A 203,537-nucleotide genomic window follows, 5' to 3' on the forward strand; every position below is an offset into this window, starting at 1 on the left:
ATGAAGAGAGATTAAAATGTTGATAAAGTCAGGTATACGATTTAGGCGTAGGTGCATCTACTAAAGGAGAGGGCTCAAATAGGCAGACTGTCTGCTGCCCAATCCTATTATGTAATATTTTTTACATAATAAAATATAAAAAAAAATCTACTGAGTGAAGCGCACAGTTCCAAAGTTGTTTTTGCCATATCTATTAATCGTATTATATTTTTTATTTGAAGGTCACTCCAGCCCCAACCCAGAATATTCAAATTTGAAGTGATCATTTTAATCACTGAGATTATACTCACACATTATTATAACACGCGACAACAACCTTCAAATTCAGATTTTGAGTATAGAAAAGAAAAACACAGACAATTCAGCTTTGAGCCTAAACTTCTTTCCAGTATTTTCAATATTTTTTAACGTTACCTTTCTGTGACAGGAAATTGTAACAGCATACGGAAAACTTAGCTAGTCTAAAATAACGGACATGGATGAGACACAGATAAAAATGAAATATTTTTATGATTAATGTTACAAAGTCCTTAGGAAAGTCACATCGTGTTTTGTAGAGATTGATCGAGTAATTTTAGAATGAACTGTAATGATGACACACTGCATTTCAATACAGACTTTAAGGAATGTCAAATTATCTTTTCAGTCAACTAAATTCCATTCAGTAGCTCCTGTTGTATTGAAATTTGTGTTGTAGTTTATTTTAATTGTACATTGTATCGACTTGTGGAGAATGCAAATTGCTATATAGCATCCAGATGGAAAACATGTGGCACATTTGTCATAGTTATTTGACCAGCACCTGATAGGTCATTGGAAAGAATCCCATTAATTTCGGTTTACCTTAGTAGTTCATCTCCGATGGGTTAAGCACTGAAGAAACAGAGCCTCAACTTTGACCACTTGTAGTTCATAATTGACCTGACTTAGCGTTCTTTTTCTTTCTTTAATATGGAGTTGCCCCCCTCCCCGGCCCCCATTTTTTAGGAACATGCTATGAAATTGAATTGAAATTAAGAACTTTAACAGGGAAGTTGATGTTATTGGCCCCCTCCGGACTAGAATTGTCATGATAAAGAGTTGCCCCCCCCTTTTTTGTTTTTGCTTGTCAAGATTTTTTGTCCCATCCCACTTCTAAAAATGTATTTGAGTAACAATGAGGTATTTGCCTCATTTGAACTAAGTACACTTCGGCCATATTTATCAAGATTATTTTTCTGTTGTCCCAACCCAAACCATTGAAAAAATCAATTTTAAAACTGTTCTCTTACAAATTACAATAAACGGTATAATCAAAGACGGTTTCAGTTATCTAAAAGATAAAGTTTGATTTTAAACATATATGACTTTGTTACAATCATGTTTATTTACTAATGACTTTTTAAATTTCATTGACCTGTTAAGCAAGCATTATGAAAGATGATTTAGTAATTTTCTGCAAGTCCAGTAAATTGCAGACTGTTCGTAAATACTAAATTTGTCTGGTATTTTAAAGAAACCTTCCACTTTTTCAGGACTAACGGATTATTTTAATCTTAACAGAGCACAATTTACCCATTTTTGAGTAAAGGTTCAGAATAATCAAGTATAAAAATGAGCTGGGTATTTAGAATTCTATTTCAAGAAATAAAAACCCAGTAACGCCATCATAATGTAGTACATGTACATGACAAGTTCAAGTTTATTCAAACCTTGACCAGCAATGGGGGAGCAAAGTTTTTAAAGAAAAACAAAATAAAAAATCTCCAAAGGATAAACTGTACAATGTGTGAAATCAATGTTAAAAAATGTTAATGTAGCGGTTTTAATGGTTTTTTAAAACCATAAATACGACGGTAAGAAATAAAATGGGCTAAAAGTGGGCAAGATTTTCCGTAGAGAGCTTTTTAAAAAAAAATGCAAAAACAAACAACCAAATGACAATGTAGTTCTTGAAAATATATTTAGTCTTTACACAATTTCTTCGTAACAGAAAATAAAATTAGCACCAACGTTTATAACACGTTAAATGTCATTTTCTTACAATTTTTATTCACATTAACATTTAAGAAAATGGTTGTTCATGTACACATGAATTTCATTCTTTTTTTTACATAGCACCAATGAACGCGTTGAGAAGGAAACACAGTATTCCAAATCAGATGAAAATAATGGTTTTCGAAAGAAGATAACGTCACAAAGCAATACAAATAGACTGGTTTGGTATGCTTCAACATAGCTTTGCGAGAAAAAATACATTGAATGCTTAAACATGTTTTATAAAAATGTCAACCAGTTTCATTATTTCCCCATTGTCATTATTCACAGTCTCTACTGATATATGTATGAATTGAATCATATCAAACATAGATTTACACCTATTTATCAAAAGGCTACATACGTACACGTAACAACAAAAATAAGTCAGAAGATGTCAGCCTATTTACAAATGGCCAACTATTTCTGATGACGGATTGACAAACACACGTTTTGAAGGAACAATCTGCAGAGTTATGTTTAAACAGGCGAACAATGGAGGTGGATTTTTTTCATAACTGAAGATTTTTGCCACAACAGTGTAAGATCCCTGTAAGAAAAATGATTATAAGATTATAAATTAGTATGCCGGTCAAACATAATGAACTATGTTACAAATGATTACAGAATGCATGTGTAGTGCTTTTATCAATTTGTGTTCATAATTATTGAAATCATTAACTAATTTCAGAATCCAAATTCATAAAAGCTTGACCTCTTAAACCATATTTTGAAAAAGCGAGAAAACTCAAATCATGTGAAAACCACATTTATAAATGAACCTACCTCGGGTACCCTATTCAAATCACTGTATCGGAAAGAATAAACATGTCTGTCTGTAAAATATAATTTTTGGATAATAATGCAAATAACATAAATGAAACAAATACACCAATTTGTGCTTTATGATAAAGATATCAATACTTCATTCAATACCTCCTTTTTTTAACGGACATCCTATAAAGGGGGCTACGTGATTGAGGTCATTGCAACCCACGTCTTGGTCCAGGGAGAAAATTGGGTCAGGACTACCTTCCATATAGACGTCTAAGTGGGCTAGACCCTTGTTGAAGTCGATAGCTATTTAGCAGAATGACATAATTAATCATTCTTAGCTTTTTTTGCATAAGATTACTAGCATATTCTATACATGGAAAAAATCTTACGATTGGTGACGTCGAAGTAAATCATGACAGACTTTTGTGGATCAATGACCTTTGGAACCCATGAAATGTTTAGATGAGCACCTTTTGGTCCTGTAAAGATAGATTAAACCTTATGTAATATTCTGGTATTTTTATATGCAAAGATCATATTTAACTATAAAATCCAAACAATTCATGACAACCATTCAACAAAATTAGGACATATTATAAGAATTTCAAGAATTGTGGATATTGAAAAGAAGTCTCTGTAGATGGTCCTTCAAATAACTGTTGTTACCTACCACAAACACTGGCTGTTCCTGTGTTGTTTTCTGCTTTATCTAACCACTGCAAGCCGGACAATGGCAGCATGCCTTTCAGGTTTTTCAAATTAGCGGCATTATGGGCCTTCGTCATTAGCGAAGACAGCGAAGTAAGCGAAGAATCAAATACTCCATTGTTCTCTGGGACTTCAATTTTCGCATTCTCTCCTTTCACATCCCCTCCTCTCCCTCCAAATCGGATGATCTCCTTGATATTTATTTGTTTGTCGATCACAACATAGTTTGTGTCTGATCTTGTTTTTCCGTCCTCTTGTGAAAACGAAAGACTGACGAAAGAAATGATTGACAGCAACACTTGTACCTTTAATCTAGTCATTGTTTACACCTACAAACAAACATAATAATGAAATAACACTTTCTAACAATTTCACAGAATTTGCCATTTCTAAATTTGGATACTAGTACTAGAAAAACATTGAAATAGTGAGCTTTAAAGTCAATAAATTAGGTTTCTTTTTTTTAATTTGGACTGTTGGTGACAAACCCCATCTTTGAAACAATATTTCTCATTGATATACGCGATTTTTGGGTTTAAAATGTAGTTTTCTTTATATCTTTACTTTGGTATTTGTTATTACGTGTAATGGACCCATTTTTAGCAGATGGATAAAACTCTCATATTCATGTTATATGACGTTTTGATATATCTTCATGTTAATTAGATAAATTGTTTAGGTTGCAAATTAGACCCCATATAGCTAAGCGTTCCCTGTTCATTACTAGACTGAAATATTCAATAAATTGACCAAAAAAGTAGGATCAAATTTGTTTAAGATTTTAATATAAGGTACTGTTTCTCCAAATTTTAAAGACACCATTAAAATATGCAATAATTGTGAGGATATTGGGTCATATGCCAACATGCCAACATTAGCATGCTAATAGCGTTGTCAATGAGGTTATTTATATGAATCGGAATTGAATTAAACACTTTATTTTAATTTTGAATAAAGATATTTAAGAATTGAAAAGTCCATATTGACAAATTGATATATCTGACCCTAGATAGCTTGGAATCTCTCTGCAGGTCATTATGACTAGATCTTATGAAATACAGTGAATACATGGCTATGTTGACAACATCTCGGTGTGACATTTCTAACAACGCGGGACAGGTCTGCTTATCTACAGCTCTCCCTATTTAAATATAAACCTATATTGTGGTATAAACAAAATACAAGATATCCTTAAGAAAGATCCCCGCAGAGAGAGAGAGAGAGAGAGAGAGAGAGAGAGAGAGAGAGAGAGAGAGTATTCATTTTGATATATCACCTTACCTTTGATCGCAATTATGTAAAAAAAAATGTAACACTTGGGTAGATCTTCTAACTTCCTGACCCAGAGAGTAAAACTTCCTGGTTTGAACCGGGGGTTATTTTGGAAACCCCGATTATCATGGCACAGCTATTTAAATACCCGGGTCACCAGTGTCATGCACATGTTAATGTTGTATGGGTTGATGAATATCATTAAAAATTGAACAATATCTCTTTAATAATGTTTAAAAGGTTGTTGACTTTTCGCCTACCAACCAAATTGGTGTATAACATGTTTTGCTTTGTTAAATAAATTCACAAGTTAACTAACATTGCTTTTGAAAATATATACATGTATATGCAAACGTGTGCAAACTATGTCATACAATACTGAACTCCATGCATCATTTAAAAATTCTGAGCGATTTAAGTTTAGCTATTTAGGGTATTTTATGAACCAGGGCTTTCCAAACGTTAACATGCTAACATTAAAATATACAACACCTGTGGAAAACCCAGAACATGTTTGGCAATAAACAAATAAACCCTTATATTTTATCGGTGAGTCGCTAAATATAGCCTTACACGGAAATATAATACCCTTCGCTAAATTAAGTGCCACATTTACTCTCTGGGGTTGATTTTTAAAACAATTTTAATGAAATAGAACAATTTAGCATAACAATAATTCAGTGTGAAATTGTTTTTCAAAGTGGTAAACTTAGGGATTTTTTTTGTTATTTAAAAAAACCGTCAGAATTGAATCAACAATTCATATTTTGATATTTTTTGTTAATTCTCAAGTTTGATACAATATGAAAGAAATAAAACACCATTTAATTACTTTTCACCAGTTCTCTTATTTAAACAACTATTTATATATACATTAGAGCTATTGGCCAAAGATAACTTAAGATGAGGTCAGGTAACATCATATCTATCTAAAGTGTTCTTAAAAGCCGTTGAACAACTTTCCCTACAAAATTCTCAAACACTTCTGATCGCATTTAGTAATGAATCCAGGATTTGTTAAAAGGGGTCGGGAGTCTGGGACCGTCTTGGGGCGCTCAGTAGGTCCAGGCCTCCAGGGCCCTGTTGGGGGCCAAGGGACGAAGCCCGTGGAAGCTCCCTTGATTTTTTTAGGGGAATAAAACCCCCCTTAGAGTAATTCTGGCTATACTTGACATATAAGATCTATAAATAGCAACAAAAAAAGAAAGAAAAGAAACTTGACTCTCGTTGGCTTCACAGGTTTTTAATATCACAAAAGGGGCCACTTCATTCTATATTTGCCAGTGGTATTGCAGCTGACCAGTGTTGCATCTGCGATTTGTTTTAGTTCTAGTATATATTTGTTTCAGAAGGAACATCAAAGTCCAGTGTTCGCTTAATTCAAAGAACTGGGGCATGTCTTTAACCTTAAACTTCATACAACATTATTTGTATAAATTCTAGCAATGCTCTTCCTCTACGTTATTTCTTTTGCAAAAAGGCAAAAAAAAAGATACGTCAACTTTTTCAATTATTAACTCTCAGAGTTATATGATTGGTCTCACGGCCTAAATTGAGTCAATGTGTCCGTCGTCTGTCCGTCTGTAAACTTTTACATGTTTAACCTCTTCTCTACCACTCGGGCATATCCTATTGACGACCACCTTGTACATTTGAGAATAAAAAATGTAAACGTTTCTTAAACTGGTCTGTTTCTGTCCAAAATGTCCAAAACTTTTATCAAAAGATAAAAAAGAAAGACAATATGGCGTTTTACAAATTGTTTCGTATGAAAGTTATGCTTACAAGAACAAAACAACGCATTTTTAATCATCTATAACTGCGCAGCTAAACTTCAAGACCTAAAAATAAGAAATAATTTGAGATATTTTTTATTAAAGACATTTTTTGGACCCATATCCCACTTTTACAAAGAATTTACCTTTATAACTGAATTGATAAAAACTTGGGACTGGTATAGAGATTTCTGTCATAATTAATACAGATTGTTTTAAATTGACATTTTATTTTTTAAAGGAAATTTAACGTCAATGTGCCTCCATAGACACAGGAGTTCTAAGTATAGACTGTTTTTTTTATTGTTCTAAAACATGCCGAATGTTAACAAAATGGTACCCTATTTTGAGGCAAAGAAAAGTTTTCATGTGCAAGGTTCAGCCTTTTTCTTAACAAAAGGTCGTAGAAAGGACACCAATAAACCCCATTCATATTTTTAAGATTTTAAAATCTTCCAAATAAGTCTAACAGCTGTTTTGAGTTATCAAGATGGCGTTGTTCTGTTCTTGTATGGTTGATTTGCATATAAAACAACATGCAAAACCTCATATTGCTCTTTGAAAAATCTTTTGGCAACAGTTTTGTTCAGTTTCTGACTAAAAAAAAGCCAGTCCAGAAAATGTTTACATTTCTATCCTCAGATATACATGTACAAGATAAACGCGCATCCGCATTAAAGAAATCATACTTACGGAATGAATCTTTTTTGCAAGAACCACTGCATTAGAACTATCATCATTTTCGACAAAGCTTCCTTGTCAATTGTAAATTGAACAAGTTTTTCACTGCTTAAGAAATAGAGGGAAACTCTTTAAAAACATCCTCTTAAGAATTGCAATGATACAATTCATGATACATGTAATACTATGTTATACTGATAAAGTATAAAATCAAAATTCTTCATACCCACACATCAAAATTGAATCCCCAGGGGTTCAAAATACATCATATCATGGACATATTTAGGAAAAGTATTTCAAAGTCGTCTAAAAATTGCAATGCTACAATATGTGATATTGGAAAATGTTATTATACAAGCATCCTGATAGTGTTGAATCAATATCGGCAAAATCTTTAAAAATATTCTTCTTTGATATGTGAGTAAAATATGTCAGTGTAGCTACAATTGGCCAAATATTTCTGATGATGAACTGGAAATCACGTTTGGATTAGACGACGTGTAAGGTGAAGTTCAAGCAGGCAAACAGATAGTGTTGGTTTCCTTCATAACTAACGATTTTTGCCACAATAACGTAATATCCCTGAAAAAAAAAATTACAAGACGTTTAATTCATAATTTTATATGGATTAAAAATATTCTAAACCATGAAGCATATTTATGTGCTAAGGATAAATTGCTTATTTTTATAAAAAAGATATTTATTTAGATAAATGCTGGAGAAAATGGATTAATAACCATAAAAGAACTTACACCAGGTATTTTTTCTAAACTGTGGTAATGACGAGAAACAGAAAGTTTTTCTGTAAACAAATTTTTTTGCACAATTAATTTTAAAGGCAATACTACACGTAAAACAAACAAATGTACAAGTCAGAGCGAAATTTTAAAAAAAAGTATTGCTTTATTTAATACCTCCTTTTTTCAATGGACATGATGTAAAGGGGTCAACACTTTTGATATCAGTGCAAGCGAAGTCTGCAGCCAATGAAAAAATTGGGTTTGGACTACCATCAATATAGACATCTAAGTGGACTTGACCATAGTTGAAGTCAATAGCTGTTGAGCATATAACGTGATTATAAAATACTTATATTTCAAGCATATGTATTGCTTATCATTATAGATCAAAATTGAAGATATCTTACGATTAGTGATATCGATGAAAATCCTGACGGATTTGTTTGTATCAATCACCTTTGGTACCCATGAAATATTTAGATGAGCACCATTTGGTCCTGTAAAGATAACAAGTTAAACCTGATGTAAAATTCTTGTATTCTTATGCCTAGATCATATGAAACTATAAAACACCAAACAATTCAAGACAATCATTCAACAAAATAAAGACATTTTATTAGAATTTCAAGAACTGTGGATATAAACACATAATTTTAAAATAAAGATTTCTCTATAGAGTGGTCCAGCAAAATACTGTTGTTACCTACCACAAACGATGGCTGTCCCTGTGTTGTTTTTTGCTTTAACCAACCCCTTCAAGCCAGACAACGGCACCATATTTTTCGAACTAGTAGCACTGTGGGCATCTGCCAGCAGTGGAGACAGCAAAGATTCTGACAAATCTTTGTCTGCTGAGACTTTATTCTTGGTTGTCTCTCTTTTCACCTCAACTTTTTTCCCACCAAATCGGATTATCTCTTTGATATTGAATTGCTTGTCAGCATAGTTTGAGCGTCCCCTTTCTTGTCTGTTCCCTTGGGAGAATGAGAAACTGACGATTACAGTGGTGGAAACCAACAGTTGTATGGTTAAACTAGTCATCACAAGTACTGAAAACAAGAACAAATAAAATGTTAAAAAAATAGATTTTCAAGTTTGAAAGTCATTGACACATTGAACTTAAAGTCAAACAATTTATGTTTTCAAATAATACATTTATAAGCATTTGAAAATCACGTTTAGGGCCAGATAGAAAAATATTATTTTCCTCTGTTTCGTTTGATTTAATTTGCAAAAATTCTATGCTGGCATTAAGTATAAAGATGTATATATTGATAGGTCATATCCAATCAAACTTGTTTTGGCTTTTTTTATTCAAGACAGACATAGCTATTTTAATGTAAATAGTGATGCATCACGCATTAGAATCACTTCTTTTTTGTTCTAAGAAATCAATTATTTTGACGTTTTGGTACTTTGTTTTAGTAGTATAACTTTTAGGAATATGGATTATTAAGATTATTGCGTTCTTAGGACACTGTATATTAAGTTTTCTATTCATTTTTGTATAAAAATACCTATTTCAAAAGAGTTAGATAGTGAATATTTTAAAAACTTACAGTTCATTTATTACATGTAATTAAAACATAATTAACATTTGCATATGCAGTACAAAAATAACGGATCAAAGGATCATATTCATGACGACCTATATTGACGTTAGCGTAAAACAGAAGTTTCTTATAATGTTTGTAAAAAGAGTAAAGTTGAAAGAAAAATCAATAGAATATGGCAAAACTTATTTTTTCTGTAGATAAAATCGGTATAAAATTTAGATTTTAAACGATTGAGATGAATCATCCCAAATCCCCTTTTTTGGAATATTAATACTTAGAGAAGAGTGACATATCTAGGACCTTCCATGGGATAAAACTAAGCTAAATATTTGTATATCGCATGCCAATGTATGACAATGTTATATGTAACATTATAAGATATTTTTGGATAACAGAACAACTGCATTTCTTTATATTTACATCTACAAAGTATTATTCCCTCTATTTCTTACGGAAACCTATAGTTAATTCATAGCTCTATATAAACAGCCAGACTGAAATCTACACGCCCCGTTTATCAATTGGTCGAAATCTACAGCTGCTGAAACTAATAAGAAACTGACAGGACATATATAGACACGCCCTGTTTATCGATTAGTCCAAACCTACAGCGACCTAGAAAAAATCACAAACTGCACAAAATAATCATGACGATGTCAGACTCAAAGTCTCACAGGAGACGATTTGGCTGTTTCTTTTAGCTAACGTACTTACGTACATTGAGAGTAATTTAGTGAATTTTACTTACTTTTCATAATCAATTTATCAATTAGCTAAAAGAAATATGTTAATTAATGTAAACAATAAAATGCTTTCTTTGATGATTCATTCGGGTTATGTAGGTAGCGACCAATGCAGAAAAAATTTACATAACGCAGGTTATGTATTTTTTCTGCAATATCGCTACCTTCATATCCCGAATGAATCACCAAAGAAAGCATTTTATTGTTTAAATAAAACAGTACATGCACATCTTTTTAAATCACCTTATCTGAAAAAAAGCCGATGATACTGAGAAATATACAACCAAAACGCACAATATCAAATATGAGAGAGAGAGAGAGAGAGAGAGAGAGAGAGAGAGAGAGAGAGAGAGAGAGAGAGAGAGATTACTACTTTTTCCTACCTTTGGTTGTGATAATGCAATGAAACTGGGGTAGATCTTTTGAGGTACTCGATGTAGATGGTTTTTAACTTCCTGGTAAGTTTCGGTGTCATCCGTGCATAATGTCAAGGCTATTTAAATACCTGACTTCAATACATTGTTTATTAGAAAGTTGAAAGAAAACTCAAATATTGTACTGATTTAACCGACATTCAGTTACCGCAGTAACCGTCATACAACCATACAAGCAACATGGCGACGACCGAATAACGAAATCGAGAAAAAAAAAACCACGCCATTATTAGTTTTTTCATCAAAACGGTTCAACGCTCCAAAACATGTTGACTTTGAAAATCTTTTAGCGACATAGCAATATATCAACAATTAACTTTTATACCAGTATTTTGAGAAAATTATACAGTAACGCATACTTCTTAATTTAAGGGATAATATAGTTTACCCCCCAAAACAAACAAAGATATTTGTGCAATGTTTTATGAAACTAAACGGTTCGAAACCTGATTCATAACACTTCAATGCATTCATTCAAAATTGTTTAGGATAATTTGTCTGCACCGCTTGGTGTGTCATAGGACCGACGACATCCAAAAATAAGCATTCAATGCATATATTTATATTTTCAAACTGATGTCTATTTGTATGAAATACTGTGTATATCGCCGCTGTGAAGCCATTACTTGCGCTCTTAGTCAAAGATATGAAACGTACATGGAACAGTCATATTAACATGTTATTTAGTTAGCTTCCGCGGCAAAAAATATAGTGCCAGACACTGTGTGGAGAAAAATCTTTTTTATTAAGGAGTAGATATAACGTTATGAATGTATTTTCCTTGAATGTCTAGGGATTACATACATGTATCGCCGTTAGACAGCAATAGAAATAAAAAGTTTGTTTTGCTCCAGTTTCAAAACTATTCTTATTGTGATTTGAAATTTGTCTGTCGTGTCGCTGATGAGCCAACTAAAGATCAATAAATGATATTAAGATTATCAAAATTTATTCTCTTTAATTATAAAAAGATATACAAGAATCAATATAACATGTATCCAGATTTTGTTTTTCTGTAATCGGATGCAAAAGTGTTTTTTACCTGTAAATGTTGGTATTGGTATTTTTAGAATGAAGTCCCGGTCTCAAAAAATTCAATTGATGGGTGAATTACAAAGTTAAACACGAAGATTTTACTTTTTGAAAGTATTTTGCAAATATTTTGCAAATGAGCATTCAATTTGCTGAGCTGCATAACTTGAATCAGGAGAAATTATCAATTTTGTAACAAATTATGTAATAATCTTGTACTCGAATTGTAGGATTAGCAATCAACTACATTCAGGATAAAAATCAAGAAAATTGTCACGTTTGTTACAAATGATCAAATTCATATTGTCCTTGGATTGGTGGTTTGGCAAGCATTTGATCTGTTTCTTTTACCCTCAGGGTGAAGTTCAGACAGGCAAACAGCGCATGAGGGTTTGTATCATAACTGATGATCTTCAACACTATAGTATAAGCCCCCTGTACAAATAGAAGTATAACATAAGTATAAGTTATCATAATAATCAAGTATCATCGAACTATACATTTTATTTCACTAGTTTTTCCCTTTTCTTATTCAACACACTGATTTAAAAATACCGGTAATCATCAAGAGTAAAAATAAACTTACGACAGGTACTCGACTTAAATCGCTGTAACTGAATGGTACTTTAATTCTATCTGGAAAAAGAGGAAACTTGTACAAAATAATGACAATGCCATACAGAAAACCATTAACGTCCATTGCATTAACAAATAATTTTGATTATTTAAGATTAAAGGATAAGAACCGAGTTAAAATTTAAGTATGAAAACAAAATGCAACATTTTATGTCAATCTGCATAGTAAAGCATAAAAAAACCAAATAAACAAACAAAAAAAGGAAACAAACACCCACCCCCCCCCCCAAAAAAAAAACCCCGAAACAATTGACATGCATAATATTTGCTATAGAAAATAAATGTAAACGAAAACAAACTCTAAGACACTTGAAATTCATTTGTTTTATTTGCTCAAATCAGATTTAAAATTAATTTGAATTGTCCTTAAGCAAAAAATGCCGGGTTGAATACCCAGGCAAATCTTATGAAATACAAAAAAAACCCAACTCCTTTCACTTTTTTTTTGTCGTGAAGCTACCTATAATACGGATTTTTTCTGATTACTTTTCCTTTTAACATTAAGAGCTTCAGAAGTATGGTATAATTAGAATAAATAAAGTCGTTCCAAATTAAAGTCTATAAAAGTCTATCAAGAATAACTTCAAATATCATAACATTCAACTTAAATACTAGTTGTTTTAGTACGTACTTCCTTTTTTCAGAGGACATGTAATAAGTTTAGTCATCTGATGAATGTCATTACATGCGATGTCTTGGTCAACGGAGAAAACTGGGTCAGGGCTATCCTCCAGATACACATCAATGTGACCTTGACCGTGGCCGAAATCAATAGCTATTTAAACAAATAAACGATAATAATTTTTTAAAAATTCTTATTATTGCTAAAAAAAAATTGAACATTTATAAAGCCCTCTTACGATTGATGATGTCCAAATAAAATTTGATCGCCTTTTCTCTATCGACGAGTTTTGGTGTCCATGAAACGTTCAAGTGGGCTCCCGGTGGTCCTGTCAAAGAAATTTTTGACATTTTCTAAGTTAGTTATTATTTAAACTTTAAACGACAACTTTTAAAAAATAAAATTTTTCCTGAAAACCATATTAAGATTTTTAAAGATTATTGAAAAATAAACTATTGATAAAGAATTGCATGTTCTTAAACTTAGTTGCCTACCACAAACGATGGCAGTTCCTGTGTCCGATAGCTCTAGGCCAGACAATGGCAACATATTTTTCATCTTCCTCAAATTAATAGCATTGGATACCCTCGTTAAAAGAGAAGTCAGTGATGATCCGGATTCCGCATTATCCTTGGGACTATCAAATTCTGAGACCTCTCCATTTGCATCGCCCCTTCTACCAAATCTTATGATTTCCTTAACATTGATTTTCTTGTCGACCAGGACATAGTTTGGGCGTCCACGTCCCTCCCCGTCCTCCTGAGAGAACGAGAGACTGATGAAGACAATGATGGATGCCAAGCACTGTATTGCCAGACTTTTCATTGCCACTTCACTGCAAACACACATTTAAAATGAATTTCCAGCTCTAGGGACACTATGATTTATCTTATTTGTTTTCTTCCTGGTGCGAACACGTATTAAACGCATGCAATTCAATTGATTTTCATTAAAATAATTTCCCTAAATATGTTAAAAATGTTTCTAGGGTCAAAAATACAAAGTCTGTCATTAAGTTTCATTAAATTTCAACAAGTGCATTGAAAAATATTTTTAAAAAATCATTTCAGAGAATACAGCGTTTAGAAATTAACTTACACTGTACTAACAAATACCATGGTTTCTTTTTATCTTATCAAACTTTTACATTCAAGTCTTCTTAACAATTGGTTCACATTATTTTTCACATATTAAATCATTGTTCATAATATAATAGGCGACTTTTATAATACAGGAGAGAGAAAGACAGCCGAGCAGATGACGTTTTATTCGGTATACATGTCTAAGCAATGTCTTTCAAACCCCATATATCTCCGCATTTTATCAACTATATTTGTTTTTCAAATAAACATATTCAAGGAGTATTCCTTTAAACGCTTTTAAGCTATATCTAGATATCTTAGATAATTAACTGGTATACTGTGGAATCATTTAATTTCGGGGGGGGGGGGCAATTTTCGTGGATATTGAGTTTTTTGCATAATCGTGGGGATGTAATCGTGGATGCGTCACTTTTTAGTTTCAGGTGGTAAACTAACTCTTTTATAATTAATTTTTATTGAGGACGTAAATTCGTGGGCGAGAGTTACCCACGAATACCACGAAAATTGAGCCACTACGAATTTTAAAGATTCCACAGTAACGGTGATCTAAAACGTCTTTTATATATCTTTTTGAGGAAATGAAGACGTCTAAAGTTACTTCAGTGTACTTTAAATTGTGATTTATTAAACGTAAAATAAGGAAATTCAAAGTAATTATTTCCTTGATTATCGCTCAATTTCCGTAAAACAGCAATGTAAGTTGGTGTGATTGATACCATAGCGTCAGGATCATGAAGTTTCTCTAGATTAAAGTCCCAATTCATTTATAAAATGAATACTTATAATCAAATACACTTGAAATGTATAGCTAGCAACGTAATATAAAGACGCATTATAATAGCATTCTAGTTTTTTGATGTACAAATTTTGCCTTCAGTCTAAGATTCTCTCAGGATCCTTGGGCCTAGTTAAGAGAGGAAAACCTAAATAAATAATTACACACAGTCATATAGCAATATCCATACCAAAGAAAAAAACGAGATAAAGAAGTATTTTTGCAAAAAAGGGTCAAGATACAATGTAAGGTGTGTGTACTTTTGTAAAGTTTAAAGAATAAACAATTTCTGTCCCTCTAAAAACATGATAAAAACTTCTTAAACATAGAGTAGAGCTAAATAGCGTCTAATCAATTTCTGATATTATTTTGAATTTGGCTATACAATGTAACCATAATTCTTCATACCTCATAGAGATCGGTCATGGTCGCTTAACTTTAATAATTTGATCTGCAACATTAGTTATATGTCGACCAGAGTGTCTTTTTATTTTGAATGAAAACAAATACTGTTCTTATGACCCACGGTACCACATTGATACCTCTAATGCTTAACTGTTAATCTTAGAAAAGTATAACAAAGACAAAGGTTTGAAAAGATAATTTATTTCGATAATAACGTGGAAATATTGTGGTTACGGCAGATATCATTAAGTACAAATCAAATATCAGGTCAAATCAGATATCATCGTGGACATTAGACCGCCAAACAAAGAGCATTTTCCAAAAAGATATACATTTACAACACTACATATACACAATCAATAATATAGCTCAAAGTTCAAACAACATACAAGTTCAAAATTCACGTTTAGCAAACAACAAATTCAAGTTTACCATGTAGAGAGAATTAACCATGGAAGGTGCAAAGGTCAAAGCTTGGTTTTATTTGCAAACAGATTATTACTTTTATATCAGAATGCTACACCAGTATAGGAGAATAACAGCAGTACCGTCTGAGAGCTTTGATACACTGAACAACAGCTGTTTTCGGCAATAATGTTATAAAGGCCCCAAATTTCACCAACCTTATTTAAGGAGTGGCTGAATGAAATTGAGGCTAAGGGGAATAGCTACAACGTTAGGTTAACTACGTTTGCGGGTCTAAATATTGACATGCAATAGATTGAGGGTAATGTAGCACACTTTTTTTCTCGATAAAAACCTCCTATCAAAACAGAATTGGATGTGATAATGTAGTTACTAATATGACCTCTATCAAATGTTTTTAGGCACTTATTAAATAATTTTGAATTTCAGTATCATATTCAAGAGTACCAAAAAATTACAATCAACATCAGTGGACCTACAATGACCTACTATTTCTCACTATCAAAATAGTGTTGTACGGATGTCAAGGGCGTTGCTTCGTGGTATTGATGTTTGTATGTTGGTCTTTGGAAATATAGTGAGGAATAAAAGATATGTTAATCGAGAAAACCATACCGCAGCTTAATTACTGAGCAATGGAGTATCATTTGATTGAGAACATTTGAAATCACATGTAATAAATTCTAAATAAATTTTGATTTTCAATTATTTGATTTATATTACACTCAGTTGACTGAGGATGCAAAATATAAACAAAAGTTATTTACTTTGAATACAAAATAAATTATCCCGCTCTCCGAGTTTGAATGGATTATATTCTAGTACTTCAAAACAATTCTCGATTGATGTTTTGGAATACATTATGTTGCCGACTTTATTGTGAACTGAGATTGCAATATATGTCAGTAAAGAAACGATCCTTTAACATAAATAAGACATTCACTGCTTAAACAGGTAGTTAATAATATTCTTTCATATATTTTAACCAATTTAGAGTCATAATGCATTTAGTTGAGTCTTTGCATGTCACTCTAAAAAGTGTCATTGAAGAAACTTCCGGAAAAATATTTTAAGTGTATTTCGATACAAAATACAAACACATGTAGCGTATCAGTCATAATATAAAATACAATGATATTTCTGTCAAGGTAACTGATTTTCCTAGCACAAGCCCAAACTCAAAAAAATATAAGCCCTCTAAGATCATATGTGTTATGCTATCATTTTATATTTAAAGTCATCATACCAACTTGCCTTTGTAATATTTTAACCCATATACTTATTTATGTTTAAACTCAATTGTTCAATATATAAAATAAAGCTACATGTAGGCTCCTCTCTAACCTACAGAAGTAAAAGCATGACCACATTTGATAGTTTATGGATATTTGGTAGATACTTTAGTTTTTCTGGCAATAAGGGAAACAATAGACATGGTAATCGTCAGAAGAATTTGTATTGAATTGCTTACATTTTTCTCTATTAATAGGACCCCGTTCTGACCTTTGACGCCAAACAAACTGAAATCTATCGTATATGATAAGACATATTTATTTATAAAAGCCTTTATTTTCTGACTTTTCAATATATATTTAAGCATTGAATCATTATTTTCTGAAAGATATGGTCTCATAAGGCCTAAAAAAATTTAGTGTGTTTAGGGTTACACTGATGAAAAAAATTAGGTTAGGTAGGTGGGAATTTTTTTTTATTTTATCTATTTTTTTTTGCCTGAATCCTAAGAATGTTTGTTTGTTTCATATTTAAAAACGTATTTTTTTTTTTTATTGAAAATAAGGTAAAATTCACAGTCGGATAAAATCAGGCATCTAAAAATGGTAGGATCGGGCCATTTTTGTAGGTTAGGTCGGGTTACCCGAAACACACAACTTTTTTTTTTAGGCCTAACTGCAACGGTGTGTGCTTACAAATTGAATAACGCGCGCTAGACTAGTACTAAACACCCCAATCACCACCATTCTATTGGCTGTGTTCCATTAGAATAGAGAACAGACATACACTCTTAAAAGCAAAAATGAATGCACTGTCAAACATTGATCTCTTGAATTAGTATTATAACCCATTTGAAAATAATTTTACACACACACACACACACACACTCTCTCTCTCTCTCTCTCTCTCTCTCTCTCTCTCTCTCTCTCTCTCTGTTGTATACATGTATTTTAAAGTACAATAGTTTGGATTAATAGAAAATACAAGATTCATGTATTTTTTCTATTCTTATCTGAACACTTTTATATCTTAGATTTTCACACCCGACAGGATGCAGTTAAAAGATGAAACCTGTGAAACTTTGATGATCATAAATACAACAGCAATCTTGTACAAGTCATTAAATTTGAACCTGATAATGAACATGAACCTGTCAATATGTTTAAGCATGTTTTATTTATGAAACATTTATAAAAACTCTTTATTTAGCTTTTAAATTACTTTTTAAATACTTACTGACTTTTAACAAAGTAATGGTAATGGTAATGCATAACTTTACTTATGTAATGGTAATGTAATGCATTACTTAAAAAAGATTAAATAATGGTAATGGTAATTCAATGCCCTAATTCATGAAGTAATGGTAATGCAATGCATTACTTTACAATGTAATTCGCCCCAAGCCGTATATATATATATATATATATATATATATATATATATATATATATATATATATATATATATATATATATATATATATATATTTCAACAATCATGTAGTTCTTTGATTTTGCCGTCGGTTACTTATCCAAATAGGGATTTGTTTAAATGGAAGGCCAAATTATTATAAAAGTTATACTGTTTGGTTAAAAAATATATAATAGAATATTACTTCTAATACATGTTAATGAAAGCAAAACGATTTCTTCCAAAATATTTATTATCTCGGTGAAAAAAAAGAGGCTGCTAGATTTACAGTATCTGGTTTGTAAGAACAGTTTGACGCTGTCTTAATTACGGTGCTGATTCCAAAAACATGTATGTTGATGGTCTAACCTCTAAGGTAACATTCAGACACACAAACAGCGCTTGGGTGTTTTGTAAATAACTGTACACATTCAACACAATAGTGAAAGATCCCTGGAAGTAGAAAGTCGTATTTTACTAAAAATAATTATTTAGCATTAAATATGTTAATGAATACTTTTTTTTTTTAGAATTTTTGTATTAACCTCAAAATGAAATTTTATCAATTACCAAAGTGAATTCTTTGCTCTTTATGACACATTAACGAGTTTTATATACACCTTTTCTATAGAATTCTCTATTTTTTCATTTGCAGAGGCTTTAAAGTATGTAAAAACAAAATCTTTATTAACAACTCGAACATTTACATGGGGGCTAAATACAGATATGTCCACCGACAAAAACTTACGACTGGTAATGCTTGTAACTGGTTGAAATGCAAAGGAATTCTAGAAAACTTATCTGCAAATCAAAAGTTAAATTTTTCATCGAACAAAAATGTTGATTAAATAACAGTATTGTAAAATTCACATTGTAATGAAGGCAATGAATACAAAAAACAAATTTCAAACCTCCTTTTTTTAGAGGGCACAGAATGGGATACAATTTAATAAAGTCATCACAAGCGATTTCTTGATCCATTGAAAAAAGTCTGTCAGGGCTACCTTTCAAATACACATCAACATGGGCCTTACCCTCGGTAAAGTTCGTAGCTGTGTAACAAAAAAAATTGTTCTTTTTAAAAAAAACGTTGTTTAAAAAAATATCAATGAGAAATATCAAAATATTGTTGTAAATAAGCCTTACGAGCAATGAAGTCGACATGAATCTGGACGAACCTTTCCGGGTCGATTATTTTTGGTTTCCATGTTACGTTAAATTCAGCACCTTCTGGTCCTTGAATTAAATTTAAATGTTGAAATAATTGTTATTTTTAAAGAGAATATTTATCTTTCAATAAGATCTTTTCTAAATTAGCTTACTCATGCGCTAAGGCCCATTAATATTATATACGAAGTTAGTTTTTCTTGTCTCTGCATAAAATCTATTGAATTCTTGATTTTAACACATAAATTGTTAAATTTGTTGGTAATACATAATCTTAGTAATAAATCATACTCAAAAGTCAACAACTCAACCATTTATCAATAGTTAGACAAAAACACATATCTTGGTCAAGTAATAATGCAAACAAACATTGATTCAATCCTCATTTCCCACTGATATTAAGGACATATCCTTTTTTAACGGAAACAGGCTTTTAAAAAAAAGGTGAAATAATTATGCATTCTAATTATATAACGCTTCCTCTTTTCCATTTACAATGATTGTAAATGCTAAAAGAAAAATTGAAGGCACCACAAACAATAGCTCGTCCCGTGTTATTGTCTGTTTCTTTATTAATTGGTGTCGGCAACAACATTTTTGTCTTCCCCAAACTAGCATCAGTTGACGCCTTTATCGGCAAAAATAGCATAGATGCAAGTGATCTGTATTTCTGGTGAACTTCTCCCTGCGCATCGCCTGCCCTCTCGCCATATCGGATGATCTCCTTGATACTGACTGGTTTGTTCACGATACTTTTTGGTCTTTTTCGCTCTGTTGCGTCCTGTTGGGAAAGCGAGAGACTGACAGACACAAGAAGGAGAAGTTTTATGGGCAGTCTTGTCTTTATCAAAGTCTGCAAGCAAAATTGAACGAAAATCATACTTTTTTCCCTATTTTGACTTCCTGTTCTAAAAACTAAGCACTAAAAATTTCGTTGTAAAACGTGATACTTTGTTCTTTTTGAAAAAGAATCATTTAGCCTTGTATGTTCCCCCCCCAAAAAAAAAACTTGGGGGGGGGGGGAGAATATACCCTTACCCATAGTTAAAATATTTCTGAAATTTTTTAAATATCCTGAGGAAGAGTTTTTTTCTCTACCTTGGAAATTCTCATTTTCCTTTGAGATTTTGATTTCTAAAGATAAAGATCTCACCTATCAGGTAAAATACACAGGTTATCATATACTCTACAGGCAATGGTCTATTACATTAAATTTAAAAATGTTTTTGAAAGCTGCACCTTAATTAGACGCCACCATGATTCTGATATATTTATTCGACACAGTGTTTTAATCGTTTCATGTATGGATGTACATGTAATGACTCAGCAGACTATCTGAGATGATAGGATACAACGTTTTCTATGTGTCTAAATTAAGTATTTGAGTTATTTACTGTAGCCAGTGTTTTCTGTGCACAGACTGACGGGTTGATTTTATATTAAAGGGAACACAGGAAAATTCAAAATATATAAAATATTTGGTATCGTAGCAATAAGATTCGAGACTCCACAAAATGGCGGTTTGTATTGGTCTGCTAAGCTTTAAAGCCATAGAAAATGATAGCTAGGTGTCTAAAAGAAATCTTTGAGTATTATAAAGAATGACATAATTTTGGCTATGCCTCGTGCAGAGAGAGAGAGAGAGAGAGAGAGAGAGAGAGAGAGAGAGAGAGAGAGAGAGAGAGTTTGATGTTCAACCAAGAAAAATATCTTACCATTCTTGCAAAGGTAGCCTGCTCTTTTACAGAAAAAATGATTTAACTGAAGGAAAAGAGAAGAAAGCTTATTTTGATTTTTAAAAATCTTCCTGGTTCGTATCTGTTTCGCATGATTGCGTTTCAAGGTTTAGAAACATTAATACTTTGAAAAGAATTTAGAGTGAAGGAATGCAAAGAATCCTTGGCATCCACTAGAATTTATATGAAAACAGATATTTAATTGCAATGTATTAAAATAATATGTTTTATTGCTGTCATATTCAATATGACTTTTACACTTTATCAATGCAAAATTAAGTGGCAAGTTACATGGGACTTTTTTAAATAAATGTGTATTATATATATGATATCAGATTTGATATATTTTTGTTATTCATAATGGACTTGCTTTACTGAAGCAATTTCATTTAAATCAATTATTTTTTCTCTTTCAATGCAGACTGACCACTGCAGTGATCATTGCATTAACCATGCTGTAAGTGATCCGCTTGATATTCAGTTCCAGCAAGCATGTACTGACCACCAACATGATGTTGGTTGCGACCGCTGCCAATTACTTCCAAAAGCAGTTTTAAATTTGAAGGAAATCCTGAGCAATCTCGCAGGTAATTTGCTATTAATGAATAATTCTTATCAATTTGATAAGATTTGAAAGTGAAACATGGCACTGAGTGTATACTAAAAATATTGAATTTTTTTCGATTGAGTTTGATTTTAAAATAATGATTAATTTGACAGATCTTTCCCCCAACACCAGAGAAGAATTGTTTATGGATATTGATGCAGCGGTAACAAAGATTCTTCAATGGAAAAGCCACATTTTTAGAACTATCAATCAGGATACTGCTAGGACACACACACTGAAAGATCTCCAGCCTGGTGATATTTTTATTATTATGGACTGGGCCAAGAAATTCTTACCGATTACATTTAGAGAAAAACAGAGCACTGGTATGGCCAGAAGGGCATAAATTGGCATGTGTCTGTGTGCATTTACAAGGATGAAAACTCAAATTTAAAGGTGGGATTACTGAGAACAATTTAATGTGGTAATTCTATGGCTATAGGATCTCTCATGATTTTTGATGGATTAAATGATATTGTTTGACAATAAGTTGTATTTTTACTTTCCATGCAACCTTGCCAATGGGTTAATAAGCATGCACACACAATCAGTTCAATCTGAATAAAAGTCATGTACAATGTACATTTGCAAATCAATATAAAATGATTTACAATGTAGTGATGCATTATGAAATCATGCATGCAGCATAAAAATATACATTGTTATATAAAGAATTTTAGGTCTTCTAAATTTTTTAATGCATTACAAACTCATGTTAAGTTTTTTTGTTTTTTAGCATAGAACATTCGCTCACATGTTGGATGGAGTGCGTCAAGACTGGTTAGCGGTTGCCTGTCTTTGGAAGACACCCTTCATCATGTGAAACTGCAACTTCCCAATACAACAAGGGCATTTATTCGGAGTGATAATGCCGGGTGCTACCACTGCGGCAATCTATGGCTTGCCATACCAGGCATCAGTAGGCGCACTGGTAAATAATCTTTATTTATCCTCCAAGTTATATATTAAAAATATATATGCATTTGTAACCTAATAACTGACACAGCAAATGGATTAAGTATAGTAAATGCTTTGTAGATGAATTAATTTTATGAGTAAGACAGGCAGAGAGAGAGAGAGAGAGAGAGAGAGAGAGAGAGAGAGAGAGAGAGAGAGAGAGAGAGAGAGAGAGAGAGAGAGACCTTTATTGAAGCAAGGCAGGCAGTCAAAAGTTTACTTTCTTTACCATGAATACTATATATATATATATATATATATATATATATATATATATATATATATATATATATATATATATATATATAATTCATTTCAGGAGTGTTCATAGACAGTGAGGCCCAAAGTGGGAAGTCCTACTGTGATGCTAAAATTGCCCACATGAGAGGGAAGTTTAGCAAAGTTGTCGCATCAGGATATAACATCCTTACAGCAGCCAACATGAAGTCTGCCATAGACCTGTATGAAGGAACAACTGGATGTCAAGCAGCACATGTTAAGCTCCAGGGATGTCCTCCTTCTATAGCCAAGTGCCCAATAAAGGGCATAACCAAGATTTCAAATGTCAAGTTTGAACCAAAGCATCTAACAACTTGGAGGGCCTTCAATATTGGCATAGGCAAGCAGTTGCCTATTGAACATGAAAACAATGTAAGTGTATGTGCAGCACTAAGCACACAGATTGTTTTATTACAGTACACTGAAATGTTTATAACGACATCAAGCTTTAGAAGTCAAACCAGTTCAACTACTCTTACAGTTTTAATTAATGCAATTCAACCGTTAAGGAAATCTTTCAAATACATGACTAACCACTGCATGTTTTAATTATAGGACCTGGCAGAATTAGAAATTATATCTGATTTTGTTTTGAAATCTGGATCAGTTGGGCACATTCAAAATCCCAAAGAGAGCAATGATGTTGCTGATTCTTCAGATGATCATGCTGATCAGTGTCCTGAATTGTCCTGAAGCAGGATGTACCCAGATCTTCACAAGATACAGCGACATGCAAAACTATTGCTTAATCGGCAGTCACACTTACCAGCTCATATGACGATATAAAAATGAGATGGATGGATGCATGTTGTACACTATTAGAAGATACTCTGAAATACTCTAAAACCGGAGAAGGAGTCACTGAGCAAGTGTGTGTGCAGTCTGATATGGATTGGGCTTTGAAAAAAGAGAAAAAAAGTGCTAGATTCTCAGATGACTTGAAATCATATCGTAGTGACATATTCTTCCAAGGAGAGAGTGGTGGAGCAAAGGTACATCCATCAGTTGTCGCTAAAAACATGAGAGTTGCTAAAAATGAAAATGGAGAAAAAAGATTCAGTGCAAATCAATATTTGGCTGTTGGTCAAATCTCATCTTTTTTTCAAGACTTTCTGAATTAAAAAAACACATCCTCCACAGATATCAGTGATGATGATTTGGATGCAGTTCTTTTGAACATTGCTAAGGCCGAAACAGCTGCAGAATTTCAGTAGGATGGACATAATTGACTGAGATAGAAACAGTACTCATTTTGTGACAAGGACTGAAATTGTTTGATACATATATGTATATAACTTATGAAAAGTGTTTTTAATGTGACAATATCTGTAGATTTTAAAAGAAAGCTGGTTGGTTACCATTACTCATCAGCTCTTAGTAACCTTTAATTTTTAGATATGACCTGCTAAGCTATATACTGTTAATTGGTAAAGAAATATCATTAAATTTCAGCTGGTGAACGTCAGTATTTTTTTATATCTTTATAAAGAGCTCTTCCCTTTAAGAATACCAGTGAATACTATCTTACAATGACCTCAACCATCCAGCCCTGTTAATTCATTCTTGTTTTATGATAACATGGTATCATTTCAATTAAATTGATGTACAAGATTATGTGTAATGGGATGAGGGGTGAGCAAAACTCCATTTTTAACGAATAATCAACATGAACAGTCTCTTCAGCTATTGGGTACGATAATAAGTACAATTATTGTCTGATAATGATTGCATGGGTTGAGCAATACAATACTGGGTAGTAATTTAAATACAATGTACAGTAAAATTAATGCATAATTGATACTTTGTCCAAAAACCATGCTGATATATTGAACCCCATGTATTTTCATATGAATATCATCCTCATAGTTCCTACTTGCTTAAATTCTCCTGAAGAACAATTAAATATGGAAGCTCAATTTAATTTGTTTTTCATATTTTCTTTAGATTAAATAGCTCAATCACAGGTATAATGATATAATTGAATTCATGTCAAACAAAAAATATACATAGGTTATTAAAAAAATACTGTGCCTAATGGATTAGATAAGTTTTTCTCCTTAATTATTATTATTAGGTTAGTTACTGACTCACTACGGAAATATATTGGGTTGATCAATCTCATAGATGGGGAGGCGAAGCCGAGCCGTCTATGAGATTGATCAACCCAATATATTTCCGTAGTGAGTCAGTAACGGAAATATATTGGTTGATCAATTTCATAGATGGCGAGGCGAAGCCGAGCCGTCTATGAGATTGATCAACCCAATATATTTCCGTAGTGAGTCAGTAACTAACCTAATAAGTATTTTGTTTTCCCGAGGACTATCAAGTGACATATTCATTCACAGATAGCGGTGATATACGCAAAGCCATGTACAAGATGCCTTACATCTCGTCCAATTAAACTCATTTAAACTCTTCAAAATTATCAATACCATCTTTCAAGTACGCTTTAAAAATCTTTGCTTCACCCATATTACTTACAATGTTTTGATGCTATTCAATTTTAAAACCTCTGCAGAGATTTGAGCAAATTTGGACGCTGCCATTTAAGGGCCACTACTCTTAATGTTTTAAGGACTTACTGAACATGATTTCTGTGTTAAATAATATGAAATATCGAGATGAGTAGGTGAGGCGGCGGCCAATGACGGCCATATTGTCTAATATTATTCCTCAAAGAACCTACATAGAGATATATGAGGCAATCACGTGCCATGTTTAATCCAATGAAAATATGACATTTCAGTCCGAAGGAAAACAAAATTCTTTATGGAGAAACAAAACGCTTATTTAGTAAAACAAATTCATAACTCTGTGGACAAGACGTTGTGTTTTTGCCACGTTTACTTTAAGAGAGAAGAATATGATTGACAAAGATTGAAGTTCAGCGACAAACATCTAACAGAAATTTATGAGTACATGTACAATCAGTCAATAGTGTATCTGTTTATCATACAAATATGAACTGAGTTCATTGTATTAAAAATAAAACAAGGTACTGTTTCAATTCTGCAGAATACGTTAGCTCAAATGAAAAAATAAAGTTGCCCTTGTAAAAGAAACAAACGTGTCTACTAACTCTACCATGTGAGAGTATTGTAGTCTTTTACACATGTATATATAACAGGGGAAATTTCTTAATTAACGCATGTTTTATAAAAAAATGTTTTAGTTTAATATCAATGTAAAGAGATATTGCTGGTATAAAGTTTTATTTTATGCATGTAAAACTCAACCCTATTTCTGAAAATGTAACCCTCCAACTGAAATGCTGATTGAAAGTTGATTTATGCAAGTGCCAATGGGGTATATTCTAACATCTGGCCTGGCCTCCTTGGTCTGGTCTCACGTTTAGCCTTGTCTGGTCTGTCTCAAAATTATTAGTTTTTTCACGTTTTCGATGATTTTTATTGAATTCTTAATGGTTTCTCTAAGAAACTGAAACTGCAATGCTTTTTTATGTTTGAGAGATAATCATATAAAGAACAAAATACAAAAACCAAAACCTGATTGCATTCACTTTATTCTATCTATGTTAACATCACACAAAAATTGTATCCATGATTATACACACAAGAAATACTGAAGCAATAACGCAGCAATTAAAGTCAGAGCCTTACCCCCCCCCCCCCCCCCCCCCAAACACACACATTTAAAGGTAGACGAACTGTTATCAGAATAATAACTAAAAGTAAAATATAACTTTAAGAGACTGGCGATTGAAAAGTCAATTAATATCTTAAACTTTTGTAAACTGATGCATGGCATCGAAATTGCCCCATCCCTGTGTGTTATGAACTTTAAAATGCCATGTAAGCATCGGTCAAGCCCAAATTCCCCTTCCCAGTAGAAATTTGATACCAGTCTCTTCTTTCACTGATCTGCTACATTGCGGCCAGACTCATAACCTGCACTGTGGTTAAACATTTAAAAGCAATGAAATGTCTTTGGTAAGTGTTTTCATGTGATCTGAATTTGATATGCAAATTAACATTCCCTACAATGAAATAGAACAGCCAATGGATGAGTAATATAATAATCAGCATACAAAAATTTAGCACGCTTCGACAAGCAAACTGTCAGGCTGTTAGTAAAATAATAATACAGCATCCCTCTGGATTAGGAACCACTTGTTATGATGTAGCAATATGTAGGGTAAAGTTCACGCAAGCAAACAGTGGTGGAGGATTTGCCTCAAAACTTAAGATATTCAAAACAACGGTATAGGAACCCTGTAAGAAATAAAATTATCAATAAGATAGAATTTATCTGCTTTCGAATTAAGAGAGAGAATGATGTGTAAAAATATATAGTATATAGAGATACGGTGTATTTCACACAAAAAATTACCACAGGTTGTAGGGTTAACTTGCTATATGGAATCGCAAATCTTATTGGCACTGTAAATAAATGTACAAAAGATTACCTTATGTATTTGAATATTGTCAGATATCAATATAAGATATTATGATTAAGGTTCACACTCGATTAACATACCTCCTTTTTGTAAAGGACACTTTATTAAAGGGTCTAGTTGTTTAAAGAAACTACAAGACGTGTCTCGAATCACGGAGTACATTGGGTAAGGGCTGCCTTTTAGATATATATCAAGAATCCCTTGACCTTTGTCGAAGTATGTTGCTGTCATGCAAAACAAATAACATGTACATGTACCACAAATCCTAAAACTGTAACGAAGAAAATTACTTATTTCCGCTAAATGCATAATAAATAGATTCTAGTAAATTAGGCTATCACTAAGGAAATTTTTATGAAGTTTTTTATTTGAAACGATCAAAAATTCTGGCAGCGATCAAAGTATCAAAAATTATTTGTTTTATATTTTCACTAATTGGAATTTCGACTTTTATAACTCAATCAAAATGCTTTTGCTTACGGCTGATCATGTCAAAGTATATTCTAACACATTTATACGGGTCAATGACTTTGGGTCTCCATGTAATGTTCAGATGAGCACCTTCTGGTCCTTTGAAAAGAAAATACTTCAACTGAAATTTTTTTTCGACTTTAATACCTTGAATAATAAATCATTGTTTAGCCTGAATCCAAAACACACAGTGCTTACTAAAAAATGTAAGTAAAATAAAAAATTATATATTACGTATCGATTGACATTGGTTTTGGGTAAGTAAGTTTGTAATTAAAATAAATGATCATCATATTTACTTACCACAAGCGACGGCTGTCCCCGTGTTGTTATCGGCCTCATCTGAACCCTGTGGTCCCACAAACGACAGCCTATGTTTTTGATATTTGAACTTTGCATCAGTTGATGTTTTTGCAAACAGAAAAGACCACAAGGATTCGTTGTTTCTCATAATCTCAAATTTTTCAATGTCTCCCCCCTGTGCTTTGATCCTTTTTTTACCAAGCTGCACGAAATTTTTGTTTTTTAATTTCTTGTTGACTGTGGCATAGTTTTGGGGACTCCGTCTTGCTACGTCCTCATGACAGACATACTGACAGATGCAAACAACGAGGAATGCTAAAATCTGTATCGGCATATCCATCGCCGAGAGACTGCAACCAAGAATGAAACAACTTTTACTTTTAGATTTTTTGGCTTATATTTTGACTTCCTTATATGCGAAACTGCGATTGAAAGATAATAACGTGTTTCTTGATTTGGAGACATGCATTCACACAATATCACCAAAGGAAATCAATTTTTCCTTTCCAATATGGTTTTCGAATCAATATTTCCTATTTAAAAATTTTCAAATAGGAATGTCTGTATAAGTTAAAGAGAAAAAACGGCTCTCGTTCTTGTAATTGTTTTTTAAACTTAACTGACAGGACTTCCGAGCAAAACTGTTACTGATACAATATAAAGCGTTAAATCAGGGCAATGCCGTTGTTTTCATATTAATTTAAATTGATTCGAATTGTACATGATATGGAGTGTATGATACAAAAAGGAAAAAAATCAGATATGTGACCACGTAGATTGTACGAGCTAAGAAAGCCATTTGGAACTTCAAATAAGGGGCTGAGAGGGCTATAAAGTCTTTTAATTATATCTTTTTGCGGTGAAATATTTTGTGATACATTATAGAAGCAATTATGTTCATTATAAGGTTATTTACCTATACATGTAAATCATTTACTCCTATGTTACGTAATTAGGGATTTTAAGGGGCCAGAAGTCCAGAACTTTGATCCTCAATATCTCAAAATGGAGGAAAATTCTGAAAAGCAATATTGAACGGAAGATGCTCAAAATATTGAGCTTAACAATATGCCACCTTAATTTCTTCGTTATTCGGTCCCTAAAAGGAGTTACAGGATCGGCCCCCAAAACGACCTTCTCCAGATATCTCGAGAACGGTACAGAATTTCTAAACACTTGTTGATCAAAATGTGTTTGAATTGACAAGAACATTCTTATGATATCAAGAAAAAGGGGCTGGACTTCAAATGAGGGGCTGAAGGGGCTCTAAAGTTTTTTAAAGATAACTTTTTACTGTGAAATATTTTGTAATGCATAATAGAAGCGATTATGTTCATTATAAGGTTATTTACCTAGAAATAGCAATCATTTGCTCCTATATTACGTAATTAGGGATTTAAGGGGGCCAGAAGTCCAAAACTTTGATCCTTAATATCTCGAAATGGGGGAACATTCTTAAAAACAATATTGAACAAAAGATGCTCAAAATAATGAGCTTAACGATGCACAAAAAGGGAGTTTGAGGACTTGATCTCAAAACGATTTTTCCCAGTTATCTCAAGAACGGTAACCAATTTCTAATCACTTATTAGCGGTACACAAAAATACTTTTTTAATAAAATGAATGAAAAGGAGCTGATCCCTAAAATAAGGGACCCCAAAGGGGTCGATAGTCTTTCATCCATAACTCTTAGATCCCGCCTCCATTTCCAGATATGTTACGTTGACGACGATCAAGAGCGATGTCATTCCATATTCTAAAAATCAGACGGAAGACCTCTTCGTTGCTCGCAACGAGATCGTGTCTAGTTTTGATTATATTTTGTATATAATGAAAATCTTTGTTCTAACAATTTGTACGTACCTGATAAAAAAAAATTGCTTGTTTTGTTTTCAATAGTATTAATACAGTTGAGAGAGAGAGAGAGAGCGAGAAAGAGAGAGAGAGAGAGACAGAGAGACAGAGATAGACAGAGAGAGAGAGAGAGATATTATATAACATAAATTAAATCTTACCTCACAATGTAAAAAGTGTTCCTTTTCAAAATTATAACAACACTTACAGAGATGAGGAAGTTTTATAGCATTATTACCTGTTATATGAACGATCTAATGATAACAAAGAATCTATTGCGAATAACCATTGAATTGATCTATAGGGGAAATGAATTTCCCGGAAAAAATCACTTTTAAAAATGAAAGTTTTTGGGTTATTTTCTATCGTACGAACTTCTAAATTTTTCGAATTTGCATCTTAAACCTACGATATTGCTCCTGCGATTTTATTATTTATCTTCAACGTTGGCGAAAACAAATTTTTTTTCCAGTAATTATTCATTACAAAAAAACCCTCCAAATAATGTTAGCGGTTTGAAAACGTGTGTATGTTATTAAACAAGGGCACCGCAAAACGGAGCATCCCCTTCGCGACATGACTTGTTGTAGGGGGAATGAATTATTTACGAAAACACATGTAAATTTTTCAGATCAAAATTTATCAGATCAAAATAAATATGACACAAGTATTTCTAAAAACCACTTTGAATTCATAATATCTAATTTATCCTAATCCCCAAGCTTTATGATGTATACATTTAGGGAGGGGGGGGGGGTGTTACATGTACGTGGTTGCAGTTTTCCTATTCCTAGCAGAAACTCAACACATGTACACATATGCTTTAAAGTTTAATAATTTAGATTCATTCAGTGACATTCATTTTTTAGTTAAGCATACATATACGATCCGTATATATTATGAAACGTAGCTGAAGATCTAGCTATCTGTAGTCTGCTCTGATGGACAACTCTAGTTGCTTGTGGTATGTCAACCCATAGTAGTAGATATGCAGCTATTATTAATATGAAACAATCTTCGCGTGATAAATGTGTTATATCTGTCAAAGTCTCCTCTTAACTTTGGACTAGTTCTATTGTAAGTAATACGGGAAAATTTGTCCGAAAGTCGACTGCTTGTTTCGATGTCAATCGGATGACTTTAATTTCTTGTCCGCTTCAACTTTTACCTATGGGCAATCTTCTAACCCTCCAATACTACAAAACGTTTGTTTTTTTTACTTTTTCTAGATTAAAATCCCAAAAATATTAACTTGTTGATTTGAACTGCATACGGTTGCGATTTACTTAAAAGAAATGTACAAAGTTTGATGAATATTCATTGGAGGGTTTTCTTGGAATTTTGCTAAAGAATAGCTGACAATGGACACATACATACATACATACACAGACGCACAGCATCGATGCTATATCCCCCTTGCAACAAGTTGCGCAAGGGGATAAAAAACAGAATTAACATGACAGTAGCTTAAATTTGATGTATGGACAACGGACTTAAGTCGTTATGTGCGTACTTGCAGACAGGTATATATAAATAGATAAATCAATTGCTATAGTCTGTCCCATATTTTTGTTTTCGTCACTTTTCGATGAATTTTAGCGAAATACACAAACAACAGATTAAATGTATTGTTTATTTCGAAAATCATTGAAGCATATACCTTAAATTAAGACATTTACATTAGGATTAGCAAGCGATAACTAAGGTATGCATCGTTATATAATGATGTTCAAAAGAAAAAACCCCACGTAATTAACATTTTCAAAAATATGTTCTTACTACATTCACTTGTAATAACATTGCATGAGCTTTAAATTAAGAATCCAGAAAATATTGTTTTGTATCCAAAAATTTTGCTGTCCGAATTACTCAGTCTTATTGAGACCATGTCTCCAGCTTCGAGATACAGAACCCCTAGAGTTGAGGTGTTGTCGATATCACCAAGTCCGTGACAGTATGATTCGATTCCCGTGTTTGCAGCATTTTTCATCAGTTTAACGTAGGTATCGCCGTTTGTTTTCATGCACTCGAGATCATAAAAAAATACGTACATTCCGTTGACTGGCGCCGTAAAGATTCCGGACGTTGGGTTGTACGCAGATCCCTGATTCGTTATAGAGGTTCCGAAAACAATAATTTCATTTCCATGAACAGCTGAATTGCTATGTCGTACTGCTGTAAATCCGATCTTTTGTACAGGAGTAACTGCAAAGAAATGATATTGGATGGATTGATACACAGGCGGAGTAACTAGACGGGAGAGGGGGGAGGGGTGTCACGAGATCATTTAAATCAAATTCAACTTTTAGATAATGGTAGGAGGGCTAAAATACTTTTCCATCTTTATGTAACTTTTGCAACTTTTTCTTTCTTTTATTTAAATTTAAATTAATAATGAATGAACTGAGTTAATAAGCGTATGAATATGAATTTTTATTAATATCGTTCATACATGCATGATAAATCATGAGAGAGATATTCAACATCCCAACAAAGATTTATTATTGTATACCTTCTAAAAACAATTCCCACACCAATTGGTACTCTATGCTTCATAATGGTATCTCTAATTTTAGAATGATCTTGGCTATAAGTGTAAATAAATGTATTCCACCGCTCAGCAAACTTACACTGATGTTTAAAAATTATCAGATGTTAACTTACATGTACACTGACCGACTGACATGCTAGTAATCGTACGTTTTCTTCTAATAGAGAACTACATTTTTGTGCAATAACAATTTAAGCAGCTGTACTGTCAACATCCGGTAAACCGTGCACCGAAGCACAGGTTTACCGGATGCTATTCAAAACATGGCTGGAGCAAAATAAGTCCAGAATTCCCCTTTGAATATTGTGCGTTTCCGTCCGGGACAGGAGCTGAATTTTTATGAGATAAAAGACAAGGTGTAAGATGTCTGACTATCCCAGTTTTATAATAATAGGAGGTCATTTGAATTTTTGATGCGTGTTGTTTCCAGAGTTGTTGAAACGCCCGAGCGTGTAACTTCGACGTAAAAAAAGTCTTATTCTTTGCTGGATGCCTGTGTTTTTTACAACTAGATTGTAAATAAAGTGTTGTTTTAAAAGATTTTAAGAGGATTCCCCGTTGAAGTTGTTTTGAATTTATAACCGGTGTCTAAATTTGCGCAATTTTGTATAGTAAAATATAATACTAATGTGACACGTGCAAGCCTGGCAATTGCTTACGCAATGAGTCCGACGAAAATGATAGCTGATTTCATATCTGTAAAGTAACAGTCAATTTTCAGTTTATCGGTGATGACAGGGAGGAAACGAACTAACTTCATTAAGAAATCCGACACACAGACAAAAAGGAGTACTTACGTAAGCGTTTAAAATTTAAAATATCTCTCCTTCCTCTGGAGGGTATGTGTGCTTCTGGTAAAAATATTTCAGTCTGAAATAAAAAAACAATTTCTTTTCAATTCATTTATAGTAGTTTTAAATGACGCCCTTATAAAGTAATCATTTTCTCCGTGAAAACAAAATTTAAATTTAAATACTATTTATGAAACAGGGGAATCACCAATAGGTCAAACAACTGACAACACTGATCAAGTTAACAGATTGTTGACCATAATCCAAATACACTTAAGTAGATTTATTTGAAAGTGTTTGATAAATTTACAAGATTTCACATGTTAACGTGTATATATAGTCAATACGTCTCCTAATTCATATAAATTTCGCCACTCTTCAATATGTTAAGGCGCATTGCAATTTGCAACTGTTTACTAATGTCAAATATGCAACTTGTGAATCATTAAAAGTGTGGAAAAATTATATTGAAAAGGCTACTAGTATTTTTTGGACATAATGGAACATTACTAAAATCAGTTTACTTAGATGGCAAGAAGAAGCAGACAAGTAAACTATATCAATGGGGTGATGTTACACGGGTGAGTCAAAAATACTCAAAAAATATGTCAAGTACTCGCATTTGGTAATTTGTAAAAAAAAAAAACTGAACAATGAATTATCGTTTATATTCAATATAAGGATTGTTCAAAATTAAGGCATTGTATTATGCTCCGACAAAATGAGAAAAATAATTTTCCATTTACGCTGAACGTAAAGATAGTTAAAGCTAGTTTGTAATATTGAAAGAAAACATATTAACCTGGTTATCCTACCATCATCCAAAAATATATATACATAGAAAAGTCAATGCAGACAATATGATTTGAAATACACCTTGCTCGTTTCCATTAAAATAATCTAATGTCAAGTTTACCTTTTCTCTACTGCTTTCACGTTCTGAGTCTTTCTGGTGCTCATACGGCTGTTGTTCAAGAACATCATTTTTTAATGTTGCCAATTCATCCAATATGTGTCTTAGAAGTGCTTCTTTAACAAATATGGCGTTTCCAAAAGACCATACATGTATTACCGCAAAGCAAACAAAAATTCTCGTTTTCATCCTCTGGTTATTCGATACAAATACTTTTGAATGTAATTTTTTTGTTGAAGAAAAGGAAAGACGAAACAATTTATAGAAGGTATCCCTAATCTAGATAGCCGATAAGCTAATGATAGTGGTTACCAACAGTGATATGCTTCTTATGTAGTTAAAAATGTCGGTCAAAAACATGATGAAGAGGAATGCCAACTCAAAAGTTATTTGTTAACTTCGAAAATATTTTCCAACATCAAATGTCTTAGTGTCACTTTGCATGCTGAGATGCTTGACAACGACGAAAAGTGAACCTCGCAGAACATTGTGAAGGGACTATTTTCTGCGTAGTAAAATGATCCGCCTTTCTGAAGATAACTTCTGTAACCAGCATTATTATGTTTATACTAACGCAGGGATTTTAGATAAAAAGGTAAATAGGAGAATTCAAAATACACAAAATGATCTATATTGTTACAATTCTACAAAATGACGTAAAAGCCAGTGAAATAGATGGCCGGGATGTTTAAAAGAAACCGTAGAGAACTACGTCGTCAGACTGACAAAAATGACATAGAAGCTTTTTCACAATTACAACTTTTTACAAAGCAAAGTACCTATCAAAACTTAAATGGACATTGCATCGCTAAGCAAAAATGTCTTACCATGGTTACAAAGGGTTTTGAAAGTTAATAGAAAATTAAATCAAAGCTATGGTGAAAACGGAGCTTGTTTAGTTAAAGGAATTTAATGATAGTGGGGAATTCATTATGTTTTACTAGCTTTACTTCTTGAGATTCAAATAATACATGTCACGTGGGTAATGTAGAATATTTTGCATTGATCTCTACCTTCATAACACGCATTTATCATTAAAGACACATTTTATTGTTTATATTTAAGGGCGTTGTTTACTAAGGGTTTGAGTTCTCAAAATTGGATTGTTATAAAGTTCAATGTCATGAGTAAAATTTGTTCTAAACACTAAAAGTATTTATAAAATGAATTATTATTGACATACCATTCGATATTTTTACTAAATTATGGAATTAGGCTCACAAAAAGTTGGACTTTTAGCAAAACAGAGGAAATTCGGACTATAATTTTCAGATTTTGTTTTTCACTGAAATATTTTTAGTAGTACTGTAATATTCAAAGTTAAGATTTCATTCGTTAGTCAACATAATTTTACATATTTTCTGTTGGTTTTATCTCATTTAGATAATCTAATGGCACACGCTACAAAATAATGAAAAATGCTTTTAAAACGATAAAAGACACCATATCTTAAAATTTTGATCATTGACCTCATATATGTTTTATGCCTGCAGAGTATGGTCAATATACTTAGTTTAATCCTATAAAATGTTTCAGTATCATCATCATTCATTTATTTGTTAAAATGAATCAAAAATGGGTGGGGATTTGAAAACTGATGGAGGAAATTCGGACTGGAATATTTATAAGCATTGTGAATGAAAACTTAATGCTTTGTGTCTGTTTAGTGTCACTGCCATTCATAAACAGTATTTCATTTTTAAAAGAGTTTAGAGGTTTGTATTATTTTCACAATTAAGAAAATCTCAATCATAAAGTAGAATTTTTAGGGATTTTTCTTCATTTTCCAAAAAATATTTGATGGCCATTAACTAAAAAAAGTTGGTCATTGACCTACTTTTTTGAAAGCGAAAAAAAAGAGTACCATGATAGGTTAACACACAATAGATGGTTTTTCATTATCATCAGTGGATTTTTTTTCATTCTGACTGAACGTATACATTAAATCATTCTTTTAACTATTAATGGATTCATCATCATTCATCATAAAGATGAAGTAGAATTAACAAAATCATTGTGAATGTACATTAGTATGTAACAGTAGATAAGTCGTCTTATTTGGGAATTTGTGTCTGACATCATCAAGATTATTTCGAGCAGCCCATGTTTTTAAGGCGTCGAGCTAATGCTCGACAGCCTTCTAGCGATCGTCTGGATTGGCAATCGTCCAAATTCATGCACTGCACCGCTTTTTAAATGCGCATAAGAAATAAGTTCCTTAAAGTATTAAACGTATTACAAGATTTTTATTCCATTTATTAAACTAAATTGTGTACAAAAAAACAAACTTTGCCTACCTGGTTATTGACAACTCATTGCATAAGTATAAATTTGCTTAATCAAGAAATGGCGGATGAATACAATCGGGTGTAAACATTCACTAAATATTATTTTAGTTTATCGCTTACATTTTAATTGGAGAGCGTGCCCGAAAGAAATAAAATTTGCGATGTAAATTTATTTGTTATCGGGCACGGTCTCCAAAATAAATGTAAGCGATAAACGTATCTAGTGATTTTGTTGATAAAAATAAACACGATAATGCAGTTGATCTGGTCGAGCATTTTAGATAGCACGTGTTGTGGATTTGTTTGTAAACAACAGTACCATAGGGAATCTTGTTTCAAACGGGAATTGAAATAAATAAAAGTATGTTTTATTATTATAATTAGGGACATACTGTTAATGTATTCAAATCACGAACCTGTGAAAATTGTTTAAAGAAAATAATTTATTTTTAAACTTTGACTTTTCTTCAAATTTTGTAACCATAATGAGTTATTGAATTGTAAAAGCACCAATACCTATTTTACAAGAAAATAAACTTATTTTTGTTTTTAAAGCAGCACAAAACATAATTCATATACTTCTCTATTCTATGTCTAAAATTATTTGATATACAACTATTAAATTAACAGAAATTCAAATTATTGATATCATTCTATATAAAAGAAAAAGTCAGTTCGACGCCTTTGTGGCCGTTCCGGCCTTTGATTCTTACCTTGCTGACGGTTTTGACCGATTGATTAACTAGTAACCAATAGATCGTGTAGATTTCAGCACTAGTCTGTCAGTTCTTTTTAATAAAGCTATGAACCAGAATCGGTTTTCTTAGGAGAAATAAATCGGTAGATGTAGATATTTGAACATGATTGGCAAGTATTGATGTGCATTGACAGTCATCAAACAGAAAGTTATGAGAATGATTAGTCAATTATCTGTCATATCATACAAAATTGGACAGAGTTCTTTTGTTAAAAAAATAAAACAATGTGCTGTATCAATTTCTGAATGCGTTTATTTAAGTGCAAAAAATAGAGGTTGCCTTCTAAAACACATAAAATTTCTACAAACTCTACTATGTAAGAATATTAAAGAGGAAAAAGAAGATTTTCAATTGATGTCTATCTTATAAAAAAATGGTTGTATAGTTTAATATCAATGTAACACTTTGGTATGATTGTTTCTTTTGTCTGTTGATTTTGAAAACGAGTCTGTTAATTTTGTTTTAAGCTGGTCTGTTTCGTGTTTCAATATGTTTTTAAAACCCGCCCATACTAGGTTTGTTAATGAAAAAAAAATGCATTCTTTTAGCTATAAGTACAAAGACTTAGCGACATTGCATAAACATTTCATTTAATTACGAAATATTACGAAATACTAGTATATCATCCTTCTGATATACTGGATTAAGAGTTATGATGTAGCAATGTGGAGGGTGAAGTTCACACAGGCAACCAGTGGTGGATTTGCCTCAAAACTGAAGATTTTCAAAACAATGGTATACGATCCCTGTAAGAAATACATTATCAAAATTTATCTGCATTCGAATTTAGAGAGATAATGATGGGTAAAATAATATATAGTTCTGGTATGTGGATATTTCACAAAAAATTTACCACAGGTAGGTCGTCTAACTTGCTGTATTGAATCGCAAATCTGATTGGCGCTATAAAAAAGTGTACAAAATATTATCTTTTGTATTTGTCACACATATATCAATTTTGAGATATTTTGATTTATTTTCAATCTTAATTTACATACCTCCTTTTTTTAAAGGGCACATTATTAAAGGGTCCAGTTGTTTAAAGAAACTACAAGATGTTTCTCGATCCACGGAATACATTGGGTAAGAGCTACCTTTTAGATATACATCAAGAATCCCATGACCTTTGTCGAAGTATGTTGCTGTCATGCAAAACAAATTACATGTAATTATACAAAGACAAAAACTGTAAAGAAGAAAAATTATTTTTTCTGTTAAATACATAGATAAATTAGGCTTTCATAAAGGCGATTTTATGAAACAATTTTCATAACATCTCTTCTTGAAACGATCAAAGATTCTTGTCATAGATCGAGATATAACGATTACTTGTTTAATAATTACACTAAAAGGAATTTCGACTATATAACTCAGTCATATTGCTTTTGCTTACGACTGATGATGTCAAAGTATATTCTAACACACTTATACGGGTCAATCACTTTGGGTCTCCACGTAATGTTCAGATGAGCACCTTTTGGTCCTTTAAAAAAAAAATCATTTTAAATATTAACGAAATAAAAATGTAATTAAGAATAAAGGTAAAAGATATATAAGGCATTGAGTAAAATTGATTTTGAGCAAGTGTGTTTGTAAATAAAGTAAATGTTCATTCTATTTTATTACCACAAACAATGACTGTTCCCGTATTGTTATCAGCTTCATCTGACAACTGCAGTCCCACCAGCGACAGCTTATTTTTCAGAAATTTTAACTTTGCGTCAGTTGATGTCTTTGCAAACAGAAAAGACTTGGAAGACCATAAGGATTCGTTGTTCTGTATGATCTCAAAATCCTCAATGTTTTTATTCTGTGATTCGACCCTTTTTCTATCGATGAAAATTTTGTAATTGAATTTCTTGCTGACCGTGGCATAGCGTTGGGAATTCCGTCTTGCTCCATCCTCATGAGAGACAGACTGACTGATGAAAACAACGACGAATGCCAGTTGTACCGATAGATTCATCATTAAGAGACTGCAACCAAGAAAAAGCAACATTACCCTTTAGATTTTTAACTTATATTTTGACCTCTTGTTAAGCACACTTGCGATTGGAAGATACTATTTCCTGTGTATCTTACAATCTTACATTTACACGCTATCTACCAAGAAAAACCAATTTTCCTTTTTCAAAACGGTTTTTAAATCGGGATTTTCTCTTCAAGTAGTTTCAAACACAAATGTACGTATGTTTAAATTATAGAAAAAAGGTTCCCTTGTTCTTGTTATTCATAGAATTAAAGTGATATGACTTTTAAGGAAAGCTGAAACAAAATTAAACAATGTAGTGCGTTAAATTGGTGCAATACCGTCATTGTCATGTTAATTAAATTTGATTTTGGTTGTGCATTTAAATACGGGGTGCCTGACACAAAACGGAAAAAAAAGTTTCCTCATAAAACAAAATAAGGAAGTGCATCAGACATTATCAAATTTTATTTCTAAAACGGACTTTATAATAATTTTCCTTTACGTGTCCGTTTAATGAGTTGAAATTATTATATGTATTCATATATCATGGCTGAAAACCACTGCCATTGCAACCAAAGCAGCTAAATTCTAATCCCCCCTCTCCCAACAGGACTAAGTGGTGAAACGTTGGTTGTTGATTCATCCGTGGATGTCACCTGTTTACCAAAAGTTTTATTCACAGTAATCTTTTTCAGCTGAAGAGATAGATAAAGTTATCTGTGCGATAAGATGTGTTACCCAATATCTTGCAACGCGTAATGTAGCAAGTTGTCTGTGTCAGTGTTGTGATATTGGCATTTGACAGGAAATATTTTTTTTTAATATGCCGATAAAGTTCCTAAGGCCGCTGAAAAATATTGAATCAAGAGGATCACACTTCTGCTTCTTTTTTAGATTACAAAAGAATACCACCCTGTCTGATTAGCTTCGAGCTGAAATAAGGTCATAAAAGTACAAGTAATTGCAATATTACAATATTTTATAGTTCCTCAACTGCTACAAAGGTACATGTACCAGTTAAGAATACTTTTTTAAGAATAAAGATCTCTTCTAGTTTTTAAAATGCAAAAACTAATTCACTTAGTTAATGTTGGAAGAAAAAATAATTAATGACATTTTCCTAAATTCAATTAAATAAGGCGAAAGAAAGGTATACATGTTCTAAAAGTTGTAGAAAGAAAATTAGCTTGATAAGCACTCTATTTTATAGCTTTCCAAGAGCAACATATATGATTCAGAGATTCTGAAGCTAAAAAAATAAGCAAGTTAACTATCAAATCAATCAAATTAAAGAAATACTGGCATTTTAAGAGATTAACATGACTTTAATCGAATTTTGCTGAGTTGGAACACCTTTCAAAAAAATGAAATATAATTAAGTATCTGAATCAATATGTGAATGAAGGTTGCCTGCTTATTTACAAAATCCATATATATTTGAGGGATGATAAAATAACATTTTTTTAACGTTACAAGTTGTAGGGTAAATTTTAAACAATTAAACAGTTGAAGATTTTTTCACAAGATTTGCAACACAATGGTGTAATTTTCCTATGCAAGTGATGCGTTTAAACTATTAATCAGTTCAAATATATCATTAACTAACTATGAGAGATATTGTTTTAGACAACAGTTAAGTCTGCCATACAATTTCAAGACGAGATACAATTTTAAGAAAATTTAAAAACTTTTTACGCGTTTTATGGCTTTTTATTCTCACAATTTTATCAATAAAAGGAAAGAAAGGATTTAAACTGTGAAATCCTGTTCCGGTCGAACAATTTAAAATATAAAATTCCCTTATTTGTTAATCGTGTTTGTATTTAAATTTAGATATTTAACGCACGTAAATTAAAGATAACACTTATGTAGCACATGTGAATTGATGACACCCGTATGGTAATTTCCTGTAGTAAAGGTTGATCGCTAAAAAGGTGTTAAAATTATGATAGCTTTTGGTTCTGCTTTGCTTTCATTGCAATTGACAATAATTCCGATTATTTTGAGTTTAATAAATTCAAAACTTGAAGGCATATGTGGTATTTTTTTCCTGATTACCTGTAAAAATTTTCATTACTTATGAAAAGATTTCTCAAAACTTACCTAAGAATTACATATTTGAAGTCACCCTCGTTACAGCTATATCATATGCCAAATATTTGTTTCCGCACATAAAAATTTATGTTTTGAAAACCCTCATTTAAAGTTGGCCACATGATATCATCAACAACATTGATAGATTCAAGAGGACAAGATACAAGCATGACAAGGAAATGTTTAAGCCATATCACATGTACTGCAAAACCAAGTTATGCAAAAAAAAAATACAAGTTAAATGTCATGGCGTCATATCACCTTTAATACACTATATTGAATTGAGATTATTTGATTATGTCTATTTAACTGCGTACGAAATGGCTATGGATATTGCATCAGACTACTGACCCACAGGCCTCGAGTTCAAAAATAGCAGGAGCTTTTGTTAACTTTACATTCGAATATTTTAAATATTGTAAATAATGGGGTTTTTTCAAACCCGAAATTACTATTTCAGAGTTTTTTTTTTTCAAAACGTACATCTAATAAAAATAGCCAATAACCAATATACCCATTATTCAAGGTCATGGTCAGGTACATGTTAATGGCAGGTGCCTACAAATATATGAAATTCAAGATATAAATCATTAGCTTTGTTTGAGAGGATAAACCCGGGTTAAATTTTTTGGTAAACAATATGGAAAATCACGTTTAAATCTGTCATTATATATTAAATATGAAGGGAATGTAAGTAACAAATCACTGAGTTTTGTCAATTTTTTTTACTAATGAAATATATCTAGAATGCACCCAGTCTCTCCAAAAAACGACATTAATCAAGTTTTTACTTCCTTTTAAAATTGATGGCAAAGGAAAAATAGGTATCGGGATTAATTTTCCCATGATTTGATATAGAATGTAAAAAACTGTTTTATTTTCTACTTAATTTCTTTAAAGCCGTAAAAATATTTATTAAATCAATTATAATAGACCAATAATAAATCAGAGCACTTTTGAATTCATTCACGTTTATTTGATAACATTTGATTGCTTAAATCAACGCTGAATCCTTAGTAATTTTTTACTAAATATTTAGCGTTGATTTGAGCAATCGAACGTTATCATTCGTGTAAGTATAAATACTTAATTCGAAGAAATACCTCTTCCATCCGCAAATTTTATGAACACTATAATGGCTGTAAGGTTGATGAATGCCAATGAAATGGATTTATTATTCATTCTATCAGACTGTCTATTTATCATGAAAGATGTTAAAGTTATGCTATAAAGTCCTATGCTTTACCCCATGCATAATTTAATTCAATGTTTTATATGGGTCATATTCATATGAAAGCTTAATAGCATTAACATTATGTTTAAGTCGTATATAGGATTTGAAAAAGGGGCAGGTTACTCTTCTCAAAACATCAGCAGCAAGAAACTTCAGTTTTGTGACTTCTAACAGTTTGGTAAAATTGATAAATTGAAAATTGTGGAAATAATTTTAATTTAACAAACCATAACCAACATGTTAGCTTATTCTGAATATTCATAATCACAATCGATTACCAGTTCGTAAATAATAATATGGACAAAGAACAAGATTGCATACTTTATTTGGTATCAAGTATATAAAATGTTTTTAGGACTATGCAGGGATTGTCTTTATTACATAATGTAAAACGAAAGCACAAACCACATGAATCTAGGATTAGATAAAAGTTATTTATTCTCTGTTTTCTATCAAACAGAAATAAATTCCTCAAAACTACAACATGTAAGGTTTTATAAAAACAAAAGTTGCAATAAATTCTAATTTCATAGATGACATTTTTATTACTAATGAAAAGGCACATTCCTTGTTTATACAAAGCATAGACATATAACGAATATGTCTATGTACAAAGTAAATAACAATTTACATCAAATTAATAATGTTTATTAATTGAGTATAAATTACAGACAGGATTTTCTTACGAGCATGTTGGCTTATGATATATATATATATATATATATATATATATATATATATATATATATATATATATATATATATATATATATATATATATCTGGTACGGTACATTAATTTTAATCTGAGAAAGAAAACATTAGGTCTAGAGTTATGTTAAGTGAAGCATTATTTCAGGAGAGCATGCCATTCGAGTTTCGGTAAATGTACATGTAGTAGTATAGCTGACTATAATTGCTTAAGCTAGGAGCTACATGTGGTATAGTGCTAACAAAATAAAGTCTAGGAATGATCAAACAATATCTTCTGAAGTCTTAGAAATGATTTGAGGTGTTTGAGTGGCGGACATATGCTTTGATGATTCAATCTGTAGACTAAAGTTCAAACAAGCAAACAGTGGTGGAGGTTTAGCAGCGTAACTGAAGATCTTCAACAAAACGATATAAGACCCCTGTATAAAAAAATCGATAAATGAGAACGTCTAATGGTTTCATGATACTCGTGAATCAGCATTAATTCAAATTCCAAAGAACTCGTATACAAGGATATATCAAACTCTATTGCATTGGTTTAAATTTCAACTGCAGAACTTGTAAACAGCTATGACTTCCTCAGAAAACTATATCTTATATGAATTGTCACATCAACGAATGTTAAAAATATTGTTGCAATAAAAACAGTATTATTTTGTGTGCATACAATCTAAATAATAATTCATTTAGAAATTTTAGCATTGAATTCTCTGTTGGTTCTCTTTGTGTCTTTTACTGTGAACAAGAACCACAACAAACTTTTTGCTTTTAGTTTTAGAGCATTATGAAACACTAAGGTAAAACCAGTCTATTGCACCAAAATCCTTCGTTATTACAGGACAGTGCTTGGTGAAAGCTACATGCAAAAATAACATTTACATGTACATACTAGAGAAAAAATACTTACAGCAGGTTGTAATTGTGTTTCGCTGTACTTAAACGATATGCGGAAACCATCTGTAAAAATAAAAGAGATGGAGAGAATGTTAGTTTATACGTTAAAATAAATGACGAATGAAAATATGTTTTAAAACACGATAAAACAACTGCATAAAGCTTAATAGAAATAAGACTCAGTTTCCGTACTCCCTCTTTTTATAGGACATCTTATAAGTGGGACCCAATTATTGATGTCAGTGCAGGTTATCCCTTCATCAATAGAGAAAACTGGGTTGGGTATACCCTTTCTATAGACATCTATGCGAGCGAGACCCTCCTTAAAATCGATGGCTGTTGAGCAAAAAAAAATATTGATAGTTTCGTTTGATCATTCATATTTCTTTGAATAATGCAATATGTGATTTCGAATACGTCTTACGATAAACAAGATCCAGGTATATCTGGACTGATTTTTCGGTACTGATGACTTTTGGTTTCCATGTTATGTTCAGATGAGCACCTTCTGGTCCTTTGAAAAAACAGAAAATTGATAATATTAATTAACTGCCTTTATTTTACTGAAAATAAAACTTTAAGTTTCAAAACTCCTTGAATATTTGAACTATTAGTTGTAGACACAAAAATCGTTTATATACAAGCTTTATTAAATACAAATCCTGAAATATAAGTACCTGGCAGCATATAAGTATGTTTCAAAACGGTTGTCCAATATTCAATGAAGAAACGTGCATCATTATAAAAAAAAGTAAAAGATATTTACCACAAACAAATGCTGTTCCTGTGCTGTTATCAGTATTATTGAACCACTGTAAACCTTTTGATTGGAACATATCATTATTCAATTTAAAGGCATTGGATATTTTCGTTAAAAAAGAAGACAGCTGAGATTTATTGGATTCCTTTTCCTCAGCATTCTCTCTCACTGTTACACTTTTTGTCTCGCCTATTCGTATAATCTCTTCGACATTGATTTTTTTGTCGAATAGAAGATAGTTTGTGTGTCCTTTTACTTCTTTGTCCTTTTGTGAGAAGGAGATACTGCTGAAAACAGCTATAGATGCCAACAGTTGTACAGCTAGGATTTTCATTGTCACGGTCGTTGTCTAAGAGTAAGAAAAACAAATAAAGCAACTTAAATAACATTGTTACTTCCTGGATTACCGGTAGCAAGGTTAATAAATCTATATTTTACGACAATGTTTTAAATGAAGTATGCTTATTTTTTTTTAGGGAAATTGCTACCTTCTTTTTATTTTGATAATTTTTTTTTCTTCAAAATATCTGAATCTCCTGCTTTTTTCGTCTTTGGAGTCTTGATTAGTGGCATATTACTACATTTGTTTTAGATTACAATAAGATACGAGTGTCCATGAAACTAATGGTAATCAAAGTACTGAAGAACTGACGGGAGTTGATTTTGTCGATGTTTATTTATTTTAAAATCAATGATATGTTATTTTGCATAAGTACATGTACACTACCGATCAGACCCAATCTAACACCAGAGTAAACCCCAACTAAACCCCGGGTTTAATTTCTGGGTTTACTTTGGTTTTACTTTTTGAAAATTTGGGTCCACTCGGGGTTTACTTTGGGTTTACTCGAGAATTGCTTTTGGAGTCAACTATACGCACTGAAGTGTAAAGCTGACCTGTATTTTATCTTATCATCCTACTGCCTGTGATTCCTGCCCCTTGTATATATTCAGAATACACATGTAGCGTCTGTTTTCAGGGTATACTTCTGATCGGGGTTTACTCTCTGTGTCCACTCTGGGTTTACTTGGGGTTTACTCTGGGTTTACTCTGGGTCCACTCTAGTAAACCCAGAGTAAACCCAGGGTTTAGTTGGGGTTTACTTTCTGTTAGGTTGGGTCTGATCGGTACTGTAGTTTCTTAGAATTTGAATTACGCACATTTTTATAATATGAATTTTTGGACTTTTTCGACAAGAATGTCGAGAAACCCCCATATGAATCATGTTAAATAATATTTAAAGATAAAATTGATATAATCAAACTATGTATCAGAAATAGAAATATTTCTCGAAAACGCTCGGCTGACATCGTAAATCTCCGACAAGGATTTACGGAGACAGCCGATGTTCGAGTTGAACGAGACTATATTGAACTCTGCCGTAGGAATACATACGACTACAAAAAATATTTAAATTGTTCGCACCATTTAAAATCTGACTATTTTCAAGGTATTTATAAATCAGTTTCCTTGAAAAACAATGCTTTAGAATACATTACATCGAATTTATCAATTATTTTCAAGAACGAAGTCTTGTCAGCAGCAATGATTTGTGCTGAGGTCCAAACACTGTTTCACTTTCGGTTTGTCTGAGTAATTGCATAGGAGAGTTGATTAAAATCAACTCCCAAAAACGGCAATTTAACAATACTAACGACACAGAAATCAAATTTTGAACAAGATGCAAAAAGAAACTAAATTTATTATAAACAAAAACATTATGACGAGTATATCTTTTTAAAAAGGATCTATTTTAAAACTTTTACTCATTATAGAAAAATTAATACATTTTATTTTCAATACCAAATATATATACTAGTATTGATTATAATTAAATGTGATGCATATGAACTTTAACTGAATTCCAATATCAATCCAGTTTACGATCTTTAAAGTTGTGAAAAGCTGATCACCGTGATAAGTATAAAAGTAAGTAAGCGATAACACTCTTATATTAGTTGAATAAAACAGGATTGACCATATGTATGCAAATTAATAAACAAATTAACTGTGCATTACATGCTGATAAAAAGTTGGAAAAAAGAGAGAGAGAAAAGGAAAGGAATTCAAATGACTTCAGACTAACCTTTTTCTTCGTTATGGTTTTCCACAGGGTACTGTTTTTAAAAATGCTAACAAAAGTGTGTGTGTGTGGGGGGGGGGGGGATGAGTAGTACTTATAAGAGATTTACAACTTCCTAGTTCATTTCGATGATTGTTTGCACCATCTGAGGCATCAGTGGTGCATTGAAGAGGTTTCCTCTTTAGTACTTTTCTATTTTCAGTGTATTTTGTGTAAAAATGAAGTGGCAATATTTTGTTCAGTGGTAGAGCTTGTTACAGCTTTAAACGCCTTTTCTATCAATAAAAATAGTGATAAAAGCAAACGGAATAAGTTTTCCTTTGGAACAGCGCACTCCTCCACATCTTCTAATGTTTCCAGTCTTTTGACGACATATCGGATGATCTCCGTAATGCTTTTCAATCACGGCATATTTTGACAGTGTCTTTCCTCTCCTTCTTCTCGGAAAAATGGGACAATAACAATAAAGACAAAAACAGTATAAACGAAAATAAAGTTATATAGGTATGTTTTTAATGGCTTTAAAACAAGTATGAACAATTATCTCAACTTTTGTGACTTATTTCGTTATTACAAATTCGATGTAAAATTATTGGAGAGTTTCGAGTTTGGTGGGGGGGGGGGGGGGGAGGGGGGGGGGGGTTGGAGCTTTTTTATAACATATTTCCCTTGTAAAAGTAGTCAGAAAGTGTGTAATTTACTTTGTGAAAAGTCAACATAAAGAAACAACATTTTCCAAACACAAATATTCAAATGAAGGTGAAAAACAAGAATTCTATCATTAATTACGAAAAAACGTCTTCCAAAGATGAAACAATACCTCCTGCTTAGTCGCTGCTTTAAATTAACCATTGAACCAAATAGACGTGACAGCTATCACTTTATGCAAGTTTACATTGAAAAAAAAGCAACAACATTTTCGATAATATTCGGAGTTCTTTTAAACAAACATTACAAAACGGGATAACATTTTATTAATATAATCTAAACGATACCCTTTATGCTGTGTGTTGAAATAAATATGAAGGTTACAATAAATACAACATTTGTTATTATAAATATTCGTCACATAAGAGCAACTTTTTTTATCAGGAATAAATCAAGATTGAATAAAGAATGTGACATGCAATGAATGTCAAGGGAATTTGCCCAGTTGGCAGAATTGTTACCTTTCTTCTTCTTCTTCTTCTTTTTCTTCTTATGAAAAACGTTTTCTGCTGTTTGGTAGGTAAAGTTTTGTTAATTACAAGCGTTAACCTACTTCACGCGAGACAAGCCACCAAACGGTGGACTGTGTTCGTCCTGATCAAGGAGATTTTTAACATCACAGCTATAGTCATTTCAGACTTTGATGTTTCGATTGTTGTTTTTTACCTTTATTATTAAGAAGACAATAATATGATTTCGAGAATGAAGGACACATTGTGTTTGTTTTCATTCAGTCATTCTTTATTCCTTTTAGGCTTTACAACACATCAGTATTGACATAGATATAATATAGATTCCATACATATAAACAGATGAACAAGAGCTAGAATGGACAAAATGCCTTAATTAGTTAAGGTAACATAATATCATTTCGCAATATTAATCTACACTTTTATTATATATATTCTTTCAAATTCTGTTCATACCTTTTGAATTTTCTGAGTTTAAAAGTTGCACAAGTTTGATCATTGAAGGCCTTTTCCAAAAATAATGTTTGATATATTTTTTCCATTATCTATGTCATGGGAATTTAAAATGTGAGATTGTATAATTAAGATATGCAAATAGAAATTGGATTAGCAACATATGTTTTGTCTATACATATTGGAACGTAAAGTTCAAACACGAGAACAGTAATGGGGGATTTTCAGCATAGCTAAATATCTTCATCACCAAAATTTGTTCTTTTACCTATAAAAAAAAAATGTTCAACATTTACCAATCCCAATTCATATTTAAGAATTTGATAACGCTGTGACATCTGTTTCCAATAACTAGTGATACCAAATTTTTTTTCGATAAAATCAACATTAGACAAAAAGAGGGGGGATGAAAAAAAATGGCGTTGGAAATTAAAACTGAAAGTGCGCAGAATACAGAAAAATCCTCGGCAAACAGGAATAAGCGTCAATGTCTAACAGGTCACTCTAGTAAAATAAGATCATTGAAAAGTTTATCTCCACATATGAGAAATTAATTTCTTAAGGAAGAAATACTGCAAACAATGACTTTTGATAGAATATCTTCTTTCAGGAATTTATCTCTCATTGATATCATTGATTTGCCTGGGCAATGATAAAAGAAACCCAATAGATCAAAAGAGGTAGTAACAGGCTACCTACGTATGATCTGAAAAGGAACTTACGAGTGGTGGCTGTCGTAATGGGAAATCAGTATAAGAATATTGGATTCTTTCTGTAAACGAAGAAATTATTCGTATAAAGCAAAGTCATCGTTGTAAAAATAAGGGCTAGTAACCCAAATTATTAAAAATGAAAGATCTTTAAAAAGAATTAACAATTTCTTTACTCACCTCCTTTTTCCAAAGGACATTTTTGTTGCATCTTTGGGACTTTTAGGATGTCACTGCAAGTTATATCTTCGTCCAATGAGAAAATTGGGGTATTTCCTAAGTAAAATTCCACGTACATCCGACCCTTGTTGAAGTCAGTAGCTGTTTTAAAGAAGAATTAATATAATAACTAAATGATAAATGAGTCGTTCTTTTATATTTTTCCTCCACAAATACAACATTGTATAACTATTTATCTTACGACTGATCATGTCTACAGAAAACGTGACCGGTTTTCCAAATTCGATTATTTTGGGTATCCACGTGACGTTCAGGTGAGCTCCTTTTGGTCCTAATGAGGAAAAATCCATTTATGAGCATATTTTTTTTAATTTATGTTTTATTTCACTTATAATTAAGGGGTGTAGGAAACCCTCGTTTTGAAACAAAACTGTCTTTCGAAATAAACTACAAATATATCTTTTTTCTCTTGTTTTATACAAAGGAACTTCAGTTGGTTACGAATGTAAATTTTGTTATACATTTTGCACCTTAATAAGTTCTGAAATCTAAAAAAGTCCATTTTCAATATTTTAAAACAGTGGTAAAACTTTGTACTCTCATCCATATAAAGATCTCAGAGTATTCCATACGACCTTAATTTCAGTCTTACTGTGTGTCTTAAAGGTATTCTTTACAAGTATAAAGATGGAACGGTCCATAGAACTATCATCGTACCACAAACCACAGCAGTTCCTGTGTTATTGTCGGCATTATCATCTCCCAAGGTAACAGCTTCGGAAGCGTTCGCCAGCAGCTGAGACAGTAAATATCCGAGGTTTTTCTTTTCATGGGGAGCTTCCATCTCTCCATGTGACTCGTCTCTTATTCCGCCAAATCGGATGATCTCCTTGATACTGATTTTCTTGTCGAAAACAACATAGGTTGGGTGGTCCCTGCCTTCTCCGTCCTCTTTGGAGAACGAAAGACTAATGAAGACAATGATGGAAGCCAAAAACTGTACAGCCAAGCTTTTCATGATAAAAATCTGTTTGAAAAAAAAAACACCCACAAAGTCATCAGAAACAGTTTGAGATTTTAACTCAATTCGTCATCTTTGTATGTAAATGTGAGCAAAGGTGTGAAACCGGTGTAATACAGTTTTATGCAACCTTGGGGTGAAAACATTGATTTTAATCCTACTAGGTTTCCATTAATATTTTTATAAAAGCTGAAACGTGTGGAGACACCCTACTGTTGGGGAAAACTACTGTATAGAAGCTTTTCCCCCCAGGGGGAACGACTATTACATAGCAGGTTTTCCGGGGAAAAGCTACTATGGAGGAAAAACTGCTCTTAAACACCGACCCTAGACATTTCATTATTATCATAACTCGGTTTGTTCACTAAAAAGAAAAAAATATTACTGAACGGTCAACAAATTAACCCTCAAATGTACATGTGGACATGATTTCTATAGACGTAAAATATTTAATAAAGAAACATTCTTAATATATTAGCTTAGTGAAAGATTTTAATATTTGTTATCATGTCTGGTTAAGTGGCTCTATACTACTTAATGTGGCCATAAAAAGGAGTTTCGAAAAAGTAATGCATATATAGTACTATACCGTTACGGTAGCAAACCAAAACTATGAGTTCGTGAAGTGTATACTTGCAAAAAATAGTTATGATTAAACCCCCATACAGTATTTTCATTTTTTTTTTTTTTGCTGTTGTTCTTACCTTTTAGAGTAACTGGTGTACGTACATGTATAATTTCGATTTGATATAAACTCCTGGGAAATCTAGTATATGGAATGTAACTTCCTGGTTATTTCATCGATTCCATGCATCAATGCATTGCGACCCCACATAGGACTACCTGAAACTTAGCGTCTTATTTTTCAGTTATAATTGGTCCATGCTATCATCTTTATACCAAATGAAGTTACATTCTAGTCACAGCTGACATCTTAAGACATTTAAACATTTGTTAGTTAACTGATTTTATTCAGCACCATATTCGGTTACTTCAACAACTTCATCTTTAATTGAAAAAAACCCTTAAAATGACCAAAAGCCTGCATGAGATATAAATAAATAACATTGTCATCCAAAGGAATAATATACTGTAATCTCATGGAGGCTCTGTAGTCAACAATTTCCGCCTAAAATCCACCTTATTTTTTTTAGATAAGAATATATAGCTATTATCCCTTATTTAGTAATGAAAAATTCTAAATATTCAAAATTAAACAATAGAATATTTCTCCTTCATTTTTTTACAGAGCTTTTTCTTCTCAAAGACATTAATTAATATAGTCTAAAAAGGGACCAGACCATCAAGCCATTAATTTCATTTGCACCTTAAAATTCAATGAACAAGAAAATCATAAAACAGTCTTGGTTTTGAAAGTTTTATGCACCATATTATGATTTGATTTTTTTAACATACATTAACATTGACATGCTAAGAATATAAATACATGTACTGGATTGTTTAGATACAATGGAAGAAAAAAAAAAGCTTTATCATAGGAGAAGCATGCTGCATAATCTAATTACCTGAAATCAACTATTTTTCTGATTCATATAAATACATTCTCAGATAAATTAACAATCAAGAAGAGAAAATTTATCAATACCGTCCTACAATCAAATAACACATAAAAAGCTGTACAGTATAACATATTTTAAGTTGGAAGACTTAATTTTTAAAAAATCAAAGGAAAATGTAGTTTCTTCACTAACAGTGAACAAAATGCATGATTTTTGTGTCGCCTTTGCACAAGTTGTATTTTTACACAAAATCTGCAGTAACATACTCAACCTCTAAATGTTCAAAGCATTTGAGCTGTCTCCCAACATGGGTAAGATAAACAATTACCACTGACTTTTTATCAAGAAATGATATACTGTATACAGTGAGATATTCACCTCAGTTTTATTTTTGCCCCATTTGCCCTCATTATCAGAAGGCATATTAAGACTGGACTAATTCCAATGCCTCAAATAATCTGTCTTTAAACACAACTATGTTTGGGTGAATAGGGCAAAACCATTGGAAAGTATAAAGGATGAAAATTACACAGGGCAAAAATAACCCTGTATACAGTAATGATGGATGAAGCACCCTTAAAAGCCAAGGGAAATAAAATTACAGTACATGTAGGATTTCCTGCTACTGAAAAGTTTGACGACCATAATTTCTGAATACAACCTACCAATAATGAATACTAAATTGTATATATTTTTACTCTGTTTCATACATGCATGCACATTATAAATCGTTCTTGGTTACACACATATACATGTTCATGTATACAGATAACAAGTTCAGCATTTACTAACATTAAACACTTGTGTGGGCAAAAATACCCAAATTAATGCATGGTTCTAATAATAAAAATGTCAAAACTTAGTTAAAGAAGAATAATTTCATCTGATAACACGTAATGAGGAGTACTAGCAAAATAGGAATGTATCCCAAGAGTAGTCCCCCTTGATGCATAGCTGTGCTGTCAGAAGCTGCGGTCCAAGATCGGATGTCTAATCTGGTTGCCTGTCCGTTGTGCACATCGAAACTTCTCTCAGTTACATATATTCCATTGAATACCTAAGGCAAAACAATTTAAATATAACTGCATGTTCCTTATTTGTTGGATCTTTGAGAACAACTACGGTATGCATTGTAATTAAATATGAAGTAAGTTTGAGCATATCTATATTTATATTATAATGTATGTTTAATGATTTTAATACTTTGTCAGATACTAATTGCTTAATTTACAATGCAATGTAAGTAAAGCAATAAGCTCAAAAGATGATGAGGTGAAAGAAAGCCTCAAATACATGACTAGAAGAGATCTCAGAAATAATGTTTGCAAATGCTTTCAACACATGTTCACAATTCATTCTTTTTTTAAACCTAAATCTGTAAGTAAAAGTTTTATATATTAATTCTGTTACCTGTAGGGTGTATGTTCCAGGTAAAAGTATCCTCCAGTATTCCCCGTACTTGGAAGAACGGAAAGACACCAGTTCGCGACCTTTTATTTTTAAAGTTGCCGATGGAACAACTTTTCCATCTTGATCATAGATTATGCCTTTCACTCCTAAAAGGTATGAGTAAAAGAACAATTGATTTTTGATGGGCATTTAATACAATATTCTGGTCCCATTTAATATCTACTGACCCTGAATTTTGAGACCATCATGCATGCAGTCCCCATCTTGTATACACAGATTTAAAATTAGGAACAAATTCTAACCTCAAACAAATGCAAAGAAAGATTGATAAAAAGAAAAATTAAGCCTTTATATTTTTTATCTATTGATCATGAAAAGGCCAGTTATTCACTCAAATATGATTACAGCAACCACTCTTGTTATGAATTCTGGGCATATGGCAAGGTAAGTTTTATTCCCCCTATTCTTTTATTATTCATAAACCTTGAATGACATATCATATTAAAGATATCAAATACGTACACTGATAATTAATGGAAACTGTTTGTCCATGGCACTTTTTATAAGCATGTTATAATTTGAAAAGAAGTTGTTGGTAAACATTACATACCAGAGTGAACCCTCATGAGGAAATCCACCAGCGCCTGTTTGTTGTCATTCCAGAACCCTGGGAGGGTCTGTGGGGCTGGGTATTTGCAGCAGCTGATCTCCAGGGTCACCTCCATGCACCCTGCCTGTATATAATTCCAATCCTGCATACCACCTGATAAAAAAAGAAATTAGTATTAATTAAGATATATATGTACCAGTAATGTGCACTTAATTATATCATATTCTATAGCTTTGAAAATCATGAATACTAAAAGAACTTTCATTTGCTGGTGAGAAAATTTTGAGAGATTGTGAAAATCTTATCACAGAAAATATTCCTCTTAACAAACTATTTATTCAATGTTTGTCAAATATCATGTTAATTATCATGTTAATTATTTTCTATGTCTCCTTTGAAAAAAAAATTGTGAATTCTTGAAAGCAGTTCACCTCAGGTGCATAATGATTCTCAAATTGATAAAATTGATAAAAATATTCCTAAACCATTTATTATTCTATATTTGGTCTTTCATTTTTTATTATAAAAAATATGCTCCCTAGTATTTAAGCACTAAAGAAATAAAATATAACAATCCTAGTTCTAAATTTTGCTTTCATCCATATTCAATACCTGTGATAGGATACCAAAGAGCCCCATTTGTAATTCCATCTGGGAATACATCTTCACAATGATTGCCATAGAACATGTTGTTGTGTTTGTATGAGTAAGTTTTGGACAGGGATATAAAAACATCATCATCTGGGCTAGTCACATACTTTTGGATATCATTGGCTGCAAAGTTAAGCTCCAAAGTAAAAAATATGAATTGTACGAAAAGTTACAAAAAGAATCAAAGGATTAATCAAGGACTCCTCAGCGGGTCTTATTCCTGAAGCACTGACTGATGAGCCTCTTGCAAAGGGCATAATAAAATACCGGTACCTGTCTGTTGCATTATATTCTGGGTTTATTGGTCTGATCGAGAAACAAAGGATAAATATTTTGAACTGTAGTTAAAGTTTTAAATAGAGAAAGATTGTACATTGTTCAGAAGTTTATTTTTGTACCGTTTGGATAATTATCAAAAGGATAGTTGACCACCAATGCTCCACCATGTAGGTTAGCGGAGAGTACAAACGGGATCTGTAGAGTCCAGTTCATCACAGCGGAAGTCTCCGGCTGAGTGGGTGCAGTGTTTGTGGCAAAGTAGTCTGGGAAATTACGGTTCAAATCATACCCATTCTTGTTACCCCTAGAAGAAAAGTCAAAGGATTGAAATATCAAGTTTGTTAATGTAGGCCAAAACAGCTACAGAAAAAGATTGTTGTGAAATACTAAGTTATCATCAAGCACAAATTGCGTGACATGGTGTAGAAAGTTTCATACTCATTTATTTTAAGCATTCATTCCACACTTAACAAAAGTTATGTCCCTTGATTGCTTCTTTTTGGGTTGGTAATGTCATTCAATTCTACCGTAGCTTAAAGAATTGTTTGCTTTTTGTATTTTGATTGCTAAAAGATGGGGCTACTCATACAGTTGAAGAGAATTCTACTTCTGAATTAGAAAATTCACTACAAGACTCCCAAATGTTTGGTGACTTGAACGTTAATGATACATATGTATTTCAGCTGACCCACCCTCTTTCTCCTAAAGAATAGAAACAACCTTTCACAAACTTATACAAAGTGTGAGTACAATTCAACCCTTCACAAAAGAATTACATAAACAGTACCAGTATGTTGCTCCTTTACTTAAGGGAATAAATTTACACCCTGTAGGTATACAGATTTTTTTTCCTGTTTTGTTCTACGAGCAATTTTGAAAACAGCAGATACTTCCACCTTTAGTAAAATTAAATTTGGGTATTTTTATCTGGAGGCTATGTCTTTAATGATTTATCAAAACATGAGTTGAGATCAGATATTCAGTGATTTATTAACTTTCAATGTTATCACTGAACAGTTAATCTAACAGATAAATACAGGGCTCTTTATTGCTTAAAGTTGTAATTGTTATATTAATAACAGCAAAGAGAATTACTTTTGACTAAATAAAAAAAAATGGACAATTTCATAACTTACTTCTACACCTTTTTTTTTCTACACAATGGTTGATATCACTATAAACATGTGTCACCGGCCCCTTTTTATTTGTTAAATTATAGAGAAATCTACCATTATTTTGATAATTTTCAAATGAGATTGAAAAAAGTGAGACATCTTGATTGGTGCAAATAGCTTTGATTGCTTATAATTTAATATTTGATGCATCATCAATGATTTTGTAGACCCACTAACAGTGAATTTTGTTCTAGTTTGTGACTCTGCCCTTGCAATGCATCAAATAGGCAGGCCCTAGTACAACAGAGAAATCATACGTATATAATGAAATTAAGCAGGTTGAACAAGGCTCAACATTGTTTATCACAAAAATCTCACTCGTAAAGAACCATCGGAAATCACAAATAACATCCATTGAAAATACAACTTACAAATAATGAATTCGTATGAATATTAATGGCATATGTAGTCACATTGAACACACTTACTGATATGAATGCACATGACACATATACAGAACATAAAATTATGAAAGGTTAATTGAGTTCACACAAGGTAAACAATATTTGTTTATAATTGAGAAAGCCAACTGGACTTAACCATTTTTTTAAAGTTACATGTGAGTGCATTGAAGTACATTATCTCTTTTCACAAATACATAGACTTCAACAAAATAAAATGACAAGCTGAAGAAGAAAATTTACCTCATTGCGCTCATGTATTCTAAAGATGTTCAAATAAGGGGTGGAGCTAAAAGCCTACATGGATTGACTATAAACAGTGTACCCATACCATAAACAATTGTGCACATCTTCCATCTCATTTTTTTATCACAGATAAAAAAGAAAATACCGGTATATAAGCCTAGGGAACATATGAAATGAAAATTCCAAAATTTAATTTTTGTCAATTTACTGGAGGCCGTATTTCAGATCAACCTTTCAATCATTACCAAAACTTCCAATCATTTTTAGCAGATGTAAGTAAAGTTACCACATCACTATTTTGCTAAGTTTCCCTCTGAGCTAGAGCTATTGAAACTCACCGTCCTTTCCCTCCAAAACAGTCACCTATATCTGAATTGTTAAAGCCATCAGGGTTCATGGAGGGCATTATATGGACAACAGTATTATTCAGGAAATATGTGATTGTATCATTGTTGCCGTAAGATGTCACATAGTGGTCAATCAGATGGAGGAGAACCTCTCGACCCACAACCTAAAAGTACATGTAGTACAATATATACAAAATATCTCATATCATCTTTTTTTCATTCAATTATTGTCAGATTATTTTCCTGCCCAAAAATGCACCATATGTAAAACCCAAAAGATGCATTAATTGCAAAGAGAATTATTTTGTCAAATTATGTTTATCCATTTTTGTTTAAGATCACGTTCCTCTTGGAAAAAGAACTATTGCAATACTTAAATAATGGTCACCTCATTCCCATGCATGTTGCCGATGTATTTGACATGCGGGCGTAATGGCTGGTGAGTATCTGGATTTCGTCCAATCGCAAGCACCCATAGGTCTCTATCTGAAAAATAGAGGAGCAAAATTTGAATCAAAATGCATGGGCTGATTAAAAAAAAAGAATAATTATACATGTACTATCAAATTCATTGACTGAGTCACACCTTCAGAAATGATTCAAACAAAATTTACAATCAATTTAGGACAATTTGTGGCAAATTTGTTTCAAGTCAGGTCAAGTTCCACAAATTTGACAGAGCATCTTCAAAACTTGGATCGAGAACAGACACAAATGGACCAAGATGTTGAATTGCATGAAATATGATAATTATGCCTGTGCATATACATTTTGTATGAAACTCATACAGTTATTCCTATATTTAATTGGTCTGCCTCGATCTGCCTCAAGTTTGTTGGGCGCAAGTCACATCCTTACAACTACTGGATGTAAAAAAAACGTAATACCAGATTTGCTCTGATGTGATTGGCCACAACTGTTCATTATATGTATGAAAACTGCTCTGTCAGTTTTAATGTTTTGTACAATCCTTTTAAATGAAAATTTTTTGTTACTAAAACAGTGTAGTCCATTAGTTAGAATCTTTTCTAACTCTCACTAATGATAGGTCTTGATTACTCTTCTAAAATTATAGTTTATTGAAGTTTATTGAAGACTAGCCTACATATGAAACCAATCTGTATATGTATATATATATATATATATATATATATATATATATATATATATATATATATATATATATATAATCATAGGTCACAGCTATACATCAACTGCTGCTTGGATGTTACACAGGGCTCGATGTTGTTTGTTTTTCTGCACTTATTGTAGCAGATATACATATAAATAAAATAGATGTTTACTTCAATATATACCTACTGCCTTTCAGATTTGTCTTTCTATGTATGAATATTTATGGTCTGTTGACACAACAAGAATATTTGTTTTTAAGTTTTCAAAGTACATAACATAAGATAACAGCCTAGGAACAGTGAAGGAATGCATTCATTGATCATTTGATTTAGACACAACCATATACACAAGCACTTGCCACAATAAATACCAGGACGGATGCCCTTGGTGTTACCATATAAAACCAGGTTTCAGAAAATTTAGCTTCTTGAGATTCCTTTACAGTTACAAACTATAAAGTTTTATCATTATAGTTTTTATGGACATTACAGCAAGCCAATTTTCTGCCTGTTTATCTCTCCTTTTATAGTATTTATTGATGACCATAGGTACCACAAAAGTAACAACAGAAATCATTTGAAAAATAGAAATGATGGAACCTAAGGAATTGAAGAATATTCATATTACATATTTTTAATAAATCTGGTTGGTTGATTATACATTTATAGCTATATTTACAGCCGTATGACCATATGAAATACATGTGCCTTATATATATATCACATCAGATTGATATTGCCCTCTTGTGATAAATAACCACAAAATTATACTACATGTACTAGGGCAGAAACAAGTCACTGTTTGTAATTAAGAGATTTAAAAAAGTGAGGACATTTTTCACACTGGCATAGATTATTGTGACACCCCCCCCCCCCACACTGTTATGATATTTTCCTATTCTTGAATATTATTTTATTTGAATGAAAGGATTGGGTAAGGGGAGAGAGAAAATACTTCAAGTACTGAAGCCCCTGTAGGCTAAGGAATTCTAAACTGAGCTAGGAGTTCCATATTTTAAAGTTAAAACGTATATCAATATATCAACTGAACATGCATCATTTTTAAGTTTCAGTGATATCAAAATTTGCTCATAAAAGACACAACAAATGTAGAAGCAGATGCAGCGAGTAAGTGCTTACTTTCAACTGTTTTCCCAATACTGTACAATTTGGTCAAATTGGGGTAGAGCTGAGACATGTTGCGAAGAAAATTCTCCAGACTTTCGTTGTCATGGTAATTGAAATCCAAACAAAGAACACAGCTCCAAATAAGTACACCTAGGAATACTGCCCTCATCTTGCCCTAAGAAATGGAAGGGAAAAAAATACATTAGCGAACATAGAGCCATGATTAATTCATAAAGGGAAACATCACAGATATCTCAATGTCACCTGCTTTAAAAGTGAAATGCCACAAGGATAGATTAGTTGTATCATATCGACTCCTCAACAAAAATAAGCCTTGCAAACATTTGATTTCTATAAAAACGTTCACTCCTTTTTAGAGAGAGAGTGTGTGTACATGCAGGGGTAAAATACTTTCATGGATATAAAATGCATCATTAACTAGCATGTTTTTTAATATAATTATGGTTAGATTACAGTTTGATTCTAGGACAGTTTCTTTCATCCTGTGTTTCCTGTCAGTTAATAAAAAGATGATTTCTTAAAAATCAAACACTATTTATGGAAAATGTTTGAATATTTCCTTAGTCTTTATGTGTTAATTGTATGTAGGATTTGGTAATTATTATGTATTTATATAAAATAAATGACCATTTTTATGGGATGGAAGATGAGTGTCTAAGCTTACCAGATTGTTCCAACCCTGCATGAGCTACATATATCAATTAATGTTATCGATGGAGCAAAAATAATTCTCTCAATTGATTTTGTAAATACGTGAAATACTAGTTTTCTTAAAAGGGATTTCAAAATAAGACGATGGTGGAATTTCGAAGATAATAAGACATTTGTCGAACCTATTCATCAATGTGTCATGATGAAAAACTTAAAAAAATCTATGGTTTACAGAGAGTCTGATCAATTTGACTAATTTTGTAGATTATAGGGGGTGGAAGATGAGTGTCTAAGCTTACCAAGCTATCATTGAATACATCAACTATTGATGAACCAGAGCGTCAGAAACACTAACCTTGAGTTCCTGAAATAAATAATTTCGAAAGAGCAGTTACCAGTTATTGTTTTGTGATCATTTTTTTCATATCATCAAACTGCCTAAGAAAAGAGATCTAACCAACTGCAATAACTGGAGAGGCATCACCTTACTCTCAATACCTAGTAAGATATTTAGCAGAATAATAATCGACAGAATTATCACTACGGTGGATGCCAAAATAAGACAAGAACAAGCTAGTTTCAGGAAAGGAAAAGGCCGCTGCGACCAGGTCTTTACTCTAAGAAACATTATAGAACAATACACAGAGCGGCAGAGACAGCTCATAATAAACTTTATTGACTTTGAAAAAGCCTTTGACAGTCTTCACATAGAAAGCTTATGGAAGATCTTGAGCCACTATGGAGTACCATCAAAGAAAGTGGAAATGATTAAAGCTTTTTATGTGGAATTTAACTGTTCTATAGGCTGTTCATCAGATGCATGCTTCAAAGTAAAGTCTGGTGTGAGACAGGAATGTGTGATGTCAGCTCTCCTCTTTATAATAGGAATTGATACGGTAATGAAATCAACCCTGAGAGGCGACAACACAGGAATAAGATGGACTCTTTTCATCAGTCTTGAAGACCTAGACTATGTAGATGATTAGTCCCTACTTTCACATCTAAAAAAGCACATGCAAAGCAAAACATCAAAATTACAGATTAATGCAAAAAAAAAAATTGGACTGAAAATAAATACCAAGAAAACTAAAGTTATGTCATTAAATATCAAACACCCAGCAAGAATACAACTACATGAAAGTAACCTAACCAACACAAGATCATTTATACATATCTTGGAAGCATAGTTACATCCGATGGGGGTGCAGACAAGGACAATAAAGGCCAGACTATAAGTAAAGCTAGGGGGTTTTCATGAACATCTGGAAAACACATGACATAAGTAGGAAGACAAAGTTAAGATTCTACAACAGCTTCGTCCTGTCTGTCCTACTCTATGGAGCAGAATGATGGAGAATGACAGAAGGAGACATAAACAGGCTCTCTAGTTTTCACAACGGATGCCTCAGAAAGATCACTAGGATTTTCTGGCCTAATAAAATATCAAATGTGGAACTTCATAAAAAGGCAAACAGCGAGAACACGAGAGCTATGTTAATAAGACGGAGATGGCAATGGATAGGACATGTGCTAAGAAAACCTACTGACAACATCACAAGAATAGCACTACGATGGACACCAGAAGGAAACCCGGTCAACCCAAGAACACCTGGAGAAGGACCGTGGAAAAAGAAATAAGGAACACAAATTTACGTGGGGAGAACTGGAGAAGGTGGCTCAAGACAGACACAAGTGGAGGAGTCTAGTCCTTGCCCTATGTGCCCCCGGGCATAGCAAGGACTATATAGGGTAGGTAGATTATTTTTGCAAATTCATAGGAGTATATTGAAAGAGTTTTGAAGATTTTCATTTTATTTTCATGTCTGGTTATAATGGTTCCGCTCATTATCAGAAACGAAGACTATTTGGTCAGTTTTGATATAGTTCTCCATTTCTACCAAAACTAACTACTTGATGTGACCATAAAAAAGTTTCGAAAAAATAATGCATATATAGTACTATACCGTTACGTTAGCAAACCAAAACTCTGGGTACGTGAATTTTGCAGTTCCCTTCCCTTTTCTATAACATTAAGCAATTTGTATACTTGCAAAAAATAGTTATGATTAAACCCCCATACATTATTTTCATTTTTATTTTTTGCTGTTGTTCTTACCTTTTAGAGTAACTGGTGTATGTACATCTATGGTTTCGATTTGATATAAACTCCAGGGAAATCTAGTACATGGAATGCAACTTCCTAGTTATTTCGATGATTCCATGCATCAATGCACGTTACCCACATACAGGGCTACCTGAAACTTAGCGTCTTATTTTTCAGTTATAATTGGTCCATGCTATCATCTTTATACCAAATGAAATTACATTCTATTCACAGCTGACATCTTAAGACATTTAAACATTTGCAACCTGTTAGATAACCTATTTTATTCATTACCATATCTCTTTACTTCAGCAACTTCATATTTAATTGAAAAAAAACCCTCAAAATGACCAAAACCCTTAATAAGATATTTAAGCATTGAATGCTTATTTTTGGACAACGCCCGGTATTCAATTTATCTGCATCGCTTGGTGTGTCATAGGACCGACGACATCCCAAAATAAGCATTCAATGCTTGTATCTATATTTTCATACTGGTGTCTATTTGTAGGAAATAGTGTGTATCGCCGCTATAAAGCCAATTTTCACGCTCTTAGTCAGGGATATATGGAACATACATGGAACAGCCATATTAACATGTTATTTAGTTAGCTTCCACAACAAAAAATATAGTGCCAGAAAATTTGTGGAGACAATCTTTTTCATTTAGGAGTAGATATTAAAGAATTGAATGCTTTTTGGGGGGATGCCGTTGGTCCTATGACATGGAGTATCTCATGGAGACTGTGGTCAACATCTACCTTTATTTTCTGGATAAGAATATTTAGCTATTATCCCTTATTTAGTAATGAAAAATTCTAAATATTGAAGATTACACAAAAGAATATTTCTCCTTTATCTTTATACAGAGCCTTTTCCTCTCAGAGAGATTAATATTACCTGGTAAAAGTAAAAAATGGCCCTGACCCTCAAGCCAATAATTTCATTTGCATCTTCAATGAACAAGAAAATCATAAAGCAGTCTTGGTTTTCAAAGTTTTATGCACCATATTATGATTTGATTTCATAACATATTAACATTGACATGCTAAGAATATAAATACATGTACTGGATTGTTTAGATACAATGGAAGGAAAATAAATTAGCTTTATCACAGGAGAAGCATGCTGCATAATCTAATCACCTGAAATCAACTATTTCCCTGATTCAAATAAATACATTCTCAGATAAATTAACAATCAAGAAGAGAAAATTTATCAATACGGTCCTACAATCAAATAACATATAAAACGCTGTACAGTATAACAATTTTAAGTTGGAAGACTTAATTTAAAAAAAAAAATAAAGGAAAATGTAGTTTCTTCACTAACAGAGCACAATATGTAAGTGCATGATTTTTGTGTCACCTTTGCACAAGTTGTATTTTTACACAAAATCTGCAGTAACATAATCAACCTCTAAATGTTCAAAGCATTTGAGCTGTCTCCCAACAGGGTAAGAAACAAATTTCCACTGACTTTTTATCAAGAAATGATATACTGTATACAGGGAGATATTCAACTCAGTTTTCTTTTTGCCCCTTTTTCCGTCATTATCAGCAGGCAAATTAAGACTGGACTAATTTCAATGCCTCAAATAATCTCTCTTTAAACACAACTATGTCTGGGTGAATAGGGCAAAACCATTGGAAAGTGTAAAGGATAAAAATTACACAGGGCAAAAATAACCCTGTATACAGTAATGTTGGAAGAGGCAGCCCTAAATGCCCAGAGAAATAAAATTACAGTACATGTAGGATTTCCTGCTACTGAAAAGTTTCATGACCATAATTTCTGAATATGTCCTACCAAAAATGAATACTAAATTGCATACATTTTGACTCTGTTTCATACATGCATGCACATTATAAATTGTTCCTGGTTACACACATATACATGTTCATGTATACAGATCACAAATTCAGCATTTACTAACATTAACCACATTTGCACTGGGCAAAAATACCCAAATTAATGCATGGTCCTAATGATAAAAAAACCAATACTTAGTTAAAGAAAAATAACTTCATCTGATAACACGTAATGAGGAGTACTGGCAAAATAGGAATATATCCCAAGAGTAGTCCCCCTTGATGCATAGCTGTGCTGTCAGAAGCTGCGGTCCAAGATCGGATGTCTAATCTGGTTGCCTGTCCGTTGTGCACATCAAAACTTCTCTCAGTTACATTTATTCCATTGAATACCTAAGGCGAAACAATTTAAATATAACTAGTATTATTTGTTGGATCTCTGAGAACAACTACGGTATACATTGTAATTAAATATGAAATAAGTTTGAGCATATCTATATTTATATTCTAATGTATGTTTAATGATTTTAATATTTTGTCAGATACTAATTGTTTAATTTACAGTATAATGTAAGTAAAGCAATAAGCTCAAAAGATGATGAGGTGAAAGAAAGCCTCAAATACATAACTAGAAGAAATTTGCAAATGCTTTCAACACATGTTCACAATTCATTCTTTTTTTTAACCTAAATCTATAAGTAATAATTTTATATATTAATTCTGTTACCTGTAGGGTGTATGTTCCAGGTAAAAGTATCCTCCAGTATTCCCCGTACTTGGAAGAACGGAAAGACACCAGTTCGCGGCCTTTTATTTTTAAAGTTGCCGATGGAACAACTTTTCCGTCTTGATCATAGATTATGCCTTTCACTCCTAAAAGATATGAATAAAAGAACAACTGATTTTTGATGGGCATTTAATCCCATACTCTGGTCACATTTAATATCTATTCACCTTGACCTTTGAGACTATCATGCATGCAGTCTCCATCTTGTATACACAGAGTTAAAATTAGGAACAAACTCTGAGTTTACACAAATGCAAAGAAAGATTGATATATAGAAACATTCTGCCCTTATAATTTTTATCTATGGATCATGAAAAGGCCAGCTATACACTCAAATATGATTACAGCAAACACTCTTGTTATAAATATGTTGGGCATATGGCAAGGTAAGTTTTATTCCTAATTTTATTATATTCTTTAACTGTTCATAAACCTTGAATGAAATATCAAATCAAAGATATTAAATATGTACACTGATAATTAATGGAAACTGTTTGTCCATGGCACTTTTTATAAGCATGTTATAATTTCAATTTGAAAAGAAGTTGTTGGTAAACATTACATACCAGAGTGAACCCTCATGAGGAAATCCACCAGTGCCTGTTTGTTGTCATTCCAGAACCCTGGGAGGGTCTGTGGGGCTGGGTATTTGCAGCAGCTGATCTCCAGGGTCACCTCCATGCACCCCGCCTGTATATAATTCCAATCCTGCATACCACCTGATAAAAAAAGAAGTTAGTAATTAAGATATATATATGTGCACTTACTTATATCACATACTATAGCTTTAAAAATCATGAATAAGAACTTTTCTTTGCTGGTGAGAAAATTTTGAGAGATTGTGAAAATCTGATCACAGAAAATATTCCTCTAATCAAACTATTTATTCAATGTTTGTCAAATATTATGTTAATTATCATGTTAATTATCTTCCATGTCTCCTTTGAAAAAAAAAAGTGAATTGTTGAAAGCAGTTCACCTCAGGTACATATTGATTCTCAAATTGATAAAACTGATAAAAATATTCTTAAACCATTTATTATCCTATATATAGTCTTTCATTTTTTATTATAAAAAATATGCTCCCTAATATTTAAGCAGTAAAGAAAATAGATCTATAATATGTTAACAATCCTAGTTCTAAATTTTGCTTTCACCCATATTCAATACCTTACCTGTGACAGGATACCAAAGAGCCCCATTTGTAATTCCATCTGGGAATACATCTCCGCAATGATTGCCGTAGAACATGTTGTTGTGTTTGTATGAGTAAGTTTTGGACAGGGATACAAACACATCATCATCTGGGCTAGTCACATACTTTGTGATACCATTGGCTGCAAAAGTTAAGCTCCAAAGTAAGCAATATGAATTGTACATAAAGTTACAAAAAGAATCAAAGGATCAGTCAAGGACTCCTCAGTGGGTCTTATTCCAGCAGGACTGACTGATGAGCCTCTTGCAAGGGGCATAATAAAATACCGGTACCTGTCTGTTGCATTATATTATGAGTTTATTGGTCTGATCAAGAAACAAAGGATAAATATTTTGAACTGTAGTTAAAGTTTTAAATAGAGAAAGATTGTACATTGTTCAGTGGTTTATTTTTTGTACCATTTGGATAATTGTCAAAAGGATAGTTAACCACCAATGTTCCACCATGTAGATTAGCCGAGAGTACAAACGGGATCTGTAGAGTCCAGTTCATCACAGCCGAAGTCTCCGGCTGAGTGGGTGCAGTGTTTACAGCAAAGTAGTCTGGGAAATTACGGTTCAAATCATACCCATTCTTGTTACCCCTGGAAAAAGATTGGAAGGATTGAAATATCAAGTTTGTTAATGTAAGCCAAAACAGCTACAGAAAAATGTTGTTGTGAAATACTAAGTTATTATCAAGCACGAATTGAGTGACATGGTATAGCGAGTTTCATACTCATTTATTTCAAGCATTCATTCCACACTTAAAAAAAGTTATGTCCCTTGATTGCTTCCTTTTGGGTTGGTATAAAATGTCATTCAAATCTACCGTAGCTTGTATTTTGATTGCCCCAGGATGGGGCTGCTCATACGCTTGAAGAGAATTCTACTTCAGAATCAGAAAATTCACTGCAAGATTCCCAAATGTTTGGTAACTTGAACGTTAATGATACATATGTATTTCAGCTAACCCACCCTCTTTCTCCTAAAGAATAGAAACAACCTTTCACAAACTTATACAAAGTGTGAGTAGAATAAGAATTACATATATAGTACCAGTATGTTGCTCCTTAAGGGAATAAATTTACTCCCTGTAGGCATACAGATTTTTTTCCTGCTTTGTTCTACAGTAAAACTCGTTTAGTACGAACATGGATATAGCGAAGTGTTTTTGAATCCCCGGTAAAATTCTTAACAAATCGTAGCAAAATTTTACGGTTATAACGAATTCGGATATAACGAATTTACGGATATAGCGAACTCATTTTGAGTCCCGTAGAAGTAAATAATAACGATATTTACCACTTTTATAACGAATTTCTTTACAGATAAAAAGTTTACACTACCATTTAACATAATAGTTTGAATGAATTTATTTTCATTAATATTTTTCAATTTATAATCCAATAATCAAAGGTATCAAAGTAATGTATTTCTATTTTAAGCCTCAATTAACAAAATTTATAGTCTGCTGAAAGAAAACATGCATATAGTGAATTCGCTATAGTTATTATTACGAATTCGTTATACGAATATAACGAATTACGGATACAACGAAGTAAATCCATTGGTCCCTAGGACTTCGCTATAACCGAGTTTTACTGTACAAGCAATTTTGAAAACAGCAGATACTCTCATCCTTAGTAAAATTAAATTTGGGTATTTTTATCTGGAGGCTATGTCTTTAATGATTTAGCAAAACATGAGGTTGAGATCAGATATTCAGTGATTTATTAACATTCAATGTTATCTGATCAGTGCAATCTGTTAGCTTAGTCATTTCTTTTACAGGGAACAAATATAATCATTTTATTACACTTAATGTTAATGTAACAGATAAATACAGGGCTCTTTATTGCCTAAAGCTGTAATTGTTATTCTAAATAACAGCAAAGAGAATTACTTTTGACTAAATTTTAAAAAAAAACCTGACAATTTCATAACTTACTTTTACACCTTTTTTCTTTCTACACAAAGGTTGATATCACTATAAACATATGTCACTGCCCCTTTTTATTTGTTAAATTATAGAATCTACCATGATTTTGATAATTTTCAAATGAGATTGAAAAAAGTGAAACATCTTAATTGGTGCAAATAGCTTTGATCGCTTTATAATTTAATATTTGATGCATCATCACTGATTTTGTAGGCCCTTTAACAGTGTATTTTGTTCTAGTTTGTAACTCTGCCCTTGCAATGCATCAAATAGGCACGCCCTAGTACAACAGAGAAATCATACGTATATAATGCAATTAAGCAGGTTGAACAAGGCTCGACATTATTTATCACAAAAATCTCACTCGTAAAGAAACCATCAGAAATCACAAATAACATCCATTGAAAATACAACTTACAAATAATGAATTTGCATGAATATTAATGGCATATATAGTCACTCTGTACACACTTATCGATATGAATGCACATGACACATATACAGAACATAACATTATGAAAGGTTACCGTAATTGAGTTCACACAATTAAGGTAAACAATATTCATTTATAATTGAGAAAGCCAACTGGACTTAAACATTTTTTTAAAAAGTTACATATGAGTGCACTGACTTTTCACAAATATATAGATTTCAACAAAATACGATGAATAACTGAAGAAGAAAAATTTACCTAATTGCGCTCATGTATTTTAAAGATGTTCAAATGTGGGGTGGAGCTAAAAGTCTACATGGATTGACTGTTAACAGTGTACCTCTACCATAAACAATGAAGCATATCTTCCATCTCATTTTTTTATCACGGATAAAAAAGAGAATATCCATATAAGCCTAGGGTACATATGAAATGAAAATTCCAAAATTTAATTTTTGTCAATTTACTTGTGGCCATATTTCAGATCAACCTTTCAATTATTCCTAAAAATACCAATCATATTAAGCAGATGTAAGTGAAGTTACAACATTCACTATTTTGCTAAGTTTCCCTCTGAGCTAGCACTATTGAAACTCACCGTCCTTTCACTCCAAAACAGTCACCTATATCTGAATTGTTAAAGCCATCTGGGTTCATGGAGGGCATTATATGAACTACAGTATTATTCAGGAAATACGTGATTGTATCATTGTTGCCGTAAGATGTCACATAGTGGTCAATCAGATGGAGGAGAACCTCTCGACTCACAACCTAAAAGTACATGTAGTACAATAATATACAAAATATCTCATATCATCTTTTTTTTTCATTCAATTATTGTCAGATTACTTTCCTGCCAAAAAATGTGCCATATGTAAAACCCAAAAGATGCATTAATTGCAAAGAGAATTAATTATTTTGTCAAATTATGTCAAAAATGGAAAGAGGAAACAGGTTGTTAAATAAGTTTATCCATTTTTGCTTAAGATCATGTTCCTCTTGGAAAAAGAACGATTGCAATACTTAAATAATGGTCACCTCATTCCCATGCATGTTGCCGATGTATTTGACATGAGGGCGTAATGGCTGGTGAGTATCTGGATTTCGTCCAATCGCAAGCACCCATAGGTCTTTATCTGAAAAATAGAGGAGCAAAATTTGAATCATAATGCATGGGCTGATTAAAAATAAGAATATATATACATGTACTATCAAATTCAGTGACTGAGTCACACCTTAAGAAATAATTCAAACAAAATTTACAATCCATTTGTGACCATTTGTGGCAAATATGTTTCAAGTCAGCTGCAGGTCAAGTTCCACCTGGCAACAAATTTTGACAGAGCATCTTCAAAACTTGGAATAGACACAAATGGACCAAGATGTTGAATTGCATGAACTATGATAAATATGCCTGTGCATACATTTTATATGAAACTCATACAGTTATTCCTATATTTAATTGGTCTGCCTCGATCTGCCTCAAATTTGTTGGGCACAAGTCACATCCTTATAACTACTGGATGTAAAAAAACGTAATACCAGATTTGCTCTGATGTGATTGGCCACAACTGTTCATTTAATATATGTATGAAAACTGCTCTGTCAGTTTTAATGTTTCGCACAATCCTTTTAAATGGAAATTTTTTGTTACTTAAACAGTGTAGTCCATTAGTGAGTTAGAATCTTTTCTAACTACATATAGATGTTTACTTCAATATATACCTTCTGCCTTTCAGATTTTTTTTTCTATGTATGAATATTTATGGTCTGTTGACACAACATGAATATTTGTTTTTAAGTTTTCAAAGTACATAACATAAGATAACAGCCTAGGAACAGTGAAGGAATGCATTCCTTGATTATTTGATTTAGACACAACCATATACACAAGCACTTGCCATAATAAATACCAGGACGGATGTCCTTGGTGGTACCATATAAAACCAGGTTCATAAACATTTCAGAAAGTTTATCTTCTTTAAAGTCCTTTACAGTTACAAACTATAAAGTTTTATTATTCATATAGTTTTTATGGACATTACAGTCTGTCTATCTCTCCTATTTTAGTATTTATTGATGACAATAGTTGCCACAAAAGTATCAACAAAAATCATTTAAAAAATAGAAAAGATGTTGAATTTAAAGAATTGGAGAATATATTTTTAATATATCTGGCTGGTTGCTTATACATGTATAGCTATATTAACAACCGTATGACCATATGAAGTACATGTGCCTTATATCTATATCACATCAGATTGATATTGCCCTCTTATGATAAATAACCACAAAATTATACTACATGTTATTGCACTAAGGCAGAAACAAGTCACTGTTGGTAATTAATAGGTTTAAAAAAGTGAGGACATTTTTCACACTGGCATAGATTATTGTGGCATCCCCCAACACCTCCCCCTCTCCCAAACCCACACACACACACACAGACTGTATGATCTTTTCCTATTCTTGATTCATAAGAAAAAGAGCATCAAATATTATTTGAATGGAAGGGGTGGGTAAGGGGAGAGAAAAAATACTTCGGGTCCTGAAGCCCCTGTAGGCCAAAGGAATTCTAAACTGAGCTAGGTGTTCCATATTTTAAACGTATTTAATATATCAATTGAACATGCATCATTTCTTATAAATAGTTTCAGTGAAATCAAAATTTGCTCGTAAAAGACATAACAATGTAGAAGTAGATGACAAGTAAGTGCTTACTTTCAACTGTTTTCCCAATACTGTACAATTTGGTCAAGTTTGGGTAGAGCTGAGACATGTTGCGAAGAAAATTCTCCAGACTTTCGTTGTCATGGTAATTGAAATCCAAACAAAGAACACAGCTCCAAATTAGTACACCTAGGAATACTGCCCTCATCTTGCCCTAAAAAATGGAAGGAAAAAAATACATTAGCGAACATAGAGCCATGATTAATTAATAAAGGGAAACATCATAGATATCTCAATGTCACCTGCTTTCAAGTGAAATGCCACAAGGATAGAGTAGTTGTACTACTCAACAAAAATATGCCTTCCCAACATTTGTTTTTCTGTAAAAACTTTCACTTTTTTTTAGAGAGAGTGTGTGTGTGTGTGTGTGTGAGAGAGGGAGGGAGGGGTGAAATTCTTTCATGGATATAAAATGCATCATTAACTTGCATGTTTTTTTAATATAATTATGGTTAGATTACAGTTTGATTCTAGGACAGTTTCTTTCCATCCTGTGTTTCCTGTCAGTGAATAAAATGATGATTTCTTAAAAGTCAAATACTATTTATGGAAAATGTTTTTAGGCAGAATATTTCCTTAGTCTTTATGTGTTAATTGTATGTATGTTTTGGTAAGTTATCATGTATTTATATAAAACAAATGACCATTTTTATTTTTTAATGTTGTGTCAATTAATGTTATGTGTTCATTGGTATGAAATAAACATATAATTCATTAAAAAAATTTCATAGAAATGATGAAAACATATCTTTTAGACCAACATAATAAATTGAGTACTAATACAATAGCACTAAATTATTTCAAAAGAAAAAAAATACAAACCCTAATTGAAATATTAATTCAATCTAAGAATTACCATATGCATATTAGGGTGAAAGATAACAACAAATCATATTATCGATAAAGCATTTTCAGAAATAAAAAAGTTTAAAAAGTTTAAAATTATTATATAAATTACTGTTTTTATAAATTAATAAAATGCATAGCAATTAAAATTAAATTTAAAAAAAACTCTTTGTAATTGCAAGTTATAAATTGAAAAAGGAAAAAAAAATTCAGTCACTGAATCTGTATGCCTTACCTTTAGCTTGGCTAATAAAGGAATGAAGACGTCAAACAGGGAACATCAGCCATTGACCCAGAAGATGTGGTATTTGCAGAAAAGTCATTTATGGAAGATCCACTTCACATACTTGGAAAATAAGACACCTAGTACAAATATACAGGTAGCATCAGTCTCTGGGCAACAGATTTATTAACATGATAAAGAATGAGCCATGTAAACAAAGCAGGGAGGACTATAATTAAATTTATATATACATGTAGGTAACTTTCTGTTCCATATAGGCTACCGAATCTCTCAAACAGTTCTACAAAGTTGTTATTATGACAGCAGAGATTGAGGGTGGGGACGGATTTGTTTGTACATTTTATAGGGGCAATGGCTTAATTATCTCACAATTATATCAATCACTTTTATATCTATCATTTCGTTCACCACATAAACCATATACTTCCTGTGAGAGACATTCACAAGATGTCTAATAGGACACGTACACTAATAACTCATTGCCAAATTTATGATGCTTGTGTAAATAATTGTTTATCTACTATTATATTCCATGTAAATATTCTATGGTAGAAAATTGCTATATACACTGTATTGTGTTATGAACTCATCCACCCCCCCCCCCCCTCCCCAATTTTTTTTTTTTCTTCAAATTTCACAGTTACCATACCAGAGCACTCTCGCATACATTCATGTAGAAAGAATCAATATACACATCAAGAGAATTAGGATTAGGGAAAAAAATAAATCATAAATTCATGATACTTGCATAAAAGATCTTGCAATATATAAAAGTACCTCTATCTTAAGTTTTTGAAGATACTTGGAAGAATATCTGGACAAAATTGTTTGCTTTGTGAAGATTCAAGTTCCTGTCAAAGCTTAAAAGACTTTCTGTTCATTGTGTTTAAAAGTACATAATGCTCTGTTGACACATATTCTAACAGATCTGCCTGCATAACTTCAAAAAAGTAAAAATCAATATGTATTAAAGAAATCAGTATAATCAACAGAAGAGTTACAATGGAGATTGACAGATGGATTGCAGATAATTTTATGTGGAAGTCTTTGACCACCTGAATGAATAGAAAAATGTATTAAAATATTCTTCAAAATGATCTGGATGTTTTTCCATCCTCTCAATGCATGTAGTAAAATATATACAGCATTAATATGTAAATCTTTTAGTTTGGGATGTATCTAAACCAAGAGGTCCAGGGACCACATTGCTCACCTTAGCATCCTTTTGACCAACAATAGAAATAATTTTGATCAAATCTGCTTTATGGTATCAAATACAAAATATCTGAAAAATTAAGTAAAGTTGATCTTGTTTAAAAATATTTTAAATTTTTTCTCCTCAAATTAATATTGACTCTCTTTTGTTCTTTCAGATTTTGAGAGAAAGATTTTTCTCTATTCATTCCTCTGTAAATTTGTACAAGTTTGACTCTACACTACTTAGGATGCTTCTGCACAAGTTTCAGCTTTTCTAGCAAAATGATTTTGAGAAGAAGATTTTTAAAAGATTTTCATCTAATCATTCCCATGTAAATATTAACCCCAAAATGTGGCCCCACCCTACCCCTGGGGATCATGATTTGAACAAACTTGAATCATAATACCTGAAGATGCTTCCACACCAAATGGGTTTTGAGATATTTTTTCTCTAAATGCCAACAAATTTTCAATGATTCTAAATCATTCCCCTTGAGAGAAGATATGGCTCTTCATTTAATCAAACTTATATATACTCTTTACACAAGGATGCTTTGTGCCAAGTTTGGTTGACAATTGCCTAGTGATTCAGAAGAAGCAAAAATGTAAAAAGTTTACAGATGGACAGTAAGACAGATGGTGTAGAGAGATGGTAGAGAGATGAAAGCTTAACAAAAAGTAATCAGGTAAGGTCACTTAAATTTTCAGCTCAGGTGAGCTAAATAAAGCATTTTCAATAAACTGAAAAACATGCAACCCTATAATACAAATGCTACGAACAACAAACTGATGATATATACAAGTTAAATCAAATTATAATTCTCAAAGAGACACTTAATTGTAAATAAAAAGTTTTGGTACACATACTGCAAAAGTGAGGGAGGTTCTTTTTGGAGAAGTAATATAAAAAAGGGCATACTGACAGTTTCAGTTATTCCTCTTTGACTAATTTCTTAAAATCTTGCCAATACATGAAAAAGCCAATAATTTTGAATGAATTGTCAAAGTTCCAAAATACCCATCCAAAATTATACCCTGTGGGGACTTTCCCTTTGTACTTAATCATTTGCATCCTTCAATTTGTCTTCAGGACATGGAAAAAGAAAAAAAATATAAAACCTTTAGATCTTTAATTATTCATGGCACAATAGGGGTGGGGATGGAAATGGGGAAGGGACAAAAGACACATATTCAACACATTATTAAACAGATTGCCCAATACACTATAATCAATTCTTCTGCACATGTTTATCAACTTCAGTTGAGAAGAATACATTAGTCCATCACTAAAACTAAAACCCCTGACCCATAAATTTCCTGAGTTCCTGAGTTTGTAACTATGCAATCCATTTGTAAGATTTTGAAATATTGCATCATTCCTTCCCCCCCCCCCCCCCCCCCCCCACAAAAGCTATAAAAATTCGGAGGTTCCAACTTCTTGAGTGGACAGTAGCTATATATAATGAGATGATTATGGTAATTTAAACCACACATACCACTGCCAATGCATGATGATCGTCCAATAATGATATACAACACTAGGTCACCTGTCAGTTGCACAGGTGAAAATAATATAAAAGTAATTTGAGGTATGCTGTCTTGTAGCTGTGAATGAAGTTTGCACTGAAAGTTGATTTATCTAATGTCTCTGGTATCAACCACTACAGAAGACTGGGATACAAAAAGATCTGATATATTGATGTTATATCTACTGAATCACTAGCATATAACATAACACATTAAAAGCAATCATCTATCATATGTACAATTGAAAGAAAGTCAACTAATTTACTACGCAGTAATAAAGACTTTTGAATGTTTGTGGGTTACAGCATTTATTAAATGATAAAAATTTTTATTGACCATATTTTTCTTGACAAATGCCCTTTTTTCACAAACAACAGTAGTTTAGACTTAATTCACCACATGTTAGTATATATATGAATGGTACACTATGCAAAGAATTGTTTTCCATCAATGTAAACAGAGTATCAGCTAGAACACGTGAATCTACCATATACCGGTGATATGTAAAAACCCGGATTGAAAGAAAAGCTACGCATAAACTAATGTGCAGAAAAAAAACAATGATAAATATTTACCAGAATAAAGTTCAGAATTTCATGCACAGGTGGCTCCAATAATATTATCGTGCTGAATTTGTCCAAGCAGAGATGGAGATGGAGAGTTAGCTAACTAGGTAGTTGCTCTTACTGAGCACTTGTTAACATTGCCAATGCTTGCTCTTCGGCGATGCTTGCCAAACTAGCTCAATATCCACCAAGACGTTACAGTTCTCACACCAAAACAGCTGTCCTGCACTCCATGGTGCCTGATCATCCTTCTTCTCTTAAACTGTAAAGTTTAATTTGATTTAAAGCACACAACTCAACACAGAGCTCATAATGCACAACAGCAGGATCGCCAATCAAAGTAATTATCCCAGCCATATGTTTGGAAAGTAGATCTCTTTGCTTATTTTTGTTTAATCATACTATTGTATAATTTGAGAGGGGGAAAAGGGAAAGGATTGTTAATTTGTGAATATTTGCCAAACCATTAAATATCAATTTAATTGCCATTGTTAATTAACTTATATAAAATCATTACCTATTACATGTAATAATGATATTACATATAATGGATGAAGCAAATTAAATCCACTGGTCCCTAGTACTTTGCTATATATTATCTAAATTCTACTGTAACAAGATCTACATGAAATATTGTAAATATTAAATTCAGCCCCAAAATATTTCAACATTAATGGATCACCTTCAAATGCAATACATCAGCATCTAATGTTACTATAATGAAACATAGCTAAACCTTTCTAATAAATTACATGCTATTTCCCAACAGATGTTCCCTTAGGCCTACATGTTTCTGCCAAGTTGGAATGAAATAAAGCAAAATTTGAGTTTATTCTGTCTTAAACTTTCAAAATCTTCTCCTTTTGAACTGTCTGGTACAGACCTGCCCTCAGATAATGAATATGTTTGCAGAATCTTTCATCCAGGATTAGGAAAACACTAACATCTGGACAGGTTCTCAGATTTCAGACTTCATTATAGTAGTGTGTTTATCGTCAATATCGAGTAGAAACAAATCCAGATATATGACAATTAAAACAGGATTTTTTTTTTACAGATTAAATTAAGAGAATAATTATTCACTAGAATATAAACTTTACCTGATTGGACAAATGACCAAGTCATAAGTGCAAAGGACTTTTCAGATTCGTCTACTTTATATACCGTATATGCCGATTAAGGGTAAGGACAAAACATGACATAAATACTTGTTATTTTCCAGTAATTGTCAAACTAATCTGACAAAATATTAACTCAGAACATAATTAAACTTGGAACTTTTTGATGGCTGAATAATCAGTTAGAGACATGACTTTAATCTGCGTTTGTTGGATTGTTGGATAAGGAAATTATAAGTACTCCATATACCACATGTAGACATATATTTACAATATATTTAATATGTCACTTAAAATATGTGCGCTAGTTCTACCTTAACTTGTATCCATAATATATCCATTCAATCCATACTACATACATTTATAACCACTAGATGACCTAGCTGACAAATAAACATGATACACTTAGTTATTCATTTGATTTATACACTAATTAAAGAAATCATAAATCAATATTTTTCAATATCAATGACAACATACCTTTTATCGGAGTGACAGCTATACAGTGGTCTCCATCGGAAAAATCAATAACTTGACTTTTTTGCAACAAAAACTTCGTAACACAAAAAAAGGAAGGAAAGCAGCTAAGAAAATGATATTTACCTCACAAGAAGACAGTTTGAATTATACTCTCTGCCTGGGGGCAGGGACTTCTAACCATAGCGGTCGTAAGTCTGTGTTCGCAGATAGAGAGAGGCTATGAGGATCAGTGTCGGGTTTTTAGTTGAATCAGATTTGCTACACCTAATGAGATACAAAAACATGCGTAAAGGTATGCCTGCAGGGAACATGCAAATCATTAGTACTTTTGACGTCTGATTATAGTTTCTGGACAGCAGTACACAATATTTATTACACTATAATTGACATTTAACTAGCATATTAATTAATTACAAACCAGTTTGCACTGGCCACAGTTAAAGGTTTCCACAGGTAGACACATCACCAGTGTACAAAAGTATCCATAAATGTATTTACAGTAGTTTAGCATAGCAATGTGAGTATTAGAAATTTAAAGGAGGGAATTTTCTATGAGGATGCAAATCAGGAATAACTGTACAATCATGAAATTAATTCATAGTTTTCCTCTTTGTTTCACCTTAGCTAATGCTACAAATCAAAGATCTACATTAGTCTTATAAAGCAAAAGATTCTCACCCAAACAAAATCCCATAACGCATTGTTTTTAGGAAGAAACAAAGAAAATTAGTTAATTATCTCATTACTTAAAGGTTTGGAAATCTTTTGCGTCAATTTGCAAAGACAATTTCAAAGAAAACTTGCACTATATTTTTTTAAAATTTTCTTACATGAGACACTTTTTTCCTTCAAGACACAATAATTTAATTCTGGTTGTAACACGCTCTCTGATTTATTAATATTATTTTATATCATATAAAGAATGTTGCCTACGTCATAGTAAGACTAACGTCAAAAACAATACGCCTGACGTTACGTTTGAATTTTGTACAATTTTTCATCATTTTAAAGGTCAAATGACCCTTTTTATCTACAGTGCAGAGTTAAAAAATTAAATTATAAGCAATGAATTCAATATTTATTAGTTTTATACGATATAAAATGGTTTGAAACAGTTTACGCTTTTTTATAAATCGCTTCGTGGTTTATAAAGCGTAAACTGCCCCAAACCATTTTATATCGTATAAAACAAATAAACATTGAATTCATTCCTTAATTATAAAAACTTTTTAATTACCATACATTACAAAAATCATTCAAATTGGAAGATCATGGGCAAGCAAATAATTTTAAAAGGTGGTCCAAGGAAAATATATTGTCTTCAATTCCTCTGAATTACATGTACATGTATTTCACCTGTGTTTGTCATTTTCTTGTGCCTGGAATCTTTAATTTAGATACTGCTGTTCTATCTTTGTGCTCATCAATTTTGCATCAAGCTTAGATCCAGTTTCAAAGAACAGTTTCAAAGAAACAGATTCAGATTTCTTTATCAGACTTCATACAAAAAATATTGGTTAGAACAAATCAACTACATTCTATTTTTTCTTTTTTGCCTTTTCTATTACATTGATCAAAGTTTTCCTCATTTTGCATTTAGCTTACTCCAGAAAAACTACCGGTATTAAAGATATATTTTTAGCAACTCCAAACAAAGATAAATAAGGGTGAAAACAATTAAAATGTGATATTTTCTGACCTTGCATGACTTAATTTACGTATCACCTATTCTTCACTTAACCATTATTTTGTGATAAAATTACCTCAGTTTTGTGTATGATCAACCTTTTTCTAATGCGCCCTTTTAATTCAAAAGTTGGAACAGCAGATTCAAAATAAATCTTTCAAAGAAAATATTTATTTCAACCAAACCTTTCTTATGAACACAATTTTGATTACTTAAAAATAATGCAATGCTTTTTAGTTAAGGTACATGGTATCCTCATAAGCAACAGCATGTACATATTGATATCAATAAAAAATGAATTAATTTGTTTGCATGCTCAAATATTTCAAGATAAGACCTCAGAAAATTGGACTACAGATGAATACAGAGTCCCAAAATAAGGCCTCTATGACCTACTTTTGATTTTCTTTTTTAACAATTCAAAGAAACTTTATCAATATTTAATTGTTAATTCATATTGAAGTTAGCCAGTATATATATACAAGAACTGCACTGGGTTATAGCTTAATTGCTTATATAAAGGGAGAAAACTCTATCAGTCTTGAAGATTCTACATCATCCCCACAAAACGGTTTCCAATTTTATTTTCTTATTTTATTTTTTTTTTGGGGGGGGGGGGGGGGGGGTTAGTTATGCATCTTATTACTGTAAATAAGAAATTCTTAAAAGTGTTAACTTCTGCTCACAATTTAAGTGTTCTTTTACCCACACAAAAAGTAGAGGAAAGCTAATATGTACAATGGTAGCAGGTATACAGCAACAGGTAAAATTTGCAGCTTCGAGAAAAAAAAATTAATGAATTCATTTATTCTGTCTTTTTTGAATTTGTGAAAAAATAAAATAACAGGTGGCCATTTTCTCAAAGTAATTGTCCATTAACCTGCAATACTTATGACAATGAGCCCTAACTCCCTTCTTACTGTCCGTCCGTTAGAAGAGTGATTAATACATGTATATTTTTACTCTGAATTTCTTCAAGAAAAGTTTTTTGGATTTAAAGAGAGGTATAGAAAGTAGAAATAAGGAAAGAGCTGATAATATGAAAAGCAATCGTGGGATTCACATAAACAAAAAATCTTCTATATATATATTAAAAGCACTTGATTTTTTGTGTGTGTTGTGTGCATGTCTTGTGACCGTTACCTAGAGTTGTCATTCATGCCTAATGTTTCCCGAGTTGAATATCTTAACCTATATAAATCTTGAACATAAAGTTTTGTTGTACTTTTAACGACCATATACTTCCCACCCATATGTCTAAATATAATATTCTAATTCATAAATAAATATAAACTATATACTTGAAAAGGTTATCAAATGCCAGAATTTCTTTTCCAGTACATAATAATGAAGGTTAAGGATTAGATTAAGCATTAAATATAAAAATTATCATGTTGACATTATCATTGTTACTAATAATACTAATTCTTTTTACACAGTTAATTGAGGAATATAATATACTCTTTTTTTCAAAATGGACAGTGAATAAATTGCATTGATAGAGTTCTGAGAATGGCATGCCACACATTAGAATCCGATTAGAGTATCAAATGCAAAAGTAGTGGTCAGATACAGCTAAAGATGCTCACACTTTCACTGTTTACAAGGAATTTCAGAATGATGAACTTCATATGTTATCAAACATACAGGATTATTTATTGAATTATACTTATTATTAAATGTTACTTTTTAATATTAAAAAAATAATAGTGTCAAAGTTTTTTTTCTGATATCAAAAAGATAGAAAAATTTTAGATAACATATTTCTTTCAGATTAATGTTCCCATGAAAGGTGACAAAATCTTTCAACACATTGATTTCATCCAACTGCATTACAAGGATTTTCAATGAATTAAGATATCTTTACAATTAAATTACCGCAATTCAAAAAGACAGATTAACTTTGACAAGTTACATAAAGGATTTATCAATCTTTATAATTCTACCCAGTCAATAATAATTAATGAACTAAAGTAAAGTTGCATGTACTTGATTTTCTATACATGTATTAACTTTACACTAATTGCAAGTCATATATATTCATGATAACATTGTACATATAAATGATAAATATTACATAATATTAAAAGGACAAGAACCGTTTCTGATTGAATCCTTTTTTTAAAGCTGAAAATGGGTATTAAAATAAGTGTTTAGTCGAATATGTTAAGTAGATGTTGATCCATGCAAATGACCTTATCAGGGTTCATTCAATATCTACATGAATTGCAAAACATGCTGACAAATATGAATTGCCAACTTTTCTTACATAGTTCCTGATGAAACATGGGCTATGCACCAAATACCCTTCTTTGTCTAAAATTCTCCTAGTCAAGACTTCCGATTTGGAAAAGTTAAGGGGGCGTTGTCCTGTTATTTTTAGAATTGCCACGTGCTTTGATAATTAAACTTATTACATTTATTTTGCATATTATGTCGTTTTATCGTTATAATGCACTCGGATTTGTGATTATTTAATATCAAAAAGTGAGTAGTTAAGTATGATTAATTATTTTTCATTCAAATTAACATGAAACTAGATAAATTCTCTAATGTTTTCTTGACCTTTGACCTGGAATATAGCATCCTGGGAAAAGGTTTTGCGTTGTCACGTGACTTCTTTGTGTGCTGAGAGCTCTCCGCGTGTGAGTCAGAGAGCCCACTACACCAGTTGAAAACTGTTTTTATGTCCAAGTTTTAACTCAAACTAGCACCTCAAACTCTCCAGGTGTACAGGAGAGATACCCATCTACGTGAATGTGCAGAGAAAGGAAATGATAGAATCGTAAAAGCGTACTAAGATCACGGAAACGTGCGGACACCTTACTGGACTCAATGAAAGATATGGCGGTTGTGAGCCACCGACACGCACGTCACATAATGGCATTTCAGGGTGGACCTGCCCCGGCCCCCTCTCAACAAGCCATTCTGACGGCTGCTGTGGCTGTACCCTACTACCAAGTCGTACCACCCCAGGATATTCAGCCGGATAGACCCATAGGTTATGGGGCATTCGGTGTCGTTTGGTGAGTAGGAAATTTTCTGCCCCCTATTGTTCCCCAGTACAAGTCTGTTCACGGAAAGCACGAAATCATTGTTTCCTGTAGAAAATCAATCATTTATTCCTTGATCTATAATTTCTTAAAAAAGTTTATGAGGACATTATAAAAAGAAAGTTTGTTATGGTTTTGGAACGGTAAAAATATTTTCATCGTATATTTCTTTGTGTCATGTTGCGGAGATCAGCTGTTCATTGACAGGCACGTCCTTAGGCTAAACAAAGACATCATAAAGCCCTAAGACATTTGTCAAAACATTATTACATTACAGGAACGTATAAAAAAAGGAATGATACATTTGATGTGTTTGAATTCAGATGACACTGTTTTTATTAAGATATTGAATTTAATTATCTGTTGAGAAGGAAAGGCAGTGTTGTTTGTACTTATTACATGTATGTACTTTTGTTATTTACGTCATACTCTGGTATATACTACCCACCTACTCAGATATAAGTATGAATAATCATTTTTGTTTATTCAGACAGAAGATTACGTTAAGTGGTTAGAAAAAGAAAATCATTGTTTTTCATAAGATTTATTTTTACATCATTTTATCCGACATGATAATATACACTTCACACTTTCATATCATAATTTGACAATATATTGTCCCCCACTTCGATAGTATAATATGGCATGCGTATATTGTCAAGGTATGGGACGACAGCCGTTGAGAAACTAAAGAGGGGGTTAAGTATTATGCTTTAAAAGCATATTCCCTGCTGAGCAGTGTGATTTTTGTTGATTCACTCGGGGATTAGCTCTTCTCTAGCCAGCTGTACCGCGTAGGGTAATAATGTCAGTATGTGAACTAGATTCTTCACACGTATACACGTCCATACATTCTGAGAGGAATGTTGTATTCCATCATATCTCCAGAGGAAGAGTGTTATGTCTAGACACACTGAAGATTATTCCCTGTGCCCCGAGAAAGCCAAAAATAATAAATGCTTTCTTTAGGCCTTGCAATATAAGTTTTGGGGTTGGGAGGGAGAGGAATATTAGTGGGTCAACTGTCCTTAATGTTATTTTTTTTTTAAACGGATGGGAATTTAAGGAGAAATTACTAAAATTATGCATATAGATTAGATATTGACTGAATAAACTTTTCTCAACATGAATTATTATCATTTTTTACCAATTATAAAATTGTAGTGTTTGGAGGAAAAACGACAGACTTTGCTATAAAATCATTACCAACGATAAATATGGTATAACATAAACTAAAACAATTTACTTTTGATATGATGCACAGCATGTGCTTCATCATGGATTTGTAATTCAATATATATTTAGAATGCTAAAAATTTTATCATATAACGATGAGGTCTATTTATAATACAGACATGCAAACATATCTCTTTTTGCCTCAAAGCTCAAACAGGACATGTTATCCTTGACAGATCTGTTTCAAGGTCAAAAATGAATTTGTTGGTTTCTGTACAGAAGCTAGTAGATAATCATGTATTCTTGTTTTTGACCTTAACAAGGTCAATGATATTTGGTAGTTTGGAAATTAATTTAGATACCAGAAACAAGTTAAATGAAGACAACATTTTCCCAACCCCATAGCTATCCCGTCAACTATGGTCTATCTCCCAACCCCATGGCTACCCCGACAACACTCCCCCAACCCCATGGCTACCTCGGTCTTTCTGATGAATAATTTACTGTACTCTATGTTTTATAGTCTTCATAAAATGAGCTCAACTTCCTGAAAACCAAAATTAAGTTTAATTGGTGCTTTTTCCAGGATATATCCTCTTTGACAATTAAATTAAGGGACAAAGGGTCTGTGTTGAGTATTTTCATTTGGAGTCTATTGAGATGATAAATGTTCGATTTCATTGTGAATGGTTGTGATCCATTATACTATATGCCAATGGGATATCATTAACAAGTATTTATGTTGACATTTTCAGGCACCAGCATGTACATGAATAGATTTTTGAACTGATATCCCTATTTAGACATAGTATGTTATTTTGTGTAAATCTATTTTTAAAGTACCGGATTAATTGTTACATGTACTCATTTTCTCCTTTGTTTCAATAGGTCAGTGACTGATCCTAGAGATGGGAAGAGGGTGGCCCTTAAAAAGATGCCCAACGTATTCCAGAATCTTGTGTCCTGCAAGAGAGTGTACAGAGAGTTACGGATGTTGTGTCATTTCAAGAACGACAATGTGAGTACTGAAGTGCACTGTTCACTGGAGCATGTAATTTACTCCTAAAGAATAATCAGTTCGGCAAGATAATGATGCGATTTTTAGGCAGACGTTAAAACACAACCTTTATTAGGTCATTGGCCACATCTGACCTAGTTCTGTCACTTGAACTAGTATGGTATTTCTGAGTGATTGCCTTATTTTAAAATATCAGATAACATTTTGCGGATAATGAACTCTTACATGCAATTAAAAACCATACTTTCTTTGTTTGTATAAGCGTGAAGGGAAAAAATGACTTTTGACTCAGCAGGCAGAGTTCTTTTTTAATGCAGCAACATCTACTTCTTTTGTAGAATAAATCATTGTGGATCATTATGTCTGTTAGCATTTCTTTGTTGTTGTTATCAAACTTTTGCGTGTTAAAAAACACGCTTTTCCAGATGTTAGTTCATGGAAGGCTTCATCAGATTTGACAGGCAATGGAAATAGACATCTGTTATCCTATGATGTATAATAATATATATTTTATCAGAACGCTATCATTAGTTTTGATATAGAGATTCATATTGAAAAAGAAAAAACAAGAAACTCAGTCTTTTGTTTAGTTTTTCATTATTCTTTGGAATATAATATTCATTCTTGCTATCTGGTATATTGTGAATTCATTGTAGTTTATCATGTTTATGTAACCTTTTTTAATGCTTTACAATTTAATACTTAGTTCACAATTCATAATTAATCCATGTAAACAACTTGGGCTGTACATACGGCTTTGTCACATCACATCCAATTTTAAGGGGGGGGGGGGGGGGGAATGCTTTGCATGCAAAAATTCCAGGTATTTAGTTATTCTTGAACTGCACAAGTTAAAATGTAGATACAATTTGAAAATAGCTTTTTTATCTTATCAAAATTTATATTTATAAGAATTCTGAAAGTTAAGTGGAGTAAGTGTTGTAGACCCAAGATGTGAAAGCTATCATTAAGTAGGAAAGTTCAGACAGGGTGTAAGCTGATAGGAGACACGACCTTCCATTTGAAGTCACCTAAATTCAGGTGCAAAATTTTTAACACTGCAAAGGTTATGACGCACTTCAGACGAAGTTTGCCGCTCCAGTCTGTGAGCAATTTGTGACATATATCGGAATTCTAATTTCTTGACATCTATTCATGTATATATCCTGTAGTTTTTAATTGAAAATATATGTCATTAAAAGGAATAGTTTTTGAACCCTCTCTTGATTTTTTCGTTCCATTGGAAGGGAAATAAAACTTGTTTGTAAAGTATTTGCTGATGGAGGATTTTGTGTAATTAACTTTATTGCAAGGAAATGATTCTTGTAATTAGTGAATGGCTCAATAAGTGTGTACACTTAATGACAAATTGGGAAGAGTGTTGCAATAAAACTGTCACCAGAGAAAGTCTGTCACCACAGTGACCTTTCAACCCCAATACACTCAAGACAGGCTGACCAATTAACAGTTGTACAATGGCCATTCATAACCACTAATAGGTCAGACTTCAGATCTGAAACCGATGCATGTGTATGTTTTAATCAGTGCTTTTGATATAATACATACTAGACACATATTTTAATCAGTGCTTTTGGTATAATACATATGCACATATTTCAGTGTATTTGAGTAAGGTAGAATTTGTCTGGAATAAAAATGTCTTACTACAGTAGCTTCATAGCTACATTCTCCATATGCATTCATTTGTACTGAGTAATTGACACAAGGATGAGGAAGCTTTGAAAGAAAAAGCCCAGGAAGAAGGATAGTTAGATCCTGTAATTAGATGTTGAAATTACACTTCTTTTCTTTTGTTCACAGGTACTATCATCACTGGACATTCTTCAACCACCTCATATTGACTTCTTCCAGGAAGTGTATCCTTTTTATTTCCTTATTATTCCATTATCTAATCTACAACTTGAGTATGCAAGAAAAAGTTCCTTAAGTTAAAAGCCCTGAGAAGGAAACTTGCATAGAACATCCTTATTGGTTAGCTTAAATAAATGGGTCAGTTATCCAATCAGAACTAAGTGACACAATAATGACAATATGTAAGATAGTGGGACATAGTTACTTTGTTGGTACTGTATAGACATAGAGACAAATGTGTCTCCTTAAATAAATTATGAAAATATTTGATTCATTGGTAAAGCCATAAGATTCAGACTGAAAGTATTTAAATGAATTTTGCCAAGCTTTGGCATTCTTATCATGTCAGGAAGACATTAATTTGAAATCCCTTCTTGTACGTTAATTGACAAAAAAGTCAAGTAGGGCTTTTAATTGTGTACCGTTTGGTGACTGTTCTGAGGGCAAAGCTGTGTCAACCTGCCTTTACCATTGTGCAAGACTGAGCACAAATAAACCGGCTTTGTTCCTTTTGTCATCTGAAGTCGGACCCGGTTCCATTCTGGCTCCTACATTTGTTAGATTCTCCGGTTTAGGAAGTCTGGTTGCATAAGATCCGACAATTTGTGAAAGCAGAAGTTTTGTGGTTAATCATGAGACCAGTGAATGCATTTTTTAACAGGCATATGTTTTCAGTGTTAATGTAGGGTTTGAAAAAACATCATTTTGCATCTTATTATTAAGGGGAGTTTTGGGCGAAATTTTTGTCAGCTACATGAGAAACAAGTGATCGTTTCCTAAGCCTTTGTCTCAACATGCTCAATGAACTTGATACATATAATAGTTTGAGAGGTAATTTGAAGGTTATATGTCTCTTGTTTCTATGTTACAGTAGTATGTGATGTTCATTAGTATACACCAGGCATTTGCATTACCAAGCTATCGAGGCCAAATTGCCAGTCAATGGTTTATTTTTTTTATCTACGTATAAAAGAATACATTGGACCAATTCACATGTTTGTCCTCCTGATTCCCGATATACAAGGACAATGAATAATCGTAGATAGATTGCTCCCATAGTGTATGTGTGATCTGCTCAGGTGTACTTGATGCCTGGGAAGGCCGGGTGGTATTTCAGTGTGAACATTTTTAAGAGGTTTATCATCCACCTACTGACCAGATAAAAGAAAGACTCTGACCTCATGTTGACCTGTTTGAACAGGTTTTGTGGTCAGTCCTTACAGTCAGGGAGAGGGGCATTGTTCAATAGCAAATATAAAGCAAGGAATGGTAGCTAGGAGAGGTCTTTAAAGATTATGTTCATGTGTTACAAGTTATATTCAATGCTGGCTAAACTGCTAAATTTTTTTTTAATAAATTATGATTTGGAAATGTTGTGACATTATTGCAATTTATGAGCTTGAAAAAATATATGTTCAGCTGCTAGAGGCAGAATTAATCTTTTTCATTGTATTTTTTTCTCTCTTGCTTTCATTGAAATTAGTGTCAGTTTCTCAATAGTATAGTAAACTCTGGCCTTATAGTACTACCTGGAAATGTATTAATTTGTTATCTGCGCATGTTGAGTTTCTATGTCAGTTGCTCCAAAACAGATAGATTTTCATCAATAACTTAGGAGACAGAAAGATAACAGGATTTTTTTTCCTCCTTCCTAAAATAGGAAGCCATTGAGAGAATAGAGCTTGTAGAAAGTTTGCACTGAGGGCTTAATCCTGGTATTGATTGAGTGATGGTAAAAGCATTGTATAGGGGGTTCAGGAACCTGGATTACTGGTGTTTGATTTCTCGACAGGTTCAAAGATTTCTTTAATGACAGTATATTGCCATGGCGACTGTATTTTTCCTTCTCTCTCTATTTTTATTATTGTTGCTCTCTTTGCAAAGAATAAATGCCGTTATAATAGTTATCCATGGGGGGGGGGGGGGGATTTTGTTTATTCATTGTTAATAAGAAATACAGTATGCTGGTATCTTCAATTGAAAGCAATTTGAAAGGGGAAAATATTAAAGCTGAAAATGAATAAAGAAAGGGATTTATCTTTTTCTAATCATTACTTCGCGGACATTTCTTTCCTTTTTTCACAGAATCAAATAAAATATTCTCCAATATTTATCAAAAGACTCCTTAACTGCTTCTTAGCTATGTCATCACTCCATTGATGCAAAGCGATTTGCACAAAATCATTGTTTCCCCTCAGCCACTCACATCAGACCATGTCAAAGTCTTTCTGTACCAAATACTCAGAGGTAAGTACTCTGTTTAGCAAAACTGTTTAGCAAAACATTAAAGTCGATCACCTTAGCTTTGAAAGTACACCTGGTTTTTTTTCAAAATATTTACTGTTACCTTTTCAAAATAATTACTGTAATTGACGACCAATTAACTGATATATGATGTTTGTTGATGTTATTGGCTCCAGATGATTTGTGCTATATGTTTATTCGTTTGACATTTAACTGTTAGTAACTAATTATCACGAGATGAAAATGTCATGGAATTTGTAAGACATTGTAAGTTTTGATTTTTGCAGGTTTGAAATACCTCCATTCTGCACGTGTATTACATCGAGATATCAAACCAGGGAATTTACTAGTCAACAGCAACTGTGTATTAAAGGTCTGTAGCAATTATATCGGAGATTAAAGGATCAGCAAGCTTCATGCAACACCAATTTCACTTCATTAAGTCATTAGAGAGAGATAAAAAATGGGACTCCTGCAGACATACAACAAAAACATTGCTGTTCTTTTTTGCCTGAAAGTGCAAGACATCAAAACCCCACCAAACACTATTTTCTGCTGACATTTGTCTCAGAGGTTAATGTTCCTACAAACTTCTAAATCAACAGACGTCTTTATTTGTGTGATTCCTCACCTGTGTGAAAAGGCGAAAAAAGATTATCGCTAGTATATGCACATTCTTTCTTTCATTGAAAATGACGATAGACTTGAAATAAAGCAGACTTTTTTCTTTATTTATCTTTTAAGTTTTTCAAACTATGTTTTTAAAGAAATGTTTTTGAGCCATTGAAATTTGTGGCAGTTAAGTTTGATTTTTTAGGTGGTTACGGTTTACATTTCTATACATAAACACTTTTTGATTTATAAGGCTGAATAGATACACTTTCCTTTGATCTTAGAAAGTTGTTTGATAGTAAAGATAAGAAAAAAATTTATTCTTTCGATCATATTTCTGACATTGCTATTGTTGTTACAGATCTGTGATTTTGGGTTAGCAAGAATTGAGGAGCCAGATGAATCCATCCATATGACACAAGAGGTTGTGACTCAGTACTACCGTGCTCCAGAGATCCTTATGGGGGCCAAACATTATAACTCAGGGGTCGACATCTGGTCCGTCGGCTGTATTTTTGCTGAGCTGCTGGGTCGCCGAATTCTGTTCCAGGCTCAAAGTCCCATTCAGCAGGTCTGTATTCTTGTTCACGTGTTGGGTATGGAGAATTCATGCTAGACTTCTTTGTATAATTGTGTTCTGTCACGCCCATTCACTTCTGTTGTCACTGAGAAATTCAAAACCAGGAGAATATCAATGACCAAAGACAGGGCATACTTTAGGTTTAACATAGCTTTAAAAAAAAAAAAAACTGAGAAGGGTTTTTAGTATTTATTCATGAATGTCACACTTGTACTGCAATTTTTGTGCTGATTAAGTTTTTCAACTGTGTAGCTTTATATGATTAGTCTCGTTCACTGTAAAAAAAAAAAAATCTGAAAATAGATCTAGTGCAAAAAGAAACAGGCTACCCCAGTTGTTTGTCAAAAAACCTTAAATCAAAAAATCATATAGCTGTCATATAGTATACAATAGGTGAGATATTAATCCTATGGCCAGTTATTTTGGACCTATTGTTCTGTTACACTATATATAGAATAGCACCATTGCTGCAGTCTATTGATTCGTTATTTTGACATTCTGGTATTTATCCCATTTCACCTTGAATCCTGTTCGACTTTGCAAACTTTGGGTACCATTGTCATATTTTTAATGTAATTGAATGGTACAGTACAATATTCATGGCTTGTCATCTTAAAGTGTTGTTTATGGCAGTAAATTTCTGGGGCTGCAAGCTGTTGTATGAATGTTGAGCCGTGTGATCTATCAGCTAAACATGGTGTTGTCTGGGGCTTTGGTAAATATAATATGCATCCTTTATCACATACCAATATTTTTGCTAGATAATGTTACTATGCACTGTATCAGCAGCTGGTGATTGTGTGTTTTTAGCAATTGCTAGTGTGCTGGTGGATATGTGCCTGGCACTTCAGACTTGTGTGTTGGAACACAAGTGAATCTGTATGTTTCTTTAATGGATGTATAAAACTTTAATTGAGAGGCGAAAAAATATCTAGGTCACAGGCATCCTAAAAAGCTGCATTAGATAATTATACACTGTATATTAAAAAATGGGGACACATTTCTTTTGTTTAATTAATCAAGCTTTTATTCTTGGAAGCAGTTGCACAAATGAGTTTTATGTGAAGTTGTAAGCAGGGTTTCAGATGAAATGAGTTGCTTATTAATCATTCATGAGAGTTTGTAGATTTGTTATGAGAAAGGAATATGTGTGAGACTCATATCTGTATATTAATCTATTCTGCACCCTATTAGCTAGATTTACACAGAGGTAGATGATCACTCTGCCAGGAATAGATCAAACGTTGATTTTTAGGTATCCAGTGCCTTGTGGTAGTGAGCCATGTCTCTGACGCTGAAGTAACAGATGTGCTCTCTCTATCTCTCTCTCTTCCTTTTCTCTCTCACTCCTCTCTCTGAACTTCATGAGACATCCATTGGGATGGTGAGATATCCTGTTAGAGAGAGAGAGAGAGAGAGAGAGAGAGAGAGAGAGAGAGAGAGAGAGAGAGAGAGAGAGAGAGAGAGGGAGGGGTTACCCTGTACCATTCCTAGCCTTACTCATCAGGGTTATAAGTCATCATATGCCATCATAGGCTGTAACTGAGTTATTACTTAACAATCAAAGCCAACTCCATCATCATCAAGATGGCTATGGAAATCTTTAGACACTAGACATTCCAGAAATAGACAGTAAACTTGGGTGTTGTAATGACTTTAGTTGTGTGTTGTGCTCTAGCTACTCTAGCTGCCACACTGGCAGTAAATGGTCTGACTCGACAGATCTGAGGAATGTCTTCAGGGTCATTAATCTTGATCTTCAGTCTGATAAGGTGTGATCCAGGTCACACTTTTTAAAGTCATGTAAACAAGCCTTGAACAAAATGACAAATTTTCCCATCTTTCAACAAAAACAATCATTTTTTGCATTATTCATCAAAATTCCTATAATAGAGAGAAATGGGCCAAAGTTTCTGATCAATATAGGGTGCATCCATGCATAGTGGTTTGTTTCCACCAGTATCAAGAAGAAATTTACATTGTTAATCTTTTAGGTACATTTTTGTTGTAAACATGTGTATTGTGATAACTGCACATTTTTTCATCCATCTGAAGTATGAATAATGGGCTCTTATAGCAGTTGGTTTTCTATAATGGGGGTCCAGAATTGGAAGACATAAACAGTGTGAATGGCCCTGTGTGATGCTCTTATGCCCTGGGGGTGACACTCGGCCGACTTGTGGACAAATGTTTCACCTGGCCTGCACACAATGCACAGGTGATTGTCTGTCAACCCCTTGTTACTGGACAATGGTACTGAACCATTGTACTTGTTTAGCCATTTCTGTCCCAAAATATCTCAGTGCATTTGTATGAACTCTTATTTATCATTTGCCCTCATAAAAATGCACTGGTCTTCAAGTAATATGGCCAAGCTGCTATATCCTATTACATTAGGCATTTTATTGGTAACTTACTGTACAGTTATACATAACAGGTCTTATAAACAAGACTAACAATGAGCCTTTGTTTGTTAACTGTGTGATATCATTTAGTTCAACCAGTCCCCCACGCTGTGTGGGTTTGTTGTTTGTGGTGTGGTTGAGCTCTATGCCACGCTGAACTTTAAGAGGAATGACCTCTTTATGGAGTGTCATACTTTAACTGTACACATGGTGTTTTGATTTGGTTTTCTCTAATAGTCTTTGTTCAGTAGCAGCAAATTTAAGGCTGACTGGAGCCCTATCTAAACTACATCTGTTGGATTAAAGGCTTAATGGCTTTATCCTGACTCAATGTACATAATGACTTCATAGAACTTAAGCATTCCTTCACACCATTGTCTGTTGTTTCTATTATCACAATGCAAAAAAAAAGAGATTTAAAACAATATGTAAAGTTATGTGAAAGTACAAGATATCACAAAACACCTGTGTTCTTGGAATTACAGTTGGACCTTATCACAGATCTTTTGGGAACTCCTAACCTGGAGGATATGAGAACAGCTTGTGAAGGGGCCAAGACTCACATTTTGCGGACCGCACACAAACCACCATCCCTTGCTGCTCTGTACACCCTATCCAGCCAGGCTTCCCATGAGGCCGTGCATCTCCTGTGTCGCATGCTTGTTTTTGATCCAGTAAGTAAAAAAGAGTAAACAGTCAACACAATATCTGTGTCAGGTCAAGGGGTATAAAAAGAGATGAGGGGACTATGGACAGGTCGAAGGGTAAATGACTGGGTAAAAGTCATGCATGGATGACTTGTTCGAACAGCCTTTCTCTCAATTTATACAGTAACTGCCTTTAGGATATTGACTTGGATGTTCCATTACTGGTTGAGGAGTAGCCAAGGGCACACTCATCAGCAATAAAGCTCCAATCAATACACAGCTGTCTTGTTTTATTCCCTGGAAAAAGTAACAATTAATGATGTGTTGATGAAGACTCATGGCTCCTTTTATAGAAAGGACTTTTTTGAGCTAAATTTGCAAATGATCTCTGGTTTGTTTTTCAAAAGAAAGAAGCTTTATTGATGTTTGTTTCTTCCGCTGTTTGGAATATTGATTGATTTCAATTACCAAACATCCTTGGTTGATACATAAACATCCGCATGTACATTGGTCTTCTCTTTGTAGGACAAAAGAATAAAAGCGGCGGATGCCCTCGCTCACCCCTATTTGGACGAGGGCAGGTTGCGTTACCACTCCTGTATGTGCCATTGCTGCCATAACACATCAGCAGGACGACAGTATACCTCAGATTTTGAACCGGTGTGCCATCAGCCTTTTAGCTATGGCTTTGAAGATGGACTGACTTCAGTGCATCACTGCAGAGGTACCTAAAAGAAACAATTCCATGTAACAGCAAACTGAAAACAAGGCACCTCTAGAAACTTACAATTTATCTCACATGAGATGATTTTGCCACTTAAGTCATTTTCTCTGATCAATAGCTTTATAATGGATTCTTCTTATTTATTCCAGAAAAACTACACAAATTCATTTTAGAACAGCAACAGAAAAACAAAGTTCCTTTATGTCTCAATCCAAATTCCATGTCATTCAAGAACTTTGCAAGGTAGGTGGTGAGTGACTTAGCAGCAATACATATACATTAGCATTGTAGAAGAAAGCACTGGAAATCTGGTTCAGTTTGTCTCATTATAAAACTCAGAAACGAACATGCATAAACATTGAAAAATTGCAGTTGCACTTGTTTTAAAAAGAAAAGTTCCAATGAACAATACTCAGTAATTACACGCAACAGCAAACACAAAAAATGAGACTGACAATCCCAGGTGAACAGTTGTTTCTAATCAAAAAATATATATTGGTGGTGGTTTGTCTTCTTTAAGGAATGACTAAACAATTGCCTTAAGGTTTGAATACCTATGATTGATGCTAGAAGATTAGAAGGGGCAACACTGCAACTGTGAACTGATATGCAGGGGGTTTTCTGGCAATGTCCTGGTCATTTGATTTGCAGTTGCGTTGATGATCCATCTTTTGTTTCATTTCAATTTTTGCCAAGGCTTTTTTGGTTTGGAGTGGGTGGATGAAAAATTTTTTAAAAAAAATGAACGACCACTGTAATAATTTCAAATATATATTGATGAACTTTGTATTATATTTTAGGGTACCATTTACCGGGGAGGGGTCTTTGAAGAGGGGCAGATAGATGTGCTCAATGTGAGAACAATTTGAAATTGCTTATTGCGCAGAAACCTTAGCATCTCATTTGCCTGGCTTTTTTTTTTTCCTTTTGTTAATTTCTTTAAACAGTTTTTTTTGCTTGTTTGTGATTCATCGTTGCAGTGACTCCCCATCACTTCATATGCAGTCATTAAAATCCCATGGCTTCAGTAATAACTCGAAGATTCTTTTAATTACTATTTTCCCATCTTTTTAATCACACAAAGTTATCCAATTTCATTCTCCTAATATTCCCCATCTGGTTGTTGGAGAAGAAGACTTCATGTTCAGTAGAGATTTATGTAATACCAATCAGTGGAACAAAACACTTAATAAATGTTTATTAACAAAGATAAAGGAAGACCTAAAATTTCATCCAAGTATTATAGACTAACTGGGTTTAAACTTGAATCTCATTATTTTTAGTATTTGTATTACAGAAAATCACTTATTTACTAATGTTGCCAAATGTGTTAAGATAGGAACTTGTTTCATACCTTGAATTGATAATTAGATTTAAATGTGTTTAAATTGATAAGAGAGAGGTTTGCATATTATGTTGATAGCATGTAGCATCTGGAAAGCAGATTGGCATATCTGTTATAATTAACATGTGTTTGATTTTTATTTTTCAGTTCACAAGTTGCCCAACCTTCAGAACTCCCTCCATCTCCTCATGTCTGGGAGTGAAACTGCCACATCAACTCAAACCTGTGATAAAATATTTGGACCAATTCTGTACAGAGAAACAGATGCAATATAATGCTATTTCATTGAGGATCTCTTTGGGTTATAAGCATAATGAATTCCAAAGTTGCGATTGAGTTTTAAAAAATGCATGTTAAATCAAAGGTGCTCCCAGTGTGAAAAGTTTCATTGTATAAATCGGTAACTGCCTGTCACTGTTTTAAACAGTTGTCATTTCTCTCTTTATTATTATTTTTTTTAATTTGGTCAAAGCTCATCCATTTTTTGTGAGAAGGAGTGCGATAAAAGGGAGACAACCCTTCTTTTCTTTTGGAACATTCTATTTCAGATGATCTGATACATTGGTTTTTTTTTCACGTACCCATGAATTCCATTTGTCTTTTTCCAACTCAAAGTTGCTCAGCAGAAGTCAGTGATGGCATTTTATATCCTGTTATTTTTCAATAAAATAAGATATTAATATACAACTTCGAATTATTTGCCATTTTACAAACACACACCTACAGTACAATGCAACCCCCAAAAAGTGTAAGTATTATTGGTATGCAGTTAGCAACTCAACTTGCATTACAAAGTCGAAATGTGATCTCATTTTATTTATCTTCTTTTATGTAGAATATATTGGAATTTTTTCCACTTTTTGTACAGCATATGCACAGTTGCATTAAACAACTGAAACAGAACTATATTTGATATAGTGTGAATAAATTTTAAGTTCATAGTAAAGTGTGTATGAACTATAATATTTTATATGTACTGGTAATTTAATTATTAATAATTGTGAGCAAGTGTTCAAAACATCATTGCAACATGCTCAGGGAAAACTAGAAACAGCCTTTGATATCTAGAAGGTGTATTATATTAATTAATAAGTTGGGTAATTAAACAACAAGGCCACATATGTGATCTGTCTGACAATGCTTGTGTGTTTTATTTGTAATTTTTCTTTATTGTTTTACTAATATCTTTGTCAATTTGTACCATTAGCATTTATTATATTATGAGTCATGAAATGCTTTATCCACACCAAGAGGATTTTGTTTTAATTAGTTGTTTTGAATTAGGCATTAAACTGGAATGCAAACAAAAAAAATGTGTAAGCATAGGCCAAATGTCTGAAAGAGTTGCTTTCCATGTTTACGAATGTTTATTCTGTTACGTAGATACATTTCCAAATGCCTCAGCCTTAACTGTAATCAGGTATTGTGTCAAGGGAAAATGACAGTAGCAGAGGTGCATTTCATTGTCCCAAATATCATAATTTCATGAACACCCCACCTCTCATTTTGTGTGTCTGTCTAATTCTGTGCATTCCAAGCCTGTCCTCTCTTGTATGTGTACAGTTTCATTATTAAGCAAGGATTGTGTGTTTTAAGTGTACGCATCTTGCTAGACATATTTAATCCTACCACTGGGAATCATTTACCGAAAAATATAAAACAATCCTGAATCAAGTGTTGATCTTTGTTTTCATATTTTTACATGTATTTCAAATTATTAATGATTTTTTTTTTAAAGAAAAAGAAATTCTCTATGATTATTATTTTGTTGGATGCCTAAACGAAGTGTATATATACTTTCATATTTACATTGTTTGGATATGGGTAATGGTGTTGTAGATTTTTCTTTTCATTGCTGTAAGTAATCATTGTGATTTTGAATGATGATTTGAAGATTTGTACATCAACATCTGGCTGAATGTAGAAATGATGTTCATTATAGATATCACATTATATGAAAGGTTGCATACAAAGAAAACTCTGTAAATCATCCACATGTTCATGCCAACTTGATGTGAATATCGTTTGAAAAAAGTCTTTCATGTGTATTTTGTGTTGAAATTCTGGAAGTATTTGACATCTGCAAAAAAAAAATAAGTAAACATGGGCATTCCAAGCCATGATGTGAACTTGTGTGTGACATGTGAATAAACTGAGAGAGAAAACTGTAGTACAAATACTGTATCAATATCAGTAGCATTTCTTTCGGGATCTACCATGAAGTTTGTCAAACCAAAGGAATCTTTTTAGTGGTGCTTATAAAACATGTTGTTCACAAATAATATTGTCCAATGTATGTCATTTAAATGAAAATGTTTGTCAACATTTTTCCTGTGAGTGTAAATGTATTTTTGTTTTTTTTTCTCTCATTTTTTTAAATTGAATAAATAGACCATATTTGTATAGTATGTATCTATGTATGTTAAACTCTCTTAAATATTTTAGAACATGCTAGACATTGAGTTTCTATAGAATGTTATTTCGTGAGTTTTAATTATCAAGAAATTGACAACAAATGAATTTGAGTATTCACAAATGAAGACTTTTTAAATAGTTGTATATTTTACAGTCGATAATTATTGCAGTATGTAATACAAAATCCAAGGTCAAAATCGGATTGACCTCTAAAAAGATCAAGTGTATGAATGGAAATTTTTTGAACATATTTACAAAGCTATCAGGTATACAATGACATCTGCACTGTTAACATACTGCTTGTGTACATGTATCGTTGATATTCAGGTGGTCACGTGACCGGTCATATGATATCTATTCCTGTTTGAGGTTGCTGTAGATGCTGCCCCTGGCAAGAGAGAAATGACGCCAGGTTATTTATTGTTTGTAGAAATTCTAGATGTGTGTATGACCATGGAGATGCAATATTGTATGTCTTTTACATGTATTTAAGATTGAATAAAACCAAATGAAACAAATAATTATGCCTTCATGTTTTCTTTCAAGTTTACGATTGGTTATTAATGTTCTCAGGTATACTGGAAGATGATTTGATGATAAAATGAATGTATCTCTTGTCCGTTGTTCATCTAAACAGAATATTTTTGTACAACAACGGCTAACAAAGATTTCAAGATGATCTATTTCATTGAACATTAATTACTGTAGAGTCTCAATATTGATCTCTAATCCCAAGCATGCTGTATGGGGTATCGGGAGAAACAGCAGGAACATATCCAGTAAACCGGTAGTGTTACTGCAAGAAATTCTGCAATAAAACATGTTGAAAATTTTTATTTACAACTGTCTAAACATAAAAATAAACAAATTCATCTCTAATAGCAAATATACATGATAACGCTTTTAATGTTGAGCTGGCGCGTGCTATAGGTGTGTAGGATTACCTGAGTGGCACTTTATGCGGAGCTTTTTCAGACCAACGGTGCGCACGTGAACGAGCGTGAAAGCTTGCATTCTGTTAAACCAGACCATCTCTGTAAAGGACACTGGACCAATCCGGTGTGTGTGTGTGTGTGTGTGTGTGAACCGCACGAGTCTCCATGCTGCGTCACGTTGAAGTGTTGCTAGCGTACGTCACTGGAAGGCTTGTGCTCACATTGTGCTCTTTACCAGATTGATCTTAAAGTACATTTATGCAGGAATTGCTCTAACACCAAGAAACAATATATATATATATATATATATATATATATATATATATATATATATATATATATATATATATATATTGTTTCTTGGTGTATATATATATATAATATGTTTTATATGGTGTAAAAAGCATTATATACCTATGTATGTCAATTTACCTGACGTTACGTATAGATTTTAGAACTTTGAATTGTAATTCATGCTAATGTCTTTAATGATAATTACGCGTAATAATTGATTAATATGGAACTGATGCGATGTCTACAGAACTTGTGTAAACTTGGTTGAAACAGTTAAAACTTTTCATACGCGCTTTATAATGCGTTAATTGCCCAACACAGTTTATATTTATATAAATTATGTAGATATTGAACACATTCCTCAAAACTCAGTGAACCCAAAGCTCCTCTCTATCCAAGTCATTAAGAATTTATAGGTCTTCCTCTATCGTACCTCTCTAAGTAGGACTATTTTTGCACAGAAAAGGCGAATAATTAAAATTTTGAAAAATCTTTATTTCAGTGAACTCCATCACTGGAAAGTTGCGATTGATCTTTAATCCCAAGCAAGCTCTATGGGATAACAAAAGAAACAGCAGTGAACTCGTTTACATATACTCGTATGATATTGTGTAGCCATCGTCCAATTTACAAATGAACTTTAAAAGGGCAAAAATCGTAACAACAGCAAAATTAATATGATAAAGGAGCTCATATTATGACGCTTTCAATACTGAGCTGATGCATGTTGTTTTGCGCGGGTAGCACTGTGTGTATAGCATTCTATAGGGCGACGCGGTATGAAACGGACGTCAAAGCTTACACTGTGAAACCAGACCCATTTTGGTAAAGGACACTGGATCTGTCCTTACGTGTGTGAATCGCGCGAGTCCACAAGGTACATCACGTTGAATGTCACGTTGGAGCCCCAGTAAAGTACGTCATTGGCATGCTATCTGAGCACGTTACCCTCTTATAGCTGGATTTATCTTACGTACGGCACGTAGTCCATGTATGGGTTGTTCAAACAGTAAAAGATACGATAAATGTCAAAAATTGGCGTGCGCGGAGGGCTTCTGCATTGAAATGAATGCGTTCTGGTGATAGAAATTTATATTACAGAAGTTTATATCAAACTATGTTAAAACAGATAGATCGATAAAATGTTTGATTTTGTTGGGAATGTAATTAAAATGAAACTGACATTGGATACTCATGCAAAACTCAGCAGCGTTACCTTCATATCTAGAGAGAAGTGGTTTCATCAATGGTCGACTTCCACAATAAATATTCACCATTAGCTCCGAAAACCTAAATATTCTCGAGATTTTTAATAACTGAAGCTAGTTGTCAACATGTGGTGTTGTCCACCCACATGACGTTACATTTAGATTTTGAATCGCAATTCGTTTTAATTTCTTAAAGGATTGTTATTTTATTTTCCCCTCGTTCACTCCTCCGAAAATAAATACATGTATTTTCTAATTTATGAATTAAAATAAGATGAAAGCAATTTCTAGGCTTGATGCGTCCGTTACAAACCGCATTCAATATCATTTTATTCAAGATTTCTGATTCATAAAAACATAAAAACCAACTATTCCATATTAAAACTGACATGGAATTAATAAAAGCATTTGGTCGCATATTATTTTCGATCCCTCCTCAACTACCACTTGGATATATATACCGGTCAGTAAGAGAAAGTTACAGTCAGTTGCTTTCCGATCAAGGTATTCATGTTTCAAATGCATAAACTGCACACTGTAGTAATAAGTTTGGGGGAAAAAATGAAGGAAACGCCAATCAATAAACATAAAAGAGTTTTTATTAATTGACAGGATTCTAAAGGATCCGTATTATCTTGCACGGATACGTACATGTTGTGCTGTCTTACTTCGCAAGCACATCGAACACGTGTGTCGTTCATAAAGATGCATAACGTCTACATTTTATTGTAGACCCTGGTTGCACTACATCATAAACAGTTGATAAGTGATAGTAAATCCAAGAAAGTAACAATTAACGTATTGAACGTAACATCATTTTTATCAGTTTCTACAAAAACTAAAGTGCTGTACTGGTCATGTCATTTTTGTTCAAAACACGTTTCTACTTATCTTTCCGTCCAAATTAACGTGTTCGAATTAAATGCCTCAATACACTGAAGTATAGATACTAAGATAGTGCTTTCGGTGTTATATCGAGAGCGATGAGCGTAACAATAGAAATCGAAAACCAAAATGGCTGTAGTCGGAAATGAAAGGAAAAAATAAAATGCGTATTCATAATTTCATATCAGCTTTAAAACGTAATTCCCACCATACAAAATAACTCAGGTCAACACCACTCACGTGTGCAAAACGGTCCAACATGGGCTGTCTCGGATCCGGGGGATACAGTACAGTAGCACGGTATTGATTGAATAGAATGCATGCAAAATGTTGCATTCTAACATAAACAGATTGTAACTTTTATTCTATATATTTCTATGTAAAATTCTCTCTCTCTCTCTCTCTCTCTCTCTCTCTCTCTCTCTCTCTCTCTCTCTCTCTCTCTCTCTCTCTCTCTCTCTCTCTCTCTCTCTCTCTCTCTCTCTCTCTCTCTCTCTCTCTCTCTCTCTCTCTCTCTCTCTCTCTCTCTCTCTCTCTCTCTCTCTCTCTCTCTCTCTCTCTCTCTCTCTCTCTCTCTCTCTCTCTGTTTACAAGTATCTTCCCTTGAGGGGGCCTATGGCTATTCAGAGTGATTTCGCATGCTCAGGCGAGCTAAACATTCCTTTGACATTTTAAAGCGCTTTGTTGACTTCGAGTGTTTTCGAGCGTCATGGCCGACCTGTCCGATCCTGATTTGGGGGCTGCTTATTATAGATCTAGTGACCCCATTAAAAATCTTAAGATACGGTAAATGTGATATTTATAATCAAATTTATATAATAAACCACAAAAAAACATTATTTTACAGTAAATGAAGAGGAACAATGAGAAACGTATGAGATTGTTGTCATTTCGAATTTCCTCAGTTATTTTGTTATACGTTTGGTATTATTTTATGCACTGTATAATATGCTTTAACCAGTTTCTTAGAAAATTGAAAATTTACGAAATCATTTTTGATATTTTCATCGTTGTAAGTATATTTGAAAATATATAAGACAAAGTTTTACCTGTTATAGTCTTTAGATCTGTTCAAGGAATTTAGCAGAATAGATTTAAACCATGATAAATTAAAAGTTATAGATAATCATGAACATATATTTGTTCTGAAATATTAGACAGACATTTTTATCATTCTTTGCATTGCTGTCAATGGCATGATTAAAGGTGTATATATGGCGTATTTGGAGTATTTTATGTGAAAGTCCTATCTTTAAATAAAGTAATGAAGCAAATAGGAGTTTATAAAACTTCAAATTGGGTACTATGCACTTGGTATTGAATTGTCATCGAATTGTCATTATTACAAATAAATTTGCTGTTATATTCTTTTTATAAGTAGATGTATTCTTCCATTCTAGTGTTAAGTTGAGCAGAATCTCCTCGTCAAACATTGTGCCACAAGGTAAACTAGAACAAGATGGATCTAATCTGGAGATGCAGAAAGTGCAAGAAAGCATGCAGGACATTGAAGAAAGAGTGTTTGAATGGCAGCAGAAAGAATTTAGCAAGGTTAAAAATGAAATTTTTTGTGGGAGAAACGCATTACATGTAGTACATTGAAGTGCACCATTGAAATACTGATTTTTTTATCTACTTGCAGCGGGAAATTGACTTGTATCAAAACATTGCAAACTGTACATCACAGCTGGAAAAGGACTACCATGCTAAAGTCACAGAATTATTGTAAGAACTTGCCTGTTTGTCATCATCGCTTAACTAACAAATTTTTTTTTTAATTCATCGCTGAAAAAAAAAACAACCACATTAAGCAATACTTTTTTCTGATCAATCATACCAGTCAAACTACTGTGACATAGACATAAATAAAGGTTCTGTTTCATTTTCTTCCTAGGAACAAAGGTCAACAGCACAACAGGCTCTTCACATACGTAGACCATGACAGATTTTCACAGCAAGATGAGGTGAGTGAGACAAGTATATAGGTTTATTAATGTATTTATTGTTATCTAAATAAGCCTGTTATCTTTTTAACCAGTACCAGTAGTTTTAAAAATTAGATTTATGAATTCAATCATTTAAATGATATTCAATTTTCCAGGCAGTGTTCTTCATGACAAATTCACCAAATGAAACACCCACAATCCTCTCTGATAAAATGTCACATCTACGCAGGCGGAAAATAGGCGGAGGCAAAAAAGCAAGAGAAAGGTACAAAGTAAACATATCTTAGTGAAAGATCTTCATGATTGGTTTATTAATGGAAGGAGACAAGTTAATGTGTGATGGATTTAAAATTATAAGAAATTAGATAAATACATGTACCATGATTTATATTAACAGGGGTGGTGCTTTTGTTCCCAAACTAAATATTGTGGAGGAGACACCATCAGATGACCTCAGAAACAAAAATCATATAATGGCAGCTCCAGCACAAGTCATGTACATAATGGCTGACCTTGGTCCAAAGGACAGGTAAGTGAGCATGCTAAATGTATCGGTATATCATTTATATTATTCTCGTAGACTCTGGAGCATGTGATTATTTTAGGTGTCATTCTATTATTCTCAGCCATTTTGCTATATTGTGACTATACTTGAAGGAAATATATTTTTTTTCATTGCTAACCATGCAAGCTCCATTTGTTTATTCTTGTGGTTTAAAGCAACCAACTCACTGAGAAGTTTATTTCCAAGACAGTTATAACTGATTGGCATTGTTTATGATTTTACAGACCTTTTGAGGAGGGGGATGAAGTGGATCTGTGCTCTCTACAGCTTGATGCCAATGGTGTCCTGTGTATGAGGCCAGACTTCAACAGAGGAAGGAAACCTTATGTAGCAGAGACATCTAGTCTTGGTAGAGGTAAGAGATGATATATGTCTTCTCTCTCAGCAGAGACATCTTGTTTTACTAGTTAACAGATTATTCTTTCTTTAAACAACAAAGTCATACAATGTACAGTAAAACACGGTTATAGCGAACACGCTTATAATGAATTGATGCTTACAGCGAAGTGAATTTCATTCCCCAAGTCTCTATTTCATGTTGTAAACTTGACGTATATAACGAATTACGCTTATAACGAAGTAAAATTGCCCGTCCCTGGGACTTCGTTATAAGCGTGTTTTACTGTATATTGATAATTGCAAAATTCAACAGTTATCATGTTTTTAATTTTTTTTATTCATATTTCAGAGGTGTTTGAGTACACAATTGAACACAATTCTAAAGTGATGAGTAGGTAAGTGTGTGTTTTGTTTATGGACATGGCTCCTTTGTAGAAGTTTGTGTGCACATGGTGTTGCACATTTGTATTGCACACTTGTACATGTATTTGACATTCTTGGCTGTAAGGTATAAATTTACAGGTGTTAATATGAATCTCCAATACCTACATAAATTTGGTTTGAATTCAGCAGATTTCTGTTCATTATTCATAACTATTACTAATTTTGTTGCAGACAAGAGCAGGACAAAGAACTAAAAATGTACAGAGAAATATACAGCCGGCACAAAGACTTCTTATCTACTTGTGTTGGTCATGAATTTGAACTAGTAAGTACATTAAATCTATATCGACTGCTTATTTATGAAAAAATAGAATGGACATACTAGCAGAATGATATGAAGTTTGAAACCAATGATGTTACCATGTGATTTCAGAACTCGATCTGCTAGTGTGCAACTACCATACAGCTTGAGATTATTTAGTTACATTGTGTAAAATACATGTACAATGTATCTATAAAAAGTTTTGAGAGTGAGCCAGTGAATGATTTAAAATTAGTTTTATTCTGTAAGGAAGACACAACATAAATAACACTTTTTTCCACTTTAGCCTCCCCCAGAAGTATTACGACTCATGGTCTGTGGAGAAATAGGTTAGTACATATTTTCTAGAGGTCATTTTCATCTACATGTAATGTAAACTTATGCAAATAATGTAAACAATATATCTTTCATTTCCATTCATTTGCTATAAAACCTTTTCCTTTAACAGAAAAAGCCAGAAATTTTGAGTATGATGACCTCTACATTCATTTCTTTGTTGATATTCCTAAAAGTAAGTCTTTTTGTGTCTTTTTTTCCTGTTTCAATTAAAAAACAGTTCTTTTAGAGTTGAAATAAAGATACGTGTATTTGCTTCAGAAAATGAATGGGCTAAATACATAAAAGCAGTGCATAAAAGTGTATTTTGTAATATGTTTACAGTAGTGTAATTGAAGGTAAATTTTAACTGTTGGAGTAAGTTAAATTACTCGTTTGGGTGGAGTTTGGTGTCAAGATTGCTCAAAGAAAAATTTAGAAGTAACGAAATATGTATTACATTAAAATGTGCCATTTATGGGAAAATTCATCGTCAGAAATATATGATCAATTTTACTTACTTTTACTGACTGTGGGGCAACTCATCGAACTTTTCATGTATACATGTACTTACATATATTGTTTTCAATCCAAAATTACACAAGATTTATGAAAATTCATCCTTATCAAATATGTATATTGCAATGTGCCCTATTTTCCATATCAATCATATATTTACAGATTGGAAAGTAGATGGACATCAACAGTTATCATGGGTGACTCAGACGTGTGCCACAAAAGTGGAAGGCAGGGTAGGATGTCTACTGTACCTTTAATATTGTTTACAGGGTTATTTTAGCCCTTCTACACTTGCAAATTTAAATCGTTTTGCTCAGTCTTAAATTTGCCCATACACAATAAAAAAAAATCCTCTTTCTAATTAACATAATTATTATAAGAATATTGGTTATCATTTTCACTGTGACATTCTCCAAAATCATTTAGTTAATGAAAATGTATGAGACAATATTTCATAATAAACAAAATTTGTTGTGTTGTTTGATTAAATAGTAGAATTCCAACCTTAGAGATTCAGGAAGCTAGATGGCTTATTTCTATATATGCACTTTATTCTTTCAGGATAATGTGGCCCATTTTAGTTATCCATTTGAGTTTGAGATGTTCTATAAAGATGAAAGTTATGTAGACGAAAACAAAGGTAATTTAAGGCATGCAAATGAGACTTTCATGATATTTACATGTACTTATTAAAATTACACATAAATGCATAAAGAAAACATCTGATACAATTACCAGTAATAAATAATATTTGCACCTGCAGTTTTTCAGCAGATTCTAATTAGATTGTGGTAAATATACCAAAAATATTTGGTTAAAACATTGTGTTCCGAGATTTGAGAAATTTCTTTGACCATTTCAGATTCCTTCCCTCATTTTCCATTCATCCTCATGGAAGTATTGTCCTTGGATTCTTGGAACAGATTTAGGACAGAAGGCTACTCCTACCTAGCCATTCCTCCCCGACCTGGTAAACTAAACTGTTCTTTTATGCATTTTACCAGTACACAAAACTGTAACTCAAGACCAATTGACATAGCTTACCAGTGTGGTCAAGAGCGAGATGAAGTTAAAATACCTGATAAAATCACATGGACATTTAGTTTTTCTCTTCTCGTAATTCAGGAGTATACAAGGAGACAGTAAACTGTTGGCGACCCTTGGGGTCAAATTTTGTGTCGGAGATGAGGAGGTTTTTCATTGGTGGATCCCCAGAGTTAGAAGATCTGACATACACTGCCATTCCCTCCACTTTTGATGTAAGTCTCCACATAAGTAGTGATGCTCTGCTTTAAGGAGTGGATACTGTTTACTCCCTTCCTGTATGTATGTGTATGTACAGGTATTAAAATGAATGTATAAATATCAGCACATGTACAACATAAATGTTTCGATGCCATATGTTACTCATTTTGATTGGAAGGCCATGTGGCCACTGTAATTATCTCTGTTCAGGTTTGAATAAATATCAATTTGTCCAATTTCATTTTATATAAAAAAAAAAACTCTTGTAAGGATAGTCAAATAATCAGAGGGTTTAGTTAACCTTGGATTTTAGATTCATTCAGTAAATGGTTTTGATTTCTTTCAACCCACAGGGGCCATATCTGAGCAAGTATGGATTCCGTACAGAGTCGACAGGGAGTGTAGATGTCAAATTCAACGTCATAATGCAGTCAAGGTGATATAAATCAAACAGTTTTACCTCAATGTTTCTTTTAATACATTGTACATGTACTAATGCATATATATGTTGTATGTATTGTATGTTTTTGTTGTGCGTTTAGGAAGTGAAATTCTCTTTTTTTAATTACAGGTCCTTTTTAGAAAGGAAAGCTACTAAAAAGTCTTTGGGTTCTCTGCTAGATACTCTTGGGTAAATATCTGTGGATATGTTTTCTTTTTATGACAACTTGCATATAGTATTCAAAAATATATTACATGTATGTATGTGGTTTTGAAAGAAAATTATAATTAGATAAATGAATCAGATGTAATCAGGAATTAGTAATTCTAATACATGTATTATCAAAACAACTATACCAGTCTTATATTTTAAAAAGATGTTTAAGAAGCTTAGTATTGCCATTGCATCCCTTTATTGATATCTTTCTTGTTTTAATTTCAGAATTAATACAGTGCAGCAAAACATACAGTCAGTCTTAGGTCTGTATCGATCCTTTATGAGTAAATTCCCATACAAAAACTAAAACTTGCATGTACATCTACCAATAATTTGTATGTAAATACATACCATTTATCCGGTAATTTTCATTATTATCTAATTTTTGCTTTTTTGTGATCTCTTTTAAATCACAAATAATTAAGTATGCAGAAATTATATCCTGTATCATTTTCTATAAGAACCTTTTTCAATCGCAAAAAAAATGACTACGGGTAATGCAAATTAAAAATGTTACAGATTTCCCCCCATTTTCGCAAATTTTGTGACACGCAAAAAAAAAATTGGCTGTACGATATTTGTGTGAGAGCTTCTAGAAATCATTATTAAACAAACATTTTCCCCCATTTTTCAGAGGCATTCAAGAAGGCTCGACAGAGGATGGTAATTGCAAGAGAAAACGCCACCAGAGAATTACTGAAGGACTCCAAACACCAAAACGAATTATTTTCTCGGAGCAAGCGATGACAGTCTTCATTGGACTAGTGTAGTGAATACACTGTAGTCTAGCCTTCTTATCTGTGATCATTTCAGTAGTTTGCAAATTCAGACTCCTCTATATCGAGTAGTGTTGCCCAGCATTACAGTATGGGTACTTCCAAAACAAGAGATTAACTCAGTGTACGAACCAAAGAGTGTTGAATGGTGTATACTGTAAAATAGAGACAACGTAGATACAGGGAAGTTGCTGGAAAATTATGCTGGCTCTAGATGTTTGATTACATACTGAATACTTGTAATCTGTGTATATATTGTATATTTAAGCCATACCATCAATAAAATTTCCGTCCACAGTACAGATTTGAATTTTTTTGTATTTCTTCACAAAATTCAGGGAGTGAACAAACATTTGAAATCATTTATTCAATAAGGTCACTGTGTGCTGTAAAACATATCTCTAATCATTATTAACACGTAAATCGAAATTGTTAGTGAAGCAAACAAGATATCTGTGAGCCAATGCTCACTAGTGATACCCCCGCTCTGATGTGAATATGCAAAATAAGCAGTCGACATTTAACAGAAAGCTGGCATCCGATTGGTACAGAAATATATCCAACAATATGGCATGCCTAAACAAATAGTGTGTTAAAATTTCAAGCATCTGCGATAAACAGCTGCTGAGAAATCTTTGACGAAAATTTGTTTGAAAATTTTGGCTAAAATAAACAAAGTACTCATTTAACAGGAAGATGACGTCCGATTGGTACAAAAATATATCCCACGATATGGCATGCCTTAACAAACACTGTGTAAAAATTTCAAGCATCTCCAATAAATAGCTGCTGAGAAATCTTTGACGAAAATTTGTCTGAAAATTTTGGCAAAAAATAAACAAAGTCATTATTTAACAGGATGTTGACGTCTGATAGATACAAAAATATATCCCACGATATGGCATGCCAAAACAAATAGTGTGTTAAAATTTCAAGCATCTGCGAAAACTAGCTGCTGAGAAATCTTTGAGGAAAATTTGTTTGAAAATTTTGCTAAAAATAAACGAAGTCGTCATTTAACAGGAAGTTGACGTTTGATTGGTACAAAAATACATCCCACGATATAGCATGCCTATACAAATACTGTATTAAAATTTCAAGCATCTGCGATAAACAGTTGCTGAGAAATCTTTGACGAAAATTTGTTTGAAAATTTTGGTTAAAAAATAAGCAAAGTCGTCATTTAACAGGAAGTTGACGTCCGATTGGTACAAAAATATATCCCACGATATGGCATGCCTTAACAAACACTCTGTAAAAATTTCAAGCATCTGCGATAAACAGTTGCTGAGAAATCTTTGACGAAAATTTGTTTGAAAATTTTGGTTAAAAAATAAGCAAAGTCGTCATTTAACAGGAAGTTGACGTCCGATTGATACAAAAATATATCCCACAATATGGCATGCCAAAACAAATATTGTATTAAAATTTCAAGCATCTGCGATAAATAGCTGCTGAGAATTCTTTGACGGAAATTTGTTTGAAAATTTTGGCAAAATATAAACGAAGTCGTCATTTAACAGGAAGTTGACGTTTGATTGGTACAAAAATACATCCCACGATATAGCATGCCTTAACAAACACTGTGTTAAAATTTCAAGCATCTGCGATAAACAGTTGCTGAGATAAATGCGACAGAAATTTTTGTTACGGACGGACAGACAAACGGACAGACAGACAGACAGACTGACGGACAGACGGACGGACAGACAGACACACAAGGGTAAAACAGTATACCCCCTCTCCGTATAATAAACATCAAATTATTTGTAAATTATGCATTTACATCTCAGTTTTTACTAATAAGAGTAAATGAATCAACTAAAGTGAAATAAATACAAATCATAGCATGTTTTATTTTGTTCATTACTTTTTAACATGTATTACAGTGTATAACATTTCTTTAAATATTCAAGTATATTAAAGAAAAAAATAAACTACATGTCTGATTATTTCATAGCTGCCTTTTAATTACAATGTACATGTATCTTCATTGTGGGACACTGGTATAAATTGTTTCTATCGTTCAGTACAGCCTGTGCCAGTCGTTCCTCCTAATCCCATCTACTTTGTGCTTAGTCATCCTTGGGAATCACTATATAATGTTGATATGGCATTAACTTCTCCTTTTCATGGCATGTGTGAATCCACTTGGGTTTGACGAAAACTAGTTGCGGATGATCTGACAGGGCCTGCAATAAAAAGAATAGATTGCTTTTAGCAATGTATTATAGAATTATCATTTGAAACCCATGGCTATGACCTAGGGGTAGTAATGGTATGCAAGACTGGTCATGGATTTCGAAAAATACTGAGACAATGTCTGCAAATTACCAGAGACATGAACTGTTAGTACATTTAATGGACTTTAAGTATTTTTAAAAAAAATTACACTGGATAGTGTTGTAATAAACCAAAAAAATGACCATTAAGAGTACAGGTTTTGCTGTGTCAATAAAATGGACACCAAACACATGCATACTGGTACATCTTTCAAAACTACCGGTATATCCTAACATGTTTTAATAAGATAAATACTACATTTATATGTAATATATTTTAAGCTAAAATATCAAATCCAATGAGAACTACATGTAAATTCTTAATATTCAAAATAAAATTATTTACCAATGAGAAAAATGTATGCACTTAAATAATATGCATGGCTTTTACATACTAATTGATAAATTTCTGAACTTACATCATCAAAGTTTTTATCCCAATCAGAGTTTGTGATGACATAATGGACTTTATCATTCATATAATCCTCTATCTCTCTGGAAAACAATCAAATGTAACAACATTATAAGCACACAAGAAGTTGGCTTTCACTTACTAGTATTAATTTAATGTACATGTACATTGTTCCTCTGATAAGAGAGTTATATCTTATGGGAATAATATACAGTACATGTATTGTGAAAATGTTCAACAAAAATTTTGAAGTTAAAGTTTGTTACAAAAGATACAGGAAATTAATAATTTGTGTTTATTTCCTAAAACTATTGTCATTAAAATTTTTTTTATTATAATACATTTATATGTACATGTAGTAAAATGCTAACTGACAAATGGACAATTCAAAGGAATATTGCACTCAAAGCTTAGCTGTTCTGATGAACCAGGAGAAACAAAACAGGAAGAGAATCGTACCCATTGTACGCTGTGATGTATCTGGTCAGCAGTCTCCTCTCACCGCTGGGGAAATCTCCATACAAGAAGAAACGTTTGTCAGTGAAATAGTCGGGTAAATCAGGCACACCTGAATCGTCACTGTCCTCTCCTGTTTTGTTGGCTCCTGATTGGTTGGATGTTGACGGTTTTGAGTTTGAGTTATTTTTGGATGGTGAGGGTTTGGATTTCTTTGCAGGCTCATCTTCATCTGTGGAATCTCCATAGGGGTTGCTCTCTTTGGATTCTGACGCCAGTTTTGCTTTCACTCTGTATACCAACAATACATGTACCAGGTAATTGTAACTTTATCTATGCTTTTCATAAATGCAAGGTAAAATTAGAACAATTTGATCAGTGTTGCTTTATCAATTTCTAATCAATTCCAAAATTAAGACTAGAATTGTAAAAAAAAAAAAATAGTTAACAAAGAAAAATTAAAATCAAAATTGTCAGAATTTCACTGTAAATACATATCTATAACAGTAATACATTTACAAATGTATGTATTTGATGATATATTTTTTTAATTTAATTGATTTAAAGAAAAACCAACAAAATGACAATAACCCCTCCCTTTGCAGTGAATAGAAATACCGGTAGCCAAGCAATGCTCTTCTATTGATAAAACTTTCAATATCTTTCTAATAAGAGTCTTGACAGATGCAATTAGTTGTTTCAAATTTTCCTCACTTTCTCCTATGGCACAATTGAACTCCATATCAGAAAATTGATCCCATAGGACTATGATTTTCTTTGATGAGCTTGTTAAATTTAATAAACTCCCAAAACATTACCATAATTACCATACTATGTAAAAATATGTAAAAAAGAAAATTTAATATTACAAACAATTTTAAAATTGCCAAAACACTACAATCATATCAGTAATTTTGAATTTCATTTAAATTAATGCCCAATAGGGTCACTTCATCAAATTACTTGACAAATAAATTTAAACAACCTTTAAAAATAGTTTAACTTCTTTATTAATAATTATATTATTTATTTCCTTATAATGATAGACCTTTTGGGTTACATGAAACAGTTTTAAAATAGCCCCAAAACCATCACCCATTTTACAGATTATCAATTTCCCCTCAACACATGCTCCATCTGAGCCATGGCTCAGATAATGGCTCCCTTGGGACAAATGAATTCAGCCACACTTGTCTTTGATGTTCTCATTAGCTCCTAAGAATTTATCATTGACAAACAAAAACTTTGCATTGTCAGTTGATAGAATACTTATAAAAAATAATTTTTTTTTTTATTAATTAAGACATAAAGACAAAAAACTCCATCTGGATGTATTTATATAAATATATTTTAGAGTGTTTTCTATTAATTAATTAATAAAATCTGTAAGGATTACCTCCCTTACTTTTCAACATTAGTGTACAATATATAGAATAAGGAAAATGAATACTGTCATAAAATCATTAAATCTTGTCTGATCTTAAAAAAAATTGCAGGTGCACATCTTCAGATGGTGTTCAACATATGTACAAAATTTCAAACTGTTCCATGCAGTAATAAAAAATTCTATAGGGGGGACACAGTTGCGTCTACAGACAGACGGACAGACGGACAGACGGACAGACGGACAGACGGACAGGGTGAAACCAATATACCCCCCTAAACTTCGTTTGCGGGGGTATAATAATTAACATGTAGGTTTAAAATACCTAGTATAACTATAATATATTCCTACATTATTTGCATAGAATATCTTTTAAGTTAGTGAAAAGTTGTATCGATATACATGTATCAATATAAACATATGGCAGATTCTATCTGTAATTCAACTTCAATTCTGCATCTACAGTTTTCATACATACTGGTACCTAGTGCAAAGGAGCATTCCTATTGACTTTACACTGAACATGTTGTCAGTGGGACCCACCTCTCCAGTTCATCCTCTGTGTCCCCTCCTGAGTCTGTGTCACCTCCATAATCCATGGGAACTGCCTTATCTCCAGAATCTTCATCATCAAAGTTAACTCCTTTCTTTGACTTTCCTTTTGATGCTGCCTTCTCAGGAGTAGGTTTTGTCTCCTCTGTAAAAAAAAAAAAAGAGTATTCAAATACATGTACATTGTACACATGTATTACAGGGGCTTAGCCTGTTTTGACCCTATGATCTATGTTATCATGGCTTATCCCTTGTGCATTTTCCAATAATCATCTTTGGAAAATATTTTTCAGTAATTTTAATATACATGTACATCTTATTACATTTATATACATGTACATGTATATTTAGCAGTATATTTACATTCATATTTGTATGAACTCAAAACTCTGTAATTTGCCTTAATGATACAAATCTTTTCAAAGGAGAGGGAAATTTACAATTTTGCTGAAAAATTAACATTTCATAACGGATAAACTTTCCCAAAAGGTAAGTTAAACCTAACCTTTCAGTTTGGATTTTTTGACTGGTGCCTTTTTAGCTGGTGCAAGATCTTCATCATCCAACTCCTCTTCACTTGATCCCTCTGGAGTTTCTGCATCTCCAAGTCGGTATCTGTACAGCAGAAAAATTAATGCACTGATCACCATTTAAAGAATGTTTCATTCAGAGGTTCCAAAAAAGAAAATTAAAAGAATTTTAACAAATATGATAAATAAGATGTGAATCAACTTATTCAAAAATGTTTGTCAATACATGTACTTACTTCCTCCAAGGCAGAGAGGTTTTCTGTTTGTACATGTGCTGGATCCACTCTTTCTTCACAATTTTCCCCTTCCCTTTCACCTGATTGTATTTTGGTGTGTTCTGGAAGGCGCATCTATGAAAAATGAGATAAAGAGCATTTAAACTGAATCTTGTTTTTTAAATAAAAAAAAACAAATGATGCATTTAATATGATTTCTTTTAACATACTTTCAAGGATTTTGATCAGAACTATGTTTTAAATACATGTACATGTACAACTGTAGTATTTGAAGTAGCAATATTTGCGATCATTATCAAAATAAAAGTACATGTATTTGATTTTTCTTAAAATACTATGGATCCTTACATGAGGTGGGTGCATCCTTTTTTCCAATCTGGTTTGTAAACAGCTCCCATCTCGATGGCCTTGTCCCTCAGCTCTCCTCGGAAAGGGTTCTGAAAGCCACTCATCACAAACACCACGCCCTCCAGCAGCTTGTGGAATGGCTTGCTTAGTCCTGATACGTCAGCTACAATACAACAAAAAAACTGGTATTCAGGTTTCATGAGTCTGCTTTAATAAAACTTTTGTTTGAAGTTTTCTATAAATATTGATATCTTTATTTTATCTTAAAAATGTAAATCTCTTACACTTTGTCCGTTTGACTTTTGGTTTGTCCTTTCCTGTCAGGGATGATGCTGTGGAGCTGATGCTGGTTGATTGTTTCTTCATCGGTGGTCTGGGGGGAGGGGCTTCATCTTCGTCATCACTCAAAGCATGCTTCCTTTTAGATCCAGTCTGGCTCTACAATCAAAATATTAGGTATCCTAAAACTATTAAACTACATCAATAATTAAGAAAGACCTAGTTCTTACGATTATACTAATTAACAACGATGAAATAACTGTTTTTTAGTACTTTATTTTTCTAATGACTTACTGTACTGGGTTTTTCAGATGGTGTGGCTGCTTTCTTCTCTGGTTTGTTATCAGTGGATTTAACTGGAGTCCCTCTGGATTCTTCTGCCAGCCTAGATGCTGCTCGAACAGCTGCTGCTCCTACAGCATAATATGATTCCTTGAATATTCTGGTACATTTTACATAATTACCAGGTATACATGTATACTGTGTTCTTTATTAGTTTTATACTTATTCTAAAACATATTAAACATATGTAATCATGGATTACCAAATTATCAAAAATATTAAGGTAAACGATAAAATAATTCATGTTCAAGAGCTGTTTATATGGCTTCTTGGCAGGAAAAAAACCATTAAATAAATGTGTACCTGTCAGAGGGGTTGATTCTGTCTTCTTTTTCTCGAACAATAATCCTGAGTTAATTGGATCCTCACTTTCAGGTTTGAGAGTAAATGCTCCAATCTTTTTTACACTACTCTAAATACAATATATGCAGATAGTGGTACATGTACTTGTGTATATGTAATGAATCAAAGATAAAAATGTGCAAGATCTTCCTATGAATCCATCAAATACAAGCCTATATTAATATTAAAGAATACCTCTTTTCCTTTCTGTTCATTGGCTTCGGGTGGAGAATGAAATGTGATAAAGGACAATCCATAACTCACATTCTAAAATAAATTAAAACAGATGTTGTGAAGTACATTCAAATTCGTATATAAATTGATGTAATACTACTGGTAACTCCATTATACCGGTAGTTCAAATGACAATCTATTGACCTTGTTAAAAGGTTGCGTGCAAACAATTTTGATGCGGTCCCATTTCTGTGATGCTACTGATTTGTTGAGCTTTTCAGGACCAAACATTCTGACACTATTCCTGTTTGTCTCATTCCGGCTCTCCACAGGTGTCATGAACGACGAGGCCACAAGAAGAACCTACAGTGTAAGAAAATGTTCAACGTACATTTAATCATGAAAGAGACACTCTCCTGTCATGAAAATGACAGTGGTGCCTTTCAATACTATTTCTAATGAAAGACAGAGGGTTATGACAATTCTAAGCAAACAGATACATGTACATGTGTTACCCCTAACTTAAAAATTATACTGAAACCATATCTCGATCAAGATACCAGTAAGTAATTAATAAAATGTTCAATACACAATATATCAAGAGTATACTACATTTTGAAATAATCTAATTAATTACCTCATAATCTTGGTCCGAGGTCGATGTTGACTTTCCAACAAGAACTTCCACAAAAGCAGACCCTTCATTACCAATGTCTATGGAATGTATTTCAGTGGCCTTCTCCAACTAAATAAAATGGAGATCATAATAGCATGAATAGATAATGATAAATTATGAAAACTATTCTACATGTCGAAAACTGATTCTTATACAGAATGAATATACCATTTATATTATGCAATGGTAGAAAAAAAATGATTATTTTGCCTTCTTAAATACAGTAGAACCTTAAAAATCCAGATTATTTCCCATGCAACTAACCTAATTGTCTGAATTAATGAATCATTGGAATAATTGACAAAACTGCCAATACATAAAAAATATGATCCTATATGAATTACAAACATTTGCATCTGGATAATTGCATTAGTGTATATGTCCCACCATATATTAATTAGCATGACAAGTTGTTGACAGGGGATTACTTATATTTTTTTAAACCAAAGATCTGCTTAAATTTTGCATGCATCTTTACCTGAAGAACAGCCGTTGCTGGTTTACCAGCTTGAACTTTCCATTTATAAGTACCCTCTGGTTTTAACAAATTTTCAGCAGGGTGGTTCTACAAAAATTGAAAAAAGAAATTGAAGACACACAAGGACATTGGTCAAAAAATCACTCTCACAAGTTTTTAATCAATTGTGTAAAAAATTTAATAAAAATTATTTCAAGTAAAGCCTTCATAGTGTTATAGCGAGCAAAGTGAGCTCTAAGAAACAGTGTGCGAGGGAAAAAGAACGAGCTAAAACTACAGATTCATCAAACAAAATTTTTTGTCTACATCCCATAATGCTCTCTAATGTTTTCACCGTGGTGCTATACCAAAAATGGCCAACATTTAACTCGTAATTTATGGTGTCTTGAGCTTTGAAGACACGTTTTGAGTACCGCACAAGCTTTAACGAGACCCAAGAGATTAGTTACATACTTCCATTCATTTGTACTGAGTCGAGATACATAAACAAAGACAAAAAAGGTTATGGATGACGTCACAGTGCTCTAGTGCTATATTTCCCGCGATAAATTTAGAGATGGATCAAACATCTGTAATGCGTGTACTAGCTATTTTAGTATAGACTGCGATACTTGCCTCATTGACATATGATTTGTTTTTATTTTTTATTTATTTATTTTTTTTTTATATAGAATTATATAAATATAAACTAGCAGGAGCCATACTTTCCTGTCATATCGATCCAATTTAAAGCTATTTGTGCATGCATGTACAGTAAGCAGGTTAGTATATGAGTAAAAAGGAAATAAACAATAGGACATTTTGAGCTATTAAATAAAAAAGAAGTCAAACCATTAAATTTAAAAGTGGGAAATTACACACAGGGTCTACAAACAGGGACTCTCTCTCTCTCTCTCTCTCTCTCTCTAAAAATTCTTTGACGTTCGTTGATATCTAAATAACACTAAGTTGACAATGATGCGAGGTATGTGTAATTCTTGCTGCGCTCGCCACAACGGTAGCACCGTAAAACATATTACCTTTACCAGTTTACTATATTTTCACAATCTATTAATTGTTACAGTAGATTTAATGAATAAATAACACCGTTAATGCAGAAATATCCTAATGAAGACAATTTTTGCTAGTGTTAATGTGCTTAGATTACTTACAGTTTCAGCATTGCTGAATGATACAACATGCTGTGGTGTGATGATTGGCATTTCTTTTGGTTGGAAACTGCTTACTCAGTTAGGCTATGTCAACATTTCAATAAATGTGCAACTTTCTCCGAAACTAATTTTCTATTTCAGATAATATAGTGAAACTGCTCTTAGTTTCGCATTTTAATCGGTAAATCAGTCTTGACCAGTTGACTGTCAGCTGAGATGTTTCTATCGTAGATATGTAAGTAAAACATTTTTATTTTTTGGCATTCTGTTTAGCACGTACATGTATTTGGCAACAGGAAGCAAGAAAAACGATGCAATCACATGTTTACGTGCATGAGGTTGCACTGTTCAAAATCAACAAAAAGACTGATGCATGTCAAAATGTCTTATGATCTTTTTTTCATCTCGAAACAAACGTTAAGAATTTAGAATACACACAATGATAAAAGAAAGATTTTTTATATCTTCGATAATATGCTCATATATTTACTAAAAAATGATACTTATTATCTTGAATTCAGGAATAATGAAGTGGAAATTAGGCCTATACAGAATGTGCAACTGGTGCAATGCATTTATACAGTGAAATGATACATGATTTTTTTTTAATTACCTATGACTGAAAAGTAATAAGATATATAAAAAATTTTACGAAACACATTCACTGAAAATCTTTAACAGCACAAACATTTGAGGATGATTTGAATGTATGTGTGTCACTCAAGAGCTTTTGAATAGACCCCTTCACAATAACTGTGGTACTCCTCTCTTGTAGGGCAAATTGGTATACTTGGCCGAAGTATTAGTAGGTAGATAATTAAATGATGTAAATGAAACAATTGCCATTCAGTCATATTTCACACAACTACATCATTTTGCTTGTAAATAAAACAGTATATACCGCAGCAATCCTGAAGGGGTTAAATAAATGCTTTAAGCTGCTTAACATGACTCTTAAAAGGCATCACCTGTTATATTTTTCTTTTATTGCCACTATCCTACCTCCTAACAGTTCAAACTATATTATACTGTAGAGGTCTCACCTGTGTGGATGTACATCTTACATTGCCACATGTTACCCCACTGTGATTGTCAAATTTTACTATCTTATTCTAAGCCAGGAGAAATGTAACATCATATATAAAGGTCTATTTGTAGGTAGGGAACTCTACACCTTGACCATTAGTTTCAGGTGTGAAATAGGGGATGGGTAACGAAATCTAAGAATTTATATATCTATGTGATGTTAAACATCTTATGTTCATCACTGGTTCATGAATCATGAGATATTCTCATCTCATGGAACCACATACCGGCACAAATGGGAGAAGATTATGCATATTGGCTATGTTTTGTGATAGTGGGAAAGTATATGTCTATTATTTTTAGTAATAAAGAGTTTAAAATCTACACAATAGAAATATTATAGATTTTGGGGGGAGGGTAGCCATTGAACCAGTATTGTGCATATTTACGGTAATAAGAGAGTTTGCAATAAAGTAAAAAAGCTCTGTTTATTTGTTTTTTATCTATTAATCATTCAAAGACATTAAGAAAAAACATGTATCAAGAAAAAGTCACACTTACGCATTGTCTTTTGTTAATCTTTAAATATAGTTCTTATTTGGTTTTTATCAGTCCACATTTTAGAAGGAGTGTGCTTTATCACATTATGCTCTGAATATCATTTCTTTTGATAAACCTCTTGTTATTTATTAAACTTGAAAAGTGTTTTTTTTTTCATATTATTCTTTTTTAATTTATAAGTTAATCAATGCAGAGATAAAATGCATTCTGGTGAAGAACCTGGCAAAGGAAAAACTCCCCCAAAAAGGGAGAAGAAAAAGAGAGGTGAAAGTAAGTACATTTGTACCACGAACTGTCCATATTCTTTCCCTCTAAAGATACACTGCTTAATTGCGTTTATGAATCTGTCGTGAATCGTTAAATTTTTGAATAATTGCCATTTATTGGAGACAAAGATTGGCACATACACATACAGGCACCTATCTATATGCATGTTGGTTTTATAGGGGATAAAATAGAAACAAATGGAAGGTTGCAAACAGTATTTAGGTAGTTCAGTTCTTGCACAAAAAGCTAAATAAATGTTTATGTTTAGTTTTGGAGTGATCTTGAAATGCATGATCAGTTTCTTGCATTATAACTGAATTTATCAATTGATGTGATGTTAAGATGGTTTGTTTGGCTTTTTAAATCTGCTCTGAAAGGAAACTTGGTAATTAAATAATTATTGATAAGAATAGATTTAAGAATGCTGATCTTTACTACTTTTGTATTTTTATGTAGCTTAATGCTCAATACGAGCTACTTCAGATCTAATTAAGGTTCATGACGGTAATAAAAATAAAGTAAAATTGGTATGATAAATAGAATTAGTAATACTAAGTCTGTAAATTTACATGTACAGCTAAGAAAGAACAACAGAAAGTATCACCAGAACCAAAGGCTAGAAAAGAGGCAAGTTGCAGTGCTCCTAGAGGTACACCACAGGAACAACCTCGAATTCCAACAATGGCAGAGAGGAAGTTCAACAATCCTGAGATGCGGTCAAAAATAGCGCAGAGTGTGGCATCCACCCATCATGCAACATCAGGTGGCAACATTGTTACGATACAACATGGAAAAGTGGTGCCTGTGCACTCGCTAGGTGGGGGAGATGACCACAGTTCCTATCACAGGAGTGTATCTCCATCCAGGCCCCAGGGACAAGGGGGTGTGGTTCAAAGACCTGCTCAACAACAGCAGCCCAGGTGGATCATTCAAGGGGTGCAGTCTCAGCCCCGATTGAGTGCCCCAATTCCGAAACCAGCGCCCCAGCAGCAGATAATACGAGGTGCAGTGGTCCGGCAAGGAGGGGAGAAAATTGTTCTTCAGAGACCCCCCAATCAGGAGGGCACTGGGATACTGAGACAACAACTTTTTCAAAAAATTTCACAATATCCAGAGAGTCATGAAAATGTGTTCACGCAGTACAAACAAGGAGCTGTGTCATCCACAGCTTCATCAGTACAGGAGCTAGTAGAACAGCATGGGCGACAGAGTGCTGTCAGCACAGATATACCAGCCGCTCACTCCGGAGACAGATATTCACCTACTCCCCAGCAGGTACTGTAACTTTGTTTACAGGTAGAAATTATATGAAGAATTGGCCACTGAGTTAAAGGTTCACCTAAAAATCATGCAGTGGATGATAGATCTCTAACCTAACATTTGCTTCATACTGTTCTTAACATACCATACTTGATATTACCGGTGTGTAAATAAAAAAGATATTTTCATCATATTTTCACATAACTATGTCTTTGTTTTATGACATTTATGTGCTTATTTAACGGTATGCACCATTCTACAATTTTTTCAATGATTTTAATTCATAGGTTTCCACAATAAGAAGGACCCCATCTCCTGCTCACATCCAGATGGGCCGGGTGTCCCCTGGGCCTCCCCCCGCCCAACAGAGGCGATCCCCAGGACCCCCCACAGACAGGACACAGCCGGTCAACTTGTCTGTATCAGAGATCAATGAGACGCTGGCCACAGCAAGGGTGACACAGAGCCAGGCAGGGACCCTCTATACAGGGGCTGTACATAGGGCTCCCAGCACAGACGATGAATGTCTCCCTGTAAGTCAGACCACAAAAATCCATGAATAACCACTGATGTTCTATTTTTCCTGTTTCCACCAAGCACCTAACATTCCCTTTTTGGTACTTTTTCAGCACATCCTTCCCCCACAACTAATTTTGTAATAATTGTTCATTTTCCCTTTTTTGTCAGTTTATAATATTTTTATAGCTCTAGCTCTAGCTCTGTACTATTGTGTTGCTCTTATATTGGAGATGGATTAAAATTTTTATCTGGTGTTACAGGCAAAAGATATGATGAGTTATGCACAGGCACAAGGGGACCTGCTGAAGCATGCCCTTATGACAGGAACTATGCCACCTCATGTGAAGACCAGTGGCTTGTTCCAAAAGTCAGCTCAGAAAGTAAGATTTATTTAACAGATGCTTTAAAATTTTGATAGATTAATTGAAAAATATGTATCACAAAATGTTAAAAGTTGTTTAGTCACATAAGAATACCGGTATGTCACTGATTTATAGGAACAAGTCGGGAACCCACTCCCAAGAGATATGGCAGCGATACATTCATACTCTAGAAGAACACCCAGTCCCAGTCACCCAGGTCACGTGGACATGGGTCGCATATCCCCCCACCAACAGCGACACCCTTCCCCTAACCCCACCCAGAGACAGCCTTCCCCCCACAACAGATACCCTAATTACCCACCGCAAAGCCAGCCCTCACCTCCACAAAGACAGTTTTCTCCCAATCCTCGACAGACATCTCCCTATCAGAGGCATCCTAGCCCAAGTCATTCCCCAGGACAGAGTGCAGGAGTACATGGCTCACAGCCAGGGAGGGACTCAGTCAGTCCTGTGGCCACCACTGGGGTCTCTAACGCTCCTAGACGGACCCCCTCACCTAAACCCCAGCACAGACACAAGGAATCGATGGCAGCCTTGGCAAACCCCAGGCCCCAAGCCCCGCCCTCTACTGTCAACATTGGAAAGACATCAGTTCCAATTCGCCAGCCATTTGTGAATTTGGTTCGATTGCAGGAGGTCCCTGGAAACACTGTTTCTGTAAGTCAACAAGTTCCCTCCAAACAGGCACCACAGATCTCGGGCACACAGAGACAAAACCCAGTTCTTCAGTCTCAGCTGTCACAGGGCTATGAACCACATATTTCTCCGGAGAACAAACTGAAAGAACAAGCACCTGCTCCTGCTCCAGTATCATTTCAACGAAAACAGGTTTGCTCGATATGATTTTTCTGATCTTCAAATTTAGTTCAAGTGAGTTATTTATCATCACTGAAACAGAGCATATCGATCTTTTTAAATTTTCTAATGCTAAATAGCCACTACCCCTCAAAAAGAGAAAAAATCAAAAACAAAAAAAAGGGTAGATGAGTTTAAAAAGTATCTTCATATTCATTGGAGTTTTTTTTGTAACAGGCAAACCCCTTCACATTCCCCCCACATATACCAATGCAGATTTCCAAACTGGAGCCCCATGCTTTCAGTCAGTACAAGGACCCATTTCCCCTACTGGAGCCGGAGAGGAAAAGTTTGCCTGAAGTTAGAAGGGATAAGAAAAGTTTGAGTCCTGATGAAATGCCCAGGCTGACCCCTGTTAATCTTCTCAGGTCCGAAAAGCAGGTCCAAGATACAGAAATGGTGGAAATGGTAACGTGTAACTTTAAATGCTTATTTTTGTGAGGTAGTGAATGGTATTTAATTTTTGCTGAATTTTCTGTTAAATATTTAATGACTAATGAAGCAAGGTGATGATCCTGGTTTATTTTGTCTTTTGTCTGTTTTGCATCTTTATTGAATGTGATGATCTTCAATCTATAGGTTTTATGCTCTTGAAAACAAATTTCTAATGGGTTAACTGTTGTATTGTCTCTCTGTTATAAATTCAAAAGTTATGCTTAATAAGGCTACGGTACATTGTTTAATTTATGATTATATGTGCCCAGTCTTCATCTGTTGAGTTCAGAGAAAGAATAAGCTTTTCTCTGTTGTTCTATCGTCACTGGAATATTATCAAGGAACATACCAACAACAACAATACACGATATATACAATGTATATACACTTATGAACTTCTACGGTGTATTTATCATAACTTTTTCTCATTTGAATGCATCTGCTTTCCTTTCAGCCTGCCCCATTCAGTAAGAGACTCCATAACATTGCTAACCTTCCGACCAGCTCCATCAACAGATCAACATACAGGGCTCACAGTGTGGCAGTGCACAGGGCCAAGTAAGCTCAGTCACCTAATGTAGAAAAAAAAAACTTCTAAAGAGCTGTTGTATACATCCTCTTTTAAAAGCCTAAATGGTATCACAACCGGATGACATTGTGTTATTCCTCTTTACATATCTTAATAAATGGTTTTGGGGGATTTTTTTTGTCACAGGGCTGGACTCATTACAAGTACTGCCAAATCTTTGGACATCTTAAGGCAGAACATCCAGAGATTCATCAACAAAGAAATTGATGTCATTATACAGGATTACATGGAGGTAATTCGGACTGTTTTATAATGTCCAGTAACACAGGCATTTATTGCTTCAGGCATTTCTTGTCTTAAATCAAAAAATATATTTCCATGTTCCTATAATGCATTTACATATAAGAGTGAAGTACTTTTATTGTTTATACATTAAGAAAAATGTTAAAAAAACAACAACAAAATACAAACAAAACTATGTGTTGTAAAGGTACTATCAAGCATCTGCAAGAGAAATTCTGAAGCTTCTTTCGCTGTACAATCTGAAGGAATACAATTTTCTAATAGCTCAAATTTTTTAATAATGACTATCCAGCATAAACTCTTGATTGAAATGGAGATCAATTAATCACTCTTTCGATAAATCTGTTTCAATTATTTTTTTCTGTTTTAAAGAAATTTTTCAAACCAGGAGTAAGAAATATCAAGTTGAATAATGGGGAAAATTCGGTGAATGAGGAACATGTACAGGCTGTTTGTCGACAGATATTGGAAGAGGTATCCAAAATAAACCAGTATTTAAAATTAATTTTCCGTTTCACATGAATTAAAAACATTTCAATCATTCTGTTGTCTATTGATGAGATGTATGAAACATTAATTGCCATGCTACTTTCTTTTAACCTGTGCAGGCTAAGAAAATGTACTGCACTGATCAGAGTTTTACCCCGACACGACCAGAAATTTCTGACAATGTATCTGAGAGTGGTAGCACAGGAAGCAGAAGGGTAGGTCACTCTTACTGTATCAAGGGGAAGTAATTCACATCTTAGTTAACCATTGTCTCCCCTTTTATCATTATTATTGAATGTTGCTTTCATTGTTCTAGCTGATATCACGAAAAAGACGAGGCTCAGATTCAGATTCTGAGAAGAGTTCTCTTCCTGTCCCACGAAAGGCAAGTGATACTTGGTTTTGAAGTAGGCCTAATGTACATTTATGAGGTATAAAAATGTCTATCAATATTATCACTATGAGACTAGGAGATCAAATAAAATAAAATTTAAAAGAAATCTACTCAAATTTTGAGCCACTCAATATTTATGCATCAGTTCAGTGCATTTTTATTGTAAAAAACAGAGATTGAAGCTATGCGTCATTTCTCATGTGTATTTTTTTATATTCTACAGAAGAAAGGCCGTCCTCCTTTATATGTGTCTGGGTATGTTATCTATACTTTAATGAATTCAAAGTCTTTCAAATATAATTCGCATAATTCAAATAGGGTTATAAATATCTAACTACTGTGCATATTTATATATTTATGTATTGGTATTGTTAAACTCTCTGCATTATGAATTTGACTTTTGGTAACTTAGCTATTTTATTCCAAGTTAAAACAAATTGTTTTTGTATGTTCATTTTATTAGGAATTCAATAATTATTAGATTATTGCAGTGGAGATGTAACTACCACATGTATTTACAGAAGGAGCACTCCATCTAAGACAGTGAAAGCCAATGATCCTGTAAAACGAGAGGGACCCAAGGTGAGACGCCAATTACTACACCTTGTCATAGCAAAAAAACTACAAAACTGTTATTTGATTAAGTTTATCATACCAAAAACGTTTGAAGTCCTAGTTAAAATTTGTTCAGTTACAAATAACTGTATTTTTTGCAACACTTTAGATTTTACTTTGTTGAAGTCAAGTATTTTCTACTTGCCAGAAACAAGATTAGCATAGTATTGTCATTTTTTTATTGTTGTTCTTTTACACGTACTCTATATGATGCTGCATATTAAGTTTATTAAATTCTTTTCAACCAAAGACAAGAACCTTGCAAATAAAATTTATCAGTATTTGTATGCCCTTTTACCTGTAAATACCAGAAATGGCAGCAAACACTATCTTGTATTAATTAGTAAATTCTTGTCATATAAATTACCTGGTACATGTATGTGAGAATAGACTAACCACACACTTGAAATTTGACCTCTTTTAGTGGGACTGTGATAGACTTACGACAGAAACTTTCTTTGTGATGGGAGCAAAAGCAAATAAGTAAGAATTTTTATAAATATTTCAATTAACCTTTATGCACCGATTTACATGATGTAATTTTTTTTTTCAATTGTAAATGATAAGGGATTAGATATTAGACAGTATAAAATTAAAATCTTTAATAGGGCACTTGGCTTGGGAGCTACCAGAGGCAGAATTTACATCAAGCATCCAGATATTTTTAAGGTAAGATGTTGTTTTTTTTAAATACAGTTATTCAGTTCCTATTTTACTACAGTCATATAAAATGTACAAAAAGGACCATAAATGTGCAAAGTGAATTTGTGTACCGGGTATTCCAATGCATTTATGTGAGGACTAAAGATAAACATCAGATCTGAGTGAATTGATTGTGTTAATGCTGATCTGACATTTTTAAATATATTAATAGATTCACAGTCAATTTTCTGTCTTTTTATCAGTACTCTGGAGACCAGGATGACAAAGTGTGGCTATATGAGAATCAGCACATGCCTGCCACTGGGGGAAAGACCTACATGTTGATTCTGGAGGACATCAAAGATCTGGGCAAGGAGGATGACTACAGGTGAAAAGAGCACTGCTCTATGTCATTACATTTAAATGTAATAATGTACTGTAAACAAACTTTTATTTGCCTGCAAGAAATGTTCACAAAAGGTTTGCAAGAACATCATCATCCCGAGTGTCTTTGCCGCAAAAATTAATCGTCGCAAATCTGTTTATCTCCTGTAAATCACAAAAGTTTGTTTCGAATTAAAGTTGGTTTACAGTAATATGATTACATTAAATATAACTTAGTTGAATTAAATGAATGAATATTGTTAATCAATCTGCTACCCAATTTAAATTTCTCCATTCGAAAAAAAAAAAAAGAAGGAAATAATGACCAGAACTTTCATTGTGATGGGCTACACAAATTACACAGTCTTCAAAGGCTAGTTACCGGTACCTGTCATCTTTACTCACAATGTCAGATGAAGTTTAACAATTGTAATTATTGGGGGTTTTTGTCACAGGGACAACCCAAGTGTACATGTGGACACCCTGAAAGGATTCCCTGTCCCTCAGTGGATGATTGACAAGATCAAGATTCAGATGGCAGCCCAGCGGACAGACACTTTTAAGTCTAAAAGTCGCAGTAGGTCCAATACTCCTAGTGACATCAGGACAGGGGGCCAGGTACAAAAATAAAATATGAGTCAGATATATAATACAGTCAAATCATCTTCTAAGATCAAACAATTTTTCATTTTGCTGTAATCAAAGTCTCCTCTTCAATGGTTATTTTTGATACACAATTGCAAATCATGAATTGAATGAGAAAATCAGATAGAGAAAGAGCTTCATCTGCTCTGCCAAGTGTCTAATTTGCACAAGAGAAAGCGAAATGGAGTACTGTACTGTAAAAATACAAATCAGTTCTTAATTAGCGCATTTTGCATTGTTTCTTATTCAGTTTATTCAAGTAATCAATATATAATTACAATGAACATATAGAAACTAGGCTACAAAACCTTCAAATTTTAAGTTGGCAATAGTTATAATGCATGCTTAACATTGCAGGAAGATGGAGCTGAGGATAAAACAAAGAAAATTCCTTTCTCCTCATTTTCTAGCCCTAAAACTGAGGACCAGGATCCAGATAAAGATGAGGTAAAAATCACTGTAGATTCGTAATTAAATGTGACCAGTAAAATCTCAAAAAGACAGATCATGCAGATTTTGAAATCTCGCTTTTATTTTCTGGTCAGGGAATAAACTTATTAAATCTATGATAAAATATTCGGCGTCCACAACTTTATATTCTTGTGATTTGATGCAAAATGGTTGAATCCCGGAATCAAGTACTCGCCTAAAATAAGGAATCTACAGTATCTGCATATATGTATTAAAAGAAGTAGATCACGTACATGATATTGATAATCTCTTTTGTTTGACTGACTAGATATACCTAAATGTTAGTTACTTTTCTGTTTCAGAAATCTTCCTCTGCTGACACAGAAACAGAATTTCTCTCTGGTAATGACAATGATAACAACAGCACTCTGTCTCCTTTTAACATGACAGGGGGATTTGACGAGGGTGCATCCCCCTCCCCCTCCCCCTCAGAGATAGAGAACCTGGAGGAAGAGGATTAAACAATAGTTTTAGGGTTCAATGTGTGACTAAAGGTGATACATTGCATTGTATAATAAGTGCAACAGAAGAGTACATGTATTCATAATGTACGTGTTTTTGTATAGACTCAGAATCTTCATCAAGATTGATGGTAAATGTATTTTTCTTGTCTGTCTGTCTGTCTGTCTGTCTCCAACATTAACCAGAGCCATATATTTTGAAGTGTACAAGGTAGAGATGTCAGACTCTGGAGAGTGATTCATAAGGTCTGAGATTTATGTCAATACTCTGATATTTCATGAGTGTGTATAGTGTTTTTTTTCCTTAATTGTGAAGAATTTGTGTTGGTGCATTTTGAGACACCTGTAAAATACATGGGTAAATTTTGTGATACATCTTTGCATCATATTCCTCTTCAGTCTAAACTAGAGAAGAAAGACTTTATTGATGCCTTCAATTTTATGCAGCCACTTTTATAAATGTGAATTATTCTCATGATTTTTCAGGTAATTTTGCAATTAGGCCTTAAAGGAAGTTATAGAAACAAATACCATAATCCCCACTTGTCTGTTAACCTTTATTCCTTTGTAAAAAATCACAAAATTCCAAAATTACATTGGTACCATAATTACAAATTACAGATAATGATTTTTATACCTGTTTTAAGAGCGTTTTGTAGTTTTTGGGTAATTACCTGTAGCGGTACTTACAGTATTTTTTTTTAAAGCAGAACTAAGATTTGATTGTGTACACCTCTATGTATATCTTGGATATTTATGTACATATACTTTTATATATACATATATCTTGTAAATGCATATCTTATAAAATTTGATGAAGTGTTATTTGAATAATGTGAATAAGACATTTTAAAGAAATTTTATTTTTTGACTCGTACTTTTACCGCTATACATTTACGTGTACCATGTATTTGCATTTCAGTACTTTCACAATACAATCATGTTAAGATTTGATGAATGAAATCATTCATATTGTTTTAAAGTGTTGTTAAATCTCTTATCCTTTTTTGTTTACCATTCTATCAGATCTTGATTGTTCAGTTTGTTTCTGTAGAGCTATTTGCATAATGTTGTATACAAGACATGTACATTTTGCCCACAAATTATTGTATGTACATATGTGTACAAAAATGGACATGCTAACCCAATGTATCTCGGGTTCTATGAGAAGTAGGAAGATTTGGCGAAGTCAGTCATAAAATGATTTTACACCTGAATTTTGTACTTAACATAATGTTTGGAGATTTATTTTTTGAAAACTTTTCCTCCAAGGAAATCAACATTTTCATACAGCCTAAATAACCAAATTTATGGTGTGCACTTTTTGATTATTTTGTAGCTGTGTATATTGGACACAACAATATATGGATCAATTGTTAAACATTTGTTTTGTTAAGACTTGGTTCCCAAGACCAAATGTAATTAAATTTGACTACATTAGGCATGTTTTATAGGTTATATATGTATTTGACTTGTCTTGTATTTTTTAACGTATAAATGTTGAAACTCTTTTAACGTCTAATTTTGTTTCATTGAAAAAGAAATGGATAACAAGTCTCCAAGGAGATGCTTCATGCGCTTTTCCATCTAAATCTGGCCGTATAAAGGCTCCCATGGAACCTCAATGCATCTGATAGACAATTTAACCAGGATTTTTTTTTCAAATATGGGTATCGCTGTACTTATGCCCAAAATAGGTATGATATTCTAGCAGGTGTACAATTTAAAAATGACTCAAAAATGCAATTTTGGGGATAAAACAGAATTTCTATAATATTTTTGCAGTTCAAATAAACAAAACTCCCTATGCAATTTGAACTATGAATTTGTGGGTCAGTAGTCCAATAGAGATAGACAAACAAATGACTGGTTATAAACAATTTCCCGATGCAATTAAACTGCTATGCTCGTGACATACTATCATAGTCACAGAGTGTGAAAGAACCATAATAGGTTCATTCCATTCCATTTTATTGATTTTGTTTAACGTACGCAAAAAAAGCCAACTCACAAATATTTTAAAAAATGCTAAAACAAGATGTAAATATCATTACCTAAAATGTTGATAGTAGATACTTTTTAGTGTTTTAAAAATTGTGTTGCATATGAAGGGCCTACGTGTATTTTTATGATAATTGATATCAATGACATGAAACCAAAGGAAAAAAGTGCGAAATGATCAGTTGAATTGTTTACATAACACAATGCTTTCAAGAATACCAATAAATGAAGTTTTAACAAATTTTGAAGAAAAAAAAACCACTTCCTCACTATTATCAACTATTATATTGTTTAGTTTGGTTAGCATGCTACCAGATGGATTGTGTATTAGTGACATTCAGTGGAAACATTTATGCATATATACTATATACAATGTAAGTTCTTTGTATTCTTCAAATGAAATAGAATTTACTTTATTTTCTCGAACTGAACCAGAGAACATTCAACGAAAAAAATAAATAAATGGCCCGTATACAGAGACTCATCAAATACTTCTATACCAAGGAGCTGGTTTTACAAATGGAAATCAATATGATATCTCTCTGTTGTCCAAAGCAAAATATGGCATCATTATTGCTAGAGGCTGGGTTCTGATAATGTCACTTCACCGAGCCTACCCTTATCAAAGTACCGGTATTTAGTGAGAAACAGTGATGCAAGAACAAAAGATAATTTTTCTGTCATTTACTGTACTTTGCATATTTACTGCATAGTCTTGTTCTGTAGACAAGAGCAGCGAAAAAAAAATTAGCAGCACGAACAAGTCTCAGACCCAGCATATATCAGCATTTTTCGCTCGTTTGAGGCAAAGAAAAATTTTCAGTGAGATACAACATCATCTTCCCAAGTCACGGGTATCTGATCCGCTCCACTTCTCACAAAGCGAAGCGGATCAGAAACCCTTGACTTGGGGAGGTGGTTTGAACATATTTTATTGCATAAACATATACAAATGGTTCGAACACAAGTTCTTACAACTTACGAGGTTCTTACTTGGGAAGGTGATACAACACCCTGAAAACTAATAAAAAGTTGTTTATCGATGACCGACGGATTCCTATCGTTAAAGAAAATTGAAATGTAATTTTATTTTTTATTTCCTTTTTTGAAAAAAAAAAAGAAATAGGTAACATGATGTCAATCGCCATATCTTCTTACCACGTGATCTGGGGTAGCTATGAGGATCGATAAAAAATCGAACTTTAGTTATACACGAAATTCTACTAAAGTGTTCGTTAATCCCGTGTTAAAAATGATAGCTATGGTTGGAATTATGTCGCTCATTGCTTTACCAGTATATTCCCTTGACGTACGAGAATTTAAGTTTCAAAAGTCCTCCACTGTTGCAATGATTTCTAGTTCTGATATTATCAGCGAGTTCGAAGTGACTTTTTCGGTAGGGAGTGCGTTAATTCATTGCGCTGATAGTTGTGCCCAGTCTACATTTTGCGCGGGGATAGAACTGTGCGAGACCACGCCCAAAGTCTGTAGGCTGTGGGGTACGGAATTTAGTGTTCAATGGGTTAATCAGTCTGTGCCTCAATGTCAGCGCTTTCAAAAGGTATGGATTAAATTAAATGTGAATACATGTAAAATATTTTTTTAGAGACCTAAATTCATTCATAAAAGTACCGTTTAGCTAGGCGTTTCAGCTCTTATGCGTTGTCATCCAAATGCAGAAAAATGTGTTTAATATTGTCCTTTTAACTATAATTAAGTAGTAAAAATAATTTTCATGTTGTTGAATATACAGTACTTTGATTCCTCTTGCGTTTTCAGATTTTGCAGACAACTTTTGGTAAGTTGAAATTCACAAATTCTTAATTTTCTAGCTTAAGATTAACTGTAAATTCTATTAGACAGTCCATTACTGAACAAAAACGCTTGTTATTGTTAACTTATAGGTTAGCCGTTATTGCGACGTAATGTGAACCTCAAATGCAATGATAATTGAAGAGTTAATGCTGGTAAAACTTATGATCAATTACTTTTTGAGGGGTTACCATTAGTTTTTACATTTCACTTTTAAGACGCAGGAACTATACCAATGTCTCTCAAATAATGGCATTAATTGATATATGATATTTCTATTTCATAAATTACTTTTTTTTTAATTTATATCAAATCAGTCCGGCTGTAGAATTTGATAAGTTTTTGATTCTGATTCAAATTCTTTCGTGTTGCAACCACGAATTGCTGAAAAATAATACAAGGTTTGGGTCGATCCCATAGCTGGGTAACAAGACTTCGGGCCACGGATCAGGGTCCATTTAGCTCTCTCCTCCAAAGAGAATCAGATAAAAAATAAAGGCCGTTGTTTGGTATGACGACTTTGAATATACTTGCAATTACACGCATTGATTAATGCATTTAATCTACAGTTCTTATTTTTGTACAAAATCTAATTTCTTATGTCTACGACGATACACAATTAAGCAATTGTAGTTTTACCGAGGCTGGATTTGATTATATTAAGCACTGATTTCAATAGATGTGAAACTATCCTTTCTTTATTGCAATGTTTAATGAAGGTTCGACTTTTCTACCGATTGTCGGAAAGACCGGAGAAGTTGCAATTAAATTCAGTAGATCTTCTATAATCCGGTCGCTTCTTCCGGTTGAATTTTTATTTTGAAATGATATGAAATATTTTTTACACTGGTGCTTTGTTACAACGCACTTTGAAAAATTACGCACTTTGAAAAAACATTTCAAAGTGCGTTTATTATGGGACCAAGTCAACGCACTTTGAAAAAAAATATTTTTTTTTCAAAGTGCGTTGATATCGTCGATATTAACGCACTTTGAAAAATGTTCATGGTTTAGTGAAAATAGTTGATAGTTTTATATACAATAATTGATTGTTTGAATCTTGTTTAGCTTAATGTGATATATTTAAAGAAGAATTCATTGCATTCTCAGCTAACTGGATAAACTGAGTTTCTAGATGAGAATTTTTTCCTTTTCTCAGAAGACAATATCGACAATTTACACAGAAAAAAAAATTCGGGAGCTTTTAATTATCCAACATGACATAAACTTCATCGCTTAGCAACTGCAGTTTCCTTTTTTTGAGTATGCAGCAAATTTACCTCTTATCTATGGGGCGCCGTTTTAATATTTTTGAGGTATTTTCTGATATCAGAAAATGATTTTTTGATATCAAGAATTCGAATTTCTGATATCAGAAAATGATTTTTTGATATCAAAAATTCGAATTCTTGATATCAGAAAATACGATCCATTTTCTGATATCAAAAAATCGATTTTCTGATATCAAAAAATCATTTTCTGATATCAGAAATTCGATTTTTTGATATCAGAAAATGATTTTTTGATATCAGAAATTGAAACTGATTTTTTGATATCAAGAATTATATTTTCTGATATCAGAAATTTAAAGAAAATGGCAAATAAATTTCACCTATTTAATGAATACTCCCTCGACCCAAAATTAAATTGCCGAACTACAGAGCCAGATTTGTATTTAAATATTTGTTGTCTTTTATTTATTTTAATGTAAAATTTAATAAGTGTTCTTGATAATTCTGGTCTTATATATTGAAAGCACTAACTGTACGCCTGCATAACTCTTTATATTATGCGAAGCCATTATTTTTCAAAAGTCACAGCAAATCGCAAAGAAAGCAGTGTTGATCATTGCCGGTATATGTGGCAAAACTTGCCAGAATGAAACCAGGTTTAAAATAAGGCATTCATTATTATTCTTAAGAAACATCTACAGGCTTGAAACACATTTTCTTACAAATAACAAAAGTTGCATTACAGGGAGCATTCATTAAGTTGATAGTAATTTTATGTAAGTCTTATTTTCTGATATCAAAAAATAGATTTTCTGATATCAGAAAATGTAAATGATTTTTGATATCAAAAAATGATTTTGTGATATCAAGAATTCGATTTTTTGATATCAAAAAATGATTTTCTGATATCAAGAATTCAATTTTTTGATATCAAAAATCAACTTTAATTCTTGATATCAAAAAATCTATTTTGTGATATCAGAAAATCATTTTTTGATATCAAGAATTCGAATTTGTGATATCAAAAAATGATTTTCTGATATCACAAAATAGATTTTTTGATATCAAGAATTAATTTTTGATATCAAGAATTATTTTTTGATATCAAAAATTCGAATTATTGATATCAAATATTTATTTTTTGATATCAGAAAATACCTCAAAAATATCAAAACGGCGCCTCATACTTATCTAGTATATTAGGCTATGCCCGAACGAATATGATATATATATATATATATATATATATATATATATATATATATATATATATATATATATATATGAATAATGGAGATCAATGTATAATATATTTCAACTGGCTTATTTCAAATATGATGTGAAAAAAGGATACCTTAGTTTTGTTTTTCAAAAACAATAATGATTTTTTAAAAGATCAGTGCGAGAAAATTAACCCACATCCTTTTGCTTGTTTTTAAGTTTATAATAATTTAATGTTCGTCAATGTTAATATTCTTTTATTGAAGGGATTTATTTGATTAGAATACGAAAAGAGGGTTATTGTTGAAACACATAGATTCTTTAACATACCATTGGAGAAATTATTATTCGGCCATCTCGTTTTTTCAATAACACTGTACGTACTTATACAGATCATATTTCTTTTTCCGATCTTAAATGTTTAACCAAAGTTGCAGACTATCATATGTTATGGAAGGAAAAATGAAGGGTAGGGGACCTCCTTCTTGTAATCAATAAATGATGCACTGGTATTCGACCTGTATCGTTGGTTAACCCCCACCCCCATCCCCGTTCTAAATACGTTAAATTAGATTCATGAGTGTTAACAAATCATCATACAATCAAAAAATTAGAAATTCATTTCCAGAAATTGTGATATAAAAATACTTTTTTCAAAGTGCGTTAAGAGTGTCGATACTAAAAAATGTTGATGTACTTTCATAACGCACTTTGAAGATTTTTTCAAAGTGGGTTATTTGGGTCCAAAATTTAACGCACTTTGAAATTTTTTTTTAAAAGTGCGTTAATTTTGTCCAAAATTTTACGCACTTTGAAATTTTTTTTCAAAGTGCGTAATTTTTTCAAAGTACGTTGCCACAGTGCTTCATTATCCGGGTGCTTTAAAAAATTAATCCTGCAATATCGATACTAATATGCAGATACAAAACATGCAGTACGTGGTTTACATTGATTTATTTCTTCAATGATAATTGGTTTTGACTAAACCCTCTCAAATTAAAGGAACCAACTGCAAATGGGATGAAATTTATTTATGATTACTTTTTGTTTGTTTTATTACAAATATGGATGGATATTTTACTGAGGAAAATACATGTACAAAAGAAATAACAAACTGAAAATTTTACCTTTACCACGCATTGCTTTCTGAAAACCTCTCTTTTAACCTTCTCCTTGAATCTTAATGATCTGGCATCAAGCTTTACAATGAAAGCGAACGGGGGGGGGGGGGGGTCGTCGCCATATAATGTTAAACTGTATTGTTGCATCGTCCATGCTTTTTTAACAACAATTTCAAAGTGCGTTAATGGAAAAAATTTCAAAGTGCGTTAAAAGTGAACACCAATATTTTTTATCATCAAGACACATGGCGCACTCAAAAAATCACTCTTTAATATGGTCCAGCAACATTGGAGGGAACAACCAAAGATACAGTACAATTTCCAATAAACTCTTCATCAAAATTACTCGAAGAATGTACTGCATCTTTCCTTCCCAAACATCACATTAATTCCATAAACTTATATATCTGCAGGTTTCTAAGCATAAATCAATTCTCAAATTCAAGCCAGATATATTATTTCGATATATAAAGTAAGATAGTTACATTTACAGCCGTTAAAGCAATACCGAGTCAAAAATAGGCATTCAAGTCAGCACTTTTTTGCATTAATTTTCAAAAATATCTTTCTAAATTTAGTTATACTTTTGATATACTTTGTTATGATGTTTGCTTAAAAATTTATCAATGTCATATATAGATCAATTTCCTCTTTCTTTAAGGAGTAAATATTCACAAAGTAAAAAGATAAAAAAAAACCCAACAATAACAACAATCAAACAAACAAACAAAAAAAGCAATGGAAGGACGGCTGACGGCTAATTTGTGCAGTTCACGTGATATTTTGATATACAGATCTCAATTTTTTTACAATTGAACATTAAACAAAATGATCATATCGACAAGCCCTTTCATTGCGAAATTGCTACTAGTATTCAGGATGGCTAAAAATCACATGGTTCTCTTTTCAATGTCCCATCAAGCTAAACAAAATTAAGAACAATTATCTATCACATTTGAGGGTCTTTGGAACTCCTACATGTACGTCCTAACTTGTGTGATAAATGTTAAGACTTTTTCCCAGGGTATCGGTGAGGCAAAATTCGCAAAGGACTATATATGATAAGGGCCTAAAATGGCCCCCTAAAATGAACATCATCATTTGACTATCATTCTTTGTTTTCTTAGTACAGATATGTATGTGATGTGTTTACATAATATTCATTTTGGTTCAAGTGCCCACAATTTAGAAATATGACATAGTAAAGACAACCTTTTCCCGCCATTTTTGCATTTTTAGCGTAAAACAGCATGTTTTCAAGCAGTTTTTCCTTCCGAAAACATAGAGCGCATTCTTGAACAAATAAAATATTTTAATCAGAGATGTATCTAGCCAAGACTAATAAAAGACAACAAACATTTCATTGTTCAAGCATGCGCTCTCTATTTCCCAATCGTAAATAGATAAGAAAAATGTCAATTTTTGGCTGATTTTGATTGAATTATAGAAATGGCGTAACTTCTGACGTCATATACTGCCAATGAGTGCAAATAAATCAAATAAATAGATGAAAAATATATTTTATAACAACTCTTCTAAAAAATTAGTTAACCTTTTATTGTACCCGAAACACTTAAAAAAAGGGCGAATTATGGGGGCCAAATTTTACTCTTATCATATATAGTTCAAATTTGCATAAAAGTATTCACTGAATTTTTAACATTCGTGTGCTATTGCAAACACAACGCCTAAGTTAACGGCAGTTTCACGCAACGCGTATTAAACGTTTATTCGTTTTAGTTTCACATTTTATCCAAAAGTTAACGTTCATTTGCGCACGTTTTGCGTTTAATGGCGAAAGTTTTTCTATTTAAAAATTATACCGATTTACTCGGAAAGGGTTTGGCATTATTTTGCAAAAAGTCACGCGCGGTTATAAGCGAGTTCTGTTTTCTTTTTTATGTGTAAAATCAATGGGCTTTCGTAGAAAATAGCTCCTGTTGTGAAAGTAATTTAGATAGCTTATCAGGCTCAACAAGGTTTTGTATTTGTTTGTTAATGTGTTAATCTTTCGATATTATCTTACGTCTAGATGCAAATACTAATTCAATGATCTATTCTTAACGACACCATGTTTAGAAACCAAATGTTTTGATTATTTTGGGGTGAGAACAATCCAGGTTTTAATACAACATTCAAATTAATTTCTTATATGGATTTCCATTTGTTTTACTTCGATGTACAAGTGTGTGTTTGAATTTGCTAAGTGTTTAATTATTATGTGTGACTACAGCCTAGAACGGCCTTTGAACTGTTGTAATTTTTAACCCCCCCCCCCCCCCCACACACACACACACACTCTTAAAAGCAAATTATTTAAGTTACTCTTCATTTGTTTCATGAAAGTACATTTGGCGAATGACTACATAATATGGTGGTGCAGTTTTGCATCAAGCATTAGGATTACTTTTTGTTGCAATTATTCGAGATGTGTCCGGAAAAAAAATCCCCAAATCTCCTATTTATTTTCGTGGAATGGGGGGGGGGGGTGGGGGGGGGTGGGGGTGGGGGTTGGGTTCAAATTATTCGTAGGTGACAGTTAAAGTAGCATTTTAATGTTTTATTTTAATTTTAAAATGTAACAGATGTACATGCAGGAAGTATTAGAAAAGTTTTAATGGTACTGTAGCTTCATCATTATACGCTGTGCATCAATTTTTGTTGATACCATTGAGAGGGTCAGCGAAATCTTACTGTTAAACAGTTGATGCCCACGAACATTAGTTGAACTACAGTATTCAGAAAAGAAGATGGGTGGATAAGGCGTGTAAAATGCCCACACACTGTCGGACAAGCTACTGAAAAATCAAAATATCAATAAATCTGATATATATATTTTTTTTTAAATCATTTAAAACAATATATTTAACATATCATTGATTTTTAAACTGGAATATGTTGACTCAAACAGGCGTATACGTATCAAAACCTGCAAATAGTGTCATTTTTTAAAACTTCAAGGCATTTTCTTTTATAGAGTGGGTCTGTGCTCCATATTTTTCTCATAGTTTAAATAAGGTCTAATGGAAAACAAACCGATTTCAATAAAAAAAACGTGGAGAGATAACCCGCTATACATTAAAAGTTGCATTTTGTACCTCAACATTCAACGTTTTGAAAAATAATACAAGTCCGTAAATTCGTGGCCAAAGTCACACATACTATTTAAACAGCTTATTTTGTTGTGTCTAAAATGGCTCAGTGGTTAGAGTACCTGACATAAGCTAACCTTAAATATCTAGGGTTTTTATGTTATGGATTCGATACCACCAAAATTTCAGGCAATATTTTTTTTCTTCTCTTTTGTTAAATATATCAAAAACTGAATATACACGTAGTTAGAAATTGTGCTTTTGCAAACTTGTATTATAATATATTTGAATAGATTTAATTGGGAAAAATAAATTCAAAATTGTATTTCATGACTAAACCGAATGGGCATTTGCGCCATTTTATTCCCCCATCCTCTTCGGAACTGATTTTTAAGAGTTGGGAAAATGAAACTGAGAGATATTTTCAATGCATTATTCCTCAGATATTAACACAACATATTAAAATTTTGAATAAAATCCTACTAGTATCAGGACGATGACAAACGCATTAACTTATACAACGGTTATGTGTTGTACATGTAACAGGAAATCCGTTTTCGACATTACAGACATTTGCCGTTTTGTTATCAGTCCCTTACCAAAACGAAGGAAATTTATAGTTTTTATCTCCTTTTTTTCCATTTTTACCTGAAAGTGTCATCTTCTATCTATTCTGTTTTTCACTATTTTTTCGTAAATGGTTTGGAAAATTGATTTTAAATTTAACTTGCAGTGTCATATTTAGAAAGTTAAAATTTTGATTTAGATTGATCGTCAGGTGATGGACAAAGTTATTTTGAAGAACACGTGTAACTTTATGGGTTCGTCAAAAAAAAAAAAATCAATGTTTCCGAGGTGCTCCTTATTTCTTATCACTGACGTAGATCTAACTTTGCTACCATTATTATTCCGTTCAACAAAGCAATTACTGTTGCAAGTGATGTTTAATTAAATTAATATCAAATGGGAATAATTATACCTTTCGAATTAAGTTGGATTTATATTCGTTTGTATCCCACAGGCAGATACCAACGTACATCCAATACACGCATATTTTGAGATATTATTCAGATAATTAAAAACATGACATATTCGCATTGCTGAAAGACATTTAATGTGAAGTTCACAGTTTTTATCTAAAATTATGTGCGAGATAAAAATATGGATTATTGGAGTTTGAACGAGCCAAAATAACCAATCTTAATCCACAGAAACTTCATCAATGAATAATAATAATGTTTGCATGATTTGACAGAAAACGTAATATCTTTGACTGCTCAAAACAAATTTAGCAAGCACGTAAAACAAAATCCTTTAACGTAAGAAAATAGGGATGTCGGTAGGGGACGTGTTTTTCTTCTGCAATACTTTCAGAATGCTTGTTGAGTTTTATTTTCTTAATGTGACTGATTATTTCATTAATTGTGGTGTTTTTGAGAAAACTGAATCAAATCCAATTCTGAATTTGTAGCTCTCTATGTCCTTTAATTTTTCGTACAGATTGCCCTGACTGTGACTGTGTGTCTGCGTATGAAGCGTGGCCCGGAGTCAAAACCCTGACCGTGAATGGACAACCAATGCAAGTACAGTGTTATAATAACGGGGACTTCTGGTGGACAGTAAGTACAGTCGTTTTCGTTATATAAGGCAACTCTCTATAAGTTTATAAAAGAATTTTGCTGGGACATGAATAAAAATTCGTTATAGTTGTAAATTTGCTGTATTCGTGTTCGCTATATTCGGGTTTTGCTGTACATAGATATCAATCACCTGTACGGTTACAGGGGCATCGTATCCGCTCTACATTCTATGACATATATATAAATAATACACGTGTATTATTTATTTATGTCATAGAGTGTAGAGCGGATACGATGCCCCTGTGCAACGGGTTTGTTAATTAATTGTAGGTTATTCAACGCCGGATTGACGGGTCTGTAATGTTTGAACGGAACTGGAACAGCTACAAGTCCGGGTTTGGTTCCTTGACCTCAGAGTTCTGGCTTGGTGAGACTCGGGATCCCAATCAAAAAAGATTCACAGCGTCTACATAATTCGAATGAAGATTAAAATCATTTGAAACAATTCTTAGTCTTTCCCAATCCCATATCAAACACCATCTGCCATCATTAAGCATCATCCCAAGTCAAGGGTTTCTGCATGATAAGCTGATCCGTTTTTCACAAATTTAGACTTCCGACATCACAAACACAAAATGCAGTAATTTCTGTTCGGTGAAGTCATTCAGGACCATAATTAACAATGTTGCATCGGTGACCACTTCATTATACTGGTAGTCTGTAAAGAGCTGAGCAGACTTGGGAAGAATATGTGTCTAGGTTAATACTCGTAAAATAGTTCTTTAGTTTATATAAACTGAGTCAGAAATATACTTCTCATTTATATTTTGCAGAAAATAAGGATTTATCATAAGTATGGAAAAGCGTTCAGATGAAGTCTCAGTGGGTATAAATTTCTCGTGCATTAATCAAAACATTGATTCTTAGTAAAAAAAAAAACAACAAAAAACACAATGAGGAAAAAGATTTCAAATGGATTGGGACGATCACTGTGATATATTGATGTATGCAACACTCATTACTGGACCATATAGGAATATTTCAAAATAATTACAGTTGAAAAAATAGATAAATGCTCTATCCATGCAAAATATGCAATATCCTTTTGTCATCTGATTGCTTTTGGAGCCGTATGGCTGTACAGCGTAATGAAGATATTAACTGATATGTGTCTGGAAAGAATATTAATGGGTGTTCTGTTGTTTCACTAATTGTCAGGTAATGATAACATCCATCTACTTACTACCAGCGGTCTCACGCTTTTGAGGATAGAACTATTGGATTATTCCGGAATATGGAAGTATGCGGAATACAGGACATTTACAGTAGACAATGAGGTCAACAAGTACAAACTTGTCGTTTCTGGATATACTGGTGACGCGGGTAACAATTGTTTATACATTGTCTCACTGTATTTGTTGTTCTCAAAACATCAATGAAAATGCATGTCTCGTTGGTTTTTGGAGTTATGAAAATGACGATCATGTTATGAAAGCATGCCGTTGTTGCGTAGGGATTTACAGATTTGGTAAAATTTCCTCCATAAATATGTAAAGGAACCAATAAAAAGAGCATGATATTATTCATGAAAAAAGGAAAAAAAAGATGAATAAGTTAATCCACGGTCAGTAAGCGCGTATTGCAGAATTGGCCGTGAGTTTCCAACGATGCGTCTCTGATTATAATAGTAATTGACTTTGACCCTTCGTAAGTTTTTTTTTTTTTTTTTTGCATTTAGTCGTCAAGGAATAATTTAATTTGCTGATTAAAACTAGCAATTTTGAAGTTTTCAAAGAACGATTCCTTAATAATCGTTAACATTTATCTATTTGACAAATGTCTGTAGTTATATAGAGATATAAAGCCTTAGTTGGATTGAACAAGCGCGCTTAGAAAACTGTTTACACATAAATTTCTACATTAACTTTGGTTTTCAGGAGATAGCATGGCGTACCACAATGGCTTGGTTTTCAGCACCTACGACTCCGACAACGATCAGTGGGGTGACAACTGCGCCTCTCTCAGAAAAGGCGGTTGGTGGTACAAATACTGCCACGAGGCCAATCTTAACGGGGAGTATGCAAACGTAAACAGGTCTGATGGAATCAACTGGCTTAGTTGGCATGGCTTCGAATATTCTATGAAAGAAGTCAGAATGCTGATTCGAAAACCATAGAATATAAATTAAAAAGTCTTGGCATTGCAGACGACATTGAAGTACCCATTGAATTGTTGATTATTTATTGTGCGATGTGTTCCGATAGATTCCCAAAATGGAGAAAAGTTGTCAGGTTTTTCCATTATCAAAGTCCTTAAAAAGATGTGAATTTCATCGGATAACAAAAGACGTGACATTAGGGATATCTTAGATTTTACCTCACATTTTCTCCATTTGTACTTATTTGTCATGTGTTTTTTTTTCTTTTTGTATAAAATCGGCAAAAAGGGACAAAAACAGCAACTCTGTACAGATTTTGTGTCTCTTTTTTTACTGTATGTCTTAAAGCACAAAAATCTATTAACTATTATGTAATAAAAATGAAAAGTAAACTTGCGGTCGTTATTTTGAGAAAAATTTTATTCAGATCCTACCTAGATCTCTGTCTTTTGCGATGAGTTTTGTTTCACTACAGGTTTTGCCAATTTTCTTCAGGTCGTATTTCAGTACTCTGCACCATGTATTCTTTGGTCTCCCTACCTTTTGTTGTCCTTGTGGGTTCCACTAAAACTTGTGAAGTTTGTGTTTGCTTCCTTAAAGTGTGTCCTGAACTGTTCCATTTGTGTGTTCTGATTGTTGTTTTTAGTGGTTGCTGATTGGTCTTTCTCCATAAGTCTGCGTTGCTATTGGTATCCGGTCATCTTATCCCATGGATGTTTCTTATGCACTTGTTCACAAAGACCTGATTTAAAAGAGAGAGAGAGAGAGAGAGAGAGAGAGAGAGAGAGAGAGAGAAAGAGAGAGAGAGAGAGAGAGAGAGAGAGAGGCCTTTTCGAAGATTTTCTAGACATGATGTCAGTACACACTGTGAGCCGGTTAAGTTGTTATATGCTGACCTGACCCAATATGCTGACCTGGCCCATTCTACCACGGTGAGAAAAAATGGGGAGAAATAGGCGCCATAACATAGACAGGACATCGACATTGTCCATGAACTTTAAAGGCTTCTGAAGGTAGATTGTCGATTCCACCAGCCTTCCCATTTTGTAATGTCATTGCAATGGCGACATTTGCTTCGGTAATATCTTTGACATTGCTGCTCAATGTCGGACCACGCTCTGGTAGGTCTATTGGTGCGATTTAGCTCCTCTTGAAGATGTTCTTCCCATCTTTTAAGTTGTTCCATCTCATCCTCATCTGTGTTGTTTGTCGTTGCCTTTACTTGAATGGTGGTTGTTTTCAGGAAAATTTGGTCTCAACCCTTACTTAAATTATCCTTGATGAAACAGGATTCAGTTTCAGTAGGGCTCCTCCTACCTTCTTTGTAAGCATAAATCGCACTATCTTATCGTGAATATCATCTTTGCTGGGATTGCTGAATATACGATGGTGTATCAAGATGACAAGGTGTTCATTGGTGATGTATTCCATCCAACGTCACTGAGTTCTGGGATTTTAATGCCATACCTGTCCATTTCCATAGTCAGTTGTTGACATTTTCCGCTCTACTATAATGTTCTAACATTCTACTCTCCTGTTTTGGTGGGGATGTTTGGCTGAGAATAACTTTGTCGGCCCTCGCGTTATTCATTGTCCTCATTTGGTGTAAATATTTGAGCGTTCCCCTTCCCCAAGTCGTGGACGAATGATAAGGGTTGCTACTGTAGTCGTGTCTATAACCGTATTTATTCACTGATGGGTGTTTGGTCCTCCAGCTTCACCATGGCCCCGTTAGCCAGCTTACACCGTATCCAGGCTCCATGACGTGGACAAGGGGTTGGACTTTACATTGAATATAATACTCACATTTGACAATCTACGTAACTTTGTGATATTGGTAAAGATATCATGTATACTTAAAGAATACGGCCATCTAAAGCTATACATGCCGTCGCTGAATGCTTTAAAGAGATGTGTGTTTCTGGAGTTTTTTTTCATCAAGCAATACTGCAGATAAACGCTTATAGTAAGGTGAAAGACGAGTTTGTCTTTAAATGATTTAAATAAGCAAATTAATTTGTGATTTGCTGATTTATAATTAATAAGCTTTACTGATTTTAAGACTTTATTAACAAGAAGGGATGTGTCATAGATCCTGTCAGGATTAAGGTTGGTCGAAGCAGAAAAATCCTCTTTGAACAGTGGAAAAACATTCAATTTTAAATTGAAGAATATGACTGTGGGGACCGGATGCTTTGATGAGACCACCAAAGAACAAAGTAACAGGTGGTAAGCCTATATTGGACTTTGAACGAGTAGGATACATAACGTTGATCAAAATGGGCTTAGCCTTAGTGGTCTAGACAGGTGTTTTAATAAATGTATGAAATCACGTTCAGAGACCATTAACATCAAACAAAGATTTCCATTAATGTTTGTGTCGTGTGCATGTCAATATTACAAAAACATATCAGCTTAATTATAGAAGAAGGGCAAATTATACGGGTTGTTATTTATCAATAAACATCGGACTACAAATAAAACAAGGACGAAGAATTTAATTGGTGGTTTGCATTAATTCAATTACAACTTGCACAGAGGTCTTCATCAAACTAGTATCAAAGTTCTCCACCCTTGATGTGAAGATTATGTTTGAGTATGATTTTGACATTTAGAAATTTGTTTGTAATAGATAAATAGATATTACTTTGATGCATTTAGTACGTGTATTGCTACGTATTATTTCTTAAATTGTGTAAATAGTATGCATTCTATATTCTTTGTATCTGATGAGCCATATGGGTGAAGGAATAAAAAACTAATTAAATATTAGACATACTTGGAACCCAATCATATTTCGAAATAAGCATCTATTGTGTTACTTTAAAAATAAAAAATATATATTAATTTATTATTTGTCAATTTCAACTTTATTAAACTGTCATAGTTAAGTTTAAATAGATAATAGTAAATTTAGAATGAAATCTTTAACCATTTTAAAGAAATAATTTATTGGTGGGGTCGTAAAGCAAGTCTCTCTCTCTCTCTCTCTCTCTCTCTCTCTCTCTCTCTCTCTCTCTCTCTCTCTCTCTCTCTCTCATTTCACATCATTAGATCCAGCGTTCATTGATTGGTATAAAAATTAGCGTGTCAAACATAATTTCCATTCGACGCATTCTGTTCAACACGCTTCATCTCCATTCAACTAGAATTAGACGCTGAAAAAAAATGTTCAATTTCATGGAATTCTTGTATTTTTATCTCTTTTTCTCACAGATGACATTGATTTAGAAGAAAATCTGCATACAAATTGGATTTGACGAAGAAGACATCTTCGTTGTATTTTATTAATCGATTTATTTAATGTTTTTTATCCAAGCTTCTAAGAAAATTCAGAGATTTTCCATCCAATCAGCGATTATCCTTATCCATAGATTAAGACATACATGTACATGAGTGTGTAGTTCGAACAAGAAAAGACGAGACCAACAGAAGCAATTTTGAAGTCTTTTAATTGTGTAAATCTCGATCCATACATTACATACATATACATACAAGACTGTGTCCATTTAATTTAATTAAAACGAAATCTACAAAAGACATTAAAAAATAAAACTCCCACGAAGAAAAGACAAAACGTTTATATAATAAAGAAAAATCAAATGAAACTTTTAACAATCTTAAAATGTATGGCAAAGAATACGAGAAAACATTGGATAAAAGCATCAAGGACTACAATAACAGTATTTCAGACAAGCTTAAGGAACTCCATAAAGGGAAACCTAAAGAATACTGGGATATTTTAAATAGTACCAATAAGAAAGACAAACTAGTGTAAATATTGATTTAATGTATGAGTTTATGAAAAAAAAAAACGAAGGCACAATTGAAGACCAAGAGATAGATATAAACATAAACTTAGATAATGATACACTTCTTAATCAGTCTATAACTTGTGAAGAAATTAGGAATGCTTTAAAAAAATTAAAAAAACAATAAAGCGCCTGGCGGTGACCATGTTATCAACGAATATATTAAGACAACTATGGAAACCTTCTTACCCTTATATGTAAACTTTTTCAATTTGGTTTTTGATAGTGGCCTAGTCCCAGACGATTGGCTATTAGGAATGATTAAGCCAATTTACAAAGGCAAGGGCGACAGGAGTCAACCTGAAAATTATAGACCTATTACAAAGAAATTACGTATCTAAGAAACCAGATAGAGGGTTTTACTTGTCCTTCTCTTCAAATACAGGATGATTTATTTGCTATGTTGAAACTCTGTCTACTTTTTTATGCCGATGACACTGTCTTGATATCTGAATCTGCGCCTGATTTACAAAAGTCATTAGATGTGTTTGCAAATTATTGTGATAATTATTTGGAAACTTAATGTCAATATAGCCAAAACAAAGATCCTCATTTTTTCAAAAGGTGCAATGTCAAAACATAAATTTTTGTATAAAGGAGTAACTATTGAAAACGTAAAATCATTTTGCTATTTGGGTATTGTTTTATCAAGAAGTGGAAAATTTAATAATGCTAAAAAGCATTTAGTAGAACAAGCGTCAAAGGCATTATATGGTGTTTTACGAAAAATACGTTATTTTAGCCTACCAATTAATTGTCAGTTAGACCTATTTCACAAGGTCATTAACCCAATTTTACTTTACTCGTGCGAAGTGTGGGGTTACGAAAATTTAGATATTATTGAAAAGGTACATTTAAAATTTTTGAAATTTATTCTCAATCTTAAATCTAGTACTCCAAATTGTATGGTGTATGGAGAAACTGGAAGGTATCCATTGTCACTCTTTGTTAAAATTGAAATGATAATGTACTAGGCAAAAGTTTTGACAGCCCACGATTGTAAACTCACTAATGTAATCCATTGTTATTTTTATAGATGTTACAAAAATGGATCTTTTATACATCCATGGATAAAATGTATACATGATATACTCAACTCGTGCGGGTTGTCTTATATATGGGCAAATCAAACAATATGTAGTTATAACTGGCTTAAGTCAATTGTTAAAGAAATATTACAAAATCAATTTGTACAAGATTGGAGAAGTATAGTAGATAACTCACCAAAATGTATTAATTATAGAATGTTTAAAACAAATCTCAATTTAGAAAAGTACTTGTTGATTTTACATACAGATCTACGGATCACGTTTACAAAATTACGAACATGTAATCATCGATTCCCCATTGAAACAGGTAGATGGCATAATATTGAAAAACATTTAAGAAAATGTACATTGTGTGATTCTAATAGTATTGAGGATGAATTTCATTATGTTTTAGAATGTACACATTTTGTAAACGACAGAAAAATGTTTTTACCCAAGATATATTATGAAAACCCAAATATTATAAAATTTAACGAGCTCATGAATACTTTTAATGTAGAAAAACTAAAAAACTTGTCAATATTTATTAAGAAAATTTTCAAAGTCTGTTCTTCCAGGAACCAACTTTAACAACCTATTGTATTGTGATGTGATTTTAACCTTTTTTGTCATTCATTCTTTATTTCTTTAAGCTTTGCAGCTCATCAGATTTTACAAATTAAACATATTAAAGTACAGAAGTGGGTATTTTACAGGAGCCCCTATTACATTGTACATACATAAATATGAAAAATTGACATAAGTAAAGGCGAAAAAAATAAAAAAAGAACAACATCTACACTTAATTACATATATCGTTTCTTAATTTCATACTATAATAAATGTATTTGCCGAGGTTACACATATCTTTAAAATTTTTGTTATTAAACAATTGCAACAGCTTGAACATCGATGGTTTCTCATATTTGTCATTATTACTCCTGCTGTACATGTGATCCTTGACTGTATTCGTGTACATTTTTATATACTGATTTTGAACCTCAAATACCAGTGAACTGGTCTTGAGTGAATAAAGAATTGAAACATGTATTAATTTGAAAAAAAAAAAGCGTGCTACATATGTATCTTTTTGACAAAACCAGTATTTTTCACACATTCAAGAGAAAGTCTATATTGATTCATTTTAAGTTAGTTCAGTACCTGTGTATGTGATAACTGGTATTTTGTGAAAATAATTCACTGGATTGTTTTTTTTTTAAAGCTTAGTTTAACCCCTGCTATGGAAACTCAGATCGTTTTGCCTATATTTAGTGAGAACATTTATTTTTTAACGAATTTATTTCATACAAGAACAACATTTATAATGACAAAACATGAAAGTTTCAGATTAATAACGTAAATCAAAAAGCTAACATGAAGAAGAAGAAGAAGAAGAAGAAGAAGAAGAAGAAGAAGAAGAAGAAGAAGAAGAAGATGCAGAGAGAGAGAGAGAGAGAGAGAGAGAGAGAGAGAGAAAGAAAGAGAGAAAAAAGAAATTTTGTAAATAAATGTTGCCATATTGCCTTAATATATGATAGTGAGAACATAATAACTTCTTGGCCTAGCAATAAGATGGATGTTGAAATACTTTCTATGATTATGTTATGCTTCATTATGTCATGTACAAATTCATTTTAGTAAAAGGAAAGAAGTTTTAGAAATCTTAGATATAAAAATTTATGTAATTGAAATTTGTCAATTACTAGTATATCAAAATGTATCGTTATTGGTACAATTTCAAGATTCTCAATCATATATTTACTTTCCTTAGCAAATACTTATTCATTAATTAATATTAGTTGCCAGTGGTATTTTGTACGTATAAACTTGACCATTGAATTTGACTTTGTTCAAACTGTAAAGTCTATACTGTTTCAATATGCAGCAGTCAACACTGCTTTTAAATTGCTTTCATGTTAAGCTTCCATAATTATGTAGGGAATCACAAAATCAAAAGAAAACATGTAAAATGGTCCACTTTTGGAAAACTTTTTAATCTAAATCGGATACAGTCTTCCAATATACAGGAAAGATTGCTTTTTTATTTAAATTTCCAAGCAATTGTTTATCATTGCAGTCACAATCGGTACAGTTCGTTACACTGCATCATTTGTGGTTTATTTTACTTGATTTGCACGGACCGGTATATTTCAAATTAACATTTTATAAAGAAAACACATTTTTGTTTTACTTCAAGTTTAGATAATTCTTTCATTGCAATTCCATGCATCAATTTTAATTGGTTTACACGGAATGGTATATTATCCAATGAATATTTTATGCAGAAAAACATTTTGTGTTTACAAGAAAAAATCTATATAAAAACCATTGCAGTTCTCTGCATCTTTTTGATTTAAAAGGAATGGTAGGCCGGTGCATTGTAAAATTATTATTTTATAAGGAAAAAAAAATTGAGATTGGTTTTGATTGATGAACATGGTCTGATATATCATGAAATGAATATTTTAAACAACTTCTTTCGTTGAAAACCGCATCCTTCGTCGATTGATGTTTATTTTGATCAATTTTTACGGACTGGTACATTTTTAAATTAATATTTTATAAGATAATTATAGGCAATTTGTGCGTGCAATCATATGTAGCTGTGCTTTTAAGTCGTCCATGCTTTTAAGTCGTCCATAACATGTCCGATATTTCAGTTATCATTCAGTTGGATGGATAACGCAGGCTCTGTCACCATGACTTGACATTTAACCTACATGTATAATTACCCAGATGAACCAGAAAAGAATGAACCGCAATATGTCATGTTTTATTGGTGAAATTTAAGTAAATTTTGCATAATCACACAGACACTAAAACTTTAATGTAACACATTGCTCGCCGACTGAAAAGGTTTCACATCGCAGATCCATTGGATATAATATATTACATGTATAGGGCGAACTTTTATTACAGAAACAAAATTCAGAGAAATCAAAACGATCTATAACGATTTAAGTTCTCTGAAAATTAAAACTTTAAAATATCAAATGTTTATCAATACAGACGGAAGTAAATAAAGCAGGCATACCATTTATGACTTTGTACAGAATAGAATATATAGTATTAAACACTTAATTTAGCCATGCAATTTAATTGAATTTCTTTTAAAAAAAATTATTTTCTTATATTTCTCTCTATAAGACAAGTCTTCTTAGAAGATTTAGGTTAACTATGAAAATATGAACAAGAGATTTTGTTTTGTTTTGTTGCTTTCATAATTTTTTTTTTCATTTTAAAACGTAAAACATCCGATTTTCGTTACTGGACATGATTTATTAATTATTTTTATCATGCATTTCTTCACACCAAATAAACTCTTTAGTGCGTTTTTTGCAACCAAAACAGATTTTCTACCTTTTCATAAAAAATACAACAAAATCCTAAAAAACAATTACATATGTAATTCAGAAAATGATACATGTACTTTAACTAACCTCTCCATTAAATAAAATCTGTGATCAGTATTTGACCTTAATCAGTAAATGCATGCACGTTAATTAAATAAAAAAAATCCTTCTTTTTTAGACAAAAATATCAAATCGTCGAGAACTCACACTACAGAACTAAGCTATCTAACAACCGAGTCTTGCAACAAGGATGTTTGTGATCACTGCACGCACCTGTTATTTTTACCGGAAATATCTTGCGTGTGCTGCATTCTAAATTCTAGTAATATAATCACGTGACTCAATCAAAATGGCGCTGTGCTGTGCAAGTAAGCATTTGAAATATTTTTACATTGTACATATCTCACGTGTCCCTTAACTCTTGTTGCAGGAGATAATTTTGTGATATATTTGAATACAGAATTCTCAAATATCCACAGCAATCACATCACATATTTAAAATCACAATGAAATAAGAATAAGAATGGAACCGGCACTTTTCATTTGAAACGCGTGGTTTTGTTTGTAAACTATAGGTTATTTCGATTAAGCGACATTCTAATTAACATAGCATGCTTTAACAAAGATTGATCAATATAAAAAGAAAATTGTACATAGAGGAACCAATATTAAATCTGTGATAAGCCATCTTTTTTTCTGTTCAGTTTTTGGATTCTTTTGTGTAGCTGTAGGCATTTTGAATTTCTTGTTTTGTTTGATTGTCACTTTGTCAGTTAGGTTATTTTTACTCTAAGGGTGAACCATCATATCAATTTAAACATGTTTAAAGTGTAAGTGTAATAGAATGAAAATGAATAATATACACTAATTACACTTGTTACTATATTTTTCAAAACCAAGTATTCTACAGGCATTGGTACTGATTACTGTTTTTTACTACAGCATTGTAACGAGATAGGACAAATAATGATGGAATTATCTGGAATTCCAACCAGGGCCCCCTGAATCTCTAGTCAGGTGCTCTATTAACTGAACTATATGGCCCCGGTATTTGAACCGATCTGACCGTCGCATTCCTTTCCCCTTAAAATTAAATGATCTTCACCTTTGAAGATCACCCCAGGCTCTTCTCCTGTCAGAAGTACAAGGAGTTGACCTGTCAGTTCCAGGGGGGTTGGCACGGCACCAAATGTAACGGAATGGGAGAAATAATGATGGACCAGACCGAGATTCAAACCCAAGCCCCCTAAGTCTCAGTCAGTTGCTCTACCAACTCATGAACTTAGCTGTCAGGCGCCGGTATTCAAACCTGTCTGACCGTCACAGTATGAAGCAAATTTAATCAGTCTAGAATGTATATTTTTAAAAATAGAAATTGTAGGTTTTCACAGTAACTAATAGTTGCTCAGTGTTGTATTTGAACATAAAGTGTTAGAATTCACAGACACAGGTTTTTCCATACATCTTTAGTAGTATATCTTATTTGTAATATTCTTTTCTGACAGGAGTTTTTGAATGAATAACTTTCTAGCTTTTGCACATCAAATATCAATATTTTTTTATAGTTAGTAATGAGGTGCCTGAACAGCCAGTCATTTCTCCTGTGTCTGGGCACATTTATGAGAGGCGCCTTATTGAGAAGTACATCAAAGAAAATGGGTCCGATCCCATGAATGGGGAGAAACTAGGAATAGAAATGCTGGTAGATGTTAAAGGTTTGTATTTGTTTATTTCTAATATATCGATAAAATATATTAATGAGAATTTTAAAATACATATTTTAATAATTTCATATTGGTATATGTGTTCAAAATTGTGAGCTTTTGCATTTTTAATTAAATTCATATTTCAGCTTCAGCACTTGTAAAACCTAGACCTCCTTCTGCTACAAGTATACCAGCAATACTCAAATCATTACAAGATGAATGGGTATGTTTTTACAGTTAAATAAGTCTGACAAAGCATAAAATCAACTTATGAATATTCTTTAGTTGACAATTTTTTCTTTACTCATGTTTTGTGTAAAATTATAGGATGCTGTGATGTTACACAGTTTTACATTGAGGCAGCAACTTCAAACAGCCAGACAAGGTAATTTATCAACACTAATAAACAATCTTTGTTATTAAGAAAAAAATTTAAGATAATATGGACCATCACTATAAATTTTCATGATTGCTTCTCTCTATGGACAGAACTTTCCCATGCCCTATATCAGCACGATGCAGCTTGCCGTGTGATCGCTCGTCTCACCAAAGAAGTCACAGCTGCTAGAGAAGGTAACTTAACACAATTTGTGTCGAAATCCTATAATGATTATGAGCATTTTTAAGCAATATTATATCCTAATGCAAAATTTTTAGAAAAAGTTAATAAACCAGTGTCTAGATTAATAGATTATTATCTGTTTTCCACTGAATTTTCACCAAAAGCTTGAAATCTAATAATAGTTACATTGTACTTTCAGCTTTGGCCACCCTCAAACCCCAGGCAGGAATAACAGCTGGAGCTTACATTGCTCCTGCCCCACAACCAGTAAGTTTAATTGTTTTAAATCAAAATGACGTACAGATATTAGAGATTATTTTGCAATTTTGAATATAACTTGGACTTGCAATACTTGCAGACTTATGGAGCAGAAGCTGGGCCTGAATCTGCTATTCAACCCATGGAGGAAACAGGCATGAGTGAGGAAGTGCTGCAAAAAGTAAAGTTTTGAAATAGAAGTGTGCAATGGCGTAATGAAAATGTGTGTCATAAGCAATGTCTTAAATTACTTTATCATTTCAGTTGCAAGACAAAGCCACACTTCTTACAGCCGAAAGGAAAAAGGTGAGAGAATTTTTTTTTAATGTTGCTCATTAGAGGGAAAACATTTTGCAAATACATGTACTGTATATGTGTGGGCATTTCATGTAAATAAACTGTTATTTTTCAGAGAGGTAAAACTGTACCAGAGGGACTGGCAACAACAGAGGATATCAAATCATTCAAGCAGCTGGCCTCTCACACAGTAAGTCATCTCTCAATTATTATAACAGAGCGACACCGTAAATTTACGCAAAGAATAACTTCCTGTTTTCTCTTTTGTGTGCTGATTTGAGAGATATTTCTTTTATATCAATAATGTTACATATCATAATCATCTCAAACTAGGGCCTGCACAGTGCCAGTGTTCCTGGAATATTGGCTTTGGACATCTGCTTGAAGGACACTTCCAAGATTGTTACAGGTAAGCATTTGGTTACCATTCATTAACTTAGATGATTGAATATTCTTCCAATTTAATTGTATATATCTGCAAATGTGTAACAGTATAGTGTTGTTGTTATTTTAAGGTGGTAATGACAAGAATGCAGTTGTTTTCAACAAGGACACTGAGCAGGTCATGGCCATTCTGAAAGGTCACTCAAAGAAGGTCACCAGTGTCATTTATCATCCAGAAGATGTAAGTACTTGATATCAGTGGATGAGACCTGATTTACATGTATCATAAACAGTGTGTAGCACAGTTTTAATAGCATTTTTTATAACAATTTTAAACTTTCATAGAACATACAAAATATATGTTAATTTACTCAATTTAGCAATCATTTGTCTAAAAAACCCAAATTTCTATTTTTGGGAAGAATAACAAATACTGATTTTAATAGACATGTATCATCTTTGTTAAAATTCAGACACCAGATCCAAGTTTCAATATATTTTTTTAAATTTTCATATTTATGTTTACAGGAGATAGTGTTCACTGCATCCCCTGACGCAACCATCCGTGTGTGGGGTGTGGAGACAGCTCAGTGTGGTCAGGTGATCAGAGCTCACGATGCCCCCGTCACTGGAATCAGTCTCCACGCCACTGGGGACTACCTGCTTAGCTCTTCTACAGACATGGTACGACATTTTGTCACACATTTGTACAGAAATTGATTGCCTGCATTATGATGATTGAATATTTACCAGGGTATTTAACTTTATCAGAAATTATCCTTTAACGCTACATGTTTTCCTATTATAGCATTGGGCCTTTTCTGACATTCGACAAGGACGCGTTTTGACCAAAGTTAGCGATCCATCATCTCAGCATGGTAAGGGGGTGTGGAGCTTTTACATGTAATTTATCATTTTAAAAGTTAGTTTTTTGTCTTCGTTATGTTTATGTTAATACTTGTGCAGGTAAAGATTGGAAGGAAGACTGTGAATATAAATAAAATGGGGGGAAAAAACATAAAATGGGAAAAAAGACTTTGAATATAAATAAAATGGGAATATAGGCTGTGAGTGGGCAGCCGTTTTATTTTTCAGAATTTGTTTTTTTCTTTTCCTGTAAATACATCTCGCAGATGTTTATAACATATTTACAATAGGTTTTGGATTCATTACTGGTAATGAGAATTTAATTTTCAGCTCTCACCTGTGCCCAGTTTCACCCTGATGGTCTTATTTTTGGCACTGGTACCGAGGACTCCATGATAAAGATTTGGGATTTGAAGGGAAGGCTGAATGTGGCCAACTTCCCCGGCCACCAAGGACCCATCACTAGCATTGCTTTCTCAGAAAATGGTAAGGTTTACTGCGTTTTGTCAACCATTAAATAGGGTGACAGAGGAGGAAAAAAAATTTTTTTTGGTACATAATATTACATTCATTTTATGATAAGCAGAATCTTAATCATGCAATTGTGTTTTTACTTAAAGCTGCTTGGTCCGATTTTATATCAAATTTTATGCACGCTTTTAAACGATGGCTATGCTTAGTATATGTATAATAATAGACATTGCAGTAGTTTTACCCGTCAATTATGCCAAATTTCAATGAAGAAAAATACGTACAAGATTTGATAACAAAACAAACGACATTAAAAGGTACCGCGTTATTTCGCCTCATGTTAAATTTCACCCCTGACGACGAGACGGGTATGGTTGTATTACAAATTTGACATGGCTTTAAATAAAGGTTGAAATGATCAGACAAATTACAAATAAACATGTGTACGTTTTGTTCGCTAATATTTCCAAAGTCTGCTTTCTTTACAATCGATGCATAGCATGCGGGTTGAATAACGCATAATTCGGGGACGAAACCAAGCGGTTTCCTTTTCTAAACATTCCCGTGATGCATTTTGGTTTGTTTTTTCGTTTGCCCAAAGAGAAATTATTTTTATTTACTTTGAATATTTCTAACTTTGAAAGGAGACTGATTCTGCTGGTGTAAATAGGAGAAAGTCCATAACTTTCTAAGATAAATGATTTGTATGAAAAAAAATTTGATACTGTAATTACAAAAAAATCGGACCAAGCAGCTTGAAATTATGGAATTTATAAATATTTGGTTTGATTATGTACAAGTTATTGTAGAATACAGATCAACAGCAGGATTTAGGTAGAAAATGCACATTCTGTGTTGAATTTTAAGCATCACTTCCAACAAATGTGAAATAAATTTAATATTCCTATAGTTTTTAGTTTTTAATAATCTGTTAAAAAAAATATATCATGTACATTTCTTTAGATAGTTTAATCTTTTATGTGTAAATTTACACTTTGAATGTTATTAGGTTACTACTTGGCTACTTCCGCTGAAGATTCTGTCGTCAAATTGTGGGATTTGAGAAAACTCAAGAATTTCAAGACACTTCAACTTACAGACAAATATGAGGTAAGTCATAAAAGTTTAAAGAAAATTTGTAAGCTCAAGTTGGTTAGAACAAAAACTACTGCCTAGGAGATTTCTTTATGCTGTGAACTTTTTCATTGGTTCTGGTTCAATACACAGGGAGCCTACATGTATGTACATGTATATAAAATTGTATTGAATGCTTTAGGTGAGGTCCCTTGCCTTTGACCAGAGTGGAACGTACTTGAGTGTTGCTGGATCAGATGTCAGGTACGTATTATGTTTTTCATTTAAAAGAGCAATCTGACATGTAAATGATCATTTCTGAAAGAAAAATGAGACGTTATAAACAAAATTGACATTGATCTTGTGAAAGGATAATAGGACATGAAAGCTAGAGCTATTTTTGTGAATGTTTTAATTGATGAAGATCACATATGGAAAAATAAAATATTTCCATATATAGGTCTGTCACAGTACGAGTTTATTCATCATTATCTTGTTTATTTTGTCAGGGTTTACCTGTGCAAGCAGTGGCAGGAGTTGATTTCATTCAACGACCACACCGCCATGGCCACAGGAGTCAGGTTTGGACACAACGCAACATTTGTGGCTTCAGGAAGCATGGATAGATCTGTCAAATTCTTTGGAATACAATGAAACTTGAGGGGCATCTAAGAAAAAACTAAGGAAAATGTAAAAGATAAAGCTTCTTACTGTTTGGACTTCCGACTTGATCCTTTGTCAGCACAGGGATTTGTTTACTGCATTTTTATCATGGGAAAATTATGAAATTCAGTTATTGTACAGTTTTATATTTTCAGCCTTCAAAGATTTTTGCAGAAAAAAATGGATTAAATCAAATTATGATATGTATTAGAAATAATTTGTTGGATTTAAACCCGTGTGCATTGTTCATTCACAATTTCCAATCACTTCATTTTTTTTTTTTTTTGAGGGTAAAAGTTGTCAACAATTATGTAGGAATTTATGATAAGGACACTTTCTTGCTTTTAGTACTTTTTGTATTATATACATGTATGAATATTTGTGTTTAACATTAGAATCATATGCCATTTGATGACAGTATTGCCATCAGTTGAATTCATGTCATAAACATAACGCAGATATACTGTCAGATGACATAACAGCATGTATCTGTTTGAATTTTATCTAGTTGATTAAATGAAGGAATAAATGTATCTTTGTTTTTGATGGGGTTTTTCCCATTTAAATGGATTACTATTCTTTGACAGATACATGGGATTGTGTTGATAAACTTAGTAACCTTCATTCTTAAAATAAAGATTTTTAAAATTTATAGTTATGTATACATCCACTGGGTATTGTTTCCTCCAATTGTAAAGAAAATTGATACAGAAACTACCATGACTGAAATCTATGGGATTAAAAAAACCCAGCCTGTATTCATAGTAGATGAAACTCGGTGAGAGTGCAACTCCAGGGACTTGCACGGGTTAACTTCTAATTAGTTTTCAGTACCGTAATTATGGTAACGTGGATGAATTGGCTGTATTTTCTGTGGAACATAATTGATAATTAATATCCTCTTACTCTTTTTTTAATGAATAATTTAAGAATGAATTAATTGTTATTTCAAAAGACCTTGTATGAAGGTAACAATCATTGCCGAAAAAAGTTACTTGACCCTTGTAGGTAAAACAAATAATTCTAAAAAATTCTATCTTTTCAGCAATCTTTAATGTAATTAAGAAGAAAATGCAGATAAAAATAATGTATCAAATGGATTCCATAATGAATAAAGAGTTTGATCATATAATGTATTAAACCTAATTTGTAATCACAGATAGTCAACAGTATAAATAATGAACCATATACATGTACATGTAAATCATGGTCAAATCAAAATTTGAAGGTTAACAATAAGATTCATGCATTCATAAACATTGTTGTAAATAAATTCACACTACATTGCATTCACAATTTGTAAACAAAATAAAAAGTATTACAGAGATCGTAGCTTGCAAGAATATAGTATGCTTGCATAACAATGGTCAATTCAAAATACATAAAATGATGTCCAAAACTAATTTTTGTACAAATCTGGAATGGTGCTATCAACACATTTCAGGAAAATCTTTGGTAAATATGCATGTAATACACGCACAAACCCCCCAAAAAAGCAGCATATATGACAATCCCTTTCAAACAAAGACAATACTTTTTTATATCTGGAACATAGATATCTTGATTACCATGAACTTTGTAAGAGTGAGTTTTAGAAAAAAAAATTATGTGTACTGTAAAATATGTATAACCTATATTATGAATATCTCTAAGATTTTTCTTGGTACATGTGTACCATGAGTCCAAAATATAACTAGGTTTGACTATAAATGTACCAAGCATTAAGACAATACTGTTTAGATAATTAATGCACATGCTCCAGGTAAATCAAATACAGTACTGTATATTATTTATTTGAAACCAAATACTCTTATTGCAGTGTGTTTCTAACTACATGTACTCCAATTATAATATCTATTAAATATCCAGTAAGAAAAAGACAGAAAACTACAAAACTCCATTTAGAAAAAAAACAAACACACAAACTACAAGTATGTATATATTGTTGACTAGTCTCAATCTGCTGATATCTAGTAATTCAGCTTTATAGATGCATATCACAACACTACTCAATTTATTGACTACCATCATCAAGATGTAGCAGAGTTTGGTCGTCTATATTGTGGATTCTTATCCAAATATTCTTTCAATTTTGTTGGAAAATCAGTCATCACCCCAGTGGCTCCTAGCTTAAAGGCCCTTTCAAATTCACGCTCTTCATTCAAAACCCATAGATATGTCTGAAATAATAATAAAATGCCCATAATGATTATCATCTATCCACAAACAGTGGGGATCGCCCTTGTTAATTCAAATGCAAATTTTTTTATCCAATCAAATTTAGAAAGAACCAATTAATTCATAAAGCATACTTCATTGATGCTTCATTTACATGATCAATTTGTTTGAGAACAAAGATACCCTCATAAAAAATATACCCTATATCTGCATGTATGTCGTGCATTGATGAGGGGGAAAAATCTACCTCATAAAATACATGTATGCGCCTAATATAGTCATATTGATCCAATTATGCTTTGATTTAATAACAATATGTGTTACTATGAACAATTCTTGATATTAACTATGCCTAAACATCTATCAGTATATCAAGAACAAATCATGGAATGTATCCTGTACTGTAAAATGATGAATATAGAAGGAAAATTACTTCTCCTACCTGAATGCCCCTTCTTTCCAGATGATGAAATAGAGCAGGCCTCATTAATAACCTACAAACAAAATCATTCTTTATAGCCTAGTCAAAATTCCGGTACTCTGAAAACCACTTGTATGTACCAGTATATCATTATATAAATAGTGCCTGTTTGGGAGGGTAAGAGTTGAAATTGACACCCCGAGAAAGCCATTGAGAAGCAGAGGTTGACAATGGTTTTCGATGGGTGTTAATTTCAACTCTTACCCTCCTAAACAGGCACTATTTATTTTATTATACTGAATGTCAGAGGGTTCCGCTTAATCTGATAGTCTGTTTGTCAGGCAAAAATTATCAGATTAACCGATTATCCGATAAACCAATTTAGCGTTTTAGTGGTATTTAATTTTGGTATAGAGTAAAATACAACTTGTTTCAATACATAATAATTTATCAACAAAAAGATACAATATGTTTCTCAATAGTTTACAATGAAATAATTTACCTTGCATTTGCAATGGAATAGCATTTTAGTCGTTATTTTGTTTGTGAATGCTCAAAAGAAAATGCTTCCCTTCTTCACTGTTCATTAGGATGGTTTCAGAGTGGCGGCCATTTTAACAGGAAGTAATAAGGGCTAACTGTCTGAACATTCCCTCTTTCACCTGGACAATTTATTTTAATTCTTTTTCTGGTATAGTAGAATGCTTTAAATAATTAATTATGCATGATAACAAATTATTTGAATTTTATTCATTAAGTTTTCTACTCCGATGTAAAATTGAGAGTAATCAGAATTTCCTCAATGTCACATGTTCCCAAGCACTTTTGATTCAGAAATTACATGTTTATATAATTCTTAATCATGTTAATGGTGCAAGCCTAGCATGAAATTAACACAGGCAATTGGTAAATGAAAAAACAGTAAAATGTGTACACAGGTAAGGTCAGTCCTGTGTGCGGTCATCCGGAACAACTATCGATGTCAGTAGCTTTCATCTTACGAAGAAGTGAGCCACCCGTGTGTGTTGAAGTGAAACTAATGCCCTGTAAAGAGTTACTGTGTACACAAAAGGGGTGTCAACTAATTAAACAAAGGAATATAGAGGTGTTAGAGGGTGGGCTGAACTATCGATGTCGGTATCTTTCATCTATGGACCAGCTGACCATCTGTGTGCATCCCCTGAATCATCGTTATTTGCAAGTTTTAGGCACGTGCCAAGCTGTTTACACAGTGAGAGGTTATACACGAGGTGTGGACATGGTGGAAGAGGTGTGAAAACGTTAACTGATATTTGATAGGCCGACAGAAATCGTATCAGATTAACCGAAAATGACATTTTTTTCAATCAGATTATCAGTAGAAATTACAAAGGCTTATATAGCAAATGGATCGGTGTTTTGATTTTATATCAGATTAACCGAATTATCACATTAACCGCGATCAGATTAAGTGGAACTTTTTTGACTAGGCTAAGTGTTAAGAACTTTTCTTCATTTGGTAATCACTATATAATATAAATTAGGATTCAAAGACTTTATTTCATGAAAAAATAGATACTCACACATCTAAAACTCGCAGGACAAATCTCATCTTCCCTCCGATAATTGGAAGAACATCATCACTGAAATTAGAAAACAATAAATATTGGAAAAATTTTAACTTTTCATATTAACCTTTCCATTTCATTATTATGTTTGTTACTGACTGACTACGGAAATACATTGGGTTGATCAATCTTATAGACAGCAAGGTTTTATTGTTGAGTACAATACAGCAGTGTCTATCAATGTTACTTACCCCAAAAATATACTTGGCATTAGTACTTCTAGTGTGGATTCTTTTAGTGGGACAAAGGGAAGTAATCCAGAGTAAAAGAGTAGAATCAACTTGACAACTCCTCCAATAGAAAATAAAGTTGGAATGTTTGGATTCTAAAATATGACATGTGTGTTAAAACAGTGTTATAATAATTGCACTGTGCATCAAATAAAATTTATTTGTCTGAGTAATGGCAATGTTTGATGAAATTACATCCTAGCTAGTCCTTAGTGTTATAGTCAAATCATCTTGGTTACTGTTTGTAAAACAATATAGGAGTGTTTTTCAAAAAGATAAACTTGTATATTCTGTAAAGTTTGAAATAAGACTAGAGTATACCAGTACTTACCAAAGCATAAGCTTTATTGACAATAGATGAACTTTTATTCCCCCACACTGTTATTTGCTCTCTGTTATAGTTTACAATCAAAGCATTCACCTGAACAAAAAAAAAGCAAAAAATTAAAAAAGAGAATCTGTATAAGTTCTTACAATCTAATTAAAATTAGACGTTCTGAATACGCTACCACTTCTCAAACGTTTGAGAAGCGGTAGCGGATTCAGAACGTCTAATTTTAATTAGATTGAAGTTCTTGTAACTAAATACATCAATTTCTCTCATAGAAGAATTAAATTTTGGCTGCATGATACCACAATTTTAGCAGTTAATATCAAATAATCAAATTTGAAGCTGTAAAATTTCAGCTTCCATATACATGAACAAAAAATTATTGTCCTATCCATCTTTTTGAAATAAGTTAAGCTTTAAAATAAATGTTGATTAAAACCTTAATCTTATACAAACAAAAAAAGTTAACCCCACTTATGGCCCCTATACAGTTTTCAAGTAATCTCCAATTTGAATGAAAGAAGTCGTGTGTAACTAATTGCAATGCTTGATGTTTCCTTTGTTGGATTTAATGGTAAATGCTGTGATATCTATACATTCATTTAAAATCTGATAAACTTATGATATCAAAGTACCTTTTCTATAAGTTCATCATCATCTATTTTGATGTCTATATTGATTGGTATTTCTGGAAACTCCCTAAAGACTTCCTCTAATAATGGGAACTTTCTGTCTGAGGAACCAGTCCCATCGTAAGTAAAACCTTTTAAAACAAGATCATGCAACATTTATATAACATAGAAATTTAACATTGTCTTCTTGACAATGGTTACAAAAAATGTATAAAGAGAATATTGATCAAAAACTGAAATTAAAACTTACTATGTTTAAAATCTAGACGATGATGTTCTTTAAGTAATGGCAGATCCTGAAAGTTTAAAGATGCTTTAAAAAGATGTTAAAAATTTCACTTTATATTAATCAAAGATTCAGAAATTTATATAAATTTTCTTATCTCTGAAATTGAAAAATATCAGTTTGAAAATACATGTACGTATAATTATATTAACCTCGAAGTCATATTCAGCTATGTGTCCTTCTGAATCACACACACGTTTTAGAGAACTGTCGTGTGACACTATCACCCTACCATCCTTTGTGAGGTGACAATCAATCTCCAACATGTCTGTTCCTAATGACAATGCACTACAACAATATAAAGCAAACCAATATTTCAACATATCATTTAAAAGAAGTATATCTTTCCCCATCCCACCCTACATGAAGAACATATACATGTTTGGTACATGTATTTGCAAAACACACTTTACAGAGGATTTGATTTTGAATAATTAAAAGTTAAAAAAAAATTACATACTGTTTAAAAGCAGTCATGGTGTTCTCTATATTTTCACCTGCACCTGCAAATGAATAATATAATCTCTATATAATTGTTCAGTTCTTACCATGCTATACTAAAGCCTAATAAAAAAAAAGTTGTGTTTAGGGTAACCCGACCTAACCTACAAAAATGCCCCGATCCTACCATTTTTAGATGTCTGTTTTTATCCGATTGTGATTTTTATATTATTTCTATTAAAAACCCATTTTTAAATATGACACAAACAAACATTCTTAGGATTCATGCAGAAAAAAATATGATAAAATAAAAAAAAAATCCCTACCTAACCTAATTTTTTCATCAGCGTTACCCTAAACACATAAAAAATTTTTATAGGCCTAACCTAGCTCTACCAAACAACAACCCATTTCATATCTGATACCAATTTGGTTCCAATGATTTTTGTACCGAAAATAATATATAGAAAATTATTATGAATGGTCGAAACAGAGTTTATTAAAATATATCAAAGAAAGCAACGCAGACATGACTGTAACAGTCTGGAGGGGAAAAAAAGAGGACCGATGAAGGAAAAAGTAAAGAATCATAGATCTAAAAGCAATTACAAGATATAAAACATATTAAAAAAAGATGTAAAATTACCTCCTCGATGACTAATGTGAACTGGTCGAAAGCATAGTTTCTTTTTCCTGTGCAGTATCAAAGGAAATCGGAACAGTATCAGCGATGTTACGACATAGCCAACAAAGACTGATCCCAGTACCATGATGACAATATACTTATTCTCCATTAAATATTCTCATAATTTTGCTGATGACTGATGATTGCAGAAAGAAGTCATTAAATGGCACATGATCAGATACTTCTTTTACCTCAGTCGATGAAGAGCTCTACGATCGGAAATCCGTGCCCGATTTAATTAACATGATTAAGGTCAATATCAAGTAAATGAAAGGCGCCTACAAGTTTGTGAGATTCATGATATAAATTATATCAATGATGCTTCATAACAATAACTTTGTTTGAAAGGGTGTGTCGGAGCTCAATGTTGTGGTAATCACAACGCAAAATCATGTTGTTTTTTTTTTAAATCTGTTATTTTAATTATATGTAAGATAACGTTATGCGTAACGTATAACGCCAAGTTAGCTCATGTGTCAGTCAATAAAGTAAATTTTTTTTGTAAATTTTATCTTCATTGATAAAAATTCGAACTCCTGTGGTAATATGAAGGAAATAAAGTGGCAAATCTAGGAGTTTTGTCCATTTTTGCCTAAAGAATATATATCTAGAATGCCCCCAGTCTCTCCAAAAACGGTATCAAACAAGCTCTTGACCTCCCCTTTGAAATAAGGTCAAATTGAATACAGGTATCGGGGTTTCTTTTCCCAAGACATTGTTTTATTTTCTACATAATTTAGTAAAGAACGGGAAAAAGATTTATAAAATCAATTATGACGTCATAATAATAATGGTTCTTTTTATGGGCCATCTTAATTAATATACAGGTAGATTTACTATAAAAAAATAATAAAAATAATTTGTCATTTTCCGTATTTTGAAGCAGATTTAAGAAATACTACAATGGCAATTTTCCTCAAATTATGTTATGTGGTTGTTAATACAATTTCTTACCTTATCTGTAAAAATACTAAAGTCTACAGTCTTTTTTTGTTTTAGTGGTTGTCATCTCAAAAATGTAAATGCACCAAATTTTGCTATATATTTGGAGTACTATAAATAGAGATTGGTACAATGGATTCATTGTAAAATCAGAAAAATATAGCTCGGGGGCTAGCATAGGGTATATATTATATGTATAAAATTTAAAAGGTGTACGATTTTTACTTTTTCTTGTATGTTATTTCCTACAAAGCTTCATCTTATCATATCGTCGTAAAAGCACAATGGCAATGCCCACCTACCAAATCACGAAAAAAAAGATAAAAAAAAACAAATTTGTCCTTTAAAAATCTAATATTGTACATTTGGTTTTTTGTGTTTTGTGTTCAATATATTAAATGGTAATGAAATTTTTTTTATTTCTAAACCGCAGCCATTCCTGAAAAGACCAAAGAAGAGCTGTTGCCTTATTTTCTTTCATTTCATTTCAAGAAGGTGGATTGGAGGCGTCCCCATTCAATTTTTTTTATACATGTATTTACATATCCTGTAAAATTACTGAAAGTATGATCGACTTGGACCGCCCCCTATATACACCCCCCCCCCCCAAAAAAAAAATAATTCCCTGGATCAGCGCATTTATATATTGGAATTAAATAATTAATTAGAAATTAGAAGAAAAAATCATCAATAAGGGTATAGCACATATAACTTTCATTTGGCTAAACGTATTCATAAAAAATGTCAGTCATCTGAAAACAAAGACAACCTTAAAGAAATGAGTAAAAAATACAAGCACACAATAGATAAATGCATCAAAGGTTACAAAACGGATTTAACTAGAAAACTTAAGAACTTGCGCTCTACAAACTCCAAGGAATATTGGAAAATCTTAAATACATCAAAATCATCGAATAAGTGTGCTGTTGATATTAATAATATGTTTGATTACTTAAGAGGTATTAATGATTGTGAAAATGACGATGAACCCAATATAGAATATAGTGATTTTTTATCGAATGCTGAAATCGAAATGTCTGATGCTATTCTTAACAGTACCATAGGAGATGAAGAAATATTAGAAGCCGTAAAGAAACTCAAAAATAATAAAGCTGCTGGGTATGATGAGGTGATTAATGAACACATTTCGGCAACAGTTTCTTTATTTCTACCTTTATATAACAAGTTGTTTAATATTATTTTTGACAATGGTTTTATTCCTGATGAATGGCTTGTAGGTATTGTGAAACCCATATATAAAAACAAAGGCGACCCAACACATCCTGAGAACTATAGACCGATTACATTATTAAGTTGCCTAGGAAAACTTTTTACTTGTATATTAAGCAATAGATTAGAGATATATGCATCAGAGATTGACGTTATCAGCGAAAGCCAGGCAGGTTTTAGAAAAAACTATTCAACTCTAGACCATATAATAACACTACAGTTTTTATCCCATACTCTTATGTCCATGAAGAAAAAACTTTTTTGTGCTTTTGTTGATTTTAAACAGGCTTTCGACACTGTCTGGAGAAATGGTCTTTGGAGTAAGTTAATCAAAAATGGAATAAATGGGAAATGTTTTAATTATATCAAAAACATGTACATGGAAGTTAAGTCAAAAATTAGTATGAATGGCTTATCTTCCGAATTTTTCAGCTGTAATGTTGGAGTACGCCAAGGTGAAAATTTGTCGCCATTTTTATTTTCGTTATATATTAATGACTTAGAAAAGTTCATGATTGATAAAAATATAATTGGGTTACAGAGTGTTACCAAACCTTTAGAGGATGAACTGTTTATGTATTTTAAACTATGTATTCTTTTTTATGCTGACGACACTGTTTCCGTTATCTGTTAATATATATACTAGAATGGTTTCATACTGGGCAAAATTGTTCACCGGGCCAGAAAATAAAATTGTTCATATACTTTACAAATACTTATTGAATCAATATAATAATGACTTTTCTAAAAACCCATGGATTGATTGTATACATTCTATTTTTAATAAGTGTGGTTTTTCAAACATTTGGAATGAACAATGTACTGTAAATGTTAATTGGATTACAAATGCTGTCAAGCAAAGGCTTAAAGACCAGTTTGTGCAGAAATGGTCGGTTGATATTGCAAATTCTTCAAAAGGTCATATATATAGAACTTTCAAATTTATTTTTGGATATGAAAAATATTTGAGTATTCTGCCATCAAAACTTCGACAAATTCTTGTTAAATTCCGTACGTCGAATCACCGACTTCCTGTAGAAACTGGTAGATGGTTAGGCATTCCTCTTAATGAAAGATGTTGCACATTATGTAATAAAAATCAAATAGCCGATGAAATGCACTTTATATTAGAATGTAATGCTCTTTCATGTATTAGACAAAAATACTTGGAACCTAGATTTTGTGTAAGACCAAACACTTTTAAATTTTGTGAGTTATTGTCTACTTTAAAACTTAAAAAACTCAAAAAACTCTGTTTATTTATAAATGAAATTTTTGAATCAGTCTGTCCTCCTTGAACATTTGTACTTTTTTCTCATATTTTTTTTTTCTCTCTAATTTGTACTGTACATGTACCTCTGACTCTATACATACATTTGTAAATATTTATATATATATATGTGTACCTCATGTACCGTCATGTTGACGGTTTGAGTGAAAATAAATTGAAAAAATTGAATTGAATTGAACATAAATATGGCACGCCAAACTCACCCCCAAAAAGCTAAACATAGTTTTATAATTATAGTCGATAAGTTATGGTATGTTTTTTTCTTCCGGTTTTAACGTATAGAATGGTTAATGAGGCTATTTTTAATGCCTCTTCAAAATTTGAAAGTCAAATATCGAGTTACACGCAAGATACAGAGTTTAAAAATTCTTGTTTACATAAATTAATTTATCATAGGTACTAGAACACATATGTTTTGCTTTCATATATTTAAACCTGTAGCCATTGGCTACTATTTATAGCGTATAACCTGTAGAACAGGTATTCAAGTTAATTAAGCACGATTTTCGCTCATTCGAAGGCTTTTCTTTGCCGTATTTACACAATCCCCACCCACTCACTTATTTAGTGAAATTAAAAAATCGAAGGACTGTGCACAATAAAATGTAAATTGCTTTATTTCAGAAAGAAGTTTGAAGAATCTTTATATGTATTTGTACGTGTAAATAAATGCAGCAAATAAGCGCTATAGTTTATAGTTAACGAACCATGCTTATAAACTATGTGGCATGCGAAAACTAACTGCAAGACAGTGGCGACATTTGGACATAATATATGTATCGGCCATTGAACATACACATGTATATAAAATATATAAAATATATTAACGATAACACAGATTTAAAATAAAACACTTGTTTTGTTAACCCTGATAATACATACACGTATAGCAAACAATACATAAACGTATCTGTTTTATTTTATAGAAAAACAAATAACCGTTAATTGTACATAAAAGCACCGTAATTGTATAAACACGTGACTTTAAATCAAATCAAGATTAAGGTGTAAATATCACAATCAAAAACGGTAAATACAAATAAAGATATACAAAATAAAAAAATATCGTCCATGAGTGTCACATTCCATACTTTAACTTTTCATAAAAAAGCAACTTCAAAATATAATTAATCTAATTTTTTCCTGCATTAAAAATATAAAAATAAACTTGAATCACACGAAACAAGCACCCGGTTTCAGAAAAACTAAAATGATCTCTCTAATATGGAGCAGTATTTTTTTATCTTAAAAATTAGTACATAACATCTTAATCAATATCGTGCGATAATAGGAATAAAATGCACAACAGTAGAACACTGGTTTTCAAAATATGTTATTCATACTATATGTATTGAAATGCAATTGCTTTTCTGTTATTTTACATTTTTATTGAGATTAAAGTGTATCAAAAATATAGCATAGGTTATAAAAATATCTACATGTCATTCATAAAATATTGAAATGATTGTTATACCAGTATTTTACATCTTAATTATTAATTGATATCACGCAATAGTAAATATATAATGTAATGAGTCATATAATATTGTATCAAAAATAAAAAATAAACCGGATTTTCAAATTATCTATGTGACAATTTTAAAATATACCTGTAAATGGAAATCAGTACAATATAATGTATAGAACCATATGTACATGTATCATAGCAATAACTATAACCTGTATTTCAAAATATCTTTATGTAACTTAGATATATACTAAAAAGGCTGCTAAACAAATAACGAAGATAATAATTAACCACTGTAATGATATCAACAGTGAGAAAAAATTGAAAAATTGTCGGAGAGTACTTTCCGACGTGCGTGCATATAATTATCTTCGCTGGCGAAGTGTCCGATTGTTATTCTCATATCTTGCGAGAAAAAAAAAACATTGACATAAAGTATTTTGTTCATTTGGCAAATCTGGGCTTAGTAGTAATAAGCAGCGGTTTCTTAACTGTTTTCCTTTACATATTTACGCCTTGACGTCAACAAAACGTCACTTTTACAAAGGCGCCAAAACAGAATCACATTTATACACGCCATGGCCACTGTTAAGAATATAAAGACCCCGCGTAAAGGTAGGTTGAATGCGGGACATTTGTAGGCAAATTCATAAAATACCCTGCTTATAGGACCACCTCGAAAGATGACAAAAGTTATCAAGTTTATGTATTTGTTCAGAACGTATATTTTGTGTTCAAAGCTAAACTGGAAGATCTGCATTAGTTTCCTGGCATGTAAGAAAACTCCATTCACTTCTACCAGCAAGGCAACACAGACTATAGCTGTTGCGTAACTTGTCCAAATGCTGTAGATAAAGCATATAAGTACCTGCAAAATATAATATTAAACCATTTTTATAAATCACATCCAAAATCCCACTTCTTAAATCAAATTAAAGTGTATCAGTTTCCTTTAAGTATTAAAACATTCCAGTCTAACTCAAGAGAACAATGATGAATTTCGTTCAAGGATATAAAACCCCCTCAGGATTATTTAAAATAAAAAATACATTCCAAAGTGTTTACCTTGTAGAATCGACCAAATCAATAATTCATTATTACTGATAAAAGTACATACTTTTCGAAGAGTTGTGGAAGTAATCTAAATTTTAAAGTATTGGGGTTTCTGAGATGACAGTTATTAATTGTTTAGAATTCTATATGCTTTTGCATTAAGTTATGGGTAAAATCCTGATCTGGTTGCAAGATGCCATTTACCTTTTGTAATATGTAAGCTAATTGAATCAATGCTCAATAATAAATAGGTTATTGTTGCATAATATACATGTATTGTGCAATAGATCTTGATAATTGCAATGTTTGTATTTTTTAGCAGGGTTAAAAAAAATAATTTTCGACTACTTAGTATAACATTGTAGAGATACTCACAATTATATGATGCAGAGTAACTCCCCAGTCTTGCAACAGTCGATTATTGAAGAACATATCCAACGCGTCGTAAATGAAATATCCTGAAAAAAAATCGCGATAATTATTAACATACAGAGAAACCGAAAGGAATTAATTAAACAATAAAATGGTTTCTCTGGTGATTCAAGCGCGACATGAAGGTGGCGACATTGCAGAAAAAATACATAACCCGCGTTAGCAGGTTATATAACTTTTCTTCTGCAATGATCACTAACCTCCATAACCCGCATGAATTATCAAAGAAACCATTTTATCGTTTATATTTACATCTTTCTTTTAACAAATTAATAAACTGATTATAAAAAGTAACTAGATTCACTAAATTACTTTAATGTACATCAGTAAGTTAGTTAAAAGAAACAGTCAAATCTTCTCCAATGGGAATTTGAATCTGACATCATCATGATTATTTCGTGCAGTCCGTGATTTTTCCTAGCTCGCTAAAGGTATCGACCATGTAGATTTCAGTCTGACCGTTTCTATAGAGCTATGAATTAACAATAAGTTTCCGTGAGAAATAATCGGTAATGTAAATACATTTTAATATTTTCATATTTATACAACATTTGAATGATACCGGATATAAATTTATAATTTCATGAATAAATTTAACGTGATAATGAAAGAATCCCTAACATGTACCTGTAGAGAAGGCTACCAGTGTATAAGTGAAGTAATTCATGTGTCCATCGAGGTCCTCCAACATCTCGGGATATGCAGTAAAGCTATAAATAAAAATCCAGCCAATTATATTACACAGGACTGGTCATCTGTTCGATAAACTTTCCAAATGACTATCATCGTCTTTAAGGTGCAGTCTGTCAAATTTTTTGTATAATACAGAATTTTAAAAAGAAACATAACAAAAACATGATCTATGTTTTACAATATCATAGCGGTAAATTGCTCTGTTTATTGATTTATATACATTCCTTTAATCAAGTTAACAAGCTTAAAAATTGTTTTATAATCTATAATATACACTATCCCTTTATTTACGCGCCTTTGCTATGGTTGAACCGACTACTCCTATTGTTTAGCCTTAGGATTGCTGTTACATCCGTTTCACAACGTGTAGTACATGATGATTGATATAGTATATCAAGATAAGATTGATAATCACCTAATGGGTTTTTGACATCATATTATAATGATTTGACCAAATGTAAGATGTATTAACACCATGTAATGGTATTTGACATCATGTAATAACAATTTGACACAATATACTAGTAACTATAGTTTAATGCTAGAAGGCAGCCATGGCGTTCCATAATATATCCATTACGCAATATAAATACGCACAATACAAAAGTTACTTCCAACGCCTATTTGTTTTCTACTATAAATGATATAATTCTCGAAATTCAGAGTTATTGAATCTTGTTGAAGAGTAAAAGTAAAAAAAAATACTTAAGGTATATTTACCACATTATATCCCAAGAGCCACATAAGATTGCATGGATCCAGGACACAAACAAGTTTCTCCATCTCCACGGGTCACTAGCGGCTCTGGGAGGAGTTTCAATGTACTTGGAAGTCACCAAGTTTGAAATGCGAAAGAAAACTATGGAAACGACGACTACCAAGAAAGCAATTCTTCGATCAACATCGGATCCAACACTTTTTATTTCCGAGTTGTCGTCCGCCATGGTGAACAACATGTTTGAGCAGACGATAAGAGAAGGGACCACGTATGGGCGTTAAAGGGAGAAATATTTATAAAATAAGTACGTACACACAAAATCAAAGATTTTAAAATAAAGAAACAGGTGAAAAAATTAACAGATCATTATAAATTTAGGCAGTCATCGATGCATAAATAACAGACTTTTAAAGCAAAAAGAAGGGTTGTGTACACACAACATTGCTAATCGTACGTGGTCGTCAATGAACATGACCTGGGCGTTAATCCGTTAATCCGACACCGGGGACAAGTTTGCTCCGGTATCCTGTCAATTCGGCCCTAGGTGAAATGTCAGAACGGCATTTCGCTGAAGTGGTTTTTTTATCATAACGGAATTTCAGTTATGAAATTTTTTCAGTTATCCGCGATTTTTTTTTATAACAAAAAAAATCTATTTTTCACCCCCAACCTTCTTGAATATTTGTTGATAAAGTAGAAAATATAAATTGCATATACAGAGGTTATCCATGTAAAATGTTGTTAATTTCCATTCTGGTTCTTGAAAATACGCAATGTCAAAATTTTACAGGATATATAAAGAAAAGGTAAATTGTCTTGCTATGCTGAAATACCTGAGATTGTAGTCCTATTATTTTCAGGTGGCTCCATTTTCGTGGATATCTCGGGTCACCGTAACCCTTGAATCTACATTCCCATAAACGTAAGTAGCAGTCATTAGTGTTTTAATGTATTTTTGTTCATTTTCATGAATTTTCATGAATGTGATGGATTTCGCTAGAGACATTATATAGCTTAATTTATCAGAAAAAAATTGTTAAAATGTGCTTTACTGATAAAAAAAATAAGGTTGTTTAAAGTACATGTGTTTACATTAAAACATACATGAAATTACATTATTGTGGCTTGATATTGTTGATAAATGCTTATATATATATACACACACTAGTATGATCACAAAAGAATTCAATTTTTAATAATTCTAAAGTTCTTTAGATAATAATTAAGATATGAAGTAATGGGGTGGTGCTTTTACTAAGTTTAACCTTACTATTATGGTATCAGGACAAGCCTCATGTTGCCTTTAAGTTAGGACAAAGTCCTTACTTTGTGAAAGCTTCGAGAAACCGACTTAAGACTAATTTAGACGAATCCTAAGACGTACTTAGAACACACCATACTACTAAGACAGCTTCATGAAAATGCATACTTATGTTTTTATACATGTCAACTTAATTAACCCAAACCAAACAATGCGTAATCACGCGTTACTTAGTTTCATTTTAAATGATTACGGCCATCTGTCAAATAAATGATTGTAACTTAAATTATGAAATGAAAAAAAACCCAAGGATTATAACGTGTAAACATGTAAGGCTAGGTTTGAGGTCGATCATTTAATTCAATTCGATTTTTTTTCTCTCATTATTCCACTAAACAATATAGAGACGATATACATATAGATATAAAAAAGGATAAAGTAAGCAACTGTCGATGTAGGTATCTTTCATCTACCTCAGACGGGCGTTTCCCCGTTGTATCATTGCAGTTCAGTGTTACAATCCAGGTGTCAACCATTCGAACAATGGAGTAGGTGGGAAATGAAATCTACTTTACGAATAAAAAAAATCAGAAGATTAAACTCGAATAAATGTCCTCAAATGTAATTATTATTCAAAGCTTAAACAAGAAAAATTACAATTAGTTTGTTTCAACCAGAAGGATCGGTTTAAGCGTTATAAGAGTATCAAACAATACCTTTAAAATATTTTAGCTGTAGTTTCACTTCACAATCTTTTATTACAGCTTATATTATGCAAGTAACTTTTGGGATGTGCATAATACAACAATTCATTTATCATTCACAATATTGAAAACATTCTACATGTACATGTATGCTAAGCAATTAATAGAGTCAATGACATCGTTTCAAGGCATGATAAAAAAGAAAAAAGAAAAATGTGAACAGAAGTTGCATACACCAACGTTATTCTCAAAGACGATATCATTAAACAGAATATAAAATGCATATTTGTTGTAGTAGAAAAAAAAATATCCAACCAACCATAAAAACTAAATATATAACAAAACAAATCAAACAAGTCAAACGGAATATCTAAGCATAGTTTTAACTTTTATGCTATAGACCCAGAGCTATAGACCTATAGTTTTCCAGGATAATTATTTCATTTGGAAAAATCAAGATTTAGCATGCATAGACTTCACGTTTTTTTCTTATACTCTCATTTACGTTTATGCTTTAGCATATCACTCTTACAAAGCCGCCAGAATAACACAATGTTTATGACCGTCATTGCCACTGATATACATACAAATACAATTCGTAAAGGTGGGGTAAAAGCGGGACATTCGTATAGATATGCATAACAAATTCTACCCAGAGGACCGCCTCGAAAGATAACAAACGTTATCAAATTTACATATTTGTTTACAGTGTATATTTTGTATCCAAAACTAAACTGGAAGATCTGCATTAATGTTCTGGCATGCAAGAAGATTCCGTTCACTTCTGCTAACAATGCAACACATGTTATTCCTACCGCGTACTTCGTCTGAATGTTATAGGCAAGGACAGTTAGTACCTGAAGAAAAAGTTTAAAATATTTTTGGCATAAAATGCATTTGCCTTTTCATTAACGTAAAACACATTTGCATGATTAATTTGTGGCATGTAAACATACCTTATCCTCTTTATGCAAGGTGTTAAGTTGCATTTAACAACTATAAAATGTTAAAACTTACATTTGACAATATATGTGCAAAATACATCAAGCCCCGGTCAAATTATCCCGATTTAGAGCTACGAGCCATCACAAGTGAGGGTGAGTTATGACTCGACAAAAACTCCGCGAGTATGCAACGATTTTTGATGACAGGGGCATCAGTTCGATGTCGAATTACCTAGATTAGGACGATAGTCTCTTTTCAATACGAGTTTAAGGCAACATCTGTACGATATATGTACGACACTTTCTACATAATCGAAAAATTTTCTTATAAGAATGTTCGAACTTAGGCGAGTTTAGTCGAGTAAAAAATGTACGAATGAAGACGAACTGTTATGACTTGGCTGTTCATTCGTTTGTTGGCCCTTTTGATGGCCTGTTAAAGGCACATAATCCTATGCAAAGAAGGCAGATGTTGCTTAAGATGATCCGATCCGATGATCATCCATGTGATAAAGTACACAGAAAAAATAACAATAGAACAGCTCAATCACTATATACCAATGCCAAACAAATGTCGAACAAAACACGTACAAATTCGTACAAATGCTGAACAGAAGTCTTTGAAACTCGTTGCATGTCGGGCGCATAACAGAGATCGTATTAATGTCCTCAAAACTCGCAACGCAACTCGTAGCATGTCAAACTACTTTTTCACATGACGAAAAGCGACGACATTATACGAATTATCGCCAACATGCACACGAGATTGGATGTCATACGTTCAACATGCATTCGACTTGGAGAGTTATAGCGAGTTTTAACTCATCACAACTCGTAGCTCCAAATCGTGACAGTGTGACCGGGGCTTTATGGTATTTTCTAGTGCTGTAGAAAACTCTAATGATGCTCCCGCCACCTTTCAAAGACTTATGCAGCACTGTTTCCGTGATGAAGTTTTCCAGATACTCCTGGTATTCTTAGATGATATTATTGTTTTTTCACGGACTGTAGAAGAACAAATTCAGAGATTGGAAGTAGTATTTCAGAAACTTCGTCAGCATGGACACACTAATGATATCAAGTTGCATAAGCGGTCAGAGTTCTGATCATTGATGATGTAATTTTATCATATTCGTCCTTCATAATAAACAATAAAGGGTAAAAAAATCATACTCACTAATGCTATAAAAAAAAAAGTAAAACGAGTACATCGTTGACCGTTAATGATATAATTTTCATTGCTTTAGTGGATGAACTTCATCCGTTAATTATACAGTTACGTATAAAATAGTACTATTTTAAATGTGTGCATGAACCTCTAAGGCTTTGTCTATTCTGTTAGCTTGAATGAGCATTAGGCAGTCAAAATTTGTGTCTACTTTGCTTCTCCAACTTTATTTGGTTTAATAAGGTTTACTCTTATTGTCACAAACTAATAAGAGCCATGGCTTCTTACACTACACAGCTATTCAAGGTTAATTATAAAGTTAATGAACTATCATTAATGGTCGGATATGTAGTTCGTCAATGATGAAATTAAACAATTAATGGTCAGGATGCTGACCAAAATGCATCTTTTTATCATTAGTGAATACTGTATTATTTGAGGTTGCTACATAACGCATTTGTGAAGCTGTGCTTTTATCATGTATGTATTCGTAGACCCTTGATACACACGATGCATGACAGAAATGATTACTGTAGGTACTCACGATGATATGATGGAGAGTGACTCCCCAGTCTTGTAACAGTCGGTTACTGAAGAACAATTCTAACGAGTCGTAAATAAAATATCCTACAAACATGTAAACCATCAACAATCACCGATCTCAGCAAGGCTCATATTGGAAATGACTTTAATTTCAGAGACTAACGAACAAACATGGTGACATAAAATCTCAGTCTTCTAAATCTACTTATATCACTGTACTAAATTTATAACTAAGTACTATTATGTTTGCTACAGTTTGCTGAATATGCTTGGGAAGGAAAAATGTGAGGCAAGGGTCCTTTTAAAGTTCATAATCAATTTGAAGGATGTACATATACTGGTAATCGGACCATATACATGTATTTGGATGTCCCATACCCGCTCCCAAAGTGTAATGATAAAAAATATCGATGTACACTTACAAAACACTCTGAACATTTTAAACTACGATGGTTTTGTCCAAACTTTTACGGGATTCGGAAGGGGTTTTTGAGTATATTTTTAAAGTGCATTGCCACAAAGCAATCTTTATAATCAATGCATGCTGAAAAATAAATCAAATATTCTTTTAACAAGAAAAACGAATAAATTGTACAACATATACTAGCATATAAAAAATACTAGTATCATAAAAAAATCAAATTTTGAACATTTATGACAAAGACGTAGCAAGTCTATGTCATATAAATTACCAGTGGAAAAGGCAAGTGTATTGTAGGTATAAACATTGATGTGTGCAGCAGGATCCTCCATCATCTCTGGATAAAAAGTAAAGCTTAAAAATAGATAGAAATAAATAAGATCTACAAACAAAAATAAATTGTTTTTTTCTCTGAACTGACAGCTCCCCGCTGGCGAAAGTATCAAAAATAAAACGTAGGCGAATATTTCCCTGTATACAGTAGTGTCATAGTATAAAAATAACAAAAATGTCTTCTTTGTATAATACGTTTATACGTCAAGTTTACATGTATATTTTCCAAAGTGTAGGATATAGAGGTATTCTCATAGCATTTCCCAGTTTATGATTTTACAGTTTGGTAAGGTCAAGATTGAGCAGCGACCTTATAACCGTTCTTATCATCACATTTGCGTTTTCGGGTTAAAAATATATCACTATTACAAAGTCGCCAGAATAACATCATATTAATGACAGCCATAATCCCTAGTAAACATATGAACACGCTGCGTAGAGGCAGAGTTAATGTGGGACATTGGTATAAAAAAGCATAAAATATTCTACCTATTGGATAGCCTCGACAAACGACAAATGTTATAAGGTTTGTGTATTTGTTTACAATGTACATCTTGTGTTCAAAGCCATATTGGAAGATCTGCATCAATTTTCTGGCATGTAAGAACATTCCGTTCACTTCTACCAGCAAGGCAACACAGGTTAATTCTATTGCGTACTTTGTCTGAATGTTATAGACAAAGAAAATTAAAACCTGAAAAATATAAGATTTTTTTTTTCTATTTAATTGTGCACAGATTCCGTTCTATTATAAACAAAATATTGTGAAATTCATGTAGATATTCTACTTCATATTTTACTTAAATTGGCCGACTTTGATTTTCTTTGTGCATACTGGTATTTTTATACTTTTGTAAAATACCGTGTTTTTACTCATTTTATCATTGTCTTGATTTCATTTATGAAATTGAACACAGGAAACAAATTACTGAGTAAAACATATAGGTTTTAATTCCGTATGCGACTTTTGCTATTGTTCATATTGTGACATGATGATAAAATGAAGATTTGTATTAAACTAGTACGTTATTTAAGAATTTACATAGAATAAAGTGTTCCCCAGGAAAATTTAACACACTGACATATGCCATCTTTTGGGGCCATTTTGTTTCTTTTATATAATAATTATTTGCACATATCTACGTTGATTCATTTTGATATCTTGAAATGGTTCCTTTTAAACCCAGACTGTATAGCGTTTCTTAAATATAGCATTAAATATATAGCATTATATTTTTTTCCTGCTTTTAATGATGAAAACAGATTGAACATCGTTATTTGGTGTAACTGGGTATAATGCAATGAACGTTAAATGATTTATATCACATTTGTGATGCTTTGGAATTTTTTTTTGTATATTTAAAAGAATCTATAATTGAAAATGTACTCACAATAAGGTGATGAAGCGTGACTCCCCAGTCATGTAAAAGTCGGTTATTGAAATACATATCTAACACATCATATGTAAAATATCCTGAAATATAAAACATCCATCAAAAACACTTTTTGGCATAAATTCGTAATATCATAAAATCTATTCAAGCATTAAGATATGTATTGGCCGATATTCGTCTATTTAACGCAAAAAAGTAAAGAATATATCATAAAGGAAGATCATATGATGCTGATATATCAGTTTAGCATTAACATAGGAACATTCCTGATAAGCAAGATACTTTATATCCTGGCAAGAGACATTACCTGTTGAAAATGCAACCAACGTGTAGGTGAAATAATTGATGTGTGCACTTAGATCGTCAAACATTTCTGGATAAACAGCAAAGCTAAAAATATCACAAACAGGTCACACGAATTTACATATATTTAAAAAAAATACAAAGAATTTGCGCTGTCAATAATATATATAATGAAATCTGGTCATCAATACAAAACGCTGAAAATACATTACTTACACACAAATAAAATGAAGTCATATATTTACCAGATAATATCCCAACAGCCACATAAAATTGCATGAATCCAGGACACAAACAAGTTTCTCCATCTCCACGGGTCATTGATGGCACTGGGAGGGGGTTCAATGAATTTTGCAACTATCAAGTTTGAAATACGGAAAAATACTACAGAAAAGACGACAACCAAGAAAGCAATCCTGTGATCAACATCATCAGAACCAATGCTTGTTAATTCTGTGTTGTCCTCCGCTGAAGCCATCGTATATGACACGTTAGCAGACGATATCTGCGCATTTCACGTAAAGAAGTCGCGCTTGAAGCCATGCGTTTCATCTAAACAGTATCTAGATCCATCCACTGTCTTCTCTGTGTATATTAGAAATCGTTTTAAAATTTCCTTAGTTATGGATACTAGCTTTGGGGTTTTAAATGACCTGTAGCCTACATTATCATTTTAACTACAGAATAAATGTTTAAAAAATCTACAAGAAGTAAAATCGAAGTTTATAAAAAACATTTATTAGAAGGGCTGTGAAGCAACCTCTAATTAATGGTATATAGTGCATAAGTAGTTAGAATCCTGACCATTAATGATATAATTTTATCATTCACAAACTACCTATCCGACCATCCGATCATTAATGATTTAAAATTCACATCTACTAATGATATAATAGAAAAACGCAAAATAATTACATCGTTGACCTTTAGTTGTATAACATTAATTGCAAAGTGGATATGATATAATCCTGTTTTTGCATGTACCTCTGTCTATTTCTCTACTTATTTTCTCCCTCGTTTCACTCCTCCGAAAATAAATATTTTCTTGACTAATTTGTTGAAAAACAAAAACAGATTTTTTAGGATTGGTGCGTTCGTTACAAATCACATTTTTAATATCCATTCGACATACAAATAAATGGCAACACAAAATATAAGTTAATCTCAAAAACATATTTGGGTCAGGGCGGGTAGGGAAAACCAAAGACAACCTATACTGCTTTGTAACGAACGTCGCATTAATCGAATACTCCCCGGGAAATCTATTTATACTGAGAGCGAAAGCGCTCGTGCGTGAAATAACCAGTATTGAAGTAAACCAGATAATACGAATACTAACGGAAATAAACGAAGTTAAAAACGTAAAGAAATAAATTTATTTTCTCCCTCGTTTCACTCCTCCTAAAATAAATATTTTCTTGACTAATTTGTTGAAAAACAAAAACAGATTTTTTTAGGATTGGTGCATTCGTTACAAATCGCATATACAAAGGAGTATAGTGTTAATATAATGCAAAAATTTCACAAACCAAGATTCATTGAAACCAGTAATTTTTGTTCAATGCTATCCTTAATATATCCGTCTTTGGCTTTGTCCGTGACCCAACGACCATGTATTTTCAACAATCGATCAGACACATTTTTATTAGCAGCAGCGGTGACACCACCACTGCGTAAACTATGTAACGCAAATTTGGAACTATCAAGGCCAATTTCTTTCAAAGATGATAATATTTTTCTAGCTCTCGTGTATGGGCACTAGTTTAAAAAACTTGTCTTCACATGGATTCGAACTTGAAGAAAATTCGTGAGTCCAGTTAATACTGTAGAAATATGCTTCAAAAACGGAAGTTGAAACCCTCTGTTGAACCAAACCTCCCATGAAAAGAGCTACGGTAGACACTGATGCTGGAAGATGTACAAAAGAATGCTTCAAACACCAGTTTCTGAATTTTGAGAAATATGTGTTGTATTTCTTGTTCGTCGATTGAGATTTTGCGTTTTTCACAATATGCGGCAAAAAATTCGCTGTATCTCGTAAATGGCGATCTTTCTTAAACTTTTCAATATTTAACCATTGGCCTTTAAAGTTCTGTACATTCTCACCCCTGCGAATGTTATTGTCATTTAAATTTAGACCACGTGGTTTTATTTGACCCTTTTAGTTTCGCAGTAAAAATTGTGCCTCATGATGATAGTCTATTTCTTAGAATTTATAGGTACTTGTAGTCAAATGTAAAATCTAGGCATTTATTGATTTTAAACTTTATCTTCATTAATTAGAGGATAAAACGAGTTCTAGAAATAAATATGTAAATAGAAATTATATTTTTTTCTGCTATTGCAACAATTAACATGCTTAGTAACGGTTCCCCTTTTAGGATTAATGTTTGATCCGCGCCTGACCTAGTAATAGCATCAATTGTAAAACAGACTATAATATTTTATGCAGAATATTCCTTGAACATAGCTCGATATACTAAGTTTTTATGCAAACCAAACACCCATTCTTTTTTTTAAAAAGCATGGTATCGCACGCCAAAAGCATCAAACATGGCTATGATTTTATTAGGCAACCAATGTTTATACTTTCAACCACGTGTAGAGTGGTTGAACACGAACGATAACTCTGTTCTAAATATTATCGTTTAGTTTAAATAACCTCTAGAGGATGATATAAAACATATATCTTAACAGTTTTCATGTTTTAACATAAATCAAAGTAGGATATGATATGAAAAATGACCAGAACTTACGTATATTGAGAATATTATCCGAACACTTACACTTCCGCTCAAAATTTCATAGGAACTGAACAAATCTCGGTGAAGTCTCGTGAACTTTCATTCGAGCATCTCTGGATTTATTACATACTTAGCTACGATAAAGGAAACATTCCGAACACATTCGCAGGGGTGTGTAATACATAAAAAATGCGCATTAGAAAATCGTATCAACAACAATGCAATATAATCCAACCAGCATAATGCACTCAAAACGTTACTTATATACAATACAAAAGAACAATTGTCTGTATACTGGATAGCAGTCATCCATAAACTGGACCTCAATCATTAAATATCATATTTCATATATAATTGAATAACAGTCATTCATCAGCTAAACATTACTTCAAATCACAGGAGTGCAGTCCTCCTTTTTGGATAGCAGTCATCCAAGCGTAACAAATCATTCCAATAATAACTTCTAGTACACTGGTCAGCAGTCAACCATTGTGTACCAACTATTTATCTCACACATGCAACACGTATCAATATATATATATATATATATATATATATATATATATATATATATATATATATATATATATATATATATATATATATATACACAATTATAACTGTAACAGTCATGTACTACACAGTCATGTATTTATGAGTTCATATAAATAAACAACATTATAATAACTTCAAAACGAAGCGTCCAGGTTTAACGCTATAATGTTACTGTTAAATTTCTGAGCTGCAAAAATGCTTTTTTTCATCAGAACCTGGAACGAAAAAAATTGTTGGATGTTTAAATTCTATGCTATCTTCAACAAACCACAAAAACTTTCCATTTTTATCAATCAAAGAAGGCCAAAACGCTGCAGATTTCCATTTCGGAAAAACTAATGTACCCTTGGCGCCACAATTTAATAAATGTCTTACTGCCCTCCCTATCAAAGAAATAGGCGGCACAATCCAATTTACATCTTGTGACCAATCGAACGCAAAAGCATCTACACCGCTTGTTCCAGGTGTCCAAAACAGAATAAAATTTGTTTACTTTAAAATTATTGCAACTTGCAAAAATATCACACGTGTAAGGCCCCCAAACAGTATTAAAAAATGAAAAAATATGGTTGCTCACAGCCCAATCGTCAAAATCAAAAGCTTTGCTCACCAAATCCGCTTCTACATTCTGCTCTCGTGGAACCCAGGCTACAGAAAAATCTATATTCCTACTCAAACTTAGAAAAAAATACACTTTCAGGATGTGTAATAAATTCAATCCTGTAAACAAATTTTATGACATTCAGTATATAATCATCAGGCTTTATAACATTTTCCCAAAATTCGAATGAATTTTTTAAAACGATTTTTAACCGAAGTGCTAGATTTTAACTCAAAGTCAGATTTGTAATCTAATAATTGATGTATATCATGATACTCAACTTCACTGCTGATTTGCTGTCGATGTTGGGACGAGTGCTGATGATTGGGGTCTTGTGGGTTCTGTATACTGGAACTGCTGGGTATACGGGCAGAATCTTGCGAAGTGACCAGGGAGCCGACAGTAGTGGCAGACGATGTTTGCGGTCTGTGCTTGTAAGGGTTTTCTGTAGTTGGGCAAGTTGAATCTCGGCGCGAACTGCGGACGGCTGTTGAATTCTGCACTCCCAAGAAAAAGCTGGGTGGATAAGCCGTCGAACACTCCCGTATTTCTCTGGAAATCCGGTCTTTCGTACGGAGATTGTCGCTTTTTGTTTGCGGCTTTTGAAATGGCAGAACGTAGTCTGGCGGCATCCTCACTGTTGTCAGCAATATCAGAATCAAGATACTCCTTAACGGTCCCCCAGCCATGTTTATCAGCTATGCGTAGAATTTTGTTTCTCTGACGAATGGCCTCTTTCTCCGAAGACATTAAATCGGTGATTCCGCTGATGTCGCCGGCTATAAGTTTCTGTGATAGAAGTTCTCGTTAAAGTTGTACTGAATTTTGTTTCCTTCCCCTCGAAACTCAAGAGAATTTGCAGGCTTCAGTTTATCTTGTACTTCTGAGAGTATCAAAGTTTTCTGTTTTTCAAGGGCGGCGTCTAACCTGCTATTGAATAAACTGACTGTGTCAATAACATCAAAATCCTCCAGAGTTGGAATTAGACTCGGCCTGTGATTCTCGGGGAACATCTCTGTTCGACGTAGAACTATTTGTAGATTCTGTCGACATACCAAAACCAAAGACAACCTATACTGCTTTGTAACGAACGTCGCATTAATCGAATACTCCCCGGGAAATCTATTTATACTGAGAGCGAAAGCGCTCGTGCCTGAAATAACCAGTATTAAAGTAAACCAGATAATACGAATACTAACGGAAATAAACGAAGTTAAAAACGTATAGAAATAAATTGGCTAAAAGGAGTATCAGATAGTAAAGCAAAACTCGAGATACAGAGCTCACAACCATTATTTAGATTAGAAATGTTTGGTGTACTTGAAATATTTTCTAAGCAAATATTATAAACATTACATTGTATTTTACAATGTTTAATGTTTTTTAATTTTGTATTAGATATGCAATTTTCTCAACAGCAGTCTGCGTTTACATACAAACAGACAGAACAAGCCTTGTTTACTAAACTTTAATCTTTCTATGCTGCATTATAATTTACATCAAAGTTTTGGAAAACATTAAAAAAACCCACCATAAAACATTTTAAACATAGAAAAAAAAAATTCAGCTCAAAATGTTTTGGCTGAGTACAGGGTGTTTTGAAATGTCTTAAGGACGTTGGATCCTGCTATCAAAAGTCTTAAAGGTTTTTTCAAAAGTATTTTTTAAAATTCTACACACATTGCTTAACCTAAATTCAAAACAAAATTTTGGGGTCTATATGCTTCATTTGGCGCTACGGTGTATTTAATATGACCTTTCTGCACTGAAAGTGCAGATTGCACGTAAATCGCTTTTCCTTCTATATTTTATTATCGGAATGAACCATGGTATCAAATAAAAATTCATACTATTTAAAATACAAATATGTAAAATGTAAATAATATTAAAATTATCATAAAGAAAAATGTTACAATTTCTTCACCTAATTGATATTTTGACCTTCTTGCACTGTTAAAACGCTATCTTTAACCATTACGAATTCAACATTAAAATTTTTTAAAAGTCTCAAACTTTTTCTCAAATTATGATAACTTGTATGAAAAATCTTTAAATTTCAGAAAATTAAACAAAAAGTATGGGTCTATTATGTAAAATTTGATATATGACATGAAATAAGCTGATTTTAGGCAAAATTTGGGATTCATTTTTCCTTGACTTTTATAAAATATAAGTTAAATTTGCCAATGTGTGTCGATAGAAATATTGAAAATTGTAAAATTATATTTTTCGTAACAAAATGAAGATATCCAAATGCACAAACTATCTGGAAATTTTGTTTGCATTGAAAATAAGGAAGCTAAAGTGACGGTACTCTAAAACAACTGAGTTAATGTTCATTTTCTTCTTAAAAACCTTCCGCCACAAAATTTAGTCCCATTTCAAACTCTGTTAATATGTAATTTTTCCTTTACTATTCTATTTAAGATAGTTTAATTGGCATTATAAAATTTGAATTTATGAGTAGAATTAATATATGATGTATACTTTCTAGAATAGAGGTTACCCAAAATGGCTACCCAAAAACAGAGAAACGAACCTCATTAATTCATACTCTGTCCCGAGTTTTTGCTTCCACCACTTTTCGCTTAATATTTCGATGATAATGAATACCTTTGTGCTCAAACTACGTTCATCCATTAATATGAAAAATGTACAGATTATCTGTTTTGAAACGCCCTCTCTACCGCCACAGGTTTGAATACACATCATAAATTGAAAGTCTACAGGGATTTTGCATTGCATCAGCCATTAGTAAGCCTGGATAACGTTGAAAAATTCCGTGAGGTGTCCCGAAAACTTCCGAATGGTGAAAAGATGTAAACATTTCCCATTATAAATCTTTGTTCGAAATTTGTTTTCGTTCCTGTGAAATTTTATGATTGTAAAGGGATATTTTGTCAAAGAAAATATCTTGGATATTTTTCCATTTCATTGATTTCACCTGTACTTCTTTAACAGGTATGTGTATTTTTATCAAAAATCATAAAAAAGTGATGGAAGCAATAACTTGGGACAGGCTATAGTACTGTAAATTCCTAATTAAACGCCAGGAATTAATTTCCGCGTAAAATCGCGAGAGGCAACCCTCGCTAATTTAAAAATCTAGCTTTTATATTTTAGACAGTTTTAACCTATAGGAACTTTTAAAAAAATCTGGTTATCGCGATTTTATATTTTCGCGATTTGATACAAAACGGCGGAATCGCGTTAATGAGTACTCGCGTAAAATAAGGAATTCACAGTATCATAGACAAATAAAGTACAGAGACATAATTTGAAAATATAGCCAGAATCTTAAAAGAACCCGTTTATATTAATGTGTCTTATATATAAATCATTTATTTCGATGTAAATTTCAACCAAGGATTCTAATTCTTTCATTGTAATATTTTAAAAATATTTTTGTAGCATTATTTAACTATATAACTGTAGGCATTTGTATAAAATCATTCAACAAATTTTATTTACTTAACATATATACTATCTTATTGAATCGGATTTTCATGAGCAGCCTCTTTGGAATTTAAGTTTAGAAAATGATTTCACCCATTTGAAATTTCAAAAAGTGATACGTGTATCACCTATTCCCAAAGGTGATATTGCCTTTTCAGAATTGGTAATATCATCTATTCGTATACTGGGTGATATCGCTTTCAATTTTTTACAGGGGTAACAACCTACTGGTATATATCACTTATTCGATTTTTATTCTAAGTTTTATCTCCAGAGAGAGAAACCAATAATTACTATAGTTTTCAACACAGTACAAAATGCGATGGGTGATATAACCTATCTGGAAAGGTGGTATCACCCATATTAATACGTTTTTTCACCTATTTGAAAAGGTATTTGGATTGCTGCTATGTATCATCAATTCGAAATGGTATGTCGCAATAGTTGATATCACATTCTAGTAATAGCAGGATCAAACTTCATACAAGATTATAAAAATGACCTCCAGTCTTATCTATAACTGTTACATTCTGATTACGTTGGTCAACAGAAATCCACAAATATCTTGTCTTGAGACAAAGTTACAACTTAAATAAGCAATCTCAGACCTTTTTCTCAACAAATGGTTGTAGAGGGGACACCAATGAACCCTCTTCATATTTTTTCAGATCTTTAAATCTTCAAAATAAGCCTTTAGCTGTGCAGCTTGACAGCTGTTCTAAGTGATTAAAAAGGCAATTGTCCTGTCTTGTATTCATAATTTTTAAACAAAATGACGTGTAGAACTTACTATTTATTGCTTTTATATCTTATATCAACATTTTTGGCCAGCATCGGGCAGAAACATGCCAGTTCAAGAAACATTCATATCCTCAAATGTACAAGATGGCCGCACATCCCCCTTAAAAGTCCATATCTGAGTAAGTCAATGATATCATTGAAAAACTTTAAGAAGAAATAGTTCATTCATATATTACAGCATCCAAGAAAACTCGTACATGATTTGTATAAACTCTTATAAAAATCAAGTACAGACGATAGCATTCAGGATGTCCCGTGTACGTTTTATTTTGTCATGTAAGTTTATTTACAGTACATTTGTTTCGTTTGTATGGGATCTATGGTAAAGAGAGGCGGGGTAGTAAGTCGCGCAGCAACAAGATTGTCCCTTCTCTCTGTATCCATAAATCCCTTACAAGCAAATGCACCTGTAAATGTTTTGTGTCATGGATACTTGCATTTGCATGTATAATCGCAACATCAAATTTTATGCGATATGACGTCATAAGTCTTTCATTAGACAGCACATGGTTTGTGAAAGTGCGCAGTTACTTTTAGAACTGTGAATGAAATGTCTGAAATAGGGATATATCATTGTCTTTTAAGAATTTTCGAACGAGATATATGACATTACGTTATCTCATACAATTCGAAGCGGTAGAAAATGAAAAGTACACAATCAGGCTCGTAGCGTCGTTTTTTAAGTGGAGGAGGGCGGGAAGGGGGCAAGGTTTTAAACTTTAATTTTATTGTTATTTATTATTATTTTGATTATTTACCCTTATTCATAAGTGCGGGGTGTGTGAACGTTGGCGGTGGAAAATTTGATCTTGGATTTTTCGAAATTCTGTTTTTCGTCTCCTGTGTGGATTATTCCTGAATTTTGTGAAAAAGATGCTTCATGTATGGATTCATGGCTGCAAACATTTATCTTGGAGGTTCAAAATCAAAATTAGTTTTGACCGATTAAAATTTTGTAAATTTTGTTAAATAGTTTTTTAATAATAATGTGTGAGTTGCATATTTGTGGCTGTGAAAGTTATTGTTTAGCTAAGCCCCGCCTACTGGAAGTTACTGTGTGCTTAAATTATGCCAGAGGCTTTCTTTCCGATTTAAAGAATTGAAAGCATCAAAGAAATAAGTACCGCAACACGACACAGTAGTGAATCATGAAGGGATCCCCGGCCATGTTGTATATACATATATATAAATACAATATGAAAAGGAAAAGAGGTGATTGGTGTCAACTCTACAACCATTTGTTGAGAAAAAAGTTGAAGCTATATAAGTTGTAGTTTTGTCTCAAAATAAAGTACCTTATTATTAGACTAGATCTCAGAAACTATCAGTCGGCACGAAATATATTTGTCTGTGTCTATGAAAGTACATTTCATATTCATACATTCCATAAAGTTATATTTTATATCATTAAAGATGTATGTGTATTTTTTATTTATTAAGCAAGATATATATTTTTTGCACCCCTTCCCAACTTCTAAGAAGAATTTACTTTAATTTATACATATAAACCTGAAAAAAAAACCAACAACAACTTGGGACTGGTGTGGAGATGTCTCTCATTTAACACAGATTGCATTGACATATTTTTTCTATGAAAATATAACGTCAGGGTACCTCCATAGACACAGAGTTCTAGGTATTCTAGACAAGATTTTTTTCCCTAAAAATACATCCCAATTGCCGATCGATAAGAATAGGGTACACTATTTTAAATCAAAACTACGACATAAATGTGCATGGTTTGACCTTTTTTCTCAACATATGATTGTAGAGTGTATAACCCCTTTTCATTTTTTCAGGTTTTTTAACCTTCAATTTAAGTCTGCAGCTGCGCAGTTTTAAGTGATTAACAATGGCATTGTTTTGTACTTGTGTAAGCAATGGTGTGAAACCTCATATTTTGAGTTTTGTGTGGTTATTTTATCTTTTAACAACAGTTTTGGTTAGTCTTTGGTATAAACAAGTCAGTTCCAGAAATGTTAACATTTTGGTTATAATATATACAAGCTCTAAAATTCCTTAAGATTGTATCATCGGGGTTACTCAAACAAACAAATGGTGAGCACATCTTGATTTTGCTTTTTTCACGTGACTTTTTATAATTTGATCTTACTTACGAAACTCTTATTTATTTATGAAAACTATGACTTTACAACGACTACAATATTCAACATTTATTTGATTTGGGTTGTGAAAAAACTCATGTTCATCATGTTTTTTGATATTAACAGTCAAAAAAATGGTACAGCTTAAATCAACATTTATTTATTTTTTCATAAATGTTTTTGAAGAAAGAATCTGTTAATTCTGTGTATGATTACATCTTAAACCCAGAAAATGATGTATACTTATTATTTACATCAGCTGGTCCACTGGAAACTCCAATCCAATCTTTATCGCCTTGTTTTAGCTTCACTAATGTCATTTTGCTACAAGAAAGCCATGTTTTGGATCCTCTATCGTTACAGTAACTGAATGATTTAAACAGGTTATTTACAACGAGTGATGTGATGGCATAATGACCATGACGTGTCACGATTGTCCAGTCAAACACGTAGATCCCGCCGCTAGGGGCCGGGAAAACTCCAGTAGAGGCGTCGTATCCCAGTCCTTCGTTCAGATCAACTGTTTCGAACACGACCAGTGCTTTAGTGGCAAGGTTTCACTTATGAGTTGTCAGCCGAACATCAAAAGCTACCACAGCATTATCTCAAATAATATACTAGTATATTGTAGTTGCCAGAATAGTACTCAAATCATCACAAATCCTGAAATAGGTCTTTCTGTTTTATTTTAAAGAGTGAAACTGATCCACGACAGATTTAATATAAAAATAATACTGGTATTTATGCCTATTTTACCCTTAATATTAAACAAGAAATCCACGGAATGTGAAAGAAAGATCAAAACATATTCGTAATCATTAGACATGTACTATAGATACCGGTATATGTTCTTGGTAACTATTATGATAAGTTCACAATTCCATACCCTTCTTCATGTTATTGGTACAGTTATTCCTCACAAATACTACAGCGAGGCAAGTTTCTTCAACGCTTTTGTAATCCTCTATGAATAATTTTAGACCTGGTTTTGGGGACACTTTCTCGCACGATCCCCAGTGTACTGTGAGGAGTAGTACGAAACATGTCATCAACATCCTGAACCTTGATGATAAGATATAAATCATTAATGAATGAAAAGGACGAAAAACATTGCAGTAATCATCAATTCTTATAGGGAGAAACAGAAAATATTTGAAAATTCTGTCCACTATTTAGGCCACTGTATTTCAAAAAGTTATCTGCTTTTATATAACGATTTTTATTCTTTTGATGTATGGTCCTGAACCCTGGACTTACGTATTTTAATATCAAAATTCAAATATGACGTATAAACAAAACCAGCATCATTTGCATTGAATACATGTATTTTAATCCCATAAGCATTGCTATGCAAATAAGAAAAGTTACATTGATCTCAAGTTTAAATAAACGTTAATTAGTTGAACAAACAAGGATCGAAGAAGGTGAATATGGGCTGGTTGCAGTTAAAGATAATAAATCTTATATTCAAATATTGACAGATTCAATACTTACTTACGATTTTCTTTCAGTAAGCAAATTTGGGTACAATTTTTGAAACCATTTAACACATGTATAAATACTGAAATTTTAAGAATTAAGTTACAGTTTGTAACATCCTGGACGTTAATATGCAATATGATACCATTATGAATGAAACCATACCTGAAATTTCATATTAATTTTACATACCACCTTCATCAACACATAATTTTCTCAACATTGATTTCGAACATTCAATAAAAGAAACATATTGAGACATCCATAATCTCTCGATCAGTCTGAGCGTGCTTAAATTATTCTGGATTGCATTACATAAAATATAATAAAATGTACATAAAATTACATGAAATAGTTCTTACAAAAACCCTGGTTGATGAACGATAAAAATAAATTTTCGTCTACATCATGAAATGTGTCAATTCTTTCAAGAAGTATAGTTATTGATTACCATACTTGTTTGCCAGCAAATCATTGAATAGTTAATTCATATCTTACAACATCCATGTACATGATTTGTATAGCCTATTAAAAAATCAGGTACAGACGATAGCATTAAGGATGCCCCGTGTACGTTTTTATTTTGTCATGTATGTTATATTTACAGTACATTTGTTTCGTTTGTAAGGGATCTATGGTACAGAGAGGCGGGACAAGATTGTCCCTCCTCTCTGTATCCATAAATCCCTTACAAACGAAACAAATGTATATGTAAATGTTTTGTGTCATGGTTACTTGCATTTGCATACATGTATAATCGCAACATCAAATTTCATGCGGTATGACGTCAAAAGCCTTTCATTAGACAGCACAAGGTTTGTGAAAGTGCGCAGTTACTTTTAGAACTCTGAAATGAAATAGCCGAAATGTTGATATATTATTGTTTTTTTAAAACAATGTATCTGACATTACGTAATCTCATTTTATGCGAACCGGTGGAAAATGAAAAGTACACACTCAGGCACGTAGCATTGTTTTTGAAATTGGGGAGGGGGTGGGCAAAATTTTAAACTCCTATTTTATTGTTCCTTTGATTATTTACCCTTATTAATAATTTTAACATTCTCCCAAAAAGTGTGAATTATTCCTGGACTTTGTGAAATAGATGCTACATGTATGGATAACTGGTGGCAAACATTTATCTTGGAGGTTCAAAATCAAATTAGTTTTGACCGAATAAAATTTTGTTAAAATATTTTTTGATAATAATGTGTAAGTTTTATATTTGTAGCTTAGAAGTTATTGTACAGTACTGTGGACGTTACTGTATAGCTTAGCCCCGCCTAATAGAAGTTGTGGTTTTGTCTCAAAATAGGGTACCTTATTCTTAAACTGCAACTTTTCCCCCGAAAAAATGGCTATATAGTAGTTCTCACTTGAAATATATATGTAGCAGTTTTTCCCCAACGGAAAGCTGACTATATACATGTAGTTGGTTTTCCCCCTTTTTATAGCCAGATTACCCCAACGGAAAGCCTACTATATACAGTAGTAGATTTCCCCCCGTTTTTAGCTCACCGAGACGAAGTCAAGGAGAGCTTATGCTATACCCTCGGCGTCGGCGGTGGCGTCGGCGTCGGCGTCCGGACCTGGTTAAAGTTTTTGTTGCAGGTCCTGTATCTAAGCTATTACTTGTCCTATCTTCACCAAACTTGCATGGATGATGCATCTGGACCTACTTATGGACTTGAAAGACTTGGATGCTGAATCTGGGTCCTAAATTTCAGATGCTGGAGGAGGTTAAGGTTGTTGGACCAGGTTAAAGTTTTTGTTGCAGGTGCCCTTTGATAGCAGTATCTTAGTTACTGCTGGTCTGTACTTCACCAAACTTGCATGGATGGTGTGCCTTATGATACTGATGCACCAGACAGGCTTGAGTGCTGAATCTGAGCTATAGGTTTCGGATGCTGGAGGAGGTTAAGGTTTTTGGAGCAGGTTAAAGTTTTTGTTGCGGGTGCCCATTGATAGCAATATCTAAGTTACTACTGGTCCTATCTTCACCAAACTTGCATGGATGATGCGTCTTATGATACTGATGCACCTGACAAGCTTGAATGCTAAATCTGAGCAATAGGTTTCGGATGCTGGAAGAGGTTAAGTTTTTTAGAGCTGGTTAAAGTTTTTGTTGCAGGTGCCCTCTGATGATTAATCTTAGTTACTACTGGTCCTAACTTCACCAAACTTGTATGGATGGTGCGTCTTATGATACTGATGCACCTGACAAGCTTGAATGCTGAATCTGAGCAATAGGTTTCGGATGCTGGAAGAGGTTAAGGTTTTAAGAGCTGGTTAAGTTTTTGTTGCAGGTGCCCTCTGATGATTATATCTTAGTTACTACTGATCCTAACTTCACCAAACTTGTATGGATGTCTTATGATACTGATGAACCTGACAAGCTTGAATGCTGAATCTGAGCAATAGGTTTCGGATGCTGGAGGAGGTTAAGGTTTTAAGAGCTGGTTAGATAAAGTTTTTGAAACAGGTGCCCTCTGATGATGATATCTTAGTTATTACTTGTCCTTACTTCACCAGACTTCCATGGATGGTGTGTCTTATGATACTGATGCACCTGACAGGCTTGAATGCATAGTCTGGTTTCGGATGCTGGATAAAGTTAAGTTTTTAGGAACAGGTCACATGTTTAATAGATGATAGTACTATTTCAAACTTGCATAGTTGATTTAACTGTAATATGAATGAATCGCAGAGGTAGCTTCAGATGCAGAGCTTGATCTCCATTATCAAGGATGCTAAAAAATAAATCTTAGTTATTACTGGTCCTAACTTCACCAAACTTGAATGGATGGTGTGGTTTATGATACAGATGCACCTGACAGGCATGGATGCTGAATCTGAGCCATAGGTTGCGGATGCTGGAGGAAGTTAGGTTTTAATTGCTAGTGCCCTCTGATGATGATATCTTAGTTATTACTGGTCCAAACTTCACCAAAATTGCATGGATGATGCGTCTTATGATACAAATGCACCTGATGGGCTTGAATGCTGAATCTGAGCCATAGGTTTCGGATGCTGGATGAGGTTTAGTTTTTTGGAACAGGTCACATGTTTTATAGATGATAGCTTGCATAGTTGATTTAACTTTATTATAAATTAAATGCAGAGGTTGCTTCAGAAGCAGAGCCTGATCTCCATTATCAAGGATGCTAAAGAAATCTCCTACCTCACTCAAACCAGCTCGATAGATAGATGTGTTTGTTGATAAATGATATAACATGATTCCTATGATAAAGTATTGTATGATATGAAACAATATTGTTTGATATGATACAATATGATATCATATGTTATATTATAAAAAAGTTACACGATACGATATGATATTGTATCAATTTTTTTGATATTTTATGATATGATTATGTATCATGATATTGTTATGTATAGTATTGTATATTATGATACAATATTGTATAATATTATATTGTATTTTTAATTTATTATTTTATCACATGATACAATTACATAAGATATTGCAAAATATTATATTGTATCCTATGATACAATATTGTATATTCTATAATATTGTATCATACAATATTTATATAATAGTGTTGTGTTGTGCATGTACTATGCCTAAATGGTAGTCAGGGTTTGATACATAGTGCACGAGCCGGAGGTTATTATTATGCCGACTGTTGAATATACTGACGTGCTTTGCTAGTAGCTGTGACGTTCGAGTGTTGACAAGTCCCTAAAAAAATCATCGGGAAAAGCAAGCGTTTGTTTTTTTTGTCAAATTAATCAATTGATTTGATTGTTTATTTAATCAACAAGCTGTTGTACAATGAAAAGTCAACCAAGGTTTATGTTCTTTTTAAGAAATGAGAGACGTTTTACGAATTTACCTTACCGAGAAAACTCGAAATGTTTAGCAGACGAAATCTCATTGAAGTTTTTTCTTGTACATTCTTTATCAAACGTCATTTAAAAAAGCGTTTTTGTGATTCTCATGTAGAATTTCTTTGTAAAATGTTCAATTAATTTGTTCAAAAGTTTATAAAAAACTTTTAACTTTAAAATCACCGTCAATAATGAAGTGTGTTTGGAAAAATGAATAATTTTAATTGCTTGATGTCAGTCGTACATATCTACGTTTTATATATATAAATACCATTATTTGTAATGACGGCTACTTTAGCGTAGCGGTAACGCGTTGGGCTTCAAGCTGGTATGATTTTAGCGTCGTGAGTTCGAATCCCGCTTGAAAGATTTTCGTCGAAAACATTTGCCGTGCTCTATTTCGGCATAGTATGCTTACGCTATATAAATCCTTTGATACTATGCGAAAATAGATGAGTATTGAATATATAGTGACAAACTGACAGAAGGCATAATAATGTATAATATGATATTGGTTTCAGTAATATAGAATTATATCACATGAAATTGTATTATATGATATTGTAATATTATATAATATTGTATCATACGATATTGTATGATATGATATTGGTTTATATGATATATTATCATATCACATGAAATTGTATTATATGATATTGTAATATATTTTATTGTGTCATATGATGCAATATGTATAATATAATAATGTATTTTATAATATTTTACCATATCACATAATATTGTATCATTTGATAAGATACAATGTTGGAATCAAATTATATTGTATTATATGATATAATATCATATAATGTATCAAATATGTTTCAGTGTCATTCAATACAATATCATTCTATATTATACAATATAACATCAATATGATATTGTAATATGATACTATATTGTATTATATTTTATGATATTGTATTATGTGATCAAATACAATAAGGTATAACACAATACAATGTCATATCATACGTTACAATATCAAATCTCATTATTGTTTATTACGGTATTTTATTTATTATATGATATATATTATATTAGAAATATGACATGATGCAATATTTAATTTTATATCATTGTATTGATTAACATATTAACATATGATTATCATAAAAAAATTTATCAGATGATATACGATATTTTGTCAAAACAGAATCCATGAATATCCAAGATCATAAAGTATGATTTTCATATAAATTGATAAAGGTGGTCTTATGAAGGTGATGTCTCATAAGGGTGATGCTCCGTCTCGGTGAGCTTAGTAATCTATGATTACCTATGTTTTTACATTCCGGTCATGTTTATGGCGGACCATTCGTGGCAATAATTTGCAATAACTGATATGATATTAATTTCTCATAATAAAGGGTAATAATGATATTCATTATTACATAGTAGAAAATACTTGGGGTTTTTTCACTCTGATATGAACAAAATGAACTTCATTACATTCCTGTGTCATTAATATTTATTTTACCTTTTTATACACCTTTTATTCGGATTTTGGAATACCTCGAATCGTTCCCCTCTAATGGACGCCTATCTACAGTTTTGACTTCATGGCGTTATGACATAAACATTTTTCATAAAACAAGTCAGAATACATTTGAGTGAAAATATGCCGACTTGGAACTCTAATTTTGTCATGTATTATCATCTATGAATATTAAGCTCTTCCCAGGAAATTAACTGAACAATCTTGACTTAATTTTGTAGAGGAAGGAATAAGAAGTGGAAATGTATTAGCTCCTTCGTCCAAAAGGCTATAAATTTTAAACTAATACCACGTTAGAATTGACGATCTTAAATATAACTATATATCTCTACTTCTAAATATCAAACAAGAGACAGGTGCAATAATATGATGAGAAACTGAAATGTTTTACTTCGATTGATGGGGTTCTAAATCATGGGTAAGGGGTATGGTAATTGATTATGTATTAAAGGCATTTGTAAAGTTATAATTTACAATTTTGTTTTAAAGTCACGCATATTCATATTCATGGTTTAAGCACATTTTTAACGAAACGCGAGGTTTCATGATGTAAACAATTCTTAAAAAAATTGAAATGGCTTCACGCCAGAACAAATTCGGTTTCTTTGCTGGTATATAGAGAATTTAAATCATTAAATATGTATGATTTGACTGTATTTGTCAACACCGTATGCTAATGTTGCCTTTTTTTTTTATACATTTGGAATAAAAAATCGCGAAAATTCCGAAGAGGTGAGACATGATATTTTCCCCCGGTGACACGACGTTTTGTTCGCCCTGTCACGTGACTCTCTATACCAATTAGATGACGCGTTATATAGAATAATCATATTGAGGTATAATAATATATAAATAGTGCCTGTTTGGGAGGGTAACTGTTGAAATTAACAACCCTCGAAAACCCTCCCAAACAGGCACTACCTATTTTATTATACTGAATGTCTCATTTTTAAGGAAAATTTGACTGCTTTTATATAGAAATGAAGTGAACTCTACGGCGAACCGTACGCGCAAATTTACGCGCATGTAACAATTCGTTGTGTTACCCGTTGCCAAGTGTGTTGCTAACGCTGAGGGTAATAGAACGGATTACCAACTGCGTCTAAGCCAAACAGATTTCAGTATTTAACATGAAAGTACAATAAAAGTGTTTATCTCATACGTGTGGTGTATATTACCCGTGTGATAAACCTTTCAAACGGTCTATCAAACGGCCGATGCTTTTAAAATTATCAAATACTTCAATTCCGGTCCGAACTATTTTTGACACAGCTTCCCGCTTCAACGCTTCAGTGACCTATTTTCGAAGATTTGCTAGTACTTTCAACATAACAATATCTATTACCAAAAAATGATATAAAATTTGGATAAGATTGTGTCAAAGATTTAAATAACAATTATGAAAGAAAACACATAACTGTGAAGCAAAGGCGTCGGAACCGGGGGGGGGGGGGGGGGGGGAGTGGGGCTTAGCCCCCATCCACCTTTATTTGCAAAGTTATACAAATACTTAACATAACCGAATACCGCCTTCTTTTTGTTTGTCAAGATTTATGATAAGTTTAGCCCCCCCCCCCCCTCCACTTTCAATTTGCTTCCGACGCCACTTTGTAGTTTATAAAACTGCAAATCACGTAAGCTATTGAGGAGCGATGAAAACAGAACACTTTAGTTATGTTTATATACAAGAACTTACCGAAATAATGTTTCTTAAGAGGGTTTTTTCACCAATAGTAAGTTTCAATTTCGAATCATTAGGCTAAGTGTTTATAAAACATCAACAACTGTTCCTCGTTTGAGATCGAGTCAATTCAAACTAACGAACATTAGCAACTTTGTGTATGTCAACAAACTTGATAATTCAAGTCATCTGATCAGTATTTCTATTTAATCTTATCAGGTGATTAAGCTCTAAGAAAAATTATTTAGAGCTAACAATTATATATGTTCAAGGTTCATTTCAGTAAAATTTTAAATTAAAACAGTTAGATTTATCTCCGAAATGACGTTCTAAATTGTATTGCGCAAGGTCACAATAACCGCATAACACAACGTTGGATTATCGTTTTTTATCTTAAAAAAATTCAATTCGGCTCATATAAGGGACTGTCTCAAAAGCTTTATAATATAAATCAAATTGTATGAGATAAATAGAACATCTATAATTGTGTGATTTTATATTTGCTTTATCCAACTCGTTGAAATGGTTATATTCGGCAAGCCTCGCGAATATATACACCATTTCAACTCGTTGGATAAAGCAGATATAAAATAACAAAAAATAGATATCCTCTATATATCTAGTAAAATCAAGTTCTTTTTCAATTATTTGCCTTAATTAAGTTCTGTGTATAATTCCATTACACATCGGTTCAATTTTCAGCATTTTCTATAAAAAAATAAATAAATCGGCAAGACGAAACTTAACCTGTACATATGAATGCAGGTATATGCAACCTGGGAGTGTAGATACATGTACATTGATTTTAATCCTTACAGGGTTTCCATAAATATTTTTTATAAAATCTGAACCAAAAACGTGAGGGAGAAATGCTACTAAATTTACTTTATAGTACCTTTTCCCCCGGGGGGGGGGAGGGGGGGGGGGACTACTATATACATGTAGTCGGTTTTCCGTGGGGAAAGCTACTATGGGGGATAAACTGTTATACAACATAGGCACGAGATATATTTGTCTGTGTCTATGGAGGTAAATCGAAGTTATATTTTCATTAAAAGAAATTTGTACTTTTTTGGGAGTTGATTTAATCAACTCTCCTATGCAGTTACTCTGACAAACCGAAAGTGAAACAGTGTTTGGACCAAAGCACAAATCATCGCCGCTGAAAAAATTAGTTCTTGAGAATAATTGAGAAACCCGAAACAATGTATGCTAAAGCATTGTTTTTCAAGGAAACATATTCATAAATACCTTGAAAATAGTCAGATTTTTAATGGTACGAACAATTTAGATATTTTTTGTAGTTGTATGTATTCTTACGCCAGGGTTCAATATAGTCTCGTTCAACTCGACGCTCGGCTGTCTCCGTAAATCTCCGACAAGCAGAGAGTCTCTCTTACTTGTCGGAGATTAATGGCGAAAGCCGAGCGTTTGGTTGAACGAGACGAGAGTTCAATATTGCTTGGATCCATAAATTTTCAAGAAATATTTCTATCACTGATACATAGTTTGACTGAATTTATTATATCTTTAAATATTACTTAACATGATTCATATGGGATTTTATCAACATTCTAGTGTCGAAAAAGTCCGAAAATTCAAATTATAAAAATGTGCGTAATTCAAATACAGATTAGACACTACCTGTACTTGTCATGCAAAATAACACATCATTGATTTTAAAATAAATATAACCATCAATAAAATCAACTCCTGTCAGTTCTTCGGTACTTTGATTTTATTTGTTAAGGCAATGATATATTTTTTGCATCTCTACCCCACTTCTAAAAAGATTTCACTTTGATTTCTATACATATAAAACGGGGGGGGGGGGGGGGGAATAAGAAAACAAACATGGGACTAGGTAGAGATGTCTGACTGTCACATTCAACACAGATTGTATTGACTTATATTTTTTTTCTATGGAAATATAGCGTCAATGTACCTCTATAGACACAGGAAATCTAAGCATACTTGACTATACTTCTTTTTTCTATATATGCATCCCATTTGCCGATCGATAAGAATAGGGTACCCTATTTTGAAACAAAACTACAATATCAATGTGCAAAGTTTGACCTTTTTTCTCAACAATTGGGTGTAGAGCGTATAACCCCTTTTCATTTTTTTTTAGATATTTAAATCTCAGCAGCTGCGCAGTTTTAAGTTATTAACAATGGTACATGCTCTCACCAGAGGTCGTGCTACACAAGCTTCGCATACACCACTGTCAACGCTAGAAAAAAAGTCTGTCACATGATCAAAACAAGCATGGCTAACACATGGCATTGTCGATTCGCTTCTTCTGTACAATCAGCTTACATGGAAGTCATCAACGGGTGAAGACTTTGAGTACATATACACGTTTAAAACATCACAGGAGATGCCATTATTGCTGATTTATGTTCGGTAGCATACAGAAACTGATTTTTCAAACATCTGTCAAACTAGATCATGTGATCATATTGTAATATGTTTAATACCTCCGCAAAATTTTTTTCTCAGTAACGTTGAAATAAAAATAAAAAAGGCGTTAAAGATTTAAATTTAATTATCTATTTATAATCATATTCATAGATAAAAGGAATAACTACATAGATTTTAATTACATTTTGCCCATTGTTTAAGTTTGTACAAAAATCTTGTACATCGGGCGTTGACAGAGGTGTAAGCGAAGTTTGTGTAGCACGATCTCTGGTGAGAGAATGACAATGGTATTGTTCTGCAATTGTGTAAGTAAATTTGTAAAACCTCAAATTTCTGTTTTGTGTTTATTTTATCTTTTGACAACAGTTTTGGTCAGTTTTTGGTATAAACAAGTCAGTTCCAGAAATGTTTACATTTTGGTTATAATGTGTACAAGATGGTCAGACATCCTCCTTAAGAAAAATTGTGTCATCGGGGATACTCAAACAAACAAAGGGTAAGCACATTTTCATGTTGTTTTTTCCACCTGATTTAAAAAAAAATCAATATTGTTTTCTGTATCATGCTAACGAAATTTTTATTTATGAAAACTATGACTTTACATGTACAACGACTACAATATTCTACATTTATTTGGTTCGGGTTGTAAAAATACTTCAATTAAAACTCATGTGCATCATGTTTATTGAAATTAACAGTCAAAAAATGGTAGTTTTTTTAAAAAACATTTTTTGTTTCTTCATAAATGTTGTTCAAGGAAGAAACTTTTAATTCTGTTAATGATTACATCTTAATCCCAGAAAATGATGTATACAGACTATTTATATCAGACGTTCCACTGAAAACTCCAATCCAAACTTTATCGCCTTGTTTTAGCTTCACTAATGTCATTTTGCTACATGAAAGCCAGGTTTTGGATCCTCTATCGTCACAAAAATTGAATGATTTATACAGGTCATTCACAACAAGTGAAGTGTATGCATAATGACCTTGCCATGCCAAGATTGTCCAGTCAAACAAGTAGATCCCGCCGCTAGGGGCCGTGAAAACTCCAGTAGAGGCGTCGTATCCCAGCCCTTCGTTCAGATCAACTGTTTCGAACACAACCCGTGCTTTTGTGGCAAGGTTTCTCTTATGATTCTTCATCCGAACGTCAAAAGCTACTACACGATTATCTAAAGCAATGGTATATACCAAACATACTAGTATATTGTAGTTGTCAGAGTTGTACGCAAATCATCACATTAATCCTGAAATAGTTCTTTTTTGTTTTATTTTAAAGAGTGAAACTGATCAACGACGGATTTAATATTAATATGAAAATAATACCGGTATTCGTGCTTATTTTACCCTTTATATTTAACAAGAAACCACGCAATGTGAAAGAAAGATCAAAATATATTATATTCATAATCATTAGACATGTACTACATACCGGTATATGTTCTTGGTATTAAATGATTATGAAATCAGATCAAAACATGTTATATTCATAATCATTACACATGTGCTAGATACCGGTATATGTTCTTGGTAACTATTATGAAAATTTAACAATTCCATACCCTTTCTCGTGTTATTTCTACAGTTATTCCTCACAAATCCTACAGCGAGGCAAGTTTCTTCAACGCTTTTGTAATCCTCTCTGAATAATTTCAGACCTGGTTTTGGAGACACTTTCTCGCACGATCCCCAGTGTACTGTGAGGAGTAGTAGGACACATGTCATAAACATCCTAAAGCTTGATGATAAGATATAAATAATTAATGAATGAAAAAGACGGAAAACATTTCGGTAAATTTGAAAATAAATCATCAATTCTTATAAAGAGAACAGAATATATTTGTAAACACTGTCCACTATTTAGCCCACTGTATTTCAAAGAGTTATCTGCTTCTAAATAACGATTTTTATTCTTTTGATGTATGGTCCTGAACCCTGGACATACGTATTTTATATCAAAATTCAAATATGACGTAAAAACAGCCCCAGCATCATCTGCATTGAATATTTTAATCTCAAAAGCATCACTATGCAAATGAGAAAAGTTACATTGATCTGAAGTTTAAATAGACGTTAATTGAACTCTTGCAAACAAGGATTGAAAGAGGTGAATATGTGTTGATTGCAGTAAAGAAAATAAATCTTATATATCAAACGATTCAATAATTACTTACGAGACGATTTTCTTTTTGTAAGCAAATTGGGTACAAGTTTTGAAACCATTCAGCACAGGTTTATATACTGTAATAATAATAATTTTGAAAATTCAGTCACAGTTTGTAACATCCTGGACGTTAAATTGCAATATGATACCATACCTGAAATAAGATAACAAAAAGTATATCTAAAAAGTGGTGATTTTGTTCAGTTTCTGCAGTAATATTAAGAATTGAGAGAATTTTGTTGACTATGTTCATTAATATCTAATATTTAATTAAAATCGACATTAGAATTTCAAATAATATAATTCCTTGGTTAGTAGTGTATAATTATACATTTTAATTAACCCGAGAAATCCTGTATATACATATAATAATATTTGGTCCTACATACATGTTCGTTACCGTTTCATTGAATTGACTTTGACGTGGTCTTAATATCCAAAAGTTCTCTGAATGAACAATTGCGATGAAAAGACAAGTTCGGAAATTCTTTATGCGTGTCCAAGTGTGTTTCATTTTTAGGTTGCTCCAAATTATGAATATTTTTTATTTCACTTTCGGGAAGTGGAGCTGTTTTAATTTCTAGTTAACGTGTTTCTACATGTATCATAAACATATTTGTTCAATATTAATGCTATGCATGATTGTATGCTTTCTCTCGATGCCATTCATTTATTGAAATAAATCGCTAAACAAAATACATGTATAAAGAAGTGGACCTGCTCTTGAAAACGTTAAACTGTTCATACTGCGGGAAAATACAGTTACGGCATCGGTGACAGTAGAAAGATTTGACGTCCCAGGACTCGAACCATTGTGCAAGCCGTTCCGAAAAAATTCTGACAGAGTTTGTCTTCCGCGATGTTAAAGTTACAGCTCTAACAATGACGAGAACAGTTAGTTATCTCGATGCAGATTCAAATAAGGTTCTTATTTTCATGATTCTTCCCTCTAATTCGATAAGATTCCCAAGAAAACGGACCATATTCATTTTAGGTGTTAAATCATAAGAGTTATCCATGTATAAACATGGACGACATAAGAAATCTGTAACAATTGCTTTGTTTTGTTCATTTTATTTCGTTTAAGAAAAATAATTATGCCATGATTACGCAAAGTACATGTACTTCTTACAGTTACAAAGAAATGCAAGTACAATGTCAAACCTACTAAAAAAATAAATACTACTATTTGGTAAAAAGAAAAATACATCAAATGATAGATTGCAGTCATCCCACAAAACGCCAGATGTCTGTAAAACAGCAAGTATTTCAACGCAGTATAAAAGCACTTCCACACCTCATCTACAAGATACTTATAACTTTGGTCAACACATATTTACAAATATACGAGCAGTAAAAGAATCATCCATTTTATTAATGACAGATCTTTTCCATGCACTGTTAGCTACCAGCTAGCTAAATGCCTACATAATACATATAACATGAAAAGTTGCATTGCTTAATATATACATTATCATATCACCTCTCTACGAACTATTTTAATAAAGAACACATTCAATCAATCAACTTCCCACAGCGTTTCTGAAATACATGTATATACAAAATTATTACCAGACACTGGTAGAAAATTCGTTAAGCTTCCTCTAAAAAAGTTTAACAAGAAATGTGACAATTCTTTTATAGACTATAGGTAATATCAGAAACAGATCATCAACACCTCTTTGTAAACAACTGGCTGAAACATTAAAAATTCATGTCTATACAAGTCTATTATTTCCTTGAAAAAATGAAATTAGAGAAAGTTTTCCGAAGATCTGATAAAGGTCTAATTGATTTCTACGGAATCTTTTTTACAACACCTTCAATCAATTTGATAAAAATAAAATAGAGTAAATCCTAATCAAGTTTACATTGTCTTTATCCTCACATACTGTCATACAACAAATATCAATGTATTGATAATTCAATGAAAAATGCAAGCTTCTATATGATTTTAAGCGCAATTCTAGCAAATGTGCAGAAATATTCTTTACATTTGCTAAAACTGTTAAGTTCACATAAACATTTTAAGACAAACACAAGTGCACAGCTTTTGTCATTATGTGAGGAATTATTGGAAGATCACTTTACCTTGCACCCCAACATAAGGCACATTGAATACAGCACAAGAAGCCCATTAGCAACTACACCATTGCAAGACTAGAAGCAGCAAACCGGTACAATAGCTAGACAAAAAGACCCTATAATACTGATCTGTTTGAACTTCTTTGGTGACTATGAATCAGTTAGAATTTTTCTACCAAAATAAACAGATTAATTTGAATGATGGAATTTGTATTACAATGTTAAATCTGCACAATATGGAATATCTGGTTTTTTTATTCATATTCAATACCCTGAAAATCATATTCCTATGTCCTTTTTCCCCTTTTTGAGTCTTGAAAAGAACTATAATCTTTCATTCCA

At 32.7% G+C, this 203,537-nt stretch overlaps 17 protein-coding genes and 2 long non-coding RNA genes across 37 annotated transcripts; 6 read left to right on the top strand and 13 right to left on the bottom strand.

The window, feature by feature from the left end:
• Positions 1-1,923: 1,923 nt before the first annotated feature.
• On the bottom strand, positions 1,924-10,874 carry LOC117686692 (uncharacterized). Of its 6 annotated transcripts, none has more exons than XR_010712111.1 (11): positions 10,652-10,874; positions 8,677-9,018; positions 8,377-8,466; positions 8,144-8,287; positions 7,982-8,031; positions 7,242-7,811; positions 3,464-3,830; positions 3,183-3,272; positions 2,953-3,096; positions 2,803-2,852; positions 1,924-2,566 (listed from the first exon to the last, which is right to left on the bottom strand). XR_010712111.1 is itself a non-coding variant. In XM_066079523.1 (6 exons), exons 2-6 carry the CDS (start codon positions 3,819-3,821, stop codon positions 2,423-2,425), a joined length of 786 nt encoding a protein of 261 aa, XP_065935595.1. In that variant the 5' UTR covers positions 3,822-3,830; positions 5,266-5,286; the 3' UTR covers positions 1,924-2,422. The 6 variants fall into 6 exon arrangements, 4 of the variants coding, with proteins under 4 accessions (XP_065935595.1, XP_065935593.1, XP_065935594.1 ...); XR_010712110.1 differs by lacking the exon at positions 10,652-10,874 and adding an exon at positions 10,274-10,294; XM_066079523.1 differs by lacking the exons at positions 7,242-7,811; positions 7,982-8,031; positions 8,144-8,287; ... (1 more) ...; positions 8,677-9,018; positions 10,652-10,874 and adding an exon at positions 5,266-5,286.
• Positions 10,875-11,777: 903 nt separating this feature from the next.
• Positions 11,778-13,868, bottom strand: LOC105343150 (uncharacterized). Its single transcript, XM_034462223.2, has 5 exons — positions 13,487-13,868; positions 13,231-13,320; positions 13,002-13,145; positions 12,321-12,370; positions 11,778-12,169 (listed from the first exon to the last, which is right to left on the bottom strand). The coding sequence occupies exons 1-5, from the start codon at positions 13,839-13,841 to the stop codon at positions 12,017-12,019; spliced, it is 792 nt and encodes a 263-aa protein (XP_034318114.1). The 5' UTR covers positions 13,842-13,868; the 3' UTR covers positions 11,778-12,016.
• Positions 13,869-18,484: 4,616 nt separating this feature from the next.
• LOC105343152 (uncharacterized) lies at positions 18,485-21,355 on the bottom strand. Of its 2 annotated transcripts, none has more exons than XM_020073277.3 (6): positions 21,227-21,338; positions 20,043-20,292; positions 19,491-19,580; positions 19,256-19,396; positions 19,093-19,145; positions 18,485-18,797 (listed from the first exon to the last, which is right to left on the bottom strand). In XM_020073277.3, exons 1-6 carry the CDS (start codon positions 21,227-21,229, stop codon positions 18,672-18,674), a joined length of 663 nt encoding a protein of 220 aa, XP_019928836.2. In that variant the 5' UTR covers positions 21,230-21,338; the 3' UTR covers positions 18,485-18,671. The 2 variants fall into 2 exon arrangements, with proteins under 2 accessions (XP_019928836.2, XP_011448697.2); XM_011450395.4 differs by having other exon boundaries at positions 18,490-18,797; positions 20,043-20,364; positions 21,227-21,355.
• Positions 21,356-21,673: 318 nt separating this feature from the next.
• LOC117686693 (uncharacterized) lies at positions 21,674-22,766 on the top strand. The gene is made up of 3 exons (XR_004599793.2): positions 21,674-21,834; positions 21,968-22,250; positions 22,591-22,766. It is a non-coding gene; the product is annotated as an uncharacterized lncRNA (long non-coding RNA).
• A 3,992-nt stretch (positions 22,767-26,758) lies between these two features.
• LOC105343155 (uncharacterized) lies at positions 26,759-30,410 on the bottom strand. The gene is made up of 6 exons (XM_034462225.2): positions 30,301-30,410; positions 28,285-28,634; positions 27,991-28,080; positions 27,591-27,734; positions 27,444-27,493; positions 26,759-27,325 (listed from the first exon to the last, which is right to left on the bottom strand). The coding sequence occupies exons 2-6, from the start codon at positions 28,622-28,624 to the stop codon at positions 27,227-27,229; spliced, it is 723 nt and encodes a 240-aa protein (XP_034318116.1). The 5' UTR covers positions 28,625-28,634; positions 30,301-30,410; the 3' UTR covers positions 26,759-27,226.
• Positions 30,411-37,695: 7,285 nt separating this feature from the next.
• LOC105343154 (uncharacterized) lies at positions 37,696-41,664 on the bottom strand. 2 transcript variants are annotated; one of them, XM_011450398.4, is made up of 6 exons: positions 41,516-41,664; positions 39,067-39,416; positions 38,834-38,923; positions 38,439-38,582; positions 38,294-38,343; positions 37,698-38,186 (listed from the first exon to the last, which is right to left on the bottom strand). In XM_011450398.4, the coding sequence occupies exons 2-6, from the start codon at positions 39,407-39,409 to the stop codon at positions 38,091-38,093; spliced, it is 723 nt and encodes a 240-aa protein (XP_011448700.2). In that variant the 5' UTR covers positions 39,410-39,416; positions 41,516-41,664; the 3' UTR covers positions 37,698-38,090. The 2 variants fall into 2 exon arrangements, with proteins under 2 accessions (XP_065935598.1, XP_011448700.2); XM_066079526.1 differs by lacking the exon at positions 38,294-38,343 and having other exon boundaries at positions 37,696-38,186.
• A 1,839-nt stretch (positions 41,665-43,503) lies between these two features.
• Positions 43,504-47,327, bottom strand: LOC105343156 (uncharacterized). The gene is made up of 6 exons (XM_011450402.4): positions 47,195-47,327; positions 45,114-45,456; positions 44,772-44,861; positions 44,540-44,683; positions 44,361-44,410; positions 43,504-43,872 (listed from the first exon to the last, which is right to left on the bottom strand). The coding sequence occupies exons 2-6, from the start codon at positions 45,439-45,441 to the stop codon at positions 43,714-43,716; spliced, it is 771 nt and encodes a 256-aa protein (XP_011448704.1). The 5' UTR covers positions 45,442-45,456; positions 47,195-47,327; the 3' UTR covers positions 43,504-43,713.
• Positions 47,328-49,712: 2,385 nt separating this feature from the next.
• On the bottom strand, positions 49,713-62,569 carry LOC109620566 (carboxypeptidase D-like). 2 transcript variants are annotated; one of them, XM_066079534.1, is made up of 12 exons: positions 62,422-62,569; positions 59,646-59,808; positions 57,761-57,858; positions 57,364-57,536; positions 55,323-55,507; positions 54,886-55,047; positions 54,274-54,426; positions 53,664-53,809; positions 51,438-53,310; positions 50,430-50,739; positions 49,954-50,043; positions 49,713-49,853 (listed from the first exon to the last, which is right to left on the bottom strand). In XM_066079534.1, exons 2-9 carry the CDS (start codon positions 59,800-59,802, stop codon positions 53,113-53,115), a joined length of 1,272 nt encoding a protein of 423 aa, XP_065935606.1. In that variant the 5' UTR covers positions 59,803-59,808; positions 62,422-62,569; the 3' UTR covers positions 49,713-49,853; positions 49,954-50,043; positions 50,430-50,739; positions 51,438-53,112. The 2 variants fall into 2 exon arrangements, with proteins under 2 accessions (XP_065935606.1, XP_065935607.1); XM_066079535.1 differs by lacking the exon at positions 62,422-62,569 and adding an exon at positions 60,605-60,624.
• An 824-nt stretch (positions 62,570-63,393) lies between these two features.
• Positions 63,394-81,360, bottom strand: LOC105343166 (carboxypeptidase D). 7 transcript variants are annotated; one of them, XM_066079533.1, is made up of 13 exons: positions 81,241-81,360; positions 77,408-77,548; positions 75,696-75,948; positions 73,174-73,336; positions 72,388-72,498; positions 71,298-71,460; positions 69,615-69,712; positions 69,175-69,347; positions 66,622-66,806; positions 66,183-66,344; positions 65,574-65,726; positions 64,948-65,093; positions 63,394-64,613 (listed from the first exon to the last, which is right to left on the bottom strand). In XM_066079533.1, exons 6-13 carry the CDS (start codon positions 71,452-71,454, stop codon positions 64,416-64,418), a joined length of 1,272 nt encoding a protein of 423 aa, XP_065935605.1. In that variant the 5' UTR covers positions 71,455-71,460; positions 72,388-72,498; positions 73,174-73,336; positions 75,696-75,948; positions 77,408-77,548; positions 81,241-81,360; the 3' UTR covers positions 63,394-64,415. The 7 variants fall into 7 exon arrangements, with proteins under 7 accessions (XP_065935605.1, XP_065935602.1, XP_065935603.1 ...); XM_066079530.1 differs by having other exon boundaries at positions 72,388-72,515; XM_066079531.1 differs by lacking the exon at positions 73,174-73,336.
• Positions 81,361-81,579: 219 nt separating this feature from the next.
• LOC105343157 (serine/threonine-protein kinase NLK) lies at positions 81,580-96,791 on the top strand. Of its 3 annotated transcripts, XM_011450405.4 has the most exons (11): positions 81,580-81,997; positions 84,089-84,218; positions 86,040-86,095; positions 88,231-88,337; positions 88,622-88,707; positions 89,308-89,517; positions 92,417-92,605; positions 93,104-93,302; positions 93,452-93,545; positions 94,103-94,156; positions 94,795-96,791. In XM_011450405.4, the coding sequence occupies exons 1-10, from the start codon at positions 81,807-81,809 to the stop codon at positions 94,143-94,145; spliced, it is 1,305 nt and encodes a 434-aa protein (XP_011448707.1). In that variant the 5' UTR covers positions 81,580-81,806; the 3' UTR covers positions 94,146-94,156; positions 94,795-96,791. The 3 variants fall into 3 exon arrangements, with proteins under 3 accessions (XP_011448707.1, XP_011448708.1, XP_011448705.1); XM_011450406.4 differs by lacking the exon at positions 94,103-94,156 and having other exon boundaries at positions 93,452-93,552; XM_011450403.4 differs by lacking the exon at positions 94,103-94,156 and having other exon boundaries at positions 81,581-81,997.
• Positions 96,792-101,059: 4,268 nt separating this feature from the next.
• On the top strand, positions 101,060-107,755 carry LOC105343158 (tectonic-like complex member MKS1). Its single transcript, XM_011450407.4, has 19 exons — positions 101,060-101,170; positions 101,785-101,935; positions 102,027-102,109; positions 102,279-102,348; positions 102,486-102,595; positions 102,728-102,859; positions 103,120-103,250; positions 103,584-103,629; positions 103,850-103,943; positions 104,227-104,269; positions 104,389-104,451; positions 104,937-105,007; positions 105,336-105,414; positions 105,637-105,744; positions 105,900-106,033; positions 106,373-106,455; positions 106,591-106,650; positions 106,903-106,940; positions 107,312-107,755. The coding sequence occupies exons 1-19, from the start codon at positions 101,094-101,096 to the stop codon at positions 107,422-107,424; spliced, it is 1,686 nt and encodes a 561-aa protein (XP_011448709.2). The 5' UTR covers positions 101,060-101,093; the 3' UTR covers positions 107,425-107,755.
• A 1,534-nt stretch (positions 107,756-109,289) lies between these two features.
• On the bottom strand, positions 109,290-117,245 carry LOC105343161 (DNA repair protein XRCC1). The gene is made up of 15 exons (XM_011450410.4): positions 117,096-117,245; positions 115,945-116,031; positions 115,428-115,535; positions 114,995-115,153; positions 114,812-114,883; positions 114,578-114,686; positions 114,227-114,345; positions 113,938-114,091; positions 113,654-113,816; positions 113,306-113,419; positions 113,045-113,154; positions 112,531-112,684; positions 110,607-110,894; positions 110,155-110,230; positions 109,290-109,645 (listed from the first exon to the last, which is right to left on the bottom strand). Exons 1-15 carry the CDS (start codon positions 117,144-117,146, stop codon positions 109,529-109,531), a joined length of 1,881 nt encoding a protein of 626 aa, XP_011448712.2. The 5' UTR covers positions 117,147-117,245; the 3' UTR covers positions 109,290-109,528.
• LOC105343160 (serine/arginine repetitive matrix protein 1) lies at positions 117,237-128,845 on the top strand. Of its 3 annotated transcripts, none has more exons than XM_034462230.2 (20): positions 117,237-117,330; positions 118,863-118,952; positions 119,527-120,224; positions 120,497-120,742; positions 120,989-121,108; positions 121,226-121,939; positions 122,144-122,374; positions 122,856-122,959; positions 123,117-123,222; positions 123,606-123,707; positions 123,842-123,937; positions 124,039-124,107; positions 124,340-124,371; positions 124,638-124,698; positions 125,156-125,214; positions 125,340-125,400; positions 125,637-125,761; positions 126,213-126,375; positions 126,760-126,849; positions 127,176-128,845. In XM_034462230.2, the coding sequence occupies exons 2-20, from the start codon at positions 118,883-118,885 to the stop codon at positions 127,332-127,334; spliced, it is 3,306 nt and encodes a 1,101-aa protein (XP_034318121.1). In that variant the 5' UTR covers positions 117,237-117,330; positions 118,863-118,882; the 3' UTR covers positions 127,335-128,845. The 3 variants fall into 3 exon arrangements, with proteins under 3 accessions (XP_034318121.1, XP_034318122.1, XP_065935608.1); XM_034462231.2 differs by having other exon boundaries at positions 117,246-117,330; positions 118,876-118,952; XM_066079536.1 differs by lacking the exon at positions 118,863-118,952 and having other exon boundaries at positions 117,246-117,330.
• A 1,688-nt stretch (positions 128,846-130,533) lies between these two features.
• Positions 130,534-141,896, top strand: LOC105343162 (angiopoietin-related protein 7). Its single transcript, XM_011450411.4, has 6 exons — positions 130,534-130,896; positions 131,115-131,133; positions 139,314-139,432; positions 139,724-139,820; positions 140,612-140,776; positions 141,331-141,896. Exons 1-6 carry the CDS (start codon positions 130,588-130,590, stop codon positions 141,567-141,569), a joined length of 948 nt encoding a protein of 315 aa, XP_011448713.4. The 5' UTR covers positions 130,534-130,587; the 3' UTR covers positions 141,570-141,896.
• An 8,151-nt stretch (positions 141,897-150,047) lies between these two features.
• Positions 150,048-156,559, top strand: LOC105343163 (pre-mRNA-processing factor 19). The gene is made up of 17 exons (XM_034462232.2): positions 150,048-150,112; positions 151,310-151,459; positions 151,597-151,673; positions 151,778-151,835; positions 151,940-152,023; positions 152,212-152,279; positions 152,371-152,451; positions 152,535-152,576; positions 152,683-152,757; positions 152,901-152,976; positions 153,083-153,192; positions 153,480-153,635; positions 153,760-153,829; positions 154,149-154,304; positions 155,299-155,399; positions 155,566-155,627; positions 155,873-156,559. Exons 1-17 carry the CDS (start codon positions 150,094-150,096, stop codon positions 156,015-156,017), a joined length of 1,530 nt encoding a protein of 509 aa, XP_034318123.1. The 5' UTR covers positions 150,048-150,093; the 3' UTR covers positions 156,018-156,559.
• A 1,353-nt stretch (positions 156,560-157,912) lies between these two features.
• On the bottom strand, positions 157,913-163,035 carry LOC105318116 (lysophospholipase D GDPD1). The gene is made up of 10 exons (XM_034462233.2): positions 162,799-163,035; positions 162,172-162,214; positions 161,864-161,999; positions 161,676-161,721; positions 161,429-161,556; positions 160,794-160,883; positions 160,424-160,557; positions 160,188-160,247; positions 158,647-158,698; positions 157,913-158,206 (listed from the first exon to the last, which is right to left on the bottom strand). The coding sequence occupies exons 1-10, from the start codon at positions 162,944-162,946 to the stop codon at positions 158,057-158,059; spliced, it is 987 nt and encodes a 328-aa protein (XP_034318124.1). The 5' UTR covers positions 162,947-163,035; the 3' UTR covers positions 157,913-158,056.
• A 3,859-nt stretch (positions 163,036-166,894) lies between these two features.
• Positions 166,895-171,142, bottom strand: LOC105318115 (TLC domain-containing protein 2). The gene is made up of 4 exons (XM_011415050.4): positions 170,667-171,142; positions 169,881-169,963; positions 169,197-169,279; positions 166,895-168,636 (listed from the first exon to the last, which is right to left on the bottom strand). Exons 1-4 carry the CDS (start codon positions 170,900-170,902, stop codon positions 168,256-168,258), a joined length of 783 nt encoding a protein of 260 aa, XP_011413352.2. The 5' UTR covers positions 170,903-171,142; the 3' UTR covers positions 166,895-168,255.
• Positions 171,143-173,345: 2,203 nt separating this feature from the next.
• LOC105318114 (TLC domain-containing protein 2) lies at positions 173,346-178,661 on the bottom strand. The gene is made up of 4 exons (XM_011415049.4): positions 177,981-178,661; positions 177,740-177,822; positions 177,430-177,512; positions 173,346-176,732 (listed from the first exon to the last, which is right to left on the bottom strand). The coding sequence occupies exons 1-4, from the start codon at positions 178,211-178,213 to the stop codon at positions 176,331-176,333; spliced, it is 801 nt and encodes a 266-aa protein (XP_011413351.2). The 5' UTR covers positions 178,214-178,661; the 3' UTR covers positions 173,346-176,330.
• A 12,959-nt stretch (positions 178,662-191,620) lies between these two features.
• Positions 191,621-192,279, bottom strand: LOC136273854 (uncharacterized). Its single transcript, XR_010712114.1, has 2 exons — positions 191,865-192,279; positions 191,621-191,693 (listed from the first exon to the last, which is right to left on the bottom strand). It is a non-coding gene; the product is annotated as an uncharacterized lncRNA (long non-coding RNA).
• Between the last annotated feature and the right edge of the window lie 11,258 nt (positions 192,280-203,537).

The sequence above is a fragment of the Magallana gigas genome, chromosome 3 (assembly GCF_963853765.1).
Source record: "Magallana gigas chromosome 3, xbMagGiga1.1, whole genome shotgun sequence".
In the NCBI taxonomy this organism is placed as follows: domain Eukaryota; kingdom Metazoa; phylum Mollusca; class Bivalvia; order Ostreida; family Ostreidae; genus Magallana; species Magallana gigas.

Coding starts and splice junctions, on each gene's coding strand:
- LOC105318114 (XM_011415049.4), bottom strand. CDS start 178,213: ATGGCTTCAGCGGAGGACAACACAGAATTAACAAGCATTGGTTCTGAT. Junction 177,823..177,980: donor GGCTGTTGGGATATTATCTG/GTAAATATATGA, acceptor TGATATTTTTAG/CTTTGCTGTTTATCCAGAAA. Junction 177,513..177,739: donor GTTGGTTGCATTTTCAACAG/GTAATGTCTCTT, acceptor TTTATATTTCAG/GATATTTTACATATGATGTG.
- LOC105343161 (XM_011450410.4), bottom strand. CDS start 117,146: ATGCCAATCATCACACCACAGCATGTTGTATCATTCAGCAATGCTGAA. Junction 114,884..114,994: donor GCACGCAACCTTTTAACAAG/GTCAATAGATTG, acceptor AATTTATTTTAG/AATGTGAGTTATGGATTGTC. Junction 114,092..114,226: donor CATCTGAAAAACCCAGTACA/GTAAGTCATTAG, acceptor TTTTGATTGTAG/AGCCAGACTGGATCTAAAAG.
- LOC105343157 (XM_011450403.4), top strand. CDS start 81,807: ATGAAAGATATGGCGGTTGTGAGCCACCGACACGCACGTCACATAATG. Junction 84,219..86,039: donor GTCATTTCAAGAACGACAAT/GTGAGTACTGAA, acceptor TTTTGTTCACAG/GTACTATCATCACTGGACAT. Junction 86,096..88,230: donor ATTGACTTCTTCCAGGAAGT/GTATCCTTTTTA, acceptor ACTGCTTCTTAG/CTATGTCATCACTCCATTGA.
- LOC105318116 (XM_034462233.2), bottom strand. CDS start 162,946: ATGGAGAATAAGTATATTGTCATCATGGTACTGGGATCAGTCTTTGTT. Junction 158,699..160,187: donor GTCCTGCGAGTTTTAGATGT/GTGAGTATCTAT, acceptor TTTTGTTTGTAG/GTTATTAATGAGGCCTGCTC. Junction 158,207..158,646: donor TGGAAAGAAGGGGCATTCAG/GTAGGAGAAGTA, acceptor TTATTATTTCAG/ACATATCTATGGGTTTTGAA.
- LOC109620566 (XM_066079534.1), bottom strand. CDS start 59,802: ATGAGGGCAGTATTCCTAGGTGTACTTATTTGGAGCTGTGTTCTTTGT. Junction 54,427..54,885: donor TCTTTGGTATCCTATCACAG/GTATTGAATATG, acceptor TTTTTTTATCAG/GTGGTATGCAGGATTGGAAT. Junction 53,810..54,273: donor CCTCATGAGGGTTCACTCTG/GTATGTAATGTT, acceptor CATACCTTTTAG/GAGTGAAAGGCATAATCTAT.
- LOC105343156 (XM_011450402.4), bottom strand. CDS start 45,441: ATGAAAATCCTAGCTGTACAACTGTTGGCATCTATAGCTGTTTTCAGC. Junction 44,684..44,771: donor ATACCTGGATCTTGTTTATC/GTAAGACGTATT, acceptor TTTGCTCAACAG/CCATCGATTTTAAGGAGGGT. Junction 43,873..44,360: donor AAACACAATTACAACCTGCT/GTAAGTATTTTT, acceptor TTTTTTATACAG/GGGTCTTATATCGTTTTGTT.
- LOC105343162 (XM_011450411.4), top strand. CDS start 130,588: ATGATAGCTATGGTTGGAATTATGTCGCTCATTGCTTTACCAGTATAT. Junction 139,433..139,723: donor ACGGGGACTTCTGGTGGACA/GTAAGTACAGTC, acceptor AATTAATTGTAG/GTTATTCAACGCCGGATTGA. Junction 140,777..141,330: donor TGGATATACTGGTGACGCGG/GTAACAATTGTT, acceptor TTTGGTTTTCAG/GAGATAGCATGGCGTACCAC.
- LOC105343158 (XM_011450407.4), top strand. CDS start 101,094: ATGGCCGACCTGTCCGATCCTGATTTGGGGGCTGCTTATTATAGATCT. Junction 103,251..103,583: donor GACATCTAGTCTTGGTAGAG/GTAAGAGATGAT, acceptor TTCATATTTCAG/AGGTGTTTGAGTACACAATT. Junction 105,745..105,899: donor AGCCATTCCTCCCCGACCTG/GTAAACTAAACT, acceptor CTCGTAATTCAG/GAGTATACAAGGAGACAGTA.
- LOC105343160 (XM_034462230.2), top strand. CDS start 118,883: ATGCATTCTGGTGAAGAACCTGGCAAAGGAAAAACTCCCCCAAAAAGG. Junction 123,223..123,605: donor TTATACAGGATTACATGGAG/GTAATTCGGACT, acceptor TCTGTTTTAAAG/AAATTTTTCAAACCAGGAGT. Junction 126,376..126,759: donor ACATCAGGACAGGGGGCCAG/GTACAAAAATAA, acceptor TTAACATTGCAG/GAAGATGGAGCTGAGGATAA.
- LOC105318115 (XM_011415050.4), bottom strand. CDS start 170,902: ATGTTGTTCACCATGGCGGACGACAACTCGGAAATAAAAAGTGTTGGA. Junction 169,964..170,666: donor GGCTCTTGGGATATAATGTG/GTAAATATACCT, acceptor TTTTATTTATAG/CTTTACTGCATATCCCGAGA. Junction 169,280..169,880: donor ACTGGTAGCCTTCTCTACAG/GTACATGTTAGG, acceptor ATTTTTTTTCAG/GATATTTCATTTACGACGCG.
- LOC117686692 (XM_066079523.1), bottom strand. CDS start 3,821: ATGACTAGATTAAAGGTACAAGTGTTGCTGTCAATCATTTCTTTCGTC. Junction 3,097..3,182: donor TTACTTCGACGTCACCAATC/GTAAGATTTTTT, acceptor TCTGCTAAATAG/CTATCGACTTCAACAAGGGT. Junction 2,567..2,802: donor ATTTGAATAGGGTACCCGAG/GTAGGTTCATTT, acceptor TTTTTCTTACAG/GGATCTTACACTGTTGTGGC.
- LOC105343154 (XM_011450398.4), bottom strand. CDS start 39,409: ATGATGAATCTATCGGTACAACTGGCATTCGTCGTTGTTTTCATCAGT. Junction 38,583..38,833: donor ATACTTTGACATCATCAGTC/GTAAGCAAAAGC, acceptor TTTGCATGACAG/CAACATACTTCGACAAAGGT. Junction 38,187..38,293: donor AGTTAGACGACCTACCTGTG/GTAAATTTTTTG, acceptor TATTTCTTACAG/GGATCGTATACCATTGTTTT.
- LOC105343150 (XM_034462223.2), bottom strand. CDS start 13,841: ATGTGTGTTTGCAGTGAAGTGGCAATGAAAAGTCTGGCAATACAGTGC. Junction 12,371..13,001: donor ATGTCCTCTGAAAAAAGGAA/GTACGTACTAAA, acceptor CTCTTTTTCCAG/ATAGAATTAAAGTACCATTC. Junction 12,170..12,320: donor ATTTAAGTCGAGTACCTGTC/GTAAGTTTATTT, acceptor CTATTTGTACAG/GGGGCTTATACTATAGTGTT.
- LOC105343152 (XM_011450395.4), bottom strand. Junction 19,146..19,255: donor GTGCCCTCTAAAAAAAGGAG/GTTTGAAATTTG, acceptor TTTGATTTGCAG/ATAAGTTTTCTAGAATTCCT. Junction 18,798..19,092: donor AGTTACAAGCATTACCAGTC/GTAAGTTTTTGT, acceptor TTCTACTTCCAG/GGATCTTTCACTATTGTGTT.
- LOC105343155 (XM_034462225.2), bottom strand. CDS start 28,624: ATGGATATGCCGATACAGATTTTAGCATTCCTCGTTGTTTGCATCTGT. Junction 27,494..27,590: donor GTGTCCTTTACAAAAAGGAG/GTATGTTAATCG, acceptor ATTTATTTACAG/TGCCAATAAGATTTGCGATT. Junction 27,326..27,443: donor AGTTAACCCTACAACCTGTG/GTAATTTTTTGT, acceptor TATTTCTTACAG/GGTTCCTATACCGTTGTTTT.
- LOC105343163 (XM_034462232.2), top strand. Junction 151,836..151,939: donor ACTTCAAACAGCCAGACAAG/GTAATTTATCAA, acceptor CTCTATGGACAG/AACTTTCCCATGCCCTATAT. Junction 152,758..152,900: donor AGCAGCTGGCCTCTCACACA/GTAAGTCATCTC, acceptor ATCTCAAACTAG/GGCCTGCACAGTGCCAGTGT.
- LOC105343166 (XM_066079531.1), bottom strand. CDS start 71,454: ATGAGGGCAGTATTCCTAGGTGTACTAATTTGGAGCTGTGTTCTTTGT. Junction 69,713..71,297: donor TATTGGGAAAACAGTTGAAA/GTAAGCACTTAC, acceptor TCTATTTTTCAG/ATAAAGACCTATGGGTGCTT. Junction 66,807..69,174: donor TGTTTTGGAGTGAAAGGACG/GTGAGTTTCAAT, acceptor ATCTTTTTCCAG/GGGTAACAAGAATGGGTATG.